Source organism: Balearica regulorum, chromosome 2, assembly GCF_011004875.1.
Source record: "Balearica regulorum gibbericeps isolate bBalReg1 chromosome 2, bBalReg1.pri, whole genome shotgun sequence".
NCBI classification, from domain to species: Eukaryota; Metazoa; Chordata; class Aves; order Gruiformes; family Gruidae; genus Balearica; species Balearica regulorum.
This window is the reverse complement of record NC_046185.1, coordinates 148,778,018-148,996,435: the sequence shown is the minus strand read 5'-3', so window position 1 is coordinate 148,996,435 and position 218,418 is coordinate 148,778,018. Positions and strand designations below refer to the sequence as shown.

General features: G+C 41.5%; 1 protein-coding gene across 1 annotated transcript; it reads right to left on the bottom strand.

Moving 5' to 3' along the window:
- Positions 1-4,636: 4,636 nt before the first annotated feature.
- Positions 4,637-196,014, bottom strand: KIAA1217 (KIAA1217 ortholog). The gene is given in 22 exon segments (XM_075747045.1): positions 4,637-6,257; positions 7,006-7,128; positions 7,586-9,274; positions 12,657-12,776; positions 16,175-16,272; positions 16,523-16,541; positions 16,945-17,004; positions 17,007-17,101; positions 23,670-23,692; positions 23,694-23,851; positions 24,592-25,093; positions 26,760-26,907; positions 27,138-27,268; positions 34,013-34,188; positions 40,713-40,873; positions 47,802-47,854; positions 58,537-59,369; positions 84,635-84,728; positions 90,126-90,324; positions 107,755-107,950; positions 190,248-190,534; positions 195,603-196,014. Coding segments are annotated over 22 exon segments (5,733 nt in total). The 5' UTR covers positions 195,673-196,014; the 3' UTR covers positions 4,637-5,759.
- Between the last annotated feature and the right edge of the window lie 22,404 nt (positions 196,015-218,418).

Genomic DNA, 218,418 nt, shown 5'->3' with positions numbered 1-218,418 from the left:
CCTTGCAAACTAAAATGTCTTTGCCCCGGAGCGAACAGGAAGCTGGCGCGTTCACAGTGTTTCTGTGTGCAGCACGAGGTATGTTTTGTGAAACAGTAATTGATGATTATTTTGTGTTTCAGTCCTAATAGTAAAGTGTATTTGAACAAGGGATTTCAAAACACGGTTTTGTGATGCCTCTGCAATGCTTTTCATCAGCAAATACCCATTGTGTTTTACTGGAGGTGTATTTTGTCCCATCATTAGCTTGTTAGAGTTTGCGTTGAGCATCCACAGTAAGTGGTGGGGTCTTCTCAATGAAGCAGTATACTTATGGAGGTACAGAAGGGCTCTTGGGGGTCGGCGTCTTATTCTGATGTGACAGCCAGCTTGATGAATCAAGTTAATTTTAATTTTGTTGTGTTTATAGATAACTAATGATTTTTAACTCCTGAGTCTTAGATGTATGGCTGCCAACTCATGCTTGAGAACATAGGACTTTGTACTGACTGGAATGGAGCACAAGATCTTTTGAAAAATTAGGAACTTTTAAAAAAAAAAAACAACAAACATTGTATTGGCTGACAGTGCTTCAGGTACAAATTTAAGGCCACGTCAGGCTCCATCTTTGTTGCTGCTGCTGCACTGGCTGCATGGAAGCCACAGAGCAGTTGCAGAAGGAGCTTGGACGAAAGTCGGGGATATCAATGGGGATGTAAGGAACAGATTCGGGTGGTTCGGTTCACCCCTGCCTTGCCCTGTGCATGTAAATCATCAGGTCTTGGAGGAGAAAACCTGGCAGGGAGGGACGCTCTGGGGAAGGACTTGACTTGAAGAGGAGATGGAGGGAGCTGTCGGGTGCACCAGGGAGAGGAGATTTCTGAGCTCCACCTGAAGAAAACAGCTCTGTGGCAGTTGTATCTGAGCCTGGGAAAACTCTGATGCTTTTGTTGCTCTTTGGAGTCTGCCAAGATTTGGGGGCACCTTAAATTGGGGCCAGTGTGGCAGTAGAGATGACAGACATGTTTAGGAGCCATTGCTACACCTGGTTCTTAACAGCAGTTACTTACCTCTGGTGCTGTTTTCTTCTCGCTTTTAGTTTTTCCCCTCCTGCTCTGGAAAAGAGCAGTCTGATTGACAGAGGAAGGGAAATGCGTGTGATGACCTGCCCTGTGGTGATGCAGTCAGTGCCAGTGTTTCCTCTGGAAGCTGGATTCAACAGGACAGGCAGCTCTGTGGGGTCACAGAGGTGGTTTGGGACCTCGGGCTCGCCTGTTCTGCCCTGGCTTGGAGCAGGTTGCTCAAGGCTTGGGCTGGTTGGGCTTTGAATATCGCCAAGGATGGAGGCTCCACAACATCCCTGGGCAACCTGCGCTAGTGTTTGATTGCGCTTACAGTGAAAAGGGGCTTTTTTGTAATGTTTAACCAGAATTTCTTAGCATTTTCATTTGTGCCCATTTTTTGGTCAGCATCAGAAGGATTGAAATGGACTTGGATGGTACTTTTGGTCTGAGGACTGCCTGGAGCTGCGTAGCAGCAAGTCATTAGGAACAGTCTAAGCTGAGATCTGATGGGGAAAAAACAAAAGGATGAGTTGTCTTGGTAGCAACAGCATTTGGATTTTTACAGTGGTTCCAAACAGCAGCTCCTGTTTCATTGGGGATGGGTGGTTTAGTTTGAAATCCCTTTTCTTGGCTCTGGCAGCAGTCATACAGCACCTTCCAGCTTTTTAAGACTCTGTAAAGGGCTTGTTACAGTCCCTGTTAGTATTGCTCACAGCACTGATAATGTGGAATTAAGCGTGGCCGCAGCCCAGTTTCTCCTTTCATGCTGCTGCAGAGCTGAAGGAAAATCCTTTGCTGAGCTGCACCTGAGCGGTCTCCTCCTCTCTGCAGCAATCTGCAGGGAACCTCTCTCCACTTTGTCCAGGCAGGAGGATAGAGTGTGAAGTGTGGCCTCATCTGCTACAAGAAGCTGTGTTCTTCTTTTCAAAGCCAGGTCATTACACCATCCTCATTTAGATAGTAATCAAGCAACTAATTGTGCCAGCCTGTGGAAATGGTGTAGGCTGACAATGGCTGGGATGGGGAATGACTTAAAGCAGACCTGCCATGGTTGAAGTGGTGCATGTACCTGTGGCTCTCAGTCATGAGACTGAAAATCTGCCTCAATGTTACCAAACCTGTGAGTTCTTAAGCAAGCAGGAGGAGCTGCTTAGTGGGGATCAGGTGGATTTTGGCCCTGTACATTTCTAGGCAATGTCCCACACATCCCTTGCCTCTCATGCCCTACGCATCCTCTTCTGCTCTACCTTCCCACCACTGTGGCCTGTCCAAGGCAGGGGCTTGGGTGCTGTGTTCTTCATCATTGCTGCTGTCACCCTGGGTACAGTCAGCTGGCACATGGGGATGGCGCTTACCCTGCTATGAAGTCCTGGGCAGCTTGGACCACAGCAGGCAGGCAGGCAGGAAGGTCCTGCTCACCTCCCAGCTCCTTCCACCTCAAAAGGCAGCAGTGAGCAGCTTCACTTCTGACTTTTCAGAGTGGTGAGGTCCCATCTGAACCCCTGGGATCGCTGCAAACTAAGGCAGCTCAATGGCTGCCCACAGGAGAGACTTGTGCTGCAAACGCAACTGCTAGCAGGTCTGGCACCCTGGGGGTGTGGTACCTTGCTTTTTGCTGAAGAGCCTCTCTCATCTTTAAACTGCCCAGGAGCTGCTGAGAGCTTCATCTGGAATTTTGTGTGCCCTGGCGACAGCAAGGAGGACAGGCTGCTTTCTTGCAGTCCCCTTTTTGAACGCAGGCTGGGTTTGGGGACGCAGCCTCTCACTTTTAGCACTGAGCCCCTATTGCGGTAGGGTCTCATCCCGAAGTGGCTGCAGTCACCTCCACCAAAGCTGCCTCTTCATAAATGTTTTGCAGTGAGAAACTTGGCTTTTTAATCACTAGCCTGTGCTGTTTCCTTCCATGCTCAAGGGATTTATTTACAGACTTGCTGATTTTTTTTAAATACTCTCAAACATGTTCCTGGTGCTGAGCTACAGCCTGCACACAGTCCTTCTCCGCCTGCGTTAGACAACTTTGTTGCTGTACAAATAGGATGAGGAGGGAATGAATGCTGCCTGACTCCCAATGGTCCCGGCAGCGGTGCCTCTGCAGCAGCTTATGTGCTGCCTGGGCCTGTGGTTGGTTTCCCGGCGGGTGCTGCAGCCCAGCCCTGAGAGTGAGACGCGGAGGTGCACAGAACGTGGTGGGTGCTGGAAGACGTGCGCATCGCAGTGTAGCTCAGGCCACGAGTGGATGTTGTGTTCAATCCCTGATGGCAATTTCCACGTTCACCACCACAAGCAATAATTACCTGTCAAGTGTAGCGCTGCCTTACTGCCCCCTGCACACCCAGAGACTGTGCAGGGGCCCTGGGTTATTTATACAACTACCGCCAGACCCTAAATTCTGACACGGAGAACGTGCTGCTGTAGCCCCTTGCCCAAAGAGCCTGTGAGAAGCAGCAGCTGGAGCTGTGCCCGAGCTGCGCCCACGGTGCGGTGCGTGCTGCCGCACCGCAGGGCAGAGAGGGACAGGACCGTGGCTGAGGGCTGCCGCTGGGGACCCTGCCTGGCCGCACAGTGCCTCGTGGGGGATGACTCTCACAGAGTTAGAGGATCAGGTATTAGCAAGTTACTAGTTTTCAGTAAGTATTGGCTCCCGGGGGGTATCAGACTTAACAACAAAGCTCAGTATGTCCATCGGTTGGCTTGAACTTGTATTTTGGCTGTGTGCTGTGAAGGAGAAGCATGGTGCCCAGCCTCCTGGTGCACCCGGTATCTGCTGTGTGGGGCCATGCAACAGCCCCACGTGGTTAACAAGACACAGCGTTGGATCAGGCTTGTTCCCTGCAGAGCAAGGGAGTAATGTACTCAACACCTGACAAAGTAGAAGGCACCCTCGGAAAGTGTGTGCTCGGGTGTGAAGCTCTTAAGACGTTCTCCCCACCTAAATCAGCCGCTCCCAGACCAGGCTTTTCTGCACCGGCTGGAAGGGGGCTGGTTTCACCCCGCTGGGTCGGTGCGAGCACCCGAACTGCGCCTCGCCTTCGCTCTGGAGCCGCCCAGCTCGTCCTGGGCTCTCGGCCTGATGCTGAAGCTGCCGCATTCTGCCTGCACCTGCGGCCTTTGCTGCCGTGCCAGCGGAGGGGGGCACCCGGCGTGGGCACTGCTGGAACTGCGCTGTCTGTCGTGTTCATGAGGTATGAGGTAACGTTTACATTCCTTAATCGCTCCCACTGCAATGGATGTACCGGCTGAGGGCTCAGCCTTGAAATGACACTTTTAAGAAATGTTCTGCTTCACCAGGAGGACGGTGGAACAGATAGCACCTTGTTCAATCAGTCAAAGGTTTGGGTGCTTTTCTTTTTGCTTGTTTGTTTTTGTTTTTTTTTTTTTTAAATTTTCTTGCTAGTTTTCTAATCTGGAGCTCTAGCAATTAGCTTTTGTCCAGGTAAATTTGAAAGACCCTATTTTTAAATTAATACTTATGTATAGCTTTAATCTGGGGAAAATAAAGTCAGTTTTTCTCCTGATGGTTTAATGCTCTCAGGCAAACAGCTTAACGGCTAATTGAGACCATCATAAAAGTTACTAGTGACAAAACGCAAAAATATAAGCATGCAGCCCTTTATTTTTGTAAAGATCTTTGCTTATCATAGTTCTGTATATTACATTATGGTGTTATACAAATAATTTTATTTACAAAACCATGAGCTATGCAAGCTTCTTGCTTTTTTTCCTATTTGACCGATATCCATCTTTTTCAACCCTTCCCCATATATATTTTGAAAGCATGCATAAAAATTAACTTTGGTGTGGTAAAACTACTCTATGTGCCCAGCCACATACAGTATTTATTTATTTATATATATTTATAGATATGTACAAAAGTTTGCCAGTATACAGAACAGTACAGAAGTGTACATTTTAAAATCCACAATGCGATCAATTAATGGGTTACCAGGTTTCAGTAAAATAAAATTGAAGGAAAAGGGTGGATTTAGCTAAAAAAAAAAAAAGTAATCAGCAACTACCTAAATGTGTAAAACTATTTTTTTTTTCTCAGCTTGGCAAATTCTTAAATATAATCTGAATGGCAGTGCAATAGGTTGAGTTGCCTCATACACACTAAGACCAGTCTTGTTCTGTTTCTTGTGTAGAGGTTTACTGTCCAGCATACTACTTTCAAATGTACATTACAATAGTATCAAAATGTTTTGGCAAAAAGATCTCGAAAGGAACCATGACATCTGTTGACAAAAATAGAAATCTGTAACAAAGCTAAATAACACCAAAATAAAAGAAAAATATTTTAGTTTCAGTTTTACAGTTGTGTATAATCACACTTTAGTATATCTCTGTTCACTTCTAGTCCCCATAATGAAAAATAGCTTTATACAAAACAACTTACTAAATTTTTAACCATACATTTTCCCATGCTCAGGACACCGCTGCACACACGCACTCAAGTTCACTCACACACCTTCACACCTTTTTGTAAGAGGTGCTGCCTATAGGAAAGAAACGCTCTTCTATCATTACAACAGCAACAGAGTTTTACAAAAAAGCTTCACTCTAATCTGGTGTAGTAATTCGGTATTTAGCATGTGATTAGTATTAAGCCTCCAGCAATACAGCAAAATGTTTACGTTCCCTGGTTAAGACAGCGGCTGCAGATTCTTTGAAAATGAACAAAAAGCCTTGGTGAACTTGCCCGCGTGCTGTGCTTAGCCTTTAGGATGGCTCCTTGGCCGTGGATGGGGTGGACTTGCCGGCATTTCCATTCTGTGCCTTGTAGCTGGTGAAGCTAGGTGTGTGGATTGTCCTGATGCTCTTCATACCTTGGTTCAGTGAGGTGGGGGAGGTAGAGGAGGGGGGGGAGGTAGAGGAGGAGGAAGGAGGGGGTGGCCGGCCGTTTTGAGTCTGTAGTGAGAAGGAGAGATGGTGACCTTTCCCTGGGTAAGTGGGGCTCTGAAACTTGGAGGAGCCATTAGAGACGGAGGGGATGAGGGAGGTAGAGTAAGTTATGCGACCTGTCTGAGGACCGAGAAGGTTAGAGGAAGGAATGGAGGTTTTAGTAGGTGGATTAAGAGGGTTAGAGCTGTCACCGCTAGAAGCAGGTGCTGAGCTGCTTTTCCCAGAAGTGGGAGAAAAGGCTGGGATCTTAGAAGCAGGTAGGGTAGGGGAAGTAGCCTTATAGTCCCCACCAGCTTTCTTAGCACTTCCATTAGCCTGCAAATAAAGACGGCAGGAGACAGTTTGTCAGAAAGCCAGTAACATGATAAACCAACAGGACCTGGGAAAATAGCCCTACAGAGAATAAGAATTAACAGTTTGAGGCCTAAGCTAGGTCTTGCAGCTGTGGACTGGACCTGGTAGAACACCCAAAGTGCCCAACGAAGAATGCATAGAAAGAGAGCGAGCGAGCCAACAAAGCTTTTGTGAGAAGGTGCAGTCTATGGGTTACAGACCAGTCGCTACATCGGCCATGCTTCTGGGTTATTAACGTGTGAACAGACATGTCCGGCCGGAGAGTTAATGTGCATCTACTGCCATCTATTACACAGACAGGTTAGTGTCCAAGGCTTCCTGTAAAGACTCTGAACAGAAGCATTCCCAGCTCTCCTAAGGAACCGCCACATTTACCAAAGAGAAAGTAGTTGACATCTTAAAATTACAGCTGAATACTGCAGTTTAAAAAAAACAAAACAAACATGACCAACCAACCAACCAACAAACCCCCAAAAAACAAACAAACAAAAAAAAAAGCAGCAGGTGTTTTATTGCAGACATGCATGCACAAGCATGGTGAAAAGATCAGTAGATACTGTCATGCCCCCAGGATCCAGGACGTCCAGTTAGACCTCACTTGAAAGTCAGGCATCCATTATTTGGTACAATCTCAGTCAGTTACTGGAGGTTTTAAATAAACAAACAACACGAAATGTCCATCCAAACACCGGGTTTAGGGTAAAACTACCTGTCTGTATTGGCGTGGATCCTGCAGCCTGTGCTGTTTGCCTGCTTTCTCCATGCTTCCTTGTCTAGCTTTTGAAGCCATGGGGACTGGCATCCGGCTTGTCTGGGAGGCAGTGCTGGAGCCCTGCGGAAATGAGCGGAGGGGCAGGGAGGGGAGACAAGGAGGAGGCGTGATCAGCACCCGTGTGCTTGGAGAGGAGACTGCACACCATGCGCCAAAAAAAAAAGCCACAGTACTACATGCAGGGAAAGTTCAGGAGCTTCACACCGCAGGTGTTAATTTCCAGAATCAAATGGAGAAAACTGCTCAGCTACTGATCAGCCTGGATTTCATGTCAGTGATGCTTATCATTTCACACAGCAGATTATTCGACCCAGCTCCCCTGCATTTGCCCATCACCAATCAGCAGCAAAGATTAAAAAAACCAAACCCAATGGTCTATTAGCTGTTAGACACCTCGTGGGGAGCCCAAACAAGCCACCTGAAAGGAAGCAAACGAATCACAAGACCCTCTTGTTTAATGGTGATTATTGCAGATTTTAGAAAGCAGCTGGAGGTTTGATTTCTTGGACTAAGGTACCTTACGTGAAGTGGCTGGGACTGACGGAGGGGGCTCTACGCCAGCAAGGCTCTCATCCAGCACTACAAGCTCTCGGGGTGGGGTCTCTGGTACTATCTGGGCAGAGAAGGGGACAGTGCTTCCCTCAGAGCTGTATGTGCTTTCAGGGACAGATTTTGGACTCATTTCACTGATGGTGTTTTCCAGCTGCTTTATAGTCTGCTCAAGGCTGTCTAGTGTTCGGTATGTACTCTGTCGAATTTCATCAGTCCTAGACAAGGATGCTGCAGCTCCAGGGGGTCCCTCTTGCTTCCCAGAAGGACTTTTGTCACTGTCCTCGGGCTGAGACCTGGTGATTTCAAATCTCTTTGCTTCCTTGTGCTGCTTCAGGGTCCCATCTTCCTCCTCTTCTTCATAGACCACAACCTGCAAGGTCTTCTTCCCAGTCTTCGTTCCTGTCCGTATTGCCTGTGTCAGAGCAGCCAGCTGCTTTTTAGGGAATTTGAACTTAAATTTTTTTTTCGAATCCTGCCTGCTTCCAAACTGATCAGCAGAGTCTGCGTTTGCTTCTGTGTTTAGCCCATAGATCTGGCGGAATTTGTTAAAATTTGTCTTTGTGCTTTCCTCCTCTGCAGGAGGTCTGGTTTCTACAGGGTCGGAGGAAGACTGAAGGTCCAATATGTACTGCTCCTTGAGATTGTGAGCCGCTGAATACTCTGTGATCGCTTTTCTGTCATTAACTACTGGTGGCTCTTCCCTCTGGCTCTCGGAGATCTCCTGTGCTTCGTTTTCTTCCTCTTCTTCTTCCTCTTCTATCTTTTCCTCTGTCATCATTTTCTCCAACTCCTCATCACATTCCTCAAAAATGGTAGAAAGCCGCTTATACGCTGACCTAATATCCATCGGTTCATCAAAAATGATGATGACGGGTTTTTTGTCCAGACACACCACTGGCTCTTCGCTGTCTGTGTTTTCTGGGATACCCTTCTCCGATGCCACGTCCTTCCTTGCATCAATGTTCACTGTTTGCACATCTCCACCTTTCCGGCTGACTATATCATGAACTTCCCCGCTTGAGAGGACCTGAACAGCTGTTTTAGTAATCATGAAGGCAATGTTTTCTGTGGGTGGGTTGTCTTCACTTGGAGAGCTAGCCAGAGAGTCTGTCTCTTCAATGCTGTTCACGCTGTTAATTCTGGACACTTTGGGTCTTAGCACAACCTGATTGTAGTTGACGGCAGAAGCTTCTTGCTCCTGTGAGGAAGGTTGAGGCCCCGTAGCCTCCTGTGTGTGCCTCATGAGAGGGGCAACGCTGCTGATGGGGATATGCTTGCCCATGGCCTGCAAGGCTTCACCCTGCGGCAGGCCCTGGCGAGCATCTCGTGGGAGTCCATAGTTTGGCTTTTGTTTTCCAGTTTCAACAGCTGGAAAATGAGATCCTAAAATATCTTGAGCCCCAATTCGTTTGTCATCCTCTGGCAAACTGACACCAGACAGGTTTGTGCTCATATTCTGGAGATTTTTCTTAGAATAGTCTCTACTGTCTACAAACAAACCCTTGCTAAATGTAGGACTGTCATTCATTGAAAAGCCAATTTTACTGTCAGCTGTGCTGGATGAATCAGAACCCAATTCTTCTTCAGTTTTCCCTTCCCTCTTCTCTTTAGGATGGTCACTATCTGTGGGAGATCCTGTTGTAGCCCCATACACCTAAGGGGGAAAGTTGGATTACTTAGTTATTCAGGGCTGTTACCTTTACAGGACTTTTTTTTTTCTTTTTTTTTTCCCCCAAATAAATCATCATATTCTCAGGGGAACTGGAGACCTTGTGAACTCACCACTGTTTACTGCTGCAGAGGCATGTCTGACGTTGTCATCTGATTCCTGTCTGTCTTTGGGGCAAAATTCCAAATTCTGGCAGAACAGCACATGACATTACTGCTCTGTGCTATGCATGCGGTTGTTACCTAGGGCTCCTGTCTTAACAAGGCCTCCAGAATATGCAAAAGCACACTAATTACCTTCTTTCCAATGTAGAAAAAGATTCACAGTATCTGATTAAGTTCTGCTGGAACACATCAAAGGGAGCCTGATGTGGAAGGGCTGACAGCAGGGCGCTGCGGCTTCCTAGCTCACTGGAGAGCCAAATGCCAGAGTCTGGCTAGCCTTGAAAGGAAGTTTTGTACCCGTAAAAGCTGATTTTCAAATTACAACATTTTGCTGCTTCTAATGTTGCTCGCACCTCAGCAGTGCTGTTCCGTCACAGTTAATATGATCACAGTCTAAGCATTTCTAAATCCTTGCTGCAGCTTAAAAGTATTCCTTCAAAATTACTAGGGGCACCCTGCAATGTCCATGGAAGTACAGAATAAAACACTGAGCTACATTCATTTATAGAAGCAACTCCAAACAGCACACAGAGAGGTCATCCACTAGCTCAAAAGTAGTAATATTCCCAGCACTGCAAATTTAAGGGGGCTTTTTTCTTTTATTTTCACATGAGGTGCCCTGGAGATGCTGTTTCATAATACAAGGCTTTTCTTTGGGGCTTGGTTTGGTAAGTGCTGGTGAGAGCTTAGGATAAAGACCTGAAGAGACACCATGCCTACGAACGAGCAAGAGAGAAAACTACACTCAAAAGATGGCTTGCCAAGAAGGAAATGAATCTGGCCTCAAGTACCTGAAGGCAGTGAGCCAAAGGTGTTACTGCTGACATTGCTTGAGACTAGAAGCTGACTCCTAACACATCAGGACAGATTATACTTATATGAGCATCAAGACGTGCAGAAGATCAGTCAGGAGAGTTGCTCTCCCACCTCAGATGAGTGACGGTACAGAAATCCACAGGTTGGCTAGTGCATGTAGTCCCCATGCACGCGGAGGTTCACAAGGTATAGTTTCTATGTCCCATGTGATATTTTCTTATATACTGTCTGAGGATTTTACACAGAAAAACTTTACACACAATCAAAACACAGGAGCGAGAAAGCGGTAAGACCAGAGTCACAGTTCATCTCTACAAAGGCTTACTAGCAGTAACAAAGCTGTGCAGCTGCTCCACGGATACTTTGACATCCCTCATATTTCTAAGTAAGGAGGAGCTATGATGCAAACCAGCCACAGCCAGTGAGGCATCAGTGGGCAGGCTGACACCGTCTGTGCTTTGTGCTGAGAGCTGGTATCAGAATAGAACCCCAGGGCTTGTGATCACCTCAGGCCCAGACTTGCTAAGTGGTAAGTGCCTTCTGGTCCTGCTACACACCAGAGCTCCCAGAATTAGGCCAGGCCATTTAAGGGCGCTCGTTGCCTGTGGATCTGCTGACTCAGTGACTGTGTTCCTATTTCTCCCTCTCTTTTTTAGCAAGTTCCGCTGCTTCTTCCAAGCATCGGTGCAACATCTTGTGGTGTCATTATACAATACATCTCATTTTAGGAACTGCTGCCTTCCTACTAAAAAATTAAACCACAACAAAATTAATTTCCTTTATGAATTTCTCATGACCATAAGGGTCCATATTTAAAGCCAATAAACACAATCCTAAATCTCATTAACCTTAATGTCCTGAACTCTGTGTTATTCCAATAAATAGCAGCTTATGGCAATTATTCGGCAGCACTTTTCAAAGAAAAATTTGTGCTACAGGATGTGCAGTTTCTTGAGTGGTGACCCAGGTTTTCGTGTAACAATACAATGATCTCATTCTGACACCAGTAGTAATGAGGACAAATAGAGATACATTCACTTTTTTTTTCCTCCGTAACACTGTCATGCACTCCACAACAAAGCATTATTTTTTTTCCCTTTTGCTCATACCCATGAAATTGTACCCTCACCCAGCCAGGTGGTTGCAGCTTTACACTAGAACTGCTCTTTGGGCAGCAGAAAGCCAAGTCCTTATGTACGATGCCCTGACCTGGCAGCAGTACCTTCTGGGGGACGTATGGATTCTGATGCTAGTAATATATCAGACACCACCATCTAGGTGTCACCTTATGCTTTACAGCTGCAGTGTCCTATGCAGATGCAGCTCACTATGGTTAGGGCAGTTGGGTTCTCCTCTGCCTTGGCAACCTGGCAAAGTCATTTTCTCTCTCCCTGCCTCAGTTTCTGTTAAATTAAGTTGAAGTGCGATGTCTCCCATAAAATCCTTGGGGAGCCGTTCATGATGCTACATGAGAAAAGGTATTACTGCTATTTCTAATTTGCATACACACACAAAATGCATGAAAAAGTTGAAATGGTGCACTCAAGAGCTGTGTTTTCTTCCCCATGATATCTCCCTTCATTGCAAACTGGCATTTGGCTGACAAGTTGTTGTGCCTGCATGACTCCCTAAACCCAGCAATGATTCAATTCCTTACTCTTAAAAAAGAGGTCTGCAAAGGCAAAAGTATTTGTCCTTTTAGTCATCCTACACATTGGTTGCCCACTAAAAGCACTCAACTCAGTTGGCAACCTCAGTCCAGACACAGCTGTGAAATTCACCCCAATTTGGCTGTGGCCCCAGACACAGGGCACCTCCTCCGAGTCCCATGACTGAAGAGTGAATCTTGAGCATTAACTTTCAGAGTCAGGGCAAACTCAGCCCATCCACCTTGACTCTATCTTCCAGTAAACTGAATGGGATTTCTGAATATCTAATGACTATTTCTGGGACCAACAAATGAACCAAAATAAAGCAGAAATTCTCTAAAGCGGCTCTTGAGACTTAGAGGAACCACTAATTCTCATGACAAGAACAAGGCTTAGGAGAGATGCTTCACCATCCATTGCCAGAACAGCATTGGAAGGGTGTTCTGAGGAGTATGAGCATCTCTTTGGTGGAAACTGATGGATCCTCTTTTAATTTTGATTTCACAGAATCATAAAACTTTATGCAACCCTTGTATAATTCCTCATGAGACGCATAATGCAGATTGATATAATGTTCCATATGAGCATTTCTGAGTCATGCTAAGATAAAAGGAAGGAAACCACTGGGCAGTGGTGGGAGCAGGTTAGACAGAACAAGGTTCAAGATATAAGATTAGTTTTGAAGGAAAGAAGGTTATGCCAAGACTGGGTGGCATGTTTACAAATGCTACTTGTTACCTTCTTTTCCTTGTGATGCATTAAAGTCCCAGGCCTTATGTCTTTAACATGTGTATCATTTCTGGACTGTTCAGCATGACTGTTTGAGTTTACATCCATAAAAGAGCACTTCTGGAAAGCCTAGGAAATAAATACTGCAGGTTATCAGGAGACCAAGAGCTTTTACACAGAAATGTCTGGAGGTGACCAACCACAAAGAGAACATTTGTTTTGAACATTCACAGCTCGATAATATTATCTACTAGCTCATGAGATAATAGAGTTTTTTGGGGTTTTTGGGGGTTTTTTTTTTAGACTATCAGACTAAGAGAAATAGGGCATCCCCTCCAGTCTGCCAAGACTGCACTCTAACTCATCATGCTGACCTCAACGTTCCCTGCAGGGAGATGAACTTGATTTCTATTTTTACTGATGGGAAGACGAAGGCACACAGAGGTGCTGCAATCTATCCAAACTTCAGTAGTAAGCCCATGACAAACTTCGGGCTTGTGACAGTACCTACTTCCTAGTGACTGATAATCATGCAAGAGCTACGTAACTCCACTTGTCACCACACAAACTGTTACTATAATTTTAGACTTGGAGATGTGTCTTTGCCACAGGCCTCACTTATGCTCCAGATGATGACAGTTCCAACATATGGGCTTCGGGACTACTGGCCTCCCACCACATGTACCCCAGGGCATGGCCTGGACTTTTCAGCCATTTCCTTTTTCTTGCCATTTCCTTTGGGTTTCTCTGTCCAAATGGGTCCCAGATCTGGAGGAGCAGAACTATCACTGCCACCACTGCGCCGTGCTGGCTGCCAAGTGTGCATCACTGGGATCTCTGCAGGCTTCTAATGGTACGGTCTGCCTTCAGTGAGATGTACAGGCAGGACATCTCTGCCAGCCAGAGGAATGAGGGAGGCGTGCTTACAGAACTCACACTGTGACATGTGAGACGATTATATTCTTATGCCATATATTAGGGAAATTATTTAATGCCTGGCACCTATCATGAAATTAACAGCCCTGATTACAGATTAGAATCAGGCCTGTTCTTTAAATATTGTACTCATAGGTATTGCATGTTGATGCAAAAATCAGAAAAGTAACAATAATGAAAAAATCCAGTGCAAAAATCAGGGTGTAGAGTTTCTTTTGGTTTTCTGTTGCATCTTATTTGTGTGGATCTATAGACCAGACTACCTAAGATGACATGGAACTATTAGAAAAAGTAGTCTTGCTCCTCATAATACACGGTATGGACTTTCCCCAGCTTACCCACTTGTGAGACCAGTGATGTGTTTTTGAGTTAGGCATACCAGCCACAAAGGCATCTTCAAAGTCCTTCAGACTTTAAGTGACAAAGAATCAACTATTATTTCCCTTAGTAATTTGTTTATTTATCACCTTTGCTCCCAAATAGCTATAACAGCATCCAAATACAGTCTGTGCTGCAGCAGCTGATTATTATTACGTCTTTTTCTGCTAGACTATAAAAAGGTACTTCCCATGAAAGTACCTCCACGTTGTACTGGTCTCTTTTGAACCTTCATATTCTTAACAGCCTTTTCAAATGCGGGACACATGGATACTTAATCGTGGATGCAGCAGCACAGTGCTGATCTCACTGATCTTGTACACAGAGATAGAAACATCTACACCCAAAGCAGACACTAACTTTGTGGCAACAGCACTGATCTGGGAGCTCCTGTCAACTTGTTACTGCAACTCCTGTTTCTTTCGAAGACATGTAGTTGTGGTCTGCTCTATATTTTGTTGTTCTTCATGTGGACTTTATATTGCAGTGAATTTATTATGACCATTAAGTGATTGCTATCATCTCCCTGCTCTCATACTTTACTAATTTGAATTTAGCTGATTTAAACAGTAAGGATTTTAAACGCATTTCCAGACTGTTGATGAAAATACAGAGTGACACTGGGCCGTAGCTGATCCCTATGGGATCTGACTATAAACACCTGCATCAAGAGCAGCACTTTTTAGACCCACACAGCTCTCAATCATCCTATGATAGGGGGTTGTCTACTCTATGGTGCCAGATTTTTATCAGAATGTTGTATGATGTTTGATCAAATGATTTACAAAAATGTTTATAGGTATACAATTCAGTTTAAGCAAACCTGTTACCTGATCAAAGAGTGTTGTTTGCTTTGACAGATCTGTGTTCCATTACATCGTGTTTACTAGCACAACTGTTTATGTCTGTACTCTAGTTCTTCACTGATTGAATCCCATACCTGATTTTCCATTATTCTGCCTGTGACTCATATCAGACTAACGAGCCTGTAGCTCCTGGATCAAGCGGTTTGCCCTTTCTAAAACATGGTATTCTGACAACCCTCTAAAATATACCTGTTATTTTAGTATTTGTTTAAAATGAGCATTGCTTGTCCCCCAAACTAGCATTTAAACACTCATTCCCTGTTCAGCTACCATGCCTATTTTTCCTCCTTAGCTCCCCTCAGCCCCCCTTTCCAGCCTTAACCTCCATTTCATTGTCACCAGTTGCAAGGCAGCCAGGTTGCTTTCCTGGAGAGAGGAGACAATGTGACGGTTTCACTGTCCCCAGCTCTCCTGTCGCACTAGCTATTAGCATGCACACAGGGCACAAGGGTACACTGCTGCAGGTAAACCTGCAAACCAGCTGTCTGAAGCGCTGGTGGGTGAGAGTTGAGCAGGGTGCACCCATCACAGTTGCTGCTTAACATCCACATCTCCTGTGCTGCAAAGACTCCCTGGGCAGCATCAAACCCACCTTTCAGCAGGTGGACAGCAGGGTCATCTCATGTTGTGACGAATGCTCTGAAACACCCCAACATCAGGTTACAGCCAGTTAAACTGATCCACATCTCCTGTCCTCATATGGGCATGAAGAGGACAGAGGGTGCCCCTGGGAAGCTGGAGCTTGCTGATGGTAGCTGGAATAGTTGGCTTTTTCTGCAGCTTTGCTGTCACCGAACTAAACCACCCCATGTGCTCTCAAGCGAAGGACCAGCAAGAGAACACTACTCCTGTGCCACTGGCAGAGTAATGTACTAATTACACAACTGGGAACAGCAGATGTTTCAATGTGCAAATGCTCTGGGAAACACTGGACTGTGGCACAGACCCAAGTGAGCACAGCCCACCAAGAGCAGACCCTGTATTCTCTGTTTCCACCAACGTTAACACAAATGACAGGCTCTCAGCACCTTGCTGCCCGGCTACTAAGTCAGAAATGCTAGGCCAGGGACAACTGCACCAAATACACACCAATATTTTACTTGTCCCATCTACATGTGTAAGATTCTCCAGTGGTAACCACTGCATTCTTGACCACTCTCTCAGCTCCAGACATCTTGAACAAAATTTGGGTGGTGCTTATGAAACGTGTACCACCCAGTGCAACAGAGTGGGATCGGGTGAGACTGGCAGACCTACTTTCTTTCGCTTTCTGAGCTAGAAGTTGTGCCGAGGTCCTAGAAGTGAGATTGGGCACAGGTCTCTTCATGTGCAACTCAAAGGGCATACCTGTAATTCTGCCATTATTTTATCTCCTTCCTCTTCCTCTTCATCTTTTGCAGCTGATGCTACAGCATGCCCTGTGCTCCGAGGACAATGGCCTGATCCTCTTTAGGGGCTTTAGATTGTGCTATTGCCCGGCATCTTCACTGCAGTCCTATAAGGGGATAAGAAAACACAGACAATATAGTAGAGCCCTGCTGATGCAAAGCAAATACAGAAAATTCAACACTACAGCAATTCCCCTGCTGCAAGGTCCCTCTCTTCCTTTTTGAGGAGACTGCTACTTCATCAGCTCAAAAGCAACCAACAATTGTCGATGTTGTAGCATGTGCATAGAATAAAAAGCTTCCTAACTTGGACCTCTCTCTACTTCCTTCAGGGAACAGAACAGATGGGGAAAGGAAGCCCAAAGAAACTAATTTGCAACATTTCTGTAAAAAACCCCTCAAATCTGAGCTGATCTTCCCCATCTGTGTAAGGCATGCTTTTTTTTTTAGTTTTAATCCTCTTACCACTCTAAATGAAAGCAGCCTGTGACTCGTCTTCATTGCTAGGAGGTAAGAGCAGCAAGACTCCTGTAAACAGAACTGATCAAACCTTACTTGTTCATTTGGCCTAACAGTAGCATTTCCTGGCAAGCAGTTTCAGTAGCTGTCCAGGCTGTAGCTCTGTCTCAACTTACTTTGTGGTTTATAGACACAGACCAAGCCTGGGAATATTTCTCTGTGCCAGCGATTCATCAACAGACTGATTGCCTAAAGTCCGAATCATCAAACCTTGACAGCAGCAGCGTCTTTTCTAGCTGCGTAGATGACCTCTCCTGATCTTGTTGTGGTTTAGTCCCTGACCCTGGCAGGTAACTGCGCCGTGGAGGTGGAGGAGGTGGAGACTTGGTCAGCTTGTCATTATCCTGTTCTCCATCAGGAACTTCTTCTGCAAGTAAACACAGCAGCACAAAGTAAGCATAGGTGCAGGAGAGGAAAAAAAAATTTGCATCCCTGCCTCAATTGGAAAGGAAAAAAAAAATGTCTTAAAAGGATCTGCTGCTGAATATATACGATTAGAAACACATTTGGGATTTAAGTGAAAACACCTTGAACAAAAGCAGACAGTGCTGCACTTGCACAGGAAAACCATATGACTTTACTCAGAAATTTTCAGCAAACTCGTCCCCCACATCACTGTGGCTGGGTTTCAGCCCTTGGTGTAAAAGTGTGACAGCACAGCACACTTTTTCAAATCAGTCACTCATAAAGAAGCATGTAAGGTGCAGGTTCAGCTGGGTACCTGGTTACAGACAGTGCAAGACACCAAACCTAGAGGCTTCTTGCTGTTCTCAGTAATTCTGAAGAAACCAGCACACATTTCTGCTCTGCCTGGGAGGTCCTGCCAGCAAGGTGCCAGGAGAGGAGCTGAACATTTTGTCCATCTTATAGTTGTTTTCACTTTACTTATTACTAACTATTCCAGGAATGCACAGGTTTGCCTTTTTGAATTATCATATAAGAGCCCTATATGTATATTTTGCTAATCCATGAAGATTCAAATACCAAATCCAATAGCCGAGCAGAGCCAGCCCTTGCTTTCTGAGAAGAGTCTTCCAGTTTCTGAAAGACCAGTTTCTCAAACTGGTATTTCCCCACCATGATGCTTCCCCACCCAGCTGCCACTGCCTCTTCTGCACTGTCACTGGATGACATTTTTCCAGAAGCAGCGTTACATTGCTGGTGACCTGTCCCTGTGCGTTTCTGGTCACAGGCTGACGATCATACGTGGCAACAGCCACCAGCTTTCACACTGCTGTTGACAATGTTTGTTTTCAATAGTGAGAGAACAACCTTTCTGCAGCTACTCAGTGTTATATAAACAGCTGGAATAAATATAACCCAGAGAGATAAAATCTCCTGCTTTTGGGATTACCCAGCTGTTTAGGGCTAAGTATTCCCTCTGGGCAAGTTGTTGCATACTACCCTCTCCTGAGGCTGTGTCAGGGCTCCTCGGACACGCCAGCTGGCCCTGGGGCTGGATGGAGCCCTTGTCTGACCCAGCCTCATCTTTGTTCCCTTCTTAGCTCGAAATGTTCTTTGAAACTGCTTAAGCTTAAAGAAATGCTCTGTTGTATTATCTCCCTCCCTGGTTATCTGGTACTCACTCGCAGGATTGCAACAAGAGTGAATTTACAGATGCACTTTACATTAGACTGCTTCTATGGTCAATACACACCACTAAGTTTTTTGTGACATCAGATGTACTGCTGCTGTAAAATCAGAGTAATTCTCTAAGATGGTGCTTAGCAGACTATGATGTGGGGCCTGAGTAAATCCCTACTCCTTTTAATGGATTCAACCCATTACCCTCAAACTGGTAATGGCTTTGCAAGAACACCAAAGTTTTTCTCACACTTAAGAAGAGCAAGGCTGGATGAGAGACATGGAGGATAGAATGATTCCTACCATGTCTTTCACATCGGTGAGACATTCATCCATCTCCATCTTCAAAATGGGCAACAAAAAGGGGGAACACAGGCAAGAGAAATTGTCAGTGAGTGTGGCAGTTGCCCAGGCTATCAAACGGTGTTTCCCTCACAGCCCTTAACTGGAGTCATTAAGGAGAAGTTGTGATGGGGTTTGCTCACAGTCAATGCAACAAAACCAGGCAAGATGTAAAACTTCAAAGCTGGATTTCTATTTTCTTTACTAAACAATTTTATTTCCCTAATCTAAATGGGACAGAAAAAAAACTTTGGAGGAAAAAAAAATTAAGGAAAAGACTTCATTCTAATACTTTCTTTTTTCTTATGGCTGAGTTCTTCTAGCATCTTTACAGAGGAAGGAGTAAATGGACAAGTACAATTCACTCGGAGACTAACCATGATCAAAAATACTACTTCATGGAACCTTCTTTGGTGCCAAAGGGCTCAGCACTTCTGTGAACAAAATGGGAGTTGTTCATAGCCAGCCATTTCACTGAACTGAAGCATTCTTCAACAGGCACAACCAGACTGGAATTAATTTTCCCCACCACACAAATTTCTACTTGCACCCAAAAAAATCCAACATGTCTTAAAACTATCTCAAAATAATAATGCCTGCCCTGAGGCAGCCTTTGTAGTCAAATAAGCAAACTGTCTTTGATGGAAGCTACTGTTCACTCAGCACTTGCAAAAATCAGAGCATTCTCGCATATGAAGGCCCAAAGAGAGATGAAGGAGCCCAATTTATAATGTACATGCTAGAGACATTCCCCATATTTTTCACCAAACAATCTTGATAACAAAGATGAGTTAGAGTCAAGGCATTAAAGAAGTATTTACAGAGTCATCAGCAAAATTGTATAAAGTGTGTAATTTAACTTTGTTTTGTGCTTTGCAGGGGAAAAATGTTTCTTAATTGGGTTCTGGGTGGAGAATGGCTGAGACAACATATTCTGGGAATGTGATCTATCTGTGTTCTGCAGTGAAGCCAACAGAGCTCTCTGCTAATTTATGGCCAAAATGTCTTATGCACTATATTAGGAGGTTGGTGGTCTCTCTTATGTTGCTCAGTTTTCCAGTCTACAGTAGACTGATACTGACATTTTCATCTTGAATCGTAGAAGAGTTGGGTAGCATGTGAGATATTTAATCAGATATTAAGGAAAAGTTTTGCTGTTTCCTTATTTATGTTACTATTACAGGATTCATTATGCACAACAGAAGGCAAATGTCTCAATCTCATCAAATTTCTCCTTAAATCCGCTGGCTACACACTGTGCAAAACTGTATTCTAGAAGTGGATTAGTTAACTATGTGAGTTACAAAACTTCTCTGTTATTGTATTCTGCACTTTTTTAAGATGTCGCAGCTCACTGCACCCATATGGTATTTATTTTCACTGACATTTGCTATTTATGCCACACATTATACAAGATAATTGTGTTGTTAGCCAGTAACCTCACTGAATGGTGCCAGACTTCTAAAATTATTTTATGAGGTTCAACAGAATTTATTTTAATCCTGCATATTGTGAATCCAAGCAGCCACAACTTGCCAGTGTTAAAGGTGTGCCCAGAAAAAATTCTGGATCTGAAAACACTCTTCCCAAATTCTACATGAATTTGTGTACACAAGCCCCAGGGCATCATTTTGCAGCTGTTTACAACCTTGGCATGCCAACACCTTGAGTGCAGCATGCAGTTCCAGAAGGACACAGTGGCGTTAAAGATGGGCAACTGAAACAAGCTCAGGGAGAGAGCGGCTGGCCTAGATGGAAGGACCAGCAAGGCTGCAAGTTTGTAGTTTGGAGCCCATGGGGCAGGCTGACACCTCCAGGATATGATCAAGATTTATCCACTGCCTTCATGATTTTATAAAGGGAATGCAGAGCTTGAGGCCATTTCCTCTTGTCCTATGGCTTGTTACTTGGGAGAAGAGACCAACCCCCACCTGGCTACACCCTCCTTTCAGGTACTTGCAGAGAGCGATAAGGTCTCCCCTCAGCCTCCTTTTCTCCAGACTAAACAACCCCAATTCCCTCAGCTGCTCCTCATAAGACTTGTGCTGTAGACCCTTCACCAGCTTCGTTGCCCTTCTCTGGACATGCTCCAGCACCTCAATGTCTTTCTTGTAGTGAGGGGCCCAAAACTGAACACAGTACTTGAGGCACAGCCTCACCAGAGCCGAGTACAGGAGGACAATCCCTTCCCTACTCCTGCTGGCCACACCATTTCTGATACAAGCCTAGATACTGTTGGCCTTCTTGGCCATCTGGGCACACTGCTGGCACATACTCAGTCAGCTGTCAACCAACACCTCCAGGTCCTTTTCCTCCAGGCAGCTTTCCAGCCACTCTGCCCCAAGGCTGTAGCGTTGCCTGGGGTTGTTGTGACCCAAGTGCAGGACCTGGCACTGAGCCTTGTTGAACCTCATACAGTTGGCCTTGGCCCATTGATCCAGCCTGTCCAGATCCTTCTGCAGAGCCTTCCTACCCTCAAGCAGATCAACACTCCCACCCACCTTGGTGTCATCTGGAAACTTACTGAGGGTGCACTCAGTCCCCTTGTCCAGATCATTGATAAAGATATTGAGAGGTGGGCCTGTGCGAACCACATGAAGTTCAACAAGGCCAAGTGCAAGGTCCTGCACATGGGTTGGCGCAATCCCAAGCACAACTACAGGCTGGGCAGGGAATGGATTGAGAGCAGCCCTGAGGAGAAGCACTTGGGGGTGTTGGTGGACGAGAAGTTCAACATGACCCAGCAATGTGTGCTTGCAGCCCAGAAAGCCAACCGTGTCCTGGGCTTCATCAAAAGAAGCATGACCAGCAGGTCGAGGGAGGCTGCCTCTCTACTCCGCTCTCGTGAGACCCCACCTGGAGTACTGCGTCCAGCTCTGGGGGCCCCAGAACAAGAAAGACATAGAGCTGTTGGAGCAAGCCCAGAGGAGGGCCATGAAGATGATCAGAGGGCTGGAGCACCTCTCCTATGAGGACAGGCTGAGAGAGCTGGGGTTGTTCAGCCTGGAGAAAAGGCAGCTCTGGGGAGATCTAATTGTGGCTTTCCAGTATCTGAAGGGGCCTACAGGAAAGATGGTGAGGGACTGTTTATGAGGGAGTGTAGTGACAGGACAAGGGGTAATGGGTTTAAGCTGAAGGAGGGTCGATTTAGATTAGATGTTAGAAAGAAATTCTTTACTGTTAAGAGTGGTGAGGCACTGGAACAGGTTGTCCAGAGAGGTTGTGGATGCCCCGTCCCTGGAAGTGTTTAAGACCAGGTTGGATGGGGCTTTGGGCAACCTGATCTAGTGGAGGGTGTCCCTGCCCATGGCAGGGGGGTTGGAACTGGATGATCTTTAAGGTCACTTCCAACCCACACCATCCTATGATTCTATGATTCTATTCTAGCCCCAATATTGAGTGCTGGGGAACACCACTTGTGACATGGATTTGTATGTTAAATTGTGAAAGAAACAGGACTGGAAGGACACCCCATCATCCTGCTACCACAAAGTAGTTCTACCTATATAATTCTTGATCAGGGCTAGTCTAAGCCATTCTCTCCAGTGATGGGGATCTCACATCCTCCCCATTGCCTCATACAGTCTTCTTCAGTGCTTCACTTTACTTATCACTGTGATGTTTTTCCCTAATACCTAACCTGGAACTTCCTGGTTGCAATTGCCAAATTCTACTGCTGTTCTAGCTACACAAAGCAAGTCAGTATTTTCTTTTTTTAAGCAGATTTTTATGTATTTAGAGATTGCTTTGTCCCTCATCAGCCTTTGCTTCCTCATGCTAAACAAAACAAATTCTTTCATTTTGTTCTGCAGAGATCATGTTTTTTTAGAGCTCTGGTCATTATGATCGCTGTCCCCTTGACTCCCTCCTATTTGTTCAGTCTTCCTTGAAGTCCAAAACATTGAGTTTGGGAATTTCTCTGCTCACCACTGCTGAGCAGATTCATGTGTCTTGTAGACATTCCTGTTCATCGCGTTATGTTTGCCTTTTTTTTGCTACAGGGTCACAGTCTGACTCACGTTCAACTTGAAAGTCGGTATATCTGTACCATAGCTGTGGACAGCCAGAATGCTTACTGTGAAAGTCACTCTCATTCATTCCTACATACCTATTCACTTCCCCAAGACAAGACAGTTATGTAGCATCACAGGTCATTTTCAGACCTCTGAGGGACTCATCCAAAACACTGGTCGTATTTACAGTTAGCAAGGATCATTAAGATCAAATAGTCTGACTTTGCACTTAACATAGGATCAAGGATTTCTTTAAGCAGGTCTTGCATCATGCACAGAGCTTGTGCCTGAGCAGCCTTTCAGAAAGAAACTTAGTATTACTTAAAGATTTGAAGTGGCAGAGAATCCCATATGTTCATAATTAAACTTCAGTGATTAGTTACTCTGAATGTTAAAATTTGACACGTAATTTTTAATGTGGCTTTTTCTAGCTTCAGCTTCCAATTTCTGGAACTTGTCAGAACATGTTCTGCAAAGTTATAAGGCCTCCTTACCCTCAGAAACCTCAGACATGTCTTGATCTTCCTTTGATAAAAAATGAGTCTGCAGAAAGAGCTTTTTAGGTTTCTGATGGTAAGATCATTTGTGCTCAAACTCTGTGGTTCTTTCCAGAGCCCTCTGTAACGCTAAACTTTTAAGTGCAAAACTGAACGCAGTATACTAGATATAGTATAGTATACAGATACTCTCATCCATCTCTGTCAAAAGCAAGGTGTACTTTTACTCTCTTGCTCATGAGGAGTCTTTATCTCCAGAGGACAAACTCTCTCAGTTGCAATATGAGGAAATTCATGTTCAGCTGGTTACCAACACTGGCACGTGCAAAATCACTGCATCCTGTCCACAGGACCTGCGTTACCTCTCAGGGACATACTCACAGGTATGATCAAGAATACAGATATCTGTAAACTGAAACCATTCTAGAAAGTAGGAGAAATAACCTCTCTTTTCCAGATAGGCAATTCTTTAGCACCATTTACTCAAGCAAAACCTTACCTGAGACTTCTAGCTTTTCCATCTGCATCCCCTTTAGACAGGGCTGCTGGCTGGGGAGGCATCTCCAGGTTAGGAATTGACTTCATGATATTGGCCTGGGCCTCTTCCAAGAGCTTTTCAAATTCCTTTCCATTATAGTGATCAAGGTTTTGTCTTTTCTCTTCCCATTTCTTTTCAGCTTTCTAGACCAAAAAAAAAAAAAAAAAAAAAAAAAAAAAAAAGTAAAGCATCCATTTATTTCTCTGATTTCTGTTGTGATCACTTAAAAAAAAAATCCATGTGTAAACATTATAGGTCAATAAGGATAGACTCTTTCAGTTCTAGTCAGCAACTAGAGGAAATATATTAACACTAATTGTACACTGGTTCTGACTTCCATTGTGCCAGATATGGCAGACACACGACAGGCTGACAGTGCCCACTGCTCACTAAAGGAACAAAGGCAAAATTTAAATCTGGGTCACTGCCTTATGCACTGGTGATTAAAGGGCATGTCTGTAATAAGACACGAGAGTTCACTTTTGGATTTTCTCAATATCTCTGTGTGAAACCGCTGGAGCTTCACACTCTTTCACTATTACCTCTCCATAATGAGGGACATGGAGATTTAAAGAGTGAATGAAATCCACTGATGCAAGTGTTGCCAGAGATTCATATGCTATTGTTCAAAAATAAGGTATTCTTAAAAAGATTTTTTTTTTTAATAAAGGTTATTTAAAAACCACAGTTACTCATTTTGGTTACATGGTATTATCCTGTTGCATTTAAAATCAGAGGGTGTCTTCAGAAGTGCACGGTGTAGTTAGAGGTTAAGCATACAAATCCCCAGAATACATTTGGAAATTTCACCTTCAGTCTCAAGAGCGAGCCTGGGAGCTCAGACCCAATGAGAGGACAACTGGTTGAGTAGAATACACCGTACCTCAATTGATACAGCTCGGTTTCTGGTACTTGCACTGTGAATTTCCTCAATGAAAAGACTTTGCATGGTGGTGCCATTGACAGAGACCTGTGGTGCCGGTGTGGTTTGTGCGGGCTGGGATCCTGTTGCGGGCTCTTGCGGGGGCACTGGTGGGGTGGCTGAGAGGTGGCCACCTGCCGGCACACCTTCGCTGTGGGTGGCTGCAGTGGGTGAACCCTGAGCATGGTTGACCAGGGCTGATGAGTGCTGAGACTGATGGATGACAACAGGTGAGCTCTGCACATGATGGACCGTCATTGTTGAGAAGGGGACGACTTCTGACTTGACTGATGACACCTGGGACTCTGATGTGATTGCTGTGAGGTTTTGCTGTGCATGTCCCTGGGCGTGCTTGAGCTCCTCCTGGTTTTTCAGAGCATCAGCTGCAGTGGCCTTTTCCATAGGAGAGTATTGCACAGGTTGGGATGGATCCACACCCCTCAGCAGTCCTTCTGTAACATGTCTGTCCAGCCAAATTGAACACAACAGCATCACACGTGGTTAGCATACAGGCAAGTCATGAGCAATATTTAACAATAAACTTTTGCAAGGGGAAAGCACCTATATCAAAAATCATCAACATGGTGGTTTTTCTTCCTGATGCTCTCAGTTGTGTGATTTTATAGGTTTATCTCAGACTCAGAGACTCAAGTTTTAAAGAGGCCACTCTAATTAGGAGGATTTTGCCTTTTTAAAATGCTTACAAATGTTCATGGAGGTACTGGCACTTTTTGACCAAACCATGAGTTACAGTGGGTTGATTTTAGAGGGAGAATGGGAATCAGTTGATTTAAATTTTATACACTGTATCTGACTAAACAAAATATTCGTGGACTATTAGCACAAAAAGTGGCAGTTACATAGACTGTGAGGTAGCAGTTTGGCAAACTGCCAAACCAAAGCCTTCAGGTGATACTTCATGAAGGTCTTGTCTGTCAAGAGTTTGGGGTAGAATGAACGGAGGATGTAGAGAGTCAACTATTTCTGGCAGCTAGCTGTGAAATGGCTGAGCTTCGGAGTGTAGCTAGCCGTCAAATGCCATCACTTTTTCCATTACTGAAACAGACTTTATGAGGCTTAATACGTAATTTCGCTGCAAAAAATTGCTTTTGGTAAAACTTTGGCATGCATAGCTTATTGTTTTTTCTTCCAAATGGGGCGAGACAGGAAATAACTGTAGTCATTTTTAAGAAAAGGAAACTAATATGAAAGGATATAGACGTTTATCTACATGGAAAAATAAGTGACAGCTCTTAGAAGACGTGTTACGTAAACCATTTTATCCATCTGCCAGTACTGGCAAATCCATTTCACATGTGCTCCAGGATATATGGAAACAATGACAACCCTACATTCCTTAGAATACTGGTAGCAACAATAGGCTTATCAGTTACACTTTCTTGTAATTGAAGTAAAGTTGAGACCACCACCACTGACAGTTTGGCCCAATTCACTGGTTTTGAGTAGGAATTAAATCCAGGGCCTGTTGCCTCATATAAATCAGCAGTCATTTGCTGCTGATATATTCTGACAAACATAGCTAAACACTGGCACTTAGTGGACACAAATTTTATCTAATATTTCAACTTTCTCTAATGCATCTTCCTTTCAAAGAACAGAATAAAGAATTTGCATGAATTCACAAGTATATAGAAAAATATTTCTTTCTTTCAGAAGGTTTGGGCTATCTTTATCCACTTAGTATCTTTTCCTGTTTTATTTCTTACTGTTACATTTTTGGGAATGCACGTTTCAGTGTCAGAGAATATTTCTGTTAGCTTAGATTGCTGTAAATGCCCAGAGTTAATTAGCTCAGATATGGGACTGATGTCACTCTGTAAACATTCTCATCCTGGTACTTCCCAAATCTAGAAGTGTTGAGTTCAGAGGGAGCTAGTTTCAATCTTAAGATCTTGATGACTGGGGCTGTTGGTCAGAACAAAACCACTGCACAGAGCACAGGAAAGGCTAATTTGATTTTCAGGGCTCCAGGAAGAATCTATAAAATACTGCAAGCAAGTTGCATTTCTCAAAATTGCCTGAGGAGAGGGAGAGAATCCAAACCTGAAAGCTGTTCCAGCCCTGCTTAAGGAAATTCTTTAGTTTTGAAGAAAAAAAAAAAAAATCACCTCCTGAGCATGGTAAGGATATCGGTCATGCTGCGCACACGTTTCAGCAAGCTGTCTAGCTTGTGTGGTTCTTCCTTTAGGAACCTCACAGCTTCTACCTCAATCCGGAGGATCGCACGCATTTTATTCTGCAATGTTGGGAACTCTCCTGTAAAGACAACAACTGTGAAGCTCAAGAGGAAATGATAAAAGCCCTGGGGAGAAACAGATGATGGGGTAAATGTTAAATAGTTGAGTGTCTACCTTTTTCCAGGGGCCATGCAACAAGCTCCTTAATTCAAACTTTAAATCTTTTTGGAAGTGAAAGTTAATGCCCCCAGATCAAAGGCAAAACTGTGGTTAAAAAAAGAACCAGAAGTAAAAAGGGAAAGCACATACCTTTCAGGGTGGCAACAGCTTCTCCCACTTGACGCAAAAGAAAGGCTCCGTCTTCAACATCTTTCAGTGTAACTGTCTTGCTCGAAGCAGTGGAGTCCCTCTTCAGGTCTTCAACAAATGCCTCCAGCTCACTGGCAAAACAAAAAAAACCAGACATAAAATGTAAGCAAGACTTTCACATTACAATCAAATATGTGTAAATGAATGGACTAAACTAAACAAGAAACCTCAACTGTCGCATCTTTAAATCTGACACCACAGACTGAAAAAACAGCAGGGTGTTTGAGGGGAGGATGCTGGACACTCACGCTCACAGCATAGGAACAGGCTTGTAACTAGCCCAAGTCATGGATTTTGCTGACAGGCTGCAGATGTGAAGAGCACTGACCTCAGGGCAGCTGCGCTACAAGGGGCAGGAGGGGTGGTGAAACACATCTAACAGCCAGCCAGCCCTCTGGGGTGCACATCCTGTACTGTACCACTACATCCAGTACTGGTTTGCACCTTGCATTTTCTCATTGCTGATGACATGCAAAGGAATGCCCAACAGTGAAGTAACAACCCAAAAACTGGCACTAATGGCCCCTTGATGCAACCCTGTTTATCTGCTGGGTCCTGCTAGACAGGATACAGGGTCCTGTTTCCGCAAATAGCCAGACTGAAATAGCAAGTGTGCATTGTGTGCAGCTCTCGCTCAGCATTTGGATTTGAGAATGAATCACTTCAGATGTTTTCTTCCAACAAGTGCTGCCCCAGGCTTCCTCCAGCTCCATCTGGTGCTTCCTCATCACCTTTCCCAATATTTTTTCCAGTGCTTCCATACTTCACATAAATTTTCACAATCCTGCAGACACATAACTTTATTTTTGTTTTGGGAGAGCCAGGGGTTTTTTCCATTTAAGGTTGAGACCACATTGCTTTAGCTGGAGTTTCCGCACAGAAGCTTAAAAATTTCTCCAAAAAACCCCTGAAATGCATTATATGCAACTGCACAAACACCCATGTGAATACCTTAAAAAGATCATCTCTTAAATATTTATTCTAAGAGAAATCCGCCTCTATTAAGATACCAAATCTACTGACTGGAATATCCTGAGAAGCCGTTTAATTACATGGTAGAAACCAATGCAAAGCAAATTCTGAACTGACCACTCAGCTACTCATTTTAGCCTAACTTTGGGCCTCGTTTCTCACATCCACTCAAGTAGCAGTTTTGCTACTGCTGTAAGAGAACCAAGATGTGGCTGATTGCCTGCAGAGGGGTAGGGTAAGACTGCCTTCTGCACCAGCCACAGGCCTTGCATTTCCACGCATTTCCCTTGTGCCAGCATTGCTGCACAAATCCAGCAGAAAATTACTTATTTTCAGCCAGGTCACTTCCTAGATCCATCTCCGTGGATAGGTGACATGAGGAGGAAAAGAGAAGAGTAGGTGGCTAGTAACGGGGTAAAAAAGGGAAAATTCCTTGCAGCACTATTCCACATTTAGGTCAATTTAAAGTGGAAGCAGAGTCACACAGAACAATAAATGGCAATACAATAATACTTCTGATGAACAGAGAAACAGAAATAGTATCAGGATCTGAACATCACGTGCACACAGCAAAGAGTTTATTTCAATCCAAAGACTAGGGACTTTAGAAACTATAAACCAGTTTTGAATTAAGAATCATAAGTTGCTTCTGACCAGATCGTAACAAGAGGAGGTAAATAATCCTGTTCCCATTTTAAGACCACTTCTCTCAAAGACTCTGCCTTGAGAAAGACTGGGGGAGTCACGATTTCCACTAGCAGAAGCGTACTTGCAGGAAACAATCCAAGCGACCACACGATGGCAGCAAGGGAACGTTTCTCGGGGTATTTTTCCAGTGGAAGAGGCTGCAATAATGCAGGTATCTGCGGTCTCTGTGTCTGTCTGCCTTTGCAATAAAGGGCACAGATACAGTCTAGGAAGGAGCTGGAAAAAGAATTCAGCTTTCTGTCACTCGCTACAACGCAAAGGCTCCTGCCCTCCAGAACGGTGCTCTACAATCAGGCATCCCCCCTGCTCTTAATGCCCTGACACTGGCACTCAGGCTAGGCACTGCTCCTTTGGGAATCACAGGGTACCGCCTTCCCCCTCCCGCCCATCTCCCTTTTGTAGATCAGCACTGGAAAAAGCAGCTTCTCAGATACCGGCACCCACCAGGCAAAAAAAAAAAAAAAAAAAAAAAAAAAAAAAAAAAAAAAAAAAAAAGAGCAGAAGCTTTAATTTGCTCATGGGTGGAAAGAAGAGAAAGGAACAAACACGGAACAAACACAGAACAATGTTATGATGTTTTGGTATGTTTATGACCGTTGGAAATGTAGGGATAAAGGAAAGACTTCCAGGTAGCAGACAATGCCTTCCCCCCCCCCCCCGCCCCCCCTTGTTCTCTGAGCAGAAACAGGTCATCATAAACCCCTTCTTTGATTCCATACAGTGATACTATCAAACAAGACAACTGATCCTGAAATTACTCAGGGGATACCATCTTACACTGCCTCATATTGCTAACTAAAATGGAAAAGAAACTTCAGCCCTCGGGAGCCAAAGTTTGAAACAGATCCAGCAGTCTCCAGCATTTCGTTTCTGTAACTGGGGAAACAACTTGGCTTTATAGATCGGACTGAGCAAACCCAATTAACAAGGCACTCACATTAATGCAGTTTCAGAAGGCTAATACAAGATAAACGATTTTTCTGCATCTATGTTTTACACAGGGGAGCCGAGGCATACTCTTATGCTGAGATCTTTCTTTAGGCAAAAAACCATCAGAGGATGTGTCTCAGATTGCAGCATCAGTAGAACAGGTTACAAAATGAACTGACAAAATTAATAGTAACAAATCACCCAGGCCAGATGGTATTTGCCCTGGAGTTCAATAGCAACTTGAGGGTGAAACAGTCTAACTATTAATTCTAAGCATCTAACTTCTTGATTAAAATTGCTTTGACGCCGGAGTAGTAGAAGGTGTCATAGATGATACAAATAAATTTTTTAAAGGGGATGGGGCTATCCAGGGAATCGTACTCTGGTGAGACTGACACACAGACTGGTGTAATTGATAGATGCCAAATAAAGAATTAGTGGACCAATGGATAAATATGTGTTAGGGAGGAGTTAATGTGATTTGTGCAAAGAGAAGGTAAGTTTCACAAATACACAAGGAAACAACAAAAGCATGGGGACAAGCTATAGCCCAAAACGCTTTCAGCAAGGTATTTGAGCAAAAGCTTTCAAGAAAGCAAAGCTGCCATGGGACAAGAGAGGAAATACTCTCACGGATAAAGTACTGGAAGTATAGGAAAGGGATCAATGAACAGCTTACTCAATGAATGTAGTTTGCTGGTGTGTTCCACAGGGATCGGTGCTAGAGCTGGTGCTTTTCAACATATAAATTATTTAGAAAAGAGGATGAATAGTATAGTAAAAAAATCTCAAAGGGATATTAAATTATTTGGAGGAATGAAAATGAAAGGTGAATGCAGAGAGCTGCAGATGGACCGTCTGATACTAACTCGCCAGGAAAAAACCCAAAGATTAAATTAACTCCTAATAAATGTAAAGTAATGCTCATGAGAAGAGGAAAAATAAAAACAAAACCAACTCCACTAAACCCAGCAGCCTCCCAAACCCCCAAGTTTTTATACACAATAATGAACGTTGAACTGATAATTATCCCTTGTGAGATGTTGGATTTGTAATGGAAAGCTCATGCGGAACATGAGGACGGGGGACCATCACTACACCACTGCATGAAGTCATGGCGTGCCTACATCTGATATAGCTGTTGCAGGGCTCTCCTCTCTCCCCATTCCCTAGAGTTAGAAAGGGCATACAGAAAGGCAACAGGATGACAAAATGTATAGAATGGCCTCTACAAGAAGAGTAGGACTTTTCAGGCTGGAAAAGGCATAATCAGAAAACAGAGCAGGGGAGCATCTATAACATCACAACTAGCATGGAGAGGGTGAATATTCTGCTGTGCATAATTTAAGAGTTTGGGGATTGATTGACAGATGAAAGATTCAAAATCAAACAAAAATAGGTTCTTTCTACCCAAAAAAAGAATTACTGTATAGAATTCATTGTGCCCAGAGGCTGTACACAAACTAGTTTATGCAAATTTTTAAAAATGCCTAAGTTCATGAAAAGTAAACAATCCATGCAGTGCTTTTGTATATGAAGATACCATCTCTGACCTGGAAAATCCCTGAGCTACAAGTCATTAATGCAAGGAGATGTGCTCTGAGCATTTTGCCATGTTCTTATATCCTTTCCCAAGTATCTGCTAGTAGTGGCTCGCCAAGACTGCTAAGAGTTTTGTTTTTACTGAGCACGGTTATTCTTATTAAAAAGTCTGATACTTTTCCTAACAAAATATAAATTGTAACTTACTATGGATCATATCCAATTAGATATCTTGGATGTGGTTACAATTTAAATACTGTGCTTATAAAACCTTTTCTATTAAAATGCTTACAATAATCTACAACATATAATAGTCATACCTGTAACATGTTCCATACAACATAAATACTTCATTAGTCAATGTGTCATATCATCATAATTTGTCATTGGTCTGGTAAATTTTAAGGCCAGCATCTACAACCCCAAAAGTATTATATATGGGCATCTCTAACGTTGAATCAAAAGACCAGATAGAAGAAAACCTACCCAGTTAATTCTGAGTATGTATTTCACTGTTACAAGTGTGAATAAACACTACGTTTAAGAGCGTTTCTTAGTTTTCAGTAAATACCTCTGAATTGTAATCCTACTACAGCTGTGACTCACACGGGCACACTTCTGTAGGCACCATGATGAATAAGCTGCTCAACAGAAAACTTGCTCTGAAACGTATACCAACACTTCTGCTGTTTACAACATGAAACCGCCAATATTTTTGTTTCTTTATTTCCCAGTGACAATCTTCAGAATTGCAGAAAGAAGAGTTTTTTAAGCTGAGATTTACCGCTTCAGAGTAGTAAATACACTTTTGTATGTATTGCAGAAATCCTTAAGCTCCCTGTCTTGCATGAAGCCAGTCTACTGATTTAGTCTTATGATTTAGGAAAGAGGGCAACAGTTGAAAGACTAAGAAATGGTAATTATTTGCCCTGTTGCTTTGCATTTGTTTATACATCTGCACTGGGATCAGCTTAATTGAAAGTGCCTATATTGAATGTTAACCTTTTTCTGAATACTGCCAGTGACATTTGATGTGTAATTTTGTGATGTATGCTCTTCATTTTTAACAGCCATCAGCTGTTGAACTTCAAGCATTGTTGTCAGATGTTTTTTTCTTTCGGGCTCTGATCCTGCAAACGTGCAAATACATGACAAAGAAATCTCATTGGACACAGCTGATGAAAAATGATTGTTTGTGATTTAACGTTTGTTTCTAACATGTCTCTAAAAGGGTTGAATTAACATCTATAGCATATGAATTATCTAACTTTATTATCTTACTTTCCTGTAACATTAACAAATGAAGTAACACAGAAGCAGCAGAAACTCTGAACAGAAAAAAATTCCAAACACTGATAAAACAGAACCATATTGCAGTCAAAGTCGTACCCTAAACGAACAGCTGTAACAACTAATGCCATTTGCACTTGACCTCACTCAGTATCCATTTTATGAGGCAATGCCATCAACAGCCATCACACAAATTGTTCTTTCCACAGAGGAAAAACAATCTAGAAAGTAGTCAATGAGGTACACAGGAATAAAGTGATGAACAGAAGATACTAAGACTGCACCACAATGTTCTTTAAGGCTACAGACCAGCTGAGAGGATTATATACACCAACATGGACTATTACTACGCATTCAACTTCTCTTCACAGAAAACATACACTCCCTTAGTAACATTCTACTTTGTCTTTGCAGATGCACCATTTCTGTTACAAATCTTATTCATCACGTTGATCAACAGGAAAGATTTGCTCTCCTTCGCTGTCAATAACTGTACTCCTATGGCTCTTCAATCATCATTTTTAATGACAAACTGACTATAAAGTTTTGCTCTATTATGGAGCAATTCTTCAGATGTGAACTAAATGCAGTAATGGGGAATAATTAGTTATATGGCATCCTCCAAATGTGAGTGTTAAAACTAGTTAAATTGTTTATTGCTTTCAGCTTCATCTTGCCTCCTGCTGACTCTGAACATGGACTAAAATAAACAACTGGGTCCCACCAGTCTTGACAGGCCAAAGTTTTGGGAAAAAAAAGTTTTACAAAGAGCCTTTACATAACAACAACAAAATAAGAAAAGCATTTTTTAACGGCAGTTTAATGTAAGGAAATCCCAGTGAGTAAATTTTAGACGGAGACTGGCATTGCTGATTACAATTAAACTTCAATCTTCTGTTTATGAGTTTCCTGCACATCTCCTGTGCAATAGCCAAAGCACTTACTGTTGAAACCTGATTTTCATACTTAAAGCCAAATGCATTACCTTCTTTTGCATCCATTTGTTCTTGAGGAAATTCCTTCCTCCTTCCCTAAAATATAATACATAAAGCTGAAGGTGAGAACTAGGACAGGGGAAGGCTTTCAGAAGGAGGTGGTCACGTTCCTTATAGTCATCTGTTCCTTTACAGAGGGCTTCTGAAGAGGTTGAAACTCTTTGAATTGGTGGGACTTACCAGTGGGCTGTGCTAAGAAGGACTCGCAGTCAGGACCAGTGGTACAACATAGACAGTTTTACAGCCAATATGAGTGCAAGGAAACACAGCTAAAACAGCATACACAGGTGCAGTTTCACTGAAGACAGTGAAAGCTATTACTTTATGAAAGAAGATGACAGGCAAAAGCAACAAATTCTAAGAGGTTTCTCAACCCACCATAACTTCTTTACAATCTTTTCTTCCTCGTTGAGGTATTTCTGCCTTTCTTGTTCCACCAGGTTGCGCTGTCGCTGCACAGGATCTTCAAGCCTCTTCACTGTTTCAATCATTTTGCCATTGATTTCCAGCTCTGCTTTCTTCACCATTGCCCTCAGCATCTCTTGGTTCTGCAGCTGTTGCACAAAAGAAATCAACTTCAATTTTTCCTGCTTGACTGACAACCCTGGCAACAGAATACATTGCAGAACTCAGAAATAGGTTGGGATAAACACAGCCCTACAGTGAGAGACAGTTTTTACCTCCTTCTTTCCCTCTTTAACTTTACCTGTAGACATTCTGTGAGGAGGTATTGGGTGTGAGAAAAACCTAAATCTGATTAACTTCAAATGTATATATCTAACTTCCATTTGCAAGCTGATGGAACAAAAGATGTTGGGATCAGTAGCCCACCTTCAGGGCATAATGTCTGCAAGCATTGTGGCCCCTTTATTCTGCTCAGTCCAGCATGAACCAAGAATTAATCACGCCTCATGAGAATGCCGGAAGCTTGACTTCCACTTTGCACATATCTCGTAAGCTTATGCATCACGCTGCCCATACATGCCTTGTGGATAATCCCACACATTAATGACAAGACTGGAACGCACTGCTGCTCTCAGAATGGGATTTTTCAGTCACTCAAGTGTCAGAGGAAGGATTGTGCCATCCGGTGTAATTTGGTGACAGACATAGAGCTCATCTGCAGTACATTAAACCTCCTTCACCCACCGAAAAAAAAACCCTTTAAAATATGGTAACTTTCTGAGAACTGTAAAATTCATACCTTCTTTCTTATCTTAGCCTTATGTTAAGTACCCAAAGCACTAATTTTCTTACTGATGCGAAGTTTGCAGAGTAAAACACAGCTAAGAAAGCAAACTAGCCTGTACTCTTCTGTGGGTAGCCCTAGAGCAGCTGCACTCCACACTCACACAAACCAAACCTGTCTCTTATGCAAATCACAAGATTCAAAGTGATAAGCAGGGCTCCATCTAGTCACAGCTTTGCGATACAGGCACCAAGAACACGACTGTTAGCCTAGCAGCCATCTCATACTAAGAGATTTTTAAAAACACCTGGGTCACTTGGGAGACGAAGTCCCAGTTTTAAAACTAACAATCAGACCTTCAACTGTGTTCTAAACATCCTGACTTAACAGCCAAACCACATTTAACATACGAAGTAAACCCACTGCCTAATAGGAAGAATCACAAAAGACCATATAAGGCAACAAGACTTCTTTTTAAGTTGATTCAAGAGAATTCATGGGAATCAGAGAAAAAAAAAAAAAAAAGGCTTTGCTCAGGTCATTCTTTCCAATCAGTACGGGAATTAGAGGAACAAACTGAACTTTCCCCTCCCAACTCTTCAGTCCTTGTGCCTGACTCTGCCTTCCCCAGTGACACAACTGTGATGAGAGGGAGGGTAACACTTCACTGAAAGTGCGCGGGGTGGCCTGAGCTGTGACAAGCAGGAGGTGTTAGCTCAAAACTCAGCTGAAGATAAGTGTTAGCTGTTAAGGAAAAAAATGAAGCTGGAAAACATTTGAAACAGCACAGATTTATAAACATTGTCAGCTGCTTTATACCAGACTGGACTCTTTTGAATACAGTGCATATGTGTATTTTTCCCCACTATGGGATTAAGGTTTGGGTTTGATAAATTAAAACCTCTTACAGTGAGGCCAGCACAGCTATCTGAGACACACATCTCTCTCATTGTGCCATATTTTCAAGAAGGAAAATATAAATGAATGAATAAATGAGTGACTGAGCACGTAACACTTCGGTCATACAGTTTATTCACAGCTCTTTAAAAAGTGGGGAAATTTGACACAGGGAAGTGACTAGGGAAATGTGAAACAACTGATCCAGGTCAGTGAGAAGGTCAATAATGGAGTCAAGCTTAAGTCTCAGGTGTCCAGAATTTAAGTCCTCTACGTTCCTCAGCTGGTAACAGTGATTCCCAGGAATACCAAAATTGAGTGTGTGCGCGCGCGTGTGTGTGTGTGGTTGTGCAATGGCGGGTATGCTTTTTTTTCTATTATGGGGGTACATAGAGGATCTATATTTACTGTAATGACACCTACAGCTAAGGTGCTTGTCACTTCCATTTATGCAGTGCTTGAACAGTATTAGAAAGTTTCAGTCATAAAAGTTCATCCATTGCTGGTAACAAGATCGGGGAATAAAAATATAACTCAGTAATATTTCAAAAATCTTGTATGTTGAGGACTCTCAAACCTCAGTGTTTGGAGTGAGCTCTTTAAGTCTGGGAAATGACTCATCTTGGTATCAAAGTGATATTTTTGCCATTTCTGTGAAAATTCATGTAACACTTGGCTAGTTCTGCAGCACTTGGGTTTGTTCCTCCTTGGGGAACAGGGACAGAAGATGAGAAGGGAGAGGTACAGATGGGTGCAGAGAGAGAAGAGAAGGAACCAGGGGAGAGGAGTAATTGTGGGTTTAAGCAGGGTAGAGTCACCAGCCAAAGGACAACATGAGGGAGGGCGAGTAGGAGCAGAGGGGAAGAGCTGTGGGTGACAAAGAGGAGGCAGCCTCTAGCTGCTACATCACATTTACCTCCACGTTCTGGAACTGAACTTGATTCTTACCATTATTCTGCCAGCAAGTATCAGATCTGAGACTTCTTGGCTAAGTGCACACCCCGTTTGTCCCTGAGATCACCTCTGCCAGCTACTCCACTAACTCAAGTGGAAGAAGTTTTATGAATCTGCCGGAATTATCGTGGTTCCACAGAGCAGGACTTTTTGTACTTTAATTTTGTTTGAAAACAAGGCAAATAAGCAATCTTAGATATTCACACTTGATAAGAAACTTTGTTAAAGTTCCAAAGCCAAGTGCCGAAAGATAAGGCAATGTAATGTAGGCTTTCTTGTCACCACCAATGGCAATTTCTTGCTAATTGGAATTAACTTGACTTATAACTGCAAGCAGCAATCGAACAGAAAGAATTGCAACACCTTTTTTTTTTTTTTTTAGAATTCTAGCAATCTCTCCTACATTAATTACCCTTGGTCCTCACTCCCAGTCTCACCAGTCTCCCTGGATACCTACCTTGTCCCTCTTCTTCAGCTACTGCTCCAGCCATTATCTATCATTGTTCTCTCACAAGTAGCCTGCCACCCACTTCAAGAATAATCTGATAACCACTTTCGTTCACTTTGAACCAATTATCATCTATGAGACAGGCAACTGGAAAACCAGGAATCAGTGCACAGCCCTGCTTTTCATTAGGAGGCAAGCATGACCTGTCCAGAGGGAGCCTCCCAGGCCCTGCTGGGAGAGGCTTCTGGGCCACCCACCTCCCCACACACTACAGTGCCCAGCCACAAACAGGGACTGAGTGCCTGCAGCTCAGGATCTCTGTAGAATCTAATTATCTAATTCTTAAAGTTTGTTAGCATACATAGATTAAATGTAGTCTCATCAATTCTATAATGCAGCTCAAAACATATTTGAATTTCTAATTCAAAGTTACACTTGTGAGACTATCATGCACCATTTATCAAAGTATTATTATTATTACATTTTCTACCCTTTCTGCAGCGCTTATTTCCCTGCAAATAACACATTGACTGAAGGAAAAACATGCATGCATGCACATTCCTAATGCTGAACCCTAATCATACCTAACTGCTTTCCCTTAAAATGTGTTCAATTAAAGAAAGGAAGGAATAAAAAAAAAAATCCAATTTAGAAATAAGCTAATGATATATACCATGAACGTGTACTCTAAGGCTTAGTTCAAAACTGCCACTAAGAGTTCTTATTATCTGGGAGTGTAGAATGAACAACCCCACTGATCTCATTACGGGCTCCAGTCTTACCAACCACAAATGCATCCAGGACACAGGCTGGGCTAGAGCAATGAGGAAAACTCCATGGCATGATGAAACTAGTTTTTCTTTAGTATCTCTGAAAATCAAAGCACTTAAGGAAGATGCTAGTGGAGTAGCAAGAAGTGTACCTAACCTCTAACAATAACCATGACGCAAATGGTTAAAAGAATCTCTGGTTAAAATCCAGCCACAGACCGAAACAGTGTTAACTTTTTGGTTGCATCTGGTAACATATACATTTAACTGGTGTGTGAATCAATGCATCTGGATCAATCGCTGCTGGATATGTTTTAAAAAGAGGATTTTGCCAGCACAGACAAAGGCTATGTGAATGAATGGGTCTTTTCCATCGTGTGTTTCTCTGATTCTATTAAGAAAATGAGTAAGAACTTACACTGATATCATCAATTGAAAATTGAACTATAGATAGTATTAAATATAGTTTTATGTCCTGTTCAGGTTTCTTAGTCATCCTGCCAACTTTTGTGCTTGTGCAGTCATCTTTTTCAGTTCTTTGAGAGTGTTTCTTTTAGTCTGTCACTGTATAATAAATTCACACAAACAGGAACAAACTGACTGCCAACCCAGGAGAAACAGTGAAAGCAAAAAATATGAAGTACTGTCAAACATACTATGCAAAAAAAAATACTTTTACTTAGAATTATTTTTCAAAAAAAAAAAAGCGCAAATTTTTTTTATTAGAAGTGTGATATTTCAACACTCTTCAGTTTACAACACTACCTTCTTCACTTGCTGCCCTACAAACTGTGAGCTCTTTTTCAAAATAATTTCACCCACTCAGGAAAGTCGTAACAAAAACTCACTCTCATGAATGTAATTTATATATAATATACCAAAGCTTTTCTTGAGCTACAGGTTCTTCCATCCAACTATCACAAATTTGCCCATTTCCTACTGGCATGATGCACCAAATTTGCTATCATTTCTGAAGTAAGGGAAGCCAGCCAGAGTTAATGAGCACACTCGGGATATGTCCTTTTTTCCTTCTCAAGACTTCCTTGGCAGCATTGATTTGTGCAGATGGTACAAGTTTCTTCACTCCTGTGTGCCATAATGCTATATCTAATCAAAAGCAAGGTTACCGCCCCAGGCAGGGCTGAGGAGACAAGGTGCAGCTGGGGAAATGCCACCTCCTTGGTGAGCAGGCCCTGTGAGAAGGATGCTCTCACTGCCTCCAGCGCAGCACTGCAACCTCCACTCATGAGGCCACATGCTAAGCACAGCTGGTGGCCAGACCACAGGCATTTGCCAAGAGCTGTGTTTGGCACACGGGGTTACAGAAGGACAGAGGGGCTGCAGTGGTTTGCGGCACAAATGTGGAAGAATACACACTCTACCAGGGCAGAGATCCCAAGCCAGAGTCTTGAAATTAGATGGGAACCATGATGGCTGGCATGCAGGCAGCACTGCTGTGAACAGCTTTTGAGAGAGACAGTTGCTATAGGAACATACTCATTCTAAACTGAAAATGTAAATATATGGGTGTTGTATCACAGGCAGAGGTCACCTGGCTGGCACAACTGTTTGCTCCAAATACCTTCTGCCATCTCTTCATCATCAGCAAACTGAGCACAAGACCTTGTCACAGCATCTTCAGTCTTGGCCACATTTTCTTTATCCTGATGTTTACCTCACCCTTCTGCTCCCTTGCCCTATGACTGGTTCATAATTCAATTTCCTTTAGCTAAGGAATTGGAGGCAAAATGTGCTCTGAATTCTGACTTGTATTATCATTATTCTGTTCTAAAATTAATCAGAAAATCAAAGGAGATGATTGACATAGTACCGTTCCCATATTCAAAACCACTCTGGTCGTAATAGCAGTAGCTGCAGCCCTACAATACCAAACATGTGATGTCACTTTCCAGGCAGGGAGGACTGGCAGAGTACTGAAGTTTCCTCTGCTGTCCACTTTGTCTTACAAGAAATTCCTTTACCTCCTTTTACATCTTCTGAGACAATACACAGGCTCTTAAGTTTCCAATTGAGTGAAGGGCTGAAGACCCATACAGCTGCATACACTTATTTTCACAGTGTCTGAGATGAGCAGCATACATTTACATTTGCAGCATGATGGTATGTATCAACAGAACAGTTTGGTTAACTCTTCATTGTTCTTATTATTACTTGCAGGTTTTGAGGTGTTGATGTATGTTAGGAAGGTACTGGTAAAATGTGAATGTAAGTAGGGCACAAAACCCTTTGCAGCAACTTTTGAAATACCTATTTTCCTTGCTGCTCAAGTTGGCTATTCTTCTGGATTCTGTAAATGCAGGAGTAAAACTCTGGCTTAATGCATATCTAATGATCCTCAGCTACGTTTGGGTTTCCTGACATCAAAGTTGCTTATTCAGAAACTTAAAAACTGTCTGAACTGTAAACAGTGTGGAGAAGGAACACGGCTCTTCCAACATGTTTATACAGCACATAGCATAGCAGGGTCCAAACTGTAATCACAGACTTGATATTATTGTAATATAAATACTGCTTTAAGGTCTAGAGTGTTCAAACAAAGCTAGAAATGAAGTTACTTCTCAACAGCTGAGCAGCAGTAGTTAAACTGAGCTAATTCTCATACCTCTAGGACTACGCAAATGGTCTATGCTAGAGCAGAATATGCTTTTGAGTCTGTAATACTTGGGTCTTCCCTCTGCTAGAACTCTGCTACTGAGATCACTCACATACAAAAGGTAAAAAAGAGAGAAAGAGAGAGAGAGAAAGGAAAAGGTCATTTGCTGACAACCGACTTTCCCGGCATTACCCAGATAAACATACCTGTAGCTGCTTCATCTGATGCAGCTGCAGCCGCAGATCCGATACGTTGCGTTTCATACCATGCAGGCTGACTTGCATTGATGGGGCTCCAGCAGGGTGATGGATGACAGCTGATTCCACATTTGCCAACGCGTTCTTCCCCCCAGATACGTTAGCAGCACCTGTAATAAGCAGCAGCACAGGTTGAGCTCACCAGCAGAGAAGGTACAAACATGATCCTTCCTCTGCCCACTGAATCCACATGTATTTCACACAGATGGATGAGAAAAACAAATTACAGCTGCCAATGCTCAGTATTAACAGGGGACTGGCACCTTCTTATCCAATACATTTTGAGGGAAGACTACAATATCAGACTGTATCTGTGCTGGAACCTCAGCCATATCAGAGCACTGCATTACCACAAGACTGCTTCCTACCACGTGTAGTGGAGATGGGATAATAAGCTATAACTGCAGATTACACAAAACAGCAGCAAATCAAATTGGTGCTGAAAGTAGCTTTGGGATTGTCTTCCCAGGAGCCATCTGAGACAAAGGCAATGCAAATTCACAGGACTCCTGAACTGTGTATTTGTTGATTAATTATCACTGGAGAGACATTCAGTCAAACTGCCAGTTGTGGGGAAAAGGTTTCTATAGAGAGCCTTGCTTTATTTCTTAAAGCATAATTTCATTATTTCTATCAGGTGTCTCCAACAGCTAAGGTATAAAACCAGGAGAAGAGAAATGAAACAATGGTGTGGCAGAGAACTGCTCTTCAGCCATGTTGTACCCACCCACTCTCCTTTAGTCTGTCATTTATTCGGGACTGTATTTACAAAGGAATACAGTGTAACACAAGGAAGTGAGCTGAGCCACACTCAGAATAACCGTCAAGTGTCCTCACAAGAATTTCTTCATTAAATAATGCTGTTTCTCTACACAGCATCAATGTCAAGCTTGTTCTTTTTAGCCTCAAGTACCTGGGAAGAAGTTTTATTTACAGGATACAAGCAAATTCCAGCTCATGAGTTAACAGTCATGTTACAGCTTCTTCTGGCAATTTCCACTTACACACCATAACCTTAAAATTTTCTTTCTAATGTCTCCTTTCCCCTCCCCACTGCCAACAGGGAAAATGACAGACTGTCAGTGGGACACACATCATTTTCTAAGTCCAGCACTACGTAGCCCTGCCACTCTTCTGATGACGGGGCCAGATCCACCTTGTCCCTCAGGCTCAGACAGCTCAGATGGCTGCCGCTCCCTGAACTATTGCATTATGTCATTCCCCACCTCATTTTCTTCCTTCTCTACGAATAAAACAAAAAATCTGAAGAAACAGAAAATAACTCATCAATGGATCTGCACAGGGACTTTGGTCATCATTTGTTCCCACAAGCACACATTCTATCAAGTTCAATGAAATCAAGCAGAAACTAGGGTTGCAAGCTTTTCTCAGCCTGTTGAAGGCAGATTTTCAGTGCACCAAAGGGCATGACACGTTTTTCTGGCTGGAATGAGCGATAAGTTTTATTCCTGCCCTCTCATCCCTAGTAGTCTTTTTAACCAGTAAAGTCTCCAAATGTGCCCAAGTACAGCTCAGCACAAAAACAAATTGTTATTCCTTTGCCAACAAAGGTGTGGATAACTCAAACATAGCTTTTGCAAAATTCATCTGAGGGAATTATTTTTAAAGGATGGAAATTATGCCAGGGTATTTTTATTTAAATAGGCTAAAAGTTTTCTGAAAAATCATGTTTCTTGCTTTACCTACATTTGCAATTCCTCTCAGTAAAAGCACAGGCTCCTCTGGCTGCACCCATGCTCTATACGGTGTGCCATGCCATGGCCTTCCGGAGACATGCTGAAACAAAAAGCTGTTCTAGCCCGGTGCTGGCCGTTGTAATGCTATACCTTACCTAAACATGCTCCGGCTAGATCTGCTCGGTTCTTCAACAACGGCACTTTTCATTTCACTGCCGAGCAAGCTGCTGCGCATTTTTGCTATACTCCAGTATGATTCAATGATCTCTTGCCTTTCAAAGAGCTGCTTAACAGAAAGCAATGCTCAAGAAATAAACAGTCCTTGTTCGCTGCCATTCTGTATCCACTCCATGTTTCAGTCTAATATATCCTAATACTTATCTGTCTACATGTACGCTGCATTTTTTCCTACAGTCCAGTCAAGCATCTATTTCCCTCCCACATGCACTATTTTTTGCATTTTTTTAAAGAAAAGGGTATTTAGTTCATAAACCCTACAGACAGAAACCACCGGAGAGTCTGAAAAATGTGGATAAGCCTCCAAGAGTTCTGATCCCTAGCCACAAATCTGGACTATTTTTGAAAGCGCATCTACCTTTCTGCTATTCTTTGCCTCAAGCACAAGCTCCAAAACCTCAGCCCCTGACCCTGTGATGATGCAGCCAAGGCATGAATCAGTCCCCACCAGTCTTTCCCCCCCATGCTGGACCCCAGTCAATTCACATATTTTCTCAGGAAGGGGTCCCTGCTTTCCTTTTAGTGTAGATGGACTGTGATCTGCTTCTGTAAACAATAAATGTCTCCGACTCCCTACAAAGCAGCTCTCCTCCTACTCTGCTGCCTCAGCCACCTCTTCTCCCAGTTAGGTACTCTCAGCTGCCACAGTGCTGTGAAGCACGATGTGGGATTCCTGAGGGTGTGAAACACGACCATGGACACTGAATGAGCATGGGAGCACAGTAAGGAACAGTAACTGATTTCTCAGAGATACATATTTTCATCAAAAAGGAATGAAAGGGCAGCTGAATGAGGGGCTGCTTCATCTAGGGAGCATAGCTTGCTTTTGGAAATAGTCCCAGGCTGTAGCTTTGCGATTAGATGTACAGCCAGATGGATTGAAGGGAAAGAAACAGTGTTGGCTCTCAGCTTTTTAAATAAACCCTTGCTGGAGCTAGGTAAGGGGGCCTGAATGCAAAACCCCTCCATAATTCCCTAATACTCTGGACAAAAACCCAAATGTTAAGTTTTTTTACAAAGGCTAATGAACTAAGCTGCCATTTTTAAAGTACAAAGAGAAAGTACAAAGAGAAAGGTTTGCTCTTTGCCAAGGCTCAGGAAGGTAGGGAACACAACTTCCACTCCCTGACACTCAGCCTTTACTATGCTTGCAAAGACACCACTCTCCTGTTTTCCAGTTTTTATTTTTCTTTGTAAACTGCTAAGATTTTGTTTTGAAGCAGGCTAGAAAAAAAGGCCACCAGAAGACATCCAGCAATGTTTCTTCATAGGTTACTCATCTCCTTATTAAAGAGCCACATTTTGAAGCATCATTTGGGGAGACACATGACAGTTACTTAGTTCTCTTTCCATCCAGTTAGAATCCGCTAAACAAATAGGCAAATGCAATGTTAAGGTTGCAATTCCATCATTAACAAGCTGTTATAGCCAGGCTCTAAAGCAACTTTAAAAGAATAGAATATCCTATATATATATATTAGTGTGCAACTTCACCTAATTGATCCAGAATGAATTCAAGATCATGTTTTACCTGCAAATGCTGTCAGAGTTCAAAGACAGGCATGACCTATCTTTGAATCTGGGATAAGCAAGCAGATATGGACATTGTTTTTAATTCACAGATCATCACAGCAAGAGTCATGCCCATGAAAAAGGCACACAGATATGCACAGACAACAAGACAGTTCACAAAGAGCAAGGAATCAAATCTGAGCCCTACATGTGTAATACTTCTCCCTGCTGCCATCTCCCTCCCTTGGTTTGTACTGGTGGTGTTAGGGCAGAAAGATGTACTCCTTGATCCCATTTCAGGAAATACTGAAATATCCTTCCTCTTCCAACAAGGCAGCAACTAGCAAAGAACTATTGATTTTTTGGTAATCCATGATACAACTGATCTCAGTTTAATCCATGCATCCAGGATTTAATCTATCAATCTCACCACTTGACAAATAAAATATGACAGAAAAGAGAGTAGGTGAGCATTTCTCAGCATATTTGTTAGTAATCTCAAGGATACTCTTCCTAGTGTGGTTTGTTTTTAGAGTCACGTGCTGTTCCTAAGTGAAGAGTCCCTTGATGCCTTTCAATTTTGATGAACTGAAGAAGGTTATAAGGATTCAGTCACGGGATTTCTCCTAATATTAGGAAAAGAGACATAGCCAGTCTGTGGAAGGTTACTGTTCTTTGAACCCACCCCCTATGAAAGAACTGAGCCTAAAGCAATAAAACATAAGAAATGCAGAAAGCGTGACTGTTACAGGCTCATTTTCCCCAGTGAAAAAGCATTTTTATTTAGGGTCTTTAATATTTGAGGCTAAACAATCCGCTACAGACTGGCAAAGCAAGAACATGTTAAATACAACAATTTGGTTTATATGAAATACCAAGCAGAGTATTCACAATCTAGCTATATAGAGTTATCTAGGAGTTAGAAAATTTGGTTTCTTTCCCTCCCCAACTGAGCTAGTTCTCCATTTTTTTGCATGAAAGTTTCCTATCATTGGAACACATTCTATAAAATACAATGTTGGTTCAACATTGATGAGCCAGTTTTATCCTGCACAGATGTTTTATTGTTCAGGATGGGAAGCAATTCATCTTTCTGCATTCCAGTGTTCTAGAAAGGACTGCTCAATCAACTTTGTATACCACTTTTTCCTTCAAATAGACTTTGAAATTGCTAAAACTGGTATCTCAGTGCACAGTTGTCAAGTGGAATTGTATACTAAGAGAGTCAGCTGTCTAAATGGCTATACTTAATAAGGATTGGGGTGAATTGAAGAACAAAACAGCGGTCAGCAAAAGTGTTTCTAGATGCTGCTGGCACATTTAAAACCAAGCATATTTATAAAAATGAGAAAAATTCCGCAGCACATTCTGGCAGATTGCCTAATTTTGAAGTAAGCAGGGACTGCATTGACTTATTAAGCCCTGTCATGCACAATTTCAAAAGCAGGCGCAAAAGCAAAATATTCTATTATACAAGACTAATCTATTATACAGCAGTCTTCAGTAGTAGCTGATGTGGGTTACAGTACTGTAGTATATTGGGGTCAGAATCACACCTTGTTTCCCTTACCTGCTACAGTTTAATTTTGTGGCTGAGTCATGCTGGAAGGACAGGATTTAGGGGTGCAGATGCTGGAGTTACAACTATACTTTATGGCACTGATAGGGATCCTTGCAGATGGCTGGCTGCCTGGCTAGCCCCGCTGCCCTATCCGCGTCTCCCAAGCGATCAGAAAGTCATCTATTGCACAACCTGAATGCTGGTATCCTTATTCACATGCTGGATATGGGCACAGCCATGTGACAAAGTCAATGCTTCTGTCAGTATGTGACAGATGCTGATCTGGTCTTTTGACAGTAAATTACATGCCTCCTCCCTCCCCCCACCCCATGCTTGGCCATGCAGCTGTTATATGTAATCTTGCCATTTCAGGGACATGTGTTCAGTCATATGACAAGGTAGTGAGGAGTCTTTGGGAACAACAGCGGCAGGAAACGGGTGCTGGTCAGATGAACCATGCTGTTCTGGTGGGCTGGGCATGACTTCCACACTGAGGAATCCCCACTTTTGCTTTGTGTAGGGCTGTTTGCCCAATGAATGTTATTTAATTTCTCATTTCATTGAGAGCACATTCACACACACACACGAATCACTGAATAATTTAGGTTGACGGGGCCTCTGGAAGTCCTTTGGTCCAAACTCCTACTCAAAGCATGGCCCATGTAGATCAGGATTTCTAACACAAGTGCCTCCCACAAAGTACTTATCTGCATTAGTACAAGCACAGGGAAAGCAGAAAGGCTGAACAGCAATACGATACAAAGAGGAACACAAGGCAATTTGTGTGCAGGTTTGATGGTTTCCTAAGTACTTTGTATGAGACGAGGCCGGTGCAAGTGGGAAATACCATAAATTCTCAGTGTATGATGACACTGAAATAGTCTAAAAGCATTTTGCAGCTGTTTTGAAAAATGGTGGACTTTTCAGTAAGTTGTCCGAAACTGATAAATTACAACTTATTTCTTCACAGCCTTACGTATTGCTCTCCCCATCCAGGGGCCAGCAGGGAAGAGTTGGAACAGGACCAGAGAGTGGCTTGGGAGCAAAGCTCTGGTACCAGGACTTTAGCTCTTTCTCTCTTGCATATACTTGATAGTTTCCAGGTCTGGTTTGCTTTCTGTCGGTTAGAGGAGCATACTGCAATTCCAGATAAAAAGGAGTCCTGAACTGAACTAACAGCTCCAACAGAAAGGCTATTAAGAGTATAATAGATTTGCTAATAAATGTGTGTGGTTTACTACCTGCCAGAGCACAGACCTCCCTGTGGGAACAGCATTACCAGGGAGTAGGGAGCTGCCTTTATTTGCATTCGGTGCATGACAAAGGGTGAAGAGGAGGCATATAAACACACACCACACCCTGCAGATGTCTCCAGCAGCAGCCCATACACAAAGAGCTCCCATCACATGGAGATCTTCTTTCACAACAGTCTTAACTCCATCTTTTAAACACTTAACAGCTCTCCAAGTGGGAAGCTAAAATAAGAGCAGCTCTTATTGGCTTCATAACTGATGCTTGCTCAAAACAGTTTAGGCCCATGCTAATAACTAGTAACAGATCAATACAGCTTAATTAGGGAAAGTGCTATTTTGCTGATTGCTAAATTCCTTACTGACATTACATCCATAGCATCCCACTGACAGACGAACCTTAGAGAAAAGTTCAGGTGACCAGAATAGGAATGAAATATTTAGCCTTCTACAGCAATGTAGGTACATCTGGGGTTAATGACAGACACATACTAGAGACGGGATGAAGCACTGGAAAATTCACCATAAGCAGACACTCTGTATCTTATTTAAACCATTCAGCACAGGTGTGAAACTCATTCCAGAGACCACAGCAACCTGTCAGAAATTCCTCTCTTAACCAAGATGTGATCGACTCCCATATCCTGAGTCTAAACTTCAGTTCTGACAGTACAGCTATGGGAATTTAAGTAAATTTGACAGTTCCATAAGCTGGAATGTAGTAATGTTAGAGCTTTTCATATACCTGAATAATTTGTAAATTAAAAGTGAATTATCTTACCTGCAGTGTCAATGCTGCTCTTGCTGGACACAATTTTCAACATCATCTTCTCACTAAGTAATAAAAAGAAAAAATCATAATTTTAACTTACGAACAATAAAACCATAGTGAAGTTTATAATCAGCAAATTAATTGGCCTTGTCTAGCATATATACTTTTAATTTAAATCACCAGTAGCTTGTCATTGATTTGTTGGGGTTTTTTTAAATCAGCTTTTAATACAATTTAAGCAAGGAATGGAGTATAAGCAGTAGAAAGCACAGAGATGTAGCTACATTAATTCTTTTTAACGCAAAGAAAAGTAATGCAGTTAATCTCCATCTATCATTTGGCATATTCTTCCTCTCTGCCTAGCATTCTCATGGGGATGACAAAGATATTTAAAAATGATTGAGCATTCAGGGTTTTTTTTACTATTACATTCAAATATTATTTTTGTTGATTGATTACTAAAATCATTACAGAGAAACAGATTTAATGAATTCTTTTTTTACCTAGAAGCATCTTTGCTATTACTTGTATTTGGCCCTTTAAAAAGCGCAGACTGAACAAGACCAGTTAAACTGGCAATCTGTTTCTCCATGGCTTGTATCCTCTCTCTGTAAGACAAGAGAACCGTTTGTTAAAGCCAGATATATTTGCTTTCAGACTTGTTTTTCTAGGTGAATGATTACCACAGGATTGGAAAGACACTACAGAGTTTGTGCAAAGGCCCATAGGTACCAGGTTGCATACACCTTCTTGTAGCAGCTTACCGCATCTTGGTTTGGACAGCTTTTTGCATGGTAACAAACAATAAAAAAAACATTTGCTTGGTTAAAAAAGAACAAAACAACCACCCACCCAGGCAATAAACTTCTAATGATCTCATGAGACAGGCACCTAAAACAATTAGTTAATGCCTCTTGGAAACGATGAAAATATTTTTTTTCAGCATTACATATATTTTCTCTTTTAGTTACACTGGGCCAACAGTTTTTTCTGTATGTAAGGTTTCAGGATTAAAGACTTTACACTTCTTCTTGTTACTATTTTTACTTTCCCCAAACGCAGGATTTTTGTCTGCGAAGCATTTAATCTACCCAAGCTGACTACTTCACAGCCCAAATCCTTTGCACCTGACACCGCAACTGTCTGCTGTGGAAAGGACAGCAATGTGACAGACCAGCCACAGGACATCAAATGCAGACTGTACAGCAACATTATCATAAACCAGATTTGCTTTCATGCACACATCCTGAGAAATTCCTAAAAGAGATGCAGAAAAACTGTAATAGGGATGGTCAGTGTTTTCCGTAAGTACCAAAGGCCACTAAACAACAACAACAATGACTTGTTTGGATAGGAAGGCTAACATTTGTGTGTTTATCTGATTACATAAATGCATATATTTGTCACGTACCAAGTGACTTCCTTGGTGGGCTCCAAAACAGCCTTTTGCTCACACAGGTGCCTACTTTCACATGCCAGTATGCCAATGACACACCACAACACAGACACACATCAATATGGCACCTCAGACAGGACCTTCTGAAAACGTGTCCCTACATGCCAGCAGTTAAGTGACTGGGGAGACACACAAAAGCAAATGCTAACAGCGGGCTGTGATTTTGGAAAATGACTGGAAACAAAACTTCTCAAAAAGCAAGTGACTAAGACCAGCAGCAATGACTGATGAAAGAAGATGGGACAGACACACACAACCCCAGACTCAGCCTGCTGCAGGGGCCATCCATCCATCCATTGCTGCTGCGGTGTCCTGGGCACACGGGAGCAGCCGAGCTCCAGCCACCCCCAGCCTCAGTTGCCGTTTGGAGGCCAAAGCAATAATGCCAATCAATAAGGGCCATATAAACACAAATGTAGGTACCAATACCAGGCAAAATCAAGCTGACATGATACAAAGCGAGTAACCAGCCCAGTTTGTAGCCAGCCAGATTATCCAGGCTAAATATTCCATTCACACTCAGGGAATGACATAGTGGTTTGCTGGGATAGCACACAGATACCATAGCCAGGAGAGACTCTGAGACACCCAGATGTTGAGAATACAGGGCAGCAAAACAAGTAATGAGATGTTAACAGAGACAAGGAAGGAAGAAGAGAGTGCTCAGTCAGTCCCCAGCCGGCAGACGTGTTCTTACTGCGATGTAATACATTGTGCGCGTCTTACTTTTCTGTCTTCATGTTGAAAGGTATTTTGAATGGTGATGAGAAGACTAGTGAGTCTGACCTAATTAATTTCAAACCAAGAAATACGTTACAGAATTTCCACTATTATAAGTTTTAAAATAAGAAAGTGGTTCAGGCTACAGTAACCTTTGGAACAAAAACAAGTACTAAAAGCCTGGGATAAATATATTCTAACAACCTTTAATGCAGCATTTTTGACACTTAATAATGAAAACATTTTTTTTCCCAGATAATCATCACCAACCCTTCCTGGAACTAAACTCAATTGGAAGTCTATCTGGTTTACCAATTCATAAATATGATGTTTTTTCCATCCCACATTTGATAATCTGGAAACAATTTTCTGCTTCAAAAGAGATTATGGCAACACAAAGCTGATCTTGTCCTTTGCCATGAAATCTAGGAAAATATGTTGTTAAGAGGGAGAGGGATGTTCCAGAGATAGGAGATGATGAAAAACGAATGAAATACTGGAATCAATTGCACAGAGCACATTATTTTTCATATGGTAAAAGCATTAAGAATGTGAAGAATCTACATGTGCTCTGGAGTTACTCCGTTAAAGACAAGGCAGGATTTTATCTGTAATCATTTCACTGTAATACCCTGACTTGTTATGGCCATCAGCACCAAACATTTCAAAAACAGGTGTCTGAAAAGAGGAGCCTTTTAGGCAGTAAACGAAATGACCTGCTTTTTGAAGACCTGGCGCTCTGACTGAGGGCGGTGGGAGGCAGCGTGCTCCAGGCTGGGCAGGGAGGGATGCGGCTGGCCCGGTGGCAGGACCGTGCCCTGGGCTAATGTGGCTGGAGGGCTGGTGGCCCAGTCCTGCCAGAGGAGCAGAGACGGGCTCCTGAGCTGCCCCCTTCCCCTCCAGCTTCCCTGTGAAGGGCTGGTGCAACCTCAGCTCCTGGGGGAGAAAACGAATGCTTTCCTCAGCCTCTGCCAGGCTGGAGTCTCTCAGGGACGCCAGCACTGTCATGACAGTTGTACATTTTTGGTTCTCAACATTACATTCTCTACCTCTCGCTGTGCTCCCCGCTGTGGAGCGGGAAGGCGGGAGGAACAGCCTGCTCCACCATCCTTTCCTGCACCGGGCAGGCCGGGGTCCCATGGATGGGGCAGGCCAGGATGCGGAGTGCTGGGAGAGAGGGTCAGGCAGAACAAAACGCAGTGGTGCCTCTTTGCCAGTGGTAGTAGCATGAGAAAGACAAACCTCGTCTTTGTTCCCAGATTAATTTCCCAGATAAATCTGTACCTCTCCACCACCCAGGAAGAGCAGGGAGGGTCCCTTCTACGGTAGTTGGGAAAGAAATGGCTATTTTATCAGCCTGAGCACGGATGGGCATTGTTTCGCATTGTTTTCCTGTGAATGCTGGGAGAGTCAGAGGTGGTAGTACAGTGGGGGAGAAAAGGAGAGAGCAAGGTCAGAAGTGACTCCCGGCTCTAACAGGCCTCTCAGTCAGACTTGGCTTTGGCTTGTCACAGACCTTGGCCAGCAAAGCAGGCACGAGCCGCTCGCCAGCCTTGCTCTCCCGGCAGCCTGATCCCGGTACGTCCAGGCACTCGGGCCCTGCCTCAGCATCTCACTCCCCAGATTCAGCAGAGGCAAAACAAGCCCTTGCTTCTCCAGGGTCTGTGCACTGAGACATCAGATTCCATTACCAGATTTCTTCCTTACAGCTTCACAGAGGTTTCATGTAATTCCCTCTACTGCAACTAACTGGAAGTAACCCCAAGCAGGGCACAGCGTATTGCTGAATTGGTACCCACTTCTCAATGTGATGCTATTTAAGCATGACTTGCATGTTCCTTCCCTTTCCTGGGGACATCTTTAATATTCATATCACTGAGAAGATACTCCGTACAGACACAAACTAGAACTGGGCTGGATAACTGTTCATTCATGTTCCTGTCCGACCCTAGGCTGTGCAGCACATCATCCATAACAGACGTACTCAAATACCAAGTCTGACACCATGAACTAATTGGCACACTATCCTGGAGAAAGATTTTCAGTGACTTCATATTTTATAGTTAAACGCCGAGTGAAGTCTGTATAGTATTCAAAAAGAGGGTCAGACACAGGAATATATACATTTCTTTCTATATTACCTTATGAGAGTAACATTTCATTAGAAATTTTTTTATCATCTCACTGGAAAAAAAAGGGAACAGGAGTAGGCTGTCTTTCCCAATAGATTCCCTAGAACCTAGTGCAAATGTTACAGTCAGACTTTACCTCAAAGTCCCCCCAAAACAGCAGTGTGGATATCCTGGAAGGGTGTAAAGCAAAGAGCAGCAGAACTCTTCTGTACTCTGTTCTCCTCCCAAGGGAAAGAAACACACAGGTGAATATTTCAATCTCCTAAGAATAAGATTAAACTCAAACTTTCTACAGTTTGAAGCTAAAGGGAAAAGGGGAGCTCTGAAGCACTGCCAGCTGTGATACTATTTGACAACTCTTATCCAAAAGCCTACATCTCATCTTCCTATGACCAGTTCCTCCAAGAGAAGGAAGCCAAAGTACAGTTTAACTTTCCTCCATCCTCTGTTGGTCTTTTTCTGCCTGGTTATTCACCATCTTTCAGAAAGCAAGATGGAATTTTGGCCCTGTGGAAAGTGTCTGAGAGGGATATTTGCAAAGTCCATCTTTCTTATACAATTCTCAGTGCATTTCTGATGAAGTCACCCACTGTCCATGGCTTTACAGAGTATAGTATCTTTTTCCTAAAGCATAGCGTCCATCCATACTTTAATATGTCAAACAATAAAGTGGTTTTGTGATGAGAACAATATCCAATAACCTACACGTGGCCATTACACTTTAGTCATGAACTACAAGCCACAAGCTGTGAATGTGATCACATTTTTTCCTCAGTTCTACCATCATCTTGTCTCACTAATGCAGCATAAAAAGAAGACAACAAAAGTTGTGTTTAGGCAGAAGAGAACCGCAATATGCTCCTGAAATGTTTTTGGAGGAAAAACATTGTATAGACCTATCTTGCTATTCTAAGGATTGTACTTTAGTGAGTAGCAGCATTTATCATATACACATTCAGCACTATCAAATACCCTAGAATGTTGCAACACAACGTGTGTTTTAAATGCAAAGAATGGAAGTTAAATGGCATTTAATTTAATGCACTTTTGGGTAAACAGCTTCTTTTCCAGTTTATCAATATTTAAACATCTGCTTTGCCTGTACTGACTTCCTGAACTGTCCACCATAAAATACATAAATGGGCCATCCAAAAATATGATAGCAAATCACTGTGTAAATAACTCGTGCTCACAAAAATTTATTCATTCTTCCTGTAACCTCAGATTTAAGGGATGATGACTGCTCAAAGATGAACTGCTGCAACCTGTTACAGCTTCCAATATTTTTGTGCATAGGAATACTAAAATATTTTATTTTTTTAAAATCTCCATGAACTTGTTTCTTCTCACTGTTGTAAAAGACTTTATATGGAACTCTTCTGGTAAATGAATTACAGTGAGAATTTATTCAATGCTTTATACTGCAGAAGTAGCTACCTTGAAAATACCCAAGGTAAAACAGATACAAGAAAGAATTACATGATGCCATTAAATCCCCCTCAACTCTGGCTTAAATAAAAGGCTTGACAAGACTGTCTTCTGCAATGCAAAAGTAAATGGGAAACTCCAAAAGAAGAGATCAGAAATCTTTTGTAGACCCAAATCTGCTGCAATTAACATTCCAAAGCTAATGGGCCCATTTTCTTCAACAAAACCAGGATTCAGTTAATGAGAGGTCTGATCTGTTGTAAGTACCCAACATATTCTGATAAAGTACATATATATCCCACTTCAGTCCCAGACTGCAAAAATTGAAGGAAAATTGACAGGGGAAGAGAGATTCAGTTTAACTTCTGGCACTGTCACTACCCATTTTAATCTTTTCTCTGACTTAAACTATGCATTGTCCTGAGGTTGCAACACTGCTACTTCAAGGTAATTTCCACAAAAAGATGGCACAAGAGATGTCTTCCTTGTTCTCAGCACACTCCACTAGGGACCTAAGGAAAAACAGAGCTGAGATGATGGGTTTGATGCTAGCAGGGTCCTCAACCCACTCCTAAAGAGTGGTTTGGGTTAGAAGGGATCTTAAAAATCATCCAGTTTCAATCCCCCTGTCATGAGTAGGGACACCCTCCACTAGACCACATTGCCCAAAGCACCATCCAACCTGGCCTTGAACACTGTCAGGGAGGGGGCCTCCACAACCTCTCTGGGCAACCTGTTCCAGTGCCTCACCACCTTCACAGTGAAGAATTTCTTCCTAACATCTAATCTAAACCTACTACCCTTCAGCTTAAGGCCATTACCCCTTGTCCTATTACTACATGCCCTTGGTAACAGTCCCTCTCCAGCTTTCTTGTAGGCCCCCTTTAGGTACTAGAAGGCTGCTATAAGGTCTCCCTGGAGCCTTCTCTTCTCCAGGCTGAACAACCCCAACTCTCTCAGCCTTTCTTCATAAAAGAGGTGCTCCAGACATCTGATCATCTTCATGGCCCACTGCTGAGTCAAATCCATGTCTCTCCAATTTAGAGACAAGGATGTCATGCGGGACAGTGTCAAATGCTTTGCACAAGTGCAGTTAGATGACCTCAGTTGCTCTTCCTTTATCCAGCAACGCTGTAACCCCATCATAGAAGGCCACCAAATTTGTCAGGCATGATTTGCCCTTAGTGAAGCCATGTTGGCTGTCACCAATCACCTCCTTGTTCTCCATGTGCCTTAGCATAGTTTCCAGGACGATCTGCTCCATAATCTTGCTGGGCACAGAGGTGAGACTGACTGGCCTGTAGTTCCCTGGGTCTTCCTTTTTTCTCTTTTTTAAAATATGGGTTACGTTTCCCCTTCTCCAATCAGTGGGAATTTTACTGGACTGCCACAACTTCTCAAATATAATGGAGAGTGGCTTAGCAACTTCATCCACCAGTTTCCTCAGGACCCGTGGATGCATCTCATCAGGTCTCATGGACTTGTGCACCTTCAGGTTCCTTAGATGGTCTCGAACATGATCTTCTCCTACAGTGGGCGGTTCTTCATTGTCCCAGTCCCTGCCTTTGCCTTCTGCAACTTAGGTGGTGTGGCTAGAGCACTTGCTGGTGAAGACTGAGGCAAAAAAGTCATTGAGTACCTCAGCCTTCTCCATACCCCAGGTAACCAGGTCTCCCATTTCCTTCTAGAGAAGGCCCACATTTTCCCTAGTCTTTCTTTTATCACTGGCCTACCTATAGAAGCTTTTCTTGTTGCCCTTGATGTCCCTGGCCAGATTTAGTTCTATCAGGGCTTTAGGTTTCCTAACCTGATCCCTGGCTGCTCAGACAATTTCTCTGTATTCCTCCTAGGCTACCTGCCCTTGCTTCCACCCTCTGTATGCTTCCTTTTTGTGTTTGAGTTTATCCAGGAGTTCCTTGTTCATCCATGCAGGCCTCCTGACGTTTTTGCCTGACCTCCTCTTTGTTGGGATGCATTGCTCCAGAGCTTGGAGGAGGTGATCCTCAAATACTAACCAGCTTTCCTGGGTCCCTCTTCCCGCCAGGGCTTTGTCCCATGGTACTCTACCAAGTAGATGCCTGAAGAAGCCAAAGCCTGCTCTCCTGAAGTCCAGGGTAGCGAGCTTGCTGTGCACCCTCCTTGCTGCCCTAAGGATGTTGAACTCCACCATTTCATGGTCACTGCAGCCAAGGCTGCCCTCGACCTTCACGTTCCCCACCAGCCCTTCCTTGTTGGCAAGAACAAGGTCCAGCATGGCACCTCTCCTTGTTGGCTCCTCTATCACTTGGAGAAGGAAGTTATCAACAATCCATTCCAGGAACCTCCTGGATTGCTTCTGCCCTGCTCTGTTGTCCCTCCAACAGATACCAGGGTGATTGAAATCCCCCATGAGGACCAGGACCAGGGCTTGCGACCATGAAGCTGCTCCTAGCTGTCTATAGAGGGCCTCTTTCACTTGGTCTTCCTGGTTGGTCACCTGTAGCAGCGTCACCTGTCCCTGCCCTCCCTTTAATCCTGACCCATAAGCTCTTGGTCAGCTCCTCATCCATCCCCAGGCGGAGCTCCATGCACTCCAGCTGGTCATTGACATAGAGGGTGACACCCCCTCCTCCTCTCCCCTGCCTGTCCTTCCAAAACAGCCTGTATCCTTCCATTCCAACACTCCAGTCATAGGAGCCATCCCACCATGTCTCCATGATGCCAATAAGATCATAGCCCTGCAGGCATGTGCATGTGTCCAGCTCTTTTGTTTATTCCCCATGCTGTGTGCATTTGCATAGAGGCATTTCAGTCGGGCCTGCTGAAGCCAACTGGCTGGCTGGAGTGGCTGGAATTCCTTTGTGCTGCACTTCAGGTGCTCTCCTGCTGACCTGTGATCCTTCTCCCAGCTCTGGGCATCTGTTGGTGGCGCTGGCATCAACCTGGCAGGAGTGGCATGGATTGAAGTTCCCCTACCCCGGCAACTTTAGTTTAAAATCCTACACAAGAAGGTACAGGGTACTTTTCTGCCATTATATGTCACCTTCCAGGTGCTCATAACAACCTTGCAACAATTCAGCCCCCATTAAAGCAGGAAAAGAGCACCTCTGCCTAGATATCCTTAGTGTTCCTTGTTTAGTTTAGTTAGTTAAATACAATCTCAACAGTGTTTGCTTTCAAAGTTTACGAAATTATTACAAAGCTAAAATAAAGCTTAGAGCATTTTGTATCTGTAGAACTCAAACCCAATTCTTCATATTGCAATGGTTAGAAAACACACCAATTTGCATGAATTGCTTTTGGTATTTACAATTATTTTTTAAGAAGTCACACTTTCTCAAGGTTAAAAAAATCCACAACCCATAAGGGCAGCTTTCAGAATGATTTTTTCAGTGCCGTGTGGCTGATACACACCACGCTGAATTTTAAGGTCATGTATTTATTTGGAAGTGTAATTATGCAAATACTATTTTCATCATTGTAAATATGTTCTGGGACCAGGACTAAAGCTCCTGGTGCAAAGGTCCCCCTAAGGAGCTGCAGAACTATCAGTATAGTTGCTCTCTATATATCCACAAATATATGCCTTGTGCATGTCTGTGTAGAGTGAACAGATGAGATGCCCAGAGGGGAGAAAGTTGCACAGACTTATTTTAGCTTTGTAATAATTTCGTAAGTTGTTGCTGTCCTCCCTTATTTTCAACCCCCTAACATTAACCTTGCAAAATTTTTGATCTGAAAGCCATCTCTTGGATTAGAATTGGCAGATATAGTTAAAATTATTTCCTAGTTGTAAGAATGGAAGTTTGAAATGAAATTTCAGGTACCTGCATCTTTTTCCTGGAAATAGATAGATACAAATCAGGTTTCACTGACCCTAGACTGTAATATGCCCTCAGACACTCGTGGTAACATAATTACCAAGCTATAAGCCTGCAGTTTTTGTGGATGGCTGATTTTCTTTCATCCTCCATTTTCTCCCCACCAATGGACCTCACAATACATTCTTTTTTCTGGCCAAGCATAGTCAGAGGTGACTAACTGTTGAGCAAGTTGCTCAGGTGGAAGGCAAGTTTTGGGGCTATACGAAACTCCGTATCTCCTCAGTGGTTAGGGCAGTCAGCAGTTACCTTTGGCCTCTGTGAGCTCAGCATTTTCCAGCTATTCATCTTCACTTCCCTAAAGAGCTCTATAAAAGTTAACAGCACAAACAATACTCTAGAGATTAACACAACTCATACAAATACACAGCAACCAACTGGCAGTGTAACAATTTTTCTCTCCTAGGGCAGGGTCTATGGCAGGAGAAGCCTTCACAGACCTTTGCGTAAATCTGGTCCTTAAAAAGACAGGAGAGATCATTGTCATCATTATCAGCGCACAAAAGTTAACAACAATCAGGTCACCAACTATTTGTGATGTTGGAAAAATCATTGAGAACAGCATTCGTGTTTCAATTTCTTCCCTGGGACAGACTTGCTCTTCTCAGCGGTTTCCCCTTGAGGAACATTATTATAAACAACTGTCCTATTTTTATGCAAATTCATGTTTTACAGGAGATAAGACAGTAATGATAAATTCTTCCCATTTCCTAACACTAGATGAGAAAAACTCCACTCCATAAAGAACCAAAATTGTAATATCAGAGTGTCATTCTTAACGGGGGTGAAATATATTCCCTTATTAGCAGGAACAGAACATCATTTGTTCTTGTAACATGATCTGGTTGTCTGGAAAGAAAAATCCTAGTTAATCATTTTATTTTATTATATTTTTTCCAATGACTGAAATTTACACAAATGAAAATAACTAGGGATTCATCATGGGTTGACAATACTTTTGGATTAATAATGGGTGGTATTGCATCTCCTCTAAATTACTAACTACCTTGACAGGCAGCTAATGAACACTGCAGCCCAGTGCAGTAGTCTCCTACACATTACATTGTCCCCTGGGTGTTAAATGACACAAGATGCGCAGATTAGGAACATTTCTTATTTGCATAAATTAAGCCCCGGCTCTGCCTTACCTTGTCTCCTTGTCCTTGGGCATCACAGGTGACCCATAGCCAAAAGCCTGCTTGTCGACTGGGGAGGGCATCACCTCGGCCATGCCTGGGAGGCCGAGGGCACTCCGTGCTTTCACGTCCACAAACACAGGCGGTCCCGGCTCCTTTTTGAAGGACTGGCGGCTGGGGGAAGACCTGTCAGGCTGGATGGTGTGGGGGGGAATGTGAGCACTATGGTGAGGATGAATATCGATCATTCTCATGTCAGCCACCCTGTGGGGTGAGGCGGGAGGTGTTTTAGAGCCGAGAGTGGGCAAGTGGCTCTCCGGGTACTTTCGTGACTTTTGTCTGTACAAGGACTGCTCCAGCATTTCTGGCTGCATAGAAGGGTTGCAGTAAGTGCTTGATGACCTCATGGCACTGCGATGGTAGGCTACGATGTGATCAGGGACATCGAGGGGGTGTCCGGAGTGAGGTGCAGCCACACTCATCCTCCCCTCGTGAAACAAGTAGGGGTCACCGTACAGACCTTCATTTCGGATCAGGGCAAGGTTTTTATTACTCATGTCCTCATCTGGCTTCACATCCCGTCTCTCCAAAATGGCGCTTGGGCTGGGTGATATCGAGCGCGAGGCTGGCACACTGGAGAGCCGGTCCCTGGGGATGGTGGCGTTGCCTGGCACGCCCATGGGCCGGCCTCCACCATAGGGAATCCTGGACGGAGAGGGAGGCATGGAGTGGGGCACCGGGGTGGAGGGCGGAGAGCTGGGCATCGCGTGCGGAGGGTGCGTGGCAGATCCTGGGCGGGAAGCACTTGGGCCATCTCGGCCCGTATAAGCAATTTCCCTCTGCATCTGGAAAGAAAAGGAAAAACATATAAGATATAAAATTACTGAATGAGCAAAACAGGATGTGGATTGTGATGACTTTGACATCTACAGAAAAAAAAAAGGAAAAAACCAAACCCTCAAGACCAAATAATTTGTCATCTGCATAAATAAAACACTTGGGACCTCAGTGCCTAAAGAAAGTAACACCTCTAAACAGTAATAAAATGGGCTGCACGTTAAAGGAATATGAGAGTTTTAAAAATGCTTTTACTTACACAAATACCTTCTTATCCTTATCTGATATTCACAGCTACTGAAGTTGAAATGAAGGGTTTCAGTGCCAGGCACTCTAAGTACGTGTAAGCCAAAAACCAAACAGTTTATTGATCAGACACACAGGCTAGAGTTCACCAATTCCAAACCAGGGAGAAAATGCTGATGCTCTGGCATCACAAATATACCTGAAGTCCTTAGACAAGAAAAATAAATATTACAACTAATTGGCCGTTTGATTCAGTGCAGGATTTAGCATTTTGCTAACAACTTCATGTGGTCTTTATTACACAATGGATACACAAAGTATAGGAGAACAACACATACAAAGATTTACTGCCTCGAAGACACTTGAGTTGCATGAATATAGACCCCATAAAACGTGTGCTGTGGGCTTGCTTCATTGCAACCAAGGATAAAGAGCTTCAGATAGTTTGTGGGGGACACACTCAGAAACTCAGCAAATATTTTATCATAGTTTTGTAAGCAGCAGCAGAAACTGCCAGCAGTAAGGAATGAGCAAGGAAGGAGAAGAAAAGGAAAACTTCCATATCAATGTATTTGTACTTTGTTAACTGAGGCCTTGGCAAAAAACTGCACTGAATACATGGGCTTCTGAGTCTGTAGCATCTTGCTCTGCCCAGCAATGACCTCTCTAGATGGTTGAACACTGTCAATGACAGACAGAGGAGAAATTCTCCCTCTAGCAAACATCATGTGCCTGCTCTAGTGCCGTTAGGGTAAGGAAGGTGGATAAACAGGAAGATGAAAAAGTCAGCTGGGTTCCACTAACTACATAAGAAAAAAATTGCAGCTTCTAAAATTTATGTTGGCAATTTCAGCTTCCCTATCACTTTCAATGGATTGTAGAAAGCTGAGTGTCACCAAGCCCAACTACATGTTCCTGAAGTTACACAGCACATGCTAATATGCAGTGGAAGTTGCTGATTTGAAATTTTCACCGTTTTTCTCCCCTCACTCCCTGCTTTGACAATATGACTGGATTCATTGCAGTTACAATGATCCATGGCTGATGAAGCAAGAAATTATATTCTATTCCCACCCCACCATAGGTTTTTCCACTGGTAAGGGAACTGTGATGGTGGTATATAAACAATGGCTGTTCTCATCACGGCAGGCTCTGCACTTGGGAATTACAAATGATGTTCCCCAGGGCCAGACATCAAAAGTCTGGAGTATCAGGTATCAAAGAGAAGAAAGGAGATAACCTGGCTGTGGCAGCAGCAATAATAAATAAGTGTAACAGAACAAAGGAGCATGCTGGGATGGGTCATAAATGAGCAGACAAAAGTCATCAAGCCAAAGGGGAACATGAGATAATTTTTTCATTTGCTCAGAGAATTACTGTAGTCTGAAATTTAAAATAAAATATAACTAAACAGTATTAATAAAATTATCAGTGGGCATTCAATATAGTTTTCTATCGGCTTGAAACACTGCAATATACTGAGCTGTATTGTGTGTTCAGACTCTGGACCTGGGCTAGCGGAACAAAAAGACTCCTACTGACTCCGAGCAGCTTTGGGATCATGCCTCCAGGGACAGGCAGCCATGGATATTTTGCACTGATAGAAGAGCCCAGGGAAAGAAAATCCTCCTTGGTTTCTACTGTACAAGCTATATCATGCCCTGTTTAGTTGCTTCAGCTAAAGCTACAACAGATACAATAGTATCTGGCACAAAAACCATAGACACTGGGATACACTGGGTTGCATTGAGAGGAAAATTCCAATGTTACCTTGTAGAGAGGAGAAAATTTCCATGGGAAGCTTTGAAAGCAACCAGTTTAATTTCATCTAACTTCTGGACTTCATATTCCTCTATGTGTTCATTCATTTATCATCAGTCAAAGAAATCTGTCAAAGAAAAACTCCTATTTTCCACCTTAACATATTGACATACGTTAAGATGGAAATGAGGAGTTTAATAGAGGGCTGAGCTATTGCTCAAAACCCTGTGTCTGAGTATTGGCATATATAATGCTATTGACTTTTGCTTTAAAATAACACTTGGAGTACACAGCCTGAATCAAGACCCTGTTGGGCTGGGCAGGGCACAAATGCCTGGGCAGACCACCCCTTCCTGAAAAGTTCACTTTCTATTTTAAGCCAATACTCAGCCCCTAGCTAGAGCATGCAGAAGGGGAGAGTAGCCGGAGCCACAAAGTCCAGGGTGGCCAGGGCAGGTACCCCAGGGTGTGTGGGCTGGGCAGGGATGTGAGCTGGTGACCGGGAGCCAGGCAGCCTTTCCAGCTGGATTACAATGTCTTCTGCCACCTGATCAGTATTTTCTCTTTCCACTTTTCTCTCTTCTCCAAAATCTCCAGATTCTTCGCTAATGTCAACTTTAATATGCAAATGATGGTCTCTTCTTGCTTCTCATCTATACATCTTCTGTGTGATATTCAAGGCATACTCTCATACATACCCCAATTTCTGTGCTGTTTTTCTTCTTCTGTCCTCCACCACAAAATCCCCAGGTTGCTCAAGGAAAACACATACTCTAATATGCAGGCTGTCTTGAGCCACATGGTCTTGGACTCAACTGCATGACTCAGGGACAGAGAGAGAAGATATTGGGCTTATCTATCTGAGCCTCTAAATACTAGGGGCTATCACACCCAATTGCTTTGAGGGCAAAAGGAGGAAGATTTTTAGGTGCAAGCATAGGATCATGTGCTTTTTGACTGTAGCCATGCAATATGTTTGCCTGAGGGTGTGGTTTTCTTTAGCACATAGCTCTTCCTTGTTCTTACTGCCTGTAGACTTTACATCCTTGAAATAGAAACTTGTTTTGTCAATCCTCAGGTTAAAATATGGCAAATGGCTAGTAACAATTTTTGTATAAAACATTTGAGGGGAAAAGACATCACCGAGAATCTTTCACTTTCTGTAGTAAAAAAGATCACACCATGTTTAAACATCTCCCGTGGAGGACTTGCTATCGTCTAACAACACTTAAGTCTATAAGATGCGGATTCAGATTTTTTTTTTTTTTTTAACAGAGCAACAGAGGCACTTAGGAGTCTCTTGTTTCTATATACTAAAGAGTGGGCATCACATAAAACCAATTATGTTCAGTTCTTTATTTCATAACTAGTTGGGTACACACAATAACTTGCTGTATTTTGAATATGACTAATTTTCCCCATAGCAGCCCTCACGGTGCTGTGCTGTGTATTGGTAGCAAGCAAGGTGTTGATAACACACCAGTTTTGGCTACTCCTGAGTAGTGCTGGCACAGCACTAAGGCTGCCTCTCCAACATTCTCACTACCACCACCAGTTGGTTGAGGGTGGGCAAGATCTTGGGAGGGGACACAGCCAGGACAGCTGACCCAAACTGACCAAAAGGACATTCCATACCATGGAATGACGTCTGCTCAGCAATAAAAGCTGAGAGAAAGGAGGAGGAAGGGGAGGCATTTGTTATTTACAACATTTGTCATCTGGAGCAACCAGTATGCGTACTGAAGCCCTACCTTCTGGGAAGTGGCTGGACATTGTCTGCTGATGGGAAGTAGAGAATAAATCTTTTGGTTTTCCTTTGCTTCCACATGTGACCCTTGCTTTTGCTTTCTTAAACTGCCTTCATCTTGACGCACAAGGGTTTTTTTCCATCTTATTTCCCCCCCTCCCTCCATCCTGCTGTGGAGGGGAGTGATAGAGCAACTTGGTGAACACATGGCATCCAGTCAAGGTCAACCCACCATATCCTGGTAGCTCACATAAAGAGCGGGCAGGCCCAGCATCTCTGCATACAGCAGAATACAAAGCTTGTGGCAGCTCCTGGCCTCTCAAATAGCACAGCTCCCCTGAAAGAATGGCAGAGTGGTGGTATCATAAGCCTTATGGATCGCAAAGAGCCAGCTGCTATTCAGTGGTTCAACAGCTGGTGATTTCTGCAGTTCAATCCAGTCTGCCTTGTCATCCATCATCAGGACTAATACAACACTAGACTGATCTTTATTCTAAATTTGCTACAGCTGTCCTACCTCATAGGTCACTTTTGTGGTCTGTTCCCAACATGGGCATCTCACAATGAAGAAACCATCCTTACTTCTGTCTCTCCTGTTGCCTTCAACACATCATTTGCACCTGTGGCACACAGCAGACAGGGCGTGCAGAGCCGTGCCTGCATGAACACCAAGGCAATGCCAGCCAGCACCAAGCTCTAAGCCTACCACTGATTCATCAGCACCATACCAACCCTTCACCACCTGGATACCAGAGGAACAGCCTGACTCATGCCATTATCTGCTAACATCTCATCACAAAACACGGTCAAAGGGAAAAGTAGGCCAGAGTTTCTGACCTGGCAGCCCTTCCCATTGCTCTCCCAGGCCTCGTCTACATCAGTAAAGAAGACAGTTACTGGCTTTACCCCAAGGATTTCAGCCTGCCAAAATACCTACATGGAGCATGTTCCCTAAATGAAGCTTATCCATGCACCGTCTTGGAGACACCCCAGAGTTCCCAGAAGACTCCATTAATCACCTCTCAGGCATGCAAAGCTATTACTTTTCTTACTCTCCTGTTGACACCTTGAGGAAACTGCACCTACACTCCTCAAGCTGGCCCACCCTACAGAGGACACCTGCAAAGAATTCTATCGAGAACATGGAGAGTCTTTGATGAAAAAGCTACAGAAATTCTAAGTACTGATATAATACTGATAAATTCAACTGTTTGTAAAGAGACCTTTTAAGGAAATTGCTCACCAGAAGAAAATTCTCTAAAAAGTGAGGCAATCCTTCACTTTTCTACCCAGGAAAGACTTAAAGAACCCCAAATCCAACAACAATACAATCTATTAGTTAGTACTTTCCACATAAAAATAAATTGACAGCTTTACTGTACTAGTTGTCCAAACCCCTCAGTTTAACCAGTAGTTGCACTATATGATACCACTTCTGTCATGACTGATCTTTCATTCAGGTTGGATTCGGACACCTGAATGCACAAATCAGCTTTTGCAAAAAAAAATGTCATATACGATTTTAATATTTCTAAAATGATACGATTTACAATAAGAAATAGTGCACTTGAAAATTACAGAATTGGTAAACAGTCTGAAAATGAAATTTTTTCAGTATCTATCTGTACCATGACTATCTGTCTGAAGCCAAATCCTTATGCTATCAGACATCAGTGAGAGGTTGTCACAGTTGTCACACTTGTCTGTTCTTGCCTTCTCATACTATGTCATTAACTTCTTAAAACTTTTCCCATTCTATTGGGTCATTACAGAAAAAATACAGGCTGGTTGCAGCTGCGGGTTCCTCCAGATGCCCAATGCCATACTTGAAAACTGCAAACACATTAGCATAATTTTTAGCTTTTTCTGGTCTGGAACCTTCCAATGAAAAAATACTTTCAGCAGGCAATGCTAATCCAAAAGAGCTGAAACATTTGGTAAAAAACATCAGTAAAGAGAAAAGTTGGAAAAAACCCCACCCAGCAGATTTCAGTCAAACATTGACATTATTTCTTATTAGACATCTCCCTGGAGTGCTCTAGAGCTTTGGCTTTACAGATTCATAGACCTGGGGCAACTCAATCTGAGTCTGCCCTGGGGTAGGGACCCTAGCTCTTCCATGGTCTCTTCAGCAGTATTTGGTAATTCTGGAATGATCTTCTAGACCAAGTAGTAGGACATGCCAGGGGTTTCAATGTCCATTGCTCCTCAGCAGTGCTTCCAGACTAGAAGTTTATCTGGCAATTTTGGCTAAAATGGGCCCCCTGATGCCCAAAAGAGAGAGTTCAGACCATGAAAGAGCTGACCTAGGCTAAGTTGGAGACCTGGCCTCAGCTGGGTCTGGCCCCACAGTACAAAGCTCGAGGAGTTACCAGGGTTCACAATTGTTTTTCATTATGGGAACCACATGCTGGTAATTCCAAAATAAAACTGACTTCAAATGTTCAAACTTCCCATGAATGGGGTACTCCAAGACCCAGCTAGCTGTTCTTAACATGTCCCACATATTTCCATTGTTTTTTCCCAGATAATTTTCCAGACAAGGAGTTGCAGAACCCCCTGAGAAATCTCAGCATTTATTATAATTAACTTCCCATTCTTAGCACGCATCTAGGTTTCAGTTCTTTAGCTCCTTTTGCACAGTTTTGTTATATGCCCAGCTGTAAAATCTCTGTATTACGGTGAAAGAAGAGTTGAGCTAAAAACTCAGAACATCTACGAAATGGTAATTTTCTGGTTCTAGTGACTGATTACCCCAGAACAGAATGCTTAATTGGACGTATATGGATACGGCAAGAGAATTACTCTGGTCTTCTTCTTCCATTTATGCTCTAAATTCTATGGTTTTCCTTTCCCTTGATCAACAACACAGCAATCAGCCAATATAAGATGTTTCTTAGGATGAGTCTGTGATGGTAAGTGATGGTGAATCGACTCAGTCCTCCAGTTTCTATGTTCATAGACGGTTTTGTTGTTTGGTGGGTTTTTTTGTTTGTTTGTGTTTGTTTGGGGTTTTTTTTCAGAATCAGCTGGCTAGAAGCTGACATGAACAAAACAGGAGAACCAGAAAATGATGTTCACTATCCTAGGAGATAGAATTCAGAGCACATAAACATGACCGTCCAGAAAGGAGGCATCCTGAGTGAACCTTAATCAGGTGTTGTTACTATACTACTCAATATCACTGTGACATCCAGTCTCCCTACCTTTCTGCCAGTTGTGCAGGTGTACACAAAGGTCACGGCCTAAGCACTATTTCATCCTCAAGAGCAGAATTTTTAGGATAGCATATTGTAACTGCCCGTACACTGGCTTGAAGCTCAGCCTTAGCATCACTTCCCTTTCCATGCCATAGACCATCAAACACATTCTTAACATTATTGTCCCTTATTTTATACCTGTATCTTTAATGCACACTTGTGCATGAACCCAGTCCCTACAGCGATTCAAATGTTTTAACTCAAGGTACTTTACATGTCTCAGTATGTCCTTTTATATCCCTGACTACATATAAACTTAATTCATACCATATCCTAAAGTTCCCATGGGGAAAACAAAGAATACCTAGTTCACTTTTTACTGAATGTAAAACAGATCCATAAAATTCTAAGCTAACCACAAAACAAATGTAATGGTAATATCAAAAATAATGTTCGATTGCTTCACCTTGCCTTTAAGTCAATGTGCATGCTGAAGATGGATCATGCACACAAGCAGAGAGGAGAGTTTCAGACCAAATCCTACACAGTCTGCTCTTTCAGGCATAATTTCTTCAGCTATCCTGATGCTACTCTGAGCGTTTGTTTCTACAATTAAAAACAGTAGCATTCTTATTACACTCTTAGACAACATTGTTACCTACAGACAAATAGAACACTCCTTGACAAGATTTTTGCTCTGAAATAATTAAAGCCACTTACTGTTACTTGAGGAAATCACCTGTATGGCTACAGCAGTAAGATGAACATTTGGTTCCACTTCTTCTAATAAAGCACTTTTTGTTTTCAGCCTTGAATCTAAATCCTCAGCCTACGGTATAACATTTTGTACATCCATGCCTTCTGGGAAAAGGTTTTGAAACAGTAAGAATGTTCCTTATTCCCTCTGCTCACAACGGGGGCAGGCCATCTTGCTTTACCCGGTCATCTAAGTAATGCTGCTTCAATACACTGAAGTACTTTTCCACCTGACAAGCCTGCAATTTCTCCTCCCCTTCGAAATTAGTCACTAAATAACCTCCTTGGCATGTCACCCAGTCACAAACTGTGCAATACTATGTGATTCAATCACTCAACCATTTTTTAATGTGTGCCTGTAAGATGTATAGAAAGAGACTAACATTATGGAATGAAGTACAAGAGAGACTCACAAAGGGGAAAGTCATAAATAAAGCAGTGAGTAACTTCCGCTTAGGTAAGAGAGTGCATTTCAAAGGCAACAATATGAAACACATCCATATTAATTCCCAAACAGGACAAGACCTCCAATTATTTCAGCAAACCCATTACATACAATTCTATATTAAAGAAAAAAAAAAAACAACAAACCAACACAAACAGTAGTCATAAACCTTGGAAGTTTTTCACATACTCGGATTGGAAGAGACATTTGGTAGAAGGAAGTGCAAGCCCCTCCTGTGGAGGAGGCTGTCTACTCATTAACCAGGCACCTGAGACGCTTGGCTAACCTGAACTTTGCGGCCCCCATAAATCAACCTCATTGTTATCTCTGCAGCACACTACACTAGCCATTATGATTAGTTTTGTCAAAAGACCATAGAATATAGAAAATGTCTTCTTATAAATACAGTATTTACAATCTACAAGAGATGGCACTTAAACATCATCATAAGGGAGAATCTCATGACATGAGCACTCCCCAGTCCTGCAGTCATCTTCTGGTTTGGGGCATATGTGCTTTTTTGCTGTTGGTTTCAGGGTTTTTTTGCTTGTTTTTGGTTTTATGCAAGTAAAAAATTGCCTGTATCATCATGACTGGCATTCAAAAGAATGAAAATACAATTTATGCATGACAATGAGCTAATATCACTGTAAAGAACCAGTTATAATGGGACCTTACTGGAGTAACATTTTGTTTCACAGTACTGCTCTGTCTCTCAGCCATTAGTGGGGGAGGCATTCATTTCTGCTACAAAAGGGCAATCTGACACAAAGCATTCAAGTAACAGGACAAAGATCAGAGCAGATCTGGTAGTCAAAACTAAAAATCCAGGTGTTCCACCCCTTACTACACCAAGCCCTACAGCAGAGAAGTTCTCCAGCTTTGTAGACAGCTGCTGTGTATTCTGATTTGTAATGTATGTTGTAAATTTGTATGCCATTATTGGCCTTGACCAGAACTTCACAAAATTTTTATGTAGTGTAATATAAAGTCTTTTCAGAAATGTAAAAAAAATTATTCATTTTGTCTTAAATGTTTAGTTTTCAGTTTCACTATAAAATATTTTAAAATATTATTTTTATTAAATATTTGCACTAGAACTATAACAAAGTATTATTATGGCACAGAAACAATGTTAAACCTATTTATTTTCATTTCAAATTTAATCAGTCAAGGCTTGTTTCTTGCAGTATAGAAGTAAAGCAGTATTTACCATTGAAGCATCTGGTTTATATTTGGCAGGTTTAACTAACCAGTCAAGCATCCCCTTTTAATGAATGGATGTATATACTTGACCTAGTTAAAAAGCTGCTTAGGTCTGCTGACCAACCAGACTCAAAAACATCAAGAGTAAAAAATACAAGCAAATTATGCCAGTAGACTCTTATGCCACACATGCTTTCCAACAGTTGCAGAGTATATTCTTCCATCCATGTTCTTCCTTACAGGCTAAAAAATCTGCAGTGACAAATCACATTATTATGCTAATATTGCAGGATAAAAAGGACCACTATATTTCACTGCAGTTTCTCTGCAATGAATTGCAAGCTGGTAGGGTGCACATTTTCAGTAATTGGACTCTAGCATGATAAAGTATATCCCAGAACATAGACGTACTATATAACTAGTTCTCTATACATCTGGCACTATATGCAAATCTTCAAGTATCTGATGCATACGAAAAGTTTTTCATGAGAGGAATGAATCTTCTTTTAATTTTAAAATACATCAAGCACAACATCATAAATATCACACAGATATATCATTACCAAGGCTGTAATTTAATTTGTAGGTTCTAACAATACATACAAACCATTCAAGCATCACTTTCCATTTCAATTACTTTATCAGAGCCTTCAAGCCTTGTCTAACTTGCCATGTATTATCCTGTGTTTAATTACTTGCCATATATTTGTTTATAATGTACTGTACAGAGCAAGAGTTCCTTTTCAGTTTAACCCCCTGTATAAACAAGGGGCATGCCCCTAAGAGGCACAAACCCCTATGCTTCACTGAGATCAAGCCTGGAAGTTTAGGTTAGCTAATTTATTACTTTAAAATCAATGTTAATGTTTATGTTAATGATAGGCCCAAGTTACCACTGAGCTAAATCACCAGTCACCCTACTTTCTTCTACATTATTAACAATGTTGGTCCCTTGGACCTTTCCATCAATTTGCCCATCACATTATTTTCTGTTTGCTTCCCTCATTTTTAAGTGGAAAAAATGGTAGAGACACAGTATCAGTAAAACACACAATTATAAATCCAGAGAATATTTTGAAGTCTACTGTGGGGTGTACACATGTGGCATACACGTAACTTATTGCTTGACTGCTGATCAAAGTTCTTTCTGTTCCTGATAACAGCTCTTTTGGTTCCTATTCCCTTAATAATACCTTTGTGGATGGAAATAATTAAGCAGTTATTGCCTTGTAGTGATGTAAACAATCATTTCCTTGACAGAAAACAGGGAAGCATTTACTGGCTGGATTGCTTGTCACTAACTCAGGACTTGGTTTCATTCTCAGCACTCTGGAGCAAAGCTTGTGGTGGAGTCAATGGGGTTTTGCTTAAATGCAACAAGTTAGTTCAGTCCAGCAGAATCCAAATGGGAAGACAGTTTGCTAATGATGGCTTTTACAGCTGTATTACAAAAGAAGCATTATTTTCTCCTGATTTTGGGGGTTGGATTTGGGGTTTTTGGGCATGGCTTTTTTTGCTGAGGGAAGTCTCATGCCACCTCACCAGTCCAGCTTCTAATTCTGATCCAAGAAACCAACAGTGTAGGAGGACAAAGACCTATGTATGGAGTTGTCTGCAGGATCTCCTAAATCTGCTACCTCTGATACACAAGGCTCCTGAAGGCAGCTGGACAACCACCATCGGCATCTTTCTTCCCTTTGCTTAGTCAAGCACCATGACAGAAACCTCTCAGTTGGGTTATCCACTTTCTGTGATGAAAGGAGAGAGATCGACCCCTAGTTTTGCCTCCAAATATTCAGCAGAGGAAGAAAAAAGTGGTCAAATCCAATCCTGATCTCAGTCTCAGCTGCTTCCCCATGGCAAAAACGGGGGAGCAGAACACACACACCCCCCATTGCTGTCCTTCACAAAGGCATCAAGGTGGCCCGTACCCCAGCACCCAGCCAGGCTGTGCTGGTGCCACCCTACACTCCACACTGCTCTCCAAAACCCTGAATAACTCTTTCAAATTGGCCTCAACTTTCCCACATCAACTCTCCAGCCCACTGCCCATATTTATACCTTCAAGGATGTGTGTGGTGTTTCCCTGAAGACTGAAAATCCTACAGAAGCTCTTTGAATTTGAGAGGCCAAGTTAAACAAACAGGGAGGGAACAGAACAGTTCTGGCTGCCTGACGCACACTGGATTTGAGGTTATATACAGACTACACTATCTTCTCCTAAACATACATATTGTTTGTTATTCCTTCTGTTTACTGATTCCGAAGGCATGCAGTGAAACAGATATGCCTTGGGGTAGACACAAGTACCAGAAAGTTCTCTTATACTTATTCCAAATTCCCTAGTTCTTAACAAAAATAAATGCAAACAAACAAACACAAAGCCCTCCCACACCACAGAGCACATAACTACTAGCTAGAATGAACCACTATAAAGGGGACAGGCAGCTCTACAGCTTCACTGCTGACAAAGCAGCACACTCGGGAGAACAGCTGGTGCTTGCAGTGTGGAGCAACCGGTACACGAAGCCTTTGAACCAGCACACAAGTGAACATCTGAGCTCCAAGAGAACAGTGCTTCACTGTAACATGTATATTAACATTACATATACACACATACATACATGTTTTGCATACCAGCAGTAAATTTTTGGTCTATCCTTTGGTGATGGCAGATCAACATACTCACAAATTTTAGATTTTTAGGGATTTAAAAAAAATTAAAGGCAAGCAAGTACAAGTGGGAAATCCTGAGCTGGAAACTCTATAAGCCTCTCAAAATTTATTTTAAGTTTACTAGAGCAAATATAGCCAACTCTCACTGGAGTCGCATGAAGAAGGTTCTGCAAAACTCAACTATTACGTCAGGTCTGCAGTCTGTCTCTCTGCCCTGTAATTTAAACCTCATGCTTCCCCCTCATTTCTGTACTGATTTAAACAAAGATGTTTTCCTAGCTATAGGAAAGTATCACGGTATGTATCGCAGACATATATGCATTAAGTACCTCTCAAAAGTGAAGACGGCACTATTAGTTGCTCTGTATTGAGGATTTATCTCACCTACTGTTGCATTAAAAGACAGTCGGCTGGGCACCCTCCACAGTCGGCTCATTCCCTCTACAGCCGGGTGGGACACGCTGCCCTTTGGCATTCCCTGCCTCCCTCCACTGACTGCAGCGGGCGCCAATTTCTACAATAAGCTTGTAAGGACTAGACTATTTTCCTAATTCACTATAGTGAGCCTGCCCATATGTCTTTTCATTTAGCTCACTCTCTGCTCTGTTTTTCATCCCGTTTTTTTCCTTATTTTTTTTCTTCTTTGTAAGAGATACTCTAACTGGAAGGGCTAAGGCAGCTTCATTCCGGCTACTGCTTGCTAGTCCATGCAATGGACTTTGCTGTGATCCACCTTGGTGGATCCAACCTGGCCCGTGGTTCCTGTTTGACTGAGCGAAGAATTAAGTGTCTCTAGCCTGAAGCTGAAAATAACCATTATTTATTTATCAATAGACCAATACAAAAGCACCTCCGCTTTTCATTCTCCTCTTCCTCTGTGCTACCATTAGCACATTTTCATATGCATGAACCTTTTAAAGTCTATACATAGAGGACTGAGTTTGTAACATGAAATTTTTCCTGCTTAGTCTACATGTAATACAGAAATATTAATAAAAAATAGCAAGAATGACATGCTGCAAACATTTAAATAATGCATAAGTCATGACACTGGGAAGAGATAGAGTAGGTAAAGGAAAAATTGTATGGGAAGGTAATAGGGAATTCTGAGTGTAAAATTACATAAGAAAGAGGAAAAAAAGACCCCCAAAAAAGGGAACAAGACAGGGTGAAGGGCAGTAATAGGACTTTGTGAAAGAGGCCAGAGATGAAAGAGGGTAATATCAGAGATGGAGTGCTGAGAACTAAGCAGAGAAACAAGAAAGGGATAATAAATAACAAAGAAACAAAAATAGGAGACTTAAGCCAGGAGGTGAGGAACTGATGAGGAAAAGAGGAGTTAAAGTTAGAATGTGAAGGGAAATTCAACAAAAAATGCAATGAAAGAATAAGAAAACAGAATGAGGGTGGAAAACATGAACTGATGCAAATTTTCTTCAAGGCTAGAACATTTTGCATTAGTTCTTGTTATTACAATGCTGTAGCCTATCATAGCAGGATTGGAAGGAGAGGGAGAGAGGAAGAAAGGAAGAAGAGGTAAGAGAAAGAAGAAAATACATCCAATGTAAACTTCTTTAGTTTGGGTTAATATTTGGAGGTTTTGTGGGTTTTTTGGAAGGAGTGGTCAGAACATGGTGGGTTTTAGGAAAGAAATTGGAGCAGAGCACTCCACATAAATGCCAGCTGGAGCTACCTGTGAATGCTTCAGGACATGGGCAAACAAGCTACGACCATCGCTTGCCTTTGCAATCCACTCTCATATTCAGAACAAAGACATTTGAGATGCCCTTTAAAGCTACAAATGGCTTTTGAAACCTAGCACTTAGTTCAGCCATTCCCACTGAAGATGTAGTTACAGTTAAAACCAGCTTCATCTCCTTCAGACACTGCAGAAAATAACACCTCTCTACAAGTCAGGCATTAGTGCAGCATCTCTGAGACTCAAAGTGCAGTCAGGCTCAGTGCTGAGAGAGAATGCTCAGGTCCCTGTTGCCCTTTGTACATGTTTGGCCATTTGAGGGGGACAACAGAAATTCTGGTTTGATGAAACCACCACCAAGCTCTGACAAGTGGTGAGATGTGTCTATAGCTGTGTGCATGCGCATGTGCATGCAGCCCTTACTTCTCAGAAAGCTTCTTCCCGCTATCATTTCCATCGTGTTAGCTCCCTGACCACACAGACCTATGACCCCAAGCACATCTGCACATCAAGAGCTCGTAGGCTGTCATAATGTCCAATAGCCCTTCCCATTCCTAGACTAAGACTACTTTTTTCAAGTGTAAAATAAGAATCCAACATAAAGATAAGGGGAAAGCAATGTTACACTTGAATTCTTGCCATAAAAGAAGTTGAACTTACAGCGTGCATCAGCTTAAATCTAGCTAGTAGAGCAAGCTCTACGTTTGGACTAGCCTGGTTACACCTGTACTGAACTTGTTGACACTCCCTAGTTGACATTGTCACAGATTAGCCATCAATGAGACAAATTTTTTTGACTACTCTGATCTCCTTCTATGAAAAGGTGACTTGCTTAGTGGATGAGGGAAAGGCTGTGGATGTTGTTTACCTAGACTTTACTAAAGTGTTCTCCAGGGCTCAGTTTTGGGGCCAGTTCTGTTTAATATCTTAACAAATGGTCTGGACGAGGGGATTGAGTGCACCCTCAGCAAGTTTGCCAATGACACCAAGCTGTGTGGTGCAGTTGACATGCTGGAGAGAAGGGATGCCATCCAGAGGGATCTTGACAGGCTTGAGAGGTGGGCCCATGTGACCTCATGAAGTTCAACAAGGTCAAGTGCAAGGTGCTGCACATCGGTCAGGGCAATTCCAAGCACAACTACAGGCTGGGCAGAGAATGGATTGAGAGCAGCCCTGAGGAGAAGCACTTGGGGGTGTTGGTGGACGAGAAGTTCAACATGACCCAGCAATGTGTGCTTGCAGCCCAGAAAGCCAACCGTGTCCTGGGCTTCATCAAAAGAAGCATGACCAGCAGGTCGAGGGAGGCTGCCTCTCTACTCCGCTCTCGTGAGACCCCACCTGGAGTACTGCGTCCAGCTCTGGGGGCCCCAGTACAAGAAAGACATAGAGCTGTTGGAGCAAGCCCAGAGGAGGGCCATGAAGATGATCAGAGGGCTGGAGCACCTCTCTTATGAAGAAAGGCTGAGAGAGTTGGGGTTGTTCAGCCTGGAGAAGAGAAGGCTCCAGGGAGACCTTATAGCAGCCTTCCAGTACCTAAAGGGGCCTACAGGAAAGCTGGAGAGGGACTGTTTCCAAGAGCACGTAGTGATAGGACAAGGCGTAATGGCTTTAAACTGAAAGAGGAGAGATTTAGATTAGATGTTAGGAAGAAATTCTTCACTGTGAGGGTGGTGAGGCACTGGAACAGGTTGCCCAGAGAGGTTGTGGAGGCCCCCTCCCTGACAGTGTTCAAGGCCAGGTTGGATGGTGCTTTGGGCAACCTGGTCTAGTGGAGGGTGTCCATGCCCATGGCAGGGGGGTTGGAACTGGATGATCTTTAAGGTCCCTTCCAACCCAAACCATTCTATGATTCCTGATTGGCAAGACAAACATCCAGATCAATGAACTTAGCAGGCACTCGCTTCTGCATATTTATGAGTGTATTTCATTTCCTAGAAACAAATGGAATGTGAGAGTTAAAAAAAAAAAAAAGTTAAAATTATCCGATTAAGCAGAGAGAAGTTAATAAATCTCTCACACTTGATTTCCCTACGCTTCCTTAGTACACTTTCCAGACAGAGTATTGTGGTGAGTACACTAAGAAATCTCTTTTTATTGCAGCCAAGATTTTTCAGGGTGTTATCACAAATGACAAAAATATAAATACATTGAAACATAACACATTTCAATCCTAAAAAGGTCGGATTTACATAATTACATCATTGGTTTGCCAATATCCACATTTATCTCATCAGTATAGCATGGCCCACCCATCCCATAAGCTATTAGACTGTTTGGACTGAACACATAAAAGCTATTACTGATTTTTTTTTAAAAAGTTAACATTATGACACCCCTCATAACTAATGCTTCATTCAAACCAACTGTTTCTTTTGCTTTCAAACCAACTGTACGTTTCTTTTGCTTTTCCACAGCTGCTTTTTAGGTAGAATGTTCTGAGAACAAACAGGAGTCATGTAATTCATGAAGATGCAGCAAGCATTTCCTCCCCCCCTCCCCGTTCTCCTTGAAGAGATCAAGCACATCATGTACATAACATAGACGGCCACCACCAACGCAGGAAGCCAAACCCTTCAGACCAGTCTCAATTTCAGCACTTCCTCAGGGCACAACTGAACTGATGGGGTCATCCCTTTTTTTTCCAAAAAAGGAATAGTTTCAAATACGTACAGTTCTGGTACAGATCAGCATTTTATTTGGTTTAAATATGCTGTAGATCAGATTTCTGTGCTTTAAAAAAAGAAATACTGCTAGTAACTGCATTCATAAATCAAAATAAATGCATGGCTTTCTGACTTGCTGTATAACGACTCAGCTCTTATTTTTGTTCCATATTTGTATCTCTTCTCACTGCACTGAAGCCAAATAAAACTGAACAAGTTGATATGGTTAAATGAACATAAAGAAAAGCATAACCCCTGGTCTCATTTGGCATTACCAAACAACTGAGTCAGAACACAATTTCTATTACAGATATATGGAACATGTTAGGATGCAAATAATACAAAAATGTATAAAACTGATCTAATGATAGTTAAAAGACCTAAGGTACATGTTTACACCTGTAGCCAGTTGTTTCTTCCACTATAAGGACATAGCAAATCAGAAGAAATAAGTTCCTGCATTGAGTTTTGGAGTCAGTGCTATTGGCAGGAGAAATGGTCATGGAAGCCTTATATACACCTGGATTTTGCAACGCAAGTGTCCAAGCTGCACTGCATCTCATACCTGTAAGGCCCAGCAGTATTTGCAGTTGTAAGTAAGTATTTTGCAACTTTAGCACCACTATGAATGCCTCTAATTAAGAGTCTTCTCAGATCACAAACTTCTTCCTATACTGTTTGAGCCCTACGTTTTCTTTTCATTTTACTTCCTTCTATCCAAGAAAATATACAAATTGGTCAGCGTGACTGAAGTAAACAACCAGGTTTATCCTAATGTCAAGCTATCTATAGTAAATATTAAGTGACTGAGGGACTAGCCCTTTACCCAACACACCATTTTGGTCTTTTCACTTAGTCACATGGACTTCCAATTTGCAATGATGTAAGAAAGGTATATATTCACACAAAAAATAACTTTAGCATCATATCATTTCTTATGGAGTCCTGTTGCCTGTTGATATTTGCAACTGTCTTGCTTTTGCCAGCTGAAGCTTTTTTTAACCCCAGGTCTTAACATGTATCCAAGAAAAGATATTTTTACTGCTCATATTTTCAGAAGTCTGATTAGTTTTCCAGAGTCCTTGTTAGAAAAAGTACAATCCAACATGGAGAAGAATCAAGGTCCTCAGACAAGTAAATAGCTGTGTTCTCCTAGACACCAGGTGCTGGTTAACTCCTCTTTGTTGAAAGGAAGACAGGGACAAAATTAATTCTCTTTAGTATTCATTAGGCTTATCTAGAGGCAGGTAACTAATAATATTCTGAGGTGAAGACTCAGTGGAAAGCAGAGAATTTGGGTCATGATCATGAAGTATCACATTTTGGATTTGTGAAAAACTTAGGAAAGCTGAGGTCCTGACTGACAAGCGAATGGCAGGTTTGAGGAAGCAAAGACATTGCTTCTAACTTTACTTGGGTTCTTGGAACTGAAGTACTAAAACCTCCTCCTCCAGAAAGTGATTTTTAACCCCTGTCTGAGTAACACAGCTCATCCGGAAAGCTAACTGGAAGTCATAAAGCTTGGTTGAACTTTGGCCTTTGGGACTGCAGCAATTCAGATAAGCTACAAAGGAGGTAAAGGAAGATCTCCCCTCCTAATATGGAAGGTCACAGTCATGAGCATTTTCATCATCTGTCAGTGTGTTTAGGGAGCTCTGGCAACATCTGACTCTGCCAGTTACTTAGGAATTTCATGTAAACAAACAGCCGAATTAGTGCAAATTGTTCTACTAAAAGCAAGAGCAGTGTAAAAAAAAAAAAAAAAAAAAAGTAAAACATCTAAAGAATTGGAACAAGGAAACATTATGTAAAAAAAGGTGGAGTAAGAATAAAACCAGAAACTACTTGACAATAAAAATGGACTCAGATCCAATCCTTATGATTTTATTCAGGTCAAGCTCCCAGTGAAGGCAGTGAAAGTTTTGCCTGAGAACCTCAGACTTACGTGAGAGATAAGACTTCTGATTTTAATGAAGGGCTGAAGAGATCTTCACACAGGACAGATCATATGTTGTCATTAAGTAACTTCATCAGCTCCAGGGCAAGCTCTGAGCAAACCTCAACATTTCATGGCAGGCTAGCTTGAACACAGGCCTGTTAATGGGAAATAAAGAACTCTCTCCCTAAAAGTTCCACTAAAACAACTGTATTGTGGTTGCAAGTTGATCTGTTTCCACAGACGAAACTCTGGGAGTTTCCAGGTAACTGGTTTGTGATATCTACCCCATGACACTCCTCTTAGACTAACTGGAAGATTACTGCATGGGTGCGGCAAGCTCATGTTCCTTGAATGGTTTAGTATCGAGAACACACCACTTCCTTTCAACAGACAGCTTGATATAAACTTAAAATCCATCTTCATTATTTGAAAATTTTAAAAGAAGATATCTTTTAAGATGTTGGTATAGTAATAGGATCTACACAGTTATATTCCTTACACACAATGTTTGTGAAATAAATATAATACACCAAAGCACATAGCCATGGCATTAAAAAAGCCACAATACAGTATCTGTCCAACTGTGACACAGGATCTGTATCTTTAAACAGACTGACTTTTTGCCAGATAACATTCGAGATTTATATATTGTTTTATGTGTAGCTAAAATTAAAAAAAAAAAGTTTTTCCTTAAAATTCTATCCACTTTCCCACTAACTTAGGCTTTATACAGCAATATGTATTGTATGTCAAAGGACATATGAATGAAAGAGAACAGGTACATTTACAGTCTTTCATCACAGTCTGATTTGGTGCAGCTACTTCTCAGTGTCTGCAGGTCTGTAGCTGCATAAATAATTGGCAACTACTGACAATCCATTCAAAGCAAAAGTAGTAAAATCCCTATCAGTAAAAAAAAAAAAAAAATCCAGAACATCAGAGACTTCTTTTATATATTTTGTTCACATCTCAGCAAGATTTGTAATGGCAAGTTGGAAAATAACTGCTTATGTTTAATATGTAGGTTTGAAACTAGACATAAAATCTGAGAGTAGAGTTTGGTGATTTAAAGAACAATTAAACATCTATTTTCTCATATGACTCAAGGAAAAAGAAACAGTTTTCATTGTTCTGATTTAAATTCCTAGTTAATCTGAAAATATCTTTTAGTTTTAAAAAGAAGAAGAAGAAAAGGAATTATATATCTCTTATTATTTATAAGCATCATCTTACCTTACATCTTTTGGTGAGTTCCGTTTCTAGATGACTGTGGCAGGTATTTTAATTCAGAATTAGTTTCAGCAATACATGCCATTACATCTTCTCTTTAAAATAAACCGCTTTTTCTCTTTTCCTCAGACAAAGTATGTGGGCTAAAAGAGCTGCAGCGTCTCTGTTCAAGCGATTTCATGGACACTCAGAGGCTTTCTTTCTACTGTATGAAAGTTAAATCTGAGTAAGGAAGGCATTTTTCCTGTCCCGGAAATCAGTATAACCAAAACCAATGCTGAGCTAATGAGAAATGTTTCTTCCATGTGTTCTGTTTGGCAGACACTGCAAGTCATATCAAGGAAACACGTGATGTTTATAAATACAATATGGCTCATGTTGTCATAACCTCTCAATGACAAAAAGAGCATTAGAAAAAGCAGACAGCAAAACAGCAGGAAAGATGGGATTTGTATCATTTGGAAGGTCTCTATCAGATAATAGAGGTATTAGCGTTTGCTTTTTCTTTTTTCTTTTTCTTCCCAAAAGAAAACAAAGTTTTATAGTAATAGGATCAGTAAGGCAAACACATGGTAACTTACATAAATGCTGTCCTACAGGCATCCTAGCACTAAAATGCATTCACCCAATTCATTACTTGAATTCTTTTCCAATAAATACTTTTATTCTAAATACTTCTACGTAGTGCAAGAAGCAGTTGCTTTTTTTTAGCCGTAGTATGCAATGAACAAATGTAATTTTGGCAGCATTTGCAGCCTTTACAGTTATTGATGTTAAGATCACAAACAATCCAGTGAAAAGAAGTCTAACATCTCAAAGAAGCTGGATGTATCTTTACAGGTACCTGAAGAACATAGAAGGATGATCCTGCATTTATTATCTCTCTATCTTTCCTGCAAACCAGCACTGAGTTTCAGGATCCCTGGATGCTTTAAATTCTTGGGGAGTTGTTTGAGGGTTTTTTAGCACTTGTGGGATTTTTTTAAGTTCACAAATTGCGTCTAAATCTAGGGAGTTAACAACCAGCTAGCCAGGCACTTTCAGGGGAAAAATGAAAAGCTGCTCTTGCGCAATTTCAGTAATAAAAGCTAGTCAGCACAACAGTTTACCAAGCTTATCAAATGTCTGTCTCATTTTACTGTACAACATATTTTAACTCATCCCCTCTCAACTTGGCAGCCCAAATGCCCATCACTGCCAGGAACATCATCACCTTTTTGCCATTTTAACTCCCAGAAAATGTGGAGTTTTCAGGTACCCCCTGCTCCCCAACTCAGCTCTGATCCAACTTGCCCTAATTGTTCATTCTTGGAGCAACACTCTCTAAAAAAAACCCCAAAACACCTCAAAGTGTACCTCGATACAACAGCAACCACAACGAGCATTCTTTGGATATTCTGGGCTCACCCACCCAGCAGAGGTCTGGGATAAAGCACTGACCTACTAAGGTCTTATGCAAGTCAGGGAATGAAGCAAAAACATGGTGGGTCTAGGACATTTTAAAACAAAGTGTAACCCACAGACTTTACGGCAGGTGGTTGGGAAGAGAAAGATTGCCAAGCAAAATAGCCACTGGTTTGTTATGAAGTAAAAATTCCCTCCTGATTCTCAAAATTGGCGGACAGATGAAGCCCAAAACAAACCACTGCATAAACCAACATTATTAGTATCCAACTGTGCCACCAGAAACGCAGACAAGTTGCAATGACAGATGGGGGAGATTATAATTTAGGATTCTTCTCCTTTTAGACACTCCATAAAAGGAGGGTGTAAGGAATGAGGAGAGAAAATACACTGTGTACATTTGGTGGGGGGATCGCTTCCACTTGGGAGTCCCCAGGGGCTCACAGCAACAACCCAGGATAAAAGGACCTGTGACACTTCCAAAGAAATTCAGTTCATTCAGCAACATATGAAAATCTGCCCTCAGTTCTTTAGTGTCATCTATTGACATCGAATCTATACTCCACCGCTAAATGTGAGAAGAGAAGCAAATTGGACCCTGCACCTAGTAAGTCTGAGAAAGTCTCTTCCTCTGTGAATCTATGCAAATCACAAACGTTAATTCCTACAGCATAGACCAGCACGGCTGTGTACATGCATTTGCACTGGAATTCAAAACAATGCCAGAGAGAATAAAAAGATCATCTAAACATTTGGACACGAGACAGTATTTTGTCAAAAGAAAGTATTGTTGCACAGAGAGCTAGAAAGTGCTAATAAACATTACAAGGTCAGGCTAAGGAATAAATTAATGAAATGCAGCAATGTGAGGATACATTTCTCCAAAGAAAACAGCTGCTACAGATTTTCAGCACACATTTTGGGAAAGGAATAATAAAAAAAATGAAGGGCACAAACAGAAATATTCAGAATATTCAGTGAGATGGCACTATGTGGCCACCACCTCTTGCTTGAACACCATGGCAGACCTGTCAAACAAACCACGCTCTTAAAGATGTAGATGGTCACAGCACAGTGTCAGTAAGCAAGACACTCAAGGATTTCAGAAGAAACTGTCCTTTAGAACTTGCTTAGACCCCAAGCAAAACCCCTTTTCTCAAACACAACCCATTCAGAAAAATGCATCAAGCAGAAAGAAGACCAGGAAAATCAGAACTGATGGACAGGAGAGCTGAGTGGTTTGATAGGAGATCTGAAACTCACAGATCCCACATTCCTCTCGCACATTCTGAGTCTTCTTGTCCATATGGATAATACTTAATACTCCAAGTGTTACTGCCAATTCTTATACAGGTCTCACATCTGTTTGGTAGTTAAAACAGGTGTCCAAGCTGGCAGCTAACATTATTTTCTGAGATTATTTTGGGTCTGTTACATGGAAATGATTATAAATCACATGAATAGAAGCCTGAACATCATCAAACCCAGGGATAAAGGTTCCAAAGGGACAAGAAGGCAAACAGTAGAAAAATCTGTAAAGGCAAAACTTTCCCAAGCCTCAAAAAAATAAAGCTTTAACTCACATATGGCAGGAGATACAACCACACTCACAGTATCACCATGGAAAAATGTACTTACAATGGCTAATTCATGATATTCTAAATATTGTTCTTTCAACCAGTCTAACAATAAGGTGCTTTTCTGTAGGTTTTCTGAAGCAGTTAACCATGGTGCAGAGCACAGTGGTTACAAGAGCTACTCGCAACTTCCCACTGTAGTGAATTTAGCACTCATGTGTCACATGAAATTGAAAAACATCAATTTACCAAATGCAAAGATGCACAAACACAACAGGAGAGATGAGAAGCAAAGGGTTTCCCACAATCTTTTGGATACCGCGCAATAGTGGTACATAAAATGTACTTGTTTCTCACTTACCCCACCCAGTATTTCCACCCCCTTTAATCTGGTTTGCTAAGGAAAGAGGGATAACCCATCTGTTTATTGGTGGTTGTCTCCCCCGACCTAATAACCTGTGAATCTGCAGGCAACTTTCAACCAGATTTAACCAAAGGGTAGAAACCATTAGACTATTCTGTTCCTACAAATTTTGCCAATTAGAGATTTGCGAGAAGATTCTACAGTACTTGTGCCAAATAGAGAAAAAGTTGCAGTGTGTGCTCCAGCTTTTTAGAGTCTGGAGGACGAGCATCGGAGAGAGCATTATTACATCCCTCTACTTTGGGAAAAGCCTCAGTTAGGATCTGAGTGTTGCTGCACAGGGAAGAACCCAACCAGAAAACACACATCCTTAGACAAACAGGTTTCATTATTTCCAGAGCTCAAGAAATCGCTTGTTTCCATGCTCATAACTTTGAAGTGCAGAAGTTCACATAGATCAAAGGGAAGACTTTTTGCATGTTTCTCCACAAACCACTATGAACATCCTGGTTCTGACTTCACCTCTCAGACCAGAAAGACAAGAAATTTGCCAATGCAAAGAAAAAGTCCAATGAGAAAATAGCTGTTTTGTTGGATGCGCAGAATTTTGAAATGGCATCTTTGGCATTTCAGCAGAGCAAAATACAATATTCTACCATGAAACCACGACTTCTGCAAAGGCCACCACTGTGTCACCTTTATTTTTGAGTTATGGCCAAAGAGAGATAATTCAGCCATAATCATGAGATCTTAAGTGTGCATATCTGTTGTACAACACAGTATTTTAAAATAAGCAATACAAATTACTAGGTTTTGCACAGAAGCAGCACCTAAATTCAAAACAACTCAGTTAGGCAGTAAATACCTGGGAGAGGGCCAAAGAAGTAATCTTTACTTTCTCATATATGTAGCTAACACAGCATATCTGAAAACATGTCTAGAGCACACAAATAAAGCCACAGTAGAAACATTCATCATCCACTGCACAAGGAACAAGAACAGTATAGTATAACTTTACAAAGCCACAGTGAAAGTATTACATGAGTTCATGTCATAATGCACAATGATAATATTTCATGCCTTCAAATATGAATGAGATGTATTCGATACATCCAGTTACTGCTACAGGAAAATAACTAGAATTGAAGAATTTCAAGACCTTAAAGACGACACTAAAAACTATCACATCAGCCATTTGAAGCACATCTATTTTCTCTCTCATGTTGTGTGTGCAGCAGTGTGAATAATCAAGTAATTAGATTTCTGACCTATTAAAAGGACCATTTTATAATTGAAGTACATAAATGAGAGGTGGTTGAGAATAGTGCCTGTAAATAAACTATTGTGATCTTTCTAAAATAATGAGGCCCTAAACTGTTGAAACAGCAGAAGCACTTACATGAAATACTAATAATAAAGCAGTGTGACATGTTCAGAATTGATAATGAAACCAAGAAACAAATGTACAATTAAGCAAATCACAGGAAATTTTCTGCGTAGTTCAATCAGCTTTGGAGCACAAATAAAAAACACAAAGCAGGTAGGACAGCAGTGGCATTCCCTTCTGGCCCTACTAGCCTCATTTCGTTGTACCGTTTCCTGGGGACAGACCTAGGATGGGTGGGGAGGAGATGAGGCTGTGAAATCTCACCACCACTACCACCCCCCCGTTGCAACCTGAGCTATGGGTAACACGGCGGAAGAGGTGCCGCACGGCCACTTCTGCCCTCTCAGAGATTACAGTCCAGCAAAAGATAGACACAGTAACAGAGAGAAAATGAATACCTTTCAAATGCCTTCTCTATAGTTTCCCAATACAAAATTTCACTTGAAAATGCAAATATACTAGTACTTGTTCAGTACAGGTATAAAATTTTGAAAAAGACAAACCCATTTACACCACAATGGGTATTTATCAGGATTTCTTATCTGAAATGGTCATTTACAAAGTGTTTCAAGCTAGGTACATCTCCTCAGCTACTGCAAACCAGTCCGTGCTGAAGCCTTGCTGCAGTGAACTAACACTATACTGTACTTTGCTGAAAAGGGTTTGGAAACATGAAATAAGAAGTTGTATAAATGCTGAGCATTGTCTGTGTCCCAAAATAAGTAAAAAAAGGCTACGTTTTGATTCACATGCTTTAATGCAAGTAAACAAGAACAAAAAAACAGTTAATGCTCAGGGCAAGTAATTGGAAAAAGCAAAGAGGTTAAGAAACATTATGGTAAGCATTATCAATTCTGTATATGTGTTGTATACAAACCCTCAGTTTTATGAATTGTTGTGTACATATTACGGTCAGGAACTTTAACATAAAAGCTAGAGGAAAGAAGAGCATAAATGCAGCACTGGTACTTACCCTTATATCTCCATTTACAGCTCTGGAAGTGTGATTAAATGCGTGTGCAGGATCTTTGTTGTAAACTTTAAGGAAAGATCGGTCTTGAATATTCCTGGAATCAAAAGAATCAGCAATGATAACAGATGAAAGTTGTTTTATTTACTTTGTTGCCTGAAAGTTTCAGGTAACAGGCAAACATAGTAGGTCTGCAGCTGACCTATAAGAAAAACCTAAATGCCATAACTTAGACACACACAAACAAACAAAAGCCTACTTTGATTCTCTTTCCCATGGGAAGTATCATTCTTTTGCTACAACTCCACACCCATAAAAATTAGATCGTGTTAAGTTTCTTTCAAGATCCTGCCATAGAGTGAAAACACTTTGAAGACAATAGAGCTTCAACATTTACACGGCACTCAAAAGGATTTAGTTAATATTTACATGTTTTATTGTGTACTCAGCCCACATGAATTTTTGCTATTCTAAGAAGCAAGAATATCAAAAGAAAAGCAGTCTTTCTAACTGCAGTTATTCTTGAGGCAATTCTAATTATCAGCTTGCTCACAAACCTGAAAAAAAAAATCCACAAAAGCTAAAAATTCAGTAGCAGATAAGTCCTTCCTCTAAACTTTATCTATAATAAAGACAGGTTTTAAAGGGAAAAAATAGGAACTACAAAAAACAAATAAACAAGCAAAAGTTTTGATAAAAGTTACCACAGAAATGGTTCAGATGGAAAGCCCAAAGAGAATATTTTTGTTTAACAAGGACCCAACACTTTGCCCATTTTTAAACTGCTACATTTAGGAAAGAGATGACATTAGTCTTCTATTTTGTTTCAAAACCTACCTTTCAATAATTTTATGGCTTAGACATTTGCACTGAGTTCTGCTGATCTCTTGCTCACATTTCATCAGCAGCAAAGCCTCCAATCTACGCTCACTTACATCCTTTCAAAGCCGCGACTCCTTTCATTTCCCAGTAGTGATCTCTGGAGAATTTACGTACACATGTGACTGAATTCCTTTCCTCCAGGTGCAGCTACAAGTCTAGTGAACTGATCTTAATCACTGGGATTATCATTTAAAAATGAAGGAAAGGATTCTTGGGCAGGTCCAATTTCTTTCTTACAATGTCATATTACAATCAGTGATTGCTTTGAATGGGTAGCTAGTCAGAACTTGTGCTGCTGTTGTAGATGTCAAGTAGTTATTAAAGAAACCCCACAGCTTAAGAGACAGATCAGTGCCTTCTGTTTAAGAACTGCAGGGCTGATGAGAAGTTTAGTATTTATGAGTGTTTACTTGTAGACTGCATAGGAAAATAGCTACCTTGCGGCAAGTTCAAGTTCTTCAATTATTTATGGTAACATAAAATGTTTTCCATCTTGTAAATGTGACCCTTTTGCTTTGAGACTTGCACTGGGAGTCTCAGTTACTGTTTTCTGCCTCAGACTTGGAAATACGTTCCTTCCGATACAAAGCAAGCTCTCTCATCTTCAGTTCAAGAAACAGTATATTATTCATTTAAATAAATTTTATCTGCTGTCTTTTCTGTCTGAAGGCTATGAGATGGTACCTCAACTAACTAGAGTTTGTTTTAAAAGCATACTCCGTAAATATTTCTTGTAGAAACATGACACTTTAAAGTAAAACATTGCTGCAAGGCAAAGCACCAAAATACTAGGCATTTGATCTCTGAAGTGAATTCTATTTCACCTCATGTTGCTATTCTAAGATAAACATTACTGATAACAGGTATATATTACTGTACTTTTATTATTACTATTATTTGCATTACTGTAGCTCCCAGATGCCCGTGGCATGTTCAAAGGCCTCGTTGATCTGTGTGTGCTGTATAAACACCCCAGGAATACAACCTCTTCACCAGCTTACAAGGTGAATAGAAGACACAAAAGACAGCAGGATAGCTGCAGAGAGATAAGAGAACAAAAAGAAAGGAGTAGACCATAGTCTCTCCAGCCAGAGGAGCAAAAACCAGATCCTGGGACCATGGGCATGCTCTGAGTAGGCAGAGAAACAGCGAGAGCAAGAAGGAGACCAAGACAGTGGCTTTGTGGATGCCTGCAGAGGATGTCTTCCAAGTGTGTTAGAGGGCTGCTCGAGAGAGAGCGCTTGTTCGAAAATTAAAGACATGTAGAATGAAAGTTGGCATTATTCACGAAGTGGAAGCAGATGGCACTTGGTACTGCACAAGAAATGAGAAGTAGCATTGAAGTGGGCTTGGAGGAGCCCTCATAATGAAGACAAGTAGTTTATATTTAATGAGATGGAAAAGATACAGCCAGAAAAAAAAAAATACTCGTGAAATAGTCTGCTTGTCAAACTAGGAGAATGATCTTTGTTGCTTCATTTGAATGGGTAAGAGCGGACAAGATTACCTGTGTCAACTGCTGAGAAAAGACCATTACAGCAGTTGCTATTAAAAAGCAGATGAATTAGCTGAATGTTTTTTCACTACGTGGTGGGAGAGGAAAGGCTGCATCATAGGGATGTTATGCAGAAAAAAATCTGAAATCTACACTGGATGCAAAGCCCTGAACTACTTTAAAAAAAAGGACCAGGTTACGGGCTTAAGTAGAAAGATAGAGCTTTGTCCCCAGTGATTAAAAAAAAGAAAGAAAGAAAAGGGGAAGGAGTGTGATAGCCTAATGAAGAAGAACATAAGCTAGACTAAAACTAATGGTCCTTGAGACTATATTAAAAGAGAAGATTGAAATTTTAGTTTGGACGGAAGAGATAGGATTCATGTCATCCAACGACAGATATTCACACGGAAGAAGACATCAACAGTTAGGTTCTCTGGCATGTATAATTTATCAGACACTTTTATAGAATTAATCACAACCAGCTGAAAATGTGGATGTAAAAATCTCTATTTGGTCAGATGAATCCCATCCTAAAAGAGAGACAGAAAAATAAATGGGAGAGTCATTCAGGTAGTTGATAATTCAACTAACCCACAGGGATAAGATGATGGAGACAGGTACAGACAAGGAAAAGGAAGGAGGACAAAGCCCTGACAAAACACATCAGAAAATCAATGTTTGAGAATAGTACCTCTCAAATGATACCTGAAAGAAGAAGAGAGACAGGAAGAAATCAGGAAAGAACAGCCATTGAAACAAAGGGAGATCAAAGTTTCAAGAAGAAAACATTAAAAGTACATGAGAGATCTGAGAGAAAAAGGGTGTTCACAAAAGCTAGCCATTTGGTGACTTTGACAATTGCAACGGAACAGTGGGGAACAAAAGACAAGTTAGAATTAGAAGAATAAAACCCTGAACAGGTTGGAAATGGGTCTAGGAGAGAATTAGAAGAGTAAAACTCCAGCCAACAGTTGTAGTGACTGCTCAATGCAAGAGAAAATGGTGATGGGGTGGGAAGTGGAAATGTATGTTGTGTTCAGGGACAGTTTTGTTGGGAGGCACAGAAACACGTTTGCAACATAAGAGTAAGGACTCTATTAGAGTAATAAGTTAATGAAAAGACAAAGCAAGTGATGTGAGGAACAGAGGAACATGAGACAGCCTCCAAGGGAGGTGGAGAGCTTAAAGAGTTGACTGAAACACCTGTGTTTAAGACAAGGAAGAAAGAAGAGAACTGAAGGAAGACATGGCAAGCAAAGGAGAGAAAAATCGTACTTCATCTGTTCTCTGAGAGGAGGCACTGGCAAGATCTTGTGAAGAGTAAGGAACAGAAATGGAGAAATTGTTGTGGAAATTATTCAAAGGTGGTGAAAATGCAGCTGGTAGTGCATGCTTTGAACTCCGTCAAGCTGGAATTGATGAGGTTTCCTTAGTGAGAAGGGTGGCAGAACTGAAGGAGGGAATTTTGTATGGAGGAAGTCAGCTGGGTCGTGAGATTTCCTCCAGAAATGCTCTACAATACAGGCATTGGAACAGAGGAAGCAGATGTTGGGATTGAGCCAGGCCTGAGGTTGGCAGAGTGACGCCTGCAATGGGAGCAAGGGAAAAAAAGGTGGAGTTGTATTAAGATAATCAACAACCACATTCTCGGGGGCAGGGAGGAGATGAAGTCATAAACTGTTAGTCTGAAACTTAAGGGAAGATGGAGGGATAAAGTGAGAGAGGAGCTGATGGGCTAGATGATGGTTGGCAATAATGCGCTTGGCAACAGAGATGTAGTAACCTGTATCTTGATTTAATCTCTTGATCCAATCTTGTGAATAGACTGTGTGATGCATAAGAAACTCGAGTGCATGATGAATGATGCCAAAAATCAGATGGGTCTTAACATAGGCATTACAGTGGACAAACAGGGGTGTGGGAGTCTCCAAAGAAAGGAAGATAAAAAACCAGAAACTGAAACGCAAGAGGCTGGCCAATGACAAGACACTGGATAGGCAGCCTGAGGAGAGCAAGACAGAGGAGAGAAAATGGAGTGTGATGCTGTTCAAAGACTAAGAAGAGGAATAAGGGAATTGGAAGTGGTAAGGCTAGAAAAGCTCCAACTTGCTCTTTTAACTACAACATGATATGGAGAAGCACCTGAGCCACAGAATGTCCAGAAGAAATAAGGCAGCAGTGGACAGGACACTTCTCTTACTTTCACATCATTTTCCTGCACTAGTGGTAGACTGGCAGGCAGGGAACACCTTGTCTGCTTTCTCCATCTTCTGTCCATTCTTTTTCTCATGTAATTTCTTCTGAAAAGGATGCCACAAAGGCCCACCATATTTCCTAGCACAGTTTTACAGAGCGTAACATATCTGAGGTGTGCCGGAGAGTTTTGTTGCTACATGATTTGGGACTTTCTAGGGACCCTGAAAACCTGGTCCTGCTTGAAGAGCACAGACATCAGGACTGAAGGAATATGGTTAATTAAGCAGCTGCAGTACCACAAAATAAAGGACAGAAAGATGTACCCAGATGTTAGTCAGATCATTTATTGACCAAGCTCTGAATTAGTGAAGGGAAGTGACTGTATCGGTTGCTGCATCCTGACATAAAATAGCAAGGTGGTGGGGCTGCTGCAGCAGCGGTCATCAGTGCCACAGATCTTTGGCAGCATTAAATGATGAATAATTGTCACTGTTGTAAGGACATTGGTGACATTCATATTTGTAACTTCAGGCTCACAAGGATCAGGCTTTGCTCTGCCAGCAAAGAAAAAAACAGTTTTTCTGTATAGCTTTATCTTCTGTTCTGTATTTTAAATATTTATGTCTCAGTTAAAATTCAATAAAATATTAAATATGTGAACCTGCATGTATTATATAAATATTTGAACAAGGTACACCATTTATCAATGGCTTGTGCAACAAATATTGCACCTACAGCTGAAGGCATTGTCAGACCACACCTCCCATATTACTCGGGTACCAGTGAACACTCATTTAGTGTTTAGTGTCAGGCCGCTATCTGTCAGATACTTATAAATTCCACTCCTTTTTATTCTGTAAGTGCTCTACAAAAAAACCCCCTAAAACCAAACCCAACAGCTGTAATTCCATGTTTACTTACCTCACATCACACAATTCATAGTATATGTTTCTGCTCTCATCCTTGACGTAAATGGCCACACTGGGTGATTCCAACATTTTCATGGTCAGCTGCTGGGGGAAGGCACTTACAAAAAGGGCACGAATTGTGTCTGTGCTTGTGATTTCATTCGGCATCCTCAACTGCTTTGTTTCATCCCCATACTGAAGATATAAAACACCTACAAGCAAAATATGATAGCAAGTTACATATTCTTAATTGCAGAGAAATGATCTGGGCTTCAAAGTCCATGGGGAACACAGACCAAGCCCATAATGAATACAGAAATCAGCTCACAGTCCTTACTCATGAAGCACAAATAGAACATTTTCCTTTTCAACATGCTATTGGAACAGAGCATAGGACTGTGCTATGGTTTTGCCTTGAAAATATGCTTGCTTTTTTAAAGCAGTTGAGGAAGAACTTTATCCTTCTATATCACCCAGTTTCCATTAAACATAAATTTTGCATTTTAGCCTCATGCTCACCCAACAAAACCCCTCAAAAACAGGTTTTCATTTTAGCAGTAGTAATTTTATAGTCACGATTCAATTTGCTGGCATTATATAGTATAAAGCCCTAGTTAAAACTCCTAGCAGGAGGAAAACTGAGGTCTCACACAAAAACAAGAGCAATTTCAGATCCTTTCAGTTTCACAGCAGTGTTAATAGTCATCCTTAGCACTCGGGGAGAAACACAAGTAATCTTAGATCCTGAATTGCAGCATCTAGACAAAAAGAACATCGTAACACCATTCTGACATAGCTAACTCTATTTTTAGGGAATGGGAGGCTATAAGATGCTCAGTAATGGAGAAAACATGGATAATACAGACCAGGGACTCAGTGAGGGAATACTAAGTACTTCTTCCACCATGCCTGTGTTGGCCCTGCCAGGGCCATGCTGACTCCTGCATAACCAGTGGGTGCCTGTACTCCACTGGCTGGTACTGCACAACAAGCGTGACTCATTAGCTTTGCTGCAGACCAGTCCCACGCCATCCCAAGCTACAAAGCCCTCCAAGAACTGAAGCACTGAGATGAATGTGCTGGTTTTGGCTGGGGAAGAGTTAATTTTCTTCACAGTAGCTAGTATGGGGCTGTGTTTTGGATTTCTGATCAAAACAGTGTTGGTAATTCAGGGATGTTTTCACTATTGCTGAGCAGTGCTTACACAGAGCCAAGGCCTTTTCTGCTTCTCACAGCACCCCACCAGTGAGTGGGCTGGGGGTGCACAAGTGGGTTAGGGACACAGCCAGGACAGCTGACCCCAACTGACCAAAAGGATATTCCATACCATATGATATCATGCTCAGCATATAAAGCTGAGGGAAGAAGAAGGAAGGGAGGAACATTTAGAGTGATGGCATTTGTCTTCCCAAGTAACCATTATGTGTGATGGAGCCCTGCTTTCCTGGAGGTGGCTGAACATCTGCCTGCCGATGGGAAGTGGTGAATGAATTCCATGCCTTGCTTTGCTTTGCTCGTGTGCGTGGCTTTTCCTTTACCTATTAAACTGTCTTTATCTCAGCCCACGAGTCTTCCCACTTCTACTCCTGATTCTCTCCCCTATCCCACCATGGGGGGAGTGAGTGAGCAGCTGTGTGGTGCTGAGTTGCTGGCTGGGGTTAAAACACGACAAAGAGCCATCTCACTCAACAGCAGAAATCAGACTGGACTTGATGGGGTTGATTAGCTCTGACTATGCTGAACCTAGCCCCTAAAGACTACCGGAAAGGTCTTCTCATTAATATCTCTGATGGGGAAAGACTCATTAGGACCTGCACAGCAAGAAACAGGCTGCCACAGGATTGCAACCAAACTAAGAAACTTCCTGGGATCCACAGCACTAGGGAGTAGATGCAGAGGCAAATGCTCAGCTGAACTACTTTGGATACAGAGGAAATGGGAACTGGTAAACCCAGCTGAGCGTACATATTCAGTCCATACCCAAGGCATGGATGTCCTGCCTGAGCATGGATGGCTGAGAGCACACTGTGCTCTTTCTGAGCCATCTCAGGTGTCTCTGTACAACACTGCGTTGTGCCAGGGAGAAACTTCTACTATCCTGCTATCTGTAGGAGATGGAGCAGGTATAGCTTCTGCAGTGGTGTAAAAAGACAATAAAATGGCAGATCACAGAATCACAGAATGGCTGAGGTTGGACAGCACCTCTGGAAGTTACCTGGTCCAACCACCCCAACTAAAGCAGTGACACCTACAGCCACTTGCCCAGGACCGTGTCCAGACAGCTTTTGAATATCTCCAAGGAGAGAGACTCCACAATGTCTCTGGGAAACCTGTGCCAGTGGTGGGTCACCACAGTGAAAAAGTCTTTCCTGATGTTCAGAGGCAACCTCACACATTTCAGTGCGTGCCCATTCCCTCTGGTCCTGTCACTGGGCATCACTGCAAAAAGTCTGGCTTTGTCTTCTTTGCACTCTCCCTCAAGCCTTCTCTTCTGTAGGCTCAACAGTCCCAGCTCTCTCAGCCTTTCCTCATAGCACAGATGCTACAAACGAGTTTATCATTGTTGTGGCCCATCACAGTATGTCCATGTCTCTCTTGTACCAAAGAGCCCAGAACTGGACACAGCACTCTAGGTGTGGCCTCACCAGTGCTGAGTAGAAGGGAACGATCACCTCCCTTGACCTGCTGGCAATACTTTGTCTAACGCAGCCCAGGATACCATTGGCCTTCTTTGCTGCAAGGGCACATTGCTGGCTCACGTTCAGCTTGATGTCCACCAGGATCCCCAGATCCTTTTCTGCCAAGCCACTTTCCAGCTGGGTGGCCTCCAAGATATATTGGTGCATCCACTTTGCAGACATTTAGCAGCCCAGAATGAGATGGAGGAGAATAAAGGTAGAAAAGACAGTAAAAATACCACTGAAGTTTGTATTTCCACCAGCTGTCTGGAAGGCACTGCCAAAGCTAAATGCTTTGTAAACGGCTCTAAATCTATCTGGCCATTGGAAAGTATACGGAAAAGGAAAACAGTATCTTATCTGCTCAAGAATTAGTGATTACAGAAACATCTACGCTGAATTCGCTGCAGCTCATGTAGTTATATAATCAAGGCAGTTTTACACCACACAGTTTGGATGTCGCTAGTGACACAATGGTAGAAGGACAGCATTCAGGCTTAACTAACTGCTAAAGTCTTTATTACATTTTCAGGCAGACTTTGGGTCCTGAGCCGACTCTGTGCTGCTGCTTTGTGTCTACCAATAACCAACACAAGTAGACTAAAACTAGGCAAAGTATTTTACACAAATTGAATTCACCACAGTAATTGCAGTGTAGATGCACCATATATTGTTCTCCTCCATACAGGAGGTTTGGTAACCTCAATGCAGTTACCATCAGTCACCATCAAATCTCAGCAAATCACAAAACTTAGATGGTAACTCAGTGATTCTCACTTGAAAGTCATCAGCAATGGGATGGAGAGTTTATGGGGCTGAGACATGAACACTGAGCAAAAGCAATAGGAAAAGGTAAGGCCCTAGAATACAAAGGCATTTATTGGAAAGAAGAGAATCTAAGTTTAATCTAAGATGAGTGTTCTTTCCCCTTAGTCTTTAGCATTTTTGTCCCTACGTTGTCCATAATTGCTATAGAGGAATGAACACATACATAGTCAGATGTTCCTACAATCCATGGGTAGATAATTGTGCTTGCACTTGGGGAAGGAAGATGTTAATTTTTCTGAATACTAAACAGACTACTCAATGTTACCTAACCATTATTTAATATTAGGCTGCTTTTATAAAATGGAGCTGTTAACATCATTTTCCTACTATTACCAAGAGCTGGTATTTTTTCTTTCATTAAGATTGCAATCAGACCCTTTATGAATCCTACTACAAACTTCCATTTTTCTTTGGCTGGAAAAATTGTTTCAGACTGAAAAGTAACTAGTTTTCTTTCAAAGATAGAGGAGAATTTTCCTAAGAATTTTATTTTTATTTACAATATTTAACGAGTTACTAAACTATTTTTCCTTTTTTTTTTCATTTTATTTTGAGACAACATTTATTTCTTTATGTTCTCCTAGGTAAAATTGGCTTTTTAGTCCTCATTCAAATATTCTATGCAGCTAAAAGTTCTTTAGAAATCAGACACTAACTATATTTCTAAAAAAATTTAAGTACACATTTGTAATGATTGCAGTTATTTCACTGTTCCAAGATGTGCATTTTTTATGATAGCTTTCAGTTCTTAGGAAGAACATAGGGAAACTTCTATGTTTTGGCATTTGAAACTTTCTTGGATTAAATGGCAAAAAATGATTTTTTGGCTAAAAATACAGACTTTGCATATCAGCTTTGCAGTTGTGTGTGACTTTCTTTTCTGCCCATTTTAAAAGTTAGCGTTGAATGCAGAAAATGCCGGTTTTGCTTTACAGGCCACTAAAACCACGCTGAATATTGAGCTACTGAAACCATTAACACAAAAGAAATGGTAGAGTTGAAAAACCTTCCTTATACACAAGTCTAAATCATTTCAGAACAGTCTTGACTCTGCTTGTCCTCCAATACTCCCACAAAATATTGATACAAAACAAAATTACAGTTGTCTTTGGGTCTTGGATTTTCAAAGCAAATATGTATGTTATCCAAAAAGATCATGTCTTCAAATAGACAGCTTTAACATACGACTCAGAGAAATGTTTTGGCCACAGTCTTACTGTAGGGGGGAAAGACATTTTCAAAGGCATAATAAATTCTTTTTTCCTTACTCTCCCTTAAATCACATGCCCTTAAAAAAAACCTACTGCGTTTCCTCTTGAGTAGCCTGATCCGTATCATGATATAGCAATGCTTTAGGGCATTTCCTATTTGACAAAACTAACTGCTGACTTCTAAAAATCCCGTTTCAGCATGACAGAATAAAGAGACTCAAAATCCATTATTTCAAGTCATTGATGTTATTTTTCTCCCACACGTTGCCTGACTGAAACTCTGAACACTGGCAATACCCACAGGCCCAACTTATGGAAGCTGCTGGAGCTCTGAGGTTTGTTTTACCTTCAGCTAAAAAATTACTCCCATGGAGAATTAAAGCAAGAAGAAATAGAATATAACTCAGGCATGGCTTTTGTTAGGGCACAGCACATATGCCATCAAAGCTGCTGGAAAGAAAGTTAAACACAACAGATGTTGATGTCTCCATGTACCCTGAAGTCCCTCTTGCACTTATGCTTCTGTTACAACGGATTTACCTGAAACATGAAGATTGTGCCAAGTTTTATAAAACACAGGCCAAACAGGACAGTGAAATGCCCTGCTACTCTAGGAAGACAGGTATGAAGATCAGTGTGAACAAGGAAACAGCACCATGCAACTCTTTTGAAAGTCCAAGTCAGACAACACTGCGGCTACCACTTCTAGGTGCTCCTAGATACTGCCAGCCCTGGGCTTTCCTACAGCTACAAGGCAAACTGCAGCGTTAAGCTTTCCCTTTCATCATGCTGGTATAACTTAGTTTCAGAAATACCTCTGGAATTTCTGATTGTTCTTCACCCTATGGGCAACAGGCCACGGCATTAAACACAGGCCATAGCAGAAAACCTTTATGTGTAAACCCGGCCTTAGAAACTTAAACCTCTTTACAAATTGCTTCACAACATTCCTGTCAACAGAAAGGTATGTTTTATAGTAGGGGAAATTAAACACCCGAGAGGTGAAAGGACGTGTTCAAAGAAAGGTTTACAAGCATAAACCCCAGATCTGATGATGGTCATGCGAACACACCACATGATCACCCTTTCCTTCCCTGCACACAGAGCGCTTTCACAAACAAAAGGCTTTCTGCTCCCCCTTTACCAAGGGTCAGTGACAGAACGACTTGCAAAATATTACATCAGTTCTCTCAGGGCTGGTCTACATGAAATGCAATGCAATGCAATGCAAGATGTGCTCTTAACCCGATTTACACAGGCAGTGCCTCCTGCACAAGCTGAACCCATCAGTGCTGGGTTTAGAGGGTGTCCGGAGCAGCCACCTGGCACCTTTACTTCAGCTAGCACAGCTTCGAGGACTGCCCATGCTGCGGCTGCAGCTCCCGCAGACACGCCAGATGCACGGCAAGGTGCTTGGCTCAGGTACTGCTGCTGGGCTATAAAACCCACCTGGCAGCTGAAGACGTGCCCACAAGGCGTAACAGTGAACCACACCTGAACTCATGGGGTCCAGGCTGACTTTAGAGCAAGGAGCTGCATCACCAGCTCAGCACTGTACCCATACCGGTAAGATCATCACTCCTTACTTACAACTGGTAAAGGTTTACTCCTTATGGCAAAAGCTAATGTTACGCAGGCAGCATGACACCACCCAGCTCACATCTCTCAGCACCTCCATCTAATAAATGATGCTGACCTAACCCTGACTAAGCACCACAGTATCGTGCTTATATTGGTAACAATGATCTCAGTGACAGGCAGCTTGGATGCTTAGAAGAGCTTTAATCACAACTCACTTTTATTTGCAGAATAGGAATTATCCTTACAAACTGGTTATTTAAGAGAGAAAAAGCACACAACAGCAAAGAAAAGTTAAATACCCGATAAATCAAGAATAAGTTAACAAACACGATTGAGTCATCTTCTGTGACCTTTACAAACATCATTCAATTCTCTCACACAATGAATTTTAAATAGAAAAATACTGGTACTCACATAATCCTCTCCTAATTCTCTTCTCATAATGAAGAAGAGAAAACTGAGGCAGATGAGTTAAATAACTCCTCAGTGTTACAAAATAAAATACAGGAAAAGCTTAAATTGGAGTTCATGAGTTTCCTTCCTGTGAAGCTACAGGACACTCGCTGTGTAGGCAAGACATCTTGCAAATTTCTGCACTGAAAAATCTTACTGACATTTAGCAAGACCTTAATCCATAGGCTCCTGTGTGAAGAGAAGTATTAACTGACGATAATATCTGTATTTGGCTGATGTTGGGTGCTTGGGTGCTAGAGCATTGAAACCTTCCCACAGAACCAAAAATCACTGCCGATAACAAGGCACTGCTACTCTCTTCTGACCCAGCCACTCTATATATCCTCCAGAAATTTTGTGTCCAACTTGAAAATTTCAAGTAATTAGTAAAGGTGGTTGGACTACAGCAATCAAAACCTGAATGCATTGGGAGCGCTGGAATTTCTTTAAATCAAAGGTACAAAGCTAGGTATAACTAAAACAAGGGGGAAAAACATACAGGAGGCCTCCAGCTCTTGTTGGGTGAATAATAACATCAAAAAAGTATATTAGGAATTAGTACAGGATATATAAGGAACGGAAAATCAGATAAACTAGCAAAGCAAACTGTATCTTAAGGTGAGGAAATATGGAATATATGGTGGGGAAAAGCAGTGAGAACTGCCAGAAATCAAGCTGAGCTATGCGTTGTAAAGTAAATTGAATAACACAATGTTGAGTTAGAGGTTGGTAAAGTTGTCATTAGATTTGTTTCACTCTTTACCCAACCATCGGTTAACAGTATCTTTTTGAGATAATGGACAGTCTTTGTTTTTTCATGCTGGTTTAGCTTGATCTTTAACCATATGTCCATCGAGTCACCAGATCTGTCGGCACTTTCCCTCACACTGAAGTCAGCAGCAATGCCAACAAACAAAAGTGAGAAAATACACCCTTGTTTTCTTCCTCATAGCTATGTCGAATCATTAGTTGAGACTTGTATCGGTTTTAAAAACTAAGGATAACTTAAAATCTTGATGATAGCTATTTTTCTTGGGACACTTCAGGACAATCCAGAGGGGATCACAATAAAAAAATTGCCAAGTATTACCTCAAAATCCAGTTTACAATTTTTTTTTTTTTACCAAAATGCCAAGATCCTTCCAATTTATCTTGGATTTTTATTTGAAAAAATTTTAATATATAAGACTGTAAGGGTGGCATAGGCCCGTATTGTTCTCCCCCCTCCCTGCCCCGCTATCAGATAAACAGAAATAACACATAGTTGGCATCCTTATCACCAAATTCTGCAAAAGTTATGCAGACACAAGTTTATTACAGTAACAACTCTTGCAGCGTGGAAGAAATTCCTCAATATGCAGTTCTTACTTTCCACACCCTCAAGACTTGTCGCTCCTATTTCACCACACACATTTTCAACTAGTCTGAGGTCATTGCCATGATCCTTGTGGTATTTCTAGCCTGAAGCTCTCGTACTAGTTTCCATTAGCTACTCCCTGCTGATAATCTGTCCTCCACATTCAGAAAATGTCTATAAATATCCTAAGCTGTCTTCAAGTAATAAAAGAATCAAAAAGCAGATCTTTTAATGAAATAAAGACAATTGCTTATTTTATAGAATTTTCTTCCAGAATAGCCTGAAGAATTTTGCTCAAGGTATTAAGTTGTTTGATAACAATTTCAATAAAACCAGGAAATGTTTAATTTAGTCCAGTAGTACTTCTTACTGCTATTTCATCCTTTCCTGCTATTTACAGTCACTTGCTGTAATTCTGCAATAGATTTGTTAGCTAATGAAAAAAACCAAGGAAAATTCAGTAGTAACAGAAAATTTCTACAAAAGTGTTACAAGAAGTAAAGAGTTTTAACTGTCCCTCAAATACTAGTACTTTTCTACAAACAGATACATTTAGCTGGCTAAGAAGAAGAAGCAAAACCCAAAAAGAAAATGGACGACTTTTTTTACCTAAAGAACACCTGGTATTTGTCCTATTTGATTGCAGATAAAGCCCATGAAATAGCCTATTGCCAAAAGACAATTTTGTCCATACATCTATGTCAGCAAGCTCATCAAGTGTAACAGTTACTTCTATGATCTAGAGGCTTTGAGGGAACATTTCAGTTTACCCCAGTTCCCCAGATGGAAAACAATGTTCTGGCAGGATGACTTTTGGACAATAATTGCATCTATGCACTTGCTCTTGCCAGAATAGCCCAACTGAGCAGCAAGATCACTTTTTCATATCCCTAACCAACAAAACAATGCCAGTAAACTTGGAAGAACACAAAAATCCCATGATACTTAATGACAAAACATAAAAAATTGACAACTGAACAACTCAGTGAGATGAACTAGAAATTTCATGTGTACCAGAGCTATTTTTCAGAGGGCCCATAGGCTCTGCCATGCTGCATTTCCTTCAGTTCACACTCACGAAACAATTTAACGTAGTAAAAACTACACACTAACAGGCACAGGACGTGCCTATGCGAGCTCTTGAAGCTGCGTTGCTTTGGCCTACCAGAAGCTGAGCCCCTGATCTCTGAGGAAGACAGTAAGCCATGGCCAGCCGGCTGACTAGTACAATTTCAGAGGATGTGTCTGTCAGAGACTATGTAGACATGCTAAGCATTTATGGACACTGTAAGCAAGTATTTTACATAAGGGACATTTTTGTTAGTAACTTTTAAAGGGTCAATAGCAAAAAGGACAAGAAAACATCAATTAAATTTCTTGGAATACCTGTTTTTCCTCTTAAATAAACACAAAGAGAGAGAGATATCCTATCGAATTGTATTTCCTTCCTATATAAATCAGCTGTATCAAACACACATTACTTGAGTGGTGACTATTTTATAAATCCTGCTTTTAGTACTAAACCATGTAGAAGTGATGCGTTCAAGGGCAGAATGGGACCATTTTAACACTCCATAGCCATGGAGCATTAAAGTCACGTAGACCATGCATGACTTTGTAGTTTTGCTGCATCTTCCAAATTTTCTGTATTTACCATAGGAATTCTCTTCAAGACTTCTGAAGTGATTTCATTTTTAAAGAGTTCAATACTTCAGTAGCAAGTTTAGGAGTTGAGCCATCAGCATATAAAAGCACAGCTGGTTACAGCATCACACCAGAAATCCACCTATGTGGGCTCTAACAAGCAGCTTGATTTTTTGTAAAATCATTAAAGACTACATTAAACAGGATCTTGGGCCCATGAGCTTAGTTAGCGTGGTTAAGGAGAAGAATGCCACAAGGCCATTTGCTGGGCTCACTCCAGTTTGTCATTATCTCTTTTGTACTGGGGAGCCAAAACTGGACATAACACTCCATGTGCAACTTCACAAATGCTGAAAAGAGGGGAATAATCACATCCCTCAACCTGCTGGCAAAATTTTTCCTATAGCCAGCTATGCAGTTTTCACTGCTGCAAGGGGACGCTGCTCCCAAGCCAGTCTGTCCTTGCCTATGTTGTTTCACAGGGCTCTCCTGTCCCTGCTGAAAGATGGCATTTGCCTCTGTGAAGCTTCATGAAGTTCTTGTTAGCTCATTCGTCTGGCTCACTGGGGTCCCAGCGAGTGGCAAGCTGACCCTCCAACATATTAAAAGAATTCCCAAACTTAGTGTCAGACTTCACACTGTTGATGGTTCATTCCATCCCAACAGCCAGGTTGTTGATGTTAAAAAACCCTGAGGAAGACCACCAAAAACCAGCTGCCAGTTAAACTTTAAAGCATTAAGCCCTGCTCACCTTGAAGGCCATCCGTATCTATCTCCCCTGTGTGGCTACAAAGATGCTATGAGAGACATGTGAAAGGCCTTGTTAAAGCCAAGATAAACAATACCCACTGCTCTGCCCACATCCCCACAGCCGGTCTATTCATCACAGAAGGTAACTGGGTAGAAGCATTGGTACCACGTGCTTGTCTTTTATGAAACAGTTGAGTAGTTAAAAATTTATCCAGAAGGGCTCCCATCTTGACAGTTGCTCAGACCATTGCCCCTAATATCCCAAGAGAGTATGCTAATCAGCAGGCTATCAACAAGCCTCCGATGCAGTGATTATCCTCTTATCCTGTTTAAATCGGGCTACTCTATAGCCAAAAATGCGCACAAGAGAGAATGAGAACAAAAGCAAGAGACAGCCTTACATGATACCACAGAGACGACAGTATTTCCTTTTGAGAACAGAAACCTGAATGCAGGCCCAGCATAGTAACGAGGCATTAGAATCACTACCTAAATATATAAACAGTATTGGGAGCAATGACTAAATCCAAGAGCTGTCCTCATTCGGGGACTTGCTGTCAGCATTGGCAGCAAATCCTAAATACACTGTGCTGAGGGACAAGCTAGTACTATGCTTCTCTGCTGGACCAAAATCTTGCACGTCTTGCAATGCATGGAATTGCAATACACTTTTTCTTTGCATGCCCTTGTGCAAATGGAAGGGTCTGGTGTTTGTGTGACTTACTGTATTATTAGAGGTAGACTTACAGATTTTACCTAATGTGAAAATTAGATCAACTTTGTCCAAGTGATAGCTCCTGTGCCAGATACAACCCATAGGACAGTTCCATCTGGCCTCCTACCTTTCCTCTGAAGGGTAGTTTGGCCTGTACAAGCGATTCCAGCTGCCAGATCCCTCTGCCAGCAGACACCAAATGCTGAAAGCCCAAATTGCTGCTGCTAAATCGGAATAAGAAGTGGTAGCAGAGGAAGGATGAAGACATTGCACCTTCTGTGCAGGCATGATTTGGGGTACAGAGGAAAGCCACTGCCACCTTGACATAGTTTTATTGAGTTGATCAATTTGGTCCCTAATTACTCAACCTCTTCCTTTACCTTCAGCACTTTTCATTCTGGTTTATTTATGTTGCAAGGTCCTGCAATAGGACTATTTTCTCACTATGTATATTACCCAACATGGTGAGGTCCCATTTTTAGTTAGGGTTCTTTAGTATTACTGCAGTGCAAGTAAGTAATTAAGATTGCATTTAAAAAAAAAAGTAACAGATGTAGCAGTGACAGATACATACTTGCATAGCTAATGGTTTTATTTAGCACATACTATCTATTCTAGTGCCACTGCAATGAACCCACTGGATCCATGCTGATACAGCCTGTTGCAATGGAGTCAAACTCAGCTCCAGTGTGACACAGCATCTAACATATACTGCTTATCAGCTTTTTAGTGGCAGACAGAATGTGCTTCTCTTGAAACAGTATGTACTAAATAAGATCTTGTTTCTTGGAAGCATTTTTTTTTCAGGTACTCATAAGATATTCTCTTATAGGAGGAAGAACATGTAGAGTAAACAATAACTGAGTGCACGAGTGCTAGCCTGGGAAGGCCTATATTTCACTCTTCTATATAGCTGTCTTTCACAAATCATGTAGGGACAATAAATGAAACAGAAAAAATTCTCAGCACTATATGTCGATATGATTGTTTACCTTCGTTTGCTCTTTGGACACAAAATATTTCAGGTAAGAGGTGTTGGGGTTTTTTTTTGCTTTCCAAGTCCAAAAAACTTCAGCTATAATTTGAAGAAATATCAAAAGATAAAGTCTAGAAAAGTTGGACAGGAAAACCACTGTTACCTTAGAACACTTTAATTTCCTAGGATCTGTGTTTCAATTCAGTAATTGGAACTAGTTGTTTTGGGCTGTTTTTCCTATAGACCTGACAGTCCATGTTAATGTATCCAACCATGACAGCAAATATTTACATGACCTTTTTGCATGTTGGCTGCTTTGCATACACTGTAAAAAGTCAAGATAGGGAAAATTTCTTTAAGATGACTGAATACATTAAAGCTATACTCAGCCTTAACTTGAAATGCAGTTCCCAGGGAGTTCCTCTTCCATGAATTAAACTAAAGATCCTGCTGACTTCATTAGGCTTGAATCATGCCCTAAGGACTCCAAGAGGGCAGTGCCACTGCTAACAAATCACAGACTTCTCTTATAAAATCTATGGCCGTTCACACATCTTCTGCCTGATTTAACATGCCTATTTTAATTTCTAGCTCATAAATAGTAAATAACAATTAATTACCACCAATATAACATATAAGTCTACCTTTAGCATTTATATTTTTCTGTGTAAGTCTTACAGTACATTGCATACACATGTATAGAGAGTTATTTCTGCCGTTGGGTGATGGCAACAAAGACACTATCCCTCTCTCTGCAAAAGTTTTCCTATGTGTAAAATTGTAACTACAGCCCTGACTCTCTTTTCAACAGGCCTTGAGAAACACCTGCAAGAAATGCTACAAAAGATCCAGGTTTTACTATCGTAATCAGTAAAAGCATTTCCATAGAAGGTGGCAGCAAACTAATTAATCAGACACTAAAATCTGTGCCTGCTAAAACAGGGTTGGGGGACTAACAAATAATATTCAGAATATTCCATGATTGTTTAAGACTGTCCCCGTGCCAATCCTTAAGCGGTTGTGTAATTTTACTCCCGTAAGTAATCCCGCTGAAGGCAAATAAAATGTAAATGTTGGCAGAGTCAGACATTTCTGCAGAGGCCTGTCAATGCCACCTAATTTTAGGCATGAGTTTGCCAGCGAGGAGCCCAGTCATCCTCTGCTTCTTATTCATCTGGACCAGAGCAGCTGGGCACCCTGGCCAGGACACCCAGAGAAAGCACCTGCAGCCATAAAGCTTCATCCTCCTCAGTAACTTCTCAAACCCAAATCCTTGTGCATTTATGGAATCCCTCCTAATACCATATTCTTCCTTAATCCAACCCTGCATGTACAGCCTGATCCTGCGAGAGCACCTACAGCCGCTACTGGAATCAGAGGATGTAAAATTTTGGGGCTGCAACTGATCGCTTCAACTGCCCCGACCACTCAGTCACCACAGAGGATGCCGGCGCCTGCCCTTACAAAGGATCAAGCCCATCGTTTGTACAGATGTACCACAAGAGAGACTGGAGGTGGAAATATTTGTCAGTCTTAATTTCGTTGCGGAGGTACCGGAGCGGTGACAGCAGCGAGCTGCAGCGTGGGCACGGGCTGGCTGCTGGCATAACCTCGCTGGGCGCTTGTCAGCTTCTGCTTCCTCCAGGCAAATTGCAAGTGAAGTTTGTTGAAAGCTTTTGAGCACTTTCCAGGTTTCAGCTGATTCTTGCTCTGACGGTTTTGCTAGACAATTTTTTCCCACAGTTATCGCACTGGAAAAACTCCCAGCTTTCAAATAGATATTTTAAAATACATTTAATTTTCTCTTACACAGTGAATTAATTTATTTTAATATCTTGCTTTGTCTCCAGGCTGCAGATTGATGAGACGAGTGCCGATTTCTAATGGACTCTTAGCCAAGGAAGACCTTCATTTCAAAAGCTGTGGCTGAAATTTTCAAAGGGCCCACGACTGGAATACTGTTTTCTGGGTCAACTAACACATGGCATGCAATAGCCTCGCACGTCAGAACACCATGTCCTATTAGATTAGTCCTGACTGACAAAACCATCATGCTAGGGTGGCCAAAATGCATTACCACTATTCCTTCTCAGGCTCCACGTTAATTCAGACCACAATTTAAAAACAAACCGACTCATACGTAGTTAATAAAATAGGAACCTATAGAAGAATTAGCATTTCAAAAAGAAAACATCAGGTTTTTAAAATAATGACATTGAGATATTAAATGTATAATTAATAAAAATGCACAAAAGTTGGTCATTTTCCTCACTGAAATTATGTTGGCTGAGGATCAAAACATAATTTGTATTTAAATTAGATTAAATTAAAAAATTAATAGAGATGGAAAGGGAGGTGATTATACATAGCTTGTTTAAAATCATGTGAACAGAAATATTTTCATGATGCTTTTAAAATTGAAGTTATAAACAGTTTCCTGGTTTTTAAAAATAAACATTCCCCTTGTACTGCTGGAAGTAAAAATGATCTTAACAGGGCCACACTATGCAAAGAGTCTCAAAATTAAAATCTCAGAACATTGCTCATGGTGTTGTTAGAACACACTGGCAGAAAAGACTGAAAAGGACATTATTGTAAAAGAAATGCATTGAAGAATAATAATCTAAAATTGAACTATTTCAGAATCATTTTTAGACTATCTTTTAAAACAAACTATTTGCTATTAATAGTTCCTGGAACAACTTGAAAATGACAGATTGTGGGGTGGAGACAATATATTACCTCCGATTTGGCTAGTATGATGATTCCTTAAGCCACATAGCTGTGACCCCTCCTGTAATGCAAGTGGGAAAAGGCTTATTTTGCTCTGGTTTCAAATCTAAAAACTCTCAACTCAAGTGCTTCATCCTACATTGCTTCCTTTTTTTTTCTTTTTTCCCCTGCATTTTGCCTGTTCGCACTGGGATAAGCCAGCCTTGTCTCTAGTATACAAAAGACAGGCTGAGACAGAGTGCCTTGCAAGGTCTGAAATCCTGGCCATTAAATAAAATGGTACATCTTCATGTGACCGTCCCCCATTAGGACCTGGACAACACAATTCAGTACATGCAACAGATGCTTGAAAAAGGATTTAAAAGTGGACTGCTTAACAGTGAGCTTCTGCAGCTCTGGTCCTCTCATCTCAGCAAAGATACTGTCAAACTGGAAAAAGCTCAAAGAAGGGCAACAATGATAATCAAATGTCCAGGATGGTTTCTGGGTGAGGAACAAGTGATTACAGCAACATTTCCCAGCCTGGAGAAGAGATGACCTGAGGGAAATGACAGGCCTAAAAAATCAGAGATGGCCTGGGGGACCAGACAGCAATCTAATGTTTGCTGTCACTTCCAACACAAGGACAAGGGGGCATGACATTAACTTAGAGCAGATAAGCAAATACAAAACAAAGCAAGAGAAAAGCCGTGGTTGGGCAGTAAACCAACGAAACTTGCTGCCAAAGTCACAGCTGCACTGTTGCGGATGTGAAAAATTTACATGGGTTCAAAGGGAGACTGAACAAATACCTGGAGGAGACATCTCTTAAGGGTTATTATACAGGCAGAAACCATAACCACAAAATCCCTAAGCTAAAGATAGCTTGAGGCTGGGAGAGTACTTGGGGGAAGGATCATACCTACACATACTTACCCTGTTCTTACTCTTGCCTAGACTTGCTGTCTATGGTCCCTCTTGGGGACAAAATATGAGGCCAGGCGGACTCTTGGTCTAATCCAGTACAGCTCTTCCTATAACCTACCAGGTTTATTCGTAGTGATGAGCACTTAAGTCTTTTCCAGAAACAAGGCTGTTGTATTCTTTTCAGATGTACATATTGACAATAAGAAAGCTGTTTCTAGTTCAGCTTTTGGGGGAGAAAACACTGCACAAAGCACTGGCGCATAGCAGGCCACCCCCCTTCGATGCCAACAAAAGCTTCCCAAAAGTGCTTTATCAATTCTCAGCTCACATCCAAAACAGAAGTTCAGAGCTGAGATACCCTACATGGTCTGGGGTAATCACGGTAATCACCAAACACCAGCTGAAACCCACGTGGTGAGGCTGGACTGCGAGTTGCACAGGGACCTGCAAAGGCCCAAACCACATGACATCCCATTGAAGCAAATACGTATTTTCTAGAAAATCTTGAGGTGCAGCAAGTCATTCTGAGGACGCTCTAGCCAGCAGTGGCTGCTGCATGCATAGTAAACATACATGCAATACAGGCTTGCTCTTAAAAATACCTCTAAACCAAAATGTCTTGTTCAGGTTGGAGTCTTCAAAATTTCTCCCCAAAGAACCCGACATACTGGTGGCCCAAGGGGCTTTGGGAGGGCAGCAGTGCCACTCCACGAGCTCACATGGCAGGGATCAGCCCCTTGTCCCCAGCTCCACTGCTCTGCCCTTGCCAGCTCTGGGAGCAGCAGGAACCCCTTCCAGCCCTATTTCCTTCTCATTTGTTGTGTTTGTCAGATATCACAATACTCTTGACAGAAACTGTCTTAGATTGTTGAGGAACAAGTAAACCACCGTGACAAGCTTACAAGCATGGTATGATTTACAGCCCAGCCTTCGGTTTATGTCACCCTGTATGCTGGGAGATGAGTCCACAGGAAAGCAGCATTTCAGTTTATTACCTCTGAGCAAAAACCTGCCCTCCTCAGCAATTCACATGCGAGTTAATGCTGCCTTCTTGCAGCAGTTTAACTGCCCTCTGGTGTCGTCTCTCAAAAAAAACAGCCTTTACTCATACCATCCATGAGCTGAGAGCAGAGTCTCCAGGACAAAATCCACTCTTATAAAAGGAGCTCTGGTTCACAGCTGGGCTTAATTTAACCCTGAGGTATGGGAAGAACGCAGGAAGCAGTCGTCCACCTGCGCTAACATATCACCCGTGTCGCCATGCATATGGAAAGGCACTGCCCCAAAGTAAATGGCATGTCTGTCAGTATATCCACTCAAATCCTCTCCCTGGAAAGCTACCGCCATGCAAATACCAAGTCTTTTCATTAGAAGCTGGATCTGTCAGGCAATAATATCTGTAGGTTTCTTCCAACCAGGTCTGGCTTTGAAGAGATGACAAAGTAAAACGTTTGTGTCTCCTGTCTGAAGATGAGGGTGCGATCTTGTACTAAGTTCACTGCCACATAGTGTGCCAGCTTGGCAAAAAGTATTTGCAATATTGGGTTTTAACTGTTAGTCAGCATTTCATATCAGTGTCTGCATCTTTCTCCTTGTCTACCATGTTCCCAGCACACTTCCAAATCTTATGAAAATAATTTCACCATTCCCTCAAGTTACCCAGTACCCCATACTGAGCTAATTTCCAAAGAATAACCTGACATTAAAAATAATGTGCTACCAAAGTCTTTACATTTTTAACCCCAAACTATTTTAAAACTTTTAAATGCACAGGCTAAGAGCAGAGAGAAAGACTGAAGCAGGGTCTTACCCAGTGATCTTTCCTTCGTTTGGTTTGCTGACCGCACCACAGGAAGGCTTGCCCGCGTGCGGCTGCCCCTCGAAAAGGGGGTCGGAGAATCGCCCTCGGACATGGCCTCTAAGGAATCTGCAGACGCTTCAGAGAGGTGTTCTGTCTGGTCACCCAAATTGGGCTGCGGGCTCTGGGATGGCTTTGGGCTTCTCGTCTGCAAAACAGAGCATTTCATTATTGGCCTACTGAAACTGGAATACGGGGGGAAAAAAACAGAGAGAAGAAGGAAGAAGTCCAAACTTCTTCAAATACTGGTATGCTGAAGGTCACTTCTGTGTAGTTTGTTTAGGAAAACAGTGTCCTTGGGTATTCTGCTATGGTTTTTATGGTTGTACATCCACACTGTAAGTTTTCTTGCTAACAAGGCCCTGAGGATAAGACACGTGCTGCGGAAATGTATGGTAATGCCATTCCTTGCTGCTCAAACCACCACTATAGCATAGGCATGTCCACACAAACACATACACACACATTTATGTTGAGAAGTCTACTAAGAAAAATCCTCTGAAAAGAATTACTGTGATGTAATCGTAATCTATCAGTCTCAGTATATGCCATCTATGAAAGGTACAGGTCAGGCAGCAAGGCCATAACAGCCATCCAACATTTCTAGCTGAAATCACAGTTATTTTGCTTTTTGTTGCATCAACATTTATCAGAAATGTCTTCATTTACCGACCAAATTAAGTATGATTCTTACTGGGCAATCATACTACTAAATTGCTAATCACAGTATCTGGAAAAAGCCGACTGTGTCAGGAGGGGAGAGAGATGGTTTCATTTATGCACTTCCACTGACTCTTGATTGTAAGATCTGCCTAATAAAAACACAATAGGACATAAAATGTCCAGAACATTTTTTTGCTAACTGTAAGTGACATTGTAAGTGCTTTCTACAACGAGGGGTTGCTTTAAAAAGTATATTCAGTATTGTTTAGTGAAACTCCCTCAACCACATGTTACCATTACTTTGGAAGAATAATTTTCCAGTCTCTCAGGCAAACTCTGTATCACAACAAACTTGAACAGACACTGTACAAGCAGAAATTCAAAGCAAAGCAAGCTTACTCTGTCCCAAAACCAGTATGTAAATACAAACTTTATAAAGGCCTATAATCAGCACCAGGCACAAGATGTCATAAAAGATATATGCTTTCCTCTTCCCTATCATTTAAGGTCAGATGCTAGTACATTAAAAATCCCCTATATTAAAATCAACTTCAACTCTAGGTTTGAAGATGCTGTCAAGATCCAGAAAAGATTTTGCTTCTTTCTGGAAAGCCATGATGACTTATCTTGCTGACATCTCATTCCTTCAGTGTTTTTTCAAGTGAAATTAGATGCGCTCGTTTCAGCAATAGCATGCATCACATAATATTCCCTATGTGACCTTGAAAGTACGAAGAACTTTAACTTTTGTTAGATTTTCATTAGCTGGCTATAGAGGTCTGTTGTTGCCAAGTTGTGCAGTTGCTCACAAACTACAACAAATTAGACACACCTCACAAGAAAGCTAAATCCTCCAGAACTTTTCACTTTTGAAATGCTAGGTATTATCCAATGTCCCGCAGTGAGATTGTTCAAGAGAATTGAATTTTTGCAGGACTTAAAGCTAACAACATTTGTTCTCAGCAAACTAAAGTATGCTTTGAAATGCCTCTGACATGGTCAGCACTAGTCTGCAGGTTGTAAATACAGGGACTTGTGCCTGAAAATTTACGAAGGTGACAAGTGACTTGCAAACACAGAGGAAGAATTTGATCAGTAAGTACTTCTTCATTCAACTTTCCAAAGTGGCCTGGGAACCATCACCACTGAAGTATTTTATTTACACAGGCATATTCCCGGAGTACTACCAAGCCAAGACATTACAGCTTTGTAGTTCCTCGTACTGATTAATAACTTATCTGTATGTATCCATTAATAGGGAGCTAGAAGGCATGTAATTCTCACTTTCTAGAAAACCATAACTAAAAATAAAACAAGATGCAAAAAACCTGCAACAAAATCAACCTGCAAAAGGTCATAGAATCATGGAATCAGAGAATGGTTTGGGTTGGAAGGGACCTCAAAGATCATCTAGTTCCAACCCCCCTGCCATGGGCAGGGACACCCTCCACTAGACCAGGTTGCCCAAAGCCCCATCCAACCTGGCTTTGAACACTGCCAGGGATGGGGCATCCGCAGCTTCTCTGGGCAACCTGTTCCAGTCCCTCACCACACTCACAGTAAAGAATTTCTTTCTAACATCTAATCTAAATTGACCCTCCTTCAGCTTAAACCCATTAGCCCTTGTCCTGTCACTACACTCCCTCATAAACAGTCCCTCACCATCTTCCCTGTAGGCCCCCTTCAAATACTGGAAAGCCGCAATTGGATCTCCCTGGAGCTTTCTTTTCTCCAGGCTGAACAACCCCAACTCTCTCAGCCTGTCTTCATAGGAGAGGTGCTCCAGCCCTCTGATACTCTTTGTGGCCCCCCTCTGGACTCGCTCCAACAGCTCCGTGTCTCTTCCGTACTGGGGCCCCCAGAGCTGGACGCAGTACTGCAGGTGGGGTCTCACAAGAGTGGAGTAGAGGGGCAGGATCACCTCCCTCGACCTGCTGGTCACACCTCTTTTGATGCAGCCCAGGACACGGTTGGCTTTCTGGGCTGCAAGTGCACACTGCCAGCTCATGTTGAGTTTCTCATCAATCAATACCCCCAAGTCCTTCTCCTCAGGGCTGCTTTCAATCCATTCCTTGCCCAGGTCTTTAACTTCAGAGTTTGTTGGGAAGGGGATTGCTTTTTTTTTTTCTTAAAGAAACAAAAAATTCTGATAATATGAATCAAGCTTATTTTGCTTTGCTTTTAATTATTTTTATTTCTCTTTTATTTGAATCCCCAGATGTCATTTGAGACATGCAGTTGCATGTCTACAGTGTATCGACACATATGAACAGGTGCATATACAGGGGATATACTTCATGCCCAGAAGCAACAGACACAGTTTCAGCTGTGCAGTTGCCCAGCGTGCCCTGTCAATGTGCAGATGGAGCCAACCTCAGCAATGCTGTGTTTCTTTGGTTGTCCCTGGGGCCCTTCTTTAAGACATAACGTACAGCATCTCAGATCCCCCTGGATGCTAATGCCAGCATTACTGTGACTAAAAAAGACCCCTTTTGGCAGCCCTTATTCCTCAGCCCAAACACTGCAGCCCCAAGAAACATACTGGAGCCTTCTGAAGCAAGGCACATCACGGATTCTGCTCAGACTTGAAGCCCAGTCATCCTCTTAACATACACCAGTGCAAATCCATAGTAGTTTCCCTCTAGTAAATGCAGTAATACAAATGTAAATCAAATGCAAGCTATTAATGAGATCCACATATATACACATACCATTTATGAAAGGCTTCAAGCTATTTGTCATGCTCAACTTGTGTAAACATTGCATTTCAGGAGTAATTCTGAATTTTGAAAAGATTATTAAAAAATCCTCAAACACAGCAACAACAGTGGCTATTCAAGTAACTGAGAGATATAAGTGCAAATTTGCTAGGAAAGCATTTTTATTATTGGCAATGAGCACTAGGCTTGATGCTACTTAATAATCAAGCGGATTCCTAGGCAGCACTTCTTAGGAAAACCAGCCTATGAAGTGGGGAGAGGACAAGAAACATCTATGGAGCCATAACCTACAAGGACTTGTAAAGAGTTGAAGAAAGCAAGGCAGAAACCTTCAGCATTATCTATCTGACCCTTTTAATAATTATTCAGCATATTGATTCCAACATCAAACAAGATGGCAAAGAAATACTTAATAAATCATACCATATATGTTCACTAACATATTTTAAAAATATTCAAAAGCTTAAAATAGTATTTCAGGAAGTGAAATTGCCTTTAATTACTTTTCAGGAATTAGCATGCAGTATAAACATTTACAAAATAAATATTCACCATATAGTCCATGTTTCAGGACCCATCAGAACCCAGCTAGAGTTGCAGCGTAGACTGCTGCTACCAGAGTCAGGATGGCACTGTAGCTGCATGTCGCAAAAATCCAGTGAAAGCAATGAACGGAACATCACTGTGCCTGGGTGGCTGTCTTTTTAAAATATCTGCTAGCAAAGGGCAAAAATTATAATACTAAACGGAGAAGAGAACTCAGGACTCTGCTAAGGAGTAGCACTATCCAAAATTAAGACATTTGTAAACAGATACTTCACACAGGTACACAAAACCAAGGAAACACCAGCGCTTTCCAAGCCACACCTCCGGCATAAATGCCAGAGAACAGAAGAAGGTTCAGAACCAGGCAGCAGGTCTCTCTGTTTTCCCCTGTGCCACTGCGAGTTAGGTTACAACTTCCTCAGTCAGCCACGGACTCCCCCCGCCCCCCAAGCTATACATTAGGAGACATCCCCCTGCACGGTTCTTCGTGCAACAGGCTTGATTTTTCAGCCAGCTGAGTAGAGCTGACCCCCCTTGAGGACTCCTCTGACAAAACATCTCACCTAAGCTAGTTCTGGGTAAGAAGCTCAGCAGAAAGGAAAGGCCAAAATAAGGACGAACGATTCTGGTGAAAACTTATACATAATTACATAGTGCTTTGAGATTACTATTTTATTTAGGATATACTACTTTATTTACAAGGATATAGATCACTGTAACCTTTTCAGGGTATATATTTAAGTATAACACATGGAGGTAGCAGTTACAGAAGATCCAGTATCTTCCAACTACTCTTGGGATTTGACCAAGAATTAGAACTGTGGTTAATCATGCCTCACAACTGAAAAGTGCAAAAAAATACAAGGCTTTTGAATGCAATAAAATTTCAAATAATTAGGACTGAAATCAGAAGGTACTTGAATAAGGAAAAGTGAAATACTGCAGAGATGCCAATGTAATGAGCAGTCACGGGGCACCAGAGATGTTCTCCAAGTGCTGTGCATTGCTTCTGCCTCTGGTCCTCTGCTCACATTTGCCCCCACTAATCCTCTCACCCTTTTGTTCTACCCAGTCTTATGGCTCTGCTCTTCATAACATCTTCCCATGCTCATTTCCAGTTATTTTCCAATCTAATCTATATAACTGAAAGCTTTTTTCCTTCTTTCCATTTTTGAAAGGATCTCCTGGAAATTTGCTTCACACATTTTTCACAGACAAATAAGAAAAAAATCCCATGACCTGAAGAAGGATTTCATTTAATCTCTTGATCAATTCGCACTTTTTATTTCCTGTCTCCAGGAACTTCCTTAGCCTTTATCTTGACAGAAACTTATCATACACATCTTCGAAGTTGCTAGCATTCCTGGCAGTGTACGAATGGTAAACAAAGACATCAAAAAATAATACAGCGCTAGTAAAATAAGTCTTTCCAGTCATGTGCTCTGAAGAACACACTTAGCACAGGCAAGAAACCCCATTTGAGTGTCTTCTCAACATTTCAAATAAAGAAGGAAAATGAAAAGAAAAATGGAAACCTGCTTTTCCTGACCTTCAAGTAAACTATTTGTCTCGTGACTTGTGCCAAAGATGGCTGCAGGAAACGTGTCAGACTGCAAATATGCATATAAACAGGCTGTGTTTAATGTATGATGAGTTTATTAACTCTGAAAAATTGTTACAGCACATGAGCTCTTATTAGTGCAACAATAATATTTCTTCCTCACGTTTGTGTCAGATCCAAACTATGCTTGTCTGAAGGAAGGATCTGCTTTTTCCAAAGACACAGAGTCTTTGGGGTCCCATATTATCACAACTACAGCGTTTTACTTGTCTGGACATGCTATTAGTGACATATTGCTGTTGGACAGAAAGTGAATACTACCCACGTGTTCTTATTTTTAAGCATTTATTGTAACAATGTTTTCCATAGCACTTTCTCAGAAAAGTGAAATGCTTATACATGTCTACATAAACTAAAGTTCATATTACATCTATGCAATGGATGCATTTGGACAGTCTCTCTCATTGGGGGAACTGGGGGTGGGGAGGTGATTCAGCAGCTGAATGCAACATAAAACCATCTTTCATGACAAGCTCACTTTTCTCTGTGTGTTATTTCACCATTATGAGATGGAAAAAATCTATGGCATGTTCCTTTCAGCCACTATCAGCTGGAGACAGCACCACGCCAGGAGCAGGCATATGCCAGCATCCATGCTCTGGAGAGCTAAAGAGAGCAGGAGGGCAACTGCCCACTCAACATCGCGCAGACTCTGTAGGAGTTACTTACACTATCCCCTCTTGGCCTGCTCATGGGCTAGCAGATGTCTCTGGTCTTTATTTCTGTATTTTGAACACAAATGTTTCACTGTTTTCTGCTGAGTCAATGACAACGAGTTACAAAGCTGGTGCTTGCTCACAAGCACTCTCAGTTTGGTGGCAATATTAAGTTCTATGGTATGAAAGGCCAGAAGAATTTCCTCCTTGATAACGAGAGACACAGTATCTGAGCCATGGTTGCCCACCATCCCTAGCACTGAGCCAAGGTACCCTGCTTGCCTGCAGCCTCCCTGGCTTTGAGGCATGTTCTGCATTGGATGCTGCCTGAGCTTCCCCTCCGCTACAGCGCTACCAGCCTCCTCCTGCTGCCAGCGGTCTGGAGGAAAGCCTGAGCTCACCATACTCACCACAGGAGTAACGCAAGCAGAGCACAAATCACAGAGCCCTCCCTGGGTTGCCTGCAGCGCAGTAATTAAGCAAAGCAGTGAATTCAGTGAATGTGAACCTGAGGTACAGCCCTGGTGCAGATCTTTTCATGCTCTGAGGGAGGGAGGAAACAGTCCCAGAAGAATTTTCCCAAGTAAGGTAAAAGAAAGCGTTCCACTTCCCTCACAGCGTGAACAAGGAGGGGAAGATAACTCAGCCAATGACACCAACTGCCACAGGACGGTGCTGCGTGAAAACCTGGTAATGCTCAGTCACAGCCACACGTTACCAGAGCCCATTGCTACGGCGGGGTCAGCACGCCACGCTGAGTGGTTGTTTTACTCAATTCTATTAATTTATCTGAAGACAAAACTCCTCTCTGCTTATGACAGGCTCATTATCACCACTCTATGTCTGACCCCGGTTTCTTTCACCTAGCGGAAAAAAACCACATCTAATGATGTGTCAGAATTTATCTGCTATATTTTTAGGTTGGAATGATATTCAAATCATCCTAAAAATCTGCACATTTTCCCAGGAGCCTTGCTAGCTCCTGTTGGTGGCCAGCTGCATGCTCCCCACTGTGGCAAGCCGCCAAAAGCCATTTCTTTTAATCCCGAGTGCTGTGAATCACCGAGCAGGACATCCACAGGCTGCCAACTCCTGCACGCCTTTTGCAGGACCAAGGCTTGCTCTTCAGCAGGGTGATCCCCAGAGTTAGCAGAGAAAGTTTTTCATGAAACTCTGTTATGAAGCAAGATTTTCAAACTTTGGTTTCTAACTGTAAGCACCTAGATAAATTGAAGTCTGTTTTTAAGGAAAGTTGTGTGTTTACAGTAAAGATATTCATTAGAAGCAATAAAAGCTGTAGGTACTCAGCACTTACACTGCCAGACCTCTTATTCAGATGTTTAATTGGAGGAACTTGCATTTGAAAATGTTGCCCTAAGGAACTCACCAGCCCGTCTAAGAGCAGCTTAATTGGTCCAGACAAGTCCAGACTGAAATATGCAACATGCTGTGGCATCTCTTTGGGAGTACATGAAATATCAGAAAAACCCACGCCATCCATGTTAAAGTGTAAAAATACTTCTCACTATCTTCTGTCCAAATCCAGGGTTTTCTCTTTCTACAAATGCCAGCCTGAGATTTTAGGGCAGAATTTGAAGTAAAATGATAGCTAAAACTAACAGTCACCCATTAGCAATAAGCAAAAATCACACTGAATGAAAGAAGTCTTTCATTTTAAAATAAAATCATATAACTCTTTGCTGTATTCTAATGCTTTTTGACATTTATTATTTATTTACGTGTGATAGCCAAATTTAAAAAGTGACTGATCACCTCACTAGTCTTCCCCACAAAGGCTTCTATGGCTTCATCAATTTTGCTCACAGCAAAATTTGTTCTTTCACAGTCTCTGTCATATTCTTGCATCATAGCTTCAGTTTATTATTACTTTGTTTAAATAAGTTATCCATAAATTCCAGCCTGGACATCAACATTTGTCTTAATTAAAATCTTACGGCAGTTTCAGTTGGAAGCTATTTCTCTTTTCCCTCCTAAAAACCCTACTGTGAAGTATTCATGAGCCAGCATGACCCCTTGTTCCAGCCGGGAGATGGCTGCGTTTCATCAGCAGCGGGTGAGGTAACTCCTACCTACACAATCCCCAAAACTGTCATGAGAACTCTGAAGATTAAAAGGGATGATTTAAACAAAAACTGTCATTATGCTGATTAAAGGGGAAAGATCTTTACATGCTTAAAACCACATGCAAAAAGGAGCGGAGGGAAATATATATATACCAGATGCCTAAATGTACCTAGGGGATAGTGTGTTCTGATTCAAGAAAATTATTATCTACCCATCCCTGTTCTCCCACACACGTCCCTAAGGAAAATAGGAGGAGGGTCTGTTTTTGCGGTGTCTGTTTCCCAAAGCAAAGGAACACCATGTGGCGGTCCTGGAAAAACCTGTTTTTCTGTGTTTCTACAAGCTAAGGGGAGTTGTTCATTAACATGCCATTTTAAAAATAACCGAAAAAAGAGCTATCAACACAAAGGCTGGTGAGTGGGAGCGAGGTCTTGGGGGCAGGGTGAGAGCTGCCCTCTGCGTGGGCCGGGTCCGGGCAGCCGGTGGGTGCTGCCAGCCCCCAGCAAGAACAAACGCCCGGGAAAAGCAAGCGGGAGGCAGAGCTGCCTCCGGCAGCAGCGCACCCGCACCGGCGACTTATTTTTAGCCTCTACTCATGGAAGTAAACGTGTGATGAAGCACTTATCAGAGCTTGTTGCTCTGGCACCTGGGGAGAGGTAGGGGGCTGCTGTGAGAGAGATGTCGTGGAAGAGAGGAGCTTCTCCTTCTCCTCTCTTCCAACTTGTCACCGTGCCCTTTCGCTTCTTTTCCCCTCCCTTGAGGCCATCTCCTTGGCAAAGGAGGGAGAAGCCTTACTGCTCTCCACACCTCTGCCTCTCCCACCCTTCCCTGTGGTCGGCATGTTTATTGGCCTACTTAAATCCTGTAAGTGAAAACAAAGTGAGTTGGGAAGTGACAAATCAGGTGCAAATAAGTGGCTGTGCACTCTGCACGCTCCAAGGCCTCATTCCTTGCTTGCAGCGCGTGTTACACCTCGCTGCTTTTGTGATTGCACTTTTGACTGCAGTAGAAACCATGCAGAGGCACCTTTTACGTACGTATCTAAAAGGCATGTGCATATGCACTGCCTGGGTGGGAAAAAAAGTAACTGTAGTAAACATCCATTCTGTACGGCATTACAAGCCATATAGAAACGGAAGAGGAGCTCAATAGGAAGAATGGTGAGATACGAGTTACTTCACGGGTGCGCAGTGTGCTTATAAGATCATTTTGCAAGTTGCTAAGCTTTTTTGCATGTCAAATACAAAACTATTTACTCTTTTCCCCACAGAGCTGTCCTTAACTGCAGCAAGACTTTTACCCCTTAAGCCAGTTCCAAGTATGTCTAAATACATAAATAAAGTTAGAATTGGGACAGCTGGTAGGGTTCACTTATTTATCTAGAACTTCCCACTGAATTTTTGTGGATTTCAAAGCATCTAAAGACAAGAGTGTAGACTTTGTGTCTATCATGCCATTAAAGGAAAAGTCAGAATTTAAAAATTGTCAAAGGATGCACATGCATCACACTCCCATATGTAATTAATCTATACGAATGGCACTTCACTGCTGTGAAATACAGAGGGAAAAGCATGCAGATCCATATTTATTTGAGAACTCTAGTTGTGAAGCAAGACACACACAGTTAAAGGATAACAAACTCAATCCACAGCAGAGTGCAGAAAAAAGAAAGTACAGTACTAACTCTCTGAGAGGATTCAATTTTCATCAAGTACCTTTGAATGTCAAGTTCTGAATGAAGGGAGACCAACATGCACTGCAAAACCTGTGGATCAGAGAGAGAAAAGAAGGGGAGGGGGAGAGAGAATTGTTAACAGGAAAAGAAAAAGGAGAACAATAGAAATTAAAAGAGAATAACCTGTACATACTGAAAGAAGGGGAGGGGAGGGGAGGGGAGGGGAGGGGAGGGGAGGGGAGGGGAGGGGAGGGGAGAGAAAGGACACTGAAAAATAATGAAGGAAAGGCCCATGTGCCAGGGAACAATATGCTCTATTGATCCTTAATAAGTAATATTCTCGGGACTCAGCTCAGATGAGCTACGTGTGGTGGTGTGTCAAAGAAATGAAGAATGGTCTTCTAATATAAGAGTTAATGGCAGAGAGTTGAGCCACACAGATTCAAAAACATATCTAGTAACTATATCTGACAAGAAATGGCAAAATAAACTTTCTTCCTAAGAAATGATACAACTCTTGGTTGGAGTTAGCAGCAGTCATTACACTTCTGTGCTGGTTTCACACTTACTATAGAGACATGGAATCCTTCAAACAGAACTTACAAATACTTGATTAACCACAAATTTAAGAAGAATAAAAGATAAACTGTGGTATGATTGAAAAGTATTCTCCAATCACATCTCTCTTTACTATTCTACATCTAACCTTAAAGCACACAGAATGTGAAAATGAGCTAAAAGTAGTTTAAGAGCCAAAAAACCCCAAACATTTTTTCCCTCCAACACATGAATGAGATGCAAATTTGAAGGGAAATTGCCTACTGCTGTTTGAACCCTTATAGGTGGAGGTCCTATATTTCCTTAATCTTCATTTGCCTGTGGGGCAGAGGTAACAGAGGTTTTGTATAGTGAACAACCTTCTCTGAGCAATCAATTCCTCCTTCAGCCAGAGTCAGGCTCCCAGGACAACTGCTGCTGCCCTGTTGAGAGCAAGCAGCTATTCATACCAGGAAAGAAATGCAACTACTTTGATAACAAGGACATCATTGTTAAAGAATCTTCTTTAGCAAGTAATTATAATGCCAACATCATAATTAAGAGACTAATTCAAAGAATCTTTTGAATTTTACAAACCCAGAGGATATGAGCATATGAGAGCTGATTCTGGGGACGAGATAAGCAACATATAACTATGCTGTGATTTTTCATGTTTTTGTTGATTGGATCCTTTGGAAGGGCAGTACCATTTTATTTAAAGAGAACAATAGATCATTTTTCTCCCTATGATAAATGCATCATTTAGAATTGTTCAAGTAAAATGCGATTTTTACAAATAAGCTATTTATGCAAACACAGTACAAATTAAATGTAGCCTTCCAGCAACAACTGGATAAATTCCAATTCCAAACCACAAAGACAAAACAGTCTGTTGCTAATGCCTCAGTAATACTGAAACTGTATATATGGGTTTTCATGTTTTTATAATGTCACCACCCCACACATGCAAACCTGAGAAGTTCTGTTTGCCCTTTAATTAAAATATTCTCCTGATTAAAAAGAAAAAAAATATTATGGAATCTCTAAGGACTAAATCCCATATCAATGCCAAATGCATGAGACTTCCAAAGGAAAAAAATTGTGCTGCATGTTTGCTTGACATTCAGGCATCATTACACATCAAGACTACGCTTAGGAAGGGACATTACTCTGCACAATGGCAGCATTAAAAGAGTGCAAGAGTCACCCTCCCTAAAGCCATTGCATAGCATCAACTTGAGCTATTTAGTTTCCTCAAACCCTGTCACCTCATGGAGAATTACAACTGTGTCGCTTTTTCTCTGGACTTTCCTACTCCCAAAGGAAGTGGAACATCAATTCTGACCTAAGGTCAGGTAAGGAAATGAGGATGCTTGACAAAACCAGCAATACTTCCCACCCTCAATCCAGGGAAAATGTTGTCTGTATCCTTACCTCTCTCCCTCCTCTTATCATAACATGGTATTTATTTTCACTATAAAACAAGGAGATAGATGAGAATTTGAAGTTAAAATACATAAAACTAGTCCACCTAGATCCAGAAGTCTCTCCCTCCTCTTACGGGAGTTCATCTGAAATCATATGGATGTGATGCAGGATTAAGAGTTAGTGTTCTCTGAATAAACACAGTCTTGCAGGAAAAAAATGAGCCACACAGAAATACAGAACCACAACAGCAGTGCAGCAGCAGGCTTCACCACAGCAAACAAGGCCTCCCCAGTGTTATATAGCAAACGTCGGATCACCTAAAGAAGATCCAGACATGCCAGTATGGGAGAAATATAATCAAGACCATTACTGCAGCCCACGTAAAGACCTAATTATGAATGAAATTTGAAGACATTTGGGTCTGAATCCAAACCTGAAGCATGGCTTCCTTTGGAACTTTCCAAAATATTCTTAATTTTCTATATTCCTTTCCAAACTCAACACCACACTGATGCCTTCATCAGCACTCCGATGAGCTCAAGGGTATTTAAAGAGGGAAAACAATAATGATCTATTTCTTCCTTTCCTCCTAGATTGTAGGGAAATATTATTTTTTTTCCATCTGTGGGCATGCATGTGGATATATATAGCCCACAATGATGGGAAATGAATTCAAGGAGAGCTCTGCAATTTCCAAATGCAGTGAAGGCTGCAATCTCACCCACCCCAGGGACAGGTTCCCGGGACAAGCCCCCGTCTCCTGCTTCCCTCGCCAACTTTGTCATTGTTCCAGAGAGGTGAGGCATCAGAGCAAATACCCGACATGAGGGGAGAAACAGGATGTTGGAGCAAATCCCACAGAAGATTAAAAAAACCCTGGACTTGATTTACTTAGAAATAAAGAGCTGTGGAGAGCAGAACTCTCAACTAATGTGCTCTCAGCAACCTCTGCTGGCCAGCAGATAGGATCCCATGCTTCCTCCTAAATGGAATTCTACATAGCCTGTGATTTCATTTCTGTCTATGAGAGCTGGCTTGAATGAACATTCCTTGACAAGCCTGAACAGCACGAGGACAACCTATAAAAGGTAGGCCTGTCCCAATGAGCTAGAATAATGACAGGGATTTCCACTGTCTGTTACTAAATACCCTCAAAGCAGAGAGTCTCCTGTTGAAACTACTGTTAAGTCTTCATGAGTTGTGAAAGAAAATAGGCAGAACACAAGAGGTTCCAACTCTCATCCATGTTGGACTGGCATGCAGAGAAAGAGATTAATACAGGCAGGTAAACATATAAAGGTAATATAGAGAAAAATCAACGTAAGAGTATAAGTAATTTCCTCTGGGAAAAAGTGGAAAATGTGAGAGGCCAAGGAGGAGAGTGGAAACTGGGCCTGGGACACAGCACGCAGCTAACGGAACAGTTGCAGAGCCTCGCTAATGGCAAGTGTGAGCCGGATGGGGTGTTACATGGAGAAAACTAATCTCAGGAGCCAGTCTTTATTGTAGTGAGAAAGATACCAGGGCAAAGTAAACAGCTGCCAAACATGTTGCTTTTGAACTTCAAACCTAAACAGAGCGAGTGGTGGCCCTGGAAAAAGGTGTAGAAAGCTAAGAGTCACAGGAGGAAAGCAAAGATGCCAGGAATGTGCTGAATGTCATCAAACGAAATCATAAGAAAAGTCTGGTGAATATTACTTGTAAGGTAGTATCCAAAGAATTAGCGTGCAGTAACTTAGGGAGGACAAGGATTAATATCTTGGGGCTGACTGATTGTATTAGTCATTATCCCAGGGCCTTCAAAACAAGGGTGAACTGTAAGTCTGCCTTGTGGGATTTGCTTGCTAAGCAGATCAAAGGAAATTATTCACCATTTTAAGCAGGATCAGGCCTGTTGAACACCAAAATGCTATGTCTCCAAAGGAAAACACAGATGCTTGAGACACTTGTGTTGATGATTTAGTAGGAGACATCTGTCCCCCTGAGTCAGTCTGAAATAATGTCACAGAAGGGTGTTAGGAGCGTGATGTGCGCCCACCACGGGAATGCAGCACTGCTGTTCTTGCTGGCAGTGACAATAAAAGCCAAAGTGCCTTTTCACTGAGGTACTGGCAGTGCTGCAAAAGTGGAGAAATCAAGGAGCACATTAAGTGTTCCCTTTTTTTTCAGTCTGTGTAATATGCCCTTGATTCATGCTTCTGATGGATTTCAAAAGGAAAGTCCTTACAAAGGCAGAATATATTAAACACATTACATTTATCGTGGGTCACCCAGGAAGATGAAGTTGCTAAAATCAGAGAAATGCACAGGTACAGTGTGAAGCAAAGCCAGGTTAGCCAGGACATTACAATGCCAATTAGTGTTCCCTAGGTTTACAGTCATTGGGTAAGATCCTGCAGAGACATGCAATCAGCCGGCGCTGGAGGGAAACGATAATGAAAACACAAAGGGCTTGAGATGAGTGTGTAGATGATGATATACGACTAAACGAGATGCTGACTCATAAGTCCTCTTAAACAGCTTGAAACTGAAGGAAGGAAATGAGGATCAACTGCCTATTTCCTGTGCACAATGGTTTTGTGGGGAGGATGCAAGAAAGTGATATTTCTCAACAATGCTGGGATGGGAAAAAGTCAGGATGGTAACTCAGCTGGGTTCAGGCCAAAGAGGTTCTTCAACAGAAATTTTAAGAGCACAAGTATCTGCCAAAGAAGGGAAAGGGTGAAGTCTTTTATCACATGAAAATACAGAGTCAACGTACAGGATCAACTGCAAGCAATCTCCAAGACAGCATTTAATCAACTGTGAAAAAAGAGAGATGGCCAATGACAAACTGGAAGCACGGAAACAAAAAGACCAGTGAAATATAAACCAGGAATGCAGTCAGAGAGATGAGAACAAAGGAAGAGGTCTGCACAAAACATTAGGACTTCTTATGTTTCAGGATTTACGTTTTCCAGCACACTCTACATCTACTGCATCCCTCAAACTGTATATGTTCTTTGGCTCCAACTCATTGAACATTACAGCTGAAAATGACACGTGTTAACTTAGCAAACTATTTTTTTTTTTAATTTCCAAACCAAAACAAAAAAGACCGAAGGCCACCTCTTCATTGTCATTTTTGTTCTTTTCTCAGTATTTATCAAAAAATTCCAAAAACCTTGTGCTTAATTCAATTTTAGTGAGGATTAAAGCTAAGATAATACTTTACATAATTTCATATAATATTTAATAAATATTAAAATCAAACAACTAGAACTAGATAAATTTTAAAACATCTCAAGGGAATCCAGATCATGTTCCAAATCATACTTTTTAAGAGATGTAAAACAGTCACACTTTCAAAGTAAAAAATAGTCTGGTATTCAAGAGGTTCAGAAGTTCTCCAGGGTCACATAGCCTTCCTTTTTTGCTGTCTCTCTACCCATGTGAAGATGCTATGTTGAAACCCTGTATTTTTGCACTTTCTCAACAGAAATACAATATTGTGTTTATATTCCAGTTCACATGTAATATCAAGGGAAAACATAATTTCATGTTCACCTTAGATGACTTAAAAGTTTAGGGTTGTTTAAACAAGATCCTGCAGGGTATTATATATTTCAGTCTTAGCTCCATCATGGATTTATGCTTAAAAGTATAATTAAGCACATAATTAAGAATAATCGTATAAGAAGTCCATGAAACTATTTTCATGAACAAAGTTAGGCATGAATTGATCATTTGGTTGTTCCTGGATCCTAACACCTATAGTGGTGAGTGCTCATCAGACTCTTCACTTTCATATTTCACATATATGATTCTATGATTCCTGTATTTATGATTTGTCTGTCCCCCGCTAAATATTTAAGTATCACTGTGCAATGCAACATGCAAACCCAGCCTGGTTGGTGCAAGCTGGAAAAAAAATCATAGAATCATAGAACGGTTTGGCCTGGAAGGGACCTTAAAGATCATCTAGTTCCAACCCCCCTGCCATGGGCAGGGACACCCTCCACCAGACCAGGTTGCCCAAAGCCCCATCCAACCTGGCCTTAAACACTGCCAGGGATGGGGCCTCCACAACCTCTCTGGGCAATCTGTTCCAGTGCCTCACCACCCTCACAGTGAAGAATTTCTTCTTAATATCTAATCGAAATCTATTCTCTTTCAGTTTAAAGCCGTTACCCCTTGTCCTATCCCTACATGCCCTTGTAAACTGTCCCTCTCCAGCTTTCTCGTTGGCCCCCTTTAGGTACTGGAAGGTGCTATAAGGTCTCCCCAGAGCCTTCTTTTCTCCAGGCTGAACAAGCCCAACTCTCTCAGCCTGTCCTCATAGGAGAGGTGCTCCAGCCCTCTGATCAGCTTCGTGGCCCTCCTCTGGACTAGCTCCAACAGCTCCATGTCTCTCCTGTACTGGGGCCCCCAGAGCTGGACGCAGTATTCCAGGTGGGGTCTCACAAGAGCAGAGTAGAGGGATAGGATCACCTCCCTCGACCTGCTGGTCACACCTCTTTTGATGCAGCCCAGGACACGGTTGGCTTTCTGGGCTGCAAGCGCACACTGCCGACTCATGTTGAGCTTATTTTTCACCAACCTCCCCAAGTCCTTCTCCTCAGGGCTGCTCTCAATCCCTTCTCTGCCTAGCCTGTCATTCTGCTTGAAATTGCCCTGACCCATGCGCAGGACCTTGCACTTGGCCTTGTTGAAATAATGGTTGGGTCTGGTTTCTCTAAGGTAATCTGAATGTGATTTGAATCTGTGAATGTGAATCTGCATCACTCTTTTGTGATGCACAATTCTGTATGCAAAAAGCCTACATTGTACAGACATGGAAAACTGATAAAACATTGGCTGAAGATCTCAAAGTTGGTTCCCTAACGAGGCATACGAGTTTACAAGGAGGTACCTCACGTACCTCCTACTAATTCTGCTAAGATTTGCAGGAATCAGAACAATTTTGAATTAGTGGTTGAATTAGGGGTTTTCAGCCACTGACATGTAATTTCTGAGATATCTAGTAGTTTAAATATCATTCAGACACTAAAATTTACTAAATTAAGTGGCAAGAATATTGTCTACTATTTTTCTGTATCTGTCGCACAGTTAGAAACAAGGACAATTAGACAAACACAGTATCTTTGTTTCCAATAGTCCATCACTCCTATTATTCATTCCCTTCCTCCTATTGTTATCATCTCGTCTTGGAATCACAGTCTATTGTTGAAGAAAAACAACAAAAAAATATTATGAATTTTATAAAGGAATAAAGAAACAATGATGACCTAAGAAGGAAAAGATTTTCATGAGCTGTCTCCAGTATTTTGAAAAAAACGTAAGAATAATAGAGAAAATATGATGTTTAAAGAATATAGCTCTTCCTCTCTCTCATTTTTCTGTGGTATTTTTCTCTCAACTTTATTTAAACAACTGGCTGACCTGGTTATTCATACAATAACCGTCACTGAAAAGCACAGTATGGTGTATGCAATGACAACTGATGGTCTACTGAGAACAACATCCTCTGAAATAGAGAAAAATGCATGGCTTTGTCATCTTCCATCACTCAGATTTAATTGTAATGTTTCTTTTATAAGTTCTTTCTTATAGACTTCATTTTGGCCTTCACTATTGATTAAATGTACCTTATTTTCTAGGCTTTGATCAGCTCATCCAATTAAACCTTATAAAAGCTCCTCAAAGAGATCAAAATTTGGATTATTTCCTATTCAAAGTCATAAGGTTACAGCAGTTGCTCCCCTCACCAAAATAAAAAATATTATATGGTAATTACTCAGAAGATAGCATAAACAAAAATGTGGCTGTACATGCATTTTGTTCCACCTTTCTCCTGTACTCCTCCATAAGGCAAAACAACATTAATGGACAGGTTTTCTAACAACTGAAACACCACAACTCCAAATGATGGGAACTGGCAAGTGTTCTCTTAATTATTTCTTGATATTCTAAAGTGTTCTTAGAAAAGTTTCTTTAATCAGAATTCCCTTGACCACAGAGAAATGGGTGAATAAATTTGATGATGTTCACTTTAAATTGTATACAGCAGTAATCTTCCAAAGGTGCTCTTCCTCCCCCCCCCCCCCCCCCAAATCCAGTATCTTGCAACAAAAAACAAAACAAACAAACAAAAAATTCCAAAATTCTTAAGTAGGCCCACAAAGATATCCAGTCATAGCCTTCTATGATCCAAGAGTTATCAAGCTTTGGTTCCCTTTTCAGTCCTTACAAAACCATTTTTCCCATCCTTGGCCCATCATATACAACAGAATTCACAATACCTATCTACCTTACAAGGCTTCTGCAATAATTAACTCATGAACAGTTTCCAGCACACTGCAGGGAAAACTGCTATAGAAAAGTATTACATTTATATACCACATTAAGTTTGCTCTTAACCTCTTGTAACAATCACAAAGACTCAGCACAGTAGTGAGGTTTTGTTAACCAGTCTCCTAGATTTTCTCTTAGAACACCTAAAACTTTGAACTACAACATCAAACATAAAAAGCCCACCTGTCTTATTATTAACTGAATTTATTACCTTCCAACCTTTCTTAAACACATACCTGTCATCTACACAATTACGAGAGAGATATGAGCTCAGAAATGCCTTTGTGCAGCATATACCAGCTTACACTTGAATAGTAAATAGAGTAATTAGAGTGGAATCCAGCTGAATAAGTCAGTCTTATTATCTCATAATATCAGTTATCTCATATTAGTAAGATAAATATTAAGTACATACAATGCAATACACAAACAGTGAGATTCTGCAAGGTCCTGAGTGAATCCTGGTTTTGATACAATCAGATACTACTGCTATGACACTAGGGACTAATTAACACCAGCCAACATTAGCTTATAGAAAATTATCTTGACATCACTACTGCAAAACAACACTGTAAGTTTTCATTGATAAAGCATGTTAATTTCAAGTTCAGATTTTTTAATATTTTTTTCAAGTATTATATATGTTCAAAAGTCCTTATTGCAATGTGCTTTATTACATATTGCAAAACCTACTTCTTAAAATTATCTACTCACATTTAACGCATACGATGAAAAAACCAATAATAAACAAACCATACTGTCAGCTCATTCATCAGAAACGTCAGTTCAAATATATCCCATTTGGAAACAATAGACGGATGCTACTGGCTTTACAAGCCTTACGGAGCAGGGAATAGAGCTAGACTTGGATTTCAAGAGTTGATGTCATCATTGTTCACAAGCCAACACAGGGCTTTAAAACTGAAAAGAATCTACAGCATATAAAATGGTTTCCAACTTGTAAGGAGTCCAGGCCCCGCGCCAGTGGATAATAATTTGCAATAGAGCTTAGGGTTTTTCAGAGGAGAAAACGGGGGAGGGGATATAACACATTCCATGCAGAAAGGAATGTGCAATTCCATATTCTTATGTGCTACAAAGGGAGATGTCTTTCTAAAATTTTCTTTCCTTGTGTTGTGCGTGTCCTCTCTTCAAATGCTTAAACATTTCCAACATTTGGATCTTTACTTTTTAACATCTTCATCAAAAAGCTTTCTTTACAGTTACAGTGCGAGCATCACTCATAAATGACAAAGTATTAAAAATTAAGAGAAGGCAAGCCTAATAGCCAGTAGATATATTTTCAGGATATCAGAAGGAGATGCAGTGAAGAGTATGTACATTTGAATTTGCTCTTTGCTGATTTACTTTGCTTTTAGCACATACACATTAGTATTCTTAGAACTGCTGAAAATTTACCAAATCAAAAGTTAAAACTTTGAAATGAAGTAACCTTTAGCAGACAATACCAAATGAGCAGTACATAGTTTCTTCTGCTCTTGTGTGAACATTCAATGAGTCTCATATTCCTCAGTGCCTCCGCTCCCCTAAATTCAGCAAAATACAATGTTATCTGTTCAATAAAAAATATACACACAAATATTTGAAAAAAGCTGTGTCTCAGTCTTTTCTAATTACACGGCACAGTCTTCACTAGCCAATAAATACTGCAGCCAGAAAATAATGTATGTCTGTACTTCAGCATTAGCCATTTGCCTGGTTACTGAAACTGTGAGCACATGTGTCTCATGATTTAGAGGTATGCATACAAAAGGAATCCTGCCTCCACAGAAGCTCTCGGAATGTGTTTTGCTACAGGCATTAAAAGAAGGCTAGGGTTCCATCCCTACAGTGTTACCCTCTTTTAATGCCTCTAAACCTTAAAAATGGACTTGAGAGATTCAAAGCGAAGAAAGAATGGGTTCTTACATATCGTTCTTTCAGAAATTTTCTGAGAATAACTCACTTTCCAACAGGCGATTCTGTAGAAATTACTTATAAAGCAAAATATACTGGCAGTGGTCTGTTTATATGTGTCTGAACATGGGTAAAGGCGTCTAGCATTGTGAAAATAAATGTGTTGATAGAATCTGCAGACATTCTATGGTATTTTTTGCCTGTTCTGTCTTGGTCTTATCTTGGAAACTAGAAAATAATTCCTATTTTCACCATGGAGCAATACTTACATTCATTTTTTTCTTTCTTTGGTTTTTTTGGTCTTTGTTCCTGTGCTGTTAGATAGAGTTAATTTTCTTCATAGTAGCTAGTAATGGGGCTATGTTTTGGACTTGTGCTGAAAAACAGTGTTGACAATATAGAGATGTTTTAGTTACTGCTGAGCAGTGCTTACACAGAGGCCTTTTCGGCTTCTCACCCCACCCCACCAGTGAGCAGGCTGGGGGTGCACAAGAAGTTGGGAGGGGACACAGCCGGGACAGCTGACCACAACTGACCAAAAGGATATTCCATACCATATGACATCACGCTCAGTATCTAACTGGGGAGGCTAGTCGGGAGGTGAGATCGCTGCTTGGAAACAGACTGTGCATTGGGTTTGGGTTTTTTCCCTCTGCAGGCAGTGAGCAACTGCATTTGTGCATCACTTGTTTAATATATTACTATTATGGTTGTTATTGTTGTTATCATCATCATCTTCTTCCTCTGTTATCCTATTCTCCTTTACCTCAACCCACGAGCTTTTCTTTCCATTCTTCTCCCCATCCCACTGAGGCGAGGAGGGTGAGTGAGCAGCTGCGTGGTACTTAGTCACTGGCTGGGGTTAAACCATGACAGGTCCTCATCATTCATTTGCCTGTTTTTGTTGAATAGAACTAGATCTTTGTTCTATTCAGTGAAATGTATATATTCTGTTTCCAAACATCAAGGCCTCCTAGTCTCTGATGTAACTAAGGAAAATTCTGTACATGGTAGGTTACAGCACATAAATGTGCATTGTAGAAGTGCATTTTTTTCCTTCAGTGTCCTCAAAAGATTATCTTCTTGCTTGCAACTTGCATCAATTCTGATTGAGAGAGATTATGACCCTGAGATACACTCAGCAGTGCTATACTACTCAACATGCTGTTGACACAGCATGATGACACAGCCATCTCAGGAATAATCTCCAGGTTGCCTAGCTAGAAAACATAGCTCTTACTCCCATCTACATGAAAGGAAATGCAAAGATGGTTTATGTTGCAGATACGAAATGTATGACAAATATTCCATGCTATAGGATCTTTCATTAGATTGCTGCAGAAGAGAGACTGAGGAACTCATTTTCTCTCTTTTTTTTTTTTTTTGTAAATCCTGAAGGTTCTGGGCAAAAGTAATTCAAAACTAAAGAGATGATACTCTGATCCGAGTATGTCAAGAGGGAATACTAAGTTCTTATGAAGACAGGAAAATATTCAAGACGTCTATTCACATTGACTGCGTTACTGTAATATCCCTTTAACCCTCTTAAACAAGTTCCCATCATCAGTAATTTCTCTAGTTATTGAAATTCCCAGAAGCATCATTATTTCTCTATTTCTAAAAATCAAACAGAAACCCCAATCTGACAATGAAGGTGGATTAAGGAGAATTCTGTGAAAGCAGATGTTAAAGGGAGTTCACTGAAGGTTAGGTAGTGTAAGAAAGCCAAGTGGAAAAAAAAAAATCTAGCGGATGATCATATCGACTCTGACATGCATTGACTGAGCTTTCAGTTCTGCTTATCTCAGGAACTGAATACACGGCTAGTAATTTTGATAGTATCCAATAAGGCAAGGGCGTAAGTTGTACAACACTGCTGAAAGAAATGAATTTATGTTTCATTTTTCTGAAGGAAAACTGAATTCTAAAAAGAAATAATAATTTTATTATTTCAGAAGCTATTAAAAAATAATCTCATGTCATATATCTTTCTGCCAGAGTTCTAACAGGAGAAGAAAGTAGAGCATAGCAAAAAGGCCCAGTAGCAGCAATACCTAGTTGGCTCTTCTGATTCTTTGGTGTAATTCAAGGAATTTATGATTCCATAGACTCTGTTGGGATGTGAACTGAGGGACTGTTTCTTGATTTTATAAATAATGGTTTAGGTTCCTTCCTAATATCTATTACCTTTTTATATATTTCATTTAAATCTGTCTGTCTGGAAAATTGAAAGCTTCTAGAAAAATTCTCATGGAGGAATTTTAGGTTCTGATTAATTTCAGAACTCAAAGGTGTGACATTTAAATGCATGTAGCTACTTGTTTGTAGGACACAGAGCTAATTCAGTATCAGATTATAAGATTTATAAGTGAATGGCTTAAAATACTACCAAAAAGAATTTTTTTTCATTAAAAAGACCCTTCTTTAGGAAAGGTTTGACTGATAAGGCAGATGGGAGCTCCCCAGCAGTACTGCTTACGCTGAAGATTACAAAGATAACTTCTGTGTAGAAGGAAAACTGAAATTGTTCTACCAAGAGGAATGAGAGAATGGCAGACAGTTGATTAATATGGATTAAAAAAAAAAAAAGTTAGTGAAGAACATCAAGAAAAGTATGTTTCTGAATTAGCTATATAGGCTTCTTTTTTCTTGCCTGAAAAGCAAATGAAAATGAAAAAAATATGTTTGTGTGGCCTAAGATGACCAAAAAACCACAGATGTCTTTAAAAGCATTTTGTAGACAATGCAAATTTGGAAAAGCACTCTCCTATCATGAACCTTTTCAATCTAGTTAATAAAGCCTGCATGTCCTGTTTACACGAAATACTTAATGAAAACTTGGAACAAAAACTATTCTGAAAGTGGAAAAACTCTCTCTTTATGCCTTAGTAATACTAGACAAAATAACGATAATGTATGGTCTAGAATGAATCTTATTAGATAGCATTTAAAATGAGGGAGGGGGGTAACAAAACAGTACTTACCCTTTGAAAACTTTCTTCTAAGGATCTACAATAGATATCAGCTTATTGAAGTCTGCAACACCAGCTACAGTATGTGTTGTGCGAGGGCTGAGAAAGGTGTGTTAACAACGTGGTCCAAGTAACAGGTAAAACAGTTTGCAAGCTCCTGTTACTCTGTCAAATGAACACCGCAAGCAAGCAAGCAAACAAACAAAAAAACCCTACCAGAAGTTAACCTTCACAGGGTGAACAAACCGCTTTTCAGATGAGCTCTCAAACTCCAGACCACGCATTAGTAGATGGGATACGCCTGATTTCAGCTGCAGGGATGACAAAGGCAAGTAGCTCTCAGCCACTTTGAATACCCTCAGCTCCTTGAAGCTGAGGCCATAAAAGCCACATTATGGCTCAGATAAGGTGGCTACTGAGCTCTCCTAAATTGTCTCACACTGGGCAGTTTGAAGGAGGCTACGAGCAGTGGGGGACACAGCTCCAGCCATGCACCCTTCACCTGCTGGGTGTCATCTATAGAGCTGCATATGTTTAAATCTGTAGACAAATCACCAAGCAGCAATTTTTGCTAGCTCTCAAGCTACTTGATTAGTGTTGGTGCAGGGTAGATCATCAAGAGAAACAAAGACCTCTGGCTCACAGCACAGCAGCTCTTCCAGTCATGGTCCCTGTGATGGCATCTCCTCAATTGCACTTGCATGCATTGCTTGCATTAAATGCTGCAATTACTTATATGGGAAAATACAATAAGGCAATATACGGAATAGATTTAGCTTCATTTAATTCACGCGCAAGAAGAAGAAAAGTCAGTCACATGTGAAAAGCCAGGTCTCTCTCTCTCTCTAGATTGCCACAAACCATCCATGGGCCATAGCTAAGAACATCTGACAGACTACACTTAGCCTTTCCGTAGGCCTTCTGAATTATCTGGTATTTCCTGAGTGTTTCTAATATTTATCTTTTGGGCTAGAAGGAATAATAACAATGTAGTATTTAAAAAGTGCAATCACAACGTATTATAGCACTTGAGAAATTCTCCTAAGTATCTGCTCTGTTTTAGGTAAGAAAAAGTGCATCTCTTCCATAGTCAAAACTGATGGCAGCACAAAGGGAAAACCAGTAACTGTCTAAACTTAAAAATCTTTATGGTGAGTATGGAATAGTGGGATCAGGGAGGGCAACTCTTCCTTATAGGCAGCATAATTTGCAAAGACTATTTTCTTTGCCAGAAGGGGGTCTTCCACTTCTTTATCATGGGAAATGAAATAGCAATAAAAGTAAACTAATAAAGACCTGCAGAAAATGCTATGCAAATTGCTGCAAGTACAGTCACAACCTACCACCTCAAACTGCTGCATTCCTAATGCCTGAATCTGCTATTTCACAACATCCTGTATTAACAGCAAAACACATTTCCAAATTGTATCTCTCCATTTTGTATGTATTCTTTCTGGACCAGGCTTAACTCATTAGAACTAAGAAAATGTCCAGAGGCAATTTAGATTTCCTCTGTCTATTAGAAAAATAGAAGCCTCACAAGAAACCTTTTATCAGTGTGCTATTGGGAAAAAAAAAGCCAGGAGGCAGAAGTGGGATAAAATCCTTCCAGACCTCCTTACAGTTGAAAATTGGCCAATTCAAAGAATAATTTCTAAAGCAACAGACCATGCTTCATCTCTTTTCCAATTACTATTTTCTGGTTAATAAATATGACCTCCCTAGCAAGTACTACAGCTTTCTTAAGGCACTGTAGTTTCAAAAAAAATGGAATTTTAGTAAACTTACTGGCAAAAGAAACACATTTCAGTATTAAGAATAAAATGTTTGCCAACTATATTTCAGGCTATCGTTCCTTTTCTTGATTTTCTTATGTAAACTGGAGTGGTTCAGAAAAGCACACAAAAATGCTTGCTGTGAAGTACACATTTCGCTGGAAGGAAAGAGTCAGCTATTCATATAGTTGAATTCAGTGGCACAGAGCTGATGTAAAATCTAAAGCACTAATGTTGTATTTCTATAAACTGCAGACAAAAGCTTGGGACTTTGCAAATAAGTAGCTTTAACAGTCCGGCTTCTAAAACAAAAGTCACCAAAAATGCCTTCTTGGTGTTCACTATCCATTATTAGTTTGACACCAGGGGGGATAAAAGAAATAATGTGGGCTATTACCAGCCTTTACTTTGAATTTTCAGTGGCTGTTTTGTTTCTGACAAAGAGGTCTTACACCAATATGCCTTAATTTACTTGCTAAATAAAGCATGTAGATCCCATCATACTGTTTACACTTCAGCTGTAACTGCTTGCCTTATCCAGGACCCAACACAACAGGCTCAATCTGCCAATAAATATTCAGATCTGAGAGAAGAAAAAAAACCCTGCTTACTATTTACTAAACCAGCATCTAGGTGGTAACAGTAACATACATGAGCTCAAAGACATGTTTTGGTTCTCAAATATAGTCAGGCAGTCAAATTCTGCTAGCCTAACTCATGTTGAGCAGTGCTTAATCCCACAGTAAATCTCTCTGAATTTCTAGCATTGAAAACAAGCAAACAAAAACAGAGTGCTCACAAGAAACAACCCAACTGCTTTCAAGTAGGTGGAGACTCAGCTGGTGGTATCAGACGTTTAGGGGATTTCTTCTATATATTTTGTATTCACAGTTTTATATCTTCATTTTCATCATTCATTATTACCTTTGTACTCCTCCCTGTATTTTCTTCAGGTGGTGATTCTTAGGGCCATGCCTTACCCCTACGATACTGTGAAGATATACAAAGTAAAAATATCCCATGCTGTCCATTCCCATAGCTTATATGGACTGTCCTAAGGACCACAGCGATGAGGGGAGAGGCTTGCCACCTGGCATGGGAAAGTGACCCTGACTTTCGAAGCAATTTGCTACCTTCTCTAAGGATTCACCTTTGCTGGTAAATGATGCCCCTGTGCCAGCTTTCACACTAAGAATATTCAATATCCAATGTTCAATGCTTTGTAACACTCCGTTACCACTCTGATGGCACCTGGCATACCATAGGAGCATAGGCATCTGGGGAGACAGATGCCCTTAAAAACTCCTGGTGCTGAAGGTACATGGGGTCACATACAGCACTTATACAGGAAGGAGCGATCTCATAGAATCATCGAATTATAGAATTGTTTTGGTTGGAAAAGACCTTTAAGATCATCAAGTCCAACCATTAACCTAGCACTGCCTAGTTCAACCACTAAACCATGTCCCTTATCACCACATCTACACGTCTTTTCAATACCTCCAGGGCTGGTGACTCAACCACTTCCCTGGGCAGCCTGTTCCAATGCTTGACAACCCTTTCAGTGAAGAAATTTTTCCTAATATCCAGTCTAAACCTCCCCTGGTGCAACTTGAGGCCATTTCCTCTTGTCCTGTTGCCTGTGACTTGGGAGAAGAGATCTACACCCACCTGGCTACAGCCTCCTTTCAGGGAGTTGTAGAGAGTGATTAGGTCTCCCCTGAGCTTCCAGCTTCCTCTTCTCCAGGCTAAACAACCCCAGTTCCCTCAGCCGCTCCTCATAAGATTTGTGCTCTAGACCCTTCACCAGCTTCGTTGCCCTTCTCTGGACATGCTCCAGCACCTCAATGTCTTTCTTGTAGTGAGGGGCTCAAAACTGAACACAGTACTCGAGCTGCGGCCTCACCAGTGCTGAGTACAGAGGGACGATCCCTTCCCTAGTCCTGCTGGCCACACATCTCAGCTAATTCTGCCTGGTGAGGTCTACCAGATGTGTTTGTGAGGAGGTCTCCTGATTTGTTAAGTTTTCAAAACATGAAGCAGATACAGAACATTCTGTTAATAATACTGCTGAAATACTTCAGATCTTTAGCGCGGCTGAATTATTCTGCACTGCGTCCCTCAAATGGTTTGAAACCTTCCATGTTTATACAAAACCAGATACCCCTTCGGGCAAAGAGCACTCCACATTTCAAAGCAAAGTCAAATACCAAAAAATTATTCATTTGGAACCACAGTGAAAGTTCAGGCATGTTACTAAGCAGATTTCACTGAAGGCTCAAATGATCTAATCAGGATGACTTAATTGCATTTGGCTTTGAAACCAAAGCACTGCTCCCAAAAAGGAGAGGGTTGTTCTGTAGTACAGTAGCAGCTCCCAGCCGTGAGAGAACTGTGTGAAAAAGGATCCACACAGCCCCACAGATAACTCCTCGCAGAGACTCAGCTGCCATAACAAGATCATCTGGAATTGCAAGCACAAACAATGTGCCTATTTTTGGAAGCATGCTTGATCTCTTGCGCATGTGGGGATCTGAACACCTTCTGACAGAGAGAAAATGATGAGGTTGTGAACATTTGCACAACAATTTGTTTAAAAGCTCAGAAAACTCATGAATAATAATCTGGGCTAACCTTTCAGTAATCACTTTCTTCCCGCTGTATAAAAACATATTATTTGAAAACCATCATCACTGCTATCTTCTCTTCCGTGCTCCCTCCTCTCCAATATACATCTGACAATTACATTGCAACTGCGCTCTGAAGGAAGACCTGAAGACAACTTTTGAAAATTCTCTTTACAAATCTGTAAACAAAAAAGAAATATAAAAACCCCACGGCCCAAACAGTCCCTTCTATTGATTAAGGTGGAGAGTAACGCTGCTTTTATTTTAATTCAAAAGGTCCAACAGTTCTTTGTTCATAAGACTATTTCTCCAGTCTGCTACCCTATTATTGGAAATTTTTCATCTCCAAGTATGACAGAAAAGCAGAAAAGCTAGTATCCCACAAACTGTTATTATAAATTTTCTAATTATTTAAATAGGTGAAAATTAGAAATGCTCACATTCCTCCTCAAAATTAAAACACACAAACCACGATTAAGTTAAGAGGAACCCACTAGTCTGAACCTAGGCAATGAGACTAATCCAAATTAATTTCTGTTGGAATAAAGCACATCTTAAAAAAAAAAAAAACAAAACAAAACAAAAACAAAACAAAAACCCCCAAAACAAACCAACCAAAAAACTTGATTAAAAAAGAAATCACTGCTAGAGAACTCCTCGCACCCCTTAGCTAGCTATTCCAGTGGTTAGTTTTCCTCATGTAGAAACACAGATTCCAAACAGCATGCATCTTGTCTTCACATCCAGCTGTTTGGATCTCAGCTAAAGTTGGAAACTCCTGCTTGCTCTGATGAATAATCTTCTCAGGCTATTCACTGGAAGGCCTTTCTGGGTCTTCACCATTTTTCAACACTCTTTTTGAATTGGGGAAAGCAGAACAAGAAAAAAATCTTTAAGGAATAATTCCTTCAATTCCAGTTGGGTAAGGAGTGTAGTCTTCCTAGACTTACTCAAGAGTCCCCTGCTCCTACAAACCCCAAGGCCATACAGGCTCTCCCACTCCAAGTCACATCAGGAGGTCACGACTGGTTGAATATCTAATGACAGCTCTCAATTTCTTCTGAAGTCAGTGCTTTGCAGGCCCGAGTCCTCAGCATCTTGCATGGCCCATGTTCCTTCCTCCCGGATGTAGATCTTGACATCTGGCTGCACTGAAAATTGCATTATCACTTTGAGTTGAGTTAATCAGTTGATCCAGATCATTTTGTACTAAGAACCTTCTCATTGTTGACTATATCCCCATCTTGAACTACCTGCAGACTTTCCCCACTAGCTGATTTTACTGGTTTCTTCCAGCTGAAACCGCAGCAAATATCGCACAATTCCCACAATTATTGGACGCACTGAAAATTAGTGTTACCAGCCTAGAAAACTAAGTGGAATTCATCACATCTTCTGCATTCTGTGCAAATTTTCTGGAATACTGCATGTTTCCATTAGTATTGAAACAGTCCTTTTATTCTCAGTGTTCAGCTAATAAAATTATATAACAAATTATTATGTCTCTATCATTAAAAAAAACAAAACACAAAGGCTGTAGGAACAAAACTCCCTAACCTGAACAGCAGTCTGTATAAGCAAACTCCTCAGACCAGATACCATGCGTACAAGACCAACTTAGAGAAGGGGGCATAATTCTGTCCCTTAAAAATAGAAGAAAAAAAAAAGAAAACAGCTTAGGTCTGGGCATATTGCTGTAATAAAACAAAATTTTAAAACCCAACAAACCAACCAAACAAACAAAAATGAGAAAGATAAATAGTAGAATATTTGCTCTAAAAAAATAATGATTCTTTGGCTAATAAAGCAGGTTGTCTTTCAAAAATGCAAAACATGACCATTTTCTAATCCAAATCCCAATCTCAGACTGTAAAGGGGGATCAGACTTGACACGTTTCCCAGACCTGATCTGCAAACAATATGGTAAGACTTGAAAATTTGTTAAAAAAACAAAATCTGTTGTTTCAGTGCAAAGAAACTGGAAATGCCCAAACTGAAAGAACAGATAACAGAGGAGAAAATCTTTGGAGGCAAAACATACACCGCTACTCTAGATGTCTAATGAGAATAAATTTATCAGTATTTACTCCTGCAGTACCATGCCCTAAGTGCCCCCTGTTAGGATGTCTCTCTACCAAAAATGCAATTCTTTTTTTTTTTTTCCTTTCCCATTTCTAGAGGGACTAATTAATTAACCAGGTTCATCACAATAATCCTCTACCGCATCAATAAAGATGCTTAATGCACTTTACTAGATAAGGAAAGATCTCTGAGTATCTGTTGTAAAGACAGTGTGTAAGTGCCCGCGCATACCTGTTTAGATAATAGATCCAGTACCTGCTTGTTGGCCCATTAAAGACAGAGGTTTTACTGGCAGAATACAAACATGATGAGAAAACATAAACATATAAACCCTCAGTCCTGAAGCTGGAACAGCTACTTTTGACTCCCTAAATGCCAATGCTTTGAATTCATATGCATTCAGGGTACGGTGATGGATGTGAGACCTTTCTGTGGGAATTTTCTGTGTACACATGGCCCACACAGACCTATCCGTTCATATATTGGTATATTTCTACATAGAACTCTATACTAATCAGTGTATATAATGATGTGTGACTGCATTAATATCTACTCTGCACTTTTTTATAGTTTTCACTTGTGTATCATCTCTAATTTGACAGGCACTCACTTTCAGCTTCATACCTTAGCTTCTTTGCCAAAGGTATCAACAAGAAACCTTTGAAAAATGCCTCCCTGCTGAACCAGGAAAATAAAATATTAACAGACAAAGTTTCTTGACCAAAGAAAGTTCAGCCTGTTGACAGATATTCAGTCTATCTGCCATTGAACTCAGTCACATAAGAAGATGGATCATTAAGCATAAATCCATATCTGAGTTTATAATGATCTCTTTTCTATCTCAATACAGAGCAGGTCAAGTACTATCTTTTTTACCCTATTCCAGAAAAAAAAAAAAACCAAAAAAACCCGAACAAGGAAGATAAAAGAACTGCTGAAAGTTTCTGAATAGAACTTTCTGCTTCAGATCAACATTTGAAAATCATTCCCAGCTGTTAAATCTGAATTCTTAATTGTACACAAGAGGTTGAGGAGAAAATAATCAGCAGATGCAGCTACAGTTTGTTATATCTGTGATTATCCATTCTATACATGATTTACGGTTTTCAACAATTTTTGGAGAGACAGGCACCAAATTTATTCTTCCAATACTGCTATCTGTGCACAAGTGTTTAATTATAGGCTCCCTCACATTTTCTGTGGAATAATTCTTGAGTGCAGAACGCTATATTTTAATTCCTGGAGCTTATACTCTCAGAGTACAGAAAAAAAAAAACCCATCAGGGATTTGTGGTGGCAATTCCAAGACGCTAAAAGCTCAGATCCACTCCTTGTGCTGCTCTGTCCCCTAACACCTGCTTTCCCCAGAAACTCAAACAAACCTAGCCATAAGGAAAAAGAAAAAAAAAGTAAGAAATGCCTGGGGAAGAGAGGATGTGGAGGTGGAGGGCAAACACGCAGTTTGGGTTTATCTCTTCTTTTTTCCATCACCTCACATATTCCACCTCCATACCCCAGGTCTCAGACAAATCTATAAAATTACACTCTACATGTGCTTCAACATGTTGGCTTCGGGAAGCGAGTTTACAAAGAATTCAAGCCTGAACACTTCTCCATTTGCAGCCTTTCATCATAACGTCTTCCAAGCATTAACCTGAATACTAGGAATAACATGACACTTCCAGGTGTGCTGATGTGTGCCGGGGTCTCCTTGTGTCTGGTGGAGCCTGCACGCAGACAGTGAGGGTGACGGTACGGACTTTCAAGCTCACAAATATGTTAACAATTTATAGTATAGGCCTATCACAATTTCATGTCAGAGAGGCAAGAAAAATGGATATTTAACCCAGTAAATTGTGTTGCTCCGTAACACAGAAGCCATTACAATATGGATGAGATCTGGAATCTATTAAAAGACATAATGGAAAATAAAAGCTAAACACATAAATAACTCATCCACTTGGAATTTCTTTTAAAAATATTGAAAGGCATTAGACGCAACCAAGATTAAGTGTCTGTAAAATACATTTTTAAAAGACACACATTTTTTTCACCAGGGCATATGAGAACAAAGGAGCATCTAAAAACCTCAACAAAGAGAAGCTTTATTACTTCTGCCTAGAAATTTTAGGCTCCAGCCTAAATTCACTTTGTTCCTCATGACTGTGGTTGGAAACTATAGCAGTTTACTTGGCATGCACTTTATCTATTCTGGCGAAATATTCATTGAGGGCTAAAGATGCCCAGAGACTGCCACACTGAACCTTTCAAACCCAAGGAGTAAATATTTCAAGGATGCACTGAGTATACGTTGGACCGTGGGAGTTCCTCCTCAACGACCAAATATCATGTACTATTCAAGACAAGGTCTCTTCAAAACAGATGGGTCAGTGCTATGGAAATGGTTCTGCACAGGCTAAAAATTTTTGACCATTAACCATAAACATGCAATGAAAATTAGTTCCAGCATGCTGTATTTTATGTAGGAGAACTTACGCCTCATAAAACACTTAAAAATACTTTTCTTGTTAAATTATTCTAATGGTCACTTAGCTATCTTTTGGAAGCTATCAGAGTAAGAAATGTACATATACATAAACTATGTATTTATACTATGGCACTGATTCAATTAAACCTTTAGCGATGTGTTTTAGCTGAAATAGCTACATATGGAGAGCAGATGAAGCAAGCTGAAATTATTTTTTTAAGTTAAAATCCTAATCAAAAAAGCATATATTCAGTAGAAACACATCTTCTACTAAATATACCTTTGTTCTTCAGTGAACTGTGGAGTATTTCTCTGATCATATATACATTCTATGAGCACTACACTAAGGCAGAAAGCTATAGGACAACTTAAATAACCATAGTATATAAGCTCCCCTAAAGGCACTTTGTTTATAATAATTTATGGTTGTAACATTTCCAGACTACACAAAGGTGGTGGGTTAACATACCAGCATAGCTCTGGACATTTAAAATAAACGCAGAGTAATGACACCATAGCATGGCAGTGACTGTTAAGTGTGAAAGGGCCACACAGCGAGTGGCATTCCCTTCTGCAAATGCTCCGGCAATGTCTGACGAGAAGATGCCTTAGCACAGCTCTGATAATTATACATAAAAACTAAAAAAAATTAGGAACCTTATGATCATGGATGTATGGCAGGAGGGCTGGGTAAACAAACGCTCCCTAGCCAAAATGCATATTACTATCTTCTTTAATAGTCTCTTATAGCAGTGGATCACTGGCTGTGCAGATGGCAGAAGGCAGGATCCCAACCTGGGATCCTGCATCTAAAGCCAGACCTGCCGAGCCAAGGGACTGACCACTGGGCAAGGACACGGGCTCACTCAGGGCGGTAATTTAAGATTTTAGATGGGACACTGGTTTTTAGACCTCCAGAGATTGATGCATGTTCTGAAGAAAAAAAAGGTCCCAAAATAATAATTAAAAAAGCCTCTTTCTCTTAGGAAATGGGACATTGGAAAACGCAGCCTGGCGCAAGATTGCAAGGCTTGCCCTGGAGCGGCGGGTTGGCATGGGCAGAGAAGAGAAGGCAGGCAGCCGGGCTCAGGGAGGCCGCGTTGGATTCTCCCCCACCTCCCTGAGCTGCAGAAAATCCTCGGCTCAGCCTTTCGGCAGCAGCAGGCCGTGCCACGTGGCGGGGGCAGGCAGCAGGGCACCCCCTCGCTCTGCCTTGCACCGGGGCAAGCAGAGGGGCTGAAACTGCAGCTCAGAAGAAGACCTCTCAGACCAGGATCCCTTCAGCTTCTCCAGCATCAGCACCAGCATCCTTCTAGCTCCAGCTGCCTGAACAGCTCCCGTCGTCTCCTGCCTTTGCTTCCAGACAGGACAGGCACAGAGGACCAATCCAGGCTGTGAGGTAAATCTGGCTGTCCTAAAATAGTTATTCTTTTAGTGTAACTACTAGGTGAGCTTTTCATTCTAGTGCAAAAGTTTCCACGATGCAGATCCCATGCTGAAACTTGACCTGAGCCCTTTATAGCACAGAGAAAAAGGAGCTGTATGAGAGGACTGAGCAAGTCCTGTAAAACACAGTGTCTGTGTTCTCCACCATAAAAATCAAAAGATTAGTAGACTTGACAGGACTTCTAAGAGTTGGAGAGCATCTATCTACCCGGGTTTGACAATTCCCAGTGAGGACATGGAGGTGTTGTAGGAGCTCAGGCGCTGGAGCACAGCAGGCTCTACTGCTCAGGGGATGCTAAGTCGGAGGAGTGCCGGGAGTGAACCACAGGAGACAAAACAGTCATCAGGAACAAACTCCTAAGTGCACACTTGGAAGTCTTCATCTTCTGCTACTTGATCTTATTTTTCAGAAAGGAAAAAACTGACAGTTTCACAACCCTAACTAACAGTTTCTCTATAAATAATGAGATAAAAGGAGCATACATAACAAAAAGCACTTAAACATTTGCCTCATAAGCTGTTAGTGAGCAAACACAGGACTATGAAACAGTAGGCCTGAACACCAGCAGTATTATACTACACCACGTGCCAAGGAATGCAGATCTGTTGCATGATGCAATTCACGCTGCCACGGTCCTTTTCATGCTCCAGTAAGACCACTAACCTGCACAGGACTGTCCAAAAACAAGTGTGATCCCCCCACATGTAAGGAAGCACTTTCAGAATAACATCATGATGGAGTGATGTCAAATATAAAACCTTTGCTCTCCTAAGAAGGATGAACTAATAGGTCATGGACTCAGTAAAACTGAGTTCAGTACAGGTATAGCAACACTCTGACCGTTGAAAATTTTGTGCCTCAGTTTCCCCACTTCAAAATGAAACAGCACCTCCCCACTCTATAGAGATGCTGTAGGACTGCAATTCTTTATTGGCTATGATGACAGCTGTCAAAAACCTTATAGAAATAATAAATTACATTACTGAGTATATCATTATTGATATGCCTTGCCATCAGTTAAAGATTTTTGCTTATTAACATAAATAGCTTTAGCAATGTAAAGAGCTAATTAAAAAGCTAAATAAAGACTAAATGAGTTGAATTTTTTCCCATCTTCCATAACTAAGATCAGGAAATTTGGGAGACCTTTGGCAGTCCTGCCACTGACTAATGTAAATCTTTAAGGTAATGGTTTAAAAAAACAAAAACCAAAACAACAACAGAGCATGAGCTCCCAATGCTATGCTGCGACCAATGAATATAACCTCTAGATATATGAGGGGAATTCAAAGTAACAGTAGGAAAGCAGCTTTACTCCTCTATATGGCTCTGACAGGACCATAAAATAATGCAAGGTTAGTTCAGGTGCATGTATTTCAAAAATAATGTTGAAAAACTTCAGCGCATTCAGAAAAGACTATAAAATTCTGAATTATGGGAGATGCCAGAGAAGTTCTCCCTGCAGGCTTCATCCAAAAGAATATGAAAAAGTTACTTGATCATATAATATGGGTACCTATAAGAAATTTCTGATAGAAAAGTACACTTTAATTCTGTGTTGGTTTTGCGTGGCAAGGTTTTGGTAGCGGGGGGGCTACAGGGGTGGCTTCTGTGAGAAGCTGCTAGGAGCTTCCCCTGTGTCTGACAGAGCCAATGCCAGCCAGCTCCAAGACGGACCCGCCACTGGCCAAGGCCAAGCCAATCAGCGCCTCTGTGATAACATATTTAAGAAAGAGAAAAACAGTTAGAGAGGGCTTTTGCAGCCAGAGAGAGGAGTGAGAAGTTGTAAGAACATCTGCAGACACCAAGGTCAGTGAAGAAGGAGGGGGAGGAGGTGCTCCAGGCGCCGGAGCAAGATTCCCCTGCAGCCCGTGGTGAAGACCATGGTGAAGCAGGCTGTCCCCCTGCAGCCCATGGAGGGAGGATGAGGGGGTGTAGCGATTCCACCTGCAGCCCGTGGAGGACCCCACGCCGGAGCAGGTGGAGGCACCTGAAGGAGGCTGTGGCCCCGTGGGAAGCCCACGCCAGAGCAAGCTCCTGGCAGGACCTGTGGATCCGTGGAGAGAGGAGCCCACGCCAGACCAGGTTTGCTGACAGGACTTGTGACCCCATGGGGGACCCACGCTGGAGCAGTTTGCTCCTGAAGGTCTGCACCCCATGGGAGAGACTCACATTAGAGAAGTTCATGAAGGACTGTCTCCTGTGGGAGGGACTCCATGTTGGAGCAGGGGAACGATGAGAGGAGTCCTCCCCCTGAGGATGAAGAAGCAGCAGAAACACCGCGTGAGGAACTGACCGTAACCCCCACTCCCCGTCCCCCTGTGCTGCTGGGGGGGGTGGAGGTTGAAGCCGGGAGTGAAGTTGAGCCCGGGAAGATGGGAGGGGTGGGGGGAGGTGTTTTTAAGATTTGGTTTTATTTCTCATTCCTCTACTCTGTTTTGCTTAGTAATAAATAAGATGAATTCCCTCTCTAAGTTCGGTCTGTTTTGCTCGTGATGATAATTAGAGAATGATCTCTCCCTGTCCTTATCTCGACCCGTAAGTTTTCTTTCATTGTACCTTTTCTCCCCTGTCTAGTGAATGAGGGGAGTGATAGAGCGGCTCTGGTGGGCACCTGGCCCTCAGCCAGGGTCAACCCACCACAAATTCAGAAGCAAAAAGTACTTCAGACCAGGAAAAAAGCTATTATAGCAATCAGTTTGGTCCTAAAATGTACAAATGCACATTTTTTAATATTAGATTATGGTTCTGGAGGTGAAACCCTGATTTTAGTTGATGGAAAGAGTCAGGACTTCAGCAGGAGAAGAATCTGAGAGACAGGATTAGATTTCATTCATATTATTAAAGAGAGCTTTAAGAACTGAAATTTGCTCATCATACTTTTCTTTGTTACTTATTACCAGGTCTGGTTGCCATGGTATTAAAGAAAATTATAATGGCAAATGCACAGGAAATACTGGCTTACAACATTTTAACTAAGGTGTTTAGGGAGAGAAATGGAAGCAAGACCAACAAATAATTTGTTTTTCAAAAATGTTGTTTAATGCTATTTAAAGATACTTGACTAACAGCTTTTAGTAATGTAAAAGCTGCATATTCCACTGAACACAGTCAGAGAGAAAATACATTGTACAGAAGGATACTAGGTCAGCTGCCAGTTGGCCAATAATTTGTTTTTGTCATGGTTATGATCTGACAAAAAGATAATACGCAGGACCATATCGACCTTCTCAACTGGTATCAGGGCACCACCTTTCTGGCTGAGTTTGGTTTCAGTGAACTAGTGACACAGCAAAAAAAGGATTCGACCAAAGCCCCAAATTTGTGCATTTTCCTATTCAACTCACAGCAGCTAAGAGCATTCCTCATCAGTTGGGCTCAGCGGCTTTCTACTGCAAAATAAGGCCCTGCCTAGGTTTGAATCAGTTCTTGCGATGCAAGATTATACTGAGTCTAATCTTAATGGAAACGTCAAAGTGAAGCTAACCAGGTATTTCCTTTGCATCTGCATCATGCAAACAAGCCCCTATGCAAACAAAAGAAAAGAAGAGCTAAAGCTTCATTTCATTATAAATCAGTCAGGAACTGATGAGACAGGGAGAAGTTTGTTTTCAATGTAGACCTCAAGTTATCTGTGTTTTAACAGCCTTGTGGTTGCAAATTGAGTTATCTTGCTCTTCTAGTGGCTGCGTCATTAACAGAAAAAAATCCTTAGACCTTCTCCTATCTCCTGGCAGAAAAAAGATAGTACAACCTGCAAATATGTAATTAACACAAATGCCACTCAACCAGACAAAATAATCATCCACCCAAACTCCACTTTAGTAATGAAACTGAAGGGAAAAAGAACGCTTGTTGGGAAAACCACATTTTCATCTTTTTAGATGGCCTACATAGTGAAAACCACAGAAATGAAAATTTGGCTTGTTCTGCCCACTACATCACTCCAGTAAAACCAAGTTGGTTTAAATCAGTAGGACTGCAGAAGTCTTACTAAAGTCAGGGACAGTATGAAGTCATGTCTGACAGTGTTTTCTCTAGCAGACTATCCTGCCTGAAAAAGTGATGGGGAATCAACAGAGTTGACGCTGAAGAGTCAATGATCACTGTGTAAGCAGTATTGCTCACAAACACTCGTATCCATGATACACACTGTGTTTAATTGGTCTGTTGATATGCCTTGCCTTCAGTTTTTTGAGCTTTCAGTCTTGCTCTACAACAGCCACAATGAGAACATTAAATCTCCAACTCAGCAGCAACTCAGCTCTTGAAATCCTGCCAACAACAGTACCGCTTAGCTCTGGATACATCAATGTCTAATTGCCACAAATATATATTTCTTTTTATCATCACTGGCAGTCCACAGTCCTAACACCATCTATGTAACAGACAGCTAAAAACACAGCCATGAGAAACCCTGGAGCTGACTCAGCTGTTCTAGGAACTGAACACAGAAATTTCCAAATCACAGTACATCCTGCCTGCTGAGCTCCTACAGAGAGGATGAAGGGAGTGAAAATGTTAGAAATTTCTGCTTTTCATCTCACCCATTGCTAACAAGCCAAAACCACTCTGAGTTTTGAAACTGTCTAACTTGAGGAATTTCTTTTTACAGTCCCCTAAAACTGTTGCAATGGCAGTTCATGTACAGCAAATCGAAGTTTCACAAGAGCCTCCTTCCCTCTCATGGAGCTTTGGGACCCAAAGGAGTGGGGTCCGTGGCTCCACCCACTCTGCAAACACAGCTGGGATACTGGGAATCTTGTCCACAGAGGATTAAGGGTAACATCTCGCCATGACCGCAAATACAATGTCACAATCTTTGGGTGCCCACTGGAAATTTCATTTAGTAGAGCTTTGTAGATTTGAGACTCAGTCCCTGCTCCAATGCTAGAGGCTGTTCCAGAAGACAGGAGAAGTAAAGCTGGCTGCAAAAACCAGCTTGCACAGGAGAAGCCACGAGAGGCGAGAGAGGAGGTGTCTACGCGTACTCAGAGCAATTCTGAGACATGATGAGGAGAGTGCAGCACAGAGGACATGCTGTACTCTGATGAGCTTAAGATAGCCAGGCTCAAGGACCTTTAAAGAGATACCAGTTCAAAAAAAATCCCTACAGCTGCTTACATGAGCCGCAGAGACCACATGCAAACCATGCTGTTCAATGCCCTGGGAGACAAAAGCTACTCAATTTAGCAAGAAAGAAGCCACGAACAACTGATGTAGCTGATCTCCACGCTATTAAAATACATAGAACACATTACTGGTTAGAGACTCAATAATAAAATATTTTCCTGATAGACCACTGTTTTTTTAGATTTTCAAAACTAAAGAGAGTTGCTTCAGCAAGATGTAAGCTGCTTACGGTTAAATATTTCCCAGCAGCAAAAAGAAAAAGATAAGATTGATTGTCACTGCAGATGATTAGAAATACTGTTTCCTCCTTACTTAAAGCTGTGCAGTTTAACAAGTACTAGTCTCTTAAAGAAGAAAGATGACTATTATTTAGGTCCTGCCTTCATTCAACACGCTTAGTCTGCCAGGGTTTCTGAGGCAGCAATGGGTGCCGGGCAGCGCAAGAAGCAGGATGGCAATACAAGAGCGCCTCATTTGGAAACAGAAAGCAGGGTAAGTACCTTCCGAAGTAATTTCATCAAAACTTTTTTTTTAAATTATTTTTTTATTTTGAACATACTTGATCTCTATTGCACACCAGAGCATTTGGAAGATAGCTTTGTTAGTGCACCAGGTCTACCTGACACGTGGTATCTCCATGAACTCCCCCTCCACCAAATTATTTTGATTCTCAAGTCCGTATGTTTCTTATTCCAGTCTCCCACTTGCCAGTGTGGTATGACGGGAAAGCTACTGCAATTTCTGTAACATCACTGGAGTTACCATTTTCAGCACTGCCAAAGTATTTGTTTTAGAAGAAGTTTCTCTACCCTCACCTTTTATTTGCATTCAAGAAAGTTCTGCTGTCACAGTTAGCAAACTGTGATACATAGACACTGAAGAGTCTACCAGGAGAATTTATTTTTAACTATAACTGTAATTTATGAATTAAATAACTAAATATTGTGTTACTTTACTCTTCCAGACTGTCATTACTCCTGTTTTCTCCTTCAACTATCCTACACAGGCATCCCAAACAGTACATATTAAAAACACATAGTTCCTTTTGAAGGCAAGAGAGCAGGATAATTGAGAAAATGTTGCAAGTATGGCTAGTCAAAATTATAAGTAAAAAATTGTAAGTGAACCATCCTGGGAAAAATAGCAGTACCAGTAAGCAGAAAATCCTCAGACGCTTCCTGCAGCACTGCCACCACCGTCACCACCCAGGTTATCAACAGCAGTGCAATGCCCCAACGCTCCTAACACCAGAAGCCCCCTCTCACCTCCCCAGTGCACTCAAGCCCTGAGAGGCTCCAGGGGGGCATTTTGACGAGCTACAGAGTAATTAAAAGCCCAAACTAAAAAACACAAGCCCCATATACATCGCTGAATGCTGGACATCATAAGAGCACAAACGGAGAACAAGCCATTGCCTTGGCTAAAAGACAAGTTAACGGCCACTGAAACCAGCAACCTGGGCAGGTCACTGGGACATTTCATGGCTCAGAGGTCGACCCAGTGGTTGAGCTGTCCCCTGTCTCAGTGAGGCCAGGATTTCACCTTATCACAACTCTTGCTTATCTGGTAATCATCTCTCTCTTTTACTTTCGGAAATAAATGAGACATGCTGAGAAAAGTAGCATAACGAAGTGATGACTGTGTATCTTTTCCAGAATCAGCATTTTATTACAGGGGTTTGTTTGCCAGCTTATTTTTACAGGAGCTCAAGAGGCCCAACTGCATATTTGAGAGCCTGTGCTCCCCTCCAGGTTTTGATGACAAAATGCCAAAGTTGAACATGGAATGCCAAACATTCCAGAAACCTCCAGCACAATAGCCGCTTTAAATGATGTCTTACTTCTCCTGCTCTGCAAGGCATACCGAGTAGCAAAAACATTCTCATCCTTTTTTTTTCTAAACACAGTAAGACACAGTAATTGTATACAGTTACCATTTCAACATGGGAAAGCAAACAAGCAGACTAGCCCAGCTCTTCAATTCCATGCAGTGACTATTAAGATGTGCAGCGATTCACACATCTTACCTTTCAAGTAGATTAGTGTGTACTACGTACAGAGACGTGCCATAAATCAACCCCCTAATTCATATACACAGGGCTTTGTTTCCTATGCTGTGTAGTGGCTTATTTGTAAAACATTGAATTATGTTTCCCCCAAATAAACTGCTTAAAATAGCCAGATAATCACTGCAAAACTACTATGTCAAATAGGAATTGAGAAATAGCAACAAAACCTCTTTTGAATGAGACCAATATAAAACCAAAAATGTTGAAATATACTGTATTTGTACTGCACTGTTAGGGGCAGTCCCCAGCTGGGGATTATGTCTCACAGTGCAAGGTGCTGTACACAGGCACTGTAAAGGTTGAAGAAAGCAACAAAATCCACTTGAAAGCAACAACAATAAACAAGAAAAAGTGAATATACAAAAAGGTTGCAAGAAAAAATCCCCACATACCATTATGGTCAGTTCAGTACGGTAGCAATTAGCATACCAGCTGCCCAGTCATTCATGAGTGCTGTATGGGCAACATGATAGACCTGAGTTATAAAGAACAGTTTGAAAGAGGGTGTGTAACTGACTTTCAGGAGATCCTAATAACAGTGGGAAGAAGCATGTGGGAGTTTGAAAATGTTGATGTAACCTAGGGACTTTCAGCACATCTCTCCCATAACCATTCATGCAAATGTCATAGAATCATAGAACGGTTTGGCCTGGAAGGGACCTTAAAGATCATCTAGTTCCAAACCCCCTGCCATGGGCAGGGACACCCTCCACTAGACCAGGCTGCCCAAAGCCCCATCCAACCTGGCCTTGAACACTGCCAGGGATAGGGCATCCACAGCTTCTCTGGGCAACCTGTTCCAGTGTCTCACCACCCTCACAGTAAAGAATTTCTTCCTAATATCTAATCTACATCGACCCTCCTTCAGCTTAAGGCCATTACCCCTTGTCCTGTCACTACACTCCCTGATAAACAGTCCCCCTCCAGCTTTCATAATGTCATAATGAAGAACTATGATTCACAACAGACCAATGTAAATCCTCCTGAATGTGAAATGCAGTTGACCAAAACTGTGTAAACAAAGGCAATTATGGAATGACCCACATCACTGTGGCCCACAAAACCTTCATGCACTAAGAAACTCATCTAAAGACCAACAAATTTGCTGGATGTCTAATAACTGTGTTATATTAAGTCAGCCACTTAAGAGAAGTTTCAACAAGCCATTCATTCCTCCAAATCAATGTATTAACATTTTTTAAGTTATTGAAAATGCTACCAAATCAGAATGCAGATTTTGTGTTTAGGTGCAACTGGGAAAAAATGGATGCAAGTGGAGTCATCAGTTAGAAATTGGGAACTGCTGGCAAACTGAGGAATTCAAGTTTGTTTGGGTAGCAGGACAGCTGGGTGATAAAATAAATTAAAAGGTTCTAGTTCATGAAATAGTTTTCACTTAAATGATGTTTCTTCCTTAAAAAAAAAAAAAAGAAAGAAAGAAGAAAAATGCAAACAAAGAAACAGAAGTAATTTCTATTATGTTTGATATTCAATATATTGCAAATGAGAATACATACACCTCTCTCATCCCTCTTGCTCACAAATTTGCATTTCCTTCATCCCCACATATCAGAAATTTACTTTCTTCTGAGTTTTTACCCAGACAAGGCAAAAGTTGTTTTTCTGCAAAGTCTCCAGTTCATCCACTTCATTGTTTGAAAGATGCTCCATCTTTCAGATTCCTAAATTGAGAATAAATGCTGCCTTGTGTGAGTGCCTGAAGGTTCAACAAGGTGTTAGTACTTGACGCAGTCACATATGCACCTTCAAAGAATACTCACAGTCACACGGCAAGAGGAAGGTAAGTTCTAATATGTATTGACACATGTAAAAAATAATACATACATGGACATAAGCATATATATGAATGCATATAAGCTGCAGTTACACTGTGTTCCAAAGACCTAAAAAGACCAATTTCTTAAGGCAGTACACGATATGGAGAACACATTGCAATCAATTTTGCTTTATTCATTTTTGTTCTATGGGACAGTCTGACACGTTCAATTGCTCCACTTCAGTATGGAACTCAAAGCAGGCACGAGATACCAAGTATCAGAGTATGAAGAGTTCACTACTGCAGTATGATTGAGTTAGGAACTCTTAAAGCAGACTAGATGATTATGAATCACTCAACAGAAAAAAAATAGTGAGCTATTCTAAGCAAAAAATCTATCTAAATAGTGAGCTATTCTAAGCAAATAAGCGATATGTATTTTTTCATCAAATAGATTTAAACTATTTTACAATAATAAGCTTTTTTTTCCTTCTGTCCCTCCCCAACAAATGATGATTATATGCAAGATTTGTTATTCAAGTTCTAATTTGTTGATGATAACATGCAAAATCCTTCCTAAATTATGGCCAAGAAAAACAGTCTTGCCCACATAACAATGCAAGGCATTACTTCACATGCCTGGAAGAATCCCAGAGCTTCTACTTCTGTAGTTCTTTCATATCCTTTATGGTAGCATATCCAGCTACGCAGTCTACTTTTATAACGCTTTTGTAAAGCTTTACAAAGTTATTTGCACTCCTTTTTTGTCAATTTTTAAGTGCCTTTGTTCTTGACGCTTGAACAATTACTAAAATCTGCTTTCCAATTAGCTTTAGAATCCAAATGTGTTACTTTGCTAGGCTTAAAAGTGGCACAAACTTCTTATGAATTTGTCTTTTTTCTCTGAAAAAATTTTCAAACAACCCCTTATCAGACATTAGGAAGTTTCCTATTTTCAATTAGGTTCTTGCTTGTTGTGAAGGCTGCTGGACATACTGAGATCCTTAATATAAGTCCTATAGTACGTAAAACCTTTATACATGGCATTCACAAGCATCTGAGAGCATCTGCATTAAAAGCAGACAGGGACAAAGTTACACAGATATTTAAATAGGTATGTCACCTCATTCATGTTGTTAACTAAGTTTAAACTAAAATTCACCATATGCAATTCTGGAAAACTTGTATGGTAATTTATAAGCTGTGATTATTTTTTCAGTATGCTGGCAACACAAAGCAGTAGTGTAACACTACTTTTTAGCATAACACTACACTGTAAGTGTAAACTACAGAGTAAGACTGCAAAGGCTCTTGCTCATTTGCTCCACAGTTTCACTGGACAGAAGAGTACTTCCACACTTGAAACTCAACAAAAAAGTTGCAAAAGTCTTCAAACAGATGGCTCCGTGCTTGCGCTGGTGACGCCAGATCACAGCACTACTGCAAAGGTCCTTACGCATCTGGCTGTTTTCAGTGAAAACTCACTGACTGATGCATAAAACATGATTAGAGGGTTTTGCATGAAAACAAGATTAATGCAGAAGTCACAGTGAATAGTGATTTAGAAATTCCCTCTGCAGCTGTTATTGTATAAAATTTAAGTATATGGTCTATTTGCAATTAATTGTATCCACATGAGCTTCTGTCTATGGTCAGTCTACTCCAAATACGGCATGAAGGACATCAGGCCATGAACAGGGATATACTGTAAAACAGCCTTACCTAAGGGACATAGTGGGTGCTAAATAGTGTCTTTCACTTCCAGGTTTACCAGCTTTTATACGAGAACTGCTGCAGTTCATTGTCAAAAGTAATGTCTACACTGGTCACAAAAGACCCACGTCCATCTTTTTTTTTTTTTGTTACAGATTTTGCAAATAAGGTAACTTTACTGGCGATAATGAATGCAGAGTTGACTGCCAGCACCAGCAGATGAACCTGCCAAGGAGCTGAAGGTGGAATTAGATGAACTTCAGACATGACAAGAGCCATGACCACAGGTGGCTTCCAGGAAGGAAGCTTCGACTAGGTCATCTTTCTTTCACAAACAATAACACTGTTTTATTCTTCCCAGAAATCTGGCAAGAGTAAACTTGAATGGTTTTCCTTCCAAGGCAAACAAGGGACATGACTCTTCTCTAACACACCTTAGTACAAGAAGAAAATGCTCTTGATAATAACCACGTGGTGATAACTTACCTCATTATTACCAGGGCTTTGTCATTTCAAGATTTCTAATTTCCTTAGAATATCAAAGTAGATAAAATATAAAAGGTCCATTTGTGTAGCACAGCAGCGGTTAATGTTCACTACGGAAGGCAGAAGTAATCCCTCTTTTGCTGTGGTCTACACACCACTGCAGTAATTGGCTAAAAAGCCCCTGGCTACTCTTCCTGTGAAAAAGAAATTATTCCCCTCATATCTGCAGGGCAGAAACAGTTGATGTGGAGAACAGTGCCCATTTCTCTTTGGTGGTTTTTTTTTTTTTGTGCCCAAAATAAAATGGGTATTAAATAATGAACTAATTAATTAAATAATGAGGAAGGAAGACCTCAGAGGCAGGAGCTTGTCTCTAGAGGAGGCACCACATAAGCACTAAGTAACTCTCTCCACTGCTGCGTGTAGGCAGCAAAGACTTTGCCTGGGAACAATTAATTTTATGTAGGAGCCTTTTCCTGGCAGACACAGATTGGAGGGGTGGGGTAAGCAAACTGGGCTACAGATGAATCCTACCCACCAAACAGAAAAGAAAGAGTCCCTCATAAAAAAAAGAAAATAAATAATAAGGGAGTAAACATTATAACTGAATTCTCCTTTTCCTCAGTAACATACCACTATAATCCAATTTCTTATTACTCCCAGTGCATCCTTTTTTCCCGCTCTAATTTCAGGCACACTAGAACCATAAGCTTGGTTTACAAGATCAAAGAAGAACTATGAATTTTCTCCTCACTCCTTCAATCTGCTGGTCAGCCAGGTGTCTGCTTGCACTGCACTGCCCTCATTACTGTGATATATAAGAATAAACATATTTTTGCTCTGATCTAGCAGACAAAAGGTGCTCATAGATCAGTCCCCAGTGCATTTGCTGTCCATGAAAGCTGTCTGCAACCTTCTAAGGAACATTTCACTTCTCACCTCTACTGAAAATGAAGGCATTTGTTATTCAGATGTCAGCTCAATGTCTCCCTGTCTCTCCTTAAACTTTGCAGAAACACACATATGCTTAACTTCAAGAAAGCTGCCTAGCATACGTAATACTACAATACTGGTGCCTTTAAGATAAACATATGTACAGGAGCCTGCAAAATGAGATCTTTAGGTAAAACCAGGAAAAAATGTAGAGTGAATGAAAAAGTGCTCTATAAAAGAGTTGCTAAACCCTTCAAAACATTAAGGGGGAGTAGTCAGCACATTAGTAGCAAGTCTTGTGCCTCTTGCACATCCACAAATGCTTTTGAAGACAATGAAAATACGGGTACACAAGAAATACAAGGTACAGACAGAACATGCACCTTACCTTTTTCTCAGCTCATAAGCCCCAACTTTAAGCTACAGCTAAACCAACACATACTAGCCATTCCACGTCAATCCAATGGCAATAATTGAGCACAAGAATTGTTAAAACTATATATTTGGAGTATTTATGCAGGTGTCCATATTGGTTTATATCTCCAAGGACATTAATTACTATTTATGTATGATAATGTAATATGTAATAATAGAAATAAATTTTCTTCAAGAAATATGTCTTCTAAGTTTTATTGCTGTAAACTAATATTTCTTACTTAACTTACAAACTTTTTTCCCGTCACTTCCATTAGCTAGTGCAAATGAAACTTGCATGCCTTTTGCAAAGCACAGAAAAAGTTGCAAATCAATTGTTGTTATTGACTTGCCACCACTAGACACCTCTTAAATAAATGTAATCAGCCACTTCAACAAAGATCATCATGTTGCCACCATTCAACGGAAGGAGTTGAAGTCACATGAAACAAAACTGTTGAGGGGGGTGGTGAGACAAGTTCTGCAAAACACACAACTCTGAAGCTTGTTTTGCCTTTCATTTGTATCCTCTGTCTCCTAACCTCTCCTCACCTACCCACCATGACAGTGCAAAACCCACCCATGCTCCCTCCACCAGAAAGATTCTGCCCTTTGCCTGCAGCAATGTATATCCTGCCTGCAGTCAGCTGCCTGCAGTGCTGCCTCCGCTTCCCTCTCAAGGTGGGCTTGGGGCAGCATAGGGTGCTCACTTGGGGTAGCCTCCTTTACCCTGTGACCTTTCGGATAGCTGTTCTCCTTTCAAACTTTATTAAAGTTGGCCACAACAATTTTGCAGACAAAAAGACACATAATCAATCACATAACCTTGCTCCTCTTAGGAAATGAGTCTAAAAGCCAAATAAGCCAGTGCACCTAATGGGGTTGTGTACTGCAGACAGGTCTGCAAGAAACAGAGAAGTGGCTTTGGGAGGGAGGTGGAAAAAGGAGGTGGCTGATGCTGACAGAAGAATCCAGCTGAGTATATTTTAGTATTGTCAGGAGCTGATCACATCATCAGCGGCTGTGGGGGAAACAGGAAATCCCAAACGACTGACTTTGCTAGTAAATTAAGACTGTAAGCACATTACCAAAGAAATCCTGGATCTATTGAAGTCAAGAGGCGCTATGACATTAATGTCAATGCACTTACAATTTCACCCTCATCTGCACTAGGATCCCAGTATGTGATTTATTATTACAGCCTGGATTACAGGGTTTTATTGAGTGTATTGGCTTTCATTTAATTTTTAAAGTCTGATTTAAATATAGCAAATAAATTGTGACTCTGTATTAAGTTTCCATGAGTTTTAGTTCATGGCGTAGCATTTTGGCACAGGACTGTGGACTTAACTCTGTCTCTAATTAGGTGTGCAGCACTCTCATTTACTTAAATGGGATCTACTCATGTGTCTCTGGAGGGACAAGTGAAACAAATGGTTATACTTGTATCTGAATAAATATTTTTGCTATTAGTAAAAGAGCTTCAGCAGTGACTCCTTGGGAAGGGCAAAGATGAAGGATTATATCCTGAACTAATCTAAGGCTGAAGACACATATTTATGGCTCAGCTGATCTAACAGCTCAGTGCAGCTGGAAGGGGGGGGGGGACTCCTCCTCAGTTCTCCTGCCCCCATCCCAACCACATACCCCCATCTCCTTCCCTATGCATAAGGTGTAACAATTTGCTTTCTCCTCTCATTCCCCAACACCAAGGTTAATTTTCTCCTGTTTCAGTGAGTGTTTAACCAGTAGGCAGGAAAAGAAGGAAAGAAGGATACTACTGGGTTGCTAGATCAGTATAGCCATAACGTGAAATTTTACCCTAAGTTAGCCTTGCTGCAGCAAAAATTAATGGAAACAGCTGGTTTATACTTATTAGATAAATGGCTTGCTCAAGGTCACAGAAGAGGAATCCAGTGGCCCTGGATACCCTCATCTCCCAACTGGCACTTAAACGCTTCAGTGAAGCCTGTGCCTTTCTCCTTCAACAGATACATTTTTATAGCCATTTGCCTTTAAGAAAGTAAAATCAGGAGAGCTCTTATTTCCTTAACTAGATGCCATTACCACCGGCATTCATGGTATTCCTCATATCAAGTACAGACAGAGGCATCGGGAGCCACATCCTGTCTCTTGGCTCTTCCAGCTGCCGCCTCCGGCTTGCCCTGTCCCCCCATGCCCATCTCGACCCTGGTCTCCGCGAGGACCTCCGCTCCTCACCGTGGGGACCCCCACCTCTGCACAGCACCCCGAGGTGCATTAACCGGGCACATGCGCAAGGGCGACAGATGCGAACGATAAAGCCAAAAGGAATCCAATACCTCATGCTTCTCAGCAGAGGTTAATGGCTGAGAAACGAATATAATGATACGGTACAGACACATAAAGTTGATGGAAAATTCACCTAAAACCACCTGTAAAACTATGTTTTGTTAGTGATTTTCCCTATCAGCATTATCTGCACAGATTTATGGGCTGAAGCGTTTCCAACAGCAAATACAAATGCTGAGGGAAAACACTGTGTCTAAGCTTTTATGCCAAATCCAGCCTATAATTAAGCTTGCATAGTTTTGACAGCTGAATTAAAAGATTCTATAAATTCCCCAGATCGCATTTCATATCAGGACTGATCGAAAACATGAGCAGTACTCACAGAGGTGTGTGAACTCCTGCCCCGCTCAGGTGGCCAAGCCCCACGCTGACACCAGCTTCAGTGGTGGCACTGGCTGGTGGTGCAACGTGGCCCCGTGAAAGTCCCTTCACGGGCAGACTGGGTTTTGAGGCAGAAGGTTTCTCAAGGTGGCCTCTACAGAACTGTGACAGCTTTTCCATCATCCAGCCATATCCTCTCAATAATCCAGTCACGTATTTACTAAGGAGGATGGCAACGGGACGGCTCAGCTGTAACGGCCGTGAGAGCACACAGGCATAACGACTTTTGCTGGATTATCACGTCCATTCCTTGCAGGCAATCAGGCATAGGAGGTGATTGATTTCTGGAAGCAACCTCTTTGCTCGCACTGCTCCAGAACGGCATTCCAGCTACCCTGGCAGCAAGAGCCTCTTGCCTAAATTCACCCAAGCCAACACATAGTAGCTGGCCTTACATCAGCACTCTCCTTTAACTAGGCCCTTTCTGCCCCTCTTTTTCATCCATCTAATAAATTTACAGAGAACAATCAAACGCCTCTAATGTCAAAGCTCTCTGGGAAGCAATACCACTTTTTCATGATGTGCCGCTTTTCCCCCCTCAGCTCATGAGTTCCCAAGATGGCCTCCGTGCCCATCTCTCTCTGGGGTGATCTCTCTCCTTAAAGTGGACAGCTAAGTTAGGAAACGTGACCTATCGCCCATGAGGGACATTAGCCTTCTTGCCAGAGGTGGGCAGGAGAGCAGATGTCAGCAGAGCCCTGGCCTGAACCTGGCCTGAAGGCAGCACGGCTCCTCGTCCCGGCTGCTAAACAAAGGATCGTGCTGATGTGTTCCTGGATTTTTGCTTAGTTTCTGTTCCTGACTCATAGATATTCATTACAGGTGAAGGAGCTTCCCTGACCTGTCACTTTGAGGACAAGAAGACAAAATTTCTTCCTTTCTCTTCTTCCCATGTCATGGGTTGTAGCTACCGCAGGGGCAGGTATCCTTCAGGAAACATTTTCCCTAGCCTTCAAGTCTACCACTGCCATGAAATACTCCATTACTTGCTTGTAGCTGCTTGCAAAAGCTCTGGGCCATACCACTGTTCAGTCTTAACTTGAATGTGGTTCTTTGTTTCCATAGATCAATAAAATTATGAGTATGGTCCAAAGCCAAGATTGGTCTTCTCATGAAACTAATGAGCTCTGGACTGGCATTATATTAAATTTCAGTCGGAAAGGTATTTTCTGTTTCAAACAGTCTCAGCATTTGATTAATGGCTGATTAGACATTAACATAAAAGATGTTGACATTTAAAAAACTGCCATTGTAATTGTGTCAATTTACATTCTGAATTAATACAATTATCTACACAAGCAAACTGTAGCATAAAACTGTTAGCTGCTACTAGTAACCAGCAGCTACAATCTGACCTACTAATCAATTACCTAGATAAAGGTAACATTGTCTCAAATTTCAATTATACATAAAGAAAGTTTCATTTCAAAAAATCAATTTATATGCAAGTCAAAGTTGCACTGCAGGCATGAAAGAGTATAATATTTTGGATAATTGGTTTTAGGAAAAAATACAAATTACAAAAATATCTCCAAAAGAAAGTGTCTTTAATTGCATATAAAGTAGTTTATGATTATTTCCTGTAATTAAAGTCATGATTTGCTAGGACTAAGCCTTTTTGCAGATGAGTAAGGTATTTTTGATTCACACAATCTTCACTAAACTAGAAAAGCAGAGTAGTTGCTGTATTCAAATGCACGATCATAGACTTAGCTTTTCATGTATTATTTAAATCCAACCCAAATGTAATTACAAGCCTTTGTGTAAGATCTGAAAGAGTGGTGACAAGGCTGACCAGCTGGCCTCTTCCTTGCCACAGCACTGTCCCTGGTCAGAACCCCAGGTTTACTCTGGGTCTCACTCCCAGACTGCGTGGTCCCTCCGGTGAGACGGACACAGCAGCAGGAGATGGCGAGGACTGTCTACACCCCTGGAGGTGATGTTCCCACGGAGCCAGCTCTGCTCATGCGGCAGTGCTCCCCTGGGTCGTGGAGCAGCCCCAGCTCCCACCTTCACCGCCACTCCCTCAGAGTCCTTGGGCAAGTCCATGAACTGCCTGGTCTTTGTGTCTGCATTTTTTAAGAGTAGATTACAGGCAACCTGTCTTCCTCCTGGGCTTCTCCCAAGGTGAGTGAGCTACTTTAATTTGGTTAAGGAGGACACTCTGGGGAGATCTGAATGAAATGGCCCGGGGAAACAGGTGAGATGCATTTTTAGCTAGTGCAGAACAGTCTAAGACACAGTACACAAGCTTCTCAGTGGTCATCAGATGCCAATACATTTGACAACTTGCCTAGTTTGAAGGCAGAACCCCTTCCTTCATTCTACCTGCTTCCGAGATCACTGGTAAGTGATGGCCTGTTTTTATTATCTTAACACAGATTTACTTGTTAGATTTAAGCTATGGTCTTAAATTTTAAGTTGCACTTCAATTTCTGAAGAACACTGTGAATAAGAACCTCTGGTATTCCTCTTCATTTCCACATGCTCCATGCCAGGCTAAAGCACATTGGCTAAAGCCAATTCTGTGATATTTTAGTGAACGGGAGTCCCAAAAGAGGAGGAAGCAAACTTGTGTTCTCTGCCTAGCATCCTCCCAAACCTCATGTCACTCTCTCAGGGACATAGTTGATCTGCGTAGCAGTTGAGTGCACTATCATCTCAAATATGGCTGCAAAAGAAGAGTAGATCTTAAAATCTAAACACCAGGGGCAGGACAGCACATCTTGAGGACTGTATCTGTGAGAGAGAGAGAGATATGAACTTCCAAATCATCCCGGCCACCTTTGTGGCAAGAGCACCTTCCCTCAGGTCTGCGTCAGCATTGGAGCATCTCTACAAAACTGGAAACTGAGATGCTTGATTCTCACTCAGCAATGCTGTCCTTCTTTACTTAGGAAGAGAAGAGACACTAAACTTCCTCTTTAAAAGCCCAATAACTTCCCAGACTAAGGAATATCCATGCCAGGCTGAGATGTGCAGACAAACAGGAGGACAGGACCAGCAAATGCAGCAGCATCACGTACAGCCACTTCCACCAGACCTAAGTTTCTTGAAGAAAGGGAAACACGAAGTTCCCTGTCACAGGCCTGAGTGACAGCGCTTGCCTGCCCACTGTATGAAATCATCCCCATTTGTGCTTCTGCTGCACATATCGTCACTTCAGTGCCTGTGTCCTTCCTTAGACGAAGGCACGCTCTGGAAAGGCTCCCATCAGCGGCTGCGGAGGAGAGGGAATGGGGACGCGCGCGCCAGCGCGGGGAGGCACTGACCTGTCACTCAGCCGCCAGGTTTGCAAATCAGAAGTGACATGAGTAAATGCGGGGCACAGTTTTATAACCACTGCTCAGCGCTGCACCAAAGGCAGCCAGCGAGACAATATGGATGCATAATTCAGTTTCTGACTCACCTTTTATTTCCACCCTGCAGTTACTGCCTTTCTGTTTCCAACATTAGCAGAAAATGAAGAGGTTTACTCACTTCACCCTGGTTCACAGCAATACGCAGAAGTATGTCCAAGCCTCTCTTTTTCGATCAAACCATCTGACTTCATATTTACACCTTTCAAACTGCAAAGCTAGCAAACCCACAGCGATTTCACCTTGCAAATGCTCAGAGGCACAAAGACAAAGACAAAATGCTTTCGGGAGCTGCCTGAGGAACTAACCAGTGCAGCCAGCCTGTGTTTCTTCTGCTGCTAGAAAAGGATTAAATTTAGCTTGTTTTAACCACAGAATCTATTTGAAGGCTTATGTTTTTCCTGAAAAGTTCGGTTTTGTATTTGCCGTGCAAAATGGTTACACCTCACAGGGAATGCATTTATGGCATTTCCTACTGCACACAGGAGGAATTTCCCTTTGTGCAGTGAAGTATCACAGTGTAAGCTGCATACTCTGCCCATTTTCTTTATTAGAAAGACCTTCCCATGAATAAAGTCTGTAAAAAAAACAGGTAAAAGAAATGTATAACCCTCTCTATATATTCAATTTAGTTTATTGATTGCTACATTTTTGACTTGTGCTTTTTTCCCCCGGAGTCCTGCTCCCCTGGCAATGTTAGGTGGCCAAGGGACTGGCTTGAGCTTTGTTCTGCTCCTTGAGGAGCGAGGCAGCCTGTCCCTGCCCTCTGCTCCTCTCCTTCTTCCGGAGGAACTGTTCAGGATGACTGAGCCACAAACAGCAGCTCACCGGGCACCTTTGTTCTCGGGACAGGAGGAAGAAAGCAGTTTTAAACCTGGGTACCTATCCATTCCTGCCCTCTGAGCCTACCTTTCTGTCCAAAACACTCCTCAATCTGTGCCACTAAGCTTGTTAAACTTCATCTAGCTCAGCTCATGCTTCTGTGATGAGCTTTATGTTTTATACAGTGGGAGAGGCGTGTTGATGTAAGCGATGGCCGGCCAGCCAGGCCATGCAGTTAAAGGCTGCAGCTGCTGCTGGAGGAGGAGGAAGCTGCAAGTCCACAAGGCCCCAAAAATTCTTGCAAAAAAACAAGTAGAGGAATGTGCTTCCTTCATTGTTTTCTTCTAGAAATGGAAAATACCCCTGCCTCACTGGAGACATGAGTAGTAAGTCTTCTTTCTTTCTGTTAATCTAATAAAAGTTGGGAAGAAGGATGCTGCTTGTCCCAGGGTTGAGATTGGAGCTTTAGTGTTGGTGATTAGACAGTGCTGGAAATAAGATGCTGCATGCATGCATGAATACTGCACTTAAATAGCAACATTCACAAGAGCTTGGACAAGATTTCCAAGACCTGGAATAGGAATGGGTTCTTTTTATTTTTGAAAACCAATGAATTATTTTCTTTCTTCCTCACATCTTACTGCACCTCCTCTATAAATCTCACCAAAGCCTTCTTTGGTTGAGATTTCTTCTGAGGCAATCTCAGGAAAAAGATGCTCTAGAGTTAGAAAGCATCAGTTCAAGAGCCTCATGGAGGCAAGAAAGGTACAGTGAGTGTGCTCAGCAAACTCAGTTTTCAAGTTGGAATTAGAAGAAATCATGTGAGGCTCACACCAAGAATCAACTTTGGATGCAGCTTATTATGTTCAAGTAGCACAATTTAAACACAGCCTAAAACTGTCCACTTCTGGATGTAATTACATGCTAAAAGAAAAGAGCCAGAATTATGATCTAACTACACTAAACTATATACCAGACTTCTGTCAGTTTTACATCTTTTCATCTTTTTTAAGGTTTGACACAATGTTCTTGATCACTAAGAGCCAAAATCCCTATTTACTCCCTGCTGGCCACAAAACCTCCAGGAAAGGGAACCAGAAAGGCACTTGGCCACAAAACCTCAAAAGCAGATCAGACACACTCCTCTTCCTTGTTCTCCAGGTTTACAAATCAGATATCTCAAGCAAAGTTATTCATGAGTAAGCAGGCCATGAAACAGGCATTTATTCTTTCTGCTCTTTAGCTAGAATAATTTATAAGGATTTAACATCCCCATGCTACTCTTATCAACCACTATCAAAGGAAGATTTAGTTCACAATAAGTCCATAGAAAGAAAGACATCATAGGTCACAAACAAATTCTTTGCCCAGTTCATGTGGGTTTCTATGACCTGCTGCGACCAAAACAACATATAGTGACAAAGTGCTGAAAATCAGTAGAGAGGCACTAAGACCATATCCTAGAAAGAAAAGTCTTTACCCCCATAAACAAGTATCCGAAAGTATACATAGTTTGCATGTGGATAACAATCTTACTGAACAGTCAGAGTATTTAGATAAATAGATTACAAAATAAGTTTTCTGTTGCGTATTTGTGCATTCTTAGGGGAGAAGCAGAAGTCAGACCATCAAATCCTATTAACATTAAAAATGTACATTAAGTAACGTTAGCTTATTCTAAATTGAATTTCCAATTACTTATGCAGATACAGTCTCCTTTCTAAATCAGTACTAAGACACCTCCTCTTTCAAAAGATGTCAACAAAGGAGAAGTAGTTTATGACTATTGGGTTACCTATTACTGCTGTGGATTTACAGTTATGTTTTCGTCTGAAAAAAACCCCAAACAACAAACCAAAGAAGAGATGAAGTATTGACCAAATGCACAAGAAATGTCAGCAAGAGGATAAATAAGCTGAAATAAAAAGGAAATTTTTCTCTAAGCCTTCTGTCTAAGGATTTCATTTATCACTTGCACATTTTCTTTCAAGACAAAGTGCAAATTCTTAGTCAATAGTATTTCTTTAAAGGCAGCAGCAGCCATGTATAGTAAAGCACAAATTTAATAGTATGGCCAACTTTAACTTATGCTCTTCTGCTGCTCTGACGTGCTCTGGCCTTCTGACATTTAAGTCTCAAAAGCTCAAGCTCAATTTAGCAGGACAAAGTCAAAGCTCATATGTAAGATGATATAAGCTGCATGTCACCAAGTAGGTGAGAGTTTAACTTAGTGCGACACAAGGATGGATGGGGCTGGAAAATTTTCAACAATACAATCCTGCCTCCCACTCCTCTCACTTTCATACTTGGAACAGAGCAAGATGCCTGTATGCAAACAGGCTTTCATTTGTATCACAGACCACCTACTGAAAAAAAGTAAAAACTGCTTGTCCAAGTCATGGAAGCAGATGGACAAAGCACCCTCAAGAAACACTTCAAAAACAGAATGCTGGAGGAGAAAATACTGACAAGAAAACAATCTTCTGGGAAGAAGAAAAGCTATTTGAAGCAGGATATTGGAGTGCAGTTGCAGAAAGACAGCCTGGTGAGGTTTGGAGGGCTGGAGATGTTCCGGGCTTACTGCTTATGACAGGGGACACAAATGGCAAAGTCTTCACTTCTCTCCCCAAACCTGGTGCTTCTCCTGGTGTTATGTTGTACTTCATCTTAGCCACCCAGGGGTTACTGTGGAATAAGAAGGACCAGACCAAAGGTCCCCCTACTCCAGTAGCCTGTTTCTACCACCAGCTTGAAGTGGATACCCAGGGAAGAGCTTAAGAACAGGAATGCACATAGTGATGCTACTCCAAAACTCTCTCCCAGTTCCTAGAAACTTGCAGCTCGGTACCTTGCCTATTCTTCCTCCTCTCCATCATATCCCACTCAGTCACCTCATTTCTCACTGTGCTGACTTGTCCCTGGAGCCACCCCCCACTTTTGATCATTGTTGTCCTTCTCCAAACCTTGTCCCCCAGTTCTATTATACCTTTTTGGTGTTAGAGCCACCTGAAGTGCACACCCCACAGATGCCTTGTGAATTTATAGCAGCAGGCGTACTCACTGTCTTTTTCTCTTTTTCTACTAACTACAAACAGACCTGCTTTTTTTGATTGTTATTGAACACTGCATTGGCATTTCCATGGATTCATAATAACTTCCACATCTTATTCCTGAGTGATAATGCTCAGCTCAGTGCTTATCATTTTATACATGAAGTTAAGATTAGTCTTCCTTATGTGGTACATTTTACAGTTATTTAAAGAGACCCTCACCTGCCATTTTAGAATCAAGTCTGAAGATCATTTTGCAGTTCTTCACAGTTGGCCTTTAGCAATTACCAAGTGTCAATAATTTCGAGACCTATCCCTAAAGGGTCATTATGTAGATCTTCTTCTGCAAGCATAAGGGAAAAAAAATACAAATTTTTCACTTCAAAATACCAAAACATTTCCCCAAAAAATAATCTACAGACTAGGATATAATAGTCTAATTATGATGTTCATAGAAGCTCACTCTTTTAGGTTACTATACCCACTATCCCCTCTACCTCAATAAAGCAAATCAAGTTAAACTATAGTGACCTGTTTGTATTAAATTATGTTTCCCACATTTGAGACACAATATTTTCCTGATTATTCAAAGCTGTGAGAATGCACTCAGATGACCAACGTGACTAATGTTGTAGCTTGGCATCTTTCATCTGTTTAGCAAGCTTCAAATCTATACAAAATGTTCAGCTCCCAGATTTCAATCCCATTTTGACTCTACCCAGGACAAAACCATCCCAATTGAAAGATCAACTTACATCAGGTACTCACCTACAATTACCTAGCCTCAAATTTTTGACAAGAAAGTAGTTACTATGTAACCGCAATTTAATGAATTTGTATCTTATAGATTTGAACTATATTTTTATAGAGATATTTTTAAATTATTTGAATCTTATAGATTTCAATCTCCAATAAATCCCATCTTTTAAACAGCTTAGGCAAACAAGACACCAACTGACAACACCAGCAATTCTGATACTGTTGTACCTTAATATCCAGCAAGTATCTTCACAGTGTTCTCAAGCACCAACCCCATAGGGAGAACTCAATAAACATTTGGAATAATCTTTTTTTTTATATATATATATATATACACACACATATATATAATATTAGATAATACATAGATAGCAATTATGTATTTTATATATATACAAAAGATTTCATATGAGCATGTATATTTAGTACACTTTAATAAGTTACTTTAAGGATTTCTAAAGGTCAAAAGTTCTATGTATAATCATGGTTGTTATCTGGTCTTTATGTAGCTTGTCTGTGAGTAATCTGCTCAGTTTAAGAATATTTACAAATTCTTATCTGGATTATATTAGAACAAACAGAAGTGCAACCAGTCCCCAATCAACAAACACATCTAGCAGAAACCACTATGGCTATAAAGTAATCGTCCCTCATTGTAAGCAGCTGCTTACTAATAAACAACTACATGAGAAGCCCTTGAAGGAAAGGCCACAGGAGAAAAAAAATGGTACTTTAATCCCCCCCTCCGCCCAAAAAAAAGACATTTAACTAAAAGCACTTCTGAACTGAAACCATAAGTCTTTCTGGCATCCTTCCCAGCTACTATTTGATTCTATGCCCTGCCTGACATTTTATATATCCTCATATTTTAACTACCCAATCATATTTTGTTTCTTCCTTCTACTGGTTTTTGAACTACTGCCACAATGGTGTCGCTATATAAAGGAAATGTACCATTCCACAGCGCTTTATGCTTTCTATTTGTAATCCAATTGATGCAGCTGTTTAAAAACTGTAATTTATCTTAAAGATCCTCAGGTATCTCAATATTTTTCATGAAACAGGACAGGATCCTGCAGTAAGAATTCTGAATGTTGAACTGAGTTTTGCAGCCCTTGTGTTGCCCTGTAACACCTGCAGTTTTGCCAGCCTTGACCCCAAGTTCTACAAGTTGTTATTACCCTCATTAACTAACATCATGACAGTATCCATTATGCATTAAGCACTGGGCAAACAAGAAATTAGATGGCCCCTTCCCCCCAGAGCTCAAACTTTAAGAAAAACAAGTAAAGGATGGCAATGCACTAACTCCCCTACTTAAAAGTTTTCAGAAGACAAAATTACTCAAACACTGATCTTCCCCAACCTGGGATGCCTACATTGTAGATTCCCACAGCTGAGCTTGTCACTCTGGGTTCCCTTAAAAATCAGTGGGCATTTTTAAGATACATGTCATCTGATCCATTTTAGATAACTCCTTCAGGGTGAGTACTGAATTGTAGATTCCACTCCCTAAGGGCAGCCTCCATTAATTAGCGAGATTGCTTGTGCGAACCAGCCATGCAGCTGCACCGGGTTAGTCCATTAAGATGCCATGGTACGCACAGATCTCACAGAGGAATGTGCCAGTCGGCAAGAGGGATTTAAAGGCAGAAAATCTTAAGGGACAAACTTATTCAGGCAGCTTGTTCAGGGCTTAACGGGTGCATAAAAGAAAGTAAAAGAAGCAAGCAGAGAAACATGTTGCAAAACAAAGGGAATAAGTGTAATGGAGTGAGTAATAGTAAATGATCTGTCACAATTCGTTTGCTGGAAATAATACTTGGAAATGGAACTGAGAATTTCAGAGAAATGCCTAGTGCTACACCCTGTCCACAAAGAGAGGACAAAAGAAATCCTTCAGGAAATTGTTCATGTTTTGCTAAGCCATCCCTGTAAAAGCAAAAAAATATTCTCACAAATATTATCTAAATTACATTAACACACTGAGCTAAGGAAGTCATCAACAATCTGAACTTACTGTGTGCTGCCCTGCTACCTGGGGATCATGCAGATCCTGTAAAATCTTGAAGACTTGTTTACATAACTGCAAACTACCCAACTTCTCATCATGTAAAAAACTCAGCGTCATCCTTCCTCTTTCGATTGTCACAGCTGTCCAAAAGGATCAAGTTTCGTCTTCCTAAACCATTTTGTTTCTGATGGATCCCATACTGCAGCCTTAGGTACTTCATTGGTTATGAACTGGTACAGTTCCTAACCAACATCATTAAAATACAAGGCAGTTCACTGAACTTGGAAAATACTAAGGAATTATTCTCCACAGTGTAACATCTGGTATAAAGGAGGAGAAAAACACTGTTTTCAAGTGCAAGACATGTAAGAACTGGAGGCTAAAACAAAACCTATTAATCTATCTCCACCCCCATGTTCAAAAATGAAAAACAGAAAAAAATACCCTTTGGTGTTTCACATTAGGAAGACACAAATCTGAGATGTCTCCCATCTGTTTTGTTTGCTGTTTTTTAATAAAAAAGCAAAAACACCCTGTCCTTTTTTTCTGCTTTCAGTAGAAATCCTGAAGGATGTTTTCAGATCTGTTAGTTCCAAGGTTTTTATACTGTTCTCATCCCATTTTATTTGGGTGCCCGTCAAATTTAACTACTCTGCCTCAGTGAACCACTATTTGGGCTTTTCAGATATTATTAAAATTACCATGACCAAACTTACACAAACTACAGATCCGGCTGAATTTAGAGAGCCGAGTGGGGAGGTAACTACCTCTGTGTTCCTGTAATAAACTCTTGACCTCCCCAGTACAACTGTGAGTAGCCCACGGGCTTTCTAAGCTCCTGCTATCCCCGGCAAGCAGCCGGCAGCCACGGACCACCAGACGGTGACAGCACTGGCCATGACCCCTCCACCTCATCACGCAGTACCGCCGCGAGGAAATTGGGTAGAGTTGGACATACTGGCTTTAAACTACCTGGCAATTTCCTTTCACTGGAGAAATTACTGCTGTCTAGTCATGGCTTATGGCTTATCCGCACCATCAGAGGAATGAGTCAAAATCCCACCTGCAATGCTTCGCTCACGTGGGTGTGTTGGGAAGGCTGCTTGGACAGTGCCCTTAACTCTCGTTGCACAAACACTGCTGTACGCGCTCCCAAGAGTTACCTACTGACCTAGGATGGAGAGCTAAGACAAAAATTGTCTTTCCTGGGGACAAGAACTGTTTGAAGCTAGCAGGTGGACACCCTTGTTCCTGTCCAAGTGTGTCCCTGTTGTGCTCACACCCCTGAATATCCACCTTTGGCTAAGTTCTATCTGGATCAGATTTTGTTCTGTTTTTCCTTTTATTTTGCAGAGAAAGCCTCCATGTCATGGCCCATCAACTGAACAAGTACTAGCTTACTTCACAAATCTTAAAATAGTATCTGTAATAGATGGTACTGTTCCTTCATATTTAAAACTGAATATAAAGCTAGCCACCACTTTTAAGGAACATAAAAATGCTTTTAAAATCTTTGTGTGACAATGTTAAATTCCCTGTGATTCATACGACTTAAACCCCTAACTTTTGGATATGCATGGACTGCAAACCAAGGTAGAAAATGGATTTCAATACTTGTTTTTGTTTTTCTAAAACAATGGCTGCCTTCATTATAAACAAACACCACATATTATAAAACAGATCGCTCTCAAATTCTCCACCAGTTGTAGGTGTGGTGGAACATGTCGGGGTTTTTTGTTGGTTTTTTTTTTTAGATATTGAGTAACATTGTGATGTTCATTATAATTCAGGACTATGAGTTTCCTCACCTTTCAGCAAAGAAAACAATTAAAAGTAAACATATTCAAAGATTTGTTTCCCACAGTTGAAATTTCCCTCTGCACAGTTGAGTAAATAATGTCTCTTCATCCAGGTACAAACACGATCACGTAAGCTAACTTAAATAGTAAAACTCTTTAACTGCTCTTCAGACTCTTGCCAACTTCCCAGGCAAGTGGCTAGAAAGTTATTTCAATCTTATTCGAAAGAGGAAAATATTTTCAAGGTCTCAAGTAAAATGTGCTATTGTTTTACTCTTGCGACACAGCAACACACAGACATTCCTTCGTGTAACATTTTCAGTATTTAGAAGCATTACATGAACTTTAAAAGTGGTATGAACTCTGAAGTCCTCATCTTAGCATCTTAGTATCCAAACAGCATTACGCTGTGCAAAATGCTTCACTGGCAGCAATCATAAATATGCTCCCTTAGCATAAACAGAGGGTAAAATTCCCCTCCTCTCCAAGCCTGAATACAAGAGACTTCCACAGATATGCCGTGGGAGAAAGCTTTCCCCTGGGAAAGGTCACACGGTGATACCGCTGACCCTGGCCGCCGGCACGGGACGGCCGAGGGACGCTGAAGGTCACTGCTGCCCGGCCGCGCTCAGCTGATGGCACGGGTCTGCCGGCCGCCCCCGCCGCTTCGCCAGACTCATCCGTGCTCTGACAGCCATCCCTCTCCTCCCCGGGCTCACCACAGCAGGGGAAGGCGGCAATCCTTTAAAAGTTTATGAAGGAAACAGCTTACAAGTACCATTTCTATGCGGAAATGAGATAGTGTTAATTCAAATATACAGTGTGCTTGTGTTTAAGAGAAAAACTTGGTAGCATGCATTCAAGCATTGGCCTCACTTCAGAGCTCTGTGGCAGAAGAGAGCCACACAACCCAAGTGCAGGTCCCGGAAAGAAAGACTGCACCACACTCAACGCTGATTCCTTCAGACCATGGAGAACTGGACAGAAGCCTCTAGAGACGATGAAATCGAGGCTTTCCCAAGTGGCAGAACAAAGCAGGGGGTGGGTATCTGCAGAGAGGGTATCTGCAGAGAGGATGGTTAGTGAGATCGTGCTGGGTCCCTAACAGCAACGGAGCCAAGGGGATGGAGGAAAAAAATTATTTTACACTTCAGTGTGCTTTTCAAGGAGTTTCACAACCTCGGTCCCTCTGTCTCATGCGGGTTAACATGTCATTTTAAAGGTCTTCCATAAGCTTAGTGTTATTCACAATAGTTACATGACACTAGCAATCCTCAGCCTGAGAACTGCAGGCAGAAACGATGGCGACCCCAGTTAAGCAGTATATAAATCGGCAGCACGTTTCTCATCAGCTGCAAAGCTCTGCACACAGCCTGGAGACTTCGTAGAGAACAAGGCTCAAACTCAGGAAGAGCACAGAGAGAGAAACACGTGGCAGGGTACATTTTGGTGTTGGGTTTGGGGGGGGTTTTTTGAGTAATTAATGGGTTGACTCCATCACCCACATCCTACAGGTGTGTTGTAGTTGTTAGCAAAGCTCAAAAGCCTTTGCCAAATAATATTCAGCCTCACCAAGAACTCTAATAAAGAGCAACTATACATTTGACTCATTAGCATTTTCTCTGGATGCTTTGTTTTCCTTTAAATTATTTATTTCACATCAGATGTAGAATCAAAACACTTCTAATAAAAACAGACATGTGCATTAGTCTTCTGGCTTACATAACAAAACATTCATTCCTTTTAAAAGGGAGGAACTGCTGGTTGAAATGAATGTTATAAGGAATCTGACATACTCTGGGTAAGAAGAAATGTTTTGGATCACAATTAGCTGGAAAACAGGAAATAACTTTTATTCTTCAGAAAATTTCCATTCAAAGGTGCTTCTTTTTAGGAGGGTCTAAGGAATGATGTTTTGGTAGCAGAGCTGAAGAGCTTTAGTTTAACAAACTATTTATGATGTCAGTGAATGAACCCCCATGTTCACAGCCTTAGTTCTTGCCTTGTCTTTTTAAACGTGGCTGATTTCTTGTCTGAAACTGATCCAAATTTGCACAGTCTATATATTAATTAGGTACTTCTCATGAAAAAAAATGCACTTTCAAAGCATTCCAGTACTCATTCTTTTGGCTGAGAAGAAAAATCCCTCACAGCATTTCAGAAATTCTGCTTCCAAAGCCAGGAAGTGCAATTAAAACACAGACCTTTAAAAAAAAAAAAAAAAGGGCACATTAAAGTGGAAAAAGGTACATGCTGAGGCTGGGGACAAAGTTGAGATTGATTTTTATTCATAATTGACTTGATTCATTCAGGCTGAAATTTCAGGGAAAAAAAACAGGACATGTCTTTCTAAATTCTTGCCAACAAGCATTTCTTTTTTGAAAATTCATGACCCCTGCATTTAAACACCAGCAAAAGAGCCTGGAGATGAACTACTTTTGTTCATTTTGCAGAGTCAATACAGCTGACAGTGAGATTGCAAACCTCTGTGGGGTACCCACACAAACTTGAAAAGTTTACCACTGGGGCATGGAGAAAAAAATCAGTTATTATGCTTACTACTGTCAAGCTTGCTACTGTTTAATGCAATAATGGAGCACTTATGAATGCAGACTGTCTAGACTAGACAAAGTATAAACTGGATAGAGACAACTTTTTCTTTTTTTAAACTTACGCTATTATCAGCTCTTCTTACAAATTTGATTTTGCTTAAAACAGAATTAAGGTCTAAGAAGAAAGAAGGAAAAGACAGGCATTACAGAAAGAAAGCAGAGCTGGATAAAAACTTTACAACTGACAGTTATTACCAATTTACCTCACACACGACTGGAAATTACAAATCACAAGAACTTTAATTTTTGCTGACAGTTTCAATAAAGAAAGTTCTACAATAAAATTATATATTCACATGTAAATGTATTTTAAAGTAGATACGGTTCAGATGGTCTCTGGAACCATTTGTCCAAACCCCAACTATCCATCCAGTGCACTGAAGATCACCACACCTACCTCCAGCTGGGCAACACACAACCAAATCAAAGCCTAATTTCCCCAGGCTCAGACATACAGACCTCCTGTACATCATTCAGGGCATCCTTGCCAGCTACCAGAATTAAGCTCCTCAGCGCCAGCAGCTTTGTGCAGCATTCACCTCAGTCACTGGGTTCACAACACTCTCCTGCTGCAATCAGCTCTGCAGCACTCCAGGGCTTCGCTTAACCCCTTCTAAAATTGCGTATGCCTTTCAGCAAGATCCATGCTATGCCTCGAGCCTGTAACACTACGTGTGCAATACATTGCTTCCCCTCCGTTCTTTACATACTGCTATGACTATAAGAGCATACTGAGAATTATTTTCTGCTTAGAGATTTCCCGTATTACTTCAGCAAACATAGCATTTGCCCTTTTCTTGTTTCTGGCCCAAGCCCTAACAGAAGTTCCTCATTCTCAGACTATGTCACTTTGTTCTTATTCTCCCTCAGAAAACTCATTCTGATTTCTGTCAGCTTCTTCCTTCAGACAGACTCGCATTTCTCATTCTGCTGTCCCAGCAAATAACTACCGACATGGTGCAATGTCCCATTTTCAGGTACACTTCTATGCATTGTTGAACATTGCCCCAGTGAAGGGTTTTTTTTGTCTCTTCCTTGACACATCATGCCCCAAAATAATTTGGTGGCAGGTTATTTCTTGATTGCTTTAGGGTGTATTGTAGTTTTGTCCATGTTCAGAAAAATTCACTGTAACCAGATCCATTACTTGCAAGCGACAGTAGATGAAGCAATGGGGGACTTTGGTGGTACCTTACAAAGTAACAATTTCAGGGTGGACCAGTCCTGAGATCTCTAACATTGCCAAAACTTTTATTGATGTAAACAACAATTTTCCCAAGGAATAGCTGAGGAGAAATTAAAAGTTTTGGTCAAAGTAGAAAATACCTCTGAACTCAGGGCATCTTAATTCTGGAAAATTTTTGAGGCAGTGATCACTCAGGCCTTTCTTGTGCTTGTTTATGTAGCTATATATTGGTACCCTGACTGGGATACCAAGAAAATATATATTATTATTCTAATAATTCTATTGACCCTAACTTTAATTCTATTCACTCTGATTCTTTTTCTTGCAATATTTCACTTACAACTCTTACTTTTGTCTTAAATTTTCAAGTAACTCAAATTTCTAAATACTAAAGCAATTTTTTTTATTTCTGAAATAGCTCATTCTTGTTACAGTGCTATATTCAAAAGCATCTGGGTCAAACTCAGTTCCTTATGAACAGTCCTTGAAACATTAAAATTGCATGAATAGCCAAGAGCCTTAGTTGCATAACCAAGGCCAAGGAGGAGCCAATAAATCTCTGCCAGTTAGCCCTATTCATCAGTAACTTTTGTTTGACTAAAGCATATCAGCTTGAAAAGCAACCTGTCATAGTTCGAAGATTTAGAGAGATGAAGAACCTCTTGCTTCCCTTGATAATTTGTCAGAATAATGAATCATTTCTACTGTGAAAAATGTTGTGCATTACTCCTGATTTCAATCTGCCCAACTCTCCAGCTATAACCTTTAGTTCATGTTGTGATTTTCATTGCTGTTCTAAAAAGCCAATATAAAACCAGTATATTTTCTCCTGCTTCAAGAGACTTACATTTCTTAATCAAGGAGGCTCTCTATTTTGATAGGGTCAACAGATTAAAAAAAATCATGTGTCTCAGAGAGAAATAGGTTCATCAGATCTCAAACCATTTTGGGTGACTTTCTTCTGCAAAGCTCACATGGTTCAACATCCCTTCAACAATACTGAGTCTGAAACTACAGCATGCATTCTAGTCACAGTGTGCATCCAGAGGTAAGGCTATTCTTGAGTCCGCATCACTGGAAAATAACTCCTTCTCCTTTTATGATAGCATCACCTAGAAACTCTTGTGAACTTGCAGTTCAAAAGATCCTTACATCCCTTCCAGACTTAGCGTTTTCCAGGGTACAGCGTAGCCCATTCCTGGAAATTCCATCTGGCTGTAAGAAAAAAACAAACTTCACCGTGATGATAAAAATCTGCAATGCACTGCACAGAGAAGTGGTGGACTCTCCTTCACTGGGAAATTCAAGACTCAGCTTGACAGGGTATGGATAAGTTAATCTAAGTCTCTGCTTTCTACAGCAGTTCAGATGGTGTCCAGAGGTCCTTTCCAACTTAGGCTTTGCTATGACACATGATCACATGCTTGCTAAGATGGTTACTCGGGTCTGACAGTTCATTACCTCTGGTTTTACCTTTCAGCCCAAAGGATATGGTTACACATCTGACTAAAATATTTCCTTGCTCGTTTTATTCGTAACTTTCTTTGTAAGATTACCATTCTAACACTTGTGTCTTCACATCTTTAAAGAATTGCTTGCCAACCTTTTTTTGTGTATTTTAATGATGAATTATTCAGGAAACAAAAGATAATATATTAAAATATGCTCTCTGAGGTTGGGATGCAATCTGATTTTGTAACAAGATACTGTGTACCTGACAGGACACTATGTCAAACTCCAATGGCAAAAGATTGCAGTGCAATTGTTTGGCAGCCTAAGCAGAGTGAATTTCTTCACCAAAGTCCAGATCACAGTAAAAAGCTACATTTCCATAAAAACTGCCTTTTAACATATTCCCAACAACTGTTTCAAGAACTGACCGTATTTAAAATTCTTCTATATGGCAAGTTTTAACTTCTAGCTTTATTTACCTCCTCCCAAATGAACTCATTTCACCATAAACTTACAAAAAAAAAATTAAAATAAGGTCGAGCAAGCAAACTTAAAATTTTGTAAAACTCAAGCTGGCAAACTAGGATGAGAGCACTTTATTACCGACTTTGGAGCACTCAACGGATTTCTTCAAATGATAAATGTCACCTACTTCCTCTTCTACTAGTGCCAAGGGGCAGCAAGTCTTGAGGCACCTGGATAATTTTCCTTAAAACTTCCTTTGGGAAACATCCAGATGATGGCCTTCCCCTGCCTGCGTCTGCAGGTAAATCACATTCTTGATTTCAGTTTTCCAGGAGAAGCAGTAGAAACTATGCTGGTATCACTGACCAGCTATTTCCCAGGACTAAAACCATGCCAGATGACCTGGTCCAATGGTCCGGCCATGCAGGAGGCTAATACACCTCTGGCTCCTCTGTAAGGGGTTGAGGTTGGGAGGTAATTGTACCTTTTCGGTATTTCATCCTTTAGATAATTTCCTGGATGCTACAATAATCTTCTCTCTCCAGCTGCCAAGACAGTGATCCCTAAGCACTTGCTACTACCAGTTTTTCTGTAAAGGTCACTGTACTCTACAAATTATTTGTGGCAGCCTGTAATGCAGGAGGGAAGACAAACAAATACCTTGCAAAAGAAAGAAAAAGCAAAACAACTGCATCATGGTTTGCTTGCATTTTGTTTATCTAATACTGTGGCTGAACAAGACTCAGAAGTTGCTTGGCCTGTGAAACAATATCTGCAAATCTTTAAACAATGAGCTTGTTCTTAGTGGCTGGATTAATTCAAATTGTAGAAAACTGCTTAGATTAAGACTGCATTGCTTTCATATGAAGTAGCACAGCAATGTGTCAGAGAAACAAATACAGGTTTTGTCCTGTTGACTCTCAGGCTGCTAATTATAAAAAGGGGGGAAAGGCCCTGTTACATGGCCTGTGATCTTATCCCTTATCCTTTCTGACCAGCACAATCTGGCAGGAAAGAAATAGCTCTACTGATAAGAAGGAGAGCTCACTCTCTTTTAAGTGAAGGTATAGTAGCTGCTCTCCTTCAAGTCAAAGAGAGCTCATCGTACAGTATTTATTTAAGAAATTTTCCAATGTGATGAATTATGAACTTGTTTTGATTGTGTCTTTTTGGATTAGACTGAGGAAAAGAAGTACAACTCCCACAATGCCTCCAGATCTCTGCAACACTTTTCATCAGTGCACTTTGGACTTGCAGAAGCAAACTGCAATCATACTATCAGTCAAAAAATACTGCTGAAAAACAGCACTTCTATGAACAATTTAAATAGATGCTTTTGAAATCATCTACAATGAACAACAGTTAACCCAAACATCCACCTGGGATGGTGAAGGCAGTTTGATGTTTGTATATTCCTACTTATTGAGACCTTCCAATACGGTGAGCTTGGTTATTACACACCATCTGCTTTGTCACATATTTACATGGAGCTTTTAGGAAAGACCAAGGGGGCAGAAAGGGTGCCCTTATTACACTGCTGACAACCAATTTCGCTTCCAAGGGGGATATTTGAGCATCATGCCTAATGTGTGTCTGAAGCAGGGGCTTAGATGAGAAACAACTGGCTGATCCTCCTCTTAGATGAGAACAAAGTGACAGGAGAGATAAGAGCTACCGCACGGGCTGTGGGGCTGGGCAGATGCTTTGCAATGCTTCTTGGCACCTGAAATTTCAAATGATTGAATAGCAGAGCTATGGTTATGACTGCTTACCTGTCTCACTTATTAACAAGAAAATTGGAAATTCTCCCTTTATTTGTGAACCAAGGCAGTCTAGTCATGTAAAGACAAACTATGTGTTTTTGTTGAGCACGGTATTGCAATACACTGGTAACCTAGCAGTCTGTGCCGGTCCTTAGTTTTCAGAAAGATTTTTATGGTTCCGCTCTTAAGCGCAACACCCAACACGCCTAGAACTGACTCAAGGCGTGCTGCTACCATACCTGCAATCAGAAAAGGCTCCTACACTATCAGCCTCTGATTTAAAAGGCAAAATGTTTTCCATGGCTAATCAAGGCTTTTTTTCCCCATATAACTCCTATTCAACTTTCCCTCTCTGTTACATTTCAGATAAAATAACTGAATTCTGCCTATTGCAACAGGGCACCACCAGACTCAGCTACTTTGCTGAATTTGGGTGAACAAACGCAGGTGATTTTGTGGGCTGGCAGAGATATCAGTATGAAATCAGGCTGGCTGTTTTAGTTAAACGAGCAGTCAAATGATACGTAAACTTGTATTTCCAAACATAGGTCCTTGCCATATATTGAGGTAAGTAAAACTAGCTCATCACCCTCACCCTCCACTGAAACTATCTGAAGGCAGAGTGAACATTTTGAAACGATAACTGTATTTTAAAAGACCTCTGAAAGATCACAGAACCCAGACATTCAAGAAAGTTTTCAAACCACAGGGAAGATAAGCCAAAAACAAAGCAGCACTGGCTAGACAAACCTCACTTGAAAGGCTTGATAACTTTTGTCTGACTGCTTTTTTCAGAGGAAGTTAGAAGTTAGAAAAGCTATTCTGCTCTCAAAATCTAGGAGTGTGATCCTGAAATTAAAAGAAAAAAAGAGAATGACAAAAGCATAGACATTTTGGCAGTATCCAGGGAAGTCTGACAAGCGGCAGCAGAAAGCACAGATCAAAAGAACACGTAAGTTCTTTTATTGTAGAAAATACCTAGAATTCCATGTTTATCTTACCACAATAAGCTACTGAATGGTTATTAAAGCTGCTCTTGTTTTGCCAGGCGACTCAATATGTCTGTAGGTTTTATCCTGTATTAGTTTTAGTCTGGTGTGTTTAAAATGCTACACAGCAAGTAAATCTAATCTAAAAGGTTATACGTCTCCTTAGGAAAAATAGACATGGCAGAGTGTGATCACCTTAAATAGAAAATCTTTTTGGTATCAATTCAGAATTATTTGCCCCAGTATATCACAAAAAGCCCAACCCCTTCTCCCTCTAGTAATACATTGCTAATAGGTATTGTGAGAAATCCACAGAAGTACATTAAAATCCAATCCAATATGAGAAGCAACTCACAAGTACCTGTTTCAGTACTTGTAAATTTTTTTTCTTTAATTTCCTCAGCTCTCCTTTTATAAACTATTAAAAGTTTCCCTAAATTACAAGCTGGCTTTGCCTATATAACAGAGTCACAAAAAAAAAAATTCTGTCTAACATATTAGAAGTGGAACTATTCTTGGCAAAACAACATCTCTGAGACAGGTTTATGTCATGCAGAAACAAGACTGAACTTGTGAATTCACGGTTTCTTTAAAACAAAGCAATACCTGCTGACGCAGCATGAGGAAAGATATCTCAAACCCAAAATATTACAGCAGTAGCAAAGGAAGACATGGGGGAAAAAAAGTAGCTCACTCATCTTCACTGTCCAAGTCTCTTTGGAGTAGGAGCCTACTGTTGTCTCACCCCTTCAGTTCAGAAGAGGTCCACAAAGTAGCAGTTACTCTGGAGTCCTGGAAGACTTCCAAGAAATAGATTAAACCTTACATATAAACACTCTCTATAATTAGAGAAGAAAGTATCTTGGGTTTTGGACAGCGTATGACAAATTTTGAAGCCATGAGACTGTATTTTACAATGGTTTAAAGGAAGCCTTTCTTCTGTAGGCTGTCAGTCTCCTTCTGAGGAACATCTGGTAACTACTGTAGTAACCTAAAGTTTTTTGTGCCTTGCAAAATCAACCTAGAAATATGTATAGACAATAGGATAACAATAATGGACATTCCTTCTTACAGGGAACAGTCTTTCAGGGAAACAAAACAAACAAAAAAATCTATCCAAAAACATCCATTAACTCTTACACAAGCCCCGCAGTGGCAAGCCCTGGCTCCTCATCAGAGCTGTACCTGGCTGGCAGAAGAGGCACCAGAGGAGCAGCAAAGACCTGAGAGGCTCCTCTTTCTTCTCAGTTGTGCCACGGAAGCACGAGTGGCTACCTCCTCCTCAAAATCCATCCCCTCGGTAGCAGACTGCCACAAGCATGGAGTGGCAGAACCAGGAGCAGCACGAGTCCCTCTTCCTCCCGGTGCAGATTTTCTATAGGTGCCGCATATGCGGCAAAGCCTCATCTGATCTGAAATTTTGTTACACATCCGGGTGTATGAATGACTCATATATAAAAAATACTGGTTTCTCATGGTTGCATGCTTGCATACGGGTGGGGATTGAACAAATATACATTTGCACATGGGCTAGAACTATCCTTTTGTGACAGGATTACTACCCAAGACCAGGAGGTCACGATTTAGCAATGAAAAAGAGGGTAAAACACGCACAGTAAAATGACGTATGCAAAAGGCGCAAAGTAATACAAATGCTTAATGCTACGGTGAAATCTCTCGTAGAGTTAAGCTACAGCAAGAACCAAGAATCATACCCGACCTCCACAACAGTCCTGGGTTACTGAAAGCTATTCATCGGCTGGGGAAGAAACCTGACTCCTACTTGCAGTAGGGTCCCAGGCTCGCTATGGGATTAACCCAGTTGTTCAGGCCCGGATTAGAAACCTGTGGCTGGGAGCCCTGCCTTCGCAGCAGCGCCTGTCAGCTGCCGGGTGCGAGGGAGCTGGGAGAGCCCGGCGTGCCGGGGAGCAGCAGGTGCCTGCAGCAGGACCTGCCCGCGCAGGAAGGCGCCTGCCGCAGCATCCGGTGCGGAAAACACTCGGTAAAAAATAAAATAGAAGGGAAGTACACATGAGCCAGAAATTAAACGCTTGCATCTGATATCAGAGGAAGAGCGCATCGGGCAGACAACCTGCTAGGGGTTTGAGCCAACTGTACTCTGGTCAGCAGGAACATTTTTATTGACATCAATACCAGTGGCCAGGAGGGCCAAGAAAAACATTTTGCGATCTGCGCCTCCTCGCTCCATCCCAACCCGCCCTTTTGCGATATTCAGAAGGGAGTTCTCCACTGGTATCCAGAAACCTTTTGATGCCGTTTCTGTCACACGTGTTCATTTAAATTCTCCAGCGACAGACACAAGCTAATTGCCTGTGGTAAAACAGAGTCCCCAGGCTGCCTACCGCAGAAACCCTTCTCGGCCCCGCTCGCCCACACAGGAGAATGCCAGGGGTCCTGCCTGTACCACCCCAAGCACTGGGTTTAGTATTAGCCAAAAGAATGGCGGCTTGGGTTAGCAGCTGAAAACCAACTGACACGATAGTGATTCTTAGTACAAAACCCCAAAGTATTGCCAGCAGTTACTGCTACATCACAGTACCTGCAATAACACTGTGGTTCCAGTCTAAGTGCAGAGGAATACCGAGGTTCTCCCATATCCCTGGGTAGTAGATGTTGACATAATATTGTCTTTTAAATGCAAAGCTGTTAAGCAATTTTAATATGAAATAGCTTTTTTAAAAATAAAGAATGCATGATATGCATAATGAAAGAAATTAGCACACAGCACCTGTGAGGTTCTGGAGGTTTGGGGTTTTTTAAAGACTTTTAGGGAAAAATATAACCTAGATCAGGAATTTACTGAAATTATCATTTGTCTGTGGGAAAAAAAAAAAAAAAGGAAATAAAACAGTTTAAGATCTACAGGAAATTTTACAAATGTCCTAGCTTTTCAGGTACACATTTTTAATGGAAGTGTTTATGTTACAAGCATATTTTTATTTTTTTTTCTTTACATTATGCTAAATAGTTCTTCTTCCTTCCATACAATATTTACTGTTATTTAAATCAACCAACCACTGTCGTTCAATTATTTCTTCATTCGGCCAATGGGAAATAAGTGACATTTCTTCTTACTTATTCTAATCAAAGTCAAATATTTGTTCCTTCTGTGAGTAATTTATTACTAATTACAGCAGTCTGAGGTATGGTGTTTTGTGTTACTAAAAACAGGGCTACAAATTAATAAATGCAGCTAAAATTATGCTTTCAAAGCACAGTGGAAGAAAGCCCAAAGCTCATACATAGACATTGACAGCAGGTCTGTTTCCAGACTTCAGACACCCACATATCCACAAAATAGGTGCAAATTGGAAAAGCCTCTGCTTATTCATCTGGCAGTAAGTGTACCTAGAAGTGAATATATCATGTAAAATTTAAAAACAGACTCAACTTCTTTCAAATACAAAAAATGTTTTTAAAAAATGTTGGTTTTTCACTGTTCACTACTTCTTGCTGCCTTCTGCTTCCTTGGAAGACAGACGTCTCCCTCCGGACTGAGAAAATACTTAACTTCGATTGAAATTGAATTACAATTATTTTTTCTATTTTGAATGAAATCAATGCAAGAGCATGGAGACAGTCTATGAAATGTATATGTAAGAAATGTAAACCCCTTACAGGCTAAAATATTCTTAAAACTTAGTTAAGCCCTGGAGTTTACAGTCATGAGACATTAACATAGTCAAGAATTTAGCAATCCAAAAAAAAACCTGGACATTCATGCAAGTATCAAGAAGATCCAGTCTTACCACTGACAAGAGCATAATTTTGGAAGGTAAAATAAATCTCAAGGTATGGGACAAAATAATCTGTAACTACTAAAGATCAGAACGCATATGATGTGCATGGCTGATTATCCAACATCCACCTCTTGAGAGATTGTTAGAACCTCCTTCAGAACCCATGGCAGAAGCCACGGTGAAAAGTACATTATCAGTCTTCCTGGATTTCAAACTTAACCTAAGAGAATAACTTCTCTATTCCTTTCTTTGACAACTAATTTTGATTTTTAGTTGTGGGGGTTTGGGTTGGTTTTTTTTAAAGTGAAGTGCACCTATGGTAGTCCATTAATCAGCCAGTGAAAACCTTTCCTAAACTTAAACAAATGACAAGGCTCAGTGTTACTAAGGCACCAATCTCCTGGTGAATGAATGGAATCACTGCGATCCACAACACAAGAGAACACACAAAATGCGGCAGTACAAAAGGTACTAATTAAAGATTAAAAAATACACAAAACCAAAAAAGGACCCTTCGAAACAATCTCATCCAACCAGAAGTCCCTGTGTTGGCTTGACGTGTCAAAACTTAATTCCACCAGACTCTGAATTTACTGAACTGACACAATGATAGGGTGAACGTTAAGGACACACATCTCAGCAACTGCTGTCAGTCACAGATGTTGGCTGCAATTTTAGCAATAGCACTGTTTCTCCTGGTGTACTCAACTCATTTGAAGAGAAACGAAATTGGAATATATGTTCACAAGAGATTTGCTTGTCTTATTTACTCTTGTTCTCTTATTGAGCCCAGTAAGGATTTAAATCATCCTAGGGATTATGGTTAAACCAAGCCACTTAATCAGGTGACTGGTGCAATCTGCCTTTGTTAGAAAATCAACTGAAAAATGCTGTAATGCAGCAGCAATGGTCCAGAGGTGCATTTACTTTTCTAATGACTGACATAAATACGTGCTCCCCTCCCAAGTGACAAATGTGCAAAGAGCACAGAAACATTCCCAGTGGGAAGCTCACAGGACTATGCAGCTGAAAAGAGAGCAACCAAAGCACATTCACAACCATTTGCAGGGAAATGATCTTGAGACACAACAAATACTCATAAATATTGAGGCTAATCACAGGCTACAGAAGGAACCCCTGACCAATGACCAGGGAAGCTACGCTGTAACCTCAGCTCTACCACCAGCATGGTCTGTTGCCCTCACCCAACACCTTTGCCTGTCTGTGATGCTCCTCATCTGCCAAACAAGCGATCCTCACACCTTCTGTAACACACCTCCAGAACTATAGATGAGAGAGAACACCTGCTTTAAAACAGCACAGCCAAAGCTGTCTGTAGACCAGGGCTTCATTTCCACTTCTGTCACAAACTTCTTGTGCTCTCCTAAGTGAATAAAGGGCTTGAAATAAACTTTGGGGTCGCTGACAAGCCCCATCTAGAATGGTGTCCTGAGGACATCTACCATGCTGTTCACCCCTGAGCTGGGCATGAAGCACAGCAATCTGAGGTGCTTTGGTTTAAAAGTAGAGTTGGAAGAGGAAGCAGTGGCAAAGCACCCTTCATACACCAATCTACTTCTGCAGAACTTGTAAAGAAGGAGGAGAAGATTCAGCTTTCTGGTTCCCTAAGCCTGAAGGACGTTCAACAGCCACATCTCCATCTCTGGGCAGAGGACCTTGATAACCAGGCTACAGCAACATGGGGACAGGGCTCTCCATCACTAACTCTTGAAACTTTGCTGCCAACAAGAAAGGAGCACAAGGTCTTCATGGCCCAGGAGAGCATCAAGAGAGGAGCTCAATTCTGCAGTCCTGTGATGAGGTTCATTCAGCAGCTGGCCTGACAGGCTAACCACAAGGCTATGGGGGCCGAACCCTGTAACACGTCATTGCCCAGTGGCTCAACTTCAAAAGGGAAAATAAGGGTTTGCCTATCCCAAACACCTCCGAGCATCCCCAGAGGAAGGAGGGCATGAGGCACAGGTTCAGAGGAGGCAGGAGGTGCCTCTGCCACAGGGGTGGTCACTGCCAGGCCACTGCGCAGGACGTGGGCTCTTCTCTCCACCTCCGCTGAAGGAGTTAGTCTTGCACTGAACCCATCCACCAAATGAGGCCCTGCTGACTGCTTGGGTGCAGTTTTTGGTAGCCATCTACAGAAGCAACCCAAAAAGCACCAAGACTAAACTGAGTACGTGCAAAAATGCATCTATAAATGCCTCAGGACATGTTTAAGTTTCTGAAACCTAAGGAATCTCAGGTGTCTACAGTAACGGGGAGAGGTTTCCATGGGCAACTCTCTTGAATGCAGCTGCCTGAACTCTGCTTTAAGGGATACCAAACTCCTGAATTCTTTTGGGAATCTAACCCTAAGTACTGAAACAAGATTACTGTGGTCACTTATTCAGTCAGCTGAATACAAGGTATTCTAAAAATACTTTTCTTTGTCATAAAATTAGGTTAAAAAAATACACGTACAAAGCTCACATGAACAAAAGTAGGGATATAACAACTACCTGGGACTTTTGACTTACAAACAATACATGCTATTGAAAATGCAGAGGCGTTGCCACAGAAGAAAAGTTACTAATCCTGTTGGGGCAAAGTAACTGCACTGGTCTGTGGTTTGCATGGGGGAGGGAAGGAAAAAGAAAAGGAATTGCTTTATTAGCCTTTTTGCAGCTTTGTTTTGTTTGCTTTTTCAAAAGAACAGCTTTTTTTATTACTTTTAACTGATGGATATAAATGAAGAAATTTATGCTTATCAAAGCAAGTATTATCACTCTAGTTAAACTCCACTTAGTTCCAGAGACACCTTAGGGCTAGTGGTTTAATATGTACCTTAATATGTTGTGTACTTTTTTAAACTAAAAGGTAAAACTGAAAGCCTTTCCACTGAGACATTCTGCTAGGAATATTCTTCTTCCTCAACATTTTCACTTACAGCCAATACAAAGTAAATCCACTTCACTTTGCTAATGAACCAGCTCTTTGTTCATTTATCTATCAAGCTATTTATAAATATCACGCAATCACAGCATTATCTGGGGGCTAAAGAGCATGTTTCAACTCAAAACAAATGGACGTGTCATCTCATGTCCTTCCATAAACAAAAGCTAAGGGCTCGGATTCCAGCAGAGATTTACGCCTGTAATCACGTTTCATATGTTTGGTTTCATAGCTTTACTTAGGCGCTTTTAACAATGCAAAGTAAGACCAGTTACCCTTAACATACAGCAGCACTGGAAAGCAGTAAGTTGTTGTACCAGATGGTACAGGGGACACGTGTGGATGCTGCGGAGGGTCCCCCCTTCCCGAGCGTGCAACGTGCTCTCTTGGCCTTACAAAGACTCTCCAGGGAGGAAGGGGCATCACCATCTCATTTGGGCAGGGATGTAGTACCCATCAGAGGAGACAAGAACTCACAGAAATTTCCTGAAACAACTTCTGAAACTTTTTTTCCCCCTAAACAAATACCTGCAGCCTACACTGACACATCAGCAAGTTCTAGCTGTATGACACTGACCTTTCAGATAAAAATAGGCATTTTTTGATGACATGTTATATACAGCAGTACACGAACCAAGTAGTAATTCAACAAAATGGATTTTCTCAACGAGAAAAATCTGCAGCAACACATACCCAGATTAAAATCACATTCTTCACAGATGCTGTGTACATTTTAAAATCAAATGTAATTTTTTAACCTTGTTTTTTAACTGGTACAGACCAGGAAAGCATTCCTACAATATTAATACTAAATCAATTTCTCCCTGCCCGATTCCATGGCATCAACCCTCAACAGTGTAATGAATGCAAAATATGCTAGTTCATTTGACACGTTGTCATTCGTACATATTCTAGTACAAAATAATTAACACTCAGACTTTGATTAAATAGAAAAGTTAAATTGAAAGTAATTCTATAATATTCCCATTACTGGCTTAGGTTCAAGATATAACTAGGAGTGTAAAAGCAAAAGCGCTATAACCAAGAAAAATTAGTCAGTGATTTCTTCACTTTGTACTCCTTTCAAATCCATTCACTTTAATAATCAATACATGTTCCAAAAAAAGTTTATTTAACCTTGCCTGATCAAGCAATGCAGAACGTCAGAAATCCTTTATACACTGTTTTTTCACCTGGAATTGTATAATGTGCTTACCATATTCTGAACCCGCCTCATTCCCTAAATCCTACTGAGGATTTACATTGAACTGAAGTTTCTCTCAGGTTTACATTTCTCAGGTGTCTTTAGGCAGAACCTACGATTTTTCTCTTTTCACATTTTTAAGCTCGGCCATTAACGACCGCAAGCCCCCACTCTTTCCCACCCAGATCAAACCCTTTTCAAAGGAAGCGATTTGAACCAACTAAACTTTGTAGCCCCAAACCCGCTCCCCGTTATCGTATCACAGCGGTGCCAGCGGGGGGGCTATCCCTTACGTCCTGATGTTTACTTGATCTGTCGTGATTGATGTAAGCACAAAAGTGGTTGCAACGCAGAACCCAGAGATTTTACTGTCTCTCCAGAGGGACTGAAAATATCCTCTTTTGTTTATACCTAAACCCCAAAAGTCCTAATAGCATTTCTGTTGCTGGACTTTTAACTCCAAATATGTTTACACTTTATCTAATGTACTTTTACCCAAGAAAAAAATCTATTAAGAAATGCTCCAGTGTTACCTTGTGAAGTCAAAGCATATACTCAAAGTCTGATGCTTTGTTAAAAAAAAAAAAAAAGCCTCAGTATTTTTGCAGATATCAAATGCTGGAATAAATGCTGTTGCAATTTTAGGGTTCTATTTTAACAGTTAAAGGAGAGACATCTGGCAATAATCTACAAATAAATACAGTGTCTCCATTCTTAGTTTCTCCTCCAAAACACTACCTAGGACATTTTTGCAGCATGATTCATATAATCAACATAATACATTACAATGCCTTTCAAATAATTCTGAATTCTCAGTTCATTCAATAAAAAACTCATTTTCGAAAGAGAAAAGGGAACATGCCATGCCAGAAAACTTGCTTTATTGACTCAGCCCTGCTGCCAGGAGGAACAGCGTGGTGAAGCAAACTCCACGATTTCAAAAGCATTTTTTTTACAGCGAGGGCAGAAAGAGAAAGAAGCTTATTTACCGAAATGTGAAATTCCACACGTGAGGCCAGAGATGGTCTGAAATCCTCTTCCTTTAGTTCCAAAAGTTTTAATTTATGATGAAGCCTGTAATAATCCTTTCAAGCTGCCAGGTAAAACGCACGCCATATCTCAGCCGTATTTTCTTTCACCCTTTTGCAGCGTAACTTTGTTATTTGCATAAAGCTTAGTTCTGGCCTATGGGACTTTTTGAACATCTACATGTTAGATTAGCTGTCTTGACATGCTCTATCAAGCATGACATCATGGATCTCCATGGTAACCTTAACCACACCTGCCCAGATGCCAGAGTTACCTGTCATGTTCAGACCTAACCGAACATAACAAAAAACCCTCAACCACCATTTTCTAGCCACTCAGCCTTGCACAGGCACCAGAAGGGTGGGTGTTTTTTTTTAAATTGGTGGAAATCTAACTTCATTTGCCAATAAATTTGCGCTTCACAGAGCACTGGCTGAAATGCTGGAGCTGTTGCCGGCCCTTCCACATCACCCAGTGTATTTCCTAGTCAAACAACAACAAAAGAAATCTGTGGCAAACATCTTCCAGCTCATTTTCTAAGGCATGCTCAAAAGCTCCGGCTCTGAAAAACTTCTACATACCTATTTTTGCTCTCTGCCCCTCAGAGAGGGTTTTTTTTTTCGCGAGGTGACTTGTAAAACAGGTTCACAGCAGGGATAACCCCCCTCCCATGGCCAGGTTAGCATTTTAACCTCTTAATTGCAAACTCTTTTTCATCCTTGCAGCCGCTGGCCCAGCTTTTATACTTGTTCCTGCTCTTTCCTTTGCTGCTGACCGGAGTCAACCCCACCTAAGCGGGTGACCGCGTCCTGCCATGAGCTCAGCAGCAGATGATTCACACCATCTCAAACTTCAGAAGACCGAGACTGTTTTTCTCCTTCCTTTCTCTTTTTTCTTTCTAACTTTCCTGGGGATTACGTTAGCGCCTTGCTTTCATTAACACAGACGAGACAGCCTTGGCAGAGGCAAAGTACCCAAAGCTCCTGCAGAAACTTGCATTACCTATAAAAAAAGACTTTGTTTCCTGGTTTTCCAGGCTTCCAGGTGGAGGGAGCTCTGAAGCCAGGCTGCGGGGTTCTCTTGCAAGGGGGACGAACGGCAGCCTGAGGGCGAGCTGCCGGGCTGTGGGTCATGGACCCACGACCGTGGGGTGCTGCGTTCCCCTGAGGGCTTTTTGGGGTGCACAAGGCACAGCACACCTGCACCCCCACGACTGCTGCAAACTCACGCCCCAGTTTACCTCGCAGACCAGCTCAGCTGCAGGCTGTTTGCCTTGCGGCAGTATCCCAAGGCCCTTGTGCAAATAAAGACAGCTCCTGTCTCTGTGAGCTTTCCTTTCCAGAATAAGATATCACAAACAGGGTAACAAACCTGAGGGGCGGAGGAGGGATGATCTGTGTGCACAGCTGGGAGGTTTCAGGTCACCATGTTAGTTAACCGTCAGTAATCCCCACTGGCATTTTACCTGGCCGTGATCGTACTTCTGATTTGTGGCAGGTTATCAAGAGTAGAAACAGGTCCTCAGGAGGCACATCCAGGGAGGGATTTATCTGAATAAATGAAGCCTGGAGGAAACCATTAATATGTAGAGGAAGATACGGACAACATTCAGAGCTGACCTTGCTGGTGGAGGTGATACAGTACGTTCTGACAAGGTCAAATATTTTTTTCCTGATGTTTATTTGCTGCAAACCAGAGGTCAGTTTGCTGTACTCAGATACTGATGGTTAAAATGGACAAGAGAAGAAAGTCCATAAAAAAGAGACAATTACCAGTCTTGATTTTCTGGCCCGTTTTCGTTGGCTATCGACCTGACAGAATTTAGAGCAACCTGGAAGACAAATGATGTGATGTCCAAGGGACTATCTCCTGACTGTAAATATCGGGATGTTTTATGTTCCAGGTGTGCCATTTGACATAGAGATTAGAAAACAATGTGGCATTGGCTACTATCCTTGATAGATCTCCCACAGTGGAGGAATTCCCACCATGGATAATGTTGCCACTTTCCAGATACTGGAGCAGCTGGAAAAGAAAGAAGGGAGGAAAGGAACCTATAAAATAAATTGTAACATTGTAATTCATGTCTCCCCACACATCTTACAGATTTTTTTATATATGTGACGTATGTATGTTACATACACATACCTACTACATGTGTATGTAGTTTGTCTTCTACACTACTGCTACACCCATACATACAGAAGGGAAGAAAAAGCAAGTATATATGCTATACACACACATACATCCTCTGAAGCTAAATTATACTATGGCCTTATTCATGGAGCAGCTAAGTAAGCCCGCATTATGCATACACATATAAATAGATACACACATACCTACGCATATATATACACATACCTATGTATATATATATACACACACAGATACATATATATACACACAAACACACAGAAAATACACAGATACGTGTGTGTGCACGCATAGACACAACTGGTGAGAAAGAACCCCTCTGAACTGTAATGCCATGACCAAAATAACCTGTTATTGCATCCGATGAGCCAGACGGTCGATACATTTGAACTAAGCAAATTTCTTACAATCAGCTGGAATAACTTATTTCTGCATGTTTTTAATGTGGCTTCTGTTCAGTTTATCTTTTTTTTTTTTTTAAGTTATGCTTCTACAGTCTTTCCCATTCCCAAGAAAGATAGCTTAATACTCTAAGAGTAATTTTAAAGTTATTTTGTTTTAAAATTCATACTCATTATGTACAATACATATGTCTAATCATCAAAAAATAGAAGCAGGAGACATTTGCATGAATTTTACCCTCAGTAAATTAGCAAGGATGACACATTTTAAACAAATAGCAGGAACAGTTACTACATTCCTTCTGTAATTTATTGCCTTCAGAAAAGGCTCAAATTACAAAATGTGTAGGGTGTAAAGCTGTAGGCTGTTCAAACTGGGTTTGCCGTGTCTGCAACACTGGAACTAAATATTTACATGACTCCAAAAGATCTAATCTCTGGATTTCACCCCCCTCCCACCCCCTTTATTTGATTTGTACGCTATCTTTATCCACCACCCAGCACATTCCACACAGTCACTAAAGTTCATAGAAGAGATAAGCGGAGAGGGGAAAAAAACTAAAAAAAAAAAAATCAAGGCTTTCAAAGGAAAGGAGGGAAGCTGTTTAAAAATAAGGAATAGATCATCCTCGTTAGAGCTAAAGTCTTGCAGCAATTTTATCTGGATACATATGGATTCTAGCAGTTGTGTTTTGAGGCAGTGATAGCACCTGGGATCTCCAGAGACCCTGTCAAAGAGAAGTTGTAGAGGGAAGTTACCAAATGACAATCTTTTCAAACTTGTAACAATGGTCAGATCTCCAAAGGTTTGGAAGGCTTCAAAAGACGCTGGGAATTCAGTAAGAACTCCCATAGCAGAGTACAGTATTTTGCCAACCTGTTTTTATTCCCTATTTACAATTAATTCGCTGCTAGTGCCGAAATACCTGTAAAACACTAAGAAAAAAACCTTTTATAAAAGGTTTGCTGTCAATCATTTGTTAAACTGAGAATAACAGGCACAAGATTTTTTGAGCCTGAACTCTAAATTCTGCTATTTGACTGAAAAAAATTAATTATGGAATAGAACATAGATTGTCTGTAAAACTGAACAGATTAAACATTACACCCAAAACCAGAGCCCAGAGTTAGGCTGTGAAGAGATCCTCGCACGGCATTGTCTGAATTCAGAAGGTCGGCGTGATGGCGGCCGCCACCTGCTCTGAGAAATACATCAGCATGTCACATCTCCTCTGACCCTACATCTACTTTTCGTTGCTGAAAAGCGATGGGAGGCAGGCAAAAAGCAAACCATCTTAAGGTACGCTGCTGACAGACCAATGTGGATGTCAGAACAGCTTGGAGAAGGCAGATACCTGTGGATAAGTCTGTTCTGTTTGTGTTAAAAGACTCAGAAATAGAAAAGAAAGCAAATGAAAGGGTAACAGAGCCAGCTAAAGCATACAGACACACTCTATGGATATTTTCTTTTCTCGCGGGCAGTGGTGCCAATACTGAAAGTGTAACAGAAGTTAACAGCTGTTCCATATTTTCCCTTCAGCTGTGAAAAGTAGATGGAGACCCATATACTAAGATCAAGAGTCTCACCTTCATCCCTTTCTCTGTGTATATGCTAAAAAGAATGAAAAGCTCTTTTAAAAATGTCAGTTTCAACAAACAATTCCAAGGTAATATTGAATAGTTTCATTTTTATGATTGTTCCTTTGAATTTCAAGGGAGCAACTGAATCTTAGGCTATATAAAAAAAGAATAATTAAAAATCTGTTTAATGCTTTGTTACATTCTCACCTTTTGTAATGAGGTAACACTGAACTTTGTAGAAGTTATCAGGATTGTTTAACAAAAAGCAAGATACGAATTTGAGTGTCATACCTGATCTCTCAGCCTCTCCTGGTGTCCCATTATTGCTGTAGCATGGTGGGGATATTTCTGTTTCAGGTGCTCAAGAAAAGCCTCTCTCTTCCTGTCCATTTCCGAGGTTTGCATTCCCAGTATTTCTTTGGAACTGCGAGGGCCACCTACTGTATGTCTTCGAGGGATGTTACGGGTGGACTTTGAATTAGAAGAAGTGTGACTGTTCGGGGTCGAAAGGAGCTCTTTAGATCGGAGACATTCTGCATCGTCTAGTGATGTTACATGCAAACTGGTTTTTGTCTGGTCTGGAAAAAAAACCACAAAAAAACCCCAAACCAGAATATTACAAGATCTTAATCCAACATTTGCATTAATAAGAAAAAGAAAAGAATCGATATAAAAGTTAGGTTCTTTTAAAAGTCTGGTGGTGTTCAATGGCATGTTCTGTATCATTAGTCATATATATGTTGTAAAAAGTGGCTTGAAAATAATCATTTATATAAGCTTTGCACAGTACTTGCATACTTTTAACACACAACCGCAGTATTGCCTCACAGGAAAGTGAGCATCATTAAAGTAGATGTTCCTTTTATATCATCTTTACCACTATGTGACTTGAAAAGAAGATCTGACAGCGCCCTTATTCCCTGACCTTTAAAATCTACAGGATGCTTTCCACGAGAAGAAACAGGTTTCTTCAATAGGCTCCAGTACACTTAATGGCCCTGTAACTAGTATCCGTAAGGATACCAACTGATAACATTCCTTTGACAAGGAGATTGGAAATCCTTAATCTTTTTTCAGTGTGTTTTCAACATGGTCTGAAACACCTATGAAATAATAAGAGAGGTTTTTTCCCGATTTCTGACTGTGGTCTGGTTTTAAATTTCATGGATCTCCCTTGGATTTTATACGTCTCAGGACAGCGGGCTGGAAAATACTACATCACTTTTTCAATAAACCATTTCTTAAGAAACAGAATAAAAGCAAGTTTTATGTGATATAGAAAGAAAAAAAAACCCAAACTCAGATAGATAGATAAATTTTACAACTTTAAAATCTACTTTAAGACCAAAGACCATGACAACCTTTGTAAAGAGATAGGCAGACACGAGGGTATGTAAGTGCTGGCTTATCTTCAGGTAACTGTGTAACACAAACCCTCTGGTGCATGAAAAAGTGTAGTCTGGAGCCTTGTTACCTAATACCTTTGAAAAATCCCTCACTCCTTTGTCAGCAAAGAAAAAAAAAAAACCCAAACCAGAAGCATTGAAAAAGCCTCTCCAAGTCTGATGTGGCCTTCCCCATCTTTACCGGCAGCCTCAGATGTCCCTGAGAGTGTTAACCCTTTGCAGCATCTCCCCAGGAGCAGGAGGCTCCTTCCTCTCTGTGTTTTTAATACATCTCTATTTCTCTCCATCTGGCACTTTTCTCCTCAGAGCCCTTTATCCTCCCCCATGTGCTGCCATTTATACAGCACTGCTGTTTGGAAACAGGCACCTACTCGCTTCTTTTTATGGTTCAGTCAGTCAGTCTGACACCCTGCCTACCACTTGCCTCAGGATTTTATGCTGAGGATTTTTCAGCTTTCTGGTGTGCGTTGTCAATTGCCTGCCAAGTCCCACGTAACATCAAGCCCTGGTAATAAAGTAAATCCTCTGTCGGTGGAGCTACTGCCGGTGTGATGTCCCACCAATTTACACGGGGAAGCCCTTCCCTTGGGTTTCACAACAGAACTGGGCCCTGGAAGGTCCTCAAAGACTTTGCATGTTTCTGTAAGCTCCCTATAATGCTCAAGGACTCCAAAATATCAACAACATCCTCTCATTTGCATTCATGGACACCTATCCCAAAAGCAGAACCGGCCATAGGAGCTCAGGCTGCAGGTGGCACCATGCTTTGATGAGCACAGATCTAGGCATGACTTTGGAAACAGGTCTGGTTCACAGCCAAGTTTTACTCCCACACAGATTCAAAATGCCATCTCTGATCTCCACAACACCTTCTTCTGAGATGCACAATCCTGGTTAAAACTTCAGAGCAGCAGCCTCATGTGTACATACACACACACTCTCACACATTCAACATTTCCAAGCACAACTCAATTAAAAAACATCTAGCCTTACTGATTACTGATAAGTCAGAGCAATGATCATCAGGTATATTCAGCTTGTATGAGAAAAGTGACAAAAAGGAGAGTTCTGCTTGCAAGAAGTAAGCTTGGCTACTCCAGATACACTTAGGCAAAAGGGTTTCTGAAAGCTGCACTGGCACTTCAATGGATTTTTACATGGGAGGAAAAAGAGGTGGGACGGGGCTGGCTGGAATTTACCATCTTTAATTTGTTGCACCATGAGCCCAGAGGTTATATCCCTGAGGCTGCTGGAACAAAGGCGGCAGGCATAAATACGGGATTTCCTTGAGGCTTGAGGGAGTCAGCGTGAGCGTGGGTGACTGAGTGCAGCAATTTGGTATAAACCCTCAAAGTATGGTCACAGCAGCATTTTCAATCACTGAATTGGTGGCAGGCACTTCCTCAAGAAGACAGGTAAACCTACACTGACAAAAACAACCCAGAGCTCATGAATGTGTATTTCGGGTCCTAAATCTTCCTCATGCAAAGCCTTTCCCTATTCTGCACTTCAGTCATTTCAATAGTTTTTAAAAAAGCTAATTATTTGGAACATAAAGAGACACATCAATTAAAGTGTTTTACCACTATTTGTTATTGGGTGAAACCTTGAGAAGGAATCAAAAATAACATATTTTTCTTATACTATATTAGAAAGATCAACAAATTCTCTTATTTTTCTTTCATATATTTGAAAAATACTGTATAAATACCAGTGAAAAGAAAGGAATGTAAACTATGCAAACTAATTGCTAGTCTTGCCAGCGAGCTGACCTGGGCATTCAGCAGGATCCCGCGGCATTACAGCACGGAGCAGCACGTGACTTTCTTTGCAAACCAAACTCTCTGTCATGTCTGAATGTGGGTCTTTTCCCTAGTAATTGCTGAAAAAAATCCTCCTTGGCCACTTACTAGATAGGGACCAGTGACTTTGATGACGAGGTTGAAAGCTGGGATGGTGAACCCCCCCGTTTACCTGGGGGCACATAAACTCCACAGCTGCTGTGTGGGCCACAGTACTACAGGGAGGAGAAACTGAGGGAGGTTTTCTGGATGCTGGAGTTGCTCAATAACAGCGTGGGCAAGCCTTCCGTATCTTACAAGGGAAGATAATAGGCCTAGAAAATCAATCCCCACAGATAACTGTGAAATGTGTGAAGGATCATGTGATGGTTCCCAGAAGAGAGCTAAGAGTAGCGAAAGGATAAATTATGCAAGTACCCTCCTTGGAAAAGGAGTAAAGAGAAGCCAATGGAAAACACAGAGGTGTGAGATAAGCTTGTCTCCCTCTCTCCCTCCCTCATATTCAGAAGCTGAAGGTCTTTCTGCTCAATAAAGTAGCAAGTCTGGAGGGTAACAAAAAGCAAGTCTTGCTGATTGACAGGGGAGGGCTTTGGTTATCCAAAGGCTTGAGTAACCCTTACACTTGAGTTGCTTCTCTGATGTGAAAACAAATTTCAAGATTTCTTAACATCATCCATTACTACAGTGGATATAACTACAGCAAAGGCTCAGGTCTGCAGCGTAGAAGCAGTATGCCCAGGATTATCAGGAAGATTATCATGAAGGATTAATTGCTTCTAAGTGAGCTAGAAATTTTTATTTTTTTTTTAAAAAAAGTCCTTCTATGCATCCTGGTATGCAACTCTTCTAAGTCACACCCTCTATGAAGTCTACAAAGGTCAGGAAAGTCACTTTGCTCATTACTTTAAATGTTGTGAAGATTTTAAACGTCCTGTTTTGCAACCCAGATGACATGAGAGAAGAACATTTTCAGAATAATTTCAGAAAGGAACAAGTATCGACCTGAGCCATACTGATACTGTGAAACTGAGTGTGGAAGCAAATCACATTCAATACTTTAAAAAAAAGTTTTAAAGTTTAAAAAAAATACAATTTTAACAGCGCGAGTCAAACCCACCTCCATTATATTTATGCCAGCAGTAAAATTGAGATTATTTGGAATCTAATTTACTCCACTGTCTTTACAATTAGGTCTCTTTCCAAGAACTTTCAAATGTAAATTTTGGATATGGGCCAAAAGTACTATATTTGATTATAAGCTTTCAGCATTCAAAAGTTTTGGGAATCGTAGGATCGGTCTGGTCAGACCTCTGTTTTTCTAGCTCCACATGTATCTCAGGCAGCTTCATACAACCTGTACAGAAGAAATATGCTACCAAAAGGTTTTTTTTTTCCTATTCAGACACATCCTTTAAGTGAAGATTTCTGTCCCACTAAACATAAACATATACAGACACAGATGCACGTGACTTGCACTGCACAGTATTGTATTTTAAAAAATGATTCAAAAGAGCATCAAACAATTAATGAACCCTCAGGAAAAAAAAAAAGAGAATATTTTTCTCCTAAGTTCTCTATTCACTATTTTCTGGTATTACTGATAAACTTGTGTGATTTCTTGTTAAAACCACATGTATCCAACCACTCACTACTTGTTTCACAGAAGCACAGTAACACAACTTTGTCTGACGTGCCTGGGAGGAATACAATACACATGAACAGGCAATGGTCACAGGTGCTCCACAAACACTACCACGGCTATAGATTAGATTAGGTATTTGTCATGCTACTGAATGTTATGCTCCACCTGGGATAGCCCACGTAGTAATTCACCAGGAAATAGTTTTCATTTGTTTTTAGACAAAATCTACAGTGCAACAGCAATTGTAGGAGCACACCCCAGCTGACCCACCCTAAAACCACGCTTATAATTTCTTGGCTTCGCTCCAGACAAACCCAACTGGTTTCACACGAAATCAACTAACCCAGTGACAATCTGCCGTGAATCTCCCTCTTTCAAAAGCCACCCCAGGAAAAGATGAGCTCAAACCTACTTTTCTGAAAGAAGAGCTATTTCCCAGCCATAGGTGAAGCATGCAGAGCATTTAAAGGGAACGTGACATTAATTTCCACACCTCCACACACACACACACACACACACACCCCCCCCGGGAGCAGCACCCTCCGCACCAGGCAGTGTCCCGCAAACTGTGACAGCGATACGGCATGCTCCCTGCTTTAAAGGTTAGGCAGAAATCTCTCTACAGAGAAAGTTAAACTCACACAGTCGGAGCATTAAGGCAATCTGCAGAGCCATCAGCACAAGACAGACATGCCTTCCCCCCCCGCCCCCCGTGCATTCTGCCTCCAGTTATAAAAAGCAGCAACCAGGGGCACGTTTAAATGTAACTCCATCTTTGCCTGATTCTCTTACTTACCCTTCATCTGTCTGCTGTCTGTTGAGGAAGCCAGGCACAGCTCAAGTTTCTGGCTTTCATTTTCCTCCATTGTCCCTGCCTACCACACAAGCTCCCCTCTCCAACTTGGAAGCCGCAAGCGCCCGGACTGTCAGCGCCAGTCTCAGGGAGGAGAAAGGAAACTCTCCCTTCCTTCCCCGGCGCAAAGTCCCCCCCTAAGCGCCCCGCATGCCCGCGGTGCCGGGACCCGCCGTCCTCGCCGCGGTGGTGGGCGGCGGCGGCCGATTGAGCCCCCCAGGCCCTGGGCCCCAACAGGTGATGGGCTTTTCTGCAGGCGAGCCCCTAACCGGCTCGCTTCCCGCTGCAGCCGGGGAGCCTTATGAAAGGGAACATTTCAAACATGATTACAGGCCTGAGCCTCTGCTGGAATCCGAATCCATAGCCTTTCAAATCTCTGTCATGGGACAAAAGCCTTTCCACAGAATATTTTTTTAAGCTCGTAACCACCAAGCCCACAAACATTCCTGATAAATGCTCCTCTGTCTTTTTTAGCGTCTAGTTTAAAAGTAATTCATTATATAAGCGCTTTGAGGTTTTGTTTTCTGTTGAATTCTTTCAAGCTGCTCAGAGAATGAATTAGGGAAAAATCAAGATACAGGAATTCAACTTTAGTGAAGCCAATAAAAATGAATGGTAGCAATATGTAAGCAGGGACTTTGGTTAAGAGGGATTTTGAAGCCTCAGTAGCAAAGCATATAGAAACATATAACTAATTCTCTTTTGGCAGATCAGAGGCAGGAAGCCTGCATGAGAATCAATAGATCCATCGGGCCGCGAGGCAAAAAATAATGTGCCTGAGAAGAATGAGATCAAATCCCACAGATTCCAGCAGATGCCACATGTGTTGATTTAGCGGAGAATATCAGACCAAGTTACTCCATCAAATCATAACGCAGAGCCAGAGATGGTGGAACAAACTGAGTGTTCAGTTACAGCATCAAGACCAGAAAGTCTATCCATGGACAACTGCTGAATTAGGTTAAGAACAAAGCATAACTGAGATATTAATAAAAATATGCAATTTCTCATTTAAATCAACCTCATATTGCAACACCAGATAACAGTTAGTATCTTGGATGTCTTTTTAAACAGACCTAGCGTAATCTGGTCTTCCAAGCTTTCTTCAACTCTGACTTCAATATAACGTCAGCTAAATTGCTTGCAATGACCTCTCAACCACCCAGTCCAGACAGGCTAGGAAAATTCCCCTACGTTTCCTTCTACATCTCTATCTGGCAGAAATGTCATCCTGTCTACTTAGATTATTTAATGCAGAAATGTTTTGTGTATATATAAATTCAATACAGAAGCTCAAGGAGAATCACTTCCCTCATGCCTCAGTCCTCCCCTTTCCAGACAGAAAAAACATTTGAGTAAATTACAATTAATACATGAACAAAACTGTTGTTCATTAGATCAGACATACATATTCTCTAGCACTTAAGAAATATTTATTTTCCTTTTTAACAATTAATTCTATATGGTCTTGGAACCTGGCAAAGGTCCCAGAAATCTGGCATGGAAAACATAAAGATGAAAATACAATCTAAACATTAGCACTGCTATTTAAGGTCTGCAGTACAGTGCTCCCAACAGAATGCTCCTATAGTTGCCTGCTATATAAAACCAGTGTGATATACATTGTATTTAGAGTAGTGTTTTTACTGGCCTTGGGTTACTCTCTCCTCATTCTGATTGTGGACTATTTTTGGAGAAGTGATGGCCAGCCATCCTACTTATCTGATGTTGCCTTTTGTGATATGGAGGAATGTGCCTTTAACATGGAGGTTTTCCAGAGTCTGGACAAACATGATGAGCCTCTTGCAACTTAGGTTCACAGCCAGCTGGAAGGAGAAGAGGGCTTTTACAGGAATAGTCATCACTGAACACCACCAACTACAAGAAATGTAAAATAACTCAGAAACCCCTGATGGGAAAAGAAAGCCAGTGCAGTTGCCTGGAGTAGCAACGTGAAAGCTGTACCAAGAGGTTACCTGTACACAGGGCTCACAAACTGAGTTAGGAAACTAAGGGCACTTAAAAAGACCTTATCCTGAAATAACGCAATGGAAAGCACAACACATACTTGTCTACAAATGCCTAAAAGGAAGGTTCATTTGCAGCCTTGTACTAAAACAGGGTTAGCTCTGAAGATCAGTACAGTTTGTACCAAGAGCCTTTGTAAGATCAGAATCAATGCACTCTAGCCCTTCAGAAGGCTTTACCTCCATCCACAGTGGGGAAAAACCCTAGAAAATTAGTTTAAGACTAAACAACAACAACAAATCATTAAAATTGAAATATCTACTTTTAACCAGCACCACTAGTTTCCACAGTCACGAGCACAAGACAGAGAGTTGGTCTCTTGACCCCTCCACTGCTGTGTCCTACTGAGCAGCCAGGTGCCCCTTGGGATGGTGCCAGCCTGGTCGGAAACTGTCGCTTTCCTGGCCACAGCAAGATGCTCCCACTGCCAAGACTGACAGTAAATGGTATTGCTGATGCTGCTAAGGGGCCTGAGCAACACGGACCCCCAAAATGCAGAGATGACCTAGGAGAGATTGTTTATTTGGTTGTGGACTGAGTGTCACCTTGGGAGAACTTCTGCAGCTGCAGTAGTCTCTCCAACGGGATTAAAGAACATCATTGGCAAAAAGTGAGTTGAAACACGGCATGCTTCAGGATCATCAAAATCAAACAAATCAAAAGAGTCTGCCCAGCCTCAGAGGAAACATAATCGTCTCTGCTGCTGCTCAGGAACAGTTGGGACAGCAAGGTCTCAAAACATGTTCTTACTTTACGGGAAAAAACTTGGTCCCTTTGTCCCAAACTGGGTTTAATTAATATATGTAAGAAGGCCATTCCTTAAAATCTTACCTAAGTCTATTTAAAAGAATTAGTGAAACTCCTTTAGCAACTGAGAAACTGGAGACAGCCGGAACCATTATACTGTTAGGCTCAAATAAGGAGCTCCCCAGCACAGTTAGTGGGATGAATCACTAACGACAAGTTAAATAAACTTGATTAACCAGTTCACAGCTTGCAATCAGCATTTATTTATCTGCCGGATCAACAATAACAGTGGTTTCTTTTAATTACTGTGCTCAGATCTGGACCCATCAATATCAAAACAATGCACAGAGAGTAATTACTAACAGGTTATGCTATTTTAATTGTGTTTAATGTCCCAGAGTGACTTAAACACATCTGGGTTTAGGATGTGTGTAAAAGGAACAATTTCCAAATACTGGCTGTGCTCAATTAGTCAAACTTATAATATACAACAATGACTTCGTGGTTTTAGCAATTATTTGCAACTAAAAACCTGGGAAATTAATTGTTAATAGTCAAATCAGAGAAACATCCCATAATTAAAGACCTGTTTCAATGCCCATGTGAAATCATGTAGCCACTGAGAAATACATCGTGAATGCTCCCAACAGGAACCAGCCTGACACTGTCTAGCCTACCGTAGTCCAGAAACAAAATAAATATTAGACCTGAAGTGGTGAGGCAGAAGTCTGGGAGGAATTACGAGCGCTCAAGCAGGTCACACTGCAGCACCTCTCCAAGCCATCATGCAGCCAGAGATCGCTCGGGCCTGCCCTGGAGGAGGGGAGCATCAAGAGGATGCTCCAGTGGATCAGGAACCCTCCCCTCCATGCCAGGGAGCTGCGGGTGGCCATTCGCTACCAACTGATCAGATTTGAAATGGAGAAAGTAACTTTAACTAACTATGGAAAAACAGCACTGAGGGTGGTGAAACTCTGATTTCCACCTCGGCCAGCAGACAACAGTTTCAGTGCTGCAATTAATTTGAACACACTGCTATTCTCATTTGTGCTCCGAGTTCACTGCGGCCCTCAGTGTGGTCTCTCAATGCTTAATAACTAAAATAGACTCACTCCTAAAAGAAAAGGACTATGTTCAGATACGTATATTATCAAATATATTATTTGATATGTATATATCAAAGATCATATAATACTAGCCATTAGCTTGTATATGCAAGTAGATTGGGGGGGGGGGAAGAGGTTTACACTATTTTAATTAATTAATTTTCTACTGATTTGGTATTGTACAACACGGAATCACAGGTTTTTAGACGTGGAGGGGGACTTTATGATCGTTTGGCCTCATCTGCTTAGTAAGGGATTTCAACAAACTGGGTCCTAGTTATAATGCAAGGATAGCGGTTAAACTATTCAGTGGGTAAATTAAAGGAAAATATCTGAACTTGATTTTAAAATTTACAATGACAAACAGTCTAATACAACCTCTGGGATTATTTATCATGGAGTTACCTTCGCTGTTAAAAAATCTGTGGAGAGTTTCAATATTTATACTCCATGCATTCCAGTTCAGTTAAGAACTCTCATACCTGCGAGGAAAAACTAGCCACAGGAGTGAAATGGTAACACTCCAGCTGAAGCAAAAAGGAAAATTGAATACGAGCTTCTCTTCACATCTCCACATCAGACTTTCATTGTGTCTTGTCAGACCTACAGGTTTCAGCTCTTCAGAGAAGTTCTGAGACTGACAGTGGTGCCAAGAGCCACCACCAGACTTAATCACTAGAACAACTACTAAAAGGAGTCACTAAGAGGTTGAACATGAGCTGTTCAGAGAGAAGATACATTCATCTTTCCAATTCCATTTCAAATGTGGCTCTGGGGTGCAGTAATCATCACCTGCCACTTAGCATTGCCGAGCTCTCGTGTATGAAGAAGGATGTAGCATCCTAGCCCACCACCAGTCAAAAAGTACTGTTCTGTTAAGTGTCTTACTCATCCACAAGTAACAGAGAATACTTCCTTCAGCCCAAAAAACATTTTGCCCAAGCTCACAACTCTCACACCTGGACACCTACATCATGTTTAATATGTTAGGTTTTCCGTTTTCCAAATTTTATTCTTGTGTCCTTCCTCCTCCTCCAATTTTTTAAACAAATGAAGAGGTCTGAAAGCAGTAAACACTTGTGCATGCCCTCAATCAAACTGAGAAAAAGGACTGTGGTCATCACAAAGAAGCACTAATATTCAAGTGGGGAGAAAAAAAAAAAAAAGGTGATTCTTCTCTTTCATCCATAACTTTATCTACCTCTTTAATTTGGGACAATCCCAACAAAGCTAACTTTAGATACACTTTAACATGACTTCCCTTCCCACCGCTCAAGGTAAGATGGAACAGAGCTAAATGAGCGTAATTACAGGATTTACTCGCGTAATGCAACACCTTATTTCAGACTTTTTACCCCCTGTTGTTGTCATCCCACCGTACCACGCTAACATTGACATTAGTACATTGCCATCAGCGCACCCAACTTTGAACTGAAGACCCTGGCACGCTACAGCTCCTCCTCACACCTGCCAGCCTGGCCAGCTCTTCACATATCACACTTTCCACACAGGATCACCTGTGGTAAGGAATGAGATCAGCCCACAAACACAGAAATAGAAAATATGAACATCTGTTTTTGTAAGGTACCAAATAAATAACTCTGTAAAAGGAAAATGTGCCTTAAATCACGGAAATTTCAATCACTAGAGTTTAATCAAATACAAAGCAATATGTGGGTGGGAAGGAGCAGTGTAGGGAATTGTTGCTGAGGGAGGTGGAAGAAAGGGAGGGGAGAAGGTCACTTTTAAGTCCATCTGCTCTACATTCAAATTCTATTTTTCCCCAGTGTAAAGCATTTTGATTTTGATAAGTTCCCTTTTGGATGAATTCACTCAAACAAAGCTCTGGTGAGAGTTTGGATTCAAATTGGTCCAACTTTTTAGCAGTGCCAGAACAATAGACTTAACGCCTGAAACACTGACTATTGCTGGTTTCACGGCTGTCTGCAGGATCTGGTTGTAAACGTACAAGGCGGCATGCTTTAGTGATCAAAGGTATTGAGAATTGCTCCCTGCAAAGTACAATTACACTTAAAAACAATCATGAAGATGCTTTATTTCAGCTCCTACCAAGTACACATGGAGTTTATAAGATTGTCAGGTGACTGCTTGAATTACTAAGAAATGCAAAATGTACTTTGATGGACCTGGGGTCCAAAAAAAAAACAATAGCTCAAATTATGTTGTGATTACCATAACTAATTACTTATCAACAGGCAATTCTGATATTCTACCAAAACCAATGATTTAAATAAAATAATTATTAAATAATTATTAGAATTTTACACAATGGTAGCAGTATTGCCAACCCACAGCATTCACACAATTCATGAAGATGGTCTTTCTTGAAAAGTCAGTTACTTGGGAACACTGTTCATTTTATTAATCTCTGGGCTATACCCAATCATATATTTTACTTTTTGCCACGATGTCACTGGCAAGAACTAGATTTTTTTCTGAGACTCAAACTAAGATCATGGGAGAGGTCAGCACCACTGTGACTTAATGAGTGGGACATTTTTAATTTTTGTTACTATAATTTCTCCCTGTCTCCTGCAACAAGGACAGTGCTACACAGCAAATGACAATCTGAATGTCTGAAAAGAGATAAAGACGAGCAGAATAAATTCTTACAGCTTTGTTTCCCTGCGGACTTGATTTCTAACCCAACGTAGATAGTCACAGGTTGCTGTCTGCAGAGCTTTTATTTCTGCATCTTGAAGAGCACCAGCTCCTGAAGGCAGACATAAGAGCAGAGGGCTAGTGGAGAACCTCCTACTTATAAACTTATCAATGACCTCTCCCAACAGTACGGATATCCCCTTCCTTCAAAAGTGCCTCTCTGACCTCCCCAGACCATGCTGATGCTATCATTAAGACCGCTGGTCAGTAAGAAAGCAAGCAGAGCTGACAGCAGTGGCACTCCTGTTCTTTCTCAGCCCTGCCCAGTCTGTTCTGCCAGGATGCACGTTTATTAATTCACTCTTCAGCATTTAGGATTTCATAGCTTTAGGGCAACAGGGACCATTTGATTATCTTGTCTGACTTCCCATCTATCACAAGTCATTAAATTTGACATGAGGTCTTCACATGAAGGCCAAACACTTAAATGAGATGAACAAGACGTTTCTGACCTCAGGAGACCAATGCTACCTCTGCACTAGTGTTCGTTTCAAACGCCACCACGTGCGATGAGATCTACCCAGATGATCAGAGTAAGAAAATGCAGGACATCAGGCTCCCAGCTGACCCCTGAGGAAAGTTCTTTGCCTTTAGTTTCCCAGATCAGACATCCACCTTAAAAAAAAAACCCAAACTATCCTAATCTCAAAGCTGTGTTGCACACACCCAGTCACTGTTTCCAGCACAGTCAGTCTCTCATGCATGAAAAAAAACCAGCCTGAGGGGAAAAAGAAAAGCACCTTGAAACATACCTAGCCCATTGTATGTGGAGGTGGGCAAATCCTCCTGAACGCCGCACACTACCAGCTGAACGGCTGAAGTGCAACAGTTGATTATAATCATTGTCTTTAATACAGAGCCGCCAGAGTTACAAGCGTGTTATTTGAGGGTATTTCAGTACACAGGCCCACGAAGGTGGCTGATGGCGCTGATGGCTCAGACACACCATGTCCAGCAGCAGTAGGACTGCCACGATCCTCCACCCTGCAACAACCACCCCCATAAATACAGGCTTTCTTCCAGCACTTGGGCTAACGTGGCTTTGCAAACATACCCATTCGCACTTCACAGACTATGTAATAGTTAATTGACTGATGTTTAATTATCCTCAGTGCTAAGAAATTGCTTCCTATTTCTTCAGGGTAAACTTGACTTAACCTCAGTTTCCAGTGATCGGACTTAGTCCCCCTCCGTCAGTCAGACTTGCCAGTGCTGTAGGATGTGAGCTCGGCGAGAAAGCACCTCACAGCCTCCTCCTCAGTCACTCGCATCAGCTGAGCTCCAGAAGATGTGCATTGTATCTCAGTCTCAGGTTTTGTCTTGGAATACAAGTCTTTGCCTCTCCCCTTTTCGCTGTCTTTCTAGTATTCCCATCTCCTCCTTGAAGTACAGCTTGCAGGATTATCGGAGCCTTCTTCTGACCTTAACATACTAACAGTAATAAACGGGTACGTGACCCAAGTTTACCTCTGAAAATACCGGGGCAGCTGGATGCTGCACGACAGCACAGAGCCCCCAGGGAAAGGGGTGTGAGGCTGGAGCACTCTCCCCAGCCAGGGCAGGGAGCCTGTGGCCACGGCTACCTCCTCCCAAAAAGGGAGAGCACATTTCGGGTTTGGCAGGGGCAAAACGTCCAAGGACCAAGCAAGCCGCAGTGACAGTTGACATGGTGTAATACCCTGTTTCTCCTACAAGGGGCAAGTCTGCTCCTTCTACGCAGCACTTTTGCAGAAGATAAAAAGGGAGAAAAAGTAACAATGATCCGCCTCATCAAGCTCCAAGCAGCGCACAGAATTGCCTGGGGTGAAGGCAAGAATAAGCAACGTCAGCACAGAAAGGTGTCATACAAGGTTTAAGCTTATTCAGAGGTAGAGCCTCTGTCTCTCTCATGAATAAATACATAACCCAAGACAATTTAATTCCAACTGGTTTTGTAAGTCAAAAACTTTTCAGACAATGTGATGACTCACAGGTGAGCTCTCCACTGACAACGTAAAATGACATTGTATTAGTTATCTCCCTTTGCAAACTGCAAGTCTGCACTGAGATATACAAATATCTCTCATCATATAGCACGTGCCTTTACACGCGGCATAGCTGAGGATAGGGAACAGGTAGTAAGCAGTGACAATGGCAGGTTTTCTTTACTGCAAAGGAAAAGGATATTAAATACTAATTGGTAGCATAGACAGCTTTTAATGCATATGCTTGTACTCCGATACTCTGATTCCCAATACTCGTCTGCAAAAGCATAACTTTGTGATTTACTCCTTTTTATTTATGATTTTCATACTATTGCCTTAATCTTTCATAATTAACATAACAAAGTCCAGTGATAAATTCACACTTTTTCCCCTCTTTTGCTGTTTTGTTCCATAACTGCCATTAAAGTTCAAGACTACAGCTGGAATGATATCTAAATCCTTTTACCAGTTGAAGGAAATTCTGGGCAAAGTGCTGGAAGGAAAGAAGTATCAAAATCTCTTTCAGACAAGATGACAATATTACTTACACACCCCCATTTCAGTTTTATAAGCTCCTATAAATCCTCTCTCACAGCAAAGAGTAACGCAGATATGCCCTTGGAAGAGGGCATTGGGTACGCGAAGGATGAGTTTGCAACCCATGAGTAGTATTCATTCAATGCTTTAGTCTGCTTTTTTGCATGGAATCTTCCTATAAGAGCTCAAATCGAGTATAGTTGCATCCCGATAGAGAAGCTCTACCCAGAACTATCCTTTATCCAGGACTATGGGAGTAAGCCTAAGTGCAGAAGACCGTCTGCAGAATGAGAGTTAGGGCAAAGGGGTTTACATGCCTGACATCACTTGAAACACCAAAATCAAATCTGAATAGTTTTCTAAAGAAGTGCCTAAATGCAGCCAGAAAATACAGGCTGAATACCACAACTAGGGGGTAAAATGCTACAGGCAGTAATTATCAATCACTTTCTTTTCCCAACCGTCAAAGAAGGTAATTTGTTTGTTTTCCCCACCCTACAAGGAAAAGACTGGGTGGTCTTCTGACGTTAAGAGTCTGAGAACCATTCCTCTGGAGGACAAGGCCACGCTGGGCCTCCTGGGCAGCATGAGGTCCGTTTTCAACGCTGTCTTACACTGTACTTGATTTTAGTCACAGACATTAAGGCTGTGGCAGTGCTTTGCAAATCATCACTAAATACCTTTTTTTCATAGCTCCATGCAAATCTCAGGAGTGTTTTCAAGACATGAATAAAGCCTTGGTTGTTGAAAGGTAGCATGTTTTCAGTTCCTCAGCTGTCTTCATCAGCATGGGACGGCCATGCCGCAGGGATTCTTTATTTGATTAAAAACTAATTCCCCTTCATCTTGCAGAAGTTGTCACCAGTCGTAAGAATATATCAGCTTTATTTGATACATGATAAGTAACTGTGAATTCTGAGGCTATTAGTTCATTGAGGGAGTGACATCTCAATCAAACATAAACATAAAAAATTCAGCCCCTTGCAGACAGCTTAAATCATTCACTTTCTATTTTTTTAAAAAACACCTAATACATTGCTACACATTCACACTTTGAAAATTAATTAAAAAATTTTGTATCTTCACTCCCTTTTTAAATTATGTACATCTGATAATACCTATACTCAAAGCCATACCATTTAAAGTCTAAGCTGCTTGCGTACTAAAAAACCTAAGTCATGGAGCGTTGCAATTCAGCTTCCTTTTGCAGTAAAAGGAAGCTAGGAGAAAATGGGGCAGGAATCAGGCTGAAAAGCTTTCTGAAAGCTGCAGCTGCAGCCAACAGCTGAAATTTAAAATCAGACATTATTTTCTCTCCTCATCTTGTGGGCTCTGCCACAGTTTTCAATAAACCACAAATTCATCCACAGAGGCACTATCGCTCATAATTTTCTTTTGCTGATGGAGCTAAAATAAGAACCATAAACACTTCCCCCCGACTTCAGAAAGCAGCGTATGTCACTCCCAAGTAGGACTCTTGACATGTTGTACGTGGACAACATGTTAGGCAAGTAGCAAAACCCAAATGTGGTCCTGTGAAATTAATAATTTAATGTTGCAGAGAGAACCTGAAACACCAGATCATATGGGTCGAGGAAAGCAGAAGCAGAACTGTATTTCCATTTCCCAACCCAGTGAGAGAGCAGACATGTGACAGCCAGCAGATATGGTTCCCTTGGATTTCCACAGCGCATGTAGCCCTTGGTAAAGAAGCAAAGAGCGGAGATCCTCCCATCGACAAAAAACTGAATAAAGATAGAAAAGACTAAATAGAAACAAAAGACAAATTGCCTAGGAGATGGAGATTACCGATGGCATCACAGAGAATGCACTGGTTGGGGCGGCTCTCAACATTAGTGAGCTGGAAAAGGGGGTTTAAGTGAGGTTGCAGAGCTTGCTGAGAACATTATGATATTCAGTGAAGTAAAGACAAGGGCTGATTATGAAGAAGAGACTCCACAAGATTCACTGACTAGGCAGTAAAGGGACAGATGAAATCCCATGTAGTTAAACGTAAAGTGATGCACATTGACTTTGAACAGACTATTACCACTCAAAAAGACTTTAAGGGTATAACCATTTTATGAAAATTTCAACTCATTGCTCATTAGTGATTTAAAAACCAAGTGGATTTTAGAAAATGCTAGGAAAAGAATAGCAAACAGGACAGATAATATCATTATGCTACTGCACAAATCCACACCCTACCCACATTTTGAATATTGCATGCAGTTTTAATTCACTCCAGGTCAAAAAAGATATAGCAGAAATAGAAATGTTAAGAAAAAGGCAGCATGTGTGATCAAAGTTATGGAACAGTTTCTGTACAAGGGACGAGTAAATTATGTAGGACTCTCCATTCTGAAAACAGATGACTCAAACATCAGTTTGAGGTCTATAAACATGAGTGACACAGAGAAGCTGAATAGGGAAAGATGGTTCATTGTCTCTCGATACAGACTGTAGGGTCATCAAATGAAAAAAGGAGGATAATTATTCAAAAATACATAGATGTGAATATTAATTTCACAGGGCACTATGGAAGTACTGGTAAGCTGGGAAACTTCTTGCTGTAGGACATTGCAGTTGCTGAATTTACAAGAGTTTAAAAAAATAAAACCACAAGTTAATGGAAAAAAATTCCATTGAGCACTGTGGAAAAAAAGGACATAATCCTTGGTTTCTTTCAAGTAATCTTTTAATCATATATTGCTGGGAGCTGAGAGGATATTCCAGAAGTATCACTACATACTTTCCTTGATCCTGTCTTCTTCCCTAGGTAACCATCACTATTCGAGACAGGTTGTCAGGCTGGACCTCTGGTCTGACCTGCTACAACTGCTTTTACACTTGACAAGGTACAAGAAGCCCTAATGCTGACAGTAACACTTTGTCATATGTGCTAAACATAAAGAAATAGAAGCACTTGCATTACAACAGAAAAATAACAACCCCAGACCTAATCAAAACACTCTGCTGTGTAGTGAGAATTTTACGGAAATCTCTTGGAGCGAGGATATGGGAGACAATGAATGGCATACAATATGTTAAGTCATATCATCTCATCTGTTGTAAAAATGGCCTTACACATTTGTCTACACAGGAAAGTTAGTGTAGTGGAAGCTAGAGAGTGAATTTGCAGTGCTTCAGCTATTGGTCAGAGGTGGTGGACAATGCAGGGTAAATCTTAGATGGCATCAGCACCGGCAGCTCTGGCTACCACCAAGTGTCAGAATGTTATTAAACCTTTTGAACAAGGGATCTGCACAGCTTTGGAGGGCTGAGATCATCTTTTCTCCCTCGCTAACTCTCCACTGCTGAGAGGCCATCCTGGAGGACTTCAGGTGCCATGACTCAGGCTGAAGCCCAGGGTGGCACCAAGCATCCCTCGCCCTTCCTCATCTTCCTGGGACCCAGGGTAAGGACAGGCAAGGCTGTGCAGATCAGCACACAGTACGCCACAGTGCAGTACTGAGATCTGGTAGCAGCAGGATCATTGGCAATTTGTTCATTTAGAAGCATGAACTCTGAGTATCTTCTCACACTGCTGCACGCTGTCTCTCTATGAACACATCATATGTTTTGTCCATGTAGTTCTTTGGAAATTTGCTTTTACTATTTCCTTACCTTATTGAGATGTCTAACCACCTCCCTGCTTTCCTGTTCCAAGAAAACAGGAGAGAGGTGGTGTGGGGGTTTTTTGGTTTGGGTTGGTTTTTTTTTTGTTAGTCAGGAGATTTTTCAAGGGCAAAGAATAATACACCTTTTATTAAGCAGCTATGCACAGTAAGAAACTTTTTACTAGCAATTTCTCAAAGAATGTTATGACTGGCTGACTTGAAAGAGGCCTATCCAGAATCTCATTAGATTTTCAAGTACTTTAGAAAGCAGTTCTTACTGAATTATCAAACTTGCAGGAAAGCAATGGCAGTTTCGTACCTCAGATTATGTACTTCTGTGCTAACTGCAGAAACATATCAGACTACTAAGTAGTATCATGCACTTGGAGCTAGTGCAGTAACAGGGAGCCGCTGGAATATGCTGGAGAAGACTCTTTGTAAACATTTTATTTGCATGATTAAATACCATTTTTCAAAGTGATGCACATATGACACGATATACAGTGATGTATCTCAGTAACTCTTGACCCAGAAAATCTGAAGTGGTTAAAAAAAAAAGCAAAACACAATAGCTTCATGGGTGTGGAGCACACACAGTTCACAACACCTTGCATAAGCAACCTTTGCATAATGCTGTTTGGACAGAGCAGCCGTACCTGTCCTCTCTTGGAGACCAGGGCCCCTTCCATAAGGACCTGCAAAGGTGCCTGCAGGCTGGCAGAAGCACTGGTTGTTCTAGAGCTGTTTTACACCCATCTGCAATATTGACACTGCAAATAAGAGGCAATCAGAGTGTTACTTTCTATCTGATGGGACTTCTCCTTAGACACCACCAAAGAATCCTACAGCTTCCTTCTTCTGAAGGAAAGCCAACCTGCCACACCTCACCTAGTCCCATCAAAAATACAAGCAACTAGAGTAAGCTGTTCACCTGGCAAACCACAGGGGTGAAACAGGAACCTGCTGAAGGTTACTCATCCCACTCATTCTAGACATCTATTTTAGGATGGGGTCAGTTAGTCTCCTGAGACGTCTTTCCATGACTGTAAAGCAGCGTACACCTTAGACTACTTGCCCAGCGTGTATATGGCCGATGTTATAGGAGGTGACTCTCACACACAGGCAGAGCAGAGCACTGATTGTTCAGTGGGCAGCTCTCCACTGGAGGTAGTGGTGGTCTCTTGAAAACATTTGCACATATGGCTTTTTGGATGGCATCACACTACCTTAAATAGTTCTGAGAATAAAATAAAATTAATCTTTTATTTGGAAAAACATGTACTGTCTATAGATGGAAATATCTTCTAATACTCTTTTGAACATTTCCACAATGCTTTAGACAATGGGTGATTCCTGTGTAGACTGTTTACCTCAAGAGCCAAGCATATATTTAATCCTAAATTTTAGACTCATGTTCCAGATCCTCTGTATGAAGAATTTTCTATTTCTATTTTTGCCCAACACTTGTCATACTTTTTTGCTGCCAGCAGACTAGACAATCAGTTTCTTAAACACGTCTCTCTTGAAACAAAAAAAATCCAACCCAGAGCATAACCCGTTCTAAGGAGACTCTCACTATCATAAAAAGCCATTTTACAAGGCTGAGGACTGTCTGTCTTTCCTTTGCGCTACATTTCTGTTTGCAATCCCATACCAGATGGAGTTGTTGCACGACTCCTGGCCAGGCTTTGAAAACTGAAGCATGAAGCCTGCTCTTAAACTTCTGTCCATAACACTTCATGAGTGGTTGCTGTGGCTGTGCCAGAAGAGTTGCAAACAGCACTACCTTCTACACTTTGACCCCAATCCATGTAGACACATCGCAGCATCCACGCTGGGCTCTGCTCAGCAGAGCCGGGATCTCAGGTCTGTGCAGCATATGGCACCACGCAGAGAAGGTAACACTTCTTGCTGTCACGCAAAGACACGCACACGCTGCGACTGTCTGCTTAGCTGTTTCTTCTCTCATCTCTCGGCTCATCAGCTTCAACGTATTTTGCTGACAACACATCTTACGTTGCCCCATGTAGCCCCCCATGGAAAACGCATGAAGAAAAGCTATGGCAGTATGTAGAGGCAAAGGCATAGTTAAAAGGTTGAGATTTCAAAGCTGTTGGTAGCTGGACAGAATGGATAGTTGGACTGGTGAGAGGCAGAGAGCTGGGCTGGGGGTTTACAACAGCTGAAGGCTGTTCAACATCAGCATGACTACCTACAGGGAAAGCGAGCACCCACCTCCTGCAGGCGTTGAAGCTGCTGTCCCTTAAAGCACGCAGCCCAGCAGATGGAGAGGGAAATCGCTTCCTGTCTTGCTACTTCGTCTTAAGACTTGTCTTAGTTTTTCACTTTGTGGTCATCAGAGGGCTATGCTGCACGTCCTGCCAATGAAATACATGCAATTTTTGCAAAACTAAACAAACAGTTTCCTACCATGGAAAGTCCCAAAGCACTGAGAAAATAGGTTGCTCTCCACCCATTGTCTGTTTCAAAACTTCCTTCGCAGCTTCAAATTACAGCCTTCTAATGAAAATAAGGGGAAATCAGATGAACAGAGAACTCGGGCTTTGCCAATAGAGATATTAACAACATGCAAACCACTTAAAAAAAAAAAAAATTAAAATCTTGCATTTCCTTCTTATCCTCAACGAAACAAAACGAGCCCCAAAAGCACACCAGGCAGAAGCACGTCCCACGCGCTCCCTGCGGCCGGTACCGCCGCGAGCCCTGCCCCGGGCAGCGCGCGGCGGGCAGCGCGCGGGCCGGCAGCCGGTGCGCTGCTGCCCTCTGCTGGGCAGCCCCGCCCGCCGCAGCGCCCACGGGGGTCACAGCCACGCAGGACCTCTCCTGGATCTCCGAGAGCGGTGCGCGGGATTTTATAAAGGGAAGGGGAGACAAAGGGGCTGGCAGCGCCCAGGCCGGGTGCCCGGCCGGCTCGGCCCCGGCTCAGCTGCTCGGCAGTCACTGCGCAGCTCCGGTGATGATCATCATCAGCGACACGCAAGGCAAGGACCGACTCTGTTAGCACTGTAACTAGCAGAAAGAGTGGGAGTGCCAAAGGGGGGGGGGAGAGAGATGCTGAATACAGACAGGCTGCTCCTAGAGAGGTCTCTCTGGCTGTATTTGTAAGACATCTCTCCCATGGCAAAGGATATGTAATCAAATTAAAAACAGACAGACAAACAAAACAGAAACATTCCCAGCCAGTTAACATCTGGATCCAAAACAAAGTTGTACTTCATAAACCTGAGTCTCCCACTGAAAACGCGTTGAGAGAAATTATTTCTTTGATGTACTTACTTTTGGTACCAAAGGCTCGCACCCGCTCTGAAGGGTCAATGTGCTCAGGTTCCCTCAGACCAGGAGAAAAGTCTCTTGATATTTAAATCTGAGGCTTGTGAAGCCTCATCTAACCTCAACTATTGCTTTCATACACTGGAACAGAACCAACCACACAGGCTGAAATGCAACGCTGCATAAATCAGAGTCACTGTAGGACTCAGCAGAGAGGGAGCCAGCACAGCTCTAGAGAGCTTGTATGATCTGTCTTTGCTGGTCTCCAGCATCTAATGGCCAGCCAGCTCCTGCTTCAGCCTTCTCTTCCCAGGTAACTCTGAGCAACGTGCTGTGCACAAACCCAAGCCTGAAGTCACATGAAAGCAGATTGCTAAGGTAGGATCCCTGTCTGAGAGAAAAGTCCAAAAGCTTTATCAGGCCCAGATAAGAAAAGTTAAAGTTATTCTTAGATGCTGTGTTTGGGAAACCTCAAACTGGGAGCTTGAACACAGAGGAGCAGAAGTTCTCTATAAGGCAGGCATGAAACAACTTAAAATCTCCGGTCTTTCTCTAAGACCTCATTTGTTTTCAGGGTGAAGCCTCAGACTGTTGGCTCCCACCACAGCCCAAAACTGGCTAGACCACAAGAGAATCTGCTGCAAGCCAGTATAATAAGACTGATTATCCACTTAAACTCTATTTAAGATCTCAAAATAAGTCTTAAGTGGAAGGTGGTACATTTTACTCTATAAAAACTCGCGACGCTTGTTTTCGTAGTTACACTGATGATGCACGCAGGCACACACACTTGGCACTTTGTACACTCGCTGCAATGCCATCAACGTGAACTGCTAAATTCTAAAGGAAAATTCAACTTTTATAGTTGCTTTTTAGTTACTGGGGTTGATGTCTGGTTGAAGATAAAACCAAAACATAAAGTCTTACACCAAATACAAGCTGTGATGCTGGAAGAATTTTGAACTGCTCATATAAAACACCCGCACACAGGACATTCTGCATTACTTCTTAACATTACTGCATTTTCTTCACAGGGATGGGGTTAGCTTTAAACCCCAAGAATGCATTAGTGTTGCCTATGGAAAGAAAAATACCCAAGGAATTTTTAGCCGATATAAAGAAAAAAAAAAAAAAAGAAAGCTTAAACTTGACTTGGCAAAGTCTTTACACATATTAGATAAAAGATTTAAAAAACAGATGCTCCTTCTTACCAGCAGCCAAGATCTTCTAATATGCCTACAACTTGTTAATCAACTAACATATGGTACCACTTTAGTAAAACACACCATTCTGATTTTTCATTTACATGGTCTGTTTCCTACAGAACTATTGTCAAGATTTAGCCATTGTAATATAACCTAGTAATTTTTATTCCTATACTTTAAATTAATCAATAAGCACAGAAATAAAAAGAGAATCTATTTAAATCCAAACAATAAGTAAAACTCATTTTCACATGGTTTCCAGTGATGGATGAATTTCCTCTTACCATGCTGAACCTCACCAGTCTGTATAAAAATCACAATTTGCTGCCAAATTACAACCTAAAAATTCTGTTGACTTTGACTTAAAGCCCCTGAAAAACCCAACACATTAAGTTGACTGGGCAAAGCTATATTGTCAAGGCAAAATTTAATGTAGCTGGGTAATATCTGCACAAGGTGGTTCCCACATATACATAACTTTACTAATGTGTTTTAACTTCTATTTTATACACATATGAGGCCTTACTGTCTCCTAAAAAGACACTGTAATTTACTTACAATATAATACTGCCAAACACATATTAGGTAAAAAAATAAAATGTAATTAAGGTTTCTGTTTTCATGAACCCTATGCACTTATTTAAGTTTTAAACCAGCATTGCTCTGCCGACCCAGTCTCTCTCAGCCGGCCGCTGGTGCAGTTTACCACTACTCCGCTGTTGGGCCTGAACAGCTTCTGCCACCCTTACACAAACTCAGGGCAAGGCCACCCACAATACCACATACCTTGCACAAACCCACCACCACCCAATCCGGGTGCCGGGTGGTGATTTCTGCTACTTCACCACCACATCACGATGCCACCAGCCTCCTCTCCAGAGGCATTTCGCAGACCCTGCTCACAGACAACACTTCCCCCCCATTGGTGCTGCTCCTCCAACGCTAAATTAAACCCAGTGGTTTTGCATCGCAGACAGGTGGGTTTTGGCTGCTGTGGTCCTTCCAGCAGTGCCACCGTACCAGCCCTGGGGCAGGGTGGCAAGGGTCGATTAAAGAAGGTGCAAAGGTTTGGGGCACCGGGTGCTGCGGGCTTTGCAGCAAGCAGCACGGGTGTTCTGTTGTGTCACCCTGCAGGCAAGGTGACATCCAAGTAACTCCGGTCAGAGTGTGGAAGGGAACAACTGTTTCTGCCCAGACCTGGAAACTGTAAGCAAGAACAAAGAAGTTTGGCAGAGAAAGTCTGTAAAACAGCAAAGCTTGTGGAGAAAGCTTAGGAGGGCATTTATGTTTTATGTTTGCTATTTAAATTAAAGATAGGCAGTTTTGAATATATATGGTGTATACATATTCTGCGTTCTGAGGCTGTTAGGAGGGCTTGGGTTTTGGCTGGTTTTTAATGCTTTTAACATGAGACACAGATGTAGCACAATTTAAAAAACACTTTCAAAGTACTGTCATATGGAAGCTTGTTTACAAGTACAAAAAGAATTGCCTTACAATACCACTTCTCAGCACTTGGAATGTCAACGGATGCAGTTCTATTTAAAGGAAGAGATAATTGTAAAATTTCTGAATACCTGAAACACACTAAAAGCACCCAATATGTTTTACAGACAAATTACCAATTTTCTTTCAGGATTTCCAATGGCAGGATAAAAATGAAAGTAAGAAGTAAGAATTCCTGAAATTTGTCTAAGATACAGTTTAAAAGTTGAAATCTGGGCTTTCACTTGCAAGAAATACAAAGGCCCAAAGTTACAGGAAAATAAAGTGATGTAAGAAAAGTGAAATAAAGAAAATGCTGCAACCTTTAATTATTTGACACTTTTCAAAGATTTTATAAATTCATATATGGCTGGAAGACAATTTGACATTTTCAATTTATTCATGATTACACTTTGAACTATGCCCTATATAGACCTGTATGCACAAACACATAAAGCTACACCTGTATGTTTCACAGCATATCTCTCCCTCTCCATATTGCTCATCATCAACTAAATCATAAACTGTATCAAGAGGCACAAGAATTTCCTGTACAGCATGTGGTGTAACAGTCCACTGAATTCTGGTATGGGTTTCAGCCTACTACTTAAATTATAATAAATGATACTTTAAAATGGATTGCAGAAATCCTCTCTCAGTTAAATATTTAATTTTCATTTAAAAGTGGTAATAATCTTCTAAAACGGATGCATGCATGAAACGAACATTAATAGTTTCACATTTTGGTGCGCACATCTGACAGAGATCTTTAAGAAATCTGAAGCAGGTGATACTTTCTATGGAAGATAAAAGTGAAAACAAATCTCACCTGGCCAAGTCCCAAAGCAGAACATGGGATGGGACAAGACACCCAACACCGGAACACATCTCTTCTCAAAGGCTAGCACGGATGTGACAGCGACAGTGTGTGAGGGTGGCACGCCTGGGTACACAAGCAGCTTCACAAACATACTAACTTCACACCTGCAGTAACATTTTTGGCTTGAAAGGGGTTGCAGAGAATACCTTGATAAATTATCTGGTGGAAGATGTTTCTTCCATCTCCAGCTTCCTTTTTTTTAAAAAAAAATTAATTCTTTTGAGTTCTGCTGCACTAATAAAGTCCCTCATTTGCTTACCAAACCTCAGTTCCTAGAAGCAGCAAAAGGAGAACAAATGTGAATTTTCAACACTTTAAGACTTTTGGGGTGCAGAGTCTCCTTGGCATTTGTACGACAGCTCCTGCAAGGCGCCCATAAGCAGCAGTGCATTCCCAGCCACTGGGATGAAGACAAGTTTCCTGCCGACAGCTGAGGAGCAGGCAGGCACCGACCAGACGGTGCCAGACCTGGCTGAAATCATGGGCTTTGTCTCACTTCACCCAAGCTGCGTCCTCCCTGAGCCAGCCCCGTGGGGGACGAGCAGGGGGCAAGGGGACCTCAGGAGGTCCCACTCTGCTTCAGCACACACACCCCGCTGCAACAGGAGCACCTTCATCATGTAATGGAGGAGCACAAGGGCTGTCATCTTGTCTCCGTACCCAGGTCTGCTGCCCACAGCCTGCAGTGCCGTCTGCTCCCACATAAATTCTGGATTAAAGTACAGAATTAGGTATTCCTTGAACACCTCTCTGCTTTCCGTTAAAGTGAAAGGGAAATGCATCTAGACAAACACTCTCATTCTAATATGCTCACCTAGGATATCTAGCTCTGCCTTGAGGGAGGTTTGGATTGCCGTGCTATCGATATTTAAACAGAGCCCTTGATTCTAAATTGTTGATGGAAGTATCCTAAAGCAACCTGAACCATCTGCAAAGGTAATAACATTACAGATGCATGGATGGGCAAAATTACTTCTCTCTCTTAATCCAAGCTCTCGGATAATGAAATGCACTAATGTTTCTTAGAGCTACCACATCAGTTTAGGCTGATGGTTTGTCATACAAGCAGTAGCTGATCTGCTCTCATTTTCTTTTTTAAGTGAACATTTCACCCTTGCTATATCACCAAATTAGTATCTACTGAGTTCAAAGCTATACGCAATACCCACAGCTCCTCCCCCCTTAACAAAGAAGATAAAATAGACTATGTTTGCAATACAGACAATGAAATTTCTACATAATAACAAGATGCATGAAATGAAAACTTCATATAAATTTTTTAACTTACTGAACTATTCTCCTCCTCCAGCAGAGTGTTCTGCACCAGCTATTAGCAACAAGAAGGGAATTTCCTCCTCCTCTGACTATTCTTGAAATAGATTGCAGTAAGTCTTCCTTTCAAACCTCAGCCTTCAACAGCAAAAGGAAGCAACTCTTAATCTACAGGCAGGAACAAGCTCACGAACGAAAAAAAACCCCACACCAAACTAACAACCCCCCTCCCAAAATTTTGGCTACTACTTTATTAAAGGTCAACACTGCCATTTAAGAAAGAAGATCTCTATGAGCTGTTTTAAAAGACTTCCTACTGCAGAAACCTAAATCATACCATAATGCTTATTTGCCTTGCCTTTCAAGTCCGGAAGACTCTTTGTTAAGATCACTTAGAGTAAGGAAACAAGTTTTCACTCACTCTGTATGTGTATTTTTATAAGCCAATCTTGTAAATAAACCAGTGACACTTTATGGAGGGCAATAGTGGACAGATTGCCTTTGCTGTGCACGTTAAATGAAAATTTCTACATCAGCCCCACATAGCCTGGCAAGATCTGGGAATTCACCCCATACAATAGGGTCAACAGTCAGAAAACTAACAACAAGATAGCTCAGGTGGTAACTCCCTCCTGACATCTTTACTCCAAGCAGCTATCATTAATAGGCAAGGACAAGGCATAATATTTACTGAGTGGCTGTATAAATGTGCACTGCACAGCATGGAACAATCTCGTTTTGAAGATCTCAATTAAACGGAAGCCAAATCAATAGCTAACCCATATGCTAGACCCTGCGATCAGCATTGTCTGCAGCAATGATGAAAGGTGGGCATTAGCCCACTTGTCAGACTGCTGAGTTCAGTAACTGAGAAAATAGAGGGGTCCTTTGTTTTATGGGTTTGTTTGGGGTTTGTTTTTTTTTAAAGACACACTGTTCTCTGTCTCTTCTTCATTTCCTCAGCCTGGACCAGATCCCCTCCTCTCTTAAAGGCTGGGGAAGGGTGCTTTGCACTACACGTAGCTCATGAGAGTCCCTTTTAGAGATCCCTCTGTATCATCAAGGGATTTTGGCAAAGAGAGGCTGGTGCTGTAGCCCCAACTAAAGCAGCCTCAGCATCACTTATAATCTTAAGGAGGGTGGAAGGCCAGAATCGTCCCTGTGTAGCCCATGCCTTCACCCTGGGATCTGATAATGAAGCTTGAAAGCTCTGCTGTGCTATGAGCACTTCAGCCTTGAGCCTTCCCAGGACTCTTCTGTGGAGACTGCATTGACAAAAAAAAGTTCTCCGTTAAGATTTTCAGTAGCATTGGATGGATAATCACAGGCATCCTGAATACATCATACACTCCTAGATTTACCAATCCCTTACTCTTATCTTTTTCTGACCTTGCTATAGACTTGATAAACAGAGAAACCATGATCTAGCCTTTTAATATTTCTATGTGAGATGGAAGAATTGTAACAGCACAACAGAATCATCACCTTCCGTAAAAAGCAAGAGACAAAGAAAGTCCTTCCTGAGAACATACCTTCCCCTGCCCCCTGATCAACTTAGCACAATCTGATCCATGATCAGGAAGACCGAAGTGCTCTGGACTTCTCTATGGAGGTTTTATTTGCTGTATCAGGAGCTCAGGCTGCTCATTGAGGCACTGAAGTTGGATGACCAAAAGTGATCCCTGAGAAGAACAGACCAAACTGGAATTCATCCCTGACTCAAAGCCTCAATGTAATAAAGTGGCTTTTCACAATACAGAAATGTAAATTATGGGCAGATGCTCCATCAGTGCAAAAGAATGATCACAAACTGGAAACAGAAACTTGGAAAAACAAAGTGTGCAGGAAATCCAGAAAGAACAGTGTTGGGGTCAACGTGACAAAGGAAAAGAGCTGAAATTGAAAGATACTCTCTATTGGGAAAAGTATGAAGAAATACAGG